The sequence below is a fragment of the Harpia harpyja genome, chromosome 23 (genome assembly GCF_026419915.1).
Source record: "Harpia harpyja isolate bHarHar1 chromosome 23, bHarHar1 primary haplotype, whole genome shotgun sequence".
In the NCBI taxonomy this organism is placed as follows: Eukaryota; Metazoa; Chordata; class Aves; order Accipitriformes; family Accipitridae; genus Harpia; species Harpia harpyja.
Genome location: NC_068962.1, coordinates 8,704,946 through 8,993,303, shown reverse-complemented (window position 1 = coordinate 8,993,303; position 288,358 = coordinate 8,704,946). Strand labels below are relative to the sequence as shown.

Genomic DNA, 288,358 nt, shown 5'->3' with positions numbered 1-288,358 from the left:
TGGTAGTCTAGACAATTTTCTATCTAAGATAAATCTTAAATTTTAGGTTTATATCCCAGCATAAAGGGTGGGATGTGGGGTCTTTATTTGTCTCTTGTTTAGCTTCATAAGCAATATTTAAAGAGTCAGCTGTGTTTATCAAACTGATTCTTCATTGATGTTTGCTTCTGCCATGTAGCTCATTGATTTATTTGTTCTACTGAAAATTGCCTGTCAGCCGCTCAAGTTGACCAGCTGACTTTTCAAAGCCGTAATTAGGGAGCAAGCACTTCGTCCTGGGTTATGGAGGTGAGAACTTCGGGCAGAGGCAGAGTCACACACATCTGGGGCAACCGCTGTTTGCTGGGTGAGCCTGCGTCCGTGGCCAGTTGTACTGTGCCCCAGGCTGCTGCAGCTGAACTTCTTCCCTTCCCTCAACCAGGTCGTGTAAAGGTAGTTCGAAGTCCTCCATCTCACACTGCGATCCATAACATAATGGTTATAGTGGATTGCGCTATATTTAGGTACACTAATTTATCTACATCTCAGGGGAGTAGGTTGCTTTTGTTGTCCTTGCATAGGTAACAGGAAAAATGTAATTCCCTCTACTAGCTAATTTAAAAGCTAACATAAGCTTTCTGGCTGCATTTTGAAGTGTCTTCACTTTTTTTTTCCTCTGATAGGATCAATACTCTTCTATTTGCCAGTAAGGCCATCTCCTACTTGGCTGTTAATTTAAAAGTTCCTGAAATAGAATTTTTCACCTTCAGTTTTCTATTTAACACATTCCAAGCATGACTTCTCAGGTAACATGAAAGATAGTTTCTTTCTCATCACAAGAAAAAAGAAAATTTCTAGCTATTTTCAAAATTAGTTTCAAAGGATGGAAGTGGGCTGCAGAATTTTGATTCGCCTTCTTTCTTTCTTTTTGTTGGTAGGTTTGGTTTGGTTTTTTTTTCCTATTTTTTTTTTCTGGAAGCCCCAAAACTGATTAAGACTCAAGCTGTTGAGACAAAGTCACTCTGAAGTCTTGTATTTTCTAGTATTCTTTTAACCTAGAGCCTTAGCTTACCCCATAACATACTGAATAGCATAAGCTACACTGACAGGAGAGATACGAAGAAATGATGCTCTTCACTTCATCTAGTTTATTTTTGCTTTTGAATATAGGCATAGAGAAGACACAAAGATTTGTGATGTTACATGTAGTTTATAAATAATCACAGTCTTTGGGACTAATTCTTTTCAAGATTTTGCTCCTACTACCAGAAAAACTGGACACATATTATAAGGTAAAAAAAAATCAGAAAAATCTGATGCCTGTACTATCACAGTATAACATTATACCTCATAAATATATTCTTTCAATATTTATATTATACTTGATATTTTAAACTAGTACTCCCTTCCTTTTTCAGTTGTATTCAAGTGTCACGACCATTCTTAGACTCAAAATCTACAGAATTTGAAGACATAAAATTTCTGGTTTTCTACTGAAGTACGGCTAAAACAAGAAATGTTTGTTAGGATTTTATGAGAAAAGACATAATAATAGATGTAAAAGGAATAGAAGGAAAGGAAAAATAGGAACTATAAAAGTGAGCTAAGGCACTAAGAGAAGAAAATAATGATACAAGAATAAACTTGCCTGTAATTTCTTCTCATTCTTGGCTTATATTTTTGAGGCAGACAGAGACTGATTTTATATACTGTTCAAAATATGATCATTTATACATTTCAGATAATGGTCTCAACAGAAAATGACATTATCATATACCATTTCACACATCAAATACTCATTTCCAAGTCAATGTAGACCTTAAAAGTTTTGAGTGGTTCACTAATCTTAAAAGATCTTAAGTAGGGGTTCACATCTAAGCATACAATTAAATTCCGGTTCCTGTTTCATTTGACATATGCTATTACTCTGTCCTTATTTTTTAGTAGATTTCATTGTGTTACTAAGTATCTTTTATTTCGTTGGTAAAATATGTAAGTACCCATATCTTAGTTTTCCATATATACATTTTAATGAGGAATAAAGGAAACTACATTTTAATGGACAATTCATTGAGAAAGGGTCAACATTTGCATTTATACTCCTGCTGTATCTTTTTGTGCTATATGCTTATATGGAACTTGTTTACTGTTATAGTTCAGAAGTCATTTATGTCTATAAAACACATCATACTTTAAAGAGAACAAAAGGAGAAAAGGAAGTTATACAGTTTATCCAGATTGTAAGTAACGGGAAGTCTGATGGGTTGGTTTAAATATTTTATGTTTTCTTTCAAGGCAAAGGAATGTGGAATTTTATTTGATATTAAATTGTTTTATAAGACCTTAATGGACTCTTTATTCCTGCTAGTAATCATAATCCTTTTTAAATTATATGGCACCATTGCATACAGTAAATAATGTCCCTTTCACTGCAACGTATACTAAAGCCAATAATAACAATACCTTATTGTGAAGCAAAGTTAATAGCTGTAACTGCAGCAGTATTTCAGCCTCTTGCCAGCTTATCGCTGATAAAATATTAATTCTTATGTCTGTCACAGAGAACTGCAATTGCTGAGCTACCACACTTACCAGGCATTATCCACTACTAAATATTTCATCAAAAATGATGTAGCAAATCAGTGCTATTATGTGTTGTTGTGGGTGGGTTTTTTAAGTCATCGCATACCTACGTGTCAATACTGTCCTTGGCTAGCAGGATACTTGCTTCTCCTAAAGAAGCCGAGAAGTTCCCCACTAGGACACGGACAACCCGCAGCGCGTTCCCGGTGAACCTGAAGCCGCGGAGATAGGCGCATTGCCGGGGTCGGCGGGGCAGCTGCTTTTTGAATTGCCACAAAAGACAATCTAACGTATTACAGCAAACTGAGATTGGTGGTGGTTTCCCTTCGTATGCCAGGCTGCAGACTGCTGTGGCTCATTGTTTCGGAAGCAGCCCCAGAGCTGGCTGGGGACCGGCAGGAGCAGGGAGAAGGCAGGACAAGCCCAAAGCCTGATGCAGGAGACACGGACCAGGAGCTGGGAGGGTGGCTGCGGCCGCCACGCTCTTCTGGGGAACGGTGGTGTTTCCTCGGTCCTTTCACCCTTCACTAGATACCCACTTTTGGCTACTTGTTGGAGGGAAGGCACTGAAATAGGTGGCCTTTTGGTCCATATGGCTTTTCTTAAGCTTCCGTTACCTACTCTTTCAAATATGACTAGCGATCGCAGTTCAGGAATGTCCAAAGTATTTTGAAAAGATGAGGAGCGCAGTGTAATTACTGAAAGTCCAGGTTTGTTAGCAGCACCAGGCTCACACAACGAAACAACCTGCAGATTCTCAGAAGGTCTGTCAGCTGTCCTGGACTGCTTTGCACCCTGACTTATTCTGTGGTATAGAAATACCTTTTTTTGCAGAACACTTTTCTACCTAATTATAGTTTGTGCGTGTTTATTCTGCTTCTTTTTCTTTAACTGTTTGGTTTTATTATCATTAATTTAGGTGTGTCTTTGCATTTGAGATTTTGGGACTGTCTTTCTCCGGGACTGAATTCAAATGCAGCCGCAAGGCTTGGGCACTGCAACAATAACAGCTATTCCCACTAAGTACTGCAGACGTAGGGTTAACATTAAGCTTGATTCTTATGAACTGAACAATGTAGGAAGTGAGTGTTTCCATGACCTGAAGACCTTGATGTTTTAATTACAGTCCTTCTAATTATTGCTGTCATTCTGACCGTAACATGGGTCACATGCATCCCTGATCAATCACTGTTTCTTAAAAGATTTGATATTCAGTCTCTGCTAACTCCATTCTGCTTCTCTGCATGCTGTCATTTCCGCCTGTTAACTTATGTGGTGCCAGTGATTTTTAGACACTGATTAACTGAATTAGTTATTGAATGGAGACATCATTTTATCCCGTTACCTTTCACTTTACTCAAGCCTGCAACCTGCCCAAGACAAAGAAAGGCTGCTGTGTTCAGTGAACCACGCAGATGGTGCACGTGGTGGTCTCTGAAAATATATTCACGTATAACCAAATCTTTGAAGAATCTTTAACCTCCTTCTCAATTGTTGAAATATCTTTCAGATTAAGGTAGTATGTTGTTGGGTTTTTTGAATTATTCATGTGACATCCTCATTTTCTAAAATTGACCAAGCTTCTGCAATCCTAGTATTTTTAGTGGTTTATTTTAAAGGATTCTGATTATTAAAAAGTGATGAGCAATTATCCTGTGAAAATCAGGTCCCTTTGAAAAGTTAAATCCATCTGTATTATTTTCTTTTAATAGCTTTGCATCTTGAGAAGTCATGGGAAAAATAAGCCTTCCCTGGCAAGCACTGTGTGAAGTAACCATCCTTTTGGCAAAGAGAAGTTTAAGCATGCATAATTTATCTACTTCCTATCTGTTACATGTGCCTTTTTTCCACATTTAGTCCCACAATAGCTATAGAGATCACTGTGTTGCAGATAGCTGGACAGATCCTTTTAAAGGCTATACTTGCTTATTTGATAATAAACAGTCTGACCCTATGGGGTTTTTTGTAGAGATGTACCTGATACTTGATTATTGTAAAAGCATTAATTCTGGCACAGCTACCTTTCTTTTCTAGTTCATTTCGCTGATTAATCATTAAGTATTCAGAAGAGGATATGTCCCTTGACAACCTACATATGATGCCAAGTGCATGTGACTTTGCTCTTAACTTGAACTAACTAAAAAGACAACTGTCCATGCCTATAGATCTATACCAGTTGGTACTGATACATCTCTCCTCCACAGAAAGCCAGCATTTCAGCCATACTTACTGGCTAGTACACATATGATTTCATTTTGGAGTACATCACTCACTTGGAATGAAAACTGAAGCTAAGGTATTTTAAAACCATTCTCTTTTTTTATGAAACAAAACAAAGCAAAACCCTTTTATTGAATCAAAAGTGGTTCCCACCTGTAGAGAAATAAGCGATGCGCAAATTCAGATCTCGATTTCCTATATCTGTATTGACATGCTGCCATTTCCTGAAGAAATGTTCTAAGCATTTTATTTCTCTTTTCTGTCAGCTCATGATCTGTCAGTCCTTTAAAAAGCAAGTGCATTCTCTCTGAAATCCAGAATAATCACATGCATATTAAATATGGTTTCATAATGTTTTCTAATTGTGGTCATTCACGATATTAAAATATTGAGGTGGACATTAAGTTTTCTGTATTACATAGGAGAAGACATCATTCGAAATTATACACAGAGAAGGATTTGAGGCCCAGATTCATCACAATGCTCCAACTGCTTATTCCTACAGGAAATGATGGGAAGGAGACAGCATGTAGTAGTGAATATGGTCTTTGATCTCCCTTTCATTCTCTTCTGGTACTTACTAGATGAAAATAAATCATATAAAGCAATTCAGGTATGAACTACTTTGATATAATACAGATTTTTTTTGAAAGAAATGAATTATGTCAGAAAAAATATTTAAATATTATTTTTGTTCAAGAGCTATGATGTGTGCACATGCATGTAATTATTTGAGTAATCCAGCAAACATTTTCTTTGCATATTTTTCAAGAATTCAGATTATATTTTAAATTTTCAAAATACTCTAGTTTTGTGTTTGCATCATAAACATTCTTAACAATTGCAGCTGAAATCCAAGTTCTCTTCAATTAGGCCTGTCAATATGTATGCCATAGGAAGAAACAGTCCCAGGCATAAGCAGCATATATTATAACTAGATAAATGATAAACAAATAACAATTTTTATCCCAGTTTTACATACAAAAGACTAGGCTTTATAGAAAATTTTAAGCCTTGCCCAAAATCCCATATAATTTTTTCCAGCTTTTCTGCCAGAAAAACTTGAAAAGATGATCTGTGTGTGCTGGAAGGACCAAAAAAACTGAAGTACAGATATTAAAGTACAAAATGGAAGACATGCTCTAAAATTAATTGCATTTTTTTGGCTGGGTATTTGTTCATGATTTTCAAACATTTGTTGTTTTTATTGGTTTTGTAATGAAAATAATTCTGTATATAGGAGTAAAAACAGTCCTAGTTCATAACTGTTTGGATTGATATGCAGAAAAAATATGTGTATATACAATGTATATATGCTTGCATATGTTTTTAACATATTTAACTTAACATTAACGTAAATACTGTGTTGTATTTGATTTCAGATTTGTTTTTAGTTTTCACACAAGCACATTTCAAACATGACTTGTTTCCACCACCTTGCTCTCGTAAAAAACCTGACCCTAACACAGCTTTCAGGAGCATGTTCCTCCATTGTAAAACGAAGCAGCTCCTTTTGTGCATCCTTCTGCTAAAATAATATATGAGCTCAAAACCGAGCTGTTATGCCTGAAAACGGATAACGATGGAGCTTGGTGACAGCTATGGACCCAAAAGCCAACCACCGCTGATGGGATGCTTCACAGCTGAATTTAGCTGGTTGCAGCATAAACACTGACAGCTGATTTGTTCCTTTGCAACCAAATGAGAGAAACAGTCAATTTTGCAGTGCAAATCCCTTGACCTCAGGACAAGGTGAACTGTTCCTGAGATGCCCCAGTTTCTCTCCCGTTGATTACAAGGGGGGTATGGCTGACTAGGGGAGATGTATTGTGTACGTCGGGTGAGATGACTCCCACCCTTGGTGTCTATTCATTTAGCTATTCATCGATGAGAGCGATTACAACACGCTGTTTTTCAGTCACTGCTCAATGAGCAATGGTCACTGCATGGGTCACTTAGACGACCACCAACACAAGCGGTGTACGTTAGCAAGTGTCTTTAACTCATCCGGATTCCTCAAAGACCACGGGGTCACCTTAGGATTGCTGTGCTACAGCTCTACTACAACACTGGTGATAGCCCACAGGGATGAGTCTATTAATTGGAGACTTCAGACATTTGCCCTGGGCACCATCACTCCACGCTACACTGACATATAAGTGAGGGAAAACTGCATATTTCAGTTATATTTCAACTTGTTTCCTTAATTTTGCTTCCAACATCCAAACTTCAACTTCCTGTACAACATGGCTTTAGGGCACCTTCTATCACCAAAAAAGAATTAAGAAATGTTAGGATTTGCATAAGCTTTTTTTTTGTATGGCTGCCATGCCAAAAAAGAGGCCAAGAATGACATTCACTGAACCCCATATAAACATAAAATACAAAATACTAAAACAATTATATTGAAAATATTGAGAAAAAAAAAAGAAAACAAAAAAGCAGCTGAAGATATGAAATTGGTATCTTCAGGGGAAAAAAACCCCGCTGTAATTTCAACTTTAAAAACTTGTATGAGGATGTTAATTTTCAAGGAATGAAATAAACTTAATGATCACTGTACAAAGGCTGAACAGGGACATGGTTAGGATCTTTTCCTGATTGTTTCAGCTGTCTCAGCATGAGCCTTTAGACTTTTAACTTCTCCTTTGTCAGTTACAAAAATGACTTCTCTATTCCTCAACCTACTCCGGTTCTCACAGACTTTACCGGTATATGGGTTCATACAAATGGTTTGCTTGTGGTCTGTGTATCACACATTTGCTGCAGTTCTTCCAAGACAGAGGTGCTTATGTACCGAGACAACATTTGTTTCAAATTTAAGAGTGCCTTTGCCGGACTAGGACACATGAAATCATAATCCCAAACAGTTTTACCCGTAAGATTTTAATTACCTTACACTCTTATATATATGCTAACTATTGTCAATATTCATATGTAGATGCCATTTTCATTTCATCTTACATAAAATAAAAGTGCATATGAGTATTTTGAATGAGAACAGAATAAACATTGTCATCATTCATCCGTGAAATGTTTATTCCTTTTTTATGTCTCCATGACTCATGCTGAATTGTATATTACCCCTCAATGAGTTCTATGGCAGCCCTTTGGCAACTTGGAGAAAGAAGCAATTTAAAGATACATAAAATGTATATCTGCAGTTCTGATTTTCTTAAAGTTTGTACCAAAATGGATGTCGTTTACAAGCTATGAAGTGGAGTGGCCAGGCAAGGAATAGGCCAGAATTCGCTCTTCGTTAGCTCTGTTAATAGGTCTTCTAGTGTTTCCAGGGCTTCGTTCATGCACGTATGTATGCAAGTAGGTACATATAATTTTTAAAACTGCCAGGCTGTTCTGTTTTCCCTCTACACGTTTAAGGATCACCTGGGTTTTTCTCTACTCAGCAAGTTGGAATTAATTCACATGCACTTCAGTTAGGTTTGCATTGAAGAATCCAGAAAATCTAATTAGATTTTCAAGAGATCCTTTGAACAGAGATTCATGAGACCTCATCCTGATATTTCTTGCAGAAGTTCTTAGAACCAGCAGGAAGCTTTTTTTGTAAGTGGACCAACATTTGTAACGAATGCTTGACACACACGAGCCTACTCAGTAAACCTGTCATTACAGAGAATGCCGCTGAATCGCTACAGGCATTTTATTCAGTTTTAGTTAAAGTTTGGAAAAGGAATGCTGATGGCTGTTGGTTTAGTGTTTGGGGTTTTATTTTAATTTTCCATTGCTGGTTTGTAGTCCTTTTCAATATTGCTGGGGGGCAGTATTTGTATTGTGAAGCAGTTCTGAGAGCCAACTATTTTCATATTTACAAGAAAATTGCATATGCAGGCACAGTTGGCTAAGTTGTACAACAGAGGTATCTGTTTTGCTTCAAGATAAATATCTGTTGTATTTTACTTTGCCATTTTTTTCCTCAGCACCATTTTTTCAAGGGTTTTCGGTTCTTACTCTTTTGTCTTTTGGTGAAAGAGTATGAACCAAGATAACAGGAATTAGGTTTTTCTAGCCCATGCAGGTATGGAAACTAAAAAGTCCAGGCCAGGGTAATGCTGTCCTGGCATGGAGCAGTACTCCACAAAGTCCACTTTCCAGAACAGCGGGGAACAGCAACACGCAGTACGGCGTGCTAGAGGCAGGTTGCAACAGGCAGTTTGGTGATTTCAGAATTTGATTTAACTTAATCGGTCTGAATTCTTCCCCATAATCCTGGACTTGTTGAATTGTTTAATTACTGACTCTACAGTGAGAACAGTTGTTCAGTGCCAGCATTTGTCACTGCAATGCATTTTCTCTGACTTTGTTACGCTTTCCTTTCAGGAAATGCCCTACATACAATGTAATATTCATGTGTCACTCACTTTCCATAGCAAATGTCTACTAAGTGACTTCTCCAAAATATTTACACAGATCTGTGGCCTAATGTGTGGATTAAAGGTACAAAAGATAATTGGGATTAATTACAATACATTATTGGTGCGTGAAGCTACACGTTCAGGAAAATTTGCCTGCCAAAATAATTAAATACTTCTACTGTTATGTATTTCTAATTGAATATAATTTTCAGCATCTTAACGTGTCTACAGCTCTTGACAAGTTGCAGCTGTACTTGTACTTCTAACATAGAAAAATATACTACTTTAAAACTAGCTCAGCATTATGGCGGAAATTCTATCCCATTGTTTGATTCCCTGAGGTCAAGATGGCATGAAGTTGAGCTTTTTTTCATTCCTAAATACTCTGAGTACCTTAAAAAAAACCTTACAGATAAATCTCTCTTATCACGCTTCCTCTTAAAAAGAATTAAATCTACCCAAATGCTAAAACAATTAAATACAGGCGGTAATCTAATCCTCTCATTGCAAACTTAAAAAATAATCTTCATTTTGTTGAGCTTGCTAAGAAGAATACCCAACTTTCAAGGATAGAAAAGTTCTCTATTACACTGACAATCCATCAGCAATGCCCATTCTATCACACATTTTCTTTCTTCCTCTGCTCAGAAACATGATACAAATGGCTTGTATTGTCTCAAGCTGTGTTTATGACACAAGCTGTGGCAGGAAAGAAAAGTTAGTTGTTATAACTTTTTGGGGGGGAGGGGATGTCTTTTACAAAAATCTTAGAATAGATCCATGAGCAGTCATGTTTTAAACAGGTTTTCAGTCGCACAGCTTATTTCATTTGGGGAACTGTTATAACACTAGCAGAAAAAGCATTGGGGGGGTTGCTGTAGCGTATGCTGTTACAGTATAGCTCTTATATAGATATACATCATATATATCACATACATCACTGTATTCTAATGCATTACACAGGTATAGAATGGTAAATTTAAGAATATACCTAGAGTGCTCTCCCAGCTAGGTTGCTTCAGTGAAGCGCTATTTCCCTCACAGTTTTGGTGGCTGGCCTTCTACTTGAGCTAGTAGCCTGAACAGCTCATACAGACTGGATGAGGAACTATAAACCCTGTGAAGTTCACTGGAGGTGGAAGTCTTGCTAAGCTGGACGCTCCCTTCTTACCCTGAAGAAACCACTGTTGGTGGTAGGAACCTTTAGCCACTTGGGATCTCATTTCCCAGGCGAGAAGCATGATGGAAGGCATATGGTAACTATATCTACCTTGTAGCTCAGCAGTCAAGAAGTTAGACCACTTTCCTGGGAAGTGATACACCTGGCTTATAGACCCCACACAACCTAAAAGTGAGTCAAGCCACTTCTTCCACCTGGCAGATAATTCTTCTAATCAGTCGCCCACAAGGTATCTTGGGTATGGATGCTCCACGGCACTCATCCTGAACTTGGTACCCTGCGCAGCTGGGGAGTCGAGGGTGATGCTCCCCAACTGAGCAACGAGAGCAAGTTTCTCAGTACTGAATTGCCATCCTAATTCCCAGATCTTTCAGTCATCATCTGTACAGTAAAAAGAAATGGCAAGATACCTCTAATTATTCTCTCTTGTCATTCCAAGCTGTTCAGTCACTACTGAATGGCTAGCTAACTAACTGGGGAAATAAAAACCTATCGCGCGCTGAAAATCTCCCGAGAAGCAGAATGACTATCCTGCCCACACTGCGCTCAGCTGCAGCATGGGTGCACAGCCGGCAGTGCCTCAGCCAGCTAGCTTCAGCCCCAGACAAGCCACACTTAGAGCAGTCCTCTACGGTGTTTTATTCAAAGTTAGATTGAAATCCCTCAGCTGATGTTGCAGTCCTGTAAAACCAGGCCCGTCTAGCACTTTGCAGTAGAAATTATAGAGCTTTTGTTTTAGAGATGACTTCCCCATTTTCGGTGGTTCTGTCTCTGGATTTGATTCAGTAAGTACACTTAGGGGAAGACTCCTATTTTTAAGTATTAATAGTGTAATTTAATGCCAAAAGTGTGTGCAACTTTAAATAATATGATGAACAGCACATGCTGCGAATTATGCTACCAAATACGTTTACAGTAACTCTCTCTTTTTACAGGACATCTGCAATTCAGAGGTGCTTATTACCTCTTTCCGTCATTTGGGGTCATAAGATGAACATAAAATGTTTCTTCCCTTCTGAGTATTTTGAGCTGAGTACTTCTGTCATACTGGTCTCTCCTCATTTTTTTTCCTTTATTTCCCCTGCAACACAATGAGTTAATCATTCTCAGACAGTATGTCTACAGAAAAATATCATTCTTTAGCAGACTTTTTTAAGTGTTCTTCTAAGGTCATCTTAATAATTCTTCATCTGCAGTGTGGACATTCACATGATGTTCAACATTCCTCCGAGAGACCACAATTTAAGCTCTCTCATTTGTTCCTCTATGCCCTTTTGAAGTATTTATCTTGTAGTCATACAGGAAGGTTGAACATATGTGATATTTTAGTAATCTCAGGAGAATGAATAACATAAAATTCATGCTCTGCAGAACTGCATTTGGAAGATACTGAACCAAAACTTTTCAATCAATATCTTACTGTTTAATCTATGGCAATGCAACTGTTTGTATTTAAAGTAAATCTGGAAACATTTTTATATTCTTGCTAATCTTCGTAGCTGAACACCATTCTTCTATCTAGGTTCTGCTGATGCACTCGTCATCCAGTGACACGGCCCAGGGAGGGGAACCCAACAGCCGGACACAATTGCTCAGCCTAGCAAAAGTCATCGGGGTTGTATCCCAGCCAAAGGAGAGGCTTCACGCTATACGTGGGAGATATAGCCTGCTTCTGCGACTGGTGATCAGTTGCCATATGAAAAAATGTAATGAAGACATACCCTAAACAGTAAAATGGAACTCACGATAAACATATGCAGACAATCGTTCTTTTTTAATCAAAATTCACACCTTCTAGGCTATTTTAAACTGCCTTTTTTAAGACGAGATTTTTAGTTAGTGAAAATGAAATCCGATTGTATCACAAGATTTATTCTTAATACTTAGCTAATATAAACTATTTCTGTCAGGTCTCCTTGTACAGCCTGAGCAGCTCAGACATAACCACAAAAAAAATCCCTTTTGGAGACTAATTTATAATCTCGTCTGGTGTGTGCATATGCATCTGTCAAAGGATATTTGTCACCTGATTACCAGGTTTCAACTACAGACTAAGAGTCAGGTTTTCAGTTCTGTCTTGAAAGCTCCAGCCATATTTATGTGTCAACATTATTTTGCTAGAAACTTTGTAAATTATGAAGTAAAAAAACCCAAGGAAGCCATAAATGTTGTTTTAACATTTAAAGAGAAGGTGATAAAAAATCAAGTGATTACTACTTTGGCAGCAGTAACAGATCCTCTAACTAAATAAACACATAGCAATTTATGAAACTGAGTTGTCTCAAGGCTTCTCAATGGTGTGGGCAAAATAGAATTTCAGCACTTCAGAAATGAGGAACCAGGATGAGGATGCTTATGCCATGGTAAGGAGAGGTGAAGGAAGCACGGAAGGGCAGGAATAGGAGCAGGCATGGATATACTGCCCTTGGAAGCTTGGGACAGTTGGACTGGATGACTACAGGGAATCCCCCTTCTCAGCTCCAGCAGGTTTCCTCAGCAATTTCCCATCCCACGTCCTCCTTTTGTAGCTGAGAGAACCAGTAAAGTAAAAGTAAAGATGGTTTTGTGCCAATTACAGTAAAAGTTAGTCATGTGAAAAAAAGCACCAAATCCCAAAGATTATACAAGAAAGTAAGTTAGGAAATCTACATTCTGAAGTATTCCCAGGGAAACAGAATATCTTTTGGTCCTGCCCCACTCCCATTGAACTCAAATGACAAAATTGCCACTGGCTTCATGGGACACAGAACTGGAGCCTATTTTATGAGATGAGTAAGTATGTTGTATTGAAATTTCATGATTCATTTTCAAATGTAAGTTCAAAAATGAGTTCTGCTGTTTCAGATTTTAAGGTTACATAAACACTCAGAAAGCTGACAATAAGGGATTATTGAAAAGATTTGGATATGGAGAATAAGATAATTTAATGACCATGTAATTTTACACGTATGCTTAGGAGGAAACAAATGCATCAGTGTTGTAATTATTAAAAGACACAGGAAGTATCAGATACATCTTGTTAGTATAGCTGGTGTACAATAAAATGTTGCTCTTCTCTCATGAACAGGATTAGACAATATCAAACAAAGAATGCCTTCAGATAACTTTCTAGCAGTAGTGAAAGGTCATTTGGACTTTATACAATATGGAGAGACCAGAGTCTCACTGATTTTTATTTTTTTTTGCAGAACCTGGTGAAAAAAATCACTTTCACATACGCAGGCTCTCTATGAAACAACTTTCTGACAAAATAGTTGCCTTTGTCCAGCCTTAGCCAACCTACTGACATTGGCCTTTGAATGCCAAAGGTTTTATACAACAAATGAGACCACCAGTCTGAAGTTTGTTTTATCTTCCACTTCCCTACCAAAAACTGTGTCTGAGTAATTATGTTCCGAAATATGACTGTAGTTTAGTTTTCAGAACTTATTTTGAATTTGGGGAAATTCAGTTCTTTTTAAAAGCAGACTGAGGGGCCCCAAACCCTGTGTTTATGTCAGCCAAGCAAAGATGATTCTCTGGTTCAGAGGAGAGGAGGAGACAGCTCTTTTTCTCACCCTTCTCTTGAAGCAAGCAGTTCTTTTGTCTTCCTGTCCTTAAAGAAAAACATGCCTAATAAAGTGCACGGGCTTACACAAAAATAGCTCAGCAGACTGATACCTATAGGCTGCTTCTAGTTTATGCTGAAAGCAACAATTGAAGGAAACACCTATTTTTCCATCCCAAAACTCAACTATCAACTGAATCCACTTGAGTCAACAAGGAATTTTTTCACTGGGGCCATCAGGACTTAGAGCAAACAAGCAAAATCTGATGGAATCTTATGTTCACAAGGGACTTAAGTTTTACTCTAAAATGTAAACTCTCAGTGTTCAAATGAGTTACAATTTAGGGAAAAAATGTTCTTTCATCCCCTGGCTATAGGATTTTCTTGAGAACCTCTTTGTCTTTCCTGTTAAAACTGTCATAGGCAAGTCTCATTTTTCTCCTATAAGTAGAACTAGCAAAAGTAGTAATGAATAATAATCTGATCAGGGTCTGCCAGCAAGCCAGGACTCCATGAGCCTTTCATACAGAGATTAGGAGTTCTGACTCTTTCCTTTGATCTCTAGTCTTGCCCTTGGCAGTTGAAATATTGCCAAACAGACCTTGACAACTCTTCGTGTCCACTCTGTGCTCATATGCTCAGGCTTCAGTGAAACTGTGCTGTAATTAAATCTGCCTCTATCAACAGTCCTAAAAGATTTCTTAGGCTGTGGGGCAGGATGAAACATTTCTGGCTTCTGGTCCATTTATATAATGGCCACTCCTTGAAATTAGAAGTCTCAAGGATTTACCTTTCTCTTGCTTATACAGAATCTTAGATTTACCATAAAATGAAACAGAACAGAGCAGATGATACAAATCAAAATTAATACAACAGCAACAAATAAAAGGAATATACAGAAAATTAGGGTCAAATCTAAAGTGCTGCTAGAGTTAAAAGCAAAATATCTAGATATTTCATAATTGAGCTGATTTTGATTAAAATAGTATAAGTGAAAATACATTTTGTGAATCTGTACCTTTGTAAATTATCTATTTTATTGCAGACATTTCAGATAATTTTTCTTGGAATGAACAGCTGAACAAAAGAAAAGATTCAATTAATTCCAATAGGTGACTATAACCTGAGCACTCAATTGCTATTTTCTGCTACAACTTTTGCTCCATGAAGTGACCGTCTCAAGTAGTAGGGTATGTCATACATACCCATTTTCATCTTTATCAAAGACCACAGATTTCTCAGACTTTTTCTCTCTCTCTTTTTCTTGTACACAATTTTCTACAAACTTACAAGAACAGAAAGTTATTTGGAAAAAAAACAAGAAATATTTGTATAGGGTAGACTATTAGTTTTAATTTAATTATGACTAATGTTTTGTCTGTGGTCAGTCTCCCTGAGTGCTATCAGTCTGCCACTGTTAGGTAGTTTATTTTCTTGAACCTGGTCTTGCAAAAAAAAATACTTTTATACTTTTACTTTATCCTTATACTGTAAGATGGTATATATGTTTATTGCTTCAACTTTGAACATAAAAACTCTTATACCTACAGTGAACTCATTACTCTGGAGTACAGCAAGTGTCCAAGATTTTATGTAATCTGAGTTGAAAATTCTTAATTGGTTTTCCCATGGACTTTTATTAAGGAGATGATAACACATTCATTTGAAAATCTTCATCACTTCCACATGCTTGTCATCTCCAGGCTGCATTACTATAAGCCATTATATCTCTGGCTCTAGCTGGGAGCAGAGCAGAGCTCCAGCTGGGTGGAATGGGACAGACAGCTCCTCAGTTAGATGAGTCACTATATTTCCTTGTAGCTCTAATTCATCCATCAGCTCCTAATCACTTCCCACTCCCTGTTCAAGAAGTTGTATTGCAGAGCTTCCTAACAAATTCAAGAATGTATCAACACTTTGCCTCCAGCAATATTATTTCCAGATCTGCAGCACATTTATCATTTAATCATAGAATGGTTTGGGTTGGAAGGGACCTTTAAAGATCACCTAGTTCCAACCCCCCTGCCATGGGCAGGGACACCTTCCACTAGACCAGGTTGCTCAAAGCCCCATCCAGCCTGGCCTTGAACACTGCCAGGGATGGGGCACCCACAACCTCTCTGGGCAACCTGCTCCAGTGCCTCACCACCCTCACAGCGAAGAACTTCTTCCTCACATCTAATCTAAATCTACCCTCTTTCAGTTTAAAGCCATTACACCTTGTCCTATCACTACAGGCCCTTGTAGAAAGTCCCTCTTTGGCTATCTTGTAGGCTCCCTTTAGGTACTGGAAGGGTGCCATAAGGTGTCCCCAGAGCCTTCTCTTCTCCAGGCTGAACAACCTCAGCTCTCTCAGCCTGTCCTCATAGGAGAGGTGCTCCATCCCTCTGATCATCTTCATGGCCCTCCTCTGGACTCGCTCCAACAGTCCCTGTCCTTCTTATGTTGGGGGCCCCAGAGCTGAACACAGTACTGCAGGTGGGGTCTTACGAGAGCGGAGTAGAGGGGCAGAATCAACTCCCTCGACCTGCTGGTTACGCTGCTTTTAACGCAGCCCAGGATACAGTTGGCTTTCTGGGCTGCAAATGCACATTGCTGGGTCATGTTGAGCTTCTCATCAACCAGCACGCCCAAGCTCTTCTCAGGGCTGCTCTCAATCCACTCATCGCCCAGCCTGTATCTGTGCTTGCGATTGCCCCGACCCATGTGCAGGACCTTGCACTTGGCCTTGTTGAACTTCATGAGGTTTGCATGGGCCCACCTCTGAAGCCTGTCCGGGTCCCTCTGGATGGCATCCCTTCCCTCCAGTGTGTTGACCACACCACACAGCTTGGCGTCATTGGCAAACTTGCCGAGGGTGCACTCAATCCCACTGTCCAAATTGCCGCCAAAGATGTTAAGCAGCGCTGGTCCCAATAGCAACCGACCCCTGAGGAACGCCACTCGTCACTGGTCTCCACTCAGACATTGAGCTGTTGACTGCAACTCTTTGAGTGCGACCATCCAGCCAATTCTTTATCCACCAAGTGGTCCATCCATCAAATCCATGTCTCTCCAATTTAGAGACAAGAATGTCATGCAGGACAGTGTCAAATGCTTTGCACAAGTCCAGGTAGATGACAGCAGTTGCTCTTCCTTTATCCACCAATATTGTAACCCCATCATAAAAGGCCACCAAATCTGTCAGGCACGATTTGCCCTTAGTGAAGCCATGTTGGCTGCCACCAATCACCTCCTTATTTTCCATGTGCCCTAGCACAGTTTCCAGGAGGATCTGCTCCATGATCTTGCCAGGCGCAGAGGTGAGACTGACTGGCCTGTAGTTCCCCAGGTCTTCCTTTTTTCTCCTTTTCAAAAATGGGGGTTATGTTTCCCCTTTTCCAGTCAGTGGGAACTTCCTCTGACCGTCACGACTTCTCAAATGTGATGGATAGTGGTTTAGCAGCTTCATCTGCCAGTTCCCTCAGGACCCACAGATGCATCTCATCAGGTCCCATGGACTTGTGCACCTTCAGGTTCCTTAGATGGTCTTGAACTTGATCTTCTCCTACAGTGGGCAGTTCTGCATTCTCCGTGTCCCTGCCTTTGCCTTCTGTGACTTGGGTGGTGTGGCTGGAGCACTTGCTGGTGAACACTGAGGCAAAAAGTCGTGGAGTACCTCAGCCTTCTCCATGTCCTGGGTAACCAGGTCTCCCGTTTCCTTCTGGAGAGGGCCCACATTTTCCCTGTCTTCCTTTTATCACCAGCATACCTACAGAAGCTTTACTTGTTGCCCTTGATGCCCCTGGTGAGATTCATTCTCTCAGGGCTTTAGCTTTCCTAAGCTGATCCCTGGCTGCTCAGACAATTTCTCTGTATTCCTCCCAGGCTACCTGTCCTTGCTTCCACCCTCTGTAGGCTTCTTTTTTGTGTTTGAGTTTGTCCAGGAACTCCTTGTTCATCCACGCAGGCCTCCTGGCATTTTTGCCTGAGTCCCTCTTTGTTGGGATTCATGGCTCCTGAGCTTGGAGGAGGTGATCCTTGAATATTAACCAGCTTTCTTGGGCTCCTCTTCCCTCCAGGGCTGTATCCCATGGTACTCTACCAAGCAGATTCCTGAAGAGGCCAAAGTCTGCTCTCCTGAAGCCCAGGATAGTGAGCTTGCTGTGCGCCCTCCTCACTGCCCTAAAGATCTTGAACTCCACAATTTCATGGTCACTGCAGGCGATGCTGCTCTTGAGCTTCACATTCCTCACCAGCCCCTCCTTGTTGGTGAGAACAAGGTCCAGCATAGCACCTCTCTTTGTTGCCTCCTCTATGACTTGGAGAAAGAAGTTATCAACAATGCATTCTAGGAACCTCCTGGATTGCTTATGCCCTGCCGTGTTGTCCCTCCAACAGCTATCAGCGTGGTTGAAGTCCTCCATGAGGACCAGGGCTTGTGAACGTGAGGCTGCTCCTATCTGTCTATAGAGGGCCTCATCAGCTCGGTCTTCCCGGTCGGGTGGCCTGTAGCAGACCCCCACTACAATGTCACCTGTCCCTGCCCTCCCTTTAATCCTGACCCCTAAGCTCTCAGTCAGCTTCTCCTCCATCCCCAGGCGGAGCTCCATGCACTCCAGCTGGTCACTGACATAGAGGGACATACCTCCTCCTGGTCTCTCCTGCCTGTCCTTCCATTTTAGAATTCCAGAATGGAATGAGACCTACTTTGGGGGTTTGGGTTTTGGTTTTTTTTTTTTTTTTGGGGGGGGGGTGGTGGTGTTATAATGAATAAGATAGTACTTTCTTTCCTCTCCATTAAGTAAGCAATAGTTTTAAAATTATCACACTTGCCTTGCCTATGGGGGACAGGGCTTAAAATTCTGTTCTTTCTGATTCAGATTATAAAGTTAGTTCCCCGGTTTCTCAGGCTACATACATAATTTGTTTTGAGAGGGATACTGATCATAGGATCCTGAGATTTAAGAAATACAGGTTCATGTCCTTGTTTGAAATCATTAAACCAGGACTTAAAATTGGGACTCCTCTTTCACAGTTAAATGCCTTTACTACAAGGCTACAAGCTGTAGGTTATGAGCATTTAATCAGTATTTCTCAGTCAGATCTAGACAGGACCTAGGGACATCAAGGCTGTACCTTCCCCTATGGTCCATCAAGGCAAGTGGGAAGTACAGTTAACTACAGGAAACACAAAGTACTTGTAACTTGGACAAATTCTTCTTCTATAACTGCTCATAAGATGTGGAACTTCCACAGCATATTCAAATAACTAAGTTCCTTAGTAAGTCTTTTCTACTATGGTTTTCTACTGTGCTTGAAAGAATTCTACCTTAAAAGGCTAACTGCCTATTCCAGCTTTTTGCAATATTGGGGAGCCAAAATCCAGGTTCCTTCAGGAAGTCCAGCTCCTAATATTTGCTGTCCTAACTGTATTTATCTATGACTACTTCCACACCATCCTGACAGGATCTACAGAAAATCCTAAAAGGAAAAGATAAGTAAATTCCCTTAGCAAAAATCCTAGAGAGATGATTCTGTGAAGGACATTCAACAGTGTCAGAGGATAAGTCTCTGCTCCTACAGTATTTTAGGTCTTTCACCATACATCTTACTCTGCCATGAATTTTACTGCTTATTTCCCCTCAATTGATATTGGCAATGTAAGTAGAATGATGTAGAACGAGAACTGAATATCCTAGTGAAATAAATACAATTTAGAAGCTGCCACCTCTCCTGCCTCGCCTGGAGCCTCAGTGAATTCTTTAACTGGGTTATAAAAGTTGCATTCCAAGGGCTTTGGAAAACATTAAACTCACTTCCTTATCAACAGAGCATCTTGATAAGGAAATGGAAAAATTTCTATGAAGTCAAACATGAGAGAACTGTAAAAAAAAGCTGGACTTCTGATAATGCAAAGTTTATTGTGGTTGATTAATTATGGACAGTGGATTTTCTTTCTATATTGTGTTCTTTTTTATTGGAAGCTTGCTGAGTGAATTGTAAATATAATAGAGAGAAATGGCTTTCATGTGCCCTGGCATGCAGCAGGAATGATTAAAAAGACGCAAATTTAACCCACAAATTTTCTGTGTTTTGGAGAGAGCAATGATTTTAATGGGTGCTTTTTGTTTGTTTGTTTTCCAAATCTGGGGTTATGGATTAGTTCAGAGACTCTGCAACTATTTAACATTTTCCCACATTTGTCTGAAGTGAAAGAAAGAAAAGTCCTCTTTGTACATTTCTTCCCCCTGGGTAAGTATACATATCCTGTGGAGTTCAACTACAGAAGGAATAGATGAGATGTTTTTAAAATCTCTGAAATGAGATGACTGTCACATTTCAGTGTGGATAATGAGTCTCTAGTCTTTCTGCCATGGGCATACCCATTCTTACCTGTAGCCACATACAGACTCAACTCCATATGGACATTTCAACCCCAGCATTTTGAAAAGACAGGGGTTAATAATCTAGAGTATAAGGGGCTATTTTATGATGATTACTAGGTGTGATAAAATGTGATGAGTGGCTTAGCTGATTTGATAAGCACTATTTCTTGAAAAGCAGGATTTCACACTCAGAAGATGCCTACTTTTCTTGAAATTAGAGTAGAACTTAAAAAATATTCAGTATTCACCGCCCCCAAGAAGATGAACTACTTCTGGTTCCTGCATTGTTCTGCAGGAACTCTTTGAGTGGCACTAGATTTGCTGAAAGTTGGTGAACCTGAAGATATTTTAAATAAAACATTTCAAGTGAGCCAGTATTAACAAATGAAACAGGATTTTTTTTGAGAGAACCTTTAACCAACTCAAACAGTAAAAATATATTTATTGATATATCAGGTTGCTGGTTTTATTTATGTACTTATGCCTTGGTGTGGAAAGTAAGAATCTAAATCTGAAAAATAGATTCTTTCCAATGATACTCACTGTAATTTTCATGGTAGTGACAGAAGTTCATTTTAGAACTGGGTCTCGTATTTCTGCCAATGCACAGCATGCTTGACCTGCAATGCCCTTCCTATTCCAGTCCTAAGCCTCCCCTGAGCAAACTCTGACAGTCATGCAAACTATGGCGATGTGGATCTGTAGCCAGTTAACAGGAAAGTAACATCAAGAAATTAATTTCCACTTGTGACCTGAAGCAATTCTCCAGATAAGATAGCTTAGAGATGTAACCCAGTGCTCCCCAACCTATAAGACCATTGCCTAATAGCTGGTGTTCAGCTGGCTGTAATTTTGAAGTGAATACTCCAAAGATATGATTTGCTGATAAAACCAAATCTGAGATACCTTCACAGCATGAATAAATAGAGTCAAAGTAGGACAAAAAATTTTGATTAGCTGGTTACCCCTTCCTTTTAGCGGAAACAGTCAGGCACGCGCTTCGATGCAGTTGCTACGCGAGTCTATTACAGTAACAAAGAAAATATAATTTTATTTTTGACCGGCACTGGTACAGTTCTTGGAGGATCGTGTGGTCTAACATCAGCTTAAGCAATTCAAGGAGAGGCCGGCTAAAACCATGGTATGTCGGAGCTCGCCATGTGATGTAGAGGGACCAGCTCTCGCCCGCCGCACCGTTGCCTTTAGCAACAGGGAGGCATGTGATGGCTCTGGTGCGTTACAGCCACCAGCAACAGCGAGAGCTCGGGTTTGAATGAGAAGCGTGGAAATATTGATTCGGACAGCTGGAGTTTCCCAGTGCATTGCAGTGGTAATGGGGATTGATAATTCTGGTGGAAAAGGGGACAGGTATCAAAAACAGCCTGTGGGCAGAAGTGCCAATTAATTTTCTAAGATGTATTTCCAAGAATTATTTATACCAAAAAAAAAAAAAAAAAAAGCAGGTGCACTTATCTTAGCATTAAAAACACTGGCTTGGGTTTTTTTTTCCATCTTTGTCTACTATATCATAATGTAAGAAAAAAGAATGGCCAAGACATTAACAGAGGAATTACCATCTATTCAGTAAGGAAAATAAAGAATGAAGTAGAATGTATAAAACTTTAAGAGGGAAAGGTGAGGTTTATTCATTTTTTCAGAGTCCTTTATCCCCAGGAACTGAAATAATGATAAAACAAAGAACAAAGCTGAGAAATAATGCTCATAGGCTTCAAGTCAATATAGCCAGATATTAAATTTGCATTAGCCCACTATGTACATGCCATACTTCTGCAGCCTGACAGAATGGCATGCTTCTGGCATATCCCAGAAACTCAAAACTGTTAATTCCATTTTTCATTCATCTTAATTCCGGTAGATATCTAGAAGCATTTGTGTGTACAGCAAGTAAAAATCTCCAAGTGGAACATTGCTATATCAGAAAATGCTATACAATATATTTTGATGAGATATCATTTGCAATATAACAGCTCAGGGTAGTCTCATAAGATGGAAATTTTTTCCGTGATGCACGTTTTAGTGTTTAATTTTTTTTTTCATATTTGAATTTTTTAATTCATTTTTTGAAGTTATATTTTGCATAATATATTACCTTCAGTGTTGGTTCAAAACACTTTTTAGATGTTTGAGTAACTAAAAAATAATTTTGAAATTTCATTTCATATAAATTAATCTTTATTTTTCTTTTTGTAAACAGAAAAGAAATAAAATTGCCAAAAGTCCACAGAAGTTCAAATCTTTTTCTGCTCATAACTTTATATTTGCAGCAAAAATGTACTTGTTAAGTTATAAAACAGAATAATATGTTGTCTTTTTGCCTTATTCTTTCTGCAAATGTATATATTTGACAGAAATACCTAAACCCTACACCTCTGCAGTTGTTATGAGTATATGCTAGTGAGTATATGTTACAATAGTTAATTATAGGCTGTGTTCAAAGAGCAACAGCAGCAAAAATCACTCAGAGGTCTGAAGGATAAGGCACTTTAAGTAAAATTCTCCAAAGCATTGGATTGGAGCAATTTTAGTTTTTTACATTCATCCGAGCCACATTTCTAATAGTAACGGCCTATTTGCTATACTTTGATTATTTCATTTTAAAATAGAGATAATTTCTGAGGCAATGCCTTTTTTTTGCAGAAGTTTCTTTTTGCAAGGCCAGAATGACATGCAAATCACAGAAACCTATGCCATCTGACCATCACACTGTGCAAGTATTCAACAGCCTAACTCAGTCCGCACCAGGATCTTTCCATTAGATGTAGCAGAGTTCCTAAACGGGACTTCGGCAGATCTGAGATGCCTAAACTGAAAAAAATCCCCTCACACTCCCACTCAATGGTGTCTAAACCTGAAGGCTATTAAGATGAGTTGGTTCCTCCCTGTTTGATTTTAAAGTTCCCTAAACTCTTAAAATTCTGTTTCAGTGCATGCCCAGGGCTTCCCCAGCCCCAGGAGATGTTTATCTCCTGCCTAAGCCTGATGAAGATCCAGAGCGGAGGTGTTCCTCTGCCAGGCTCCTCCAGGCTCTGACACAGGCTGACGGGACCTCGCAAAAACGGTGTGGCTGCTTTCTTTCCAGTTGCAGCTGGGGGCACTGGGGGGAGATAGTAGCCACAGAGATTCGAGCGTTCAACCAGGAAACAGGCGATCTGGATTGAGTTCTCGCCTTCGCCTGAGGAATTCAAACCCACGTCTCCTGCCTCCCAGGAGAGTCATGTAAGAACGAAGCTGTAGGTTATTTGAGGGAACAGAGGCAAAGCAAGTATGTGAAGGGGGGCTTTTTGCATATTCTGCCTGCATTTTACCTCTGCGGGTTAAAAACAGAAGTCAGATGGGTTTACGGGTTCTTAGCTGGGCATCCATCTGAACACGGCGAGCCTCTGTCGTATTTGATTTAAAATACAGAAACAGTCTTTAGAGAAGAGACCCAGAAAATCCTCCAGCACCGTTCAAGTCCTGGCCATCAGCTTACCGCACCAAGCCCCTCTTTCACTTGCCTCACGAATTTCAGTGCTGGCACAGGAGAGGGACAGCAAAATGGGATCTAACCACGCATCAGAATCATTGCTCAGCGGATGTGTAGCCTTGTTGCCATCTAACGAAGCTTTTTGGCTTTGAACCTCTTTTACTAAGGAGAATTTGGAACCCAGGTGGGGGACACTTTCTAACAGAGGTGTAAAAGACAAGTAACTACTCCATCTCTCTTCTTTCTCTCCCTACCACTCTCTTTTTTAAGAAGAGTAAGCCCCACAGCCATTTAAAAGACTGGATAGAAGGGTCTGCCATAGTTTGTACTCACCTGGACCTTCTGAAAATGAAGTGTCCTTCTGCAGCCCTCGCTCTTCATTTGCAAACCACTATTTCAAATGTACTGTTCTTTAGTGTGCTGTGCAGACTGGCCCTTTCCCAGTGTCTTCTCCTTTCTGGATCCCATTCTGAAACAGCTAATTCTCCTCTTCCTCTTCATTGGAAGCCTAAGTGCCCCACTCAAAACTTAGTTTCCACCAGGAAAAAAAGCCTAAAACATAATTAAACACACATATTTTTAGGTATTAAACATAATTCTTCATTAAATGCAGAGATTCAAGAAACAGAAAGAACCTGGCTTAATGCTCAAAGCGTGTAAAGTAAGTAATTAGAAAAAAACCCAATATATTTTTTTATATCTAAGCTAAATATTTGTTATGTGAAAAGCCTTGCATTACTTTCTAAATTAGAAAACTTCCTCATTAGGCTTGCTTTCTTGGTGCCACCTTTACTGGAAATCACTTGTAAGAGAAATTTGAATGCTGCACATCCAGCCAGTTACACTCAAATGGCGGGTTAGAGTGAAAGTGAGATGCCAGTTTGCAATTGAATTATTATAGCTTTTTTCCTCCACATCCACTCAATCACAGTAATATTATGCAATTTAATTCTGTGAATCTTTGTATCTCGTATCAAGATAACTCTCTTGATTGTTTGCAGATTAGAGATTTCAGAGCAGCGAAGAGGGAGTCTGAAGGAGTGCTTTGATTTAAATATACCATCACCGCTTTTGTTAACATTTTCCCTGCTTCATGGTATCACATAATTGGGAAAGTTATCAAAGGAGGAAAAAAGCATATGATTGTAATAAGTCCAATAGTTATAAAAGTTCTACCTAGTTGAGCACCAGGAGGCTGAATTAATTTCAGTGGTACAATATTACAATGGACAACAACATGTGCATACATGTATATAAGTATATGAATGAACATACAGGTATATGAACATGTAAGTACCTATGCCATACAGAGAAATATAACAAAAGGATGGTGACAAATACACTTGCATTTACATGACAGACAGTTTCCTTTTTTCCTTCATGCACTTCTTGTTTCTGTATCTTCATATCCTTAAATAAAGTCTGAACAGTTAGTTGCATATAGACAATATTTTGGTCAACCCCCAAGTTTATATTGAATCTTGACTTTTGGCTTACCTTGTGTAAGTGCCATCGTGTACCTTTGGATAGTTGTTTCACTGAAAAATAACATTTAAAATGAATGAACAATAACGAAAGGTATTTGAAGAGTCAACTGCTAAGCAGAACGATATCGTTAAATTATCTATTGTTTGGCCTATTTTACTGGAAAACCTGCAGATGAAATAATTTACAGGGAAAGAACCTGAACATTCCCTGACATGCATTCTGCATTTATTTCTCATAGCTTAGGAATTTTAAACTGTAGGGGATCCTGGCCAAACAATATAACATAATTGTGATTTGTATTTATATAGGCAAAGTGCAAGCTAGTAGATTTGAAGACTATAATCATAATAGTTGCTATTTAGGAGCAACGCATGCCAAATGTTTGGAGGGACTTAAGAACTAGATTTACAGTAAAGTATGGGAAATAAAAAAAATAAAAAATGAGAAAAGAACATGACACCCAGAATCCTGATTTTGGTTCAGTGTTTCTACAACTTCGCTAGATACACAAGATTAGGTTTCAAAAATCTTGATTTTCTTCCCAGTTCTGCAAATTATTCCCAAATGGGAGTAATGTTAGAAATTGCCAAAATGGAAAAAATGTATTATTTTCCTTAACTTGTTCTGTTAAAATTTCAGTGACCTCTAAAATTCTCTAAGGTTTCTTGGAGACGCAGCAGAGTTCACAGGCTGGGAAGAGACACAGCAGTTCCCCACACCTGGACTTCAGCAAAGCATTTGACACTGTTTCCCACAGCCTCCTCCTAGACAAACTGGCAAGATACAGACTGGATGGGTGGTCGGTGCGATGGGTAGGGAATTGGCTCGCAGGCTGCACTCAGGGTGGCGATCAATGGTTTTTACTCGGGCTGGCAGCCTGGCACACACGGGGTTCCCCAGGGATCGATACCGGCCCCCCACGCTGTTCAGCATCTTCATAAATGACCTGGACGATGGGACTGAAAAAGCACCCTCACCGGGTTTGCTGATGGCACTAACAAGGGTGGTGTCTTTTTTGCTGAAGGAAGTTCAATTTCTTAGTGTAAGTGTTCTACAGAGTACTTTTTATGCCGTCTTTATGTCCAGCCACTTCTTTTGATACCATGAATCCATCACTCCTAGGCAGTAAAGATGCTACCCACATTTAGTCTGCATTAACTTTCTGGCTTCGATATTGTATGCACTCTGCTCAGCAGTGCTGGAGAAAGGGCGGAACAAAGAGAGCAGCCCTGTTGAATTTTTTCGTAAGTATTTTCTGATGGCCTTGTACTAGGGCTTAATATTTTTTCTGAATTAGAAATTAGGGAGGCAGTTTTCTTATGTGTTTGTGCATGAGGACTGGATTCTCTGGTGTCTGCTCGGGAGTGAGAGCAGAGTTTGGGGGAAACTTTCCTCTGTGCAAGTTGTTTATTTTCAGAAAACTTGGATTTCTATGAACATAACAGTTTTGAGGCTTCTGTTTCTCTTTCATATTTGGTATCTACAAATGGATTCAAAAGAAGGGAATGTGCCTCCACAAGCACTCACACATTAAATAGGACTGTATAGAACTTTTTTTCTTGAGGAAGTTGAAATCCCATTTTTAAAAAGTACTTTATCCCTAAATGTTGCCAGAAGTCACTCTGAAGTCTTCGGAAAGGTGTTATGTCTGATTAGAAACGTGTACTACATAAGAAGGTGATTTATTTAACTTTATGGATAACCTGGAGAGTTCACCTAGCGAGAATCACTTCTCACCACACAAGAGCTGCAAATTGTGTTTGAAAAGAATATTTCTGATTAAAATTGGCACTCCTGAGCCTCCTGCTGACTAACCCCAGTTTGCTTAAGCAGTAACCTCATTTCAGCTGAGAATGTCTTCAGCACACGTGCTTTCAGTTCTGTACTCCACTCCTCTCTATTTTTGCAGGACGTATCTCAAACACTTATCCCAGACATAGCCACCAGGCTATGGAGGTGCCTTGAGTATTTTCCCTGCCATTTTTGCAACTGCTGTGCTGAAATCGTAGGCAGTGTAGTAGCTGAAAATTTCCACTTTCCTCTCAGTTGGTGTCTCTTACAATTCTTCTGATCACCTGCTGTTCTACTACTGCCTTGTGATCACCGGCCATCTGGACTTCCCAGCGCTAGCCCTACTATTTTATCTTGTGACATCATTCTGATACATTTCTACATTTTCCTAGATGTGTTTTAAGATACAGCAGCAGCCAGGCAGAGAGCTCAGTGCCATACTTCTCATTCTGTGAGTATAAAGAGATTTCTATCCCAAACCCAGACGAATACTCGAAAAAAAAGGGCAAAACCCCTCAGTTTTTAATCAGATTTTTTACCATTTTAAATTTTTTTAAGTTTTTACTACATCTGCCTTCCGCTTCTAAATTGTGATCTTTTTGACTGGGAAAATTAACATTTTTAATTTGAAAATGTTGAAATATTCCTTTGCAAAGTGCTTTGTAAACCTCCAGAAAATAAAGCAAGTAAGCATTTCTTCCTTTTCTAAGTAGAAGTAATCGCTCCTCCAAAGTGAAGAATGTAAAAGAAATTTGGCAAAAAATATGTTTTTGAAGTTTCCCTGTTGCAGTTTTTTTTTAAAATCTTTAATATGTTTTGTTTCACCTTGAGAACTGTAGCTGACCTTATGCCATTGCATCTTCATAATATCCTCTCAGAAACGCTTCTAACGTTATCATTTTCTGACCTGACACAGCGCCAGAATTTTCATTGTGATTCTAAAGCAACACTGTCCTTTAATCAATATACTTGGGATTGTCTGGAAAAGGAGAGAAATAATATTACTAAAAGCTTACTAAGTGATTTAGCGATGGATAATATTATTTATTCTCCAAGAGAACAGAACTTGGCTACAAAATGTTTCTTCAATAGTACAAAAAGATACTAGCTATATAGCAGCTGCTTCTGCTACTTTAGTACAGAGGTGCAATTAAGTGGCTTCATGAAACTCATTTCCATGACCGTTTTCCAAAAACCCCACAGTAGTAAGCTACAGCTAACTGTAGTAACTCAGATGATAATTAGTCGGCTTAAACAACAGAACTATGCAAGCCCTGGTAGTGTGAACTAGAGATTTATTCAGGTAGTTTCCTCTCAAGAACGACCTCAGAACATACAGATTGCCTGGCATCACAAACAACACGTAGTAAGTAAGTAGAATAAATGATGTCTTCTATCCTTCTAGCGTGTTGCAGCCAGACATCAGCGCAAAGCCGCACCCGAAAAAGCACCTACCCTTTTACAACAGAAATCCTATTTCCTTGGGCCAGTGCTCTAATCGCTCTGATATCATGCAAAGGTGCTCATCTCCCCTGGCAGCCATTATTCAAATGAATAAGCATAACCGATCAGATGAATAATTTTCCCACAAACTGCAACTAACTGCTCAGGTTTTCCCACAGAAGCAAGCTGAATACCAGCAGCTGTGTGCTTAAACATGTATCACAGAGGTTATTAGCTGGGAGATAGGTGCCCTCACCCTTACAATAGGATATTTTTGTTCGCTGTGTAGCTGTCTACAATTAGACACCTAGAGACCTAGCAAGTAAACTTCAAGATTTTCAGTGCCTAGAGTGATAAATTTTCTTGGAAAGATATGGACTGTTGCGGTCTAGATCTGGCCCTTTGCCTTATACCGTGTCCTGGGCAGCCCCAAATGCTGGCATAGAACCAACTGCTGAGATTGTCCTCAGTGGCCGCGACAGGGATGCACCCACGGCTCCCGAACAGGTACTGGGAAAGGGCTGGTGTGAACTGGGTCTCTGACAAAGCACGGTCACCTTCTGCTCCTGCCTGGCTCCCTTAGACCAAGTCCACACTAAAGATTTCAGTGGGCACAGGAGAATCTGATGGACAGAGATGAGTGAGCAAAAGCTCATAGGGAAGGTACAGTTGTAAGAGCCAAGCTGGGCATTTATTGCTCAGTCGCTTTGTTCACAAGGACAATTTTTAAATACTGGTTCATTACAGAGAGGAAAGCACAGCATATTGCTCGTGTTGAACTGGTCTGCTGCATTTAACACTACTGATTCCCAAGAGTGTGAATAGTGCTATGCAAATGGGATCAATAGAAAGAGGTTCTGATTGTTGCTGAAAAATAGATTCAAGTCATGTATGAAGCTTCTGTTGTTCTTGAGACGTAGACTCTCAAAATTGCTTTGATAAATAAAAAATACTACATAAAATGCTTTTCATTCTCACCTGTATCTTTGAGAGAACAGTAAGGAGACAGAAAGAGAAAACATAGTCTGCACTGATTGAGATAGAGCTTTAGAAACATATTGCAGGGCTAAGAAGTATAAATGAACTGTAAAAGTATCCTTATTGCTTGAAATTTTGTCACCCTTAAGAAAAAAAATCCATTGTAATTTCATTACCAGCTAACTTATGTTGTAGTGAGATAATTGAATTTTAGAAAATTAAGAAACATTTGAGCATCTGTCAGAGTGTTCTTAATTCAAGCACCACCTTTGACACAGCTCTTCAACAAACAGTCACAGCTGGGTTCTGCCTGGTTTTATGGAATACTGGTAGCTATTTATTCTAATATCAGTTCTTTTAGGTCAGAGCCTATTTGGCACTTAACTGTCAGAGGTTAATTCAATATGGAAGAAATATGTGTTTTTCACAGTACTTGAGTTTTCCATAAATCACAATATCAGTCCACATCGATAAGAAGTTCGGAGGTTAGCTTTATTACCTTGACCTTAGTTCATAAGATAGAAATAGCTAAAAATAATTTGTCAGAGATAGAGTAGCTCCATGTTATCCCATGCAGTCTTGGAGAGTTTGATACAGGGAGATGTAGAGTATACATACATGGCTGTCAGGAGGACCAAAAGTTGGGTTTTTTTCCCAGAAAGTCCCCGAAGGAGAGCAGAAGTGGGGGACTCACTGTAGGTGTGAATTCTCTCCGCAAGGTGATGTCTCCAAAAGAGGCACAGCAGGTTCCTAACATCCTCCATTCGCTCTCCAGGGCACAAGGGAAATGCAGACATAAAATGCTGCAAGAGTGAAATGCCGCCGTGCTGGACTCTGCTGGCTGAGCAGCCTTCACAGCTCGCGTACCCTGGGATTGCATCTCTCGCATGGCTGGGGCTGGGCAGGCAATCACAGTACTGGTATTTTGTAGATGACTGGCAAGGCAAGGTCCTGAAGAATAGTTATTTAATGATGAATGGACTGTTTATTGGGTTACTGGTTGAACCTTGCATATTTTTTCTCCTATATACAGTGAAATATTAAACTATAAATGTCCTTCTTTTGATACAGTGGGGAGCAGAAAAGAATGAAAGAATTTCTCTGACCATTTGTGCAAGGAATTGAATCATAAATCTCCAAAGGGGGTAGCTATGTTTTTCTTTATGAAATGGACATAATTTGAAATGTCAGCCTTTATTTAGGCAGCTAAAAATATACAGAGAGTTCTCAAAATAAATGGCTGGCTTATTACTAGGGGTTTATTCTAGTGTCTGGGAGTTCATCCATTCTGTTTCCATCCACATGGGTATTTGGATTTAACACAGAGGTTGATCCTTAGGAATCATTTTCAACAAGTTTCAAATAAAATATGTATGTTTAAAAGGTCAAACATATTAGAAAATTCCCTGATCACTCTTTTAATTTAGAGAAATGAATTGATTTTTTATTTATATTTTCAAGTTCATTCTGCATCTGAAACATCTTTCACTGCATTAATGATGTCCATGAAAGAAAAGCATGATTAAGATATAAGATATACGATATACAATTAGCATTTTCCCATGTAAAACTCTGAAGACCTCAGGTTTCCTGAAAAGCTATGCGTACAAGAAATGTCTGGTTGTTTACTTGGTCATACAGATTTGTGCACTCAATTAAATGGATCTTTAAAAATACATCATAGCTGTTATATCCTTTAAAAACATTGGAAATTGCTTGAGACATCTCTGCATAGTAATGATGCTTATCCTCCTTCAAACTGCTTCATAGATTTCATAGAAGCAAAGGACAACTTTGCCTGGAAGGGACCATGGGAGGTTCACAGCACCCCCCAGAGCAGGGTTAGCATCAGCGTTAGTGCGGGTTGGTCAGGATCTAGCCCAGCTGAGCTCTGAACATCTCCGAGGCCGGAGATCTCACAATTTCTTGGACAGCATGTTCCAATGTTTGACCAAAGTGGCTTTGTTTCACCATAGATGGCTTTGATTTTCTAATCTTTTTTAGTAAATCACTTTAAGTACCTCTGGTCAGTAAACGTAATTAAAGCACCCATTCAACCTAGTCCTGCGGTGTTTAATTTTAAGGATATAAGTAGTTGTTCTGAATTGTCTGACTTCAAAGACAAAAGTAGTTCCACTGGCATTTCAGGTCCTAAATCCTATTTTAGTTGGTTTCATTGAAAAATCCTAGCTCTGTGCTAGGTGAAAAGCAAAAAAATGTGTAGGAAAGTATGTCTCTTCATAAAACACCTGGCATCCCTTAGTCCAGTTGTCTTTTCAGGAATACTTTTTTATTTTTAGGCAAAAAAGAAGCAGTTCAGAAAAGGGAAAAAAAAAAAGGGGGGAAAAAATCTCTGGGTCCTTTATACTTATCTGTTTAATTTTTTCCAGTACAGTGAGAGCCTAGTGGTCTCTTTGGTTATTTAAAGCACGTTGGCATAAGACCAACAGTCAGAAATAAATTCTGCATGTAGATTAGACAGAAGTTTCTACAACAATTTTCCAAATACAGCAGTAGAAGCAAAGAATGTATCTAGTTTTAATATGGACCAAAAGAAGATCTATGGCTTCCTTCAATATCAGCAGATATGCTGACACAGAACATGTCTATTTAACATTTGTTTGCTCCCAGAAATATGCTATAGCTGATTCATGCGTGACAGAATAGACATAACATGGCTAGTCCAGGAAATAAAAGCAGTTTATGTGTATATACACATGTGTATGTGTATTTGTTGCCTTAGAGATGTATAGGTCAAGATCCTAAAGAAAATGTATCCAAAGGATTACTCTTTTAACCCCGATGTTAAAAGAGGATTTATTCTTTTGTCCAGGAAAAATTTTCTACAGTGTAACACACTGTAAAAATCCTTATACCATTTTAAAAAAAAGACCTTCTAAAAATATTTTACAACCTTTTAAAATTCCTCTTTAAAATTCTTTTAAAATCTTCTTTGTTTTCTGTTACCAATGAAGAGAAGAGGTATTGAAATTTGTCCTCATTTAAAATATTTTAAATTGATAAACTTCCAGTGAACCTAAATATTGAAGAAAGACTATTGTGCCAATACAACGAAAGACAACATGAAATCAAATGGTGCACTTGGGGTAACTGACTAGTGTCTACACAGTTAATGTTTCTTTTATAATGCTTTTGTGGATAAGGTGTATACAGTTGCAGCTTTATTTGTTATCCATGTGAAGAGTCTTATGTTTAAGAATGATCTATCCATGTGAATAAGGAGATGAAGTTTAAACAAATTCTGTGAAGCTCCTTGTAAAGATCATGCTGACAGTCCCTGTGTAAATTTAAATCTGTACTATATCAATGAACCTAAGAAATCGGTAATTTAGAAACTAAAAGTTCTGACGCTACTTCTACAAGACTTCTCTGCACTCTCAAATCTTTAAGTACAGCAATGACTAAAGATACTTAGTGTCTTTAAGAATCCAGTTCAAAAAACATACTGTATTCTTGTAATCCACAAACACCCACACTTACACCATGCTGGAATGTTTATATTAGTGATGACACAACTAACTAGTCAAGCCCCTTCATCCTACTCAGTAATTGGTACAAAGTAGATCTGACAGTGTTGACGAACCCAGGCATTTTCAAGGGTCATAGTAGTTAAAAATTCAGATAATGTGTTGTAAATTATAATCCTATTAGAGGAATAAGAACAACTCTTGGGAAAAAAACAGAGGACTGGCAAAGAGACTGCTTTGTAGAAAGTGACTATTACATTTCATGCAGGTTTAAGACTTGAGAAGTCTTAATTGGTTCATAATCTGAGCTATAGTGGCTCACAACATAAATGCAAACTATGAAAAATTTTAAATTACTTTCTCAGTGAAAGTATTAAGGGCTGAAGTCCTCACACAATGCCCAGGATTAACAAAAATATAATTCTCTGCTGAGGGTCAATAGCTGAAATTGACTGAAATTCCATGAATCACACTGAAAATTAAATACTTCTGTAGAAAACCCACTGCAGGTACAGAGAACACAATGAGATCACACTGTGTCGACACAAACATGGGTACACCCTGCTCAGCCCATTTAGTGATTTGTGTATTTGATGAAGACAACTGGTGAGTAATATCTGAGAAACTACTGTTATATTTTCTTTCCCTGCCCCACTGCTCCACTACCCTACTCTAGTTCTCCAGAGGCACTTGTCTTAGTAATACTGCGCTAAGATATTTCAATGGAAGAGCGTATCGTGGGATGAAAGATGATGGCTCATGAAGTGCTCTAAAGAAAACCAGCGAAGGGAGACGCTCATGATCTATGCCAGGAATATTCCTGGGACAGCGTGAGAAAAAGTCAGGCTTGAGGAGGTTTCCATCCACATTAGGACAAATTAGTAGTGGTTGGGAAGGGGTAAAAATGACAAAAACTCTTTGGAGCTGTGGGAAGGATGAAGCAGTCTGGGAAATAGTATGTGAAGGCACTCACCCAGTCCAAAGCAGTACCTAACTCATCTGCCTGCATTACAGAGACAACAAAAAAGGTCTTGACCCCCCCACCACTTACGTGTTGGGAAGCTTATGTTTGCTGACTCTTGAAGAAGCTACAGTTTTAAGATTTTATTCTTTCTTCCTCAGTGAGAAAGTGTGTTTTTGTAACACAATTGTTTTGTGATTCGTGTTATCATGACACAAAACGGAGACGGTATCTGTTAGGCCTGATCTTTTTTCTTTTCATTTTAAGCTTCTCTGCAAGACAATAGACTGTATTTTTCTGGTCATTATTACAGCCATTATTACATGAAATTAAGAAGATAATTGTAATATAGGTGTAATATTGTTTTAGAACATTCTCTTGGGCTTCTCCAAAACTTGAAGAGTTTTTAGAACCAGGGTTTTAGATTCATAACACAAATTCTATCAATCTCTAATTCAGCTGTAAATTGCAAGTCTAAACCCCTCCTAAGCCAGAAATTCTTTCAGGTTAAGGATTACTTTGAGATAATCTTCAGTTTGAGATAAATATTTCCTATGTTCTTTTTATAGAAGGGTTTCAGAAACGCCTCGGGCAAAGCCACTTATAAGATGTTAGTGGCGTACTGCAGAAACCTAGCACGAACCTTTTCTGAGGACAGTACTTCTAGCTTTGAATGTTGCTGCTTTTCTACAATTCTTTTTATTTCTTATACATGTTGCACTTTCCATCTTTGTACCGTTCCTTAGCAAATACATAGGATGTAGCCCTGGAATGGACTTTTGGGGCCATTTATGTCATCCCTTGGGTATAACTACCATTTTTATATTTTTTCATGGAATGAAATCCTTAATTTTATTTTTCAGCCCTAATGAATCCTTCCCTGTTATGACCACATGAAGATTACTCACAGTCTCACACAGAGAAGACATCAACTTCCATTTGCAGGTAAAGGCAGGATATAAGAGAAATTTGATTCTTCTCCAGTCTAATGCACCAGCCACTACAGCTCAGTCAAGAACTAAAATGGGTAAATAAGCATCACCAAACATTTATACTTGTACAATATACTTCCTCCTGAAGTAGAGAGAGACAAGGATATGCATTACAATTTAATCCAAACATTAATATTTCAGAGCCAATAATTATATGTTCTCTCTTACTAAGGGCTAGAGCTAAATATTCAACCTACCATCACATTACGTACCCTTGGACTAAGGACCATGTCTTCCTGTGTTTTCGTAACACAAACTCACAGCACAGTCAGATCCAAAATTCTTCTAGGGGTGGCAAGGCACTTGATAATATATGTTGTTAGATATACTTTCAGTCCTTGCGGGAGCATTTCTGCATTTACATAAGATTTTTCTGCATTTGTGTATGCAAAGAAGTAACTTTGTAAACATGCATTTTATTTTGAACACACTCAAAGAAAACTTTGCCTCATTCAGTAAAAAAGTTTTTATGAGAGAAATGAAGATATAATGGGTTAATTTAAAGTAAACCACTAGCCATTTTGATAGTGCTGGTTTAAGAATGCTTTCATTAGGAAAAGGAAATTTAGCCACTACGTTTTTTTCTAGTAATTGATCAATTAAAGAAAAGTTTTCAAATCAGGATAGTGAATAATGCTTTCTCAAACACTTTTCCTGTAAATATGGGGAAGAATACATCACAAAAAGAACATGTGCATTCTACCCCAAATTGAATTCACTGATTTAAAACGTAATCTGTTCCATTGTGCTCCTGAAAGTAATTACTCCAATAATTAGGATAGCAGAGAATAAGGCATGCATCTTCATCTTCTCTGCTCTGTGTTAGAGGTGCAGACGTGATTCTGTGCTGGCTGCTCCAGCTGAAGTACATGGGACAGCCTCTGCAGGGGAGCCCGAAGTGTGCCGGTCCCAGACTCCACATCCCGTTCTCTGCTGAGTCTGCTATGAGGACAGGCAGGTGCAGCAGACCATGGGACAGCTGCCAACGCTTCAGTAATTCCAGCGTGGAGGTGATGATGTCTGTCTGACCTGTTTTCTGCCGCTGCAGCCATGGGGGAAAGAGTTCACGGCAGAGGACAGGGGTGAGCATCTGGGAGCTAGCTTGTAAGAGCAATCTGTTATGAAAGCAGAGATTTTTCTTCTGATCTTGCAGAATTTCCTCCAAGAGTGACAAGCATAGCTTTTCACTTTTCCCTTTTTCTGAGATAGCAATGTACTGTAGTGGTGACAAATTGTCCCCTTTTCTTGACATTTTTGCTTGGCTGGCAGCCTGTTGCTCCATCCTCTCCATGTTGCTGGTTCCCATTGCCTTATTGCAAATGTAGTGATATTTGCTATTTTTTAAGTTCTTGCTCCAAAATTATATGATTAGGTGAGAATTAAAGCTTTCCTTTATAACAGCATAATGCTCTAATCCTACTATACTTGGAAAAAAGCTTGAACGTGAAACCTGTGTGTATTCTGGAGACTCAGAAATCATAAATCAAAAAGAAATTAAAAATGTTTCTTTCTTTTACCTCTTTTTTTTTTTTTTTTAATCTTGTGAGCGTCAAGTCAGACAAATGGTATTTGCAGGCCTTACTCATGATTCTCACATGCTCGGAGACAGTAAAATTAACCTCCCTTGCCACCCACCCACTTCCTGACGAGCTGCATCACCAGAACAAGGGAGACACAAGTATACTGCTACCCTCACCGCCAGGACCCGGCATTAGACATGTTGCCTTGCAGGGCCAACATGAGGTTGAACTTCTTTTCTTCATGTCCTGGTTTTGACTGGGATAGAGTTAATTTTCTTCCTAGTAGCTGGTATAGTGTTATGTTTTGGATTTAGTAAGAGAAGAATGTTGATAACACACTGACGTTTTCAATTGTTGCTAAGTAGTGTTTAGACTAAAAGTCAAGAATTTTTCAGCTTCTCATGCCCAGCCAGCAAGAAGGCTGGAGGGTCACAAGGACACAGCCAGGACAGCTGACCCAAACTGGCCAACGGGGTATTCCACACCATGTGACATCATGCCCAGTATATAAACTGGGGGGAGTTGGCTGGGGGGGCGGATCGCTGCTCAGAAACTAACTGGGCATCGGTCAACGAGTGGTGCAAAATTGCATTGTACTTCACTTGTTTTGTGTACTCCAATCCTTTTATTATTATCATCATTATTCTTCTCTTCCTTTCTGTCCTATTAAATTGTCTTTATCCCAACCCACGAGTTTTACTTTTTTCCCTGATTCTCTCCCCCATCCCACTGGGTGGGGAGGAGTGAGCAAGCAGCTGCGTGGTGCTTAGTTGTCGGCTGGGGTTGAACCACAGCACCTGATCCCAAGTGGGTACAGATTTCCTAAATTGGAAACTACCTTTAAAACCTCAGCAAAGACAGGGAAAACAGTTTAGTAGGAGATTGTGCTTGAAACTATTGAACATTACTGCCTTCTTATCTTTACAGGAACAGCTCTTACCTCAGAAACTACACATGTCTATACTATACTTTCTTAGTGATTAATAGCTCTTCCTCAGACACACTCTACAGATAAAAATCTGGCACAAAGCTAAAATTTGTTCCTGTAACTCAAAAGTGATACATGAGGCTGAAATACAGAAATCCAATCAATGTCAGGAGGGATTGAATGGTTAAATCATTGCATTTATTTCTGAAAAACAGAGAGAGCCCCTTGAAAAACACTCCATTAAGAGATGGCTTTGTGTTATTTGCCAGAAAAATAAACTGCATGCACATATATGATAGCTGACCAATAAGGACTACATGGGTGTCAATTTATTGCTTACTCCATTGTCAGGCTCTGCAGCCCAGGACAAATAACTTCCTCACTAATTCTGCTGTATGGTTTTCCTTGGGAGTGGAAGTCATTATAAGCTTTAGATCACCCTCACGGGAAATTTATAGCATGGAAACAGCATCACTTCTGTAAAGAGAACCACTGTCTTGTGAACATTCACTGGCTAGAGAGAAAAGAAATCCAAGAGATTACCCTTAATGGAATGATCTAATATGACACGTTTGTGAATACAGAAAAAATGAAAAACTTCTAATGCTAGCTAGTTTTTGACCTGAATAACTTTGTACATGTTAAATCTTTTATTTATATTTTTTAAAAAAATTAAAAAACAAGTTCTCAGGCATGAAAACATGCTTCATTCTCACATACACAGGGAGGGATGATGTGGTTAAGGCAAAGTGTTGGGCATTAAAAGGTATGTGTTGAAAGCTAAAGTATGGTGAAGTCAAAGAAAGCTTTACTACTGGTTTCTAGGGCTCAAGTTTTCACTCCACAATGTATGTGATCTGCCTGAACCTCCTGTTATCATCATGGGCAAATTGCATATTTTCTTACACAGAAAGCATTTACCTGTTTGCTTAATTTTTAACATATGAGAATTCTACTTGGGCTTTCTGAATTGCATTTTTCCTTATCTCTGGGATAAGTGTGAAAAAGATTTTGTTGACAAGCACATGAAGATGACTTGAAGCAAAATTAACACTGCGGTCTGCACACGGAAAGCAGTCTGAAGCATTAATTATCATTGCAGTGTCTATAAGGAATCTATTTCGATGTCTTACAATACTGGTCCTTCCATGGTAGAGACGCTGTGTCTGAGGCTAGTTTTTATTATGTGTGTTATTATCAAGCTTGTCTGACATGAGCGGAGAATGAGTCAGCCCAGATCCAGACACGAGTGCAGGTCTCAGCCCAGTGCCAGGGTTCATTTCAGAGCCCCCCACAGTTAAGTCTCGAAAACACCACCCAGGAAAGTGAAACTGCCAAAGTCGGGAGGCTGAGTGGCTACATTTTCACCTTATTTAACACTACCTGAATGCACTTTCTTCCTCCTGGGAGACAGAGCCCCCAAATCCTTTCCTGAAGGTAGTTACCTCTGTCCTTCTTTCAAAGATGGCACAGAGATTGTTCCTTCCTCCTAAAACCCAGCTGTAGATGGTGATAATTCAGTGGTTGGAGCACTTGCACTCACTTGCCTGAGGGCTGTCTTATAACCTACCAATCCTCCAGCTGGCCCTGCCCGCCGCTCATTAAGTTTCCAAGAGAGTGTGAGAGAGGGCAAACTTCACCTCTGCCTTTGGAATAGCAATGCTCTAAAAGAAAATAACGCCAGATTCAGTGGAGCACAAACAGGCGATAAGTGAAAGCTCAGCTGTCTCATCCAGTAACTGGGACACTCTCCCAGGACCGAGCTAGTTCTTAAACGGGCTGTTAAACCTACTTACTTACTTACTTACTTACTTCTACCCAGTGCTGCGTCTTATTCCAGAAGCGCACACCACCTCTGTGCACTCAGTTGCATAGGAAACTTCTGCTGCTCTTGTCCCTCTCATAGTGAGGAAATACAAAATTAGCCATTGAAGGTGTTCAAATTTCTTCAGCTGAAAATGAGATTGATTATCCTTTTTATCCTTCCCTTTCCCTGTCGCTCTTGGCCTGTATGTCCCTATCTCTGAGTTCAGTCTGGGATTATTCCTTCCCATCCCTTTCGGATGCCACTCTGTCATGGTAAGAGCAGAGGCAAAGTAGAGAAAGAAGAAAGTTGCTTATTTGGCACAAAACAAAGCCATGACCCCACTACTTTTCTCTGTCCCATCCTGCAGAGCTCCATTCCCTGGTTCTGTCTCCACCATATCCAGTTTGCAAGCACCCACAAGTCCTCCGCGTGCCGTTGCACCCACAGATTTGCTGGGCTGGAGCTCCACATGGTCAGTGAGCTCTGAGGACTCTGGCTGGGTTGAGCCCCTCAATGGAGAAGACCTAGCTGGTGAATTCTGATCAGGCTTAGGGACAAGCAACGATCTGAGCTTTGGTTGTGGAGATGGATGCAGCTCATATGATACAGTTAAACAAAAGAAAGCAAGAAAAATCGAATGATTTTTCAGACCCATGGCTTTGGTTTTCTATAGTAGCTACACTTGCTTCTTCTTTCTGATATTAACTTCAGTTAAATATAGATTTGTATTTATTTGTTTAAAATTTGGATCATCATGTTATTTGTTAACCTGAGGGCACTCAGCTGATCCTGTAAGCCTGGTTATTGCTTGATCTGTTCAAAAATCCAAGACTTTTCCTGTATTTACAAGTGTTATCATTGTCAAATATTAAATGATATGCTGAACCATTGTGAAACAATCTGTCTCATGACACATCTGTCAGTGGGCATACTTAACTAGTTTGGGTTTTGTATCTTTTACAAATAAATTGCATTTCTTCGTCCTAGTTCTCTATAACTGAAACTATTTGAATGATAATTAAGCCTCATCAAGCCACTGCAAGTACAGATCTGAAGAGGCTCGCACAACACCATTTATAAAAGGATAGAAAATGCACTAAGAATACAAGATGTATGCTGTCATTTATTCTTTGAAGAATATGAATAAAATCGGCTACTAAAACTCTAAGCTCCCTCTCTGACATTCAGAAATCAATCTGATATTTGTTTGGAACTCCTAAATCAAATGGAAATAAATTTGTGGAGGAATTAGAAAAGTAGTTTAGGGAGGACAAGTTGATGGTAGATGTTTTCATGATTTTGTTTTTAGTTTTACTTCTCAGGATTTTTCTCCATGAGACAGCATAATTTCTGGATTTTGACTTGTTTCAACTCCATTTAAACTATGAAGCTTTACCGAAATCAAAAGCAGAACTCTCCCCCAGTTAAATAAGGGCTGTGGTTCCCTGCTCAGCTATTTATGGCCTTACCTTTTACGTTTTTAGGTAAGCATAATTTTTAGCTTTAACTCCTAAAAGACAAGGAAGTTTATTGTTGACCCCAAAGGTGAACGGAGTTCAGGGCTGTGGCAGAAGTTATCCAGAGAGTAATGTCCACGCATACCTGATTTTAAATGTGTTTTACAAATACCTGGGGGTTTATTAGAACTTCTTGGACTTACTGGGAGAAATGCAGCTCATTATTCCATATTTCAGGGATCCTGAGGATTTAAAAAATTTCAGTAGATATCCAGAAGTAACAGAAACTTGCTGGTTTAATGGCTAAGCAGTTTCTGGGAGAAAAATCTTGTTTACTCTCAACAGATCTTTCCATCAGTCATTTAAAAATGTCAGGATCCAAAGGCCTCACGACACCACAACATAGGTAGGTCATATACTCAGGTTCAACAAAATGTAGCAGAGACCCAATTTGGTGTTAATGCACAGGAGAAGTGTAGTGCAAATTCATTTCAAAGTAATTTCTAGCAAACCTTAAAATTATTAATGGTGACTCTAATGGCAAAGAATCCAACAGCACTGTGGCAAGTCTGCCACATGAATAGAAATCATGCAGGAATTCTACACCTCTGCATTACTGAGAGGAGAAGAAAGACTGTGTCCTGTTTAGGAAAACGACTTGTAGCTAAAGCAGAAACATATAGATGCTTCTCTGTCAAGCATGAATTCTGGGCTGGATGTGGCCTCTTCTGTTTCAGTGGAGCTGACCTTCCCATCCTAGGGTTTGAATTTATTTCTGTAGCTGCTGATGCAAGAAAATCGTTGGGAGCTGCTGTTAGTCAGCTGCCCTTAAGGCTAGTTTATAATTATTGAAGACAATTACAAGATATGTTAAACTATTATGTGATGTTATTTGAACAGGTTAAAACTCATTAGAAACCACATAAAAACTTTTTTCATTAATGCCATGGAACAGTCCAGTACCTCATTTTTGTGTCACAAGCAAATTTCTCTGCTTTTACAAACACACCCTCTCATGTACAGTACTGGCCTACAATCACAGCCAAGTGGATTAAGTATAAATTCAAAATCATTAGACTTAGGTTATAATTCCTTTCACTGCCATTAGGGTTAGGGAACAACCTCTCAGTAGGGATGCCCTGAATCTCTTTCGCTTCTTCACTCCCTGTTCAAACCTGCTTGCTCTTGCTGCCACGGTGCTTGCTGTGCTCTGCCAGCTGCACACTCTTGCATAATGTGTACCCATGGTCTGAGTCTCTGCCTGTGATGTTACAGAAATCATTTACGCTCTCTGAACAACAGTTCAGAGTCATCAAGGAGTGCAGGGAAACTTTTGTTATTATGTGTATTTACAATTTGTCTGCAAGGTTGGTCTTCACAGATGACTATTGAGTGCTTAGCTGGGCTGACCTTCCACCACAACTCGGTAAACTATCCTGTCGAGTTAGTTGCTGACTGACGACTTTTCTCACATTTAGAAGCTCTGTTTCATACAGGTTTCACAGATGTTTCTTCCATTTTGCATGAAGTAAAAGTTTGGGGATTAAATACACTTATTTATTCTATGAAACAGCATGCTTCAGTGCATTTAAATGTCAAAAGACAAAAATAAAGTTAAGTGTAAAAATTAAAAATTGATGTCTCCATTTCTTAAGTACTAGAATTAAAAAAATGTTAAAAAAACAGTCATGCCATGAATTACAGTAAAGAACTTGAAACTACAGAGCTAGGAAATAGACTACTAACAGACCTTTGATTTGGGAAATATTTGTCCTGACGTGCCACTTGGCACACTCAAGTAAGGGAGGCAAAAAGTATGTAAGTTTATAGCACTCCATTAGCTATACAAGTCTTAGACCTGAGATTATAGCAATAAGCAGCTTCTAACAGTAAAATCTCAACAGGATTACAGTTCCTATGTCTCTTAGTTACCTTCACCTTGGATCAGATAAGCAGGAAGCAAAAAAGAAGCGTTGGTGATTTCTGCCTCTAAAGTGGCAGAGTTGAGCTGCAGGTTTCCATTTCCTTCATGAAACAGGAGGAGAACAGGAGGAAAACTGAAAAGTAACTGTTGTTGTGAGGGTCCTTCTGAGATCATGTATTTCTCTGGCTGTGGAGAAAAAAAAGTCCAGCTAACTTGAAAGATGGGGTCAAAGCTTTTCTGATTTGAATCAAACCTGGCCACTATTAATTGAATCATCCTAACAGGGTTAGTTGGTATAAAAAAGAAAGTATTTCCCAGTTTGTCGGTGTTCACACTTCCAGAGGAGTTCTCGTGACTCAGGAGTTGTCTAGAAAAAATCTGTAAACCTAATTAGTTATGATGATCTTAAAAAACTTGTATTTTGGACAGCTTAGCTGACCCAGTTCTCCAGCCTTTGAGGCGAACTTGTCAAGAATATTCATAATTTCTATGAAACGTAAGGTCAGAAGTCTGAATTAAACTATGAAAAGGCAAGTATTCAGTTTTAACGTTGAAACTCCCTCTCCCCTGCTGTTATTGGATGTCAGAATTCATAAGAAGACCAAGTGATTATGTATCATTTGATATCTTGTAGTGTAACTCTTTTTTTGAATCACAGACTGTAAAAATGTGTCATCTTGTGTCGGGCTTTCCTCCTGGTCATTGTTAGAGGGCTAAATTCAATATGAAACCACTCTGGATTTTACCCACCACGAGTAAGTTAGTTTAACATTCAAATGATCTCGTCCACCAGAATCCTTTGTCAGCATGGGGATATTGCAATCAATAATCTCTTTATTGCAGAAGTTCTTTAAAGGCACTTTTGCATAACAAAGCAAAAGCAAACAGCTAACAATACTAGAGATTCTAACCAGGAAACACAAAATAATCTCAAAATTTACTCCACTGTACTATCATCTGACCGTACATACTTTAGAAGAATTTTATTTTCTGTACTTTCATAAACCCCTTGCTTTTCTCTGCCAGATACTAATGAAAATGTCTACAAACATTTCCCTTAACAATACAGTACTAAAATGCATTTGGTAAAAATACCTTGGTAATGTAAACAGAAATGCTATCCAAACTTGTGTCTTTTTAGACTGGATTTACTATTGATGGTATAAGCTTTGTGCAAATCTGTGGATGAAGCTGTCTGGCCCTTGTCTGGATTTAACCGGCTTCAACAAAAGAGCTGAACACCTTTCTCACTGATAGAGAGCAGAAGCACTGATTGTTGCTAATAGAAGCAGACATAGCCTGCTGATGGCTGGATTTTAAGCAGCTTCACTCAAATTTTATAAATGAGTTTATTGTGATCGTAGCATGTGAATTTTGACTTTTACCAATGGAGAACCTGACTCAAGTAACCTCACTAGTAACAGTAGAACTATTATTTATTAGAGTAGTGCCCAGTGACTCCCAACAAAGGCCACTAAACAAATATACAGAGTAAAAAGCAAGCCCTATATCCAGAAGCCATAAAATTTAAAACAAGTAAGTCAGACAAATGAAGACAAAAAGGAAGTGTTCTTATTCATTTTTACAGAGGGGGATTTGGAACAATAAGAGATGAAAAGATTTGCCTGCAATGATGCAATGTGTCAATGGCAGAGAAGAAAAATGAATCAAGAATTTCTAAGTCTCTGTCTATTGTCTGAAGTATGGTGCTTCAAAGCTGATTTCAACACTTTGTTTCTAAATCAAGATCCAGCTAAGGGTGGTCTCAAATAACTTTTTTAGCTTAAACCTCTCCTTTGTATTTTCATTTCTAATAATCCTCACAAGAGTTTATCCTACCTATACATAACCCATTCAGTATATTACATGATATATTTTGTAGAAAATACAGTCTAAAGGAGTTCTCATCCCATTTTGACACATGAACAAATATTCATCTATCATTATGAAGGCAGCAAAAGGAATATATACCTTCAGTTCTTTAGACTTTCCTCTCTTCTCCAAAAAAGCAGGAGAAAGCATTGTGATTCAGGCTCTGTTGTTGCTCGCGCTGTTATTCATCTTGAGGAACACCACTAAACATGGGGGAGTTAGACCCATGTGAACTGGTGTGAGGTAAAGAAGAACCTGGCCTTTCTCTTCCTGAAAAATTCCTCTTTGGCTTTTACAGCTATACAGGACACAATGAAATGTGTGCATTCCAAAGAAGCCAATTACAGCATTATTTGAAAGATATATATATATATATATTTTCATGATGCACTTAAAATCAATATGTCTTTAAGGGGGAGGAAATTGAAAAGCCTATAAATAAATATGGAGAAATATTCCAGTGGCCTTTTCCCCCTTCGTGTTTGCAGAGCCATGCCAACATTCTAAATGTGTTTGCTCTTAGATTTTTTCCTTTGTATTTATTTTTTCTGCAAAACATAATAAGGCTGTGTAGGAAAAAAAAAAAATCACCGCCTGGAGGTTTTGAGCTAGTGCATAGAAGCAAGAATCACTAAGAAATCTATGATCTTTAGCAGTGACATGACACAGCACTTTGGAAAAAGCATACCAGTGGCTCTGCTATTTGCTTTTAAAATATTGGACCACTTCTGTTACTTTTAGTTTAGTTTCTCTAAAACATAACTACTTTCTAACACATGGATCAGACCCTCAGTGTGAATTCCTTCAGATGATTGAACTTACTGGAGTTAGGTTGAGGATTTGAAAATTATTAGTGCACACAGCTATCTGTCACTGTGAAAGTGAAATGAAAAAAATAATTTCCTTTCTAGTAAAGGAAAATATTATTAGTATTTCAAGCTATTTACATACAGACATAACCTGGTGTAATGAGTGTGGAGACCACGTCATGCAGAGCTATAGGGCAGCAGATTTAGGAAGTGTGCTAACAGTCTAACTCAGCGGCATTTCTTAGGAAAATGAGACCTGATTGCATAGCCGTGCTGTATGGGTGAGTGCATACGGGTATAAGTGTGCGTGCGAGGATATGCAGACACATCCTTGCCTGAGTGTCCATCTGTCATTCCTTCCCCATATCTTTTGCATCTGTTGCCCCTCTCAACCAGATTTGGCAGAGGAAGGTTTGAAAGCTTTGAAAATCTTAAGGTTCCTACCATAGTAATGAAAACAGATGACTGAGGACAGGAGAAAGCCTCTTAAGAGGAGGGGCTGCTACATAAACATACCCTTCATTAGTAACGTAAGACATTATACAGAAAAGAAATGGTCAGAATGCCTAAGCACAAGAAAAGCTCAAACTCAGGCTTGCTTGGGAGTAGCAAAATGCATGTGAGATTGAGGCTGGGGACAGTTAAATTGTACTTCTTGCCTTTCCTTTCTGTGGTGAATATAGGGATGTTACCAAGAGGTTTTATTCCATTCCTTTGAGCTGCTCAATGAATGATATGTATCTGTGTCTGAATTAGCAAATGAAGCAAGATGGTTTCACAGAAACATTAAAAGTATATCTGACCCACCTAAGCATACGAAACATCACTCTGATAATGATTGATGAATGGAGTTACTTATAAATAAGAGCATGATGGATGTGATATGAGAACTGGTACTAGCCCAGGAATACTGGAGGTGAAGGTAGTGAAGGTTGTAACAGTCATGTTCATCAAATAATTCAGCACTGGATCCTGGTTCAGACTCAAGAGCCATTGGGAAATGCTTCATATACATTCTGCAACAATATTTTGTTTCCTGAAACTATAGCTATTAAATGAAACAGTGCTTTGCCACAAGTCTGTGCTGCAGACTTTGAAGAGCCACAAGCAGTTTCAACGTAGCCATTCAAAAATATGGATGTTGCCATCCACAGTCAAACTAGAATGATGTTGTTCAAGATCATACACTCACTGTCAATTCATGGTGTTTACAAATAATATAGTACCTAAGAATCATGTGCTGTACTAGACTTCGATACTTTAGGTTGATATCTGCAACCTATATTAAAATAGGACAGATAACCAGATAGTAAACCTGTGGCTTCCCCAGCACTGGGAAAGCATGGAACTACAGGCAGAGATCTAGGTAGGACTAAGTCTCAAGAAACAGTAAACCATCTGTATTTATTTGATACAGAGGAGAGGATAGGGGTTGCACCACCCAGCCATTTGGTGTTACATTTTAAAAGAAATCAAATCTGATTATAACTGAAATATTAGGAATATAGAGTTGTGATGTGTAACCATAGTAGATAAAGAACTTAAAGAATGTGCAGTACTGTACTTTTAACTGATTATCGTTGGCTTATATTTTCTTTTAAGAAGCCAAGAAGATTTGCTTCTTGGAAACTCCCTACCTTTCCCATTTTGATAACAAACTGAAAGACCAATCATTGAAAAGGTTGGATTTCAAAAGAGAACATAGTATACATTTTTATGCAAACTAATATAGATAGTGATGAGAATCATACTGCGCAGAATCAGCTAAAAGAGGTCAAGAAGCGAACAAGTGAGGAAGACTATGAAAGACCACCAGAGGGCTTCTGAAGACCACCAGAGACCTTTGCTGCGCCTGCGTGAAGAGACATATACATATGCTAATGATTTACTGGAAAGTTGATGATTATGTATAACATTTCCCAGAAACTTAATGAATATGTATAACAGGTGTGTATTTAACTGTATCGTTAGACAAGACAGGTGCACACAATAGGTGGAGCGATCCCCCGTGTGCCCAGCGCTGCAATAAAGGAGTGCCTGCTTCTTAACTTCTCATTGCTGTTAAGGAGTTTTATTCCGGATTTCGGCAACAGTTTTGGCGACCCAGGTGGGACCTTGCGAGTGAGACTGGACGAGATCGAGTGGTGATCGAACTCCAGCCGGCACCGAGGGATTCTCGGGGGGGAACCATCGCTCTCGACTCGCAAAGCTCCTCGCAACGTTCCCTGGAGAAAGGGTAAGGCACTTCTTCTCTGGAATCTGTTCGGATAGCCTGCCCGTAAGGCGCGGCGAAAGCTTCGCAGGGTTGGGGCTCAGAGGGTACCCGTCTGTGGAGAAGCCTAGGCGTCTGCCCGTAAGTCATAAGCGAAAGCTATTGCTGGGTTGGACATCTGTGTATCTGGGATAAGTCTACCCGTAAGTCATAAGCGAAAGCTATTGCTGGGTTGGACATCTGTGTATCTGAGACAATTGTCATTTGCATTTATTTGGTATTTGATACTTGGTATTTGATATTTGGTATTTGATATTTGATATTTGGTATTTGGTATTTGGTATTTGATATTTGATATTTGGTTATTAATATTTGGAACTTTGATAATTGATATTTGATGTATTTGGTAATTGATATATAAGCATAATGGCATTAGCCAAATTATTTAAGAGTAAGAAAGAGTATGGGAAATATAACCACTGATGAAAAGATACCAAAAACATCACCATTGGGATGTTTATTGGCACATTGGAGTGAATTACATGATGATTTACGTAAAAGTCAAATGATTGAATATTGCAATCATTGGTGGCCTTTGTATGTTTTGGAAGATCAAGAAAAATGGCCAACGAATGGAACTTTAAGTTATAATACTATATTACAGTTAATGTTATTTTGTAGGAGAGAGGGTAAATGGAGTAAAGTGCCATATGTGGATCTGTTTTTTTATTTGAGGCAGAAAACGGATTGGCAAAAAAAAAAAAAAATACAAGTTAATTAGTCGAGACAATTTAGTGATAACATTAACTTCAGAAAATAAGAAAACTAAGAGTTGTTGTTCAGCTTGTGATATTAGAAAAAGATACATTAAATGTATGGTACCAAAAGAAGATAAAATGGAACTAGAATTAGAAATAACCCCACCAAGGGAGGAGCAGGATCTCTCTCCCTCACATTCACGGGAAAGGAGTATTGAGTCAGGGAGAATAATTTATTGGATAGTACTGAAAAACAGATGGTAATAAAACTGGAAAAACACAAGCAGAGGCAACACTTATGAATGGAATGCTTTCTGGAACTTTGGAACAGAGTTTTCCTTCGAGAGATCCCCAGTGGGATCCAAATGACCCTGTACACAGGAGAAGGTTAACTCGATATCAAAAATAGGTATTGTATGAAATAAAACATGCAATGCCGAAAGCTTTGAATTGGTCTAAATTATATGAAATAAATCAAGATAAAAATAAATCTCTCTCTGTGTTTTTGGAAAAATTGAAGGAAACCACTAAAAATATACTGATTTGAAATTGGAGACAGAAGCAGAACAACAATTGGCTTCGATTTTTTTTATGAAGCAGTCAACACCTGATATAAGGCAAAAAGTCCAAAAATTGGAAGGAGAGGATTCAAGAAATTTAAATAAAATGTTAGAAACAGCATGGAAAGTCTATAATAATTAAGAGAAGAAAGAAAAAACAAAAAAAAAAAAAAAGAAAAAAAAAAGATCAGAGACAGTAGATTAATAGCTGTCTTAACAGGGAATGCAGCAAGAGGAAGAAGACGAGCTCGGGGAAGAGGAAGTTTTAGAAACTTTGGTAACTGGGAACCTAATACACCCCTCGGAATGAATCAGTGTGCATATTATAAGGAAGATGGAGATTGGAAAAGGGATTGCCCCAAAAGGCAAATAAGTCAACAAGAGGCTGCAAAAATGATGACTTTAAATGAATGAAAGAGACCGGAGGGGAACCCAGCTGAACCTCTGGTTACAATTAAGCTGGGAAATGATAAAGTTGAATTTTTAGTTGATACGGGAGCAGTATATTCTGTTTTGAATACTTACAAAGGGAAATTGGAAAATAAAACAGCGAACATAATTGGAGCGACTGGGAAACAGGAAAATAGACCATTCTTTCAACCCCTTGATTTAAAATTTGGAAATAAAACAATTACACGTGAATTTTTGTATGTACCAGAATGTCCGATACCCCTGTTGGGTCGAGATTTGTTATCCAAATTGAATACACAGATAGCTTTTGAGGGAGAAAAAATTCTTTTAAAGATACCAGAATCAAAGACAGGAGAAATATTGATGATACAGGAGAAGGTTAAGATTCAGGAGATGCCACAAGAAGTTGATGATGCTGTGATCCCTACAGTTTGAAACACAGAGATACCTGGAAAATCTAAAATGACACAACCTGTAAAAGTAGAACTGAAGGAAAATGTGAAACCAGTGAAATTAAAACAGTATCCAGTTAAACCTGAAGCTAGATTGAGAATCAAGAAATTAATTGATAAATTTTTGGAATATGGAATCTTAGAGGAGTGTGAATCTGAATATAATACTCCAATTTTACCAGTGAAAAAGCCATCAGGAGAATATAGATTAGTACAGGATCTGAGGGCAATAAATCAGATAGTGAAAGACATACATCCTGTAGTGACCAATCCATATACACTTTTAACAACTCTAGGGGAGAATCACCAGTGGTTTACAGTGCTTGATTTAAAAGATGCTTTCTTTTGTATACCCCTGGAAGAAGGAAGTTGAAAAATTATTTGCTTTCGAGTGGGAAAATCCAAAAACAGGACGAAAAACACAATTGACATGGACAAGATTGCCACAAGGATTCAAGAACAGTCCAACAATTTTTGAGAACCAATTAGCAAAAGAACTTGAGATGTGGAAACGAGATGGTCCCAAACCTGGACATTTACTCCTACAGTATGTAGACGACATATTGATAACAACAGAGGAGAGACCAGCGTGTATAAAGCTCTTAAAGGTCCACCATTTGAATGGGGTCCAGATCAGCAGAGAGCTTTCAAGAATCTAAAACAGGCCCTGATGACAACACCAGCCCTGAGACTTCCGGATCTGACTAAAGACTTCCAGTTATTTGTACATGAGAAACAAACACATTGCACTGGGAGTGCTGACTCAGAAGATGAGAAGTTGGAAACGACCAGTTGGATACTTTTCCAAACAATTAGACTTTTTCTATACAGGAAGAAGGACAACTGGAACATGATTGCCTGACTACCATTGAGTATGTATATTCCAGTCAAGAGGATCTGAAGGATGTACCTATGGACAATCCAGACTGGGAATTGTACACAGATGGTAGCAGCTTTGTTGAAAATGGAATCCGCTATGCAGGATATACGGTAACAACTGAAAAATCAGTTATAGAAGCCAATGCTTTGCCAAACACAGCTTCAGCTCAGAAGGCTGAACTAGTGGCTTTGACAAGGGCTCTAGAATTGAGTGAAGAAAAGAAAGTGAATATTTGGACTGATTCGAAATATGCATTTGGCGTGGTCCATGTCCATGGGATTTTATGGAAGGAAAGAGGACTATTATCCTCTCAGGGGTCCAACATTAAATATAAAGAGGAGATTTTACATTTACTACAAGCAGTTCGGAAACCAACTGCAGTAACAATCATGCACTGTAAAACACATCAATCAGGGAATATAAAAGAGATTGTAGGGAACAGATTAACAGATAAATCAGCTAAGGAAACAGCCAAAAGGAATACCTTACAAATGGCATTAATTCTTACAAAAACTATTGTAATACCAAAGGAAAAAACCTAAATATTCAGAAGAGGATGAGAAATTGGGAAGATTATTAAATGCAAGGAAAAATTTGAAAGAATGGTCAGTGACATACAATTTTACTAAGATTGTAAGATGTGACTTTTCCTATTCGGCCCCGGTCACGTCTCACCAACTTTTGCAATCTAACTACATGTTGATTCATGAATTACTACCTATACCCATCGGAATGAATCTCGCTTTGGTAAAACAGTTACTACAACACAAGGATCTAGTTGAGATTTTAGAAAAAAATTAGGGAAAATGGACAAAAAACCCCTTAATAACTGTTCATAACAATGTGAAAGAAATACACCGAATTTTTGAAAGAATACAAAAAGATACAGAACATAAATGGTAGGACACACTTTTCGGATGGTCACCTACTGCTACAGACATCCTGAACAAGTTGTGTCACCCTATCGTGGTTCTTTTGATATTAGTTTTGATCAGTTTGACTCTGACAGCAATATTATATATCCTAACTTGGAGAATGATGAATCGGCTAACACGTTTGACTCGTGAAACTTCTTTTAATCACATGATCATCCAAGCTGTTACAAAACAACAAAATGAACAAAGAATCACAGAACCTCCTCCAATATATAGTAACTGATCAATAGAATTATAGTGAAAGTATTGAAGTGATTTTCAAAACTTTCAAAGGGGGGAAATGTTACATTTTAAAAGAAATCAAATCTGATTATAACTGAAATATTAGGAATATAGAGTTGTGATGTGTAACCATAGTAGATAAAGAACTTAAAGAATGTGCAGTACTGTACTTTTAACTGATTATCGTTGGCTTATATTTTCTTTTAAGAAGCCAAGAAGATTTGCTTCTTGGAAACTCCCTACCTTTCCCATTTTGATAACAAACTGAAAGACCAATCATTGAAAAGGTTGGATTTCAAAAGAGAACATAGTATACATTTTTATGCAAACTAATATAGATAGTGATGAGAATCATACTGCGCAGAATCAGCTAAAAGAGGTCAAGAAGCGAACAAGTGAGGAAGACTATGAAAGACCACCAGAGGGCTTCTGAAGACCACCAGAGACCTTTGCTGCGCCTGCGTGAAGAGACATATACATATGCTAATGATTTACTGGAAAGTTGATGATTATGTATAACATTTCCCAGAAACTTAATGAATATGTATAACAGGTGTGTATTTAACTGTATCGTTAGACAAGACAGGTGCACACAATAGGTGGAGCGATCCCCCGTGTGCCCAGCGCTGCAATAAAGGAGTGCCTGCTTCTTAACTTCTCATTGCTGTTAAGGAGTTTTATTCCGGATTTCGGCAACATGGGACATCATTATATTCTTTATTCTACATTCAACAAAAAGGGGAGAGGTGGGAATTGTCTCTTGTTCCCTGCACTTCCCATGGGCATCATAAATGTCTAATATTAGCAGTCTGTTCCTCCAAAGCTGTCGAGCCCTTTGCCTACCCTGAGAGGCTCTTTAAGTTCCCCCTGCACTTCATGATCCCTGGGCACACTGGAATGGAATTGAATTTGGGTAGAATTATGCATTCTGTATGATAATCCCAATACAGTGTTTACAGACAAAGGGGCATGTGTTATCATTGATCTCTCTCGCATCTTTCATTTTCATTCGCTGGATTTGAACTTACAGTTCATAGGCAATAGGTGCCCTGTTGAATGTTGCAATAATGAGTTGGGTTGTGCCTGCAAAATATTCAGATGCAGTTGGGAACCCAAAGAGTAATATGAATTTAAACCAGCTGCAGCTAGACCAAAACCCCAAGACATGTGGTATTGCCAACTCCAGCCAAAGCAAGTGCCCACAAAATACGAGATTTGATCAATTTTTACAAGCTTTTTTAAAAAAAAAAAGAGTCTGTGGCTCCCCTCCCCCCAGCCTTTTTTTTAAGCCTGTATGTTTTATTGTAAGCTTTTCTTTTCAGCCAGGAGGTCTACACATGAACTTTTAATGAAAGCCACTGTTCTCACATAAGAATCTAGAACTTTAAGAAATAAATCAAATATTATCTCACATTTAACAAGCCCTAAGAATTAGCACACTCTAACACTGTTAAAAGCCTTAATTAAAATAAAGCCAAAGTGTAAAATGTTTTTACAAAAAAGACAACACTTACTGTAAGCTAATTTTGTAGTTACTTTCCAGTAGTGCAAGATTTTGAAACTGCCAATGCATGAGAACACTGATTTTTACTTGCAGACAGAAGTATTTTAAAAGATCATTTAAGGAGCCCCAAATTCCAGTAATTTTCAGGGGAAAAAAAAAAAATCATGTCTTTTCAGGGTGTTGAAATGTTATATCCAGTTGATCTGGAATTAAAAATTGATCCTTTGTCTTTGGAAACTCTTTAATTAAGTCAATATTAAACAAATTTGATTTACTTAAAAATAGTTCAGACTGGGGAAAATTGAAATATAAACATGTATTATTTCTAAGGGAAAATACATGATGGGAATCTAGCTGGGAAGCTTTGTTTTACAAAATTTGAAATATACAGATCATTTTAATCACCTTATTGTCATAAGGGATAAATTCCATAAGTTCTGTGATCAAAGCATTGTGCAGGACTGCCTGCATGTGTATTTAGCATAATTGAGGCTTAAGAATGTTCTTTAAAGAAAGAAAGGTCACCTTTCATTTTGAAATATCATTAGATCACTGGGATCATATGTTAATGTCACTACAACTGTTAAAGCAAAAAGGATATTATTTACTGTACTCTTTTTGGAATTCTAAATATTTTTATAAGAATGGAGAACAGGAGCTTGGCTAGTGATTATTCAAAGAGCTAGCAACTCTGACTCACTCTTAAAAAAAAAAGCTGTTGACCCCTTACTTTTTTCTTTTACGTTTTCATGCTCGGTGTTCCTTTTTTTGTTTGTTGATGGATGATAATGTCCTAACTGCTAGTATCCTTCTATTAAAAAGTGGTTTCCATTTTTCATTACAAAGAGCTTTTCATCCTAGAGAAATTATCTCTTTGATCTGTCCTGTTCTTTTGAGTTTGGATCCTCAAATTCTTGGAGGTCATGCCTGAAATTATCCCATCTGTTCTAGCCCATACTAATATTAAAAATATCTGAACCTGTTCCCCATGATTTTTGTACTGGAGTAGCTTTATCTATAGTGTCATGGGAGCTTCCCATTCAGAACATACACATGACATTCACAGAACTGACATTGATTAAATTAGCTTTGGATAAGTACCAAACACAAATCACAAATGTCCTGTGGGAACTGCAGATTCTGTTCCCTCAGGAGCTGAGCAGTACGGTGATATAAGTGCAAACCAAATAACTGTAATTTTTATTTCTTTCAGAATATGAAAACAAAATAACCAGCTGGCATTCACACCACTGTTTTTCTAGACTGCCTAGCCTTGTAGGCAGGCATGTAGTTCATTTGTGACTCCCTACCTTGTCCAAAAATTTCCTGGGAGCTTCAGTCACTATGCAATTTCAAAGTGCCTGCTTCATTGCTATGTGCCATCTAGCTTGTACCTGTAGCTCTATAAAAATGCAAGTCTAAACTGAGCAGTGTAGGATTTATTCAGAGCCACCTGAACTCTCCTTAAGCACCTGGAGAATTCCGCAAACATTAGTCACAGAGAACACCATGACTAGTTGTTTGATGCAATACTGACAGTGATTCCATCCCTTATATTACCTAGTGTTATAATAACAGGAGAACTGATTACAGAGATAGGAAACATGAGTTTTCAGTCTCATTCTCCTCAAAGCGTTGAACCCACCTTGAAATTTCAAGTCATGAGACATTGTGAGTGAGAGCACTCAGTGGCCTTTTACTGAAGCTTAACCATCGTGCACCCAGGCACATAACATGGTGGGGCAGATACTAAGAAAGCAAGAGGGAGCCTTATTTTATCATAGGGGTTAGGACAGTCTAGGTACAGAGAGGCAGACTGAAAATTCCAACCCCTGAAATGTATATATATTTTACACTGGACAAGTATTGACCAAAAAACCCAACGAACAAACAAAAACCCCAAATACCAAACCAAACCAACCAACCAACCAAACCCCTAAAGACATCACTTTTTTTTTTTTGTAGGATTATTTTTTAGACCAGACAAGCCTTGGACCAGTTCCCCACAAAGCTGCATGGGTACCAGTGCCAGTGCCCAGCCAGAGATGGGAGCAAGGCTAAGAACAAGACGACAGTGGGACCACCTCTTTAGCAGCAGAGTGCTTTTAGGCCACACAAAAGCAACTGTATAACCCCAGTCTCTGTTGTATAGTGAATTTATGCTGTTATGATTTCCCCCTGTACTCTCACACCAATAAACCTTTCAGGGACATCTCCTAATTTTGGTGCTACAACTTATAAATTAGCTGAACTGGATCCACTCATTACCTTATTGAGCTTTAACACAGCTACCATGAGTTGTTTCCCATGCCATTCCTTTGAAGCACACTGTCTTTGAACATCATCTTCTCTGACAGTGTAGTGCCACATGGCTATCACCTTGAGACTCATTTAGTATGTTTTAAAGTGTCAACTACGTATAAGGTGTGTATGTTATGGCATTCTGTAAAACTTATGTTTATTTTTCTATGATGTCCTGCATTATTCTTAAGCCCCCTGTGTCCTCTAGTGTCTACCTAAGAGAATTGCACAAATTGGCAAACAGATACTTGTTTCCATTTTCTTATCTCAAAACGTTAAAAAAAACCCAAAAAACTTTCCACCCTACAAATTTTCTCCTCTATTCTTTCTTATTCCTTTTCTACTAAATATTATATTAATAGTGATCTTTTTATATTTATTCTTGTTAAGCACCAGCAGCATGTGTGGCAGTATTGCCAATTTTATTTATAATCTTCTTGCACACAAACATATGTCTATTGTCTAATTATCTGTGTGCTTGCTGGAGATTTTAGCAGCCAGCATGTACATTTTATTGTGAACGTTGATGACAGGTCTTGGTAGGCATTGTGTAGTATTTTCTTACATACTGCAACACATTCTCCTCTCACTTGGGCTTGCCAAATTGTCACTGAGGACAATAGGAGCTGCTTCTATTCATCTTAAAATAATATTTGGGTACAGACCACAGTACATTTTTACAGAATTTGGATTTTAGCCTACTGTGGAAAGCCAGTATGTGAGCACATAATTGACAACCATTTTATAATACATTAGGAACAAATTCAGATTCCGCATGTGACTTTATTTGGGGCCTTCTGAATTCTTGACTACATAATATTAAAGTGGGATCCAATTAACATAGTGTTAACCATTTCAAGTTATAGAAACTATAAGCTAGCACAACTAGGCTCCCACTCAAACCAGAAAAGTAAAGGTATTTCTAGAGGATGTCATTCTATAACACCTACCTAGGAAAAGTTGGATGAATTACTCTACAGGAGTACCTTTCTCTCCACATGCACTAGGATACTTGTCCAGCTTTTACATGGCTGCCTTTACCCAGATAATCCCATCCTTAATAACCTTTTAAAACAGGGGGAGTGCATAAGTAATTATTTTAAATGTAACAAACCAGTGAAACATGAATAGGTGTTTATTAGATTTGGATGCAATTTACTGCGCTAGACTAGTGAAGAACCATCCCACGTGGATTGAATAGAAGTATTTGTATATCTGCAGAAGCTACTTCACACTGACTGAAGTATTCTGCATTTCTGAAAATGTAGCTCTTGAGGGAAGGCGGCACTCCCTGCCAACTTGACTTGATATCCCAGGAGCAACGCACAGAGCTTTGCCTTCAAAGGGCTGATGAGCCAGTTGAGAGTTTATGGGCAAGGCTCAGAGGACAAGCTAATGCAGGTGATGGCATAGCAGGTATCTACCAGACACTGCCTGATCAAGAAGGTGAAGTCCACGAAGTCTTCTTTAGGCAACTGGAGGAGGAAGCCTTGTGATTCCTGGCCCCTGCACTCAGGGGAACCACCTGACATCTGCTAGAAGGGCAATATGGCTTGGGGCAAGCAACCCAGGAGATTTCTGGAGTGTGTTGACAATACTGGGTTGATGCTGGTGATCCACAGTCCAGCTAGAGAAGATGATCTGTTGGTTCTGTTACTAACAAACAAGGAAGAACTGGTTAGAAACACAAAGATCAAGGATCTCATCTGCAAGGACCATGAGACTGTGGACTTTAAAATCCCAAAATAAGTGAGCAAGTGATTGCTCAGGTATCTGCTTGGAAGGATCATAAGTGAGACTACCATGAAGAGCAAAGGGGCCCCAAGGAGCTGGCTGATTTGCTAGGATGACCTCCTCAGAGTGCAAGAACTATCCGTGCTGATATGCAGGAAATTGAGCAAGCATAGCAGAAGGCTAGTATGGGTAACGGCCAACTGGTCTCAAACACAAAACTGGGATAACTGGGTACGGGTCTCAAACACAAAAAGAAAGTATGCAGAAGGTGGAAATGGCAATGGGCTACCCAGGAGGAAAAGAGAAACACTGCCCAAGCATGCAGGGATGGATGCAGGAAAGCCAGTGCTCAGCTGGAGTTGAAACTATCGCGGGATGTGAACGGTGACAAGAGAGGCTTCTGTAAGTAGATGGGATGTTTTTAGTTTCCATGTTGAATATTAGATGCATGGAAAAAATAAGTGAAAAATAGTTGTTATATCCTGCTCTGTATCACAGACCTAGTCAATGAAATGGATCTGCTTTCTAATGAAAAAGTAATTCTGTTACTTTACCAGATTGTTGGAATTTTTAAACGTAATGTTTGTTACAGTGAAGTTAGGTTATCTTTATATTTTAGAATTATACTTATGAACTAAAATTCAGATTCTTGATCTTAATTTTCTGAAGTACTCTGTAAATTGCAAAATGAAGATTACTGAAAAAACTATTGTTGATTTATTTATTATTATTTAATATCCTTCTCAGATTGTATTCTCAGACTGAATTACATCAATAACAAGATTAAAACTTCTTAAACCATCACAGACATCAAGGTAACAGGTATCTGTCATTCTTAATGCAGATAAACATTTGAGTGGGATGAGAGACTTCATCACTGTGTTCCTTAGATTTTTTGCTGGTGGCAGAACAAAAAATACAAGTTTGGAATTCAGATTCTGTTCCAAGCACGCCATTCCCCTCTGAATTGACACATTTCTTTTATTTGAAGTTCTCTAAGTATGAAACTCAGCCTGTGGAAGGCACTTGAAATGGAAATTTTTTAGCCTAAATAAAAAGAAGTTACCAAATTTATAAGCACCAGAAAATGGATTACTGAAATGGGAAGTTTTAGACAAAAAATAATAATGCTACCACCTACGCTTGTAATACCACGCCTTCCTCAGTTTTCCTCAAGATATTCCAGGTCACCTCACTGCTCAGAGGGTAGAGAATGTTTTAGCTTTTCAAGCTTACTCCACCTAAACCACTGAAGCCATTTGATTAAATGAACGGGAAGAGCCATTCAGCAAGAATGAAAGATGTCTACTACAACACTTCTTGGAAAAGAGCTGACAAGAGCTCAATATTTGTAAGACTCAGTGAAATTTTTGGAGATTAAATCACACAACAGAAAAGGACAAAACAGAAAAGGACTGGAAGGAAAGTTAAAGGCCTAAAGAAGTATCAGCAATGTTTTGTAAATGTTTTTTCTCAGCTGGACCAGATAAAGGGTTTCTTCTGTTTCGAAGTGCAGTATACTATACAGTACTATTTACAACACTCAGAACAAATTGTTCTGAAGACTCAGGAAACTAATATTCAGCTTACCAGGAAGTTTTATTAGCCAGCTAGTAAATGGCATAGTACTTCAGACTTTAACACACATAATTTTGTAGCATACTATCATATCCATAGCCATGAACAACAAACAAACATATTAAAGCCCAAATGTTAATATCCTAGTGATTACAATACATTGAGCCCGACCCAAATTTTAGTGGAAGTAATATCGTTGACTGTTACAGGCATGGATCAGATAATTCTTGGACCACAGCAATGCTCGGAAGAGTTCATAATTCATTTGGCCAAATATTATTCTTGCTGATGTCTCTACATAGCTGACCAGTTAGTGTGATCAAAAATATCTGAGAAAAGAAAAAGGGTGTGTTAAAAACAACAAAGAAAGTGTTGATACTCACTCATGACTGAGTCAATCTGACTGCTAACCTGGCTCCTATGAATGACAGTGCAGAAGGATACAAAGGAGAATGATCAGGACATGTGCCTGAATACACAAGCTGAATTCTCTGCTCTGGTACAGGCTTGCTGTGTGACCTCCAGCAAGTCACTGGGGCCCACATCCACAGAAGTATCTGGAAATCTATTTCAAGTGGCACATTATTCAGTTAAGTGTTGCAGTGCCCTATGAATCCAAAAACAGTTGGACTTGATGATCTTAAAGGTCTTTTCCAACCTAAATGATTCTATGACTCTTGGTCTTAACCTCTTGAATGGGGATAACAGCTCTTTCCCATCTGACAAGAAGGTGTCAATGACAGTATGTTGAAGATCATGATACACTCATGTACTGCACTAGTGAGGATTAGGTGAGTAGGAATAAGAAACATTTTCATTACTGAACTGGCCCACTCCATAGCTGGACTGTTTTTACTACATACCTCTATGGGAAGGTACCACATATGGAAGAGGTAAAATAGGTTGTACTTTTAATTCTCTGAGTAAAAATGAACTAATCTCATTTTAACCTCACAATTTTAGATATTATTAAAAATCCTTCGCCTGCTTGATGGTACTCAACCTTCAGGGTGTCTGTGGGGTGACCAACCAATTCTTGTTGCCATTATTCATATGATTTTGTTTTGATATTGAAAGCTTTATTCCTTGTTGCCCAATAAATTTTTTTCATAGATATGTGGGGGGAGGGGTTTCATGACTTTCTATTTTTTTATTTAGCATTTTTTGATTTAGCATATTCATGGATTAGGTTCTGTACAAATAGAGGACAAAAGAAGTCTTTTTTTCCACAGATTTTACATTCTCTTTAACTGCTTCCCATCTTTGCAATGCTGTTTGCTTTCACAAGTCAGGTCAAACATTTTGTTCAACAAACTTTGGACACCAACATCTGTGATGATGCTTGAATATACCAGAGTTTGTTGGTAAACAGTGCTTGACTTAAAATTGATGGAAAGCTTTACAAAATTTTGGAGAGTGTGCCAAAGACAAATGGCACTGAATTGATTTTTACCCCCAGCAGAATATCAATATTTTGTGGTTTTTTGCTGAAAAATACTCTTACCTGTGTAATTAGCAGGCTGATAGTAATTGCAGTTAAGATCAAAACATTGTTTTCAAACCATGTATTTAAATATTCTTCACACCCCTAAGCAAGTACAGATGAACAGATTTCAAGAAAAATAATTTCAACTTTTGAATTCATATTGCATCTGTATAAGAACATACTTTTAAAATATATAGAACTTTCTGCATGTTATGATGGATTCTGATATTTACTTGCCAGAGAGCAAATACATCAGTAATGTGTACTGCATAGATTTAGCTATAACCTTTTTAAAATTATCTGAACTAAACAGATAAACAGTAAATCTGATATTTTTGTATGGAAATGTTCCAGAGCTTGTGACTTAATCAAAAGGGAATTTGCTTTTGTGTGAGTATAACTGAGAGATTACCTTACAAGTAAATGCTTAAAAGAATATTTTCAAGTTTTCACTGCTTCTCATGCATTATGCATCCTGAAATGGATGTGCATATTTTCCAGATTACAGTCTGTGCTTATTATATTGCTTTTAAAAATAAATTATAAACTATTACATAGCTTAAAATAGCTATAAATATAATAAAACATATAAATAAATGCTTTCTACACTTTGAAGTGATCTTTTAATAATGACAAGGGTTTGTAGAAACAGGGAACAATTCCAAACTAATGAGCAAAGGAAGACAATACTATATGTCATTTGACAACACCCTTTTTATTATTTAGTGTCCTGCATTGTCAAGAAACAACCTTTGCCCGTTGAATTTTTGTTCTCACTGGATAGTCCTATTAACACTGGAGGGTTTACAGAAGAGAATAATATGTATCACTTTGCTCCAGCTCAGGTGATGATATCTGATAGTCCTATGCAAACTGGTCCCTTGATATTAAGACATGTAAATGAACTGGTCTCAGGAAACATATCTCATATTTCAATGCTTTGCTCATTCCTCTTATCCTGTAAAGTATTGGAGATCTCTGGAAACAGATAATACAAACAGGTGGAGACATGGCTGACATTCTTTAAGTAATGAATACTACTTACAAGTGGGAAATGTACTGTATACTTTTTATATACTGTCACTTTCCATTGTCATCATTGATTTGCACAGCATGGATTTCTGAATGCCAAGATGCTTACTACTTCGTAAACCACTACTAAATGTCCCTGTGATATTGATCAGGCACAACTCCTGCTTTCTTGAAGTATCCTTAATTTACAGCCGCCTACATGACTGACACCTAACAAGTAAAAACCAAGACTTCAGAGTGACCAAAGACAAAACAATGATACTATTAATACTTCGGCATTTGTAAGCCAAGTCTTGGTGGAAAACATGTTTTGTATATTTTTTTTTCCAAAGTACATTTAGTAACAAAAGTTACATTCTTCAAGAAAGGTTTTTTCTTACCATACTGTATGTTGAATCCCTCGGGACATCACAAAACCATTTCTTCAGACTGGATTTTGTGCATGAACATGGGATTTGAGTACTGTTTTCCTTGTTTTTATTCCTTTCCCACTGTGTGACATTGTATCTTCCACAGCATTCCATCTAGGATAGAAATCCTGCAACTTGGTAACTCTAACACCTATAAAGGCTGTCACACAGAGGAATTCTCACCCCAAGAAGTGCTAGCTGTTAGTTGATTAAATTAGCTAGATAGTTTCCCTCTGTACACAGTAGAGAGAGGTTTCTGCAGGGGATGATTCATGCTTGTGTATGTATAATTTCCCATGATATGTACTGGATAGTACAGACTTAAGAACAATATGATCTTAAAATATATTTTCAAAAGGAATGTTCTTTTAGTCTCTAAACTATTCTAGAACACATGTAAATAGAAAAAAAAAATTACAACCCAGATTAAAGTAGAACATTTTGACTATCACCCTTAAACTTCCAGAGTAATTTCAAGTCGAAATTGTGTGTAAGCAATAAGCTATATTAAGGATGTGTTCATTGTGAAGTACAACAAAAAGAAGAAAGAAAACTATACATTATTGGAAACAACATAAAGAATGTTGTTTCATAATGAATACAATAAATGGGGACAGATTTTATAAAACATATTTTAATAAATAAAAACACAGACACTCTGTTTTACTCTGATCTAGAAACTTAAATAGGGACTAGATTTTGAAAACTTTCAGTTACTCCTTTGTCAATTCTAATGTCATATTTGCAAAAATTCTCCACTCCTAGCAAGACATCTTTAGAAAGTTTCCCTTTTCCAACTTGCGTTTTAGCAGCAATTGATCTCTTGTGAACACATAGCTCAAACTTGAAGCACAAAGCAAATACTGTGCCCTGTTCAAATGGATTATCAGCTAGCTCCTCCCTATAATCTATTTCAATACCAGTAACACAAACCATCAAACAGCTTGGAGAATGGAATTCTTGTCATGCAGGAAATTCCAAGTTTCTCATTTTGAATCAGGATGAAACTTCAGAAATATTTGAATTGTTTTGTGGGATGAAAAGTCTGTCATATTTTAGCTCAGAGGTGCTAAACAAAAGCATCTCATTTTGTGTTCTGGAGAGTCAATCCAAGAAATACTGCTTCTAAATTTTGAAAAATTAAGTAACTTAGCCAAAACTGTCCTTTCTCTGTAAAAACATTCAATGTCAACAACTCTGTAAGTTCAGTTAAAAATATCACCAGCTTTAAGCCATACATTAAATATTACCAAAAATATATAAAAATACAGTTGGTCTCTAATACTATTCATGATCTTAGGCTTTTTATTTTTCTCATGGCAGATGCCGATGATATTGTAAAGAACTGGAAGCATGTAACACAAGACTTGGGGATGGCAGTGTTTCATTCAAAAGTGTGATTACAGTTCATCTTGGCAGATCTGATACATTATCTGGCTTAGATACCAACAGCAAAATATCCACAAGACTTTGAGATCTGCCACAATTTAAACATGCCCACCAGGGTAGGTCGTGGGTAGGTAGCTTTCCTGAAATCTGTGCTCCCACAACAGTTCAATAAAACTGAGCTCAAGTATACCAGCACAGTCTAGCTGCACCATTGACATAATGGGGTCACCATTAATCACTAGAGAAATCATGAATGCAATGAGAGAAGACCAGCTTTTCAAAGAACAGATTTTAAATATACATTACAAATGCATTTGTAATCTTGAGTCTAGACATATATGCTTCATGAGTTATCTGGAATCATAAATTATCTTCAATGTTTGCCAAGACTATGTGACTCACCTCTGCAAGAAATCATATTAAGGGACTCACAGCTCATCTATAGAAGCATATTAAACTGTATTAAACTGTTCAGCTGTAGTGTTTGTAATTAAAAGCTCATGATGAAGAATTAATTTGGAGGGTGGATAGTAGGCCACTGGTCAAAAACATTGCTAACAACTTCCAAATAATTGATCCCATACAAATGCTTTAAAGGACTTTTCTGAAAAAGGAAACAAATTACATCCTGCCAGGCCACAAAAAAATTTATGATTAATAAAGTATGTGTGCTGAAAGTATTGATTTGCAAGCTCATCTGAGGCTTTAAGCATTATTTCTGAGAGAGTCTCAGTGCAATACCTATTCAAATGCTCTCACAGTAGGAGCTCTGCTTTGACCTCACAACATCTCTGCTTGTCCATGGTTCAGGTCAGTCTTGAGACCTAAGCAGACCAAGTGTTTTACGATATCTAGCACTGCCAAAAATATTAGGTAACCCACTGTTTTTTTCAGCTGCAGTAAACTTCAGTGACCAGAACTGTCTGCTCCTACATACATTGACAAGTACTTCAAAAGCCTAATCTTATCCATAATACTCCATATAACAGCAAGGAATCTGCCCACCCACATCAGATATTAGCAGCGGATCTTGAAAAATTAATCCTTTACTAAAGGAGTTGGTTTTTTAAAGTAAGTTCTGATTGGTATACACATTTTTGTTTGATGCAGTATTTTTGGTGGTGATATTTTGTGGGGTTTTTTCCTTACGTTGTGCTGCACAGCATTCAGAATGTTCCACAGAGGTTCCTGCTCAGCCAGACTCTCATTCCCGTACTCAGAAATAACTTCATCAATTCTGTTGTTCCACTGATTGTGGACCTGTTCATAAATATTTATAGCAATTGATATATGCATATTGATAAGAGTGTGCATGGATATTGATAACAGTGTGGATGGATGGTACAATCCTTGATCTTTTATTGATATTCAGGTTTCTTCAAGGGTTACTTGCAAGCTGCAGCATTCTAATCAATTTGCCAAGTATGATCTAAGACATGTCATAGCCATTGCACTAAAGGGAAAGTTGAAAGCAAAAGGGGAAGATAATGAAGTGACCCAAATCACATACGCAGCACAGGCAGATACAAGATGATTAGCCCAAATGGAGCCAGAAGAGCCAGGGAACATAGTTTAGATGCACCTGATCTGTCCTGAAATACTAAATCCTACCTCTCATACTTACTTTTAATAAGCACAGCACCACATAATAATAAGCACAAAACCAAAATTGATTCTACGCCTACTGTGATACAAACTTGTGTGAGCATCATGCAATCTGGCCAGGACATGTATTGCTTTGGGCTAGGGGAGTTAGTAGCTAATGTTGGCCCTAGATAAGGTATCTTTGCAAAGACTATTAAAATATACCTTCAACAGTAATTGAAGTGGACGAGCTGATCACAAAAAATGTGGTTATAGAGAATGTAGCAGGGAATACATGCATAGGAGATGTCCTAGGTCACTGAAAGGTTTAATTACAAAACAAGAAAAAAATGAGGCTTCGCCAACTCATTCCCCTTGCTACAGCCATCCTAAAAACACAGTGAATGATGATGTTACCATCATTTATTATACTTCAGCAACACTTAATTAAGGTTGAGATCAAGTGCAATTACAGTTGATATAAAATAAATTTAACTGCAATCTTTCAGCCAATTTTCTTAGCACAAATAGCTGACTCCAGAATGCTTCATTCCTGACAGTTCAAATCTTTCAATATGTAAAACCATTGTATAAAATGGGGAGGACTCCATCATTATAAATTAACATTTAAAGAAGAAATCTTGATGATACATATTCACTTTGATGGAGTAAAACTGATTTATTTGTGCTGTACCCTGCCTGAATAGCAGCAGGATTTGGAGAACTGTATGAACTTTATGAGACCAGTGTCCCGGGAGGTTTTCTCAAACCATAGATTTTGCAATTATGGAATAGGGAAGCGGACGGACCAGTATGGATTCAGTACAAATCACCTTCCATATAATACTGTGAGGAATGCTCAAGCTATTGGAGTTGCTATATTCAGAAAAATAAATTACTGAATAAAGCTTCAAAGCAGTACAGTTACTAGTGACAACAGCTATGTTGGTATTTATTGTTGCTTCCTGTTGTTAAAAGCGAAGATACATATTCTTTATATTAGATCTCTACTTGGACCTAAAACACAGGCTCAAGCAATAAAATTAGTAATTCATTAGTATACTTTGCATGCCATGATACCAATGAATCCTACTATCAATTGCACAGCGTACTACTATTATCACCTGCTAGCAGACACAGGTTAGCATCTAATGCTTTCTCCTACCTCTGCTGATGTCCAGGAAAGAGGGACTTTCTGGGTCATCCCTCAAAAAGGAATAAAGCTGTCCCTTACACTGTTGCTTCCACAGGAGGAGTATGTTTTGTTGCAGAGGAGAAACTGGAAATATATTTCCATGCACTCCCCTTTACAACTATTGAACCATGCTGAATTCCTCAAATTAAGTTTTCCATATCTTCTGCTATACCTCGTCGACATGTAGAGTACTCAAGTTCAAACAAATGGTGATGCAGTATACAGTGAGAATTGACTATTAGAATTTTTTTAATTAATTGCAAGAAACTATTTTGAAATTATCAGCAGTCTCACATAATTTATTTACATACCTCTTCTTTCTTCATGAATATCAGCACTGATACTGCCATCTGGGTAACAAACACCAGGATTTGAAAACTAATATACTGAAAAAAACCCCCCAAATTATGTTTAAACATAATATTGAACAAGTGAGCAATGCAATAAAAAATTCCAGAAGCTCATGTATAATCCTTCATGACTATTATTTAGAGTAATTCCAACAAAAGTAAGAAATATCTTTTCCTGGAAACCCTCAGAAAGTGACATCATAGTTTAAGAGACAGGCTTCAGGCAAAGCACAACTCACTGACAAAGCCATAACTTTCTTGGAAGTGAGGCACAAAAGCTGCTGTTAAGCAGCTGTGCTCCACTGAAGAAAAACTCTTATTTCATTATTTCCTGTTTGAATTATCAAGGTACCTAAGTCTCATGCCTAGTCAAGGACTCCTTTGAGCTATAAGACACACAAACAAAACAAAAAGATAGTTCATTTTGTTCATTTTCAGCGAGACCAAATTTTCACCCACAGTATCTAGATATTGTGATACTACATACTTCCATGGAAGTTGGAAATGAGACACTTCTTTCTCGTTCATCATCTAATAAATTGTGAGGCAAACACTACATGCCTAGGGCAGTAGCAGGAAGGAAGAATGAAGAAGATTCCTGGTTATAGCACCTGGACTCCTCTCACTCCTGTGCCAATTGATATTAGTAGTGCTTAACAAATGAATCAGTAGAATAGTTCTCTGCTTCAGCCTTCACATAGTCTAAAACAGATGATGCAAAAAGGGTGACAATAAACAAAAGACAAAGGAAAACATGTGATCAAAGGGATCATAAGAATGTATAGTTACGGTGTAGTTTTTCAGAAATCAAAGTGTTCTTTCCTTAAAAAGCAGGAATTGTATATAAATATGGAGTATCCAGGTAGGTCTACATAGGTAAGAGCTTTTTAATCATACTCTCCATTTCAATATTGTAGCCATACTGTAGCTACCTGTGCCTTCAACCTGCAATATTTTGGGGCAGGTTTTCTTTATTTCTTCAGCACATACTAAGCATGTGAGCACATACTGAGGGAGAGTTACTCTGCATAATTTCAATACTAAATTAATTTTAAAATCTCAAAGTTAATAAATACAGTGGTTAAAATCTTTGCTGCATCAAACTGCAAGTGTTTTGTCATTGAAAATATTCAGGCAGTGATATGGAAGGATCTTCAAGTTTGTTCAGATTTCATTTGAGCCAGGACTTTATCTATCTGCTTTCTATCAGCAGATTTGTTAAGCACTGTATGTGGAAATCACAACATCAAGACAGGATCACAGTTTTCATGCACACAAAACTCCCCTTCATTTTACAAGAAAGCTGGAGTCTGATTTACACTTACTGTAACTAGTAGACATTTGTTTTCCATAACATTTCCAAGGAATCCCACGGCTGAAGTAAAAGTAATAACAGATCCAATTCCAAGTAATATACAAGAAATATATGCCACTAGCTGGTTCTTGCCTGAAGAAACTGTAACACAGTGCATTCATACTGTCACGTCTCTTTTTTTTTTTGAGACTTCCACTTACAAAACTTATACCAGAAAAACAATTAAATCTTTGCAATATCATTACTGAAAGGATGGAAATAGCAGAATGATAAAAGAGTATTATTATTACTCATGCTATCTACAGCCACAGAAAGAAAAAGATGCATTTTCATAAATGCAGAGGATGGTAACAACATATGAGATGGAAACAGAACATAGTTGAACAATGTGAACCACTCATAATGAAATCAGAGGACAATTACAAGTTTACAGATTTTTTCTGTTGGCAAAAAATTAGTAGCACATGTACAAATCTTATGTGGACATAGATATTGTTCTCATTAAATCCATACTCAGATTCAATGCTATCCTCCTTTGTGACTGGCCACTTTCCCCTTTCCACTTTAACCATTTTTCCATAGATATGGAAAGTAGCAGGGGCTTTCATTACTTCCATCTCCAATGCTTCATCCCGGAATTACTATATTGGATCGTTCCCATCCCATCAGCTGGTAACTGATGCTCCTTGGCATAGCCAAGGTAGACAACTCTTTAAGAGCACAGCCGTTGTTATGTGACCCAAAACTTACTTCTCTGTGAAAGAATTTGATAGACACTCTGGGAAAAAAGAATATCTGTACAGAGAGGCTCAAGCTCCAACTTGTTTTCATTCCACCCAAATATCCACCTAAAGGATCTACAATCTTGTCAAATGCAGGCCAAATGCAGTCTGGTAAATTATATAAAGAAAAGATCAACAGAGCTGATTTATAGGTCAGTGAGTCATCTATAAGCTGTACACCAAGAGAAATACATAAATTGTATAAATTATAATCATATATAAATTGTAGATATACTGATATATATTTATTTGATAATCATACTGTCTATTGAGGGAATAAATACACAACAGAAAAAAACCCTATGCATTTCAATCCAATACTGCCACCTTGTGGGAAAAAATTCCATCACGCTTTCTGTTGATTTATCCTGCAATCATTTAAAACAAAAGAAAAATTATATTTATACTCACATAACTCACTGAATAAATTGTTTCTGTCAAATAAAAGCCACAGGCCAAATGTCAAAAGCATAAGACCCAGAGCCTGGAAAAAAAGGAGGATTACTGTTTTAATTTAACACATTTTTAAAAAAATTAATTTGAAGCTGCTAAATAAGAAAAAGAAAACAGAAATTTTACCAAGAAAATTCCATTGAAGACATTTAAGTAGTACTTCTGTATTAGTCTTTTATCTCTTATTTTCATTCTTCTGTTTTCAGTTTTGAATCGCAGCTGAAAATATAATCATACATTCAGTTCAATATGAAACAGATATAACTAAGCCTATCAATTACAATGGGATTTATTTTCTTCAGATAATGTTTTATAAATTTAAACAGTCACCTGATAGATTGAAAAAAATTAATAGTAGCAACAGTAGAAGGAGCAAGATGGTGTCTGGTCTCAGTTGCCTCTAATGTTATATTGTACACATGTATTTATTTTTTTATAATTTTTCTCTTAACTGTTACATTTGGAGGCAGCATGTATGTACAAAAATTTATATTGCAGAGATGGCAAGAGTTACATAGCCTGGCATACACTTGTCCTTATATTCTTCAATACACTTCTTTTACTAATTATTAAGGATACCAGCAGAAATGAAGAGGGAGAACCATAGTAAAGATATAAGCCCTCCTTTGTCTACACGACCCGATTCAATTTTTGTTGAAAATAGCAGATACAGCCTAATGATTTCAGTGTGATCCAGCACACAGTTCTAGCAAAGCCATGAGAGCTATTAAATGGTGCTACCAACTGTCTTGCAGTAAACTCTGGAGTACGCTTTACACTTTTGAACTGAACCTCCCAGTCGCCCCCACTTACTTTTTTCCTCTGTTTTTTGTTGTGGAATGTAACAGGATGTGAAAAGTTGAATTCCTTTGAAATGAAACTAAATCAAGAAATGCACTTCTGTCATCAACAGCAGTTGGGTGCTTGGTCAACGGGAGGGCAAGCAGAGACCCTACCCATAGCAACCGCCCCTGAAATACATGTAAAGCGCGCATTAGAACCCAAGTACCAACTGTATAGACCTTGCAAATACTTGCAAATGTTGACAGGACCACAGTGAAGTCACACAGGCATTCACATCTCGAGCGTAATTCAGCATATTTCAGCAGGGAAGACCCCTATCACTGTAAACTCGCTGATGCAGGACTTCTTTTTTTATGTATCATTATTATTATTATTATCATTATTGGATACCGTATCTTCTGGGCCTATCAAGATTTTTGCACAGAGAGTGAAACTCATACATTTGTCCCCCACCTTATGTTCTCTTTCACCTGTCTTGCCTCTTCTGTAAACATACTCCAGCATTTTGCTCTGCCTGACTTTGTGGTACGAGCTGAGAGGAGTCCAAGAGCGGCAGTGTTAGAAAATGGTTTCTGCAATAGCAGCCGACTGCAGTTGTCCTACACTTCCCTTGTATAAAGCAGGCAGGCACACAAACGTGCACAGACGTGTGAACATAACCAGCATAGGCATACCCTTCAGAAAGTATTTTCTAATGCAAAGAGATTTGTTTGAAAGGAATTGTTCTTGTCTTCTGTCAGAATTACTACAGATTGATTACAATGAGAAGTTATGTCTGCTGTTACTTGTAACACAGAAAAAAAATGACAAAGATGAAGCTTCTGTGGTCAAAAAATATCTTGTGTTAACTTATTTTACATACAAAACATATGTTACATATGTATCAAATTTGTTGATCAGAAGAAAAGATGCTGCAAACACAAGCTTTGCCTGCCCTGCCAAGATCCTCATTGCCTGGATTATAAAACTTCTGTTGCTGAATTGCAGAATGAAGCAAGCTATAAGCTTCAAAAACTAGCTCCACAGTGGATTTGGGTCAATAAAGCACCATGTAAACTTACAGACTGTATTAGATAACTGGTTTTGCACTTCCCTTGAAGAAGATCCACTACTTTTAGGAGTAATTAAACTTCATCAGAATTTTCAAAACCAGAATGTATTAAAACATTGTTGAGATGCATCGTTCTAGTAAAAACCCCTGAATGGCTACATATTTCACTTGAAAACTGGCATCTGCAATAGTTCTGTTGTAATAACTATGCGGTTTCAATGCTTTATTTTGAGCCATAATAATAATAATAGTAATTCAGTTTATCTTAAATTATTTATCTGAAAAATAGAAATATTATCTTTATAAAATGATGTACGTTTTACATTACATTGTTACTTCACAAGAAAATCCTTACCAGCTCCGAGTATTTCCATCCTACCTTAAAGAGCACAGTCCCATAACGATATGTTTCTTCCTGAAGTACAACCTAACCACATCCTCACAACAGAGAGCTTTTTTTCTGTTGATCCCCCTGACTTCCTGGTTACAGGCGACGGGCCTACGGAAACGCCTTTTTTTAATTGGCGAAGTTGTTTGCTAAAGGCACGACATGGTGCCCCTGGCCTTCAGTCACCGTGACAGCAGAGCAACTGGCATTACAAAACAAGCATCAAGTGCAGATTCAACCCCGTGCTTGAAGACTTGACCACATTGAAAAGTTCACGGGTTACGCGATTCCGTAAAGTCTGAGACATCGCAGGATGGATTTCGAACGGATGAGTTTCCGTTGTTTTAAGATTTAAATGTCTTGCTCATCCATCGCACCAGTCAGAAAATGGTAGAGGGTTGCCCTTGAATCCGGTATTTTGCGGTTGACATCCGTAAGTCTTTCAGAAAGGTACTCAGGTGGGAGAAACCCCTACTACCCTTAGCAGATCCTTCCCGTTACTCACAGAAATGCTCCTTTTCTATGTAAAACCTGTCTTTACCTTTCAGCTCTTATTTTTCTGTTATACCTGTCTTTGCACCTTGGCATTCCTAACAAGACTTTAGGGACAGACGCATTCCCTATAGACACCATTACACGCTAAAACGCTATTGTCCGCACCCTCCCTGCCCCGTATTGCTTTCACCAGACTGAATCGTGTGGAATCTTTAATCCCCCGACGGGACATTTTCTCCAGCTCTCAAATAATTTGTACGCGCCTTTCTCCGACCGACCTTTTTTATTTTTGAACTATTATTTTTTTGTTCCCTGCCCACGGCGTAGGTGGCAGGGCATGCTGAGCTGCGGGTCCCCCTGTACCCCTCCTGCCCGATTAATTGCTGACTCCCGTTTCTTCTGAACATTGAGCTCCAGTCCATGACTTAAAAAAAAAAAAAAAGCGAAAAAGAGGGCTGCCAGGTGTTTCGTCCCACGCTGACGACAGCGGCCTTCCGCGGGGGCCCGCCGCCCGCCCCACCGGCGCGAAACGCCAACTGCTGGCGAAGTTTGGATCCTCCCGCTTGCCTTCCGAGCCGCTGTTTCCCGTTGCCGTGGTGACGCCGCCGGTTTAACAGCGCGGCGGCGGGGGCTCTCGTCGTCCCGGTGGAGGGCCCGACCGGTGGCGGTTGGAGGCTGCGGGATTTCAGAGCGGAGGGGCCGGCGGTCTCCGGAGGCGGCCAGGAAGGCGGGGGGGCTCCGGTAGGAGCTCGGCTCAACGAGGAGTGAGTAGCTAGCCGGGGTGGACCGCGGAGCCCGGAGGCCATGGGTGCCCTGAGGGACGGACTACAGCTCCCAGCATGCAAAGGGGCGGCGCCGCCGTCTTTCCGGGAAGCGGCGGCGGGCTGCCCACCGCGAGGCCTTCTGGGAGGTGTAGTTTCTCTCAGCGAGGAACCGCTTCGCGGCTGAGATGCGCTCAGCCTGTCTCTTCTCCTGCTCCAGGAGCCGGCGAGGGACGAGGAGCTGCTCGCTGCCTCTGATGGAGCGGGTCTGGGCTGCCTCCCCTGTCCCCTAACTGGGGCTGAGGGGGAGGAGAGGGGTGCGGGTTGCGGAGGGAAGGGGGGACGGCGAGGGACCCCTTCCCCTCCTGCCTGGATCCGTGTACAAGTCTTGTACTTCTGTGGGTTAGGCCATTTCTCACTGCTTTCTCTGTATCATTACAACTTCATCGAGTGCTTTCTGGATTCTTAGTCTTATTTTGTAATTGTTAATATGTTTGAAGCTTTTCTTTTTTTCTTTGCGGTTATCAGGGCTATAAAAAACCCTTGTGAGGCTTAGGTTGTAGCACTGATACTGTCCACAAGGAGTAGAGAGCAGGCAGAGGTTTTTAATATTGAAATTTGGTAACAATTGCAAAATTTAGAGGGGTAGAATGAGGGGGGGTTCTGTTATCACAAACTAATGTTTTTCTTATTTTTTCCTGTTGCTGTGGAGTCAGGTGTTCAGAACAAACTTCCGATGTTCCTTTTCATATTTTAAGCCAATACATCTGAATAAATTTATGCTAAATGAGCACCCTGTTTATTTAGGTTCACGAGGTGCTGACAGTTAATATTTTCTTTGTGTAGCTTTGAAAGCAGATAAGACACTGTGGAAAGTAGAATGTCAGAAGATATTGAAGGAATTGAAAAAGAAATAGAAATTGAATTAAGCAGAATCAGTGTTTCTTCCTTTGAAGCGGGTGATCCTGACACAGAGGTATCAGATGAAGCTTTGAGTGACAGTGAGACAGTAAGTATTCAGTGCTGCTGCTTCTATTTCTGCTTGAAAGGAGTACGGGCATTGGAAAGCCTATCTGATGAATGAACTTTTTCCTGACATACCTAACCTGAGGATTTCTTCTGAAAAGTAGTCTCAGTAGTATTGCTTCATGAAAAATGTGACCTCCAATGGTAACAAGACAATAAAAGGGAGGAGTATCAGCATTCTGCTTAAGTGAGAAAACCAGACTCGTAGGTAGGTAATGATTTGTTTTAGAATCCTCTGAAGCTGGAAGATTTTATTAAACCTAATGAGGTAGATTAAATCTGGATGAATAAGCCAATGATTCTTCATTTAAATCTGTATTTAAATCTTACAAGAGATTGTCTCATGTTTGAAGACTTCCTAATAATTAATTTCATATAAATTGGTGCTTCATGTCCTCTTTTTTTGGATGACTTCTTATTTTGGGGAAAGATTTTCCTCTGAAATCCAATCAGTTATTTGGGTCCTTTTCAGTTATTTTAATCTTTCAGACTCGTAGCAAAAGGATCAGTCTACAGGATATTAAGGTAGATGACATTTGTCATGTGTGACCATAAATCATATGTTTGATATGACATACAGATAGGCAAAGGCATCACTGACAATTATTTATGCACTCACATGCTGAATGCCAGCAATGTTTACTGCAATTTACAGATCTGAGAGAAGGCAGTCCATTTTCCCAAATCCTTGCATTAAAGACAGTCTTTAGAATAGAAAGTTGAAGCATTTGATTTACATGCATACTTTAAACATTAGTAAATTTGAAATTAATTTATTTTTTAAAGAGTCTGAACATTTTTAAGATCATGTGCATCATAGCTATTCGTTAGTTTTTGTCTTAACCTTTTACTTAATTTCTTGGTCCAACACATAAAGAAAATGTTAATTGAAACATGTTTCTGAAGATAGTGGAAGATAAGTTACTAAAATGCGTTCCAATCAAAATTTAATTAGAATGTAATTAAAAATAACTATTAATTGTTCAGTGGGTGATAAGACAATGGGAAGAGTGTAGGAATTGGGAACAATTTTGGTACCAATTGCTACTAAATCTCCATCAGTGCTTTATAGGTGAAGCCAACATGAGTCTTTATTCTTGCATGTCAAGTATTTGCCTCTGGTCATGGCTGTGAGAGGAAAACATAGAATTTATGTCAAATGTCATGTTTTTCTAGATTTCAGATGACTTGCCAGAATCAGTTCTCTCCTATTTAAACTTTATAAAGAGCAGAAATCAAGATGCTGAAAAGCTTATACTGCACGACTTAGAAGATGAAGAAACTACAAGTAAGCAGGGGTCACAGTTACAATATTTATGCACCTCATATTGCCAGTGGAAGTTAGACTAACAATCATCAGTAAAACAATGCAAACTTTTAAGTAGAGCAAGCAGTGAAACCTATTGCATCAACTTCTGACAGCATGCTGAAAATCTTTAGGTATAAAACCATGCAATGCTGTCTTCTAGAATTAACATCTGAGTATGAATTGAATTTTTCTAAAAATTCATCTGATGCTAAACCATAGATAGATCAAGGCAAGTTGCAGGATCATTCTCTGAAACAGGACCTGGGCCAGACTCTTCGTAACAATCTAAAATGAAGTCACTGGGAGCTGAAGCTAAGACTTAGATACAGTTGAACCCCACAGGATATGTTTAAAGTCTGTCTTTAGAGATATCCAAGCTAGCATTAAATGAAATTACCTTGTAATTGGGAACAATATTGCTGTGTCAGCTGTGTGAATGAAGCCAAGCTCATAGTTTACATGCCAGAGAATTGGCATTGTCTGTTCCATTCTAGTTTTTCACATCATCTTAGGTTTCACACACATTTAGTGTAACCATCTTTGTGAACAAAAGTTCAGTATTATCTCTACATTTTGACATTCGAGGAAGGTTTCGTCTTATCCTTTTTTTTGCAATGGACACTTACTTTTTTTCATTATTTTTTGTAGTTCTTTGTCAGTTTTTGACCTATGTGATAAAAGTTCTACTGTGTTTTTCTACACAGAAAATGTTCTGCTGTGTTTTATGCTGTGGAATTCTCTTTCATATTTGCTGTCACTGGATTCTTGCAATATCATTGTGTGTGTTCCAGTTACACATACTTGCTGCTTTTAATGTAGATAAATGATTCCTATAGATTTGAGTAAAATTGAGTGGGGTAAGAGTTTTAAAGGAAGAAAATGCTTTATTTTAGTTTAAAGAAATATAGTAGCTAAGCAGTATAGAGCAGAACTGAGTACTGGTAAGGGATTTTCTCTCTGTGTACTAAATTACATATTTATTTCTTCTTTAGGTAAGATTTATGGAGTAGTTTCTTGCCATGCTTCAGATTACTTGGCAGAATTGGCTTCTGAATATAATGAAGATCCAGAACAATTTAAAAAAAGGGTATTCTCTATTTAAACAATATTTATAGTGAACAAAATTCTATGAAGTAATCTAGATAACTTACACTTGCTTTGTTGGCCTCCTAAGGAGACCTATAGATGTGTTCACTTTTGTTTCTGTCAGGCTATCCATTAGGTATTAACATGAGTTTGTATGTGCTGTTCTTTAGAACTGGGACATCAGTTGTAATACACCATGTGTATAAGTTTTAAAATTTGGAATAAATTCTCTGTATCAGTAGTTGAGATGCTGAGCACAAAAATCAAAATTAAACAAAACCGAATAATCCTTTTTTGTTAATTATTTGCAGAATATTATCTCAATAGAATGATAACACTTTTAAACTTCTCTAATCTTACGCTTTTTATGATGATCAGGAGGATGTGCTACTGTTAATCTTGCTCCTAATATATTCCATTATTTTATAGAAAATGTAAACATAATAATTGCTGTAACTTTCAAAGACAAATCAAGAGTTATGAACCTGGGTTCTTTTATATTTTCATAGGATTTGACAGAATAACTTGCTGAAGTTCGTAGAAAAATGTAAACCTGTATTTAATTTAATCACTTTTAATTTGTCACCTGGCTTTTATTAGTGAGCACTTTTGCAAACATGATTTTTTTGTTTGCAGAAGACCATTGTTTAGAACAGCACAATTACTTTATGTGACTTCAGCTGCATTACAAATATTAATATATGCCCCAAGCATGTGATGAACAGATGATAAATGAGCTGGAATATATTACTTCTTGCCAATGAAGAACAATGAAAGAAATACAGCAATCTTTGTGCCCATAGCATTATTTTTAAATAGACTTCTTAAAAATTTACTTTGTAACTAGTTCTTCCCCTATGTGCGTAATAGTATTAATGCATAAATATAGTGCTTAGTTCCACAGCAAAACAAATCCTAAATGCAAAACATCTATTTTCCAAGACAAAATGTAAAATATGTTAAAAAACCACACAGAAATATTATGTATTTTGGGAAATACTCCAATATTTATTACTCTAGAAGACAATATTTTGACTGATATGTTTGCATTATTCAATGTCTAAGGATTCCAGTCAGTAAGTTTCATATTATTGTACTTGTCATGTGATGAAAAGCTTGTCCTTGTTCTAGAAGATTTTTTTAAAATGTTCTGCTTTTAAATTTTGTTTCTTGTTTCTTAATGACAATGTTAAACTATATTAGGTGCTATTTGAAATTGAAAATGAAGACTTGCAGATTGCTACAACACCTAGTTATAATTGTCAGTCCACTAGTGATGAAGTGGTCACTGATGACCATTTTGTTACAGGTAAGCAAATGCATTAGTCATTTGGTTGAGTTGATCTTTAGCATCATTTCACTGTTTTCTGCTTTTCTGTTTTCATGAGTATCATGACATTCCTTGTAAAAAATTACACGTTACAGTATGCAATAGATTTTGATACTTCATGAATTGGACATGAGCAAATGCCTGTGCTTTTATTGCATTTCAGGATCACAAAATTATCCTAGTCTTTAATGTCTTAATAGAAAATTGGTTCAAAAAATACTACCCAAAAATGATTTAAATTATTATGAATACAAATGGAAGCCAGATTGGAGGCACTAAGCAGGTTGTACTTTGGCCACTTCTTTTATTTTTTTTATGGTCACATTGGCTGGGAACGTTTCCCTTCGCCATGGCCTTTGCATCAGTTATAAAACCCCTGCTGACAGCCACAGAAGACATTCATCCTGAAGCCAAAGTGTAATCCTGAAATACACGTTGGTAGAATAAGCATGATTGTAGCAGAGTCAGTAAGTGTGCATCATGATAATAACATTTCTGATAGAAAAGACTTGCATTGTAGTTCTGATTTCCTTGGGGATATATATTGCTGGCTGTATCAGCACAGAATCCTTTTCTTCTCAGTACTTTAAGACTGTTTAATATCACCCAATGCTTATTAGGAAATTAAATAAAAGGTTTGCTTGGTTGATTACAAATTTGTAGCTGATGTTGAAATGAGTGTAAAGCTTACTCATCATGAAGTAGAAGAAAAGTGTAGACAAGAATTTGAGCAGTGGGAAAAAAGACAAAAGGAGCTTGAAGATGAAAAGAGGAAAAAGTGGAAAGCTGAGAAGGAAGCACAGGAAAAACAAAATGAAGAGGAGCATGCAAGAAGGGTGCAGCGCCTGGAGGAATTTGAGGCTGAAAGAATAAAGTTAGAGCTTCTTCATAAGGTAATTAATGATATTGAAGCCAATCTGTTCCCATCTAGACTATCTGAATTCAAGATCTAATGTGAAAAAGACAGTACTATCCCAAACTGTATGACTGTCCTAAACTCTTGTCTACTTGTGATACCAAAGTGAGATGTAAGACATATGTAAGTATGATCCACTGGGTTTTATGCATTTACTGCTTTGATCAACAGTGAATGAATTTGCTATGCTAAATGTTAAATTATTCTCTAGGCTTTGCCCTTACTAATTTTTTATATTATGACACCAGCCAAAGTACCGGAAATTAGAGTTGTGCTAAATCTCTCACAAATGAAAAATGGTCACTGTGCCTTAACAGAAAATACTTACTTACTTTGGACCTCACACCCCAATTTCACATTAGATGAAAAATCATAGGTGAAGTAACCTGGACCAAAATCATTCAGTTCAGAAATGCTGGTGCTGTGCTTCATCTAGGTAAAAGTTACAATGGTCCCTTTTCTTGTCTGTATTTGGGAAACTGAGTCAGGCTTAATCTACTGAGTTCTGCCACAACAGAACATGACTCCACATGTTGACTGGTTGCATTCTCAGAGTATTTAGTCGTGGTTTGCTATAGCATGTGGTGCATACTGAAGGGAAACATTTGATAGCTCTCCACAAAAGAGCATAAGAATGTGAGGAAACGTAACCCTCAGACATTATACTTGTGGGGCCACAATATTTTATTATTTAGCCTAAATATTTGTGTTTTGAGACACGCATTAACACAGCATTTTCAGTTAACTGATTTGTAGCTTTCTGAAGAGGTGGGCATCTTGGTCCCAGCGAGGTAATTCAAGTCACCAAAATTAAGGAAGGGCTTAGTGAGTGAAAAGACCTTTGATCTCTGAAGGCCAGTTCAGTGTCTGATATAGCTACCTTTTCAACAGGCCACAAAATTGATTAGGCTTCCTCTACTTTTTGATGTCACGAATCATTTTTGGATGTAGAATGGCTTTGGTAGTGCTGTCACTACTACACTCTTTTTGGAGGTTAGAGATGGAGACTAACTTCCCCATTCCAGAAGGATCTAGCCGTCTAGTCTCCTGTTGTCTGAATAGCATGCTTCTGAGCATGCATGCCAAAGAGTGCTTAGGCACCTGGGAGACTGTATGCTCCAAGTTGGAAGTGCTACTTTGTTTATACTAGTTCTTTCATATTCTACTGTATATCTGATTTGGCTGATACTGATTTATCTTGGTTCCACCAGGAGTTACGTGGTTCTGGATCACCCTCTGTTTTTTAGGTACTTACTGTCTGCTAATTGTCAGTCAGCTGTAATTCCAGATAATTTGGATATTTTTTTTTTCTGATTGAGAATATGTTGGGCAAGGAGGGAAATACTATTTATTTGCAAATATTGAGAAAATAGACTTGAACTTTTATTTTCCATTGAGAAACAATTTAAGTGAAAAAATATTCTTTAGCTTTACTGAACAAAATTCCTGTTTAAAAGATTTTAAGATTATCAGTAACATAGCAGTGTAATTAAACAGGGACTGTTCGTGCTACTTTCAGAGTGTTTGTTTCTTCTGTTTCTTCTTCTGTTATGTTTCTATTGTCTACCTGTACTTTGAATGGTTGTTTCATAAGTGTAGTTTTCATCTTCAATAGTACTACAGAATTTGGAGAGGAAGGTGGCAGTCGTTTGGGTCAGTACCAAGATGCTGACTCTCTGAAGGTATGCATCTTTCAGTACATGACCAAATCTGCATTACCAATGCAAGTGTCCACTTGTTTATTTTGATCCTCACACAGGTGAGTTTCTCATTTTGATTCAGGCATTGGCAAAAGTGGACTGCTGGAAAGTCAAGAGGATGGGGGAGGTTGGAGAGAGCATGTTTTGTGATGTTCCAGGTTTTGTACAATATTCACTTAGGTTAATTTGTTGTGCAGAAACACCAAACTGCAATAGAAGATCAGTTACAGAAAGAAAAGAAAGCTTGGAGAGACAAAATGATGCAACATGAGGTAAGGTTGTACGGTGAGCTTTTGTCAAAAGACTGTGAGGTTACTATCATATATTTGAGAATAAATGTTATTCTGGGACAGTTAATACACCAGATTCTGTTTAATAATGATAAATATGTGCCAAGACCCGCCCTATTTTAAAAGTGGTTGAAGACTATCCTAATTGTTTTGGCCTAGGAATTGATCATGAAGCTGCAGTTGCAAATGGAAGAGGAGAAAAAGGCCTTGGAAGAGCAGAAAGCAAAAGAAAGACAACACCTGGCAGAACAACAGAATACAGCAGCTGTGAAAATCCAAGCTAGATTTAGGTCATTTTTAGTCCATAAAAAATATGGTCCCATCTTAAAAGAATGGAAAGATGAAATAAAAAAGAAGCAGAGAATACTAGAAGAAATAGAGAGAGAAATGAAAGAAAAAGAGGAAAAAATGAAGAGGCGAATGGAAGAAAATAGGCAAAAGAAAGAAAAGGAAAAAAAGATACAAGAAGAACTTGAAAGACAGGAATATTTGGAACAGGTGAGGAGGCGTGAGGAATATGAGAAAAAGAAAGAAGGCCTGAGACTTGAAAGAGAAAAACAGCTGGAAATAAGAAGAGAAGAACAGAGAAAACTAGGAGAAAAAAAAGCAAAAGCTGTAATGAGTGAAAGTGGAGAAAACAACAAAGAAAACATAAAAAAGGATAAGCAGACAGAAAATACAAAAGTAATAAGAGAACAGAAGAAGGAACTAAATAAGCAAGCAGAGGAACAAAAAGAAAAACAGACTGAAATGATGGATGAAACAAATAATTGGATAATTCCACCAGAAAGAAATTTGACACCAACACCAAATACGCTAGGCTCTGAGAAGAAGGAATACTCTTCTCAAGTAAATAATGAGAACATATACATGAATTCAGTAACACATGTAGAAGAAAATTACTCACAAACTAGAGATCTTAATAAAGCTCCAAATAGTCATACTTCAAAGGATGAATCTGTTAATTTTGGAGCTAATGACATGGTAGAAAATAAGGCAAACAATATATGCAGCAGTCCACTAAATGTCCAGCCAAATGCTAGTAATAGAGAAGTCACAGATCAATTTTCTCAGTCTGAAACAATGAAGAAAACTGTGTTTCTAATGAAAGATGCTAATGAGGAAGTCAGAGAAACCTGGGAGAACCAGAGAATCCAAGATACAGCTGAGTGTTCCAGTAGCCTAATTCTTCCTGATGATATTGAAAAGAAGAGAATAAACTGGATGAACACATGTAAATCTTGGTCTAAAATATATGAAGAAAACCATAGAAAGCAAGCAACTATAAAAAAACGACCAAGGAAAAGTTCAGTTAGCAAGATGCCTCCGTTAAGTACACAAAAGATAATTCATAGTGGCCCTTGGAGTACTCTGCAGCAGGTAACTATACAGAAGATTTAGAATGAAATGGGAAGCCATACCATCGTGCTTTTTTTTTTTTTTTTTTTTTATTTGGTATGTCGGCAGAATGCTGTTTTGGAAGAGGAGGAGATTATTGTTTAGCAGGTTATAGATCTCAGTGAGAGTTCCTCTGCACAAGTTCAGAATAAGGGCAATGAGAATGACTTTTGAATTCCCGTGAGCATTGTGGAGCAGACTGGTGTGGTATTAGTCTTCAGATAATTGACAGTATCTTAAGCCTGTAAAAGGCAGGAGCTTCTAGCTTCTATTTTCTGCTAAATTAATATGGTTTTGCCTTTGTATGAGGGTGCATGTTTCAGCTCCTGCTCATCTAGCCCCTTCAGAGTTTTGAGAAGACTAGTCTCTTCCAGAAGCAAGACATTGCTGATCAGCTTATAGATGGTGTTTTGCCATAAAGAACATCTCTTGGTTCCCAGGACTTGCTTTTCTTACCACTTCCTAACTTATCACTGTATGCTTGCTCTGTGCTCTTGTTTTGGTATCCTCTCTGATATGACATACTTGACTACATACACTTTTTAGTCTGAATTATTTTTGTCTGTTCTTGTGCACTTACTCATTCTTTATGATAGTGTGATGGGAAACAATTCACACTATTAATTGCTTTGCTTAGTGTTTATCTTCCATCCCTTCAAATTCAATGTCATTAGCAAAGCATCGGTTTTATTTATTTTACGGTGGATGTTAAAATCAAACAGACTGTTTTCATAATAATGTCTCCCATTTAACAGAGCAAACCCATCATTGCCATCGTTTTCTATATGAAAGGATTAACATTAGTTGCTTGCATTTTCTAAAGTGTTAGTATAATGTAGTTTTGGTCTCTCTTGCTTTTTAAAGAAAATAACCATAATGTGACATTGTACAATGAATGTTCAATATACAAACAATTGATTTTATTTATCAATAAATGCATGTAGGTCACAACACTTACACTCGAAGACTTGCCAGCTTGTAGCCTCTCAACGTTATCCGAGTGTTCAAATCTTCAAGTTTTGACTCTGAGGCGCTGTGGACTAGTTGCACTGGAAGGACTAAGTAACTGCAAAGACCTGAAGTATATCGATGTGGAGGTACTAAGCATATTTGACTCTTTATTATAACCTGGGGAGAACTGCCAGTTTTGCTGCTTAGGTGGTTATGCAGTTGCGTCCACCTGAATATATAACTTTTAGTGCCTTAAGAGCATAGGAATATCAACAAAATACTCCCATATGTGAACAAAGTTATACCAGCAGATTTGCATTGCATATAACAATTTCCATTGTACTAAAGCAACATCCTGCAAATTAATCAAGCTGTACTAAGAAAAGTGCATGATAGTATCAGTCTAGGATTAGTGTTAGTATGGCACAGTGATAGATCTTCGTTACCTCAGTCTTTCTGATTCGTGAGTGGGCAGGTGCTGTTCACCATAGCAGGTGCTCAGCTTAAGCAGGAATAGGTAGAAGGAAGAGTCCTTTGCCATACACACCTTGAACATTAGTTAAAATTAATCGCATATATGCTCAAGGAACAGTATAGTGAGTTACACTAGAGGCATACTGTCTAGGTACTTGCTACTGCGCAGTGTCTTACATGGCCTTGTAAGTTTAATGACTAAAGAAAATGTTTTGCTCTGTGATGCATCTTAGTTCCAGAACATGATTTACATGAAACAACTCCGTTCACATTTTTTATTTCATGTGTTTTAACAACACCAGTTCACAAGAAAGTTATTATTATTCGTAGAAATCTTGAATGTTTCTGCTTGCCCAGTAACTGGTGTTCTTTCCAAAGTATGGGGCTTTTGTTGGTTTTGGTATTTTTAATTAAATGTGGAGAAGAGAGCTGATAATAACTATAGTTAAAGGAGTGTTGTCTGTCTGATAATTAGAACTTTGCAATAGGGCAGGTTCAAAGACCTGTGTCCTTTTCTTAGTTTTCTTATCTATTTAGAATGTAATTTCTGGGATTTGATAATTTTGGGTACCTCGAAATACAAGAGCAAAGTATTAGTATAAGGTCGTAATATCTAAGTTGCCAGTCTTACTAAGATTGGTATTTATATATAATTTTTTTTGGATCAAATACTGTCTCTTACAGAACAGTTTGGGTTTTGTGGTTTTTTTATTTTAAAATGTTAGACTTTAAATAATATACAGGATTGCCTCACTGGGATATGTGAGGATAATTTAGTTAAGGAGATGACTCTTAGATATACTTTTAAGTATGCTTTATTAATAACTTAATAATTATATATATTGTTAATAATAATACTTTATACTTTTGCTGTGCCAGCTAATGTGGCTAACCTTAATGAAGAAACAGCCTCTTTTGTGACAGCTGAAACAGTCCAATATTGTTTCATGGGTATTTCTCACATAGCTAAAGCAGCTGCCTCTGTTTCTGTCGGGCATTCATTTCTGCTTGATATTGCCCCTCATTTCTGTTGATACAAAAGCTAAGATTTAAGCTATATCAGTTCTTTGCTTTAACTTACTGGTGCAACTGAGGGGGCTGTCCAAGGGCAGGAATCAGTGTTACGGCTTCCAAAGGAAACCTCTACACATCTCTGCCTGCAGCTGAAGGTAGCACGTAAATTTAGTCAGCATGTTAATTCTGGAATAGGAATTAGGCTCTTTGGCTTAATCACTGTGTTACAAAGGCAGGGAATTTAAATTTTGTTTGTTTGAGCATCTGCAGGTGAAAACCAGAAGAAAACAGCAAGGGCAGCAAATAGTGAAATAAAAATCCAAGGAAGCATTATTAAAATGGCCTGGGGAGGGGGATGTTAAAAGAGCAAGATCTCTTGGGGGAAGAATATTAGCTGAGAACAGTCTTAATATTTGTGACCAAAATACCTCTAAATGCAGATTTTCACTACTAGTAAATAGGATTCCAGCAAAGTCATAGCTGTCTTCATTAGTGTCTCGTAAATTTGATGGTTTCTATGCAGTTCTTAGTTCAGTCTCCCAGGATTTGGGAAGCTAGGAAAACGTATATGGAAAAGACCACTCTGTCCTTAAATTATCCTTATGCTTTTTGTTTCAACTTATGCACATTTTCAGAGCCAGAATGAAGTTCAAGATGTATTTTTGTTCTATCGCAGCAGGACACAAAAGGCAGTTTCTGTGACTCATCAATTTATTTTCCTAATGGAAAAACATAAGAGATGCCCTTACTCCTAGCTAGAAGTCTAGGATAAAAAAAAGCAATGATGACAATCTACCATATTTTTACACTTAATTCTGCTATTTCACTTTACATGCTATTTAATATTCTCATTTTCCTTTATTACAGGAAAACAACATTCAGATGATTGACTGTGAAAACCTAGAAAATCTCTGTATTCTGATTCTGAATAAGAACCATCTTTCATCAGTTTGTGGCTTAGATGGCTGCACAAATCTCCAAAATCTTGAACTTTCCTACAATAGAATCACTCGAATTGGTAAGAAAATTAATGAAAAATTATTCTAATTTGTATAACAATATTTGTGCTGTTTATATTCAGAATTTTACTTCCCTTGCATTCAGGGCCAGCCAGCTGCTAAGCCCAAGGAGAATGAGGAAGCAGACTTAGAACAGACCTGCATTCTGAAAGATACTCAACTTCACATTTATTTGTAGTATGGCTTAGCTGCTGCCATGTATTCCATCTGCCAGGTCATATAACTATTGTCAGCCAAAAAGAACTAAAAATCTTTCTAGAAAGGCCCCTAATATTACCTGTACTAACTCAATTGGGATATGTGAGTAGCCTGAGTTCAGTTTATCTACAGAAACAAAATTAACATAAAGCCTAACCTCGCAATTGCAGAGAATTCCGGTGTGTTCCTGACTGACACAGTAAGTAGTTACATAGAAATTGTATTGTCTGTCTGAGTCTGTGAACCATGCTAACACTGGACCATGGCCTCTCTTTCTACTAAAATGCTGCCCATTCTGGCTCCAAACTATTGTTCTGTATTTCCCTCCCACTTTGGCTCTTCATTGCTGCTCATTGGCCCAAAGCTGGAAAAAAGAATGAGGCTAAGGTAAAATCGTGCAAATCGTTTAGGCACAGCAGGTGTGCCAACCCCTATTATACTTACGAAGGCAGTTGTATTTGTCAGGTCCAACAATTGGCAGGCAACAGGTGTACCTTTAGCATGCAGTCAACCAGTTAGAATTTACATGCACCCAGACCACTCAATACATGAAATCTTTCTGCCAGAAGACAGATGTTTTCTGTTGGCCAGCCAGGAATTTTTCATGTAGTGAACAAGTGTTTGCCTCTCTGCCTGAATTGCTGCTGGGACTGTAAAGTGCCTAAGGGGGAAGATACTGTGTGTCAGCTTCTGGCAAGCCAAAAATACTGCATTGTGAGTCTTGTGTTATGTAGATTTGGCATAGATGTAATCAGGATCCAGGGCATTTTGTACTGACAAAAGGTCAGGAAAGTGTAGTGCAGTGAAAATAACCAAGAGCTTTGCTGTATGTAAGTGGAGAAGCCAGTTTTTTGTTTTTAGAATGATGTATGGAGGGAAGACCATTAGTGATCCCTCAAAAGCAACATTAACAGTTGAGAAAAGGTAGTAGTAAATTGCCAGATCATTACTTGAAAGGGAGCTCTCAAGGCTTGAAAGTAGCAAATTTCCTTCAAGAAAGCAGCACAGCAGATAGAACAGAACTGGATTTAACAGCCTCTCTATACTCTAGGGACTTGGGGTTTGGTGCATGACATACTGTGAAATTTGTAAAGGCCACCAAAATACAGGTGACTATATAACTTCAGTATTATAGTCTTAACAGAGGTGAATCTTCAGAGATTTGTCCATTGAAATAAAATTGCATGTGCTGCAGTTTTGTATAAATTGAAACATGAAACCTGAAAAGGTGATTTTCTGGTTGTATTCTTAGTCTGTGCTAAATCTAAAGATGTTGCTTGGAAAGACTGCAGAGCTGGGAATGGAAAGGAGATAAGAAGATTTGTATTTTAATTTTATTTGTCTTGATTTAGACTTTTAATTTTCTTTAAAGTATGTGGACATACTTTATTTTCCTGCTGGACAATTATTAAGCAGATAGATGAAACACATTCACATAAGACATTTATATAAAGAAATGGTTTCCACTGTTAAAAAAAAAGGAGACTGAAACAGTATGAACATGGATAATGCAATTCTGTGATAAATAACAAGGGCATAGCAAACAGAAATGTGAAAGCTTAAAAAATCTGTAGATTTAGAGGGTTTAACATTGATATTTCTAGTATTTTTTGCTAATATGTGCAAATTTGGGATGTTAGTATTCATGAACAGAGTTTATAATACCTGGGAACAGAGGTGCTGGAATATCAATGTTTACTGTAAAAGCATATCAGTACCCTAATGAGGAACAATAAAATAAACTGGTTAAAGAAGCTTCATCTATATCCTTGTGGCCAATAATGCTGGATAAGATTCTTATTCAGATTTATCTCATTTGATAAAAATGTCTGCAAGATTGCTGTATGAATGACATAGTGTTAGTGGATGACATGTAGGAATGTGGCATCTGTGTGGAATGTAGTATCTTTGTACAGGGCAAGTGGAGTAAAATCCTCTTGTACCTTCTCTTTTGTGCAGTGTGAGTGGGTAAATAAATGTTCACAAAAATCAGCTTGGAATGTCTTTCTCCTCTCCAGAATTGCTTTGAGGATGTCTGGTTAAAACAAATGCATAATACAGGATTTATTTCATACAATAACATATTGGTTTTAAGTAGTTGCATAGAATACACAAAAATAGATTTATGGGTTTTAAGAAGTTAATGTATCCCTCCCATCCGTAAATCTTGCAGGATGTCCCTTAGCAATTTTGGAAGCTGCAGTGCTGTGCAATGTTGTCTGTTCATTCAGCTTTAACAAAGTCTGTGGGCTTTTTGCTAAGAAGTAAGGCTTATTTATGTTTATAATACTTCTGTTTTAATAACTTATTGTAGGAAACTTCAAGCACACTGTGATTTCTTTTTTCTTTTTTTCTCCTTCCATTGAAATATAGCATCAGTAGGGGAAAAATTGGAATTGCCAGAAAACCCTTAAAAATAACAGTAAAAGTATGAGAAATATGTCTCAATTATGCTTTTCCACTTAAGAATGCATGATCACAAATTAATTAATTGTGTCAGTAATACGCTGAAGTTCAGTGCATATGTTTGTCCTTGGAAGATGAATGCTTTACTTAAAGATTTCAGGGAATACTCTTTTGTAGCGTGTCTGTATTGCCATAGTATCTTGGCTGAAATCCTGGCAGTGCTACGAATAGCAATGCATAACCATGGATAATTGTAAATGCTCCTTTGGACCTACTCTTTTTAAGAAAGCATGTAGAGGTGTTTTTTTTTTGTCAGACACCTTTCCGTTTAGCGGGTTTTTTTGTATGTGTTTTTTCATCTTCATGTTTACTGTCAGCTTTCACTCCTCTCTTATCATTCATCTTTGTCACACATAGAACTTACTTCAGGACTGCATTGATAGGTGAGATAGAGTCCCTAGCTAACAGACCCCAGCTGCACTTTGCAAACTGCTAAGAGCTACTTACATAAAGGTTCTCCGCAAACCTTGCTGAAACCATATGTTTTTCAACAGAATGCGTTTTCCCATGTACTGCTATAGCTACTGTTGGTTGCATCATATGTAAAACAGACAGTATCTTCTGGAAATGTGCAGAAGACTTTCGTGCTTATTTTTAATTTTGCATGTGTGCAGAAGAAACATTAAAATACCATCTGTTTGTATTAGATTATACTTTCTTGTGTATGTTTCTGTTGGACTGCATTTGATAGTTCCAGAATAGATTGTGACCCCATTGTATGTAGCCTTGGCATGTCTGTTCCGAATGACATTTGATCTAATTAAACAAGACAGATGAGGAGAAGGAGATGTAAAAAAGGTGCTTTGTGTAGCATGTAGAATAGGAAATGTCCAGATCCTGTATTAATTCCTTGCCTTTTCTTACTGTGTGTGCAGTCTCTCCTCTCTGTCCCACTCCAGACTAATTCAGTGCTTTAAAAGTTTCCAGTACTGCTATGCTGATAACTTAAAAGTGGAGATTTAAGGACTGCTCTTGTGAGGAAGTCTTGGGAGCTGTTAATTTTAACAGTCTGAAACTAATTTTTTTGAGACCGCTAGATGGTGCTGGTTCCTTTTTTATTTTATCCAAGCATAAAAGAAAATATAGACCAGGATCTTGCAGTCAGGATAATATCCATGGGCATGTTTGAAATTCTTTCAGAATAATTAAAGGTTTGTATATTTATTTCCTAAAGCACAGTTTTGAAGTTACAGTGTGGGACATTTGTTTTAGATTTAGGATGATATCTCTTCAATATCAGGCGATTGTGTTATTTCCACTAGGTGCTTTCCTTTTTCAAATTACTATGATTCAAAGGCCTATATTTGATTGGTGTTTTTTTTAAAATGTGCTACTAGTTTTGACATTTAATTTTTTACTTCTGTTTTCTCCTTATCGTTCATTTTCTTTTTCAAATTCTGCTCTGTATTCTCAATAATCTATGGTGCAAACTGGCCTCTGGTCTCATAATTCAGTTTATTCTCGGAGGACAATCACAAAGACATTCGCCTCTGTAAAGCTCACCCAACTTCCTTTTGGGAACTTGGGAAGTTTTGGGTGAGCTAAAGATGAGACAAAGTAAAACCATGTGAAGAACACATGAAAGAAAAGTAAATTCAGAAATTCCTTATTTTAGATATGTTTTGTAAAGGATGTCCCTTCAAAGGAGTTTTACTACAGAGGTACAGAAAAACTGCTTGGACCTGTAGCAAGTCAGATGCGTCAGTGCCATTGCAGAATATCTAGCATGTGTAAGACCGTGGAAAGACAGAGTGATTTTTGCTGTTGTAAGAGGATGATTTGGGAAAAATTCTGTGAAAGAAACAGATGCTGACAGGAAACTTTTCCATTGCATCTTTTTGGGCTAGAGATGGCACACATTCTTGCTCTTACACTAGCTGGCAGGAGTAAGTTTGTTGAGAGTCTAATGGCTATAGAAGTATAGCTTTATACTTAAAGGCACTAAATTTTCTTCATAAATTTCTTCATTAAAAATATTTTGTGACATAATTCCGTAAACAAGATGCTCTTAAATAATAGAGGTGGTGCTGGTCTAAGTTTTAACAGAATTTGTTCTCACCTTGCTGATAACTTAAAAAAAAAAAAACTTTTAAAAATGAAATAATGAAAATTAACTTTTAAACATAAATACTGTTTCAATTCTGAGGGCTGATTTTAAGAGGGTTGTTAGCATTTCACAGAGCCCATAGGTTCTGAGTAGCAGTTAGAAAGTGCTTGAAGCATAGTAAGTATAGTTTATCACTAAAAGAATGTTCTGCTCCAACAGAAATGCTAAAGGGGTTATGAACTGTTACTGTTGCTTGGTTAACAGGATCAGAACTTTGTGAACTGTATGCATTCTATAGTTGATAGGGTCAAAATACAGTAATTCTTTTTAAACCTTATACAGGACTAATATTAATTGTTACTGTAGATAATATAAATATATTGAAAGTCCAGAGTTTTCTTAGTACTTGAAAACCAACAGACTTTTATTTCATTATGGCTTAATTTAGCTAAAGTCTTTAATTTTCAGGTGGTCTGGAGTCATTGAAAAATCTTCAGCAATTAATTGTGGACCACAATCTGTTAATCAGCACAAAAGGTCTTTGTGAGGCACCTACTCTCATTCACCTAGACTGCTCTTTTAATCATCTCACACAAGTTGAAGGCATTGAGAATTGCGGCCTACTTCAAATTCTGAAGTTGCAAGGCAATAACCTCCAGGAGGTAAAAGCTTTGAATTCAGTAGCTGTTGTGCATACATCTTTCTTAACAGTCATGTATTTCACAATGCTGATCATGTGCTCTTTGTTTGCTGTGGGATGTTCTATATCTTAGGTAGGCTTTTTTTCCCCTGTTAGAGGGAGATTTTTCAAAGATACAAATGGCTAGCAGTTATATATTTTCTTGCTCCTAAGTCCTTTTAAAATTGGCCTCTCAGTAATTATATTTATCTCCTTTGTTCATAGCATCTAGTCTTCAGTTTGTGTTATATGATGCAGATTTTTTGTTTAAAATGTAACAAAATATTATTATTGTTACGTATAAGTAATAGTTCAGACTAATTTTATGTATGCTGATCCTCCAAAAGTTGGTTTTTGCTGCAGCATTTAAAGGAGCAGAGTAGTTTGCTAACTGTACACTTAGTCATATTTACTGACAATGATTCTCTTACGCATCCAAGAGAGGAAAACCATTGTCAATACGCAGCAAATAACTGCATGAATAAAATAGTAAGACTGTGGCTCTTGGGCTTTTTTGTTGTTGTTGTTGTTGTTGTTGTTAAATTTACATTGACTATTCAGACTAGATAGAAGACGGTAAAAAATACTTACCACCTGATATGTAGAAATTATGTATGACAACTGGTACATACACAATAAGGAAATGATACATATATCCAAAATGTGGGGTTTGCTTGTATTTAGTAATGATTTATAAAAAGCATCTGGTAAGCATTCCATTCTTGTTTCTCTAATTTATATTAATTTTAAATAACCAACTCTTTTCTATTTAGCTTCCAAGACTGGAAAATCATGTTCTCCTAAGAGAACTATACTTGGATGACAATAGCATTTCTGCTATGAGAATGCTTTCTTTATATTGGTTGCCTCTATTGCAGATTCTTTTGCTGTCTCAAAATAGGTAAGCAAGAAACGTTCTTCCACTTACAAAACTGATACGGAGGAATTTACTAATATAACACTTATCTGAAAAGTATAATTCTCAGTATGGTTAAAATATCACTGTCTTTTCCAGATATTCTTTGAAAATATGTGGTTGACAAGTAATGACATTGACTACCTTTAGCTAAGAAAATTTGAAACAGCATTAACTATGAAAAGTAATTTTTTTCTATTAGAAGTTATGTATATATATGCAAATAATTTTTGAGCATTGTGGCATTATTAAAACCATGGTGTTTCTTTTTTTTTCTTTCTTTAGCAATTGTTGCTAAAGTATGTCTGTCAAACTTCATATTTCACAGCTAGCTTATTCAAAACAGACTTTGAAGACTATATTAAGTGCAACTACTAGAGTTAAAAAGGGCAAATGAGAATGTTGGTTTTTCTTTTACATACATATGTTAATACTCTCCAAAACAAGCATATTTGCTTTAATTTTTCACTCATATGGTTCAGTTTGAAAGGTATAAAATGAAGAAGGATCCAGACAAGCAATATAAAACTAGATCATTCACTCAAGTACTCTGTAATTAGCTTTCTGTTCATTTTCTAAGCTAATCTGTACATCTGTAGAGTTAGAATAACCAGATATTCAGGAGTCAAAATTTTTATTTCCCCACCCCATTTTTCTCAATTTAAGTTCTGCTAAAAAAATAAGGAAAAAATATTATGATTTACAATGTGTTAGTACTAAAATGAATTTTAAATTAGTATAAATTAATTATTTTTCTATACTGTGATCATTTTGCTCTGAACAAGATTGATCTCACCTAAACAAATAGAATATGCTCTGTTGGACACAATATACAGAATACACACTCTGAACTGGTCACTTCACTCTCCTGTTACTGAAGAGGAGATGCTTTTAGAGTGTGATTCATCTGCCATTTTTAGCCATTTCCTTTGAGACTAATCATACCCTACAAGTGCCTGATCATCCTCATTGACTACTAACAGTCAAAATGACCAGCTCATATGTAGGTGTCAACATTTAAACAGATGAATCCCATCCTATATGACTTTTAGTTCAGCAGAGTCAACTGTAGCTGGGAGCCTGTGGGAGAAAAGATCTGTAAGACTGAGTCCTGTTATTATAAGGAATGTTCTTCATGGAAAAAGATTATTGTTTAATCATATACAACTATATTTTTATATAACTTTTCAGATTGTTTTCGTATCATCTCTAATGAGGTAGTATGCATGTAAACTCTTAGACATAAGTGTAACACCTAGCTATATTTACAGAATCGAATCTTCAAGTTGCTGGGCTTTTAGGGTTTTTTTTTGTTCTTTTATTAATTTTTCTGGAGTTTGGAGAAAGTGCTTCCTGCCTGTGATTAGCAAGAGCATTTTTTGTTAAGTGTTAGATTCTGAATCATAAGTATTGATTTAATTCATGTTCTTTGCTTTTTTCTTTTTTTTTTTTCTTGTCCTGTTCAGCTTTTTGTGGAACACGCAGTAATGTGGCTCTATCTTCTTGTAGTTTCCTCTTCTTCCTCTGGTTTGTTTTTTGTTAACATTAAGGTTAACTATGCTGTGTGTAATAAAAAGTTTGCAAAACTGCTTGAAGACCTCATGTGCCTGCTAGGGAGAGAACAAACTTAGGAGCATGGTCTCAGGCATAGCTTGAATGCAGCCTCTGGATCTAGGTTGTACTGGACTGGCCTTGTCATTGTACCTTACGTCACTCACCTATCCCATGATCTTACAGTTTTTAATGTCCATTGTAGTGCTTATTCTGGTTTTCCAGTGGCCAAGCTGAGATGCAGTGTTTGGTCCACTGAGTTTCTTCTGCTGGACTGGGAGAAAGCACATATTTTTGCATCAGCAAACTTGACGTGCTGAAAATAAACACATCTCCTCCCCAGACAATTCCCTTTCTTTCCTTGATGTATCTGTAGCTTATCTCAAATCTTTGTGGCAAACAGGACAAGATAGCCTTAAATGCATATTAAAAGCCTCAAAATTCCTGGCATTTCAGTAGCCTGCTCTGTTACACTCACTTTATGTACACTTATAAGCAGCTCCATATGTGTATGCTATAGCATAAGTAACTCGATGTTCTAAAGAAACAGTGAATGTAATGGAGTAAGCTGTTGAAAGAAAAGCTGTTTCTTTACTTTTATCCTACAGCTAGTGCAATTTTGTGAATTTTTTTCAAGGGTGCACTGAGTGCCATTTCCTTTTTACTGATTGCAGGAAGCCCATATAATGGCAATGCTGTGAATCTGTATTCTTTCTAAAAGTGAAGTACTGTGAAAAGAAAATTCTTACACTAATTTACAGGATTTTTTATTCCTGAGGTGGTTTGTCTGTATCATAAACCAGAAATTGCCAAAGATAAAACTCCAAAACTTAATTTTTTTAAACCTACAATCTAGCAACAAGGAATTATAATATAACAGGTAGTGATTAACTCCTTCATATATAAAAATGGCAGCTATTTCACCACTACTGCTTTTATTAAGTGTTTTATTGTGGCTTTCACATACAAAGCATATACTTGCTCAATGTGCAATTGACCAAAGCCAATGACGGATATCTTCTTGACTGGGCTACTGCAGAATTGGGACTGTGAAGATCTGTGCTCTATTTTATAGCAGCTGGAGAACGCAATTGCTAAGTTAGTTTAAAAAAGGCACATTTTTCTTTTTTTTCTGTTGTGGATAAAGATTTAGGTGTAGGAATGAAAAACCTTGCCCCTGGGACTAAAATTAATACATATTTAATATGTGTTAAGAGTTCATGTGGTATGTATATTTACATGTAATCCCACTTAATTATGTAGCTTACTTGATAATGTCTTTTTCATTTAAAAGTTGTACAGTGAGACACTAAATCAATCTGCTGTTCAGGTAGCCGTCACTTCCCCCCCCCCCCCCCAACTTCAAAATAGACAAATCTATCCCTCTTAAAATTTCTGTTTTAATATGGCATTAATATGGCAAAGTTCTTTTTTTGCTATCTCTTGTTTTTCATTAAGATAACCTAAGTGTGATAGATAAAAATTTAATATTTAAAAAAATGCAGTCATCTGCAAAAATTCCTTTTTTTTTAGGAAACTGGTTTGGCCAGAATCAAATTCTTTGTGAACATGTTGCTCCCATGTTTTTGCAACTAGATGCATACTATTCCTAAAAGGCTTATAATAGAAATGCTAAAAAGTCAGCTCGATGCTTTTTTAGTACGTATTGTGCTCCGTACTTGAATATATATGGTATCTATATTTTTAACCTAATTTCTCAGATGTAAGAATTGAATTCACTGTCATTGCAAGCCATCACATTTTGAGAATTTGACCACTTTTCCAGAGTCGTCATAATAATTTTAAATGTCATTGGATGTTGAAATAAGTCAGTCATGAAAAAGCTATACTTATGTATAGTGTTTTTCCCCATCCTATCCTTACCAGTCTATATTTTTTTGATCACTTTCAGTAAATCTTTGCTGGTGATAAGTTTATCTCTGAGTATGTGGCATCATGGGCAAGATAGTAGAAGTACTGTCTACTGGAGTATTCAAGAAACAAGTGGCTAACTGGCAGATTTCCTACATTATATTTGATTACTACTTAGAAATATGATGAATATTGCAAATTAAAATATTTTTATTTTTAAAGAATGAATAAGAAATATGGGCTTTACTTAAAGATCTAGATTGATATAAGTTTATTTTTAATTATTTTGCCTTCCTTCCTGCTAACCTCTTGTTAACATCAATGATCATTTTTCTGGGGAAAGGCAGATGCACAGCAGGATTTGGACCATCCCAAGCAGTAACTGCTATTCATGTTCAGAAAAGCAATCTTTATTTTCTCTGATGCATACTTGCAACTATTCTAGTCTCTTAAATCTTGTTTTCTGACACAGAGTTTCTGTGGTTATCTGTGTCCTGTCCTGCTACAGCCTTAAATGGGAGCAGAAAGAGGAAGCTATAGCTTGCTTTTTTGTGAATATCTTTTACTTTTGTGTCTTCTTTGTAATTTATATCTCTCTTATGCCCAGGGCTAATGTGACAAGGTCAAGTAGTATTAAGTTTTCAGTAATGTCCTTTGTCTTTCTGGTTTGAATTTTCTTAGGAAAAAAATTAACAAAGAATGTCAGTAAAGGGAAAGCTATAGAATGACGGGGAAACGTTTTAACTCTCGTAATGCCAACGGCAGGCAAGGGTAGTGCAGTAGACAATTTCTAATTCACCACAGCATAGACTGATAAAGATCCAGAGAACTTTGTCATTATAAATAAAAAAATACTGCATTATCTTTTGACCCTTGTGCAAAGTACAATGTTTATTTTCCTGGATATTTCTGAATATGTGAATCTATAATCTGAATCATGGATTTTCAGTCTTCACAGCCATACTGTTAGCCACTAATATCTATGATGATATTTGTTACAAATATTAAATATACTTATATACTATTGACTGGTCATGAGAACCTAAAATGCTGATATTTGTAGTACTGTGCTACATATAAGGCTTAATGCTTTTTAGAGTTAATACTTTTTCATATTTGATTCCATAGAAATCTGGCAGGGAGGTAATAGAACTAAATAGGACTAGAACCAGGACAACTTTACAGTATGGTTTGAGAAAGAAATGGAAGTACAGTGACACATACTCAGTCGGCTTTATATCTGTTTCTCTGAATTCACTATTAAAAAATTATGTTGTCATATAGAAATACTTGTCAACTGAACGTGGAAATGATTTTTTTTTTCTGTTTTGCATATGGTCAAATTTTCAGTAAGATTAAAGAATCTACAACCAACATTTGGTCCAGAATTTTTGTACCAGAGTTAAATCCAGCTCTGTATTTCAGTTGTAATGCCTATGCTGGAAACACAACACATTCACATAGCAACAAATAAGCATTTTTGGCTCTGACCAGTTGTAAGTTTGTGGAGTGAGTAGGTTTCCTTTTTTTGCATGATCCTCTTTCTAACTATAAGAATTCTGATTTATAGCTTTCAAAAGCACTAAAATACTGCTTTCCATGAAAGTTAGCAGTCACAAAGTGACCACACACATTGCCATTGGTGTTGCCATTCTCTCATTATGCTTAGGCCTTGTCCTTAGACGGATGAAACAAGTTACCTAAATGTGTATTTTTTTTTAAAAAGATAGTTGATTTAGTATATGCTTATACATAAACATTCTAGTTTAAGTGGAAGACTTAAAGTCTTCAAAATAAACTTTTTAATCTGAAAGGTAATATTTGGAAATAGCCTGGCAGCTGATCGAACCATTCAACATTCATTCTTAGTTGCACCAATGCAAGTTTGTAAGTAAAGAAACTTGAATAACACTGGACGCTAATGTTTTAATAGTAGTCATTATACACATCTTACAGTCCAAAATCCTTTGTACAGATGAATGTCAGCTCAGTTTCTTTACATTTACTCTTCAGTACTACAGATAAGAATTTTGTCATGACTTTACTACTGCTTTGCTGCGTTATTGCACAAGAAAAGCTCTGATATGTAGAGAACAGTAATTCCATAAGTGTCTGTATAATAGGCACCTATTTGACACTGTCTTACAGAAGTAGAAAGGCAGAGGAAGCACTGAAAATATATTACAGGACAGTGCAGCCTTAACCTGTTCAGAAATAGAACTGTGACAATGATTATGTTAGTTTTAGGATCTAGGAAGTAATGTGCTGAGTGGAGAAGAGAAACAAACTGAAAAGAAGTTTGAGCAATGAGAAATGAAGGAAGAGGAAAGAAGAAAAGCAGATTTTCTTTCTTCTCCAGAGTCAGGGCCTTCTGCTAGTTTCGTTCTAGTTATGGTGGCTAAAGGAAAGCCAATTGAGTTGTGTAAATTTTACAAGACTTCAGATCCTCTGCACTATAGGCAAGAAACAGAATGAAATATTTACCACATAAAACAAAACATTAATGAGTAAATATTAAAAACTGAGCTACTGAGAAGACTAAGAAATGCCTTCAAGTTAAAATTTCAGTAATTAGTTCTAGCACCTTGGATAGCTAAATTGGTATTTTCTTATTTACATGAGTAAATTGTCATAACTATAAAAGATTCTGGTGCCTTTCTGTTATCAAACTTCTGTTTTATCTAATTGAAAAAAAACCCTTTTCTGTTTTGTTCTTAGATTAACTGAGCTCGTGCCTCTAAATTCATTTGTATCTTTGGAAAAGCTGGATATCAAAAATAACTGCTTGTCAGGTGAGTTGTATAAAAAACCACAAAACCCTATCCAAACAAGAACTTCTTAATTAAACTATAAACTTATTTGAATTTGATTTGTTCCCATTTATTTATGAGACATTTATACAGAGAACATATAAATATTTTCCAAACATGGATGTTACAGATATTAATTACAACTATACTGTGTGGGTAGCAGAATTGCTTGTAGTACTTCATGATTTTGGTACATTTCACTTTTATGTAAGATTTTATGAGAAATAATATGGTTCTGCATTCAGATTTATATTTTATTTTCTTTCCTACCACAATACAGACCTTAAAGGTGTCATTACATGGTTAAGTGACTGTCATAAACTAAGGGAGTTGTCACTCAGTGGAAATCCTTTTCTCCAAGAAAGGAATTGGAGGTAAGAAAATAAATTAATTTGCTAATTCAAAAAATCAAAATCAGCCAAAAACTATAGGTGTATATACATCTTACTTATCAATCAAAATCAGCCAAAAACTTGGTGTACATATGTTAGTTAAACAGTAGAAATGAGGTAAGTAAGAACACTACCACAAATTGGAAGACAATTATAGGAAAATAACAAAATTCAATTCTGTGATCTTTATTTTCTAAGAATTCCAGTTCTAGTTTTGTTTAAACAGAAATCTTGATGTTTGACCTAGTACTTGGAACCTTAATAAGAGGCACTGTGTGCTAAAACTTGACAGTGGTGTCTCTCTATGCTGTTTAACTGTTATCCTAAATGAGTATTTTTCTTTATGACAATTTATTTAGGCAAATGCAGGAAATATAAAGATGATATAGGCCTTCTTTGTGCTGTTTATTTGTAATTGCTTCTTTGTCCACTGATCACAGTGTCTTCTTTTTCAGCATGAATTCTGGTTGTTCCTCTTTACTGACAAGTTTAACTTTCTGACTGAGGTTTTGTATGACCTTTATTACCCTATTTTACATTTCATTAAAACTTTGCATAAAGACATAACCATCCACTCAACCTTTTTCTCCTTCTATTTCATCTGCAGTTTAAAACCTTTATTTTTTTCTCTGGTTATTAATGTTCTTACACTGCTTACTTGCCCTTCTCAGAACTACCAGTTTCTGACTGTCTATCACACAGCTTCTTAGAATATTTCTCTTTCTGCTTTGCTGTCTTTTTTTTTTTTTTCCTTATTTACTCCTTTGCATCATTTCATCCATTCACTCCTTATCGGTCTTGCTGCTGTGACAGGTTCACACTGCACATAGCTAGAGAAAGGGTGGTGTCTATAATAAATGTTTCAAGGAATCCTTGGCTTAGCATCTTTCAAGGAAAAAAATTTAGAAGAAAAAGTTGGAATGAACAGTTGATTTTTCCTTAGTAGTTGAAGCTTAGACTTTTTTCTTGTTCTGAGAATTCCTTATCTTTACACCAAAAATTAATAGCTCTTATGATTATGAAAGAGCACAGATGTAAAAATAATGCTGTTCTTTGCCCTCCAGTGATGTATAATACCGAAATAATGATCTGAAAAAAAATTAAAGAGCTGATCCTAGAGACTCTTATATGTGTATATATAAAAACTGGATAGGGTAGAAAGGAATCTTGACATATGAAATGAGATGCAGTCACCAGAATCCCTGAAATGAGTAGTTGTGACAGGATTGTATTTGTAAGCCATATGAATAAAATTGTATGTGGATAGGTTTTTTGTGTATTTTTTTGTATTTTAGTAGAAGTCTCTCAGTTTCTTGAGAATTCTGTGGTCTGAAACCCCATACGTGGGCCAATGCCATCAAGACTTAAAGCTGTCTGAGAGAATTACTCAGCAAAAGTACAGTAGTGCTGTTAATTTAATGTGAAGTGTTCTTTCATCTTCCTTACAATTAATACTTTCTAGTCTGCAGACCTTCAAGAGCAGAATGACAAGTTGGAAATGCAATTTTAGATTTTTAGGTGGTGTTCCAGAATACATGTGTTGAAATGGTATAGTGTCTTTTAGTGAACTCTTACTATAATTCCATTAAATGTACAAAGAAGCATTTAATCAGTAAGAATTTAAATCATTACCAATTCTTTCAGCTAAGCAAATCAAGTATTTACCTAGGAAAGTGTTGACATAATACAATGTCTAAGGAAATGAGATGAGACACAACAGTTGGACTTTCGTTTTGGGTGTAATTAAAACAGCTGACTGAGATTTTTTTATTAGAAGAATATGATTTATTTTTTTTTAAGCTTAGCAATTTTGAAGAATGACCAAAATGGTTCCTTGTATAATTTCAAGTCAGTTAAAGGTGAGGTTTTACACTGCAGTGTTACACAAGAATGTGTTTAGATAAATTGTGTTCACATTTGCTGTATTAGATTGCGTAGTATAACAGCAGCAAAGTTTGGGGTATGTGTGTTTTGGAGTATGTGTCGTATTAAGAGAAGAAACAAAACCAAAACCACCCTTACATATATATCTTCCATTAGAAGATCTTTTTACAAATTTCTGATTAGTATTCCAGTGGAAAAAAAAACTGTTTGAAACTTTTAGTTGGAAATGTTTGAGTAGTTTAAAAGATAGCTGTACAAATATATTCTTAGTTGTTTTGTTTTTTAATGAACAGACTTATCTGCACTCCCATGGTTCCCACAGGTAATTCTGTGAATAAAATTCAGTGACTGTGACAACATTTTAAATTCCCATTTGCATTGTTTTAATTCCCACTATTTTACAGAACTAACTGTTATTTCACTTGTAACCTGGAGGGGAAAAGCTTTCTGAATTCCAATTTAACTATAAGAACTGACACTTTAGATTGCTTGACCCAATAGAGCTTTTATGATTAGACAAGAGATTCATTTGTCTAAAGGATTTAAAGTATGGGATACTATAAAATATGGATTTGCTGAATACAGCATTGACCATAACTTCAGGCAATATGTTCCAGTGAACTTTACATAACCCCTTGATACCAACAAAGGAATTAGTTGTAAAATTTCCCAATCGGTTTTGTACTTTCATGTCCAGCCAGCGATAACACCAACAAAAGTGAAGTAGTAAGAAATTGCTTTTTAAAAATTAAACCCTGGGATCAGTCTGAGCACTCCTAGGGGACTGTGTTTCAATGCTGTAATGATTAATAGAGCCTCTTAAGTGACAGAATATTCACCAGGAAGTTTTCACTAAATGAAATATTGACTCAGCCCTTCACCAGGAGAAACCCAGCTGGAAAAACTAGTATTGAGATCCCATAGCTCTAAGACACAATACTTCCAGCATCAATCAACTTTGATATGGCACTTTTTTGTTGTATCACTATTCAGCATCAGCTTTGGTAATTCCTGTCTATGTGTTCAGGGATTGTTTATCTAAACCCATTGTTTTATTCCAAATGTATTTCAGACAGTGTTACTCTTACATTAATGGGCAGTAGAGAAGGAAAGTTTTATATTTGCAAAAACCTAATATTCTATTCTGTTGAGCTATATTTTGGGATATTCTAACTCAGTCATAGAAACTTTCTCTGATTTTAAACTTGGTGTGTATTGTCTGAGCTTGAGTAATAGTCCTTTACCTTCACAGAGAATAGCCAGGGAGTTCTAAAATTTTGAAAACAGTATTATCTTTTTGAATAATAAGGGGACTTACAGCCTACAATAAGTATTCTTTCAAGAGTTCCTAAGTGTTACTTAAAACTAACTTAATGAAAATATTGAATGTTGATGTATTGATTTGAATAATTTTGCAGTCTTGAAACTTTCAGCAGATTTGGTCTGGTATAAGAAATATGTGAAACAAGGTTGCAGTACTAGTTTATATTTCACAGTAACCTAAAAGAGAGAGCATTGATGATACCATTTTTTTAAAATCGGTAGATAAGTTTCTCACACATATTTTTTCCTACATCAGTTGCCCCAACTGTCCTTTTCATAGCAAGGATATGTCATCTCTACTGTCATCCCTTTCACTGACCCAGATTCAGTATTTCAAAAGTGGATTTTTTTCCTGTCAGTCAAACTGAATATCATATTGCTTTATGTGGTATATGCAAATTGTAAAGGGAGTAAGACTTACAATGTTTAGTATTCTGTGCAGTTTTTAAATCTAAACCTTTCAATGTGTCAGCAAAATCAGTGCTGTATCTTAATCCTATGACTTAGTTTGCTGTGTTGCCTCAAATCAAATGCATTACAGGTGCCTATGCACAAGTGTGTAAAGTTTTCCTGTTATTGTTTAAGTAGGTAAAACGCTAGCTCTAATGAATTGAGAATGTTGCCATTGACCTCCCTGGGGTCAGTATTTCAGCAGCTGTCTTCATACCAACAAAATATTAAGAATCTTGCTAAGTTCTGTGGTTTATTAAGAATAAAGTTTTAGTTAATATATTAACACATGAAGTAAGGGAAAATATATACAAATACTTTTAATATACAAAACATACTTTTAATATACAAAAACTATTATCATATTCTCTTTTGTTATATGAATAAAATGGGAGTTTTAGCATTAGGATTTTTTCATAAAGCTAATTATGACTTTTTCTTTTCTCAGGCCTTCCTTGTGTAAGGTCCTCCCTAGTTTACAGTTTCTTGATGGTGAAATCTTAAACTATCATGCTTTACCCACAACTGAAAGAATCACAGGATCAAAATCAAGAACTTTTCTGGAATTTTGTCAAGTTCAAATTGAAGAAAATGTTCTACTGAAAAAAAAGGCTGCTGAACTGCGGTATGTATTTATGTGAATATAAACTGCGTTCAGAAATATGTTTTCATGTATTATTAGTGTAGTTCTTGGTGTCTTACGAATTTTACTTAGCTTTTTGCCTGGAAATGTATTATGTTAAGAAAGAGATTAGACTTCAGTTAGTCATTGACTTCAGTGCAGAGTATTTCAGACAGATACTTGAATATGTGGGCCTTGACTTTGTTTAAGTTTGAGAAAGCAGGTGGTTCAAAACCTTCACTTAGTAGTAGTTGAATGAATTCATGCACACAACATAGTACAGTGATATGCAGGAATAGTAGCTTAAATCCTGAAAGTGGTATAATCATACTAACATGACTTCCAGCTTCAGCTTAATCAAACCTAGTTTGGCTGTTGGTGCAATGTGCTCTATTTTTTTCCTGCATTTGTTTTCCATGTCTGTATTATTCATGTTCTAAATGATTGCAAAAGATTTGACCTCTTTTCTCTTAAAGTAGTGGATCAGGTGACTCTGTTTACAGGTCTTTGAGTTTGTCTTACTTACTACCTTTATCATTATTACCATGGCGAGTTGTCCAGTGACTTCAGCTTAGACATTGCAAGTGGTAATTTATCATTTATACCTGGTATCTTTTCATCGCTTTGCAGTATCTAAATAGCTCAAACTTCTCATGTTTTCACACTTGGTAATATTGCACATTTTCTTCTTTCTTAGTTTCTTTTAATTTCCTAGCAGGTTCACAATATCCTTGTAGTCCTTTTAATATCCAGCTTGTCTGCTGCTGTTTGGAAAGATAGTTTCCCTGATCCTGCCAGCTACTGAACATTATCCCAGAGCGGGTGAAGCATGTGATGTTTGACAATGCTTTAGTCTGAACGTCTCCTTGTGTACTTTGTTGGTTCAGAAAAAGTACCCACGTTTTCTTCAGAAACTAGCTGTTTTGAATTTACATGTAAGCCTGTATATCCGTGGTGTCTTGTTACTACCTAACGGGTTATTACATTGATGTATTATTGGCTGTTCCTAAGCTGCAAGAAATCTTCATAGCTCACAAAACAGATTTATTTGAAAAGAGGTTCGTATTAAGAATTAGTTTGAAAGTAGTTTGGGAGAAATTATATAGTGCAGTTTTCTATGACAGATGTAACATCTAGGTGGCTCCTAGAACTCATATGTTACTTCATTAAACTCTAAAGACATGTCTTCTCCACTTCTGTGATTTTTGGCTTCTGGTTTGCAGGTGGGAAGCTGATACTTCCTAATCTATTTACCATTTTGAAATAGTGTTCTTTCTTTTTCTTAAAAGGAAAAAAGGAGAGGCAAAAAAAGTACTCCTCCTTCTTTCTGGTAGAGAAAATTTTCTTATGTCTGAGATTTAAGACCTGTTTCATCAGTATCCTTTGCAGAAAAAAATGCCAATCTGTAATTAGGATATGACTTGTGAGAGAGCTGTAGTAGAATCTAAGGACATAACCTTCACATACATTTCTGCAAGATGGAAAAAAATGGGACAGAAAGATGATATTCACAAAATTTAATGGTTTATTTAACCATGGTCTGCATGAATGGACAGCTAGACAGGTAAGAAATTTGTTGGGCAGTCAGGCTCAGACCATCCATTAACTATTAATAGTTAATGGCTCGTGCTACTTTGTGGAGGCTGACTTGTCCTTTTAACGTCTTTATCAAAGACCAGGAGCAGGAGATGGAGTGCATGCTTACCATGCTTGCAGGTGACAACAATTTGGAGGAAACTGTTTACATGCCTGAGGACAGGGCTACCGTTCAGAAGGACCTAGGCAAGCTGGAGACACAGGCGAACAGGAGCCTTGTGAATTTAACATGGAAAACTGCAAAGTTCTTTACCTTGGAAGGAGTGACCCCTTGCAACAATACAGACTAGGACTGGCTGGCTGAGAAGTGTCTCTGCTGAAAAGGACCTTTGGATCTGGACAGATAAGAAACTGAATGTGAGCCAGCAGTGTGCTCTGGTACCAAAGAAAGTTAAGAACATCCTGGGCTGTATCTACAGGAACGTAGCTGATAGGTTGAGAGAAGTTATTATTTCCCTCTCTTCAGCCCTTATTAGCTCGCATCTAGAATACTGTGCCCTGTGTTTTGGGTCACCAATACATAAAAGACATTGATAAACTGGAACGAGTTTGGCACATGGCCCCTAAGATGGTCGGGGGTTCAAGCACATGCTCAACAAGACAGAGCCAGGCTGTTTGCAGTGATGCATGACAGGAGGATGAGCAACAAGGACCTAAGCTGAATCAAGAGAGATTCAGACTGGTGTGGTGGGTTGATTCCAGCCAGTAACTAAGCACCCACCAGCTGCTTGCTCACTACTCCCCCCTGCACCAGCAGGATGTGAGAGAGAAACAGAAGACCAGAAGCAAGAAAAACCCGTGGATTGAGGTAAAGACAGTTTAATAAGTGAAGGAAAGAGGGGAAGAAGGAAAAAAAAAAAAGAAAAAAGCAAGCAACGAAGTGATGCAAAGCAATCATTCACCTCATCCCACCAGCAGACTGATGCCCAACCATTCTCTGAGTAATGGCCACCTTGGAAAGACTCCCCCCCCTCAAGTTTTATTGCTGAGCACGATGTTATATGGCATGGAATATAGTTTTGGTCAGTTTACGTCAGCTGTCTCGGCTGTGTCCCTTCCCAGCCTGCTGCCCACTCCTAGCCTACCTGCTGAGTGGGACAGAGAAGGCCTTGACTCTGTCCAAGCACTGTTCAGCAAAACGTTAGTGTTTTATCAATACAGTTGCAGTCACAAATCTAAAACACAGCACCATATGGCCAGCTAGAATGAGAATTAATTCCATCCCAGCCAGACCCAGTACAACCGGACATAAGAAAAAACCTTTTCACAGTAGGACAGTGATGAATGGCAACAGGCTGCCCAGAGAGGTTGTGCAGTCTCCGTTCTTGGAGGTTTTCAAGACCTGACTGGATAAAGCTCTGAGCAACCTGGTCTGATCTTGGAGCTAACGCAGCTTTGAAGCAGGAGGTTGGACTAGAGACCTCCTGAGGTTCCTTCAGTTGAGAATTTTTCTATGATTCTGTGTAAGTTTTGTTTAAAAGAGCTTGCAGATGTTTGAGAACAATAATAGTGGGAAGAAGAAATTATGTAAATGTCCCTTCTTTCCTGAATGTATGGTTTGGGTTTGGGGGGTGTGGGGTGGGTTGTGGGGTTTTTTAAGGTTTTGAGAATTCATTCGTAATCTTTTAAATGGTAACTTTGACGTGGTTGAACATCTTGTATCAAATTTAGTCTTAAAATTAATTTCTTGTGTGTTAAAACCATCCAGGTTTTATTTTTACTAAAACTACAATTTATGGATTATTTGAAAACCGTTGAAAACTGCAGGTCTTAAAAGGAACTCTAAACAACTTGTCTGTATATAAGCCTTAACAGCATAGCTATTATGTGGACATACTGCAATACTTTGACTGAATTAATGTGACGTTGCTAAAGAACAGGCCAACAATAGAGCAAACTTCTGTCTGTTTCACATCTTGCTAAGTTATGAGCCCCTGTAGGTGCGACCTCAAGTATGTAAGCTGCCAAAAGTAATCACTGCTTGCTTCCCTAATCCATGTTTCATACACCACTGCTGCCCAATTAAATTGTCTGTGCTGTTTCTGCCTGAAACTTCACTGTTCTTGCATGCTTAAGACTGAAACATATTTTAAAATTAAATTTCTCTATTCTAATAAATGCTTTCTGTCACATAATCTTTAGATGTCTTGTAGTGAGTAATCATATTAAAAAATAATACGACACTGTGGCTGCCAGTAATTTGCTTTCAGTCATCAGATATGCAGATGTCTGGCTAGTGGAACTTGAACTTTATAAATACTGTATGTATAATACAGTGAAAATGACAGGAATTTCATAAATGGTATTGCAGGAAAGAACATGTAAACAGTGACCTCTTTGTAAGGGACTTTTGTAACCTGCAGTTGAACGTCAGTAATGATGCTTGTAGAAGTTTCCCTGAAGACAAATTAGATTTTACCACATTATTACAAACAAAAGCTTAGTTAAAATTGGAGCGTACTATTTGAATATTCCATGTATCATGTGATTATGAAAATCACAGTAGAGCTGCAAAGGGAAAAATATGACGTTAAGCGAAACTTTAACTAGCACACAAACTAGCACAGAAAGGGGTAGAATATTATTTATGATTTAGCTGCAATGGCCAGGAGAGAACTGCCATTGCTGATTAGAACCATCTTATTTGTCCACTGTCCCTTTTGCCTCAGAAAGGTTTGTTCTGCTGACTTTTCCATACAATTTTTACTGTATCATTCTGAAAAATTGCTCTTTGAATAACCTGGCAGTCATTGCAGATGCAATTGCGGTAGGAAGTTCTATACAAAATGTGTCAGCTCTGTAAGCAAGCTTCCACCGCCACCTTAAACTTTATAAGTGGCAACATTTTGGCTGATTTAAACTCCACTGAAAGGCCTTGAAGGATGAATAACTTGTCCTTTTCCATATCTGTTAGGTCAGCCTGTGCACAGGTCCTTACACATCCTAGGTGGTGTCAGTGGGAGTTTGCTCCTCCCCACCTCTACTCTTCCCTCCCCAAACATTGCATGTGAAACTGAGCAGGGTTTCATCTAAATTTACCAAGAAGACAGTGATGGATACTCTTGGTCGATTGTTAGGACTGAAGTTGTAGCAGTCATTAATAAGTGCCTGACTTGAATTTCCAAACAGATTAAAATCTGATTCTAATGCTTTTATCTTTCCTCAAAGTCTCTGGAAAATCCTAGCACAAGTTGAGAGGTATCTTTTTGGTTAGAAAGCTTAAGGTAGCTTTTTGCTCTTAGCATTTGTTTGTGGAAGTAATATCTTGGTCTTCAGGTACTATTGGGGCTGCTATTGTAGCACATATGTACATTGCTGTGAAAGACCCATCCCTTCCTCTTCTTGCTTATTATCCCTTTCTCCCACTGCAAAAGCAATGCATCCTTTGTGGCTATGCTAAAATTTACGTATGGCATAAATTACTTTCACTTGTGAAGATCAAAATAAAGCTGTGGGTAGCCATAGAACATGAGGGAAATGCTGGTCAAAGCTGGAAGCCATAAAGATTTTGCTGTAGCAAGACTGCCGTATTCATCTACATTTCATTACATACGAAGCAGCCAGGCAGTATGGATACTGGTGCTTCCATCAGGATAATCCCATTTCTTGTTTTGTCTGGATGCCAATTTATGCTTAAAACCTTGGTTGTATCTTAACCAAGAAGCAATTCCAGAAGAGTTAGTGTGACCAGACTCCTTGACTTATAATGCCAAAAAAGTTCTGAAAGGCAAACAACCATTTTACATTAATTGAAAAGGAAATATTGTGGTATTAAAAGTCTTAATACTGTCATATTTCTTACTTTGTCTTCTCTCTTTCCTCATATGTGTTTTTTTCTTTTAAAGAAGTAAATCAGTCCTGCGTATTTTCTGTTATAGCAGCTTCCTTCCCGTGGTTTGAATAAGCAATCTTCAGGAGCATGTCTCTGGTATCAACAATGCAGTCCTTTTGAGACACTGAGAAAGCTGCAGTGCATTGATAGGATAGCTCTACCCCAAGTCTGTTGATTAGTTCTTTTTTTCTCTAGAGCTGCCTGAAATCCCTGTTCACCAAAGGGAGCCACCAAGCCGACTTCCACCTAGTACTCAGGCCCCATCTTTATATTTGTCGTTTGTGCTTTGGAGCTTCACCTTTGCAGGAGAACCCTAAATACAGTTACCAAGCCACTTCATTGCTCATAATTCTCTGAGATGTCACTACAGCTTCCTTTGTAGTTTCTTGAAACTTAGGCTGATCTGACGGCCTACAAGGAAAGCCACTGGTACACAGAGAGCAGCCTAAAAATCCTACAAAATCAGAGTATAGTTGTGGATTGCCAGGGAACGTGTCAGCTAGGAGATAGGGTGCATGCCCACGGCAACAAGACTGTATTTTGCAACCACTGCTTGGAAAAGCTGCCCAAAAGCAGCTTCTGTGAAAAAAAGTAACAGATGATCCCTGGTGATCACACAGTCAGTCACTGCCTGAATTTTCAATTGCCTTCAACCTCCCCTTCCATTTCTGCTTGCCGCATTCATAGCCACTGGAAAGGTGAAACAGCTGCTTGAGATGCCCCTGCAGCTGTCAAAAGGAGAGGATGTACAAGTACCCTACTCTGTTCACTGTTATGGTGTTTTATTTTTCTTTGTTTCTGTTTTTTGAGAATGAACAAGTATACTCAGGATATACTTTTCATACAGGAGTTTATTTTGCCCAATATATAAAACATTCTGGGGTTTTTCCACAATATTTTAGCCCTCAAATAAACAAACAAACTAAACTAAAACAAACCAAAGAAAAAAAAGGTGAGAATGAATTTTCAGGTTTTCTTCTTTTTTTCTTTTTTTGTCTTATCACCATAGTATGTTTTGCAGAACTTTGGTAATGATTTTGTATCAAATTTATCTTCTTAAATAATTTAACTAATTTAAAGTACTTAACTAAAGTATTTAACTAATGCTTTAAGTATTTCATGTTGAAGAAATTACTATTCTTACTGTGTAGTAGGAGACAGCTAGAATTTGTTAGATCCTTAAGGAAATATATGCATTGGTTTAAATATTTTTAGGAATTGTCATATTTGTGGAATGAACAGGAGTAGGAGTAATGTTGCATAATGGGCAATATCAAATGTATAGCTAATGCACAGTGAGTTGTGTAATTAGGCTGTGTGGTTTTGCCTTCCAATTTAGCCATTCATGTTTTGTCCAATAGCACTGAAGTTGCACTAGCAGAGGAAGAGTTGGAATCTTTTTTACTTTTGTAAGTTTTGATTCTGTATGTTCTTAAAAATCTAAAAAGTTCTTAGTTGAACTTTACTAGAGGAAATAGTTATATAGGTAAAGAGTCTTTTCACAATAAAACCTTATAAAAGCTTCACCGTTCATGAATGATGAACAGGAAGGAAAATCCTGTTATTCAAATGGTAATCTTAGGACCTGATTTTTCCAGACTCCCAAGAGGATCGATCTTATTTCTACTTTTTGTCTTGGATTGCTGACCTAGAATTGACTTTCTGCTTCTCTGAAAATAGCTCCAGGTTACAGATCTCTGCATCTATCTATGCTATCAAAGGAAAATGTTTTTGTGGTTCCAAAAGTACCTGCTACCTAATACAATGGACAAACACTGTCCAAATACAGCCAGCCTTCTGAATCTGTAACAGTTAGTTCATATTTGCTCTTACTCATCCTTGCCATTTAGATGGTGTAACACAAAGAACTAATGAGAGCCAGACTTCTTAGATTAATGTTGCTTCAGTCTAGCACTTTCCCTTATATTGATAAAAATATCTATACTTAAAAGTTTCTGTTTTCCTAAATTCTCCCTAGGCATTGCGGTTTGTTGTTTTGAATCGAAGTTTGGGTTTTGTTGCTGTAGTTCTAATCTAAATTTTAAAATTACTGTTATTTTTATATTAGCTTTCATAGTTTCTGGATAAAATTGGATTATTAAGGCTATTAGGGGATTTGTAACAAAATTGCCTCAAATCCTTGAAAATTTTCGGCTTCATATGCTTCTAACCACACAGAAAATTAATAGTGAAATGCATGCCCTAGTGCCTGTTTCAAACAGACTGAAAGCTTTTTTTAAAAAAAAGAGTAAAATAAGCAATCTAATATATAGGAATATATTTTAAATACTGCCAAAAAAGAAGATTGCAATTAATATTTATAAATACTGAAACTGGTTTTCAATCAGAGTGATTACTATTCACTGTAAGGATATGGAAATGTATAAGGATACTTGAAAATACAAGGTAGTTTAGAAAATAATAGAGGGAATATATTTTTTAAAAAGCATTCTTACAGTCTGAAACACATGTAAAAACATTTTTGTCTTTTTTCAGGATTGCCTCTTCTATTGATTCTGCACAGGGACAATGCTGGTATTTTAATCAGTTGATGAAACTTAGTATTAAACATCGATATGCACATGAGTATGGTGAACTAAACATTACTGACAGAGATGGACCAGAAGCACTGCAAAATCATTTAAAGCAAACATCCCCTGGCTGCCTACAGGAAAATACCCTCTTTATCATGGGTGCGACAGAAAATAAACAGGTCTTGTTGGATCCTTCGGAAAGATGGATTACTACTGGCCATATTCAGGCCACATTCATTAACTCCTCCGTACCTGTGCACCAAAAGGAAAATAAAGAAGATCAGAGTGTGAAGCATAAGAGCACTGAATCTTGTGTTAATTACAGTGGGGAGAGCAAAGGCAACAATAACATGTCAGCCCAACTCACATTGCAACAGTCAGTGATAGCAGCAAGTAATACGGGAAGAGATCTTCATCATCTTGAGAATGATACAGAAAGGTAAGGCAGATATCAGATATTGCTTTCAGATAGATTATACGGATAGGCAATAGGAGTGAGGGTTTCTTGTTTAAAAGAGAGGCACAGAACTTGTACTAAGAAAACAATATTTTTAAGCTTATTAGACAATAAAGAGTTATTTTAAGGCGATGCACACTAGTCCTCCATATTAACAACAATCCTTTTTGGTATTCTGTCACTTGATTTATTATTATTAATTAATATAGCTATGTATGTACTTAATTTAAAAATGCTGTATAGTAAGAGAATTTGGAAACTTTCTCTTGGCTTCCTACCTTTTCCTTCTTTTTTTGCAATAAATTTATGACACCAATTCAATGACACATGCAATGTTAGGGATGAAAATGCTGGATGGTTTGCAGGAATTTGGGGGCAGATTAAACTACAAACTAGTGTAAAGCTTTTTTGCTATACTATTCATTAGACATTCAAGATTCCTCTGTGCAGAGTTTACAGTCAGTATTGTTTAGAAGGCAAGAGGGAGAAGTTGCTTAAATCTACCATCCTACTCCCTTGACCTTAGGCCAGTCTCCTGCTGTTGTGATGACTGAAGAGCTAACAGCCTGCCCTGCCCTTGGTACTCCTCCAAAATGCCTCAACCTGCTTCTTAAAAGTAGAGGCAGGGGTGAGGGGCCAGTTCAACTTGTTCTGTGCTCCTAAATATTCTCCCGCATGAAACAGACTGGTTTATGACCTCTTGGGAATGCATTTGCTGCTGGTTTGTATGGTTCTGGATGTATGGTCAGGGAAAACAGAAGCTGAAATTTTTCCCTAAAGGTACAAAAATTCAGTTATGATTTCATAAGAATTCAGTTTCAAAAATACATGTCTTGAGAACTCTACAAAGAGTAAGCATGGAAAGTGCTTCTTATGCTGTTTAGACTTATGGTAAATGGGCAGTAGTGCTTAGTAGGTACTTAAGACACTAATAATTTGTCATAAAATTTATTATTCAGGAAGACCATAGAATTCATCATTGCCTCTCAGGAAGTTGAAAGTAAGAGTACAGTAGTCTATTGTGGAAGATGAATGCTTCTGAAAAAACCTTTTGAAATAGTTCATTTGGAGTTTTTAGTTAATGTCTCTAAATGCATCCTCTAAGTCTGTCGTTGGACAGTTCTCTTCAATACAGAATACAAACCATTAGAAGGGGTTGGTTGGTTTGTTTGTTTGCTAACTCAGCTACTCCTTTTTATAGATGCAAAGCTTGTAAATAAACCATGTTTTGGGGTTGGTAAACTTAATAAACATTTCAGGAAAAAAAAATTCTGGCTTAAACTCTGAAGTGTGCTTTTTTGCTGAAAAGTACTCCTGTATTTAAATAGATGCAATGCACAAGGGAAGAAAATATATAAAGATTGGGGGAAATTTAGATGTCTTTTCTTAAACCCACTGTCCAATTGAAATGATAATTTTCTGGGGAAAAGGATTCCAAGATTGTAAAGTCATAATGCAGAGCTGGCATTAAACTTTTTCTCCATCAGTATAAATTAATTGAACATATATTTAGAAAGCTCAATCACTGAACAAATCTAAATAGTCTGTAACCAGTGCTTATAAAACAATGAGCAAATTCGAAAATGTACAAATATAACCAGTGGTCACTAGTGTTAAACTGAAGGGTAAAAGTAGGCAAAAGGTGAAATTGCACTTCTCAGTTTTTCCTGTTTGCTCCATTGGAGATATGTCTCATGCAGTTTTCAGCATTTAGCTCTCTTTGGTGTTTTGGGGTTTTTTTTTATATGGACAGTGGAGATAAGTGGAGCCCTCCAACAGTTGATTCAGTCATTGTTAAACCACTTCTGCTCCTAATCCTTCCTTTGAGGAGACTCTTCCTCTCTAGTGAATATACAGGGAACAGAGCCTAGCAGAGATTAGTCCTCTTAGATAATTGGATTTTAAAAGTTATGTGATGTGAATATCCTCCAGTGTTTCTGAACATACATGTCACATCTGGATTGTAATTCCTTAACAGTTTAATGGCAGAGCCTTCCACTTGTCTCAATGCATAGTGCTATGTTTTATGGTTATAGTTTGGCAGCTATGATAATCCAGTTGTACTGGTGAGGCTATGTCATTCATAAAGGTATTTATTTCTCTATGAGGCTACATATGGCAGCATCAGTGATCCAGTCCCTTTGGCGGCAGTACCATGCCAGGAGGAAAACTGACTGCACCAAAACAGAGAATAGTCAGTTTGTAGAAGCTTTGAGACAGAAGCATGAAGCTGCCACACTAATCCAGGTTGGTTTACAGTATTCTCTTTAGTTATTTTGCAAATTTAATAAGAAAAAAATCTTGCTAGTTTTGTGTACTTGTCATCTTCTCTCTATTTTTGTTTATGATTTTATTGTTTCATAATTAAACATTTTTTGTTTTATTTAATCAGCATAAGCTTGATGTTTTTAAGAGAGAGACGCCTTTACAAAAAGTTTTATAGAAGCCTAAAAATATTTTCCCTTTGTTGACCAAGTATTTCCCTGAATTAGTTTTGCTTGATTTAATTCTAATGTTATGTTGAAGACATATTGTGCCCATGTTCTTACTGGGGTATGTCTATGCTATTAAACTGACAGACGCTGCGTAACTGATACATCATGTCTGATATCTATATAACTAACTACTCTTCCCATCTCTTCTACCTATCCATCTCTTTCCTTCTCTCCCCATCTCCCCAAAACAGGATTGCCTCATCCATACTGCCATTGGGAACAGACCGTGGCCTAGGCTGTCTTGTGGTAGATACTGAGCTAACAGTTAAATGGAATAGATTACTATGTGCAAGAATTGTAGTCCATGCCTTGGCTCTGTTTAGTTTGCTAACCAGATACAGTATTTACCTGCCAAGTTGCCAGATTTCATGGGTTTTTCTACATTTTTAAGCAAATGGACACTGTATTGATTTCAGATCAAGTTAACTTAAAAACATTCAGTATTGTAAGTCTTCTATAAAAACGTGAACAGCGCCAAAGTAATTTAGGAGCCTAAGTTCCATTTTCAGACTGAAAATCCAAGTAATTCATTAGTATCTATTCAACAAATGGGCAGTAGCAAAATGTTTAGTAAATGTGCATAGTAAGAAAAAAGACAAGTACAGAATCACATTACAGCAGTCAGTTATCTGGGATGTTGAGCTAAAATTTGTTTCTGGAGTATAGTGTGTAGCTAGTATATTAACAGTTGATCTCGATAAACTTATTTAATCCATTTTTTAACTTACTTATATATTTGACCTCTACTGTGTATTGAAGTGATGAGTTTCACAACTTTATATAGTGATTAAAATGTGCTTCCTGTCGTTTGTTTCAGACCTGATAATTTCCAAAGTTTGTACAAAAATAGTCTTTCACTATTTATCTTCTGTGCATTTTATGGATTTTTAGATCTCTCTTATATCCATCCTTATATTCAATCTTTTGTAAATAAAAGTTTAGTCCATTTAGTCTCTTTTCACATTACTCTCTACTTCTTTTTATCTCTCTCTGAACCTTTACCTCATTCTATTATAACCTTTTTTTAAAGAAGTGACTAGAACTGAATTCCATAGGCAGATATATCACAAATTTTTACAGTATGACAGTTTTCATCTTGTTTCTTAAAAACTACTAACAGAATTTTTCTTTTTGATCATGACTGAACACTAATCTGGTGCTTTCATAGATCTGTGTTAACAGCTGCCTTACAGTTTATCATTCTGCATATACCATTAGGATTACTTTTCTCCTTTGCATTTGTAAATACTAATCCTATTTGTTGAATGAAATATATTTCTCGTTTGATCACTCAGTAATATCAGGATATTTCATCTGGATGGTTATGAACATTTATAGGAAAATAACAATGAAATTATGAGAAAGCATTTCTAATACATTTAATCATTTTTATAATAATCAGAAATTGTGCATGTAAAACCAGTGACATTTTCAATAATTTATGCAGCTAGACAATTATTTCCTAAAAATTAATAAGCTAAACGTTAAGCCAAAATATGAGATTCCCTTCCTATTTTAGTGCCTTCATTGCAAAGCCATTTAGTGTGGACAATACTACACCTTTCAGGACAGTGGAAATTTTTTTGCATGGTGTTTTAAATGCTATGGGCATCTTGAACTCTAATGATGTCAAACACTGATTTGGGGGACAATTGCTGTCTTGAATTTAGTTTTCATAATTCCATCTATGTAATTTTGATCTCTGAAGTGTTTTCCTGGATCTGATTCTACAGCTTGGCATATGTTGCTAACACCCTTGCTCTTTTTCTAGCACTTAATTCCTAAAGTGCTCCTTTTTCTTAGATATGATTATGCCCACTGGTAATATTTTTTTTAAATAAAGATCTTAGACAGTTAAGAAAGAGTAATTGACCTGGGTCAATTGCATGAGATGTCTCCAAGAATTGCTACTTGTAAGCTATAAGACATTTAGTACAAGTGTATTTTTATTCTCAGTAATTTGAAAGTTGACACTCAGCTTTTTCTTACGTAGCCTTTCCTTTCAGTTTATAATAGTCCCTGAAGGAATTGTCAAATAATTAATTAGTTGACCCAGGTTTGTAGTTGAGGGAGTTGCAGGATTCCTTTCTGCTTACTTGTGGAGAGCCTCTTGAGTACTCTAAGCTTTAGACATATGCTGGCATTTAATTTGTCTTGTAGTTTTAAATGTCACATAAAGTTCAAAAAACAGATCATTGAGCTATTAAACCAAGGCCCAAGATGTTTTATCTTCCTAATGGGATAACATAGAGAATCTGGATTTGGGTTTGATCTATGGCTTTGTATAACATGCTTTAAATTTTTTGTTTAGGCATTTTGGAAGGGTTTTCTTTTGCGAAAGAAACTGGCCAGTGCTCTTGCAGCTGTTAAAAGTGATGAAGTGGAGGATGACTATGAAGAAATAAATGTGGATGATTTCACATTTTCTGAAGTAAGCACAATCATTAACATAAAAACTTCATGTAAAAAATAAATATTATTCTTCTTAAGCAATCATATAGGTGTTGGAAATAAAAGAAATTGAAAGGACTACCAGGGCTAGAATTAACATGTTGGATGTCCAGAAATAAAGAAGCGTTTGGTACATATAGCTTATTTAAATCCATTTGTCATGGATTAATTGCCTCCTGCTCTTCGAGATGCTCTGGTAGTTACTGTGCTATTAATGTCACACCCACTGTAGAATCCCATGTATTTCTACAGTTAAAGGACAATCAAATGAGAATAAGGAAACAGCTACTTTTCTTCTAAAATGTTTAGCTTTTTAGTATTTTAGTAACAGATTATAATGTCAACAATATTTGAGTATTTTGTTCATTTTCATGATACAATGAGAACAATAATGTAGCTGAAAATATAGCTGAGATTCAGTGTTACAGTATTCCAGTAAAAAAACCACACCCCCAAAACCAAAGGTGAAGAAGGCTTATTAGCTCTTCTTTTGTTTTATAGGTAAAGTGCTAAAAAGATCATAAGTCTGAATACTGTAGTAAATTATGAAGAGAAGTATAGTTAAATCAGGAAAAAACACGCTTAGAAGGTCTGTGATGCACAAAATCCAGAAAATATTACTAGTAATTTTTACAAGTTACATAGAGTTAATAATGTCCTTTCATTTTCAAACGATTGAAATTGGCTTAGAAGTTTCCATTCTAAGAAATAAAAGCAGGCTCCAAAGGAATTTGAGGAATAACAGCACATTCGAAACTGAATTTAGCGATAATTAAGTAAAAAATAAAAATGTCTACAGGATCAATATTGTCATTCAGTAAGCGAGGAAAAGAATCTTTAAACCAATTTTATGTTTTATAGCCTCAAAAGACACAGTCTACATGGGGAGTTCTAGACTCGGTATGTGTAATAAGGCAGCTGTTGATGACTTACCTATATATTTGTCTGGAGCACTGCTTTCTCTTAATTGTTCACATTCATTGGCTTCTTTTTTTTTTTTCTAAAGGTTTCAGGTAAAGAAAACTGATAGCAATGTGGCCATTTGAGACCTGAGAGGATATGACTGAGGCTTTTTTTCATGAACTCTTCTCTCTGAATGTGCTTATTCAGCTGCTGCATCTTTGGAAGAGCCATTTGTCAATATTCCACTGTAATTTTGTAAAGGAGACAGATGGGATAGCCCTGCTACTGGCAGGATTAGATTCTATTTATGATCACATATTTGTATGGCTCACAGATAGTTATGAAACCAAATATGTTGTTAGTTGGAGCACTGCAGTTTACAGTTGATCAGTCTTCGGTCATCTGAGTATCAGCCTTCTTTTGCCACCTCCCTCCCCTTAGAAAATAGTTAGGCTTTGTGTGAAATTATTACCAATGACTTGATGACTTGGAGTAATTTTATTTTTTTCTTCTCCTTTCAGCAGCTATTTTAAGATACATTTTCAGAATTACTGTCTTATTGTAAGAGCATGCAAAATGTTTGAGGCAGGAGTCCCAGGAATCATTTGGTAGACAGGAAATGTGTATGTGTAAACACAGAGATCTGGCTTAAATTTTAGGATTTTTTTCATTTTAATTTGAAATATATATACAAAAAAGAACAGTCTCATTAGTTGATGTTCTCTGATCCCTGGCTTCTTTCTAAAATAATAAAAAGCAGAAAGTTGAAGGATTTATTTCTTCACACAGGAAGGAAGTATCTGTTCATATATTAAAGAAGGAAAATATCCTGTTTTGAATTATTCAGCCAGTAGGCCAGAGTCTTATATACTGTAATTCAATTGAGCCGTCCTTGTTTCACTCTGTTTGGCCCAAATAATCCTGTGATTTTTTTTAATTATTTTTTTTAATTGCTAAACTGAAAACTGCATGGGCAGTTTTGTTCCACCTGTCTGTCAGCAAGGCAATTGCATTTGGGCAGGTGCTCCTGAGGCCAGGGAGAAAAGGAAGGAGTGGGGAAGGCAGGAAAAAAAGGCCAGCTCATTTCAGAGGCTTGCACTGTATCACCCTCTGGTGTTGTCACACATTTCTTCCTTTTTTTTCAAATTGTTATTGAGTTTCTTAGGAAAGAAATAAAACATGGATTTAGGGAGCAATTCTCAGAGAAAGTGTTTAGGCTCTGATCATGACAGGAGAACCATGAGCTGACATTTTAATTTGCACAGCAGGCTCAAAGGCTGAACTGGGGACTGATGTCAAGTAAGTTACACAAGCCCTTAGCTTCTTGAGATGAAAAGTATAAGAACATCTATTTTCTACAGAGCAGTGTATGTGATAAATTTACAATGTATACGCCCATGAAGGATATACTTTGTTCAGTGAGCAAGCATTTCAGTGTTCAAGATTGATGGCTGTAACTAGAATTATACCCTGCAATATTTGTCATATTTTTTCCTTTTTTTCTTTCTTTTTTTTGTTTTTGTTTTGTTTCAAGCATATATCTTGGCTGTGCAGAAGAGTTTGGTTGTGAGAAATGTGTGGTTTAACTATAATGCGCCTATATTCTGCTCTGCCTAGCCCAGACTATCCATCCTCAGTACTAGGTTGCCTGGTTCCATGTGTCTTTAGCTGTTTCATTCTCTGCAGCTGGACGATACCAAATCACATGGACTTTCTACTTCTGCAGAAACAAGCAGCAGAAGCTTGGAACAGTCTGTACTTCCTATTCCCTCCTTTCTGGCCTCAGTGTTTTATAGCAAAGTGCTGAAGCAGAGCCAAATAACGACACATGATATCAGTGGCTATCTGTAGGGCCTCAAACAAGTGTGAAGGGAGGAGTACATATTGCTGGGCTAAGAGATCCCATATGCTAGGGTGTGAAGGAAGAGAAAAATATCTGGACACCATTTTGTACTACAGATTTCACTGTTGGACAGGGTGACTGAAATGAGAGAGAAGGGCAGAAAAACCTTTCCTTATTGCAGACCAATACAAATGTACTAAATCTTGGCCAAAAGTTTTTGGAATAGTCCACTATTTTGTGGTGTAGTCACTGTGTTTTTTATACCAGTATTATGTAGATTTCAGTCTTAATGATTTTATTGAGTATTATCTAGCATTCCACAAAATCACTGGTGTGCAAGCACCTATTTAAACCAATTGCAAATATCACAATGCAATAAGTCATTAGGTACCAGTCTTCATTAAATGACTGTTTAATATCTTCATTATAAACTCAGTGTACCCAGTGCTCTGGGGAAAATGAGGCTGCGAAACATCATGGGGAAAACTAGTCTTTGCCAAAGATCTTCTGTTTACTTCCTTTATGCACATTGAGCAGTGGTATATTTTTTAGTACAAGTTTGGCACCATATCATGTGAAAAATGGATTGCATGTGATTGAGCTGGAGGAAGGGCCTTTATCTTGCTCACAATAGCATGAATAGTAATCATTTCACCTGAGCAATTACTGATATCTTCTTGTATTTATATCAGCTCCCGTACATTGCCAAAGACATTCAGAGGCAATTGATGGCAGTAGCGTTTTGTGTCTGTTGTGCAATGTCAAACAGGCTATGCCAGATGAGATGAAAGATCTGGCCAACAGATGTCTTGGAAAGTATGAGCCTGGTATTTAGTGATATTTTCATGTCTTTCATGTGGACTTTGGAGAATTCCAGCCTATATGCTCCAGAAGGCTGTTCTTAAGGCAACCTTTCATCAGCAGTCCATCCATGTAGCAAATGATCTACAAGGCAGAGCTCACTTTACCTCTGGTGGACAAAATCTGGTAACACATTTGCTTGACACAGCTCTTAATTTCTGTACCATGCAACCATCAGCATTGCTGTTTTCTTGATGAGAATATGATGTGAGCCAAATGCAAAATAGCTGAACTTGCCAGTGTGTGAGAAAGCTGAACCAATTGAATATGATCAGTTTTAAGACAACTCTTTACTCAGAACAGTGGCCATTGAATAAATTATTGTTTTCCTACACTGAGTCAGCATATGGACATATGTCTTATTCTCATCAAGATAAGTACCAATATTGATGGTTACATGGAACAGAAAGTAAGTGCTGTATTTTTCAAAACTTCATTTTTTGAATTTAGTTTAAATCAGGACTATCTAGTCATACTTCTTCAAAAGGAAGTAACTTTGTGAGTTGCAACCAAGCCAAAAAGAAATCCATCACTGCTTCCTTCATCAAAGGGAATAAATCTGTTGCCCTGAGTCAAAGTGGTGTTCTGCTTCTGAGCTTCATTATGTAGAATTTTAAAATCCCAGTCTTTTTGACAGCTTTTGAAATTATGGACCAGGAGTTTCCTTCACATTTTTTTACATATTCACACAGACACATAGCCATTCCTATTTTTTTGCTTGCCTTCCATGGCAGCTAGGCAGCAGTTTCCTTTTTCTTTTTTTTTTTTGGGGGGGGGGGGGGGGCACGACGACACAATAAAAACTACCTTATACATGCTAACTCTTGAAAAGTAAACAGCAATTAGAACAACAATTTCTTTACATCTCCCATCTTTAGTATTCTTATCACATGTCCAAACTAGACACATACAATGTGTTTTGTTTTCTTTTCAGATAATCCTTCATAATGTGGTTTGTCTCAGGCTGTGAGTTTATGATTATGGGCTTGTGACAGTGATTGCTGTTTTCTGACTAATGCCAGGAAATAAGTATAGCCTATGGATTAGAAGGTTCCCATAACATTTCTTGTATCTTGACGCTCTCATGCATGTCTAGCTCTTGTAATTGCTCACAACTGTCAGATCAGAATCCAGCCTTTCCTTATTGTATACTGCAAAGAATATGATGCTTTTTTCATCATATTTCTTATAAAGTTACAGTGCTGTAGAAAAACAAAAAAGTGTATGATGAAAATTTAATTAGATCTATCCTATTCTTTTAAAAGGGAGGGGAAAAACTCTCCTAAATAACATATTGGAAGATCAATCTTTTCAATGAGTGTGTATCAACAACCTCTTGATCTGATCCTGCTTCTTCAGCTGCTATGTTAACAAATCACATGCCATTCTCAGTTGTGGCATCATCAGATATGTAAAGCCTCTTTTCTACCTCTTTCAGCAATGACGCTTATCTCAAGTGCTGAATTGTTTTCTAGTTATCTGATAGATATCCTGGCCTTGGAAGTAGGTTGTTGCAGTGAGTATCTGATAAAATAACCACAAACACAGCGATTAGGAGTTGTGGCCATCACTAACACTGCAGCTTCACAGCTTATGCAAAATGTGCTCTGATTGCTTTCTGGCCTTCCACCCTGAGATCTCAGTTCTTAATGCCACCTGAAATTCTTTTAATTTTTAAACAGTAACTATCTTCATGGCTTGTCTCTATCTAATTCTTGGTTAAATAGCCAGATTCAAACAAATACTTTCCAAAGGAAAGCCCACTAATGATGCATAACACTAAAGATATTATTTGGAAGCTGTATTTAGCCAAATGGTATAGTATTATTCTAAATTGTATTTAGCTTGTATGACATATCATAGTGATGTCATTAATTATACTTCCTAGTCTTATTTCTCTAAAGACCAAGTCAAACATCGGAACTGAATAAACAGGCCAAGCAATGGAAAAATGTATAAAAGTGAAAAAAGTCTTACTTCTGTGGAGTTTTAGACTGATTATTGTAGCCTCAAAGGAAAATCGTTCTAAGCCAAATGCCTCATTGTAAATGGAAGTAATAACAGAGCCATCAGTTCTTCTCAGGGAGTACATTTGCATCTGGAGTCTCTTGGAAGCTGAGCTAAGGATCCCAAATAATTGAATATATCTTCCCTAAGTTCTTTAATTTTTGTGTAATGTTAAAGTGACATTTTAGTGTAGGTATAGATCGTGTTTAAAGGATCTAGTTAAATGTCTGATATTCAGCATGTCCACATACCTTGATTTCCATTGAAAAAGATTTTTTAGTAATGCCTATTTACAGATTTCAGGAGCAATCCTGACTTCTCTGTGCTCTTTGAGAAGAGGCCATTGATGCAGCCAATATTGTAATTGAGTTAAATAGCAGTACTTCTGGAGGAACCAAAGAGGAAAGTGAGATGTCAGCTTCCTTCCTCCTCCACAGTGAAATCCATACATGTCTCATTGCCTGGAGCCTGAAGTCCTTTTAGTTTAGAACATAGATATTATCCAACCACAGCACAGCTTAACTCACCTGAACATATACAAGTCCCAGGGAACAGATGGGATGCATCCAAGGGGGTTGAACAAGCTGCCTGATGTAATTTTGAGGTCACTCTCTATCATCTTTGAAAGGTCATGACAGCTGGGGGATGTTACTGGTGACTGGAAAAGGGCAGACATCACACTCATCTTCAAGAAAGGCAAGAAGAAAGATCCAGGGAACTAGAGACCAATCAACCTTGTCTCAGTTCCTGGGAAGGTTGTCATTTCTAGACCCATGAAAGAAGGTGATTGGGAACAGCCAGCATGGGTTTACCAAGAGCTGATCAACCTCATTGCTTTCTATCACAAGGTGACTGGCACTATGAATAAGGGGAGGGCAGTGCATATTGCATGCCTTTATTTTAGCAAGGCCATTGACAGTCTCCCACAGTCTTATTCTCAAAATTTGTTGAGGTATGGGCTGGACAAGTAAACCGTAAGATGAGTGGCAAACTGACTGGACTGCCAGGCTCAAATAGTTCTCTGGTGCAAAATCCAGCTTCTGGACAGTAGTTAATGGAGCCCATCATGGATGGTAGGGGGACCAAAATAGTTAATATTTTAATTAACAACTTGCATGATGGAACAGAATGCGATCTCAGCAAGTGTGCGGATGATACCAAATTGGGGCAGCGGTCAGTATGCTGGAGGATCAGGGTGTTCTGTAGAGCAGCCTGCACTGGCTAGATAAACAGGCTGACCAGAGCCTCATGTTCAACAAGAGCAAGTGCAAGGTCCTGTACATGGGCTAGAGTCATCCCTTGCAACACTGTTGGCTAGGGGCTGACTGTCTAGGAAGCAGCACCACAGAAAAGGATCTATGGTCCTAATGGACCTTCTTCACCATGCAATTCTTGAGTTTCTAACAGCGGAAACAGAAGGGAAAAAATAGCACTCATACCCTATAACACAACTTTAATTTAGCTAAAAACTATTTAACTTTGTCTAGTTTGTCCTTGAATGGAGTGGGCTAAAGAATCCTAAATGCTACTGTTAAAACCGTCTCCTGGTACTCAGTCTAGTCATTTTGTTTGTATGGAAACTTCAAAACTTTATTTTTACATGGAAACAGCAGTAGCTATTTATCATTTCACAATTCTGAGTTTACAATAGGAAAACATCGCAAAGAATCAGTTCCTGAAACTCTTGAAGTTCCCAGAAAGTAGCAGTGCAGGTCCCAAAAGATTTAAGGTCTTGAGACTTATAAATCAACAAATTTAAACTTGCAGATTCATTTGTGCATAATTTGTTTCAAATAGAAAGTTTAGTGCTAGGGACATATAAGGAGGACAGTATAAGTGAAGCTGAGAGATGATTAAGACGTATCTTCTTTAGAATTAAGCATTTTTAGTGTAATTAGAGATTTGTTATCATCAGTTTCAAATAATATATGCTTCCAACTTAATCTTTCTTTGCTCTTTCCTCCAAATACTTTTTTGTTCTTATTTCTGAAATAGGGACTTTTAAACAAAAAGGAAAAGTTGTCTTGAAGTTGAATCAAATTTCTTGTGTGACATGAACTTTGAAACATATTAAAGGTTAGATGACTATAAAGTTGTGACTAGTCTATTTTTTATTACCCTCTGCTTCTGCCTGACTTCCCTTCCTTTGACAAAACTGCAAGCTGAAGTACAGCTTTCTTTTCTATTGTGTTTTTAATATTCATTCCCCAAACTTGATAGAACATTTTGGGTTATCTTCCTTTGAAATTGTGTGTTCTTTGAATGTACAGTATTTAAGGGTTGGGGATGAGGTGTCCCTTGGCTGTTCTGTTTGTTGGGTTTTTTAATTCATTGCCCCTTGAAAGTTTTGTTTGTTTGCTTTCACAGAGCTAGAAGAACTTTGAAAAAGGCTTATAGGGCCATACCAGCTAAAGTTTGTGTAGTGTGGCAGAGTCAGAGAGGGGAAGACTTGAAGATTCTTGTCATTTTAATGGGGAAAGACCGCATCTGGGGTCTTAGAGCCATTTTGAGGGGTGGCCTGAAGGTGCCAGGAGCCTGATGTTTATTGAGGTGGGTGGTGGTATACTCTCAAAAGATTTCTGAAGCATGCATTTCTGATGCTTACTTAAACCATGTCTAACCTCTGAAGCTGAGGTTACCATTTACCCATCTGTATTTTTTATTCCTGTATTCAAAAAAAAAGATGTAGCACCCAGAGCTTCCTTTGAACACTATCAGGCTTAAGGCAAAAATGCATTTCTAGAAAACTTGGGGGCATTATAGGTCATGAATGACTGACATGAACTACAATAAGATTCAGACTTTTGGAGAGTTAATTATGTGTGTATATATTCAACCTTTTTTGTGAATGAAGACTTTTAGGGTCCCTGAAATTTTCATTATTCATTTACTTTTGTATATTCTAAAATAAATTATTTGCATAATTTTAGTCATACGTATTTAGAGAAATCACATAGGTATATACATTAAATATATATAAATATGCGTATTAGAATTTGAGGGAACAGTTAGTTTTCTGAGCTTGTTAAACAGTTTGGAAAAATGACATTTGGAGAAGACATTCTCCAATAAAATTTTCCTGAATGTTTTTCTAAACAGAATGTTGTGATTTTTCCAGTAATTGTCAATATATCCTTCTTATAAATGGACAACTACACAACTATGCTTGTCCTCTAATTTTCCTACAAGAGTGTACTCTAATAATTAACCAGCTTTTGTAAGTCTATAAAAATCTCTTGGGGTCAATTAATCGTTCCGATGTTTCTCTGGAATCCATATGATGCTCACTACTTTTTTTGGCTTGAAATATTGTTTGGTTTTAGCAGTTGTAAGAATGCAGCCGTGCCCAGCTTTCTTTCCTAGTTCTCTTGTCTTATATAAAGACAGGGTTGAAAAAGAAGCATTGCCAAAGGTTAAAATAACCTTTATTAGGGTGCTAACCTATTTATCTTCACCACATAAAATATGTGAAAAAGCATTAAAGACAATCCCAGAGAAAAAGACTATTTTTCCTACTGCTTGCAGTTCAGAGATCTATTTTCTATAAAATGTATATCCCTAAACTGCCTAATTAAAAAGAAGTCTATATACATTTTTTTATAAAATTGTTCAACACGTTTTCATATAGTTTTAAAATGGCAGAACTTAGGCTGAATTTTTGTGGTATTGGAAGAGGAATAATAATGCAACTAATAGATGATTCAGTTGAGGATGTTCATATTTGGTACTATCTTAGCTCTGGAAGTTTTTTAGAAAGTCTGGGTCTGAATTGATATTCATCTTCCTAGCATTGAACTACGCTTTATGCAAAAACTTGAGTTTCTCAGAAAAGCTAGTCCATAGAGTAATCTGATTCCTAAAAAGACTGGATGAAAGAAAAGGCTAAATACACAACAATATTCAGATCTTTAATTTCAAAGGAAGTTTTCAGTCACAGTCTATCAACAATATATAAATGAGCACAGAAAAGTGATCTGGTCCTTTCGTATCAGCTATAAGAGCTAAAAATTTGTGATTTTTTTAAGAAGTTTGTCAAAACTTACTTATGCTTTTAGAGAAGAAATTTCTAGCAAAGAATACTTAGGCCTTGGCAGAAACGAAGTTTAGTTTAGAAAGAAATGAAAGATGTTGTCCTGGAGTAGCATGATGCTTGAATGAAATACCCCACAGAGTGAAATCTGTTTGCCAGGAACCAAGAGAGAAAGTTACAGCTTTCTGCCAGATGAAAGGCAGTACGGCACGGCTGGCTGTGGTATACCCTTTTCTATTGTGAGTATCCACAGGGTTAACCTTCAGCATATGATCCTTCTGCCTGACCACTCCCCCACCCAGTCTGAGCAATTCTTTAACCTACAGGATGTCTAATGCTAGGAAAAGTAGTTCTTCATGTGGCATGTATTGCCCCAAAAGAGATTTTGTCAGCTTATTTGAAATAGTCATAGAATGCTGTTGAACGTTCTGCCTTGGATTAAAGTACTGTCTTTCACTTGTCTTTTTGTTTTAACTTTTTGTTTTATTTTCTTGGAGTGAACTAGGCTTTAACTGCACTATTCAAATATACTCACTAAAACCTAGGAAAGTAGAAATCAAAGACATCACTGGCCTGAAGAACTTGATTTAAACTTGTATTCTATAGAGAAAACTAGTGGAAAAATTCATTCTGATTTATTTATTTATTTACTCTTATTACATATTATTCTTATTAAAAACGAATTTGAATGTAGAGAGAGCAGATACTTTGTAAAATCTGGTTGAAAAAGGGCCATTCTGACTGAGAATGACAGTAATGGCCTGCCTCACTGAAGGGAGCAGAAGTCCAGAAAAACAGGTTAGACAAAACCAGGCAGGTGAACTGGAAGGTGAATCTTTTTTTAAAAGCAAAGAATTCCACACACTATTTCTGTGAAATTGTAATGTGGAAATTTTTTTTTTTTTTAATAAAAGATGCTTTTTTTCTCTCCCATTCCTCCTATTCTGTTGTAATGCTCAGGAGCCAGTCATGGTTCTGAGTTCAGAGTGAGTTTTGGATACTGATTTTCTTCTGCTCATTTATATTCTGTTGGGTAATTTTCCTATTTTTATCTTAAGATACCATATAAATAAAAGCACTACATAAATAGCAGTAGAACAATTTTTCTGGCTAAACCATTGCTGTCCTGCAAACAGTGAATGAGTCAATGAAGAAGTGAAAGAAGAAAGGAAAGATGTATAAAGAGTTAGTTCTCCCTAATTTTCAAAAATAGTTTCACAGTTTTGTCAGATGGTGATTCACCTTGTGATTCTGAGGTCCACCATTTTTGGAAACCTGGGGTAGCTTCAGCTCCCATGGCAGCCAACATGTTGGCCTTTTGGAGTTAATATACACCACTTCAGCAGTTATATGCTCTGACCGATGTGAATGATCTGCATTCTTTCGGGATTGACATAGAGATGACCTTGCAAACACACTGACTAGGTGGTTATATTTGTCATAAGAAGTTAGATTACTGTTTTAAGTTGAGGAATCTTTTCCTAGATGTTAGCAGAAGGTCCTGAAACCAATTTCCAAGGTCTGAAAGAATATACCAAGGGAAGGATTGTCCTCAACGTGTCCAGCTTCTTTCATTCTTTCCATAAGCATCTGCTACTGAGCTCTTCTGGAAGCAGAGTACTGATGTAGATATAGATATTTGGTCTGACCCAGAACAGAGTTGTTACATTTCAAATGCTGGCCTTCCTTTTCAGCCTGTATTGTTAATGCCTTCTTACATCCTCTGCTTCTAACCATAGTACAGTTTGGGGGATTGGTTTGGGCTTTATTATACTTTTTTGATCCTCCTTGATCTAAGAGAGATGAAAGGCATTATGTGATAGCATTATTCACAGTTTGGACAATTTTACTTGTGGAAGTTCTTCATAGCCAAGTGTAGGTTTGACACTGTGTCCTGTGAGCTATTTTTTGTTCATGGTTTCCATATGACATTATAAAAGATGTAGCTCCAGAATGTAATCCAGAGCATGTAAAAGATGCCTAGAATTAGATTGTCTGAATAACGCTAGCACTAAAACTCTGCTTTTCAGAAGCTCATTCAGTCCCCATTAAAGTTAGTAGAACCATTCTCACTGACTTTGGTGGTTGTAGGATTGGATTCTGTTTCGGAGACCACAGAACTTTAATGTTTGAAGGTAAATAGTCGTTACATTTTTCAAAAGAAGGGATAGAATAAATATTGGAAAAAATGAAGGAATAACAAAATAAAAAAAGTTATATACAATATGCCATGAAAAAAAATCCCTAAGCCTCCAGAGTTCATTGATGAGCTACAAAATCAAAGGAGAGAAAAAACCCTGTAGGATTAGACTCTCAAAGGGTAAAAAATGCATTGTGAATCAGCATAAAAAGTTCTTGATCCTAATGGATAAATGGAAATAGCTAATACTACAGAAGTTTTATTATTAAAATTCAGAAAGAAAACCCCAAAACCAAATATATTCACACCTTGTTGAAGAATGATATCAGGGATAATTATATCATGTTTAATAGTGAATTTGGTGGTCTGTATTCTTTCTAGTCTTGGAAGTATCTTGTTTGTCTCCTGAGCAGGAGCTAAATGAAAACAAACATGAAGTCTAGCAAAAAAACCCCAAACAAACAAACAAAAGAAGCCCTTGAAAAATTTGCCAAGTATTAAAAATGTATTTCAAACAGTAAGTTAAAGTGAATTTATTTCTGTGAAGTTTTAACAAACAATTAGAAAGGTCTGTGTATTTTTTGTGTGCCTGTGAAAACTGAAACTTTTTTAAGGTAATCAATACAGTCTTTGATTTGAAACAAACACTGGAAATGAAGTACAGAGGATGTGGAAACATAAAAGATATCTTCAGATTAACTACTGTGTGTTAAACCAACTGTATGTGATTTACACATATGTGCAAAGCTATGTTATATACCTCAGTGTTTATGAAATCAATTCCTTAATTTGGCTTTAGAAATAAACATAAATATAGTATGCCTATAACTATTTATGTAGACCATACAATCAAACAGTATCATTTTATTTGCTTCATAATTCATCTCAGGTTGTTTTGTTTTTTTTCTCTTAGTGGACAATGTCAGTAGAAATGGATCTAGTTTTTAGCCTTAGCTGTTGGTAAATCTGTAATAAACTTTGCATTAGTTATAATTCAGGACTGTGTTTATGGGAAAGATATGGAGAGAAGTTTCTTGAACTTAGTGCTGTCAGAATCTCTAGGGATAAACATAGTGGAAGAGCATATATTTGAAAATCAATTATGTGTTTATTTTTGTTGGCCAAAGAAAACAAGAGTGTGGTATATTGTTATAATATGCTGCACATTCATAGGAGTGCTAAATGTGCTTAATGATAAATCAGTTATCTTTTTTTTTTTGTCTTGCATATTTATACCTTTGAATCATGCTTTTATATTTTCATTAACACTTCTTTTCAACACTTAGAAGACTGAAAGACATTTTATAGGCTATGAAAGAAATAAAAACACTGTGGAGAATATTAAATTAATAAATGGCAAACACCAGGCTAAGAAAATATTTGTGAGAAAAGTTTCAACCTAAATATTAAGAGCAAAGAACTTTAATTGGGTTATGGTGCAACTATAAAGCAAAAGGATTCAATCATTGTTTTGCTTAAGTGATTCTTGTTCCAAAAAATTGGCTACAGCTTTGGAGTGTTAGTTTTCATTTGTCATGATTTTATTGATTTCTGTCACAAACAATTTCATCAGAGAGGTAAAAATTCAAGTAGCTAGGATGCAAGCTTGCCCTGAAATCTGACAGTAGAGCTTGGATCATATTCACTGCTAATGTAAGATATTTAATTACCCAGGTAATTAATGGACACATCATTGTACACACTAATTAAGTTGATTGGCATTTAAATTGTGCAAATGGAAATCTACCTCTCTCCCTGCTATATTGATTCTTTTGCAAATAGAGAAGAAAAAAAATACTTCTGAAATTTGCCATTTTCCTATACCTTTATATACCAGCAAAGTTGAGGACACAACTTTTGCAGACATTGAGTTTACCTGTGACTGGATTGCACACCCACACTTAGAAAATAAGTGAAAAACTCTCATCTGAAAAGCTAGAAATATGCTTTGCATATTGCAGTTGAAGAGTAAATTCAATGAGGAAAAGGAGGAATAATACCTAATTTCGCTGACAGTGTTTCGTCAGATTTTCTCCCCTTTTCATAGCTGTTCATTTTGACGATTCTGCCCATAGACCCCAGGCAATTATAAAACTTGAATACATCATAGCTTTGTCTCTGCTGAGATATGAACTTGTTTTCTGTGTCCAAATTGTACCAATTTCACATCTTTAAATGATTGTCCTTGGGATTTGATTTACTACAATCTGCTTCTGGAATAGATTTTACGTGTGACTTTTTTTTTTTTTAATGAAAATTGTTTGAATCAACCACTCAGTGGTTATCAGCATAAGAGTCATCACTGAGGAGAGATAGATTAGTGGGTTGTAGGTAAATGTAACAGTTAAAGACTGTGATACATTATATTTGTTGCATGCCTCTGCAGTTTATTTACATAGATTTCTTAACATACATAACCACCTGAGCGAGGAGGTGTGGTAAAAAGGATAATGTTGTATATTTATCATGAGTTGAAATGGTAAGAAGGGGAAGAGTGGTAAAGAGACATTATCTGTTAATAATGAGGGCATAGAATTTATCCAGATTTTTTAATCTGGATTTATTAAATAAAAGAATGAAAACCAAAACATACTGTAATCAGTGAATAGGGAATTCCAGAAACAAGGAATCAAAGATGTAAGAATGCATCCCTTCTAAGACATGAAAATAAAGTCAAAATTTATTGAAAATTTATTTTAAAAAGCTAGGTCAGAATGGAAGAAGAATGCTAGTTCACAGTTACCTTATAAATAAAAAGAGTGGTCTTAGAGTCACCAAATTATGCAACCAGTACAGAAGTAACCTTTTCAAAATAGCTGGAATATGATCCTTTTGTCTCTCAGAATTTCAAAGGGCTTGGAAAACCTTCTTGTTCACCAGTCTAAGGCTGTGCAAAGTCCTGTTTACACAAACTACACAGTAAGGTATCCAAAGTTAGGATAATTTCTCAGGGTCAGAAATCAGTGCAATCTGAAATATTCTATGAATGGGAGAAAGGTAGTCCAGTTTTATAAATTAGACATTTTCGAAAGAATGAACCCCAGGCTGCTGAAGTAAGAACAGCCTGAATGACTGAGCCAAGTGTAAGTGAAGCCAAATTCTTCAGAGGTATTTACTTACTGTGTGGGAGAAATTTACTTCTCTCATTTATCAGAATATATTGAAAGAACATGTGGTCAAAAAAAATCAACAACATATAAGAAAAATAAGTCATAAGTTTGAAACAAAATCTAAATTTTGTTTTTATGAAAGAAAACTGAATTCTGCCTTGAAGTGCTAGAGACCAGTTAATGCCCAATTCTGTCATCCCTCTTCATTCCAAGCTATTATTTTGTTTGCAAATTATTCCATTACATCAAAAATAAAATTAATTGAAGGAATAAATATGTATAACATTTACTTTTTTAACCCCAGATTTCAATGAAAACTATTCACCAATTCAGTTCAACTCAACAAAAGCAAGTTTGACAGAATCGGGCACCTACATCTGGATATAAAATACTCAATTACTCAAAAACAGCAAACAAAGCTGTTCATGTTCTTTAGGCTTTTAAGTATCTTAGGTCTGTATTTTTTCAGTTTGGCAGTCTTTTTCAATAACTTGGGTTTACTAACAATGCTGGGATAAAATTACAAGAATTTGAGAAGGAGGGGATGCATCTTATTTAAAAAACAAAACAAAAGAAAACCAAAAATAGAAAAAAAACCACAACCCACAAATACTGTTAATCTGATTTGTTTAAAATAAAACAGTACAACACAGCATCTCCAAAGGTGTTTTAAGTGCAATTGCTCTGCAGGTGGCAGTTCTGATATATGACTTGAAAACACTTGAAACAGTATGTAAGACAATTTAAAAGAGACTTTGCAAAAGTTATCAAAACTAAACTGATTTTATCAGTGCACTATTTGACTTTACTCATTCATGCAGGCTGCATTAGAGAAGGAATGGCTAACTCTAGATTCCACCCGTTTCCCTTCAAAAACACTCCTGCTCTCAAACCAGCTGCACTGGCCAAAGGTAACATGTCACAGAAATTTCTTAGTCTTCAGTCTTTTTTCATTCCTTAAGGATATGCTGTTCTGGGGTGATTAATATGGCAATCTATTGACTTGAAAAACACAATTACTTTTAGAAGTCTCAGACTTCCTCCTCATCTCCAGATGCAATTTTTCTTTTAGCTTTTCTTTCATTTGCTTAGTTTTTTCTTTATTTTGGATATATTTCAACACTTTACTTCACAGTAGCAGAAAAAAAGATGATGTGCTTCATCTGTACATTTGGCAATGGATTAAAAATTGCTAGTTGACACACTACTTTAAAAATACTAAGATCTGCATTATATGACAACAGCTGAATGTTTTCAGAACAGTTAAAGGTCATTGAACTGTAATGTCTGCTAGTTATTTGATAAACTTTGAAGTTGTAGCTTTTTGTTTTGGTAGGGTTTTCTCTTCTTGTTACAAGCATAGTATTACTAATGTTTTATTTCCTACAGTTAAAAGAAAGGAGTCTTATAAATGTATAATTCATTATATTTGGGGATGTTAAGTGTAACTAAAGTCACCTTTTTGCCCCATTTAGTTAGTTGAAGGTAAGGGCTGTAATTGGCACATCACCATTAAGAATCCTTTCTGTTAAAGTAAAAGACTCTGTAAACCCTGGTGCAGGTTACCCTGCACATTTTAAACTCGAACTTGCAGGAATCATCAACTGCATTTTTTTTCTTTGTCTTACTTAGAAGTATTCTAGGCCTTCAAATTCCAGTGAACGTTCAAATAGTTTGCCATTGTCACCACAAGAAGCTTGGCAGTGTGTTAACAGACCACATTCATACTTAGCAGAAAATATCCACTTTCACAGCAGGTAAGTTAAATAATATATTTTTTCATTATATTTAGTTCATTTGGATTTGACAGAAATGAAAAGGAGGAGAACTTGAGGCTGTTTTATGATGCTTTTGCTATTTTTGGTTAATATGGTATTACTGGAGTTAAAAGGTATTTACTTGCTAAAACTGAATATATTAAATTCAGTTGTTATTTTTCATTGACTACCAGAATTAAGAATATAAGAATATATATGTGTATTTTTATTTATCTAGGTTTGACTGTAAATCATAAAACTTATATTTTTTCACATATAACATAGAAGTTGAAATAGAGATTTGTAAGACTAGATAAAGATTAAAAGGGATTTCTTACACAGCTGCATTCTTTTGGAGAGAAAGGACTGAAATATGCTTCAAGTAATTGAAATGTAAACATTTCAAATTGATGGCAGACTTTTATTACTCTCCAAGATAAAGCCTTCCTAGAGTATTAAAATAGATTTTTTTGTATTATTTCCAAGCTTCAAAAGTGCCTTTAAAAGGCACAAACAACTTGGACAATAACAAAGGCTGCAAAATAGTCACCCAAGACCCTTCCTTATTTACCTACCTTTCACTGCCACTCTTATACTTTATTTTCAGGTCAGGGAAGGAAACAATGTCACAGCTCTCTGACTGGAAGGAAAAAAAGAAGTTTTCATTCATGTCTAAAAAAGAAGAGAAAATTTCAGAAGAATGGTATGTTAAGCTATTTTGCTTACATAGTGACTTCCAGAAATAGCTACAGTATAGTTGGCTATTGTTGTTTGCTTTTTTTAACTTCCACCTTTCAAGAATGTCTGTTTTTTACCAAAGTAAAAATTCTTGTAATTACTTTTACAAGTGTCTGGGAGACCAGCTTAATAAGTTGCAATAATGTAATGTTAAGATAAGCATTGCAGCTACCTGTAATTCCGAAAGTTTCATACCAGGCATAAGAAGTGCTATACGCTTGTATTCTTTTTGAAAAGTGCATTACACAATAATATGCAGCTGGTGTAAGATAATACATATGAAATGTTTAGTAAGTTATTCTCTTCCCCTAGGGGTTTTAAGGATATTTCTACTGCACACCTAATGCTGAAGAGGGCCTATAAAATGAAGCCTAGAAAATATAGGAATAAAAATTTAGGTAAGTCAACAGTTAAAAAATGGTTATATTGATGTAATTTTTCTATTCTTAAATCTCAAAATAGTGTCTCTCTTTTAAAAAGTTTGCTTGCACAACATTAAACATTAATTTGAATAAAGGTGGAGTGTGATTCAGTAAAAACAACTCAGTTCAAATCGATTTGTTCCAGTGATAAAATACTCAGATTTTAAAAGGCATTCTACTGGATTTTGAAGTTGAATATTTGACAGCTATGCTAAACATAAATTTTGTTTCTTTTTGTTCATGTATCTCTTTTCTAGATGTGGAATTTATATTTCTGCATTTTGTGCTTCTTGTATTTTCCTCTTGGGGGAATCCCAGGTTAAAATTATTGATTTATGCAAGAACTATTTATGAAAATGACAGTTTGATACATATCAAATGACATCGTGTTTTTTGTATTCAATATTCACTGTGGAAATAGATAATGCTTATCCAACTCCTCTGTAATTGTCCTCTGGTTCTTCTCAGATACTTCTAATGGCAATGAACCTTTCTTAGAATCATTAACTGTTAGCATGATATGCTAATACAAACATATGTTAATAAAAATATTAATAAAATACTGCTAGTATAAGAAACATTCAAATATGTAAGAGCCTGGTTGACAATAGGACCTAACTCTAAGTGGTTTTTGGAAAGTGAACCTTTATTTACATTTAATTTTTTTTAAATTGTATCACAAGCTACAGTTAATTTTCTTCTTTTGTGTAACCTTGCAAATCTCTTCTGTATTAAGTGTTAAAAATATTGAAAGACATTTTGGTCTTGGAAGGGAAAAAATTCAGCCTACAGATAAAGTTAAGTAAAGTGTTTCTCTGTATAATCTTTTCTACTTTAAATATCATGCCTAAGACTAAATATGACAAAAAAGATCCCTAGTTAAAAAAAAAAGGGGGGAGGGGGGAGGAGAAAGAGGTATGTAATCAGCAAACCATGCTTTATTGTTTTGGAAAGGAGAAAAAATGGTTAAGAGGTTAAAGTTGTTATATTTAAATCTTGATAGCTTCCCATGATGCTCTATCATGTTACCTAAAAAAAAAAAGTAGAAAATATCTGGTGTGCAGCTGAGTTTTTTACATGTGTTCCATTTGGTGGCCTCTGTATCATTTTGTAATGAATAGAGCTTATTAGGTTATATCATCTTTTCTCCATATGCTCGCTAGTTTATGTTAGTAGTAATTAATCCAGTCATAAATGTCTGATTGAGCATATCAAATTTGCTGTCCTATTTTTGTTGTAGTCCTAATGGATTTTTTGATATGTTTATATTCACTTTGTTCAGATTATTCAATATGGTATATGTGTGTTGAGCTTTTTAATGTATCACTTGGAATATTCTCAAAGTATATTACTAGTTTTAAAAAAATTAACAAAACTTTTGCACAATGTTTTTATAGGTTCAAATTTTCTCTTCTTGACACTACCTCATATAGGAATTTTTTGTCTTTCTGACTATTACATCAAGCACAAAAATAACCTATATATATAATTTTCCTGTATAGAGTTCTCTGACAGTCATTAAAATCACCGTCTTTTTTTCAGATAAGCAGAAAGCGTAATTTCCAGAGCCAAGAAATATGACTGAAAATATTGCACACTCAATCCCTTTTCAGTACAAAGATTATCAAGCCAACTATTCTTTCTCATACAGCACACTGACAAAGTCAGTCCTTCCTTGGTCAATAAGGACCAAATAGACATTATCAATTAAGACAAGTATTTTTATCTTAAACTGATGCTAAAACTCAGCTGTTGCACTAAAAATGATCCTGATGGAATATTCCCTATGTGAGAAGAATCTCCATGTATATAATTATGTTTTACATCAGCTACCCCCTCTGAAGCGGTGAGAGTCTTGTTTAGGGTCTGGTTGAACAGAGGGACTTTACGGCATTTAAATTAGAGTAGATATACCTTATCCTGAGGCTAGCCAGCTCCAGATCAGGAAACTGTAACCAGATCCATTAATCTGCCAGTATCTTTCTTGGATCTCTGTGTGGTACAGCTCATGCTAGTATACTTACAGCAATTCCAGTATAACTAGAGAGAGAAAGTTCACAATCTTAGGCCATTGCTGTGAGTTTAACCCTACTGAAGCAGGAATTCCATAAGAGACTTTATTCCTTCTAATATTTAAAAGCAGATTAAAATTTATCTGAGTAAGTAGACATCAACATTGTCTTTTAATTTTTCCATAGAAATTAACATCCAATCTCCTTCACCTCCTCTGAAATGAGCTGCATATGAAATGTTGTAGGATTTTTTTTTTAGTATTATTATTTCTGTTTCTTTTGAATTTCCAGGTCCTCAGTGTTACAATTGCAACTGTTTCCTTTTTTAGCTTTCTGATTTAAAATAGCTGAAGGTATGCTAACTACAATAAAATAATTTTATTAGTGATAAAGATTCCTACCCACTAGATAATTAATAGCCAGCATCCACTTAAAAGTGTGAATTATAAGATGTAAAAAAGCAGTTTTCCATGTTATATCCATTTACTACTACGTCTGACTTAAAAGCAAAACTTTAATTTCTGACAAAAAGCAAAGCAACAACATCTAAAGGTTCCAGATATATATAAATTATAAGCTATTAACAAATAAACTGAAAGCTTTTATGCTAAGATTTCAGCATCATCCCAAACATCTTTTATGTGCCATTGATCATTCCATGGTAATGATCTTATTAGTTGCAGGCAATGCTAAGGTACTGATGGATTTTGTAGGAACAAATGGCCAGTCAGAGATATGCTGTCTGATTCCATATGCTATCAAACTCCTTTGCCTTAGGCCCGAGATTCACAAATGCAAAGTGTTAAATCAGCTTCCATTCAGAGAGTTTTCCAATTGCTCTTTAATATAATCAAGACATCTGCTGGATTGGAACTTGGATTGGACAATCATGAACAGCTTCGATTCTTAACATCCTCAGGTGTGGGAATGTTTTCCTTTCTATTTTCCATCTAAAGCATTTGTCTTCTCCTAGTGCAACAATGATGGGATTCATTTGGTTCATCATAGAATTCCACATCTGAGCTAGTCATCTGCATTCTTTCATGGAAGGAAATAGCCACCTTAAATGCACTTAATTTCCTCCTAAAGCATAATTCAAAACCAGGCTACTTGAATCTCACTGTAAAAGCACTTATAGTTCTCCCCTGCCTAGACAGAAAACCTAGAGTGACTGGCTGAAGCACAGAGTTAAACTGTAGATATGTAGAAGTAACTGAGAAGTATCTTACCTCATATGTCTGGCCACGTACCTTCTCAGTAGTGAAAAAAGTACAGAAAATACTAGCAAGTGCACTGAATCCTGTGGTTTGTATTACAAGGAAGAGCTTAAAGTAGCATAACCTTATAATAGGGAGTGATTCAGGCAATGCTTATATTGCAGTAGACCAGTCCCACCAACTAATGGCCTTAAGGCCTGTTATGCCCTAATCCACTATGGTTATGTATGCTTGTTTATGTAGTTAAATAAAGTTGTGGCCTGTATTTTAACGATACCAAATGTAGGCTGTGTCTGCTTCAACTATTTTTACTCTACAGTAAGATAATACAAAAAGTGTGGGCAAGAAACCAGAAATATTGCAGCCAAGTAAAACTGGCATAATGTCAGAAATATTCCTGTTTATCATGGGTGCATAAAATTCTATAGAAATTCTAATTAAAAATCTAAATACAGCAGACATTAATGCACCTCACTGTGCTTAAAAATTAAGCGTCTGTGACTCATAACAGTCCTAGCTTCCTAAAGATATCTTGGCACAGCAGTACAGAATTTCTTGCTTAACTTTGAATTTCCTTGATTCTGTGGATTTTATATTAGCCTCTGAAAGTTGACTTCTTTTTCTTTTAAGATGGCTGGAAGCCTTGTCTTGCTTTCAGCTTGTCTCTCCTACACTGCTGTATTACTTCATATTTAACCATTTCCTCTCCAAAGGAAACCTCTCTTGTCAGGGACTGACAGCATGAGATGGTCGTTCTTGCTGCCACATAGGTAGAAAAAAAAAAGGTAAAAAGCAGCTGGAGTGGGCCTTGACTCCTAGAACCAGAGCACAATGATAAAGATATTTCATAGAGGTTAGTAAATATTTTTTGGTTCTAGTTTAGAATTTAAGACAGCAATGCAATACTAATTAAAAAAAAAAAACCAAACCACAACAAAAAACGCAACCCACCCCCTTCAAAACCCACAGCCCCAGAACAGATGATCTGACTATACAACATTGATTTGTTGAATTAACAACAGTCGGAATAAAAATCTGGGGGATATTATTCCTTGTTACACGTTACACAAATGACCATTGATCTATATTTTCTTAGTAGCAGAAAGAAAGCTATTTTTGCTGTTGCGCATTCCATGTAGCAGTATCATCTGGGAACTCCAGCCATGGATGAGTTGGAGTTCTAATTGCTGTTCAATTATGGAACAAAATGTGGTCTTTCTTCCAAATGAATTTACAAATTGAATTATCTTATAGATAAGCATCTGTCACTGTGTGCTACTTTGATTTATCAACTCTTTAAAGTTGGCACAGATATGTTTATGTTTTTCTAATTACAGATATTGCGCAACAAAAATGAACGACAAACATTTAGTTTTTTCAGTTTCACATATTATCAAGAAATTGTTTAGCGAATGTGGTGCCAGATCAGGCAGTAACTATTCCTTCCATATTGTTTCTATAACATTTCTTGTGTTTGTCCAACTTATCTTCTATATTTGGAGCCAGCCAAGCAATGTGCATTAAATTACCTCCCTGGTTCCTAGATTGCCAGCACAGATCATCGTCTAATAAGCCACATTTAAATGACTATGCCAGAATCCAGGAAGATATTTGTATGATTTTGAACTATTGGACTCTTTCACAGTTCTCTGTGTGAAATCTAAAACATTTGATTGCTTGTCATCAAAGCATACATGCAGTTCATTTCCCTAGCTCACTCAGAGACTGAAAAGCACTAGTATTATAAAGTAATCTATGTAATATAACCTACATTTGGGACTAGATAAAGAGAAGGACTCATTTTTAATAACAAAAGAGCTGTAGGCAATGGTTGAGGTGATCCAGGTAGGTACAAATTCAAGTAGTCTGGCACTGTGTTAAATCCCTGTAGATTATTTAAATTATTTTGCAAAGACGCAGAGATAAATCTTCTGATAGAAATCTCTTAGAAGAACAATTTCCATCATTTTCCTCTCTTCCGAGTTCATGGACCTTCTTTACTGCTGATATCCTTGTGCGCAAATAAACGTTTGAAAAATCTAGGTTGGCACTAACAGCTTCATGTGACTTCACACAAAAGTCCTTGGTATAGTTTAACTTTGGACTGGTTGGAGTTTTCATAGGATCGGGTGGGAGGCTGGATTAAGGAAGATGACATTTTTAAAACATTTTGGAACAATTTCAGTAGACCCATATAGGGAAAAAGTGCCTTATTTCAAGAATTATTTTAAGTTAATCAAAAATAGTTTGGAAATCTTCAATCGTATTTTGTTTTAAGAGGGTTTCATCAATTTTGTTACTTTGTCTTTGGTCACTTTCTATTGAAGAAAGACACTGGTTTTGTAACTAGCATAAAGCTAGAAGAAGTTAGGAATATTTTTATCAACACTGTATCATATCAACACTGTATGCTGGATGTTGGAAAAATTGTAATTATAAAAAATTTTACTCTACATTTTTATCTACGTATAGTAGTCATATGGCTACGTATCTTAAAACTATAGAAAACACAATAATAATTCATACTTTACTTAAAATAGTTTTTATAACTTCTATTACTTAAAATTTCAGAAAGAACTTTTGAAATATAATGTATTACTCTTTCAAGATATTTTTATCACAAATCTTACTGTGATCTACTGCCCCAAACATTTGCTACCCTGAAGAACACTAGGTTGCTACAAATTTATTTTTGAGTTGGGAAGCATGCCGAAATAGGGCTCCTTCATCCATCTACGCAAAGTGAAAATATCTACAAACCTGGTAATCCAGTTGTGAATAAAATGATCCCATTATCAGAGTCATTCTAATTATCTACCTTTAAAACTAATGGAGCTAATAATCATTTATTGTGCTTCTTGGGTCGTTTCATTGGATTTATACTTAAGTTAGTAAAAGTGGGTTAAAATTACTTTAAATCTGACATCCTCTGGGTTAATCTGGAAGCTATAATCATCATACAACAAGATGAGAGAGGTTCTTCTAGACAATTTGAGATAACAAAGTGTAAGGTATCACTGATTCTGCCTTGGGAAGAAGGCATGGCCTAAATTACTTCCATCCGTATTTTCCACGATTCCTTCGTTAGTCGTTTGCTGCTTCATGAGAGGTTACCACCATTAAGAACATTCTGTCAACCAAAATGCTGCTGCAGTGCGGACTGACCAAGAATACCATAACATTTTGACGTGTTTTGTCAATCCGTTATCTCTCAAAGTATCCACACCCCATTAGAGATCTTCTCCGGGCTTATAAGGCAAAGATACAGTATGTCTGTGTCGTCTTGCTTGTGTCAGGAGAGCATTATCTGAGAAAAAGTGGAGCTCTTAGGATCCCTTTATGTTCCATTAGTTTGTAACTGAAGTGTCTACTGCAAATATAGAGGTCTAGTCAAAACCGACTTTATAAATTGCTGTTAAACTTCATGAGAAATTGCCCACTGACTTAACGGGGCATTCTTATCCTTTATTTCCATAAATAAGGAACCCCCCCCAAAAAGCTACTTACTTTGCTGCAGTATTATAGATGCTCTTATAAACTCTGTCAGTAAACACCAAGGTCATGTAACAAGATGAAAATGAAGCATCAGACATAAATAGTCACGTAAATTTATTCTGTCTCAATGCTCTTTGAGTCTTTCCATCTCCTCTGTTTCCCTGCTCTGTTCTCTCAGTGTCTCACATTTTCATTTTTGCTACACTTGCATTCTTTGTGAAAATTTAGATCCTTTCCTTGCCGTATTTACATTCTTGCTAAGTTCTATTGCTGTTTCCCCTCTTTATTTTTATTAATTTCTACCCTTTTCTGACAGTTTGTAGTTACCTTTGTAGACAAACCTCTTCTACCTCATTGTTTCTCAGATATTCCTGAGAGTGTATTTGTCTGCTTGTGCTATTGTCTTCTTTTAACCATGTGAAACATATTTCTTTGATTTTTCCTTTGGCTTTCTGTTACTCTTGTTATCATGCTCAGTGTCATACCTACAAAATCCTATATACTTTTGCTCATGATTATGTATCCGCTTTCTTTTCTACATTCTTCTCAGTCTTTTTTTTTTTTTTTTAATAAATGGCTGATTTATTCTGCACTGTGCATAGGACTTTCACATTCTTTCTAACCCACTGTTTCTCTTAAACTCCTACTTTCCTCCTATGTCAAGCAAACAATTCTTCCTTCACATAAAAAATAATGCATGAAAATCACCTTTCCTGACTTGTGTGGTTTTGCATTAGTTTAGCTTTTGTTAATTAAACTTTTATATCTTTTACCAGTCTAGGAACATGTATTATCTAGATTTATATACAATTCTGTACTCAACTTTGCTGCTTTGCAAAGTTTTCAAAATAACAGTTATGAAACTAATCAAGATTTCATACTGTGCCATATAGATGAGTCTATGACTTTTGGAGTATTTTTTAGTTCAATAAGGATTGGACATGGAAGGAGCTTAGCTTATTATCTGCAAGTTTAGCCTCAAAAAATAAACTGTCTCCTGTTAACATTTTTTAGGTGTAAATGACTTGATTTAGAGTGCTGAATAATTCTGAACCAAAGCTTTTGGAAACAGTGCTTGGAATATATTCTGTTAATATTTTTGCTTTAATTTCAAGCTTTAAAACCAGGTTTTTTTAATATTTTCTGAAAATATATGCTTTAGAATTTATTTTTAATTTGGAGATGAGCTAGCTAAAAGATCAACAGTGTTAAAATCCTGCAAAATAGTGACTTTGATTCTCAGTTGCACATGTATTTATGTTGCTTTATTTTACAAAGTGTAATCCTTTGTGAATATAAAACCTACTTTTAAAGGTATTTTCATTTATTAAGTGGCTAAAAGGTGAAAAACTGCTTGAAGGAATGAATGAGCCAGGTCTGACCTTTGATTTTAACTTGTTCTTGTCATCTAGACCCAGCTGTGCGCCTGGCGTTGTTCAAAAACAATGAAAATAAACATCTCCATGTGAAACCACCAAAGAAGACACAGCCTATAAATGCTGGTTACTTTGAAGGTATGAACAAGTATTTCACTTTAGCTCTATGCATATAAGCCTATATATCTTGTAATGTCTTTCAAGCAAGCCTACATGAAATGTAAAACACTATGCACAAATAGAAGGCGGCAGGATTTTAAGGTCCTTATCTGTTCCTGCCTATCTCAAGTTACAGCAGTGAAACATTTCAATTTCAATTCATTGGGGAGGCTTGGGAGTGCTCCTAGAGATGAATTCATAATGAACTGGTGCCTATAATATTTATTATTATTATTATTAAATCTTCATCATAAAAATAATCATCATAAAAAACATCAAAGCATGTCACAGAGGTATAAAATACAAAGCACTAGAATAAAATTTTATGAATGAAATATCACTTCAAATTCTTCATCTCATTGCCTCATTGTCACCTTTTCTCAAGCTAGCCATTAACTCCTGACGATCGTTACCATTCTTTTAGGACGCTGCTTTCATAAATATTCCCTAAAACCCCACCATTTGACAGAAGACAAGAAAAGAATCTTCAGCATGTAAATATAAAATTGGCTTTCCAAAAACATTTAAATACTGGTGTAGCTCTTTTACTGTTGAAATTCATGTTAAAATTCTTCTTGGTTTCAGTACAATTAGAATAAGGCCAAGTCTATTTAAAATACCTTTGTTGTAAGAAGCTGAGCATCTCCAGAGGCATTGATTTTAGACTGTTTTGATTCCTTTTGCAACTCAGTAGTGTGCTCAGAAAGTTGTCACCTCTTTTATCTTTTTCAAAGACATAGCCATATGCTACCTGATTTATTCCCATTCCCACAAAGTAAAATCCAAAATAATAATACTATATTAACATTCACTGAATGAGGATAGAAATTAGAAACTGATACAAGTGTGCAATCAGTCAGAGTATACCTGAACTGCAATTCAGTCAATTAACCTAGCTATATGAAAGTCCAGATTTGCTTCACATTGATCAGCCCATGCTTAAATTTGGTTGGAAACAATTCTTGGTGAATTCTGACGAGGAAAAATGTTTGCACTATTACTTGCCTTGGATCCAACCATGAATTTACCTAGAATATAGAGAATCTGTATATACTGTGCCTGATTTAGCATTCCCAGTCTCTCATATCTGTTCCTGTGGCATATGCTTATATGCCAGAATGCATCATATGCTGAAGAAATAGGACATGCAGACTGCCTGCAAAACACTGGATGCCCAAAGGCTACAAGCAATGGTGTGAATGTTCCAAACCATGTCAAAGAGAGAAGCTTGATCCCAGGCTTGGTACCCTAAAGTCAGTGTAGGTTCAGCCTAGCTTTCCCCCCACCGATTTATTAGTTCCTGCCTGGAGACATTTCCCTTCATTTTGGAAAGCCAATGTATGCATTCTAAATATTACTGCAATTACTTTTTGAATACATGGAGAGAAGGCACCATAGCAGATTACCTATCAAAAGGCAAGCACTGCAGTGGCAGTCTTGTTTATCTTTCATTTCAAGGACCATTACACTCCTTTGGCCAGCTAATAAATTGAGATTTTTTTTCAGCAATCTTTTATTGGGTGCTTACATGCAATCTGCTGAGCCTTCAAGAAGACAAGCAATACTCTTCTGCTTGACCAGAATATAAAATTGTCCTTCTACCTGAGGCATTGCTACTTCAGATGGTATGGCCAGAAAACACTAGATTGTGAATTAGAAGCCAGAGTGCGGCAAAGAGCATTTATTTATGTGTAGGTGAGATACCATCAGACAGAACTAAGAGTTTCTAAATTTACAATTTGGTAACACTTTGCATGTTACCTACTACAAAGCAAAGCACCTGCATGATAATTTCACAGAGTTGTCTTATCAGTCATTTCTTCCCTTACTCACGGAAAAGCTTGTTTCTCATTTCCCCTCTCTCACCTTTTGACCATTTCTTCCTCTTTTGCCTGGAATAGATTTCTTTGGGTCTGTTGTGTGATAGGAGTTCTTTCTGTAACAAGAAGGTGGAATGTTTTCACTCTGTATCCATAAATTTTGTGGACACCGTATTTTAAGTCAAGAGAGAACACAGACCAGTCCATTGCATGGTAGAAATAAACTTCCTCCATTCAAACCCTTTTACCTTCACAGACTGGTAGTCAGTGCTCTGGTAGAAAATTTGAACTCCAATCCATCTCCTTCATAAACCACTAAATAAATCTAAAAAAAAAAAAAAAAGCACATTCTAAATATTCCTGCTTTATTTCTTTAAATTGAGAAATGGGGGGAGAACCCATAGCATCAACAGCAAGTACACATGTGTTATCTGTTAAATAACAGAATCACTACTTTTGAAAGGGGATGCCCTCGGAAGTGAAACAATTAGAATGGTTTTAGATTTTCAAACTAGAACACATCATGGTAGTGAAAATTTAAGAGGTAACCTAGTTAAAATGTATGATGAATGTCTTTTGTCTCCATTGTGTCTTTAGTTTGTGTTTAAAAATATAAATAAGACAAAAAGGAATAAAAAAATAAGAGGTATAAAAATAAAGAGTGAAAAGGAATGAGCTTAATATCTGATGCTTGTGTGTTTCTGAGATAAAGGTTATATTCTGTCATAATTTGCCTTCTCATCTAAGCTACTGCATCACACTGACAGTGTTATATCATGCAGCATCTGTAAAGGAATATCTAAACATAGTAAGGACATAGTGTTGATGCAATATTCAACTGTTTTCCTGTTACAAAAGTTTCAATGAGCTGATATGCAAAATGTTGATATCCAATTTTGAAAACTTGTGCATAACTTTAATCCCATGGGCCAATTCACATATCTCTAATTTGACATACACATTGTAGGAAAATATATTTTCAAAACTTGAGTGACACAGGAAATTTTTATTAAATTTTAGCAGAGTCATCATGCTTTACTCACTGACATAAAAATCCCCACAGGGGACCATCATTTCACATTTGTATCACAATAGCACACAAGTTAGTCAAGAGACAAACCCCTTTGTATTACGCACTTCATCAACAGCATGAGGACACATTGTTCCAGCACACAAGAACTTACCATTTAAAAATAGAAGCAACATGCGAAGGCACGAACCATGGGAATGTAATTAAATGTGTGTTAGTGTATATGTGTGTGTGTCTGTGTATATGTGTATGTGTCAATACATATACATACAATACATGTACGTATACATACACAAATAGATATGCATATACCATGAGTATAAGTAGGTGGATTAATTCAATAAGCATAGCACTTGCGCTTTTGCATTTGTATATTTTGAAAGTAAACTATGAACAATTACTCTCTGGTGTAATTTGTAGTATCAACTTGCTTTTTGTAATCCTAATGCTTTCCATCTAGATGCTGTTTCAGTTACTTTAAAATTAATTTAATGCATGTGGTCATTGTATAATACAGATGCATTAAAACTATTATTTATATAAATCATATTTTTGAACCATAATTATATATTGTGACATTAACTTCAGTAGGTTGTAAAGTAAGCCACAGAATATGCAAGTGTAAATATGTGTTTACTGCTTCTCTTAAGAAACTAGAGCCTGATCAAAAACCTGAATACAAGTGAAAGCCTGATGTGATGTACTTTCACTTCTGATGATTTGCTGGATGTTTCCTGGGATTATGTATATTACACTGCTTTTTTTGGTGTGATAGCGTTATGCTTCCAGCACGGTTGTTGAGTTTCAGTTAGTGCTAGTTACTTGACAAACAAAATATGCTTGCTTACTGTTTTAATGAACATTCCTGGAGACTTTTGTGTGTTTTGGTGTAGATGGTGACATTTCAACAATCTCAAAATTTTGGAAATGTTGTAAGGAACACAGATAATTTTCATCATTTCCTATTTTGCAGCAAAGCATATTTTTAGAAAGCTTTATGACTGCTTCTCCTCTTGTCTGGAGGCTATTTCAGTTATTGATATAATGTAAAATAGTCTTGACTGTTTTGGATAAAGTAGATCAGGAATTGAAGGACAAATCTATCCTTGACTCCTCTTTTCTTGGGAAGTTCCGATTAGTCCTGGCTGAATGTGTAACAGAGCATCTCTGCCAGCTGTGGCTCTGTAACTACAGGGTCTGTAATTTCATTTACACAGAGGAAGGATACCTACTTTTCCAACCAACAGTGTGAGTGCTTTGTCCTGGTACAGCAGCTCAGAACTAAAGAAGGAGCCCCGAGGCCTAGCACATTGTTTTGCTACAAGCTTTGGGAACAGTACATAGCTTTTGGGGTCCTCTTTAATCCACCTACCTCAAGAATTTTGGTGGGTTATCCAAATAATTTCTGTTCAGTGGAATCGGAAGCTGGATTGCCATCTGTAGAGCAAGTTGGAAGAATGCAGTAAATCAGCTGAGAGTCCAATCAAACTGTCCAAATATTATTTGGATATGATTCACTTAGTTTCTCTGAATTTCATAGACTGTACTCTAATTAAGTAAGCAGATTAGGTGTTTTATTGGCACATATGGTACATTTATTTTTAGTCATATCCATGTCCATCAGTGGCACATCTATACCATACACTTCAAAGAAGTGGAAACAATACAACTTGATGTCACCCGGGAATGTGCACAGTGACCAATGCCAGGAAGTTGAACTATATTAAAAATGCATTGGACTATGTTGTCAAGATATGTTTACTGTAGTTTGGGAACCTGTAGTTCTGATTGGCAGTACTGTATTTCCTGTCATTTTATGCTCATTGGTGACTAAAGAAAACGTAATGGGTATAATGTTAAGACAGGTTTCACCAATACAAATTTGATAATGAACAGATTATGCTTTCTCAGGTGGCTTTTAATTATGGAAATATTTATTCATTTCTCTTTAAATTGTCAGTAGAAATAACATTTATTTTTCATATTGGAACAAGAATAAGAGGTAAAATGATCTTGTGATTATGTCATATGATTGGAAGATAAACATCAAGGATCCGTTTAAAGTCATCTGTTTTCCAGCTTTCTGATAGATCACAATTATGAAACTCCTTGTAGTCTCAAGTGAAAAATGTTGCAAAACATTCTTATAGATTATTATTACTAGTGCTAATTAAAAATGTGAAATTGAGACTTTGGAAAGTGGTAATTTAAGGTTACCTTTGAGTTAATTATGTGACCTCATTAAAATATTTTTACATAATGATCGACATAGTTTCATAGATTTTCTGTATTATGAAATATGAATACATTGAAGAAAAAGTATATGTGGTAATTAAATAGAATTTATATTGATTCAAATTACAGATGCTTTTAAATATCTGCATAAGAGTTAAGAGAAGGTACTGAGAGTAGAATGCTAATATTCATCTTTTTCTGTACTTTAAATATTTTGTTGTTTGTTCTTTAAAGAACACTTAAAAAGACATTAAACTATAGCTAATAATTTGTGTTAGCTGTTTTCGTCTTTTAGAAATTAGCTATTTTCAATGGAAAAATATAAATGGCATCAACTCCCAGGAAGTGCATTGTTTGTAAACATCTATTTCTAAATTAAGTTATCTTCTGTTGAGCTGTGGTCTGAAAAGGATTAATAACCACATTCTAAATCTGGCCTTGCTGCAATTCTACTAGCTGAATTGCCATGTTTACAGTAAAATGCAGTTATTACATATCTCCCAGGCTTTAAATTTGTATGCCACATTAGAGATGGTTTCTAAACCATACGGCACTGACAAAAATGACAGAATAATGCATTTCCAGAGAATGTAAGATCTGTCCTGAAATGTGTTGAAAATGCATTACAGAAACCTGTAGTGTGGAAGGGGATCTATCTTTTAAAATCAGAATTCTATGGCTTTGTTTCTTATTATTTAGTTTGAGCTCACACAACAGAACTCTCGCATTGAAATATTTTCTCATTTTAAGGAATTAATGGCTCTCCACCAGCCCTTTAACATGTAAAATGAGTAGGTTACTTGTGTCCAGTACATCCAAAAAGAGCCAGGATAAAATAAACATAAGGAGTTGGATATCTTGGAAAAAATCTGTCATGGGTTTGGGTTAATCATCTCCAGAAGAAATTCAACTTGATGCCTGAAATGTAAGACTTCTTGGAGAAAGCAGTAAAGCCTGAGGCAGTGTTGATCTGAAGGAGTGCTCTCCATGGGTCAGAGCTGCTCTGCTGGCAGAGTGCAAACCCAGTTCACAACAGCGGTACGCTGAAAAGTTGTAAAAGACTGCAGGGGCCTTACAGTGCACGCACTCAAGCTTCAGTTACATAGTTCTAGTGGCCCAGTTTCTTATTATAAAATAAAACTAAAAAATAAAATCTGTGCCTAATTTTCTAGCCTCCTGTCCATCAATGATACCGTAGGATTTTTTCAGTATTCGTGGAATGAAGCAATCCTGAAATGATGGTATAAGTTTAAAAATAAATATGTAAAACATCATTTATGTGCATTTATGCAGTGCACTTCGGTGTCTGAATATTTATAAATGATCTAGACGTATGACGGTTTTAGTAATATTCTTGCCTTTCACTTTCAACTAAAAAAAAAAAAAAGGGTTTTCTATTTGCCTGAAGTTCCAAAGCACAGGAGGTATTTGCCATAGGCACATACCAACTTAATGTTATGAATTCTCATTGTGGTTCCAGTCTTCAGGGTTCCTGTGTTCACATGTTAAAGGTTTCTGACCACACATTTCACCTGCCTGTGTATTATCTCTTTGCTCACGTCTCCACTGTTCTGCAGACTGTTGTCATTTGTGGTGGTATCAAGACTTTTAGCGCATCAGACTTAAATGTGGTCTCTGAGCTAGACAAAGTGTTGGTTTGTTCCAATAAACTTCCAAAACTTGGATTTTATACAGTGTGTAGGCTATCACCTGTACTTTCATAGCGTCGTAGTTTACCAATCTTTGACCTAAAAGCAACTGTGCATAAGAAGAAAAAAAAAAAAAGAAGTCTTACTGCTTTTTGCTAATAACTACCCAATGATGACTTCAGTGGGAATGAGATTTCACGCGAAATGTCATCAGACAGAGGTTGAAAACCAGTTTTTCTCATTGTTGAATAAGGTAGCACTATAGTTCAGATAGTTTTATTTGCATCTTCTGAGATTCTACCTCTCTTTTTTCTCCTTTCCTTGACATTTTCTGTCCAAAAGCTAGGTAGCGTAGATATCTGCATCTCAGCCAATGTACGCGTAAACAAGTTGACTCCACGTTTACAGCTTTTGATACTACATAAGGCAATAATTTTGGATGAATAGACCCCTGAGTACCGAAGCATTTCAAATCCTTTTTCATTTGACCATTCAATGACCTGATAACTATTTCCTGTCCCTAAGTAAGGTTGTGACCCAGGTCTTAGAGTGCAAAAGACAGATAATTTTAGCAACAAGTTAAATCCAAATGGATTTGGTTGGAGGGGGTAAGGGAGAATAGGTTTGGCTACATTCCTCTAAAATAAAGTGTTACAGCACTTGGATTTAGTATGTCTAGTTAAAAGTAATTGTTGAATTTGTTGCCATCTGTTTGGATGTCTGGGGACTGTAGTCAATATTGGGGTGGTTTGTTTATTTGTTTTGCTTTTACTGAACAATACCCAATACTCTTTATACTTCAAAAAAACAATTGCTAATGAAGAGGTCATTAAAAGTGCATTTTGAGATATATTCCAAGCATTTTCCAAAGTGAGTATTTCAAGCATTAAAATCATATTGGTATGCAAATGGTGTTTTAACATAGGCCACAGAAAATGTATGTTCTGTGTCCATAAAAGTATCATGACTGTTGCATTGCACAAATGTTCATCTTGCAAAAGAATTTCCATTTGGTATGGAGCTATGAACAAGGAATATCATGTATTCTTAAAAACATTTTATAGGTAGAAATCTTGTTTCAGTTCGACAACATGATACATTTTAAATCACAATTAAAGAAATGTTTCCTGTAGCTATACATTCTAATAGCAATACCTCTGCATATTTTAAGTGGTGAATTAAAGGAAGGCCTTCACCCCAGAGCTTTTCATTGATTTGAAAATATAATTGATTAAAGTTTCTTATAGAGGAATTATTTTTTTCTTATTCTGTAATGGGAACTATGGTGTTATGGAGAATTAATGCTATTAATGAGGTCAGAGATCTACAGCATTCCAAAAAGGCCATTTTCACGTGTTTGATATTAAACACACATGTAAGTCTCTTTCTTTTTTATAACTAATAACCTTGTGGTTCAAATACATAATATATTTTGGTAGTGTGCAACATTTTTCAAGCAGAACATTAAAACAAGACTCTAAAATTGAAATCTAGGTATTAAAAATTTTATGCTGTTCAGTACTAACTCTTATAGCAAAGTTCTATACCTTTTACAAGTTTTCTGTAATCTATAAATTAGTATGTATGCTAGACTTAGATGAATTTACAAGGAATTGCAAATAACTCAAATATTTTAATAGAAATGTAAAATCATGCAGTGATATCTGTGTAACTTCCGTGCTGTGTTATTTCTATAATGTACGTCTTCCAACTTCAAAACTTTACAGTTCAATTCTTACCATGTGCAATATAGAAACATTTTAGTCGTTGTTTGAAATGCGTAGGTTTGTGCCAGTTTGACGTATGCACTGCAGATATTCTACCTGGTTTATGTGTATTAAAAAGGAAGAAATACTGAATTTTCTTCATATTTTTTCTCATATTCTTAAGAAAGGCTGCATACAGAGATAATGTTTTCTAATAAAATTTTATTTACATGACAGTCTAGAATAGTTCTTCCTAAGCAGGTTTATTATCAGGTTAACTAATCCAGCATGCTTATAATTTCATAAATTGCTACATTTGTAGAATCTTGTAGATAACCCAGTCCAGGTAATGAGATAAAGAAATCCAAGTAGCCAGACAAAAGAAGAACTTTATTTCACTTTCACAATCATCATTAAGCAAGCAGATTATTAATAACTTCAATTTTTTTAGTGGTTTCTAAATGCAGATTGAGTATCAGGGTTACTAAGAAATTGACTGTGGAAAGTCATTTCCCTAAAGCTCTTGCATGCTTATTGTTTTCTAAGCAAGCTTAGTAATTTTCAGATTATGAAGAGACCAGGGATATCTTTTGTCAAAGATGGAATTTAACTTCTAAAAAGGGGCAATTTAAACACTACTGTGTATTTCAAAGTTAAATTTACTGAGAATTTGCTTTAGTAGCTGATGTATATTTTGTAATTGAGAAATTACTAGTGAATGTAAAAAGAAAGGAAGCTATGTGCTACTAAGGCAGAAAGGTCTGATTTAACCTACCAATGACCTGGCTTTGTTTGTTCAGATGACAGTTCTAAAAGTGTGCAGAGAATATTCCCTTTTAATACAGTTATTTGCCGCAAGCCGTGACCTCACTGCCTGTCAGGGAGCAGGTCTGAATTGGCCCTTTCTCTGATATCGTGACATTGCTTCTGTTGCCTCGATTGTGACCTCTGATTGCATGATACCCCTGAGAGTTCAATTTAATAAGCGTGACTCCTGACTCTTAGCCAGGTCTGCCTTCTTAGGTTTTGTCAGACTCTACTTGTAGTCTGGTCTACATATGCTAAAACACTGCATAGGCTGTCATCGTACTATGCGAGTTGTGTGCACTGTATTCAAAATTCTCTTTCAAACATCCTTCATTTATTGCAAATGGAAATATTTATAAAAGCTTACTTGGAATAAATTTTAAAAGTTGCTTCTTCCACAGTTATAGCTGCTGAGGATTTTTGGTTTTTATACCTTTGTACAAATAGTTACTATTATTTCACTATATTACTAAGCATGCTTGTTATCCATGCATCATACTAATTCCTTACTTTGAAATTTGTTTTATTTCCCCTATGAAAGTGTTATATATTTCTGTGATTTCCCATCAACAATATGTTTGTTCTTTATAGAAATAGTAGGGGAAAATCCCCTTTTTTCATTGCATAATTAATACAGTTGCACAAGGAGACAGTACTGTTGAACACCCAGAGCACATGAGATGTAGTTATTCAGGACTAGTCAGGTGCAAGCTGAAGAATCTGTTTGGAATCCAGGAGAAGGTGAGTAGAATTAAGCCTTTTTAAATATCATTGAAAATTAGATATCTTGGTTTTAGTGACTATTTTGCTACATCATTGCATTCTTTTCTCCTGTTTTCCTCCTCTTCTAGCCAGAATCCTGAAGGAGAGTCTGTTGACCTGTCTGCCTTGAGGATGATGATGCTATTCAGACATTTCTCCAGTTTTAATATCCCTTGATGAATTCACTGAACCAGAATATGGAGAAGTTCAAAGACTTGAAAGAGAGTTTGAAGAACCGTGGTACAAGTTGCAGACAAGTTTCTGTATTTACTTAAATACATTTTTTGTATTCTTATTGCAGATACATATATCTTTCTCTAGCCTCTGTATCAGTACCTCTAACATACTGTTTCTAATCAATGTATTTAGCTTTTCAGAAAAGCAGAAAAATCTTGCTGAACAAAATAATGCTCTGTGCTCACTTTTGTAGTCACATTAAAGACTTTTCTGTAAATATTACCATTTAATAATTCTCTATTTCTTCAGCTGTTTTAAAGAATTCTGTTCGCCTTTTCACTCAGATTACTTTGTGTTAAAATTGTTATATCTTGTATGAAAAGGAAACTATATTAAAATCTTTCTTATAAAACAAGTTCTGCAATACAAGGCAAAAAGCGGGTATTTCCTTGTTACATTCAGGCTTGGCAATGAAATGCTGTTTGTTCGTCTTCATGACAGTGACTGTTACAGTAGAAGTAAAATCTTGGTTTAGCCAGTTAAATCATGGGGGTTTTTATCTTTTAGACAAATTCCTGTGTAAGGTAATACAGTTTTAATAGCCTAATTTAGTCTATAAGGTTGTAAAACTCATAATATAATCATCTGTTCCCTTCTTCTGGAGTAAATAGTATACGATTAGCTACTGAAGTTCCCTGATCTCAAGTGGGAGTTTGCTTACCTAATTGGACTTTATGGGGTTTCACTCCTTTCTGGATCAGACCTTAATGCTCTGTAAGTTCTTGTACTATTTGCAGGGGCTTAGATAACTGACTGCAAACAAGCAAAGATAGGAATGGACAACTGTTTTACCTGTTGTTAGGCAACAGGTAAAACAAATTACACTTTTAAGTTAATTAGTTATGGCTGTCTTGAAAGCGATTGCAAATATAAACAGAATGCACATGTGGCAAATTCACCTATTCAAAATCATCATGGTGTTTAACTTATTCCCTCCTTTTCAAATACATTTTATATATATGTACATAGAAATATATATGTATATGTCAGTGAGTTGGAGAGTTTGGTAGCAAGTTTAGCTGAAAAGTTTAGTAAAAAAGAAAATAATTTAAACACACCTACTCTAAGAATAAAATATTTACAGTCAAGCTTAAGGGAGATTAAATTATGTTCAGTAATAGAACTAGGGCTTTTGTTTTGCTCATTTTCTCATTAAAAGAATTTAAATAAAGGTCTAAACAAAATTCTATAAGAAAACAGGAGGAGTCAGGGCTAATTTATTCCTTTTTCAGCTCTTGATTTCTTCATTCAGTGAGGTAAATCATTCAAACCTTCTCTGCATGGATAGAAAAAAACTGTGCCATTGTAACTATAAGTGATCCAAAATCAATATAATTAAGTCAGTTCAATACCCGTGGGGCTAAATACTCTTGTATATGTGTTGGTTTCTCTAAAATTATATACTGTGTTTCAATTATTGCATTTTTCATGTGTTTACAAGCTGAAAATTTCAGTCCAATTAATCAAGAAATCTATAAAAATACTAAAGTCTTTGAGCCATATGAATTAAGAATTAACCTGGGGCAACTTGTAGGCAAATTGTGGTTTTGTTTTGCTTTTTTTACCTGTCCTTCTTTACAAATGGAATTCCCCCCCCTTTTTTTTTTAATAGATCCATAAGACACTGGAATTTTGTATTGTTTATTTTTTTCCATGATGTATCAACCAATTAAATATAACTTAAGAAGAAGAATTAGTACTTTTATGTCTATATTTATTTATAGTCACTCATAAGTTTAGTATTTATGGTTATTTTTAAGCTGGATATAAATATATAAGAATTGTACACGCTTGGGGATTAACTCACTTTAGATGTAGTTTTAAGAAAAAGAACCATGTCTATCTGAGACTTTTTTTCCATTTAATTCAATGAGCATTAAATCAAGCTTTGTTTATAGAATGTTTGGCATAATGACAGGCCTGATCTTCAGTGGTACCTCTGGGTTATACTATAAAGTAAATTAAACAGCAGCCTTGCACTTAGTCTGTGTAGGCTTTGTGTGTATATTTGACAACGTAGAGCAGTTCTGCTGTTATGCATTACTGCACTGACAAAGCTGTGAATTGTTGTTACAGTACCTTCATCAAATACCAACAGGTATTTCAAGTCAACATCAGAAAGTAAGCCAGAAATAGTTTCACCCACACAAAATAAAACACTTTTAAATTGAAAATTATATGTATATGTAATAGATAGAGAAGAACCAATTCATAGATATTCATAACTGAACTACATATTGACATTAATACAATAATTTTATTATTTCACTTTCAGTGTTACTCTGCACTGATAGGTGCCAATCACATATGGTACTTGTGTACATCACGTGTGTTGATGAACGTGAGTTCTAAAAAACAAGTTCATGTGCTATTCAGATAGCCATCTAGAAAAAATGTTTATTCTCAAGAGTAAACATAATAAAGACTTTTTTTAATGTACATTCCCAAGCTGTGATACAAAATTACATATTTTAATTACTTGTTCATAAAAATTGTGAGACAGTTATTAGTGTGGTGTAAGTCAGCTTTACTGACTAACTTCATGCTGCTCCCTTTTTTTTTTTTTATACTTGGCCTATGTATTTCCTTGTCACATAGAAACCTCAAATTTTTATTTTGAACAAATCTTTTGTTGGTTTTGGATTTTTTTTGTCCCTTTCATGTACTTTTAAGTCCTTCAGTACAAACAAAACCTACCTTAATGGTTGTCACACTCAATAAAATTATTGTATTTTGTATTTCTTGCCCTCTTGATAGGGGACAACATAGTAGTTAGACCTCCTGTGCTATTACAAAATGTTCCTTTGTATTTGTTTTTTTGAGAATTCCTTTGGAAGATCTGATGTCTTAAATAATTTTGCTTGGTTTATTGAATTTAGAGAAAGGTATTCCTCCGGCTTGGACTCCATACGAAGTGATAATCTTTTCTTGCTTGGGAATACTGTTCATTACTGAGCAACTAAACAGTTCTGTTCAAGTTCTTGATTGTTTCTGTCAGTTAATCTTAAGAACTGGGAATGTATAGAAATAAAATCTATCAAAAGATTCTGTAAAAATATTTTTGATGTTATGCATCTCTTAATTTTCTCCTGAGCAATATAAAATCCATTCCTCTTTTCAGTAGAGAACGTCCATCATTAGGGACTTTATTAATTCCCAGAGATTATGAGAAAAACTAGAGATAGGGCCTGTAACAGGCAGATTTAGGCAATGAGACAGAAATTATGTGAGAGTGTAGGCAGTAAGGATAACCAAAATAGGTTCAATCTATTTCCATCTTATTTATTCCTTGCATTTACTAATGGATAACTGAGCATGGAAACACTGAACATACCATTTCAAAATATTCTTTTACTCCTCCTTGATTTCTTTGGTCCTTCAAGGGCCTTGACTATCCAAATATCTCTAGGTAACTCTTGGCTGTATTCCAAATTTACTCCTCAGCAGCACTGTTGAAATTTGCCTGTGCTGAGTGGCTGAAGCAGGTAGTATATAGACTACAGAACACCCTGTTCATAGAAGACTACAGAAAAGAATAATGTGAAAGTACAGCATAGTGCTGTAAGGTTTTTTATGTACTTTTTGAACTTGTAAAAGCCTGAGTGGATCTTGAAGAGTGCTGATTGCAGGAAGGGGTAGTTTACATCAGGAACTCATCTCTTTGTGTGCATGTGGGTAGAATATCATCCCTGTAGTTTCTCCATTTTTGTAGAGTTGGGGTTTGGGTTTGGGGGTTTTTTTTGTTTGTTTTTTTTGAGAAAGAACCAACTTAGTTTTTCAAATATGAAGCTATTTCCTGTTATTTCCCAACCTATACATAAAACAAGTCTGCCCTTGGGTGGCTGGACTGAGAAATGTTAGTCTGTTCTTTTTAGTTGTAATGCAACTTCTATCTTAAGTTTTGGGAACCTGAGGAAGCTGTGAATGTGTGTCTGTGTCTGTGTGTAGGTAGATGCTGAGATACTAAAATTTTCTTTATGTATACTCTTCATCCTATCTGCTGTCGCTTGCTTTGCATTTATTCCTGAGTAAAATAGAATCTGTCTTCACTTTCACTACAGCATTAATCCAATATGAAAATTTCTCGCTATCCTAATAGTAAAGCTGTTTATTATACTATTACCACAATGTAAGAGTCCAGCGTACTGGGGCTGAAGAGTTTGATGCTTGGATGCCTTCAATACTTGCCTTAGTACAGAAAAAAATACCCAGAGCAGCTGATCTATTTCAACTGAGTGGAGTCAGTGATTATATAGCACTTAATCAAAAATTTAATAAATGCACAATCGTAGACTTAGTCACTAGAGCTTGATATTTGCACATCCAAACTTGGAAAGTTTCAGAGAAATTAGAATCTTAAGATTTCCAAATGCTTGTGCAGTTTATTCTCCTGCTTTTTCTTCTGCTTTTCTATGGCAAAACATTCACATCGACTTTGTCATTCACCGAGGTTAAAATAAATAACCTTATGTTTCATTCCAGTGCTAAATGACTGTTGTAGCTTTCTGAAGAAATAAACCAATTTTGCTGAATATTTCCTTGATATGAATGTGTTTGAACAGTAGTGTACATAACTCTAAATGTAATCATTTAAATGGTACAAATTAACCAGTTTCATCAAATGGCAAAATATTGTTTTGTTTTCTGGCTTATGTTTTTTAAAGAAATAATTCTTTATTTGGTGGACAAGGGAATCTCATACAATTTATTAGAGAGTGTGGGTCTATATTAAACTGGTGCACTACTATTCCTTTGTTTTTTCTTCCCATCTCTATAACTTATTTTTAATTGACCCAAGCAACCTATTCTTACATTTTTATTGTTACTAGCCCTCCACTATTCAATCCCTATATCTTTCCCCAAATAGATCTTCAAGTTCTTACCCCAAGATTCACTGAATCAACCTGAGTCAGATCAGAACAGTCATAAATTAGCAAAAAATGAAATCAGCAATTGCCTGTGTGGGAGCTTCCTGCACACACCTCAGGTGAAATATTTCTTTAGGTTTATAGATCAACTCAGAAAGGTGTTTTACATCTAAGGAAATATCATGATATGAAACTGACATTGTTATGAAGAAAGTTATAGAGGATAAATGAGAAATTGTGTTTAACATAAATGGAGGAGTACAGAAAGTGGTGACAGCCCATAAAAGTTGTGAAAGTTGGATAAATTGGAAGGAACAGTGTTTAATGCTGCCTTGAAGTCAGTGCCAGGAAAGTGAAGCTTATAAAGCAATTCAAAGGGAAATGTACCATGTTCACAAGAAGAGTAAAAGACATAAGCAATTTAATATGGAGTAGTAGTTTGCAATATATTTGCGTGATCAGAGGGTTGCAGTGAAAGAGATTAAATAATCAGGAGATACGGGGAGAACTTAATCAACACCATTGTGGTATGAATAGAGAGAAATAACTTTAATGAGGTGCCTTAAAAGTACACCATTGAAGGTAGGGAAAGGAACAAATTGAGCATAAACAATAAGCTAGGGATAAATACTAATTACTACTGATAAATAGTGGTGGTGGTATATTTTGCAGAGGCAGGAACAAGTAGCAAAATAGAAAATAATGTATGGAAAGACCCAAGTATGAAATCCTGTTTTCCTTGAATTCAGAAGCTGAAATTTGTTGAGTTTCAGTGGTTTAGGAATCTCAGTGAAAGGGTTCCAGCTTTTGTGTAATCTAATAATGAGACACCAAAGAGATAACAGAGAAAGCACAGGCTGAAATGTGGTAACCACTAAAGCAGAATGAACTAAGTAGGTGAAGCTTTATTACAGGTGTTAATTACCCAGAAAGAGAGCACAGTGTAAAAGACAGCAAAAAATAGAAGCAAAAACGGAGAAGAAGGACGGCCAAAATAAAGACTATGGTCTTAACTGAGAGTGTGGTGAATACCTGGATTCAGTCAATAATGGTGTGAAGGTGAGGTCAAGAACAGTCATGTGGTATAAAGGAAATTATTACAATAGCTGATGAAGAGGTTAGAGAATGAGGTTTGCAGATGGAATAGTAATATAGTAGACCTTATTTATAGTCTGTAAAAAATCTGAAATACCTGGTAAAAAGAGAAAAAGGGCACAAGTTTTAGAAAAAAACCTCAGAAGTCTTTTTTTCCTTTCACTATTTGCTTTTATAATTTTTGGAAGATGTGCTGTTGTGGGTTGATCAGCACTCCCATGTTCAAAACTACTTGTGATGTAATTGATAAAGCATTTTTAAGCATTAAGAAATTTTGTAGGTCATAACCTGATGTGGTATTCTTGTGAAAAAATTCGATTTCATCTTTTATTCAGCTGTGAACTCACTTAGTGTGCTATAAATATTTTTATTTCATTCATTCTGGTCCTAGAGATGGAAGTTGATTTAGTCAGAAGTTACTCAGATGAAAAGTAACATCTAAAATTAACTAATCCATACAGTGTAGCTACGTCACAAACAAGTTTCAGTGTTTTTAAGGAAAAATGCATGTGTTTCACTATCTGAAAATTCCAGATCTGAGTTGTAGATAAACAAACATTATCTGGAGATACTATAACTTTACATGAAAAGAACTCTGTAGCAATTGCTGCCACATGATACTACCAACTGTTTTGAAGTCTTATATATATTGCTAATATAAATGTATTCACTGAATACCTGTGAGCATGCTAAAGACCACTCTAAATACCATTCTTTTTCCAAAACCGGTATTTTGGGCACGTAGTGATTGCTATGTAATGCTTAGGTGTATTTAGTGACTTCTGACAAATGTGTCAAACTTTTTGTGGAAGAGAAGAAATTCCTCTCATTTCTCTTTCTTACATTCTACTATAAGTTTCTGGGTGGTTTGGGGGGTGGAGGTGGGGGGGTTGTTGTGTTTTTTTAATTGTCATTTTCCTGTCTGTTTCCAAATTCTTCAGTTTCTTGCCCTGATAGCAGTGTTACTACTTATGTTGTTCTTGCTTTCTGTTCTGTGTATATTACACATATTGTGACAGAAATAATACCATGCTGTTTGTGGACTAACATATGGAGAAAATGAGATAAAAAGTTGGATTTTAGGTTTGGGATTTCAAGATTATTTATTAATGTGTATTATAATTTTATAGAAGACATAGGATAAATTATAAAAATCCTTGCAGGGTATATATAATTTAAATTTTCATTCAGAATAATATTTTTATAGACTTTGTACACTCAAACACACTTGCACACACATGTCATCATAATATATACTGCTGAACAGTAATGTATACCAGAATACTGACAGATAAGAAAAATTTCAATGTATTAATAGCGTAGACATTAATTTTATACCCAAGCTCAGCTACTTAATTCCTATATTAAAAGCACCATTTCCAGAATACATATTGAGAAAATTAACTCTGGTCACAGATTTTTTATATTAAGGGAGGAAAACTTAGAATGCTGAAGAAATTCCAAGCCCTTCTTTCACATTGTAGGTCTTAGTTTTCTTAGTCTCTTACTTTATTTGTATTGTACTCTGTATGAAGCAAGTTTTGAAGTGAATTAAATCACCCTCTAAACACAAAATTTAACTGTAAAAGGTTGGATACACTGCAGACTTCTCCACACATTTCTCTGTTTCAAGAAACATACAACATATTAAGGTTAGACCTTTTATCTTCCCATCATCAACAAATAGATTTGAAAAAAAAAATCACTGTCTTGAATCAGGTTCCTCAGCATCCTCTTGCATATAAATTGACAAAGAGTTGAGTAGCTAACTGGGATTTACAACAATCAGGATCAGTGTTTTCTGGGCATAGAATCTGAAAACTAAAATGCAGAATCTGAAAGATCACCCTGAATCTAGACATGATGTAGCCATCGTCCTTTTTGTATACTGGCTTGCTGTTAAGAACGCTTGCCCTAGCACTGGGGAACGTGGGTGTGAGGTACTCCTTAGGCAGTGGGAAACAGGCTTCAGGTACTCCTTAGCCTGGTGAAATTTGAACCTCCATCTTCCACATGCCAAGCTATTCCCTTTGGGTATGTTTCAATCCTCTTTTTAAAGCCGACTGCTACAGCTGAGGGCACAAGATGCATCAATCTTAAAGAAAAACCGATGAGAAGAAAACTGACTCTATCTAGAATTTAGGGCACTTCACCAGAAGTAGTTCACAGATTCTTACCCCTTCCCCTTAACTCACTTAATGGATTACCCAGAGACAGTCTAATTTAAAGTACATAAGTAGCATCCATATTTTAAACGGAACATGAGTCGTGCTGTCTCAGAGTGTGCCCAACAAACAAATTTGACAGATGGAGGAGGACGTTTTTCTGGATCCCAAAGCTCAGGTTCTTAAGAGTTTGCATGTTGGTTTGGGGACCTAGAAAAGAATTTATTTTCCTGTAATGTTCAGTTCCAAGGACACTTCAGGTGCCCAAGTTCTACTGAATAAGTTCTCTCTACTTAGGTGCCCAAATTCTGTAGGAAAATGGCAGTAGGTGCCCCTGAAAGCTGCATTGGATCTGGCCTAAGTGTACAGTGTGTGTGTGTATGATTAATTGGCAACACCTAAAAATCACTACTGTATTGATGCCAAATGTAAGACTACTCCAATCTTAAATTATTAACGTGTGTGTCATGTAAAAAGAAGTCAAAAAGATTGAAAGCTTAGAAGTGATAATCTAATGAGGGTACGATACTTTAAATACCTCTGAGATTAATTTGGTTTTTGACGGAGTTGTGCCGCCTTTGATGTATTCCTTTTTCCTTTGATATTCTAAGAGTTGTCTGGGTTTAACAATTAAAGATTATAGGTCTGATCCATTTCAAAGATGCAGAATGCTTACAGCTCTTTGGAACTTCTGTGGAATTTGTGAGTGTTAGTACTTCTACAAAATCAGGTCCAGGTTTTTAAAAAAACCCAGAGCCCTAATTTAAGAAAGCTATCAAGCAGATACACGTTAATGATACTGCTACAACAGATCCTCAAACACATGATGTTCATAAGTGGAATAGAAAAGTGATAATGCTGTGTTTTAATCCATAACATACTATTTTTCCATAAAAATTAAAAAGAAAGATGTTACTATTAAAAAGTAAGAATATGGGTATGTTCCAAATAAAAAAAATAGAATATAGTTTTCTGCAGCATTATTAAACAAAATATTGAACAGTGTCTGCCCATTTGAGAAAAAAAGCCGCTATTAATACTAACATGGAACAAGAATACTCTGTTTAATAGAATACATAGTTTTAAGAAAAAAATCCCTATTGTGTGCACTTTTATCTTGGTCACTTTCTTGTTTCAAAAATGTTTCAATAATTAACATGCAAAAATAAAATTAAATTGTATTAAATAAAGCCACTTGTGTTTCAAACATAATTCAGTCAAAAATTCAAACTGCAACTAAGGCAAATTATTAACAGTCATTTTGGAAAAATAACTGGGCAAGTTAAAAGTATTCATTTTTTTCTAAGTTTTATCATAGCTTATTGTATGTGCATCTTCTTTTGACCATCACTGACACGCAGACTCAGACATGAACTTCTAATACTAGTTTTAAATCCCTACGTTGATTTCCCTTTTAATGGAGGAAAAGGTAACACACATTTGAGTAAATGCATAAATAATGCTGAGCCTTTTAATAAGAAGAAGTCATTCTCCTGAGAAAGATGGTAATACTGGACCAACTTTTCTGTAAATACAGATAAGAAAAAACCTAAAGATAATTTCCTGGGGAAGTATTCCTCTTTGGAGAACATATGCAGAAGGTTCAGTCTCCAGGACTGCTCTTAGGAAGTCATACAGAATGTTTCTTACTCCTGTTATAAATCAGCATCTTCTTCATCTGAAGAGCTATAGGGGTACCAGTGTAGTTGCAGACTTTGAACCTATAAATTTTCAAAATGTAAAGGTCAGAAAACTGTACTCCTGAACCAGCAACAGGGGAAGGCACTATCATAAACTTAGAAAAGAAGAAATGGCTCCCACTTTAATCAAGGAAGGTGATGAACTCTGTAATTAGGACTCTTTATATTTTAATATTTGGCACTGATTGAGCAGTTCACTGCTCGACCTTTTTAGTCAGCCCTCACAACTTCATTTGGGTAGATACAGTAACTGTCCATCCAAGCTTTTCATTTTCTGTCTTCCTAAGGAGGTAAATGAGAGTTCTTTACATCAGCTGAGGATAAATTCTTCTGCCTAAGTTCTAGTCTGTGAGTCACTAGCAAGACATATACGACTTCATATTCTGGACCACGACCTTGCCTAATTTTAAAAGGCTAATTATGGGTTTGGCAGTTGAGCACGTTCAGCCTAAGGAAAGGATTTGGTTTGAATAGAGATTCTCTATACCAAGATAAATGGAGAGCACAACCAAAAGACATTTGTATTTCAGACTATGAAATAAGAAGCTATGACACTTTAACAATATTCCCTTAGAACTAAAAGATGAAAGCAATGAGCTTACTGCAAAGCCAGCTAAAATGCAAGTGAGGAACTACATTTTGCAGCTTATGCAAAGTAAGTTATAATTTTTACAGAAGGATTAGTTTAAAAAATACTACAGGTAATGTAGCAAACCTCTTAAAAAGTGAGTTGGTGAATAGCCTGTAACTCCAGTTTATGTTGTCAAAACTTGAATGAAAACTAAGGCTTAAAATAAGGAGTATGAGGAAACCATTCACCTCAAAGGCAGTTCTGACATCTCCCCCCCCCATCCTTTACAGTTACTGATAGTTTAATCATTCATAGTGGACAAATGAACTTGATACAAAGTGAGGTGACCTACATTCTTTGCTGGTTCAAGTGCAAAAGGACAGGCGTGCTCCTACAGTTTACTAAGCAACGTCTAGTAGCTGCTAAATTCACCTATCACTCACTGAGAGAAAGAAAAATCTTTGAAAGGAAAAAAGGAATAGTCGGCAAGAGTGAGGATAACTCAGTGTCATCAGAAATGGTATTAAAAACAAAAAACTTTTGTACAAAAAAAAAGTTTTCTGATGTCTCATAAAAGCCCTGAGTTGAAGGTGCTAAAAAGACATAACCTATGAAGTTGATATATAAGGGTAGAAGATAAACAGTTATTCTAATCTATGAATGTCCCCGTGCAACCAGAATGATCCCAAAAACTGAAAGATCTCCAGAATTTTTCCATAATGTCACTGTTTTATTCTCTATCTTTGGGTGTCTTTTGTGATCCAAAAGTAGGTAGTAATTTGTGAAAAGTAGTATCATGTATGCAAGTGCTTTGAAATCCAATATCAGAAATTGCCATTAAAATGTCTTAATAAATCATATCGGTAAAAGACAGATCAGAGGAATAAGATTGCCATGTGTCCACTCTTGCATATAATGGTGATTTTTTTTTTACCTTATAGCTTGGTAAATAGAATTTAAAATATAAATGAATGTGTATTTTTAAAGATAGAAATAGCACAATAAACAACATTCACAGATGCTATGACAAGCAATTTGTGTATTTCTATATATATTTCAGATTAAAGGAGAATCTTATTTCCCAATAAAAACAAATTTATTCAGAAGGCAAATATTTAATCCCAAAAGAGAAAATAAACCATAAAATTCAAAATTAATTTAAAACTATTTCTTAAATATACCTGAAGAAATTCAAGTCAGTTGGACACTTTGCAAGAAAATGAAGTAATTGTCTTTTTTGTTTTGTAAAAGGCAATATGCTCAGCGTATATCTGGGGAATCTTAAAAAAATTATATTTTAAAATAATAATGAAAGACAGGAGTATCTTTTTTCCTCCCCAGGTAAAAAAGAAGAATTTTCTCAGCTGGATACTACTTTAGATGAGAAATTACAAAGGAGAAAAGACTTTACATACCAATGGCTTCATACACAGCTTTTGGATTATGAAGCAGCCAGTTCCAAAAATATGAAGTGGTGAGGTCATTGCCTTTAAATTAGATTTTTTTTTTATTGTAAATTTATCTTGTAAAGTGAAACCTAGGTTAATAGTTCTAAAACAAACATGACTTTGTAGCTAGCAGACAGTACACCATATTTCCGGGTCCCAAACATGGTACCCTTTAGAATTGGTTTAGTAGTCGTACAGATACTTCTTCCATGGTGATAATGAAATGATAAACAGTGCAGAATCTTATGATAAATATGTACATAGCTTTATGCTAGCAATGCAGTGTTTTTTATATTGTAAAGAGTGTAGAAAAAACGGCTTATTCGTCATATATTTTATAACTTTATTGGTATATATTATGGTTTTATGTAATTAGATCAACTGTAACATTACCTATATTGTTAGATTTGATTAAGGAAGTAAAAACCCCACTTTTTAACTAGATAGTATAAATGTATATTTTTTCTTCAAAACATAAACCCAACTTTTAACATCTTCATAGTATACTTAGTAAAATGTTGTAAACATGCTCCCTCTATATTTAATTTTGGTTATTAAACTGGTAAAATATCAATACAATTAAAGAAAAGGTTAATCTCATTCCCTAAACTAACATGAAGACATAGTAAGTATATTTTGGTCATAAATTCAATGTAAACCATTGATATCTTAGTGAAGTCATTAGTAGACACAATGCCAAGCACCTCTAATAAAACCAAACAAGGTGTCAGTAGGCAAGCAATGGGTTTAGTGTAAGCATTTTAACTTTATTTTCATTAAAAATGTATTTAATTTGTAATGAAATGGAGTGCATATTGTTATGTTTTGTATGGAAAAATATTCCACATTTCTAAATTGTAACAATGACTGTAGGAAATATATGCAGCATATATTCCTTAGAAAATATTTATCTGTCAGTTGTATTCCATAATAGTGAAACACTCCGAGTGTTTGTTTAAGGTAACTGCCATGACTTTTAATTTGAATGAAAACACTGGAACAGAACATGTAATGATATTTGAAAGTAAGAAGACATGGAAATTTATAAAGGATATTTTTTTTAAATGTTATTGTTACGTCTGCAGGTGTGTGCTATGCACTAATATTTGTACTGACATTTTTAAGATTATGATATCATTTTTGAATGTGGCAAAAGTCCCACTGATCTCCATTGGAATATCACTGGTAGACTGTTTAGAACCGCTGATATGTTTATGTAACTGAAAACAATTTTATTCCTACATAAAGTAATGTGACAACTGGTTTGGCTATAATTTATGTCAGTACCTGCAATAATTCATGCATGGTTGCATTTATTGACATTTATGTTTTTAAATTAGTATTCTGTCATTGGAATAACCAATATTAATTGTTAATGATCTATTGATTTTAATCTTAAGTACAAAAATTTTAATATTAATTACTCTGATACTTTATCAATTAATATTAATTACTCTGATACATCTTAACCATGGAATCAATTTAAATAGTATCATTTCTACTTAAGCAGGATTGTTTCCAGGAAAAGATTCTGTGCAGGTATTTTAGTGAACCCAGTACAGGGGATTTATTGACATTTCTATTCTACATTTTTCCCAGCTGTCATTTTTTGCCTGAGTTAGATCCTGTGATACGTGACAGTAGACGAGTACAACTTGTGGTAAGAACTTGTTTCCTTGTGGGATTTTGCAGAATTCAGCTATGCCTTGATGGTGTTTCCAAACGCATACTTGGTGTAAAAACAACCAGGAGATTTTTTTTGATTGAATATAATTCTTTAATGTTGTCTCTATTTAGCAATCAAGTCACCCACTGATGGAGCTCAGAAGATGTTTGAGCACAAGAACCCATGTGTGTACATAGGGTTCTTGTTTCATGATCTGATACTGGCTTTGGTTTTAAGACATCAAATGCTACTGTGTGTTTTTTAAAGCTTCTAAAACAACCTTTTGAAAAATGTTTAAAAAAATTAAATATGGTTCAGCACCAATTACATTATTGACTGAAAACATATATTCTTGTCAATCAGACAAGTTTAAATGTTCTTAAATCTGTAAGTCGCATACCTAAATCATTCTAATATGTCCACAGTGTCATTTATTGAAAGACAGTAAGTTGGACTTGTATATTAGTATGGTGACATTATTAAAAACTGTATAAAATCAGACTTATTCCTACAATTTCTCTTCTGTATTTTTTTACATCATAAAAAGCCCTCTACTCTTTTCATGGTTCATTCTTTTCTTTGCAGCATTTTAAAAAAATTGTATTTTCTGAAATGGGTAGTCCTGTAGTTTGGCAGGAGGGGGAATATGAGCGATTTAACAGTCTGAAGATTTACAAAATTGAAAGATTCAGTGTCAGAGATGCCCAAAAGTTCCTTTGATAGTGAGCAGTGTTATGATGCCTACAGGCCAATTTATAGTCTCTCTCTTTATATGTGTACACTTTACATTTTATTGCCAAAGTAGCAATATTCTTGTTTCTGTAATCATGTGGGGGTTAAAAAAATGGGGCAAAAACTTACAAACTATACAGAATTAGTGTCTTATATTCATATATATAATGTAAAATGTTGTATAAAAAGTATTTCCCAGTCAGATGATGTGTCATATGCCTCATTCTGTACTCTGAGCAATCTTGGCCCTTTCTAAACTCTGTCTTCCTTAGCTTCACCACCTATGCAATATGCACGTTTTGGAAACACTTCCTTGAACTCTTCTAAAATTCACTGTTGAACAAATGCTTTTAAGACTTAGATGTTACTATTACTATTTTCTTTAAGTCAGATTTTGTCAAAGATTTTTCTCTGGCATGGGTTGTGTCCAATTCTTAGGTTCCTGTTTAAAGTTTAGTGGCTGAAATCATGAACGAGGCAACTGTTGTGATGGGTTTTAGTTGCAGCAGCACTAATAGTTATTTGTTAGGTCTAAAACAGCAACTGCTCTAATTTGAGCAAATCGTAATCTAATAATGTTATCTAAATTACATATTATGTAATTATCGGTAAGCATATGTGCACATAGGTAGGTTGTATCTTATTTGCAGTAAGCAGTTCTGTCCACAAAATATTGCTGCAATCCCACAACAGTATTATGTGGTGTGCCCACATAACTGGCAATGATTGTCACAGCCTGTGCCACATAATTACATAGCTGTTCCACATGAATGAAATACAGAGAAAAATGCAATAGAAGGTCAAAAAATAGAAAAAGGAATAAAATGTATCTCTAATGCAGAAAGCAGTACTCTATAGGCAATGAAATAATGATGTGGTTTGTACACAGACAGCTGGAGAATTATGGTTTTAAAATTTATATGGGTTCTTTTAACTTTTGAAGGTTGAAATGTGAACATACTCCTAATGCTTTTGCATAGAAACTCAGTTAAAAGCTATGAAATCATGACAAAAATGGAGTTAACACTTAGCTGCAATCATTATCAAAAAGTTCTGGTAAACTGAAAGAAAGAGGAAAATATACATTTTCAAAACAAAAAAAAAAAAAAAAAAAGATACTTAGAGGAGGAAAGCATTCCTGGGCATTTCCAGTAGTTTATTCATATGTCGTATGCTCGATCATAAAGTTTCCTGGTGTGTAATAGGATCCTTGATTTGTATGTGTTACATAAGCCTGCATTCTGAAAGTACTAAATTAATATAGTTTTCTAAGTGATATTTGTGCACATTCCAAGAATTTAAGACATTCTTTTTCATGGATACAAAATGGTATTTCAGTGGTTCCATATTAACAATAAAGTCTTAAACCTTCTCGTTGGGGAATAAACCCTATGTAGTAACCTGCGGTAAATCTAAGACCTTATTATGTTAACCTTAATCATTTTGATGATTTTGCTTACTACTACTACTACATAAGTGCGTAGGAAGGCATGCTGACTTACAGTTTAAACTGGACACTTGAAATTAAAATGATTTTGCTGAATGATAAGTAGGATAGACTTCCTGATTCATCTTTGTATGAACCTACATGGTTAACCACTTCACTATCTCCAAATCATTAAGATATAACTTGAATTTAAAAGCACTTTTTACCTCAGAAGGTCACATAGGAACAGACAAATACTCAGATGCAGAGCTGTATTCAAGGCAAAAATTCCTCCTGATTGAAACTAATTTCCAATTAATTGGAAAAAAAAGGTTTGTAGTAGTAAAACTAAGGGTGAAAAGTCTGAAGAGTTAAATATGGTGATTGCTACAGATGGAAGTCCAATACTGCACTGTGTGAAAAAGTGTACCAGTATCTTAAATTTCTTCCAAATATTTGGCTCTAAGCTATAAATGTAAAAGGGAAGGTTTTAATTAGCTTCAGGGGGCTTTCAATCAGGTTCTTTACAAACCTGAAATTAAGTTTGCTCCAGTGATTCTTACAACCTTAAATATTACTCTGACTGTAATTGGGTGAAAACACTTATCTGTATTTGAAAGAAAATAACTAATATTTTACATCAGAGAGCCAGACAGCCCTATTAAAATCTAGCATATAACATTGAGTATTGTTGTCTACAAGATGATGAAGGCTCAGATTCTGTGATGGTAGGGATTGGATAATAATTCTGTGGAAAGGTTAGTTTTTTAAAATACTCTGGCCTCCTGGGTCTTTGGGAATTGGGACATCAGAAAACTTCTGCTCTGTGTTGAAACACATTGGATAGAAATAAGAATGATCAATTCCTTTGGTGTGAATCTCTCTGAGTGTCACAATGATTCCTTTATTTCTACAAAGGAAAGACTGAAAGCTTTCTATTTAAAGATTTTGAACATATGGAGCTCTCACAAGCTTAAAGCGACTGTAAATATTAAGGCCAAAAATGTAAAGAGTTGGCAGGATAAAACTGTTTTCAAAGTTTCTTGACACTGCTATGGAAGAGAAAATAAAATATTGCTGTTAACAGCAATAATACAGCCTGCTACCTGTGCAAAGCAAAACTTTAAAATCATGGTCATTAAACATAGAAAAGGCAAGGATCAGAAAACAAGGGATAAACTTTCTGTGCTGACACGAAGGGTACGCAGTCACTAAGGAAGAGCGTAAAATCTCTGTATCTTTGGAGTTGTCGGTTTGAAAATGCATGAACTTTTTAATGAATTTTACATTAAACAGTGACTGGGTAAAGACAAAGAAATGAAACAGGGCTCCATTTCATCTGAGTTCTCTGAGTTAGACTGGACTACAAAGCCTGTCTGCATTGGTGCGGTGCTGCTCTTGGTACAGTGAACTGGTTTGAACAGGAAGTCTGGAGATCGTCTCCTCCAGAATAGCCCACAACTTTGTAGGAACGGCATTTTCCTGACAAAAAGGGAGCTGCAGGCTTCAACACCCCAAGGAAGGAGTTGAGACCCGGTCTCTTGATTCCTGATCGAGCACTCTAGCTACTACGATATTATGCAAAAGTTTGGTGACATTACCACTAGCATAGTCTTTCCTTTTTTGTTGTTTGTTTGTTTTTGCAAAAAAAAAGGAGTCTACTCAGTTAGACACCTAGCTTCTGAAAGGATTTGGGGCTTTTCAGCCCAGATAGAGGAAAGACTTAATCTGCCTTCTGGCCTCCGCTCCTGAAGCTCCAGAGACTAGAAAAGTATGTCCTTATGTGCAGTACTTCCAGCTGACTGACTCTACGCTGGGGATTTTGTAGATCACTCTTCTGCAGTGTCTGATTTTTCCCTGTTGTTGTTACTGGCCCGCAGTATCTAGTCAACAGTATTGTTAGATGGCTGCTTTTGGTGTTGACTAGCTTTCCATTTCAAGGAAAGGGGGTTTTTGTTGAGTAAATATGATTTTCTTTTCTATTTTGCCATATTTATGTGCAGGTAACATGCCTCATGCCAAAATGTACCAACACTGGATGTTAGAGGTTTATAATTAATATAATACTCTTACCCGAAGTATAATTAAAATGCTGTCTGATGGTTATGGTTAATTAGCAAAAAACTAAAAGATTGAATTACTTACTGGGCCCTTGACTGATTGAACTGATACATGTCCTGGATAAAACATAAATATTGCAGAAAATAATCCAATATGACATCTCTGACATTCAACTATAACTTAAATTATAGACTGGTCAGTAAATGATCTTAAGCTGTTTAAGGTTTCATCAGCCATCTGCAAGATTGATTTTCTTCAAAATTACTGTACTAAAATGTTTTCTTTTGTTGTTGCACTGACTCAGATCACAAACCACAATTTTAAGATCGGCTCTTATTTACAAAAATGCTTTGACATAGTGCATTTGTTCAGCCTAGGCAACAATAAAGGATTGTGGTATCATTTTGAAGAAGGTTGTTTGACAGACCCTGTTTGTTTATTTGGGGTAATGTGAGCTGCATTCAGAAAATGTTATATTTTGTTTCATGATTGTGTACATTCTCTCCCGCTGCTTCCAGGCAAGCCCTGTAAGCAGAGAAGACATGGATTTAGACCTTGTTTCCATGGCCAGTGGAAGTGCTTTGACTGAGAACAGAGAAAAAAATAAGCAGCCACACAGACACTCAGCAAGATCTTCAAGTAAGTTATGGCTTTTTTCAATATCAGTTTTAAAGATCACTTTAAAATGCTAGGTGGAACTGAGCATGCTTGGAATCCCTAATAACACATGCTACTTACTTACTTATATTTCTGTTTCTTTCTTACTTAAAACCTTCTCATACATTTTCTACAGTTCTGCTTAAAAACTGTGTCATTAATATCAATAGACTTTCCTCTTGTGATTTTAACGGGAAGTTCCCAGTGACGTATGCTAGGTCTTCTGATGATCGAGTTCTTAAAAGATTTTCTTTTCTCTAAATTATAAAACAGAGTGGGTTTTTTAATGATCTCCTTCATTTTTTTTTCCAAAAGAGGTTTGGAAAATACATGTTTTGTTAACTGAATACCAGAACACACATCCTCATCAAGTCACAGATTTCTGTCATGTTGATTACCGATTATGCTGTAGTATATGCATCCCACTGAACTTCCTATAGCTCAGTGGCAGAGGATCCTTTTAAAGCCTTATATTTTTACCACTCTAATATCATACAAATTAACAAGAGAATCTCTATATAGAAAAATTGAAAAAATAATACTTGAAAGTCCTAAAATGGTAGCATTTTAAGTTTCATGTTTTATTTTGTGTAATGTAACTGAAGAAAATGTTAATATATTTCTAATAATATGACATACTGTATTTTGTCATTTGTGTACAATGTCTTTTCCAAATAAATAAAACTCCAAACCTCAAAAATGTACATTACAGAAAATATAAGCAGTATTAAATAACTTTGGCAAAATTATTGAAATTCATAAAACTGTTTAAGTAGTGAAGTTTCTTGAAATGTTTTCTGACAAACTAAATCAGGTTATTTCATAAATTATATGTAATTGCTGGATTTGCTTTTTTGATTATGCTTTCATATATGCTGACTTTTCACTTTCAATGAAAAACAAAATTCAAGGAATACATGTAAAAATACTTAATATGTCTATTTTTCTGACATATTTTTTAAAGGCTTTGGAATAAAGTTATATTTACATTATATTAGTTCACCACAGGCAAAAAATAACAGTGAGTACAATTTGTCCATGCTTATTCACTTGATTTACATTCCTAAAATTAGATTAGATAAAATTTATCATCCTAGTCTAAGTTAATTGTATCCGTGGAACAAGAATATGATTCTTTCTGTCTGCCTGCCATCTTAAAAAAGAATGAATTGTGCCCTGAGTTTTCCTGTTTCTCTCCATTGGCTAGTGATGAAGTCCCACCATTTAAATTAGATAAGATTCCTAATTGCTAAGATCCTGAATTTAGGTGAGAAAAGTCTAAGCTACTGATGTCAATGGCAAAATTATAATTATATTCATATATTCAGAATAGAATGTATGCATATCTTGAATGATTGAGTTAAATAGTATACACTGCATTCATAGTAATGTATAACTGCTGTCTAGATTGTAACCTACACTATACCTCCATCCAGAAAAATAAATGAGAATAAGCTCTTTCGACGAAGATAGGCATGTAGAACTTGCCAATGTTAGGAGCTTGGGAACAGTAAAGAAAAAGAGTGTCATTGTAGTATACCGTCAAAAAGAAGAGCCTAGGAAAGGAGCAGGAAAAAACAATCAACTGGCAGAGTCGTAACTGTGAGAAATAGAGAGACAGTTTACAGTGGCTGGTAATATATATGTATTTTTATAAAATACATATCTACTACAGCACAATTACATATTCATTCTCCTTTCAGTAGTTCAGGAACTAAGGAAGAAAAGGCCCAGGTCTTAGGTCTTTCTATATACTTTTCTGCATATGCATCTATATAAATTTTTTCATCATGGATTTGAGAAATTAAACAGTGATGATATATTAAATTTTAATGCATATTAGATAGAAAACCAGACATGACTATTATCTTTGTACAATTAATATGCAGTATATAAACATGTTTATTATATTAGTTCTGTTTGCCAAAGACTGTTGCTTTCCAATGATCGAAAATAAATTATTAAACCTGTGGTATCCTTAATCTGAAAACATTAGAAATTTGCCTTTATTTGTAACGTATTCATTATAAAATACTTTCCTGTTGTATTGTCTCTCCTGGTTTTGCTTTCTGAAATATTTAATGAAGAAGCCTAGAAACTGTTTTGAGTTAGTAAGTGTATTCCTTTTGAGTTAGCCTGCACTTGTATTACTGAAGAGCTTAGAAAAGATGCTGTGACCTTAGAGGTGCTGCCATTTGAATAAATTATTAAATCAAGTTCCTGTACCATTTTTTTCAGGAGAATTCAACCTCAATGGTTTGACAAGCTTTAATGAATAAAATGTTACTAAGTTCACTTTGCAACATCCATATTCCTGGTTGTTGCTAAGAATTCTTTTTAATTATTGGTTGGAAGTCTTCAGCAAGCTGTGCCAAACAACTGAGAGACGTTAGTATATATCAGAGATATTAGTTGGGGATATGATATGTGTTTCTTAGACATAATTTGTAATTCAGTAATTGTATCAATAAATTGTTGAGATCCTCTGGGCTGCAAAGTGAGGTCTAAAAATGCAAGGTACATGATTTTAGGTGTATTTACTCAAAAAAACCTCAAATACATATGATAATGAAATAAAATGCATTTTATATACTACAGGGACGTGACTGTACATGAATGATCATGGTTTTCTAAAGACAAAACATACAATGCTTCAAAGTTATTATCCTTTAATTCAAAGGGCATTTTAGAAAGGCTAAGTCAAGATTCTCAGAAATACTTTGGGGAACTGCCCAATTTTGAGGTACTTTTTGTAGATCTTATTTTCCAAAGGTAGGTTCTTAGAATTCCTGGTTAAAGAATTTTAAGGGTTTTATCACCCAAATTTACTATTTTTTTCTGAAGAAGCTGGATGGAGTAAATTAATCCTAAACTAACTTAATTCTGTTCCTTGCCAAACCAAAATGAATTAAGGAATAAAAGAAATTCTGTGGACATAGTATATCTCAGTTTAAGGAAAGCATTTGTGTACTTGAAGTATTTGACGTGGTTCCATGTTATATGTTCAAAGGGAAAATTGACTGCATTAAATTCACCCAGTATTAAAAAAAAAAAAAGTAAAAAAATATATAACCTAAAGAAAGAGTAGCAATTCTTCAGTTAGACTACTTATCTGTCTAATTTAGGACCTTGCCTCTACTGATGGCCAATACGTTATGTTCTCAAACACACTACTTTATATTCCTTCCAGAAATCGTAGTTATTTCTTTGTGCTCTCTGGTAACTAATTTTTCTTTTCTATTTCTTGAGGTGGGTTTTGGTTGGGGTTTTTTTGTCCATTCTTGTCTGACCACTGCTAAGATCTTAATCTCTGTGGTACCTAGTGCCAGTAAATTGCAAAAGTAGGTGTGTTAGAATGACCTTTTGCTGATTATATTTTCTGCCTTTCAGTTTCACATAAACTTACCTTGCTTTTGTAAAAAACAATAGAAAAAAAAAGTTCTTTTTCCCTGAGGTATAATTTCTCTGTAATACACATACATGAGCCATGATGGTTAGTGGCTTAGTCCGAGTTAAGCAAGATTCAAGTATGGGTCCTACACTCATTGATATTTTTATTAACTCCATAAATATTGATGTGCATTGCTGGTTATATTTTTTTGTTTTAATACTTTCCTGAACACTGGTAGTGTAGTCAGCACTAAGTTGCAAGATGGGCAAAGAAATATTTTGCAAGAATTAGAAGTAATTATTTTTTTTATACCTAGCTAGTCAGGATGATTATTTTTATACCAATGTCCAGTTTGTCAGTAGGCTATGACAATCATCAACTCCATTCTATCATCCTAATCTGGTTCTGGCCAACCAATGTTGGACCTTTAGATGAGTCTCCTACATATTTACATTGTCTACCTGCCATCACAATTTTGTGGTTTTCTTTTCTCTGCAAATCTTAAACTTTATTTTCATTGTACTTCTTGTCTTGTGAACTGTAATCTTTAGACAGGGATTTCCAGAAGCACCAGAATTTGGAAGTGGAATGCAATGGGAACTGTGCCTCTAATTGTTATTTAAAATACTGCTCAGAATTCTTAATTCTTCTCTTCCCTGAATTCTAGTCTTTCAGGGAGCCTCTGATATCAATAAAACACTGCTTTCCAGGAAAAAATTAAAAAAATTTGGACCTGAATCTTGTGATTCCTTAATCACCCCTGGTTTAAAAAACAGCCCATAAATACTCCACTACAAAACAGTTATCAATTTCATTTCTCAGATAAATTCAAACTTTACCATTCTGTTAGTCAGTGAAATTAATTTAATGAAGTTTAATAATGCCTTTCTTACAGTGGAAAGACTTCAAATTCAAATTAAAAAAAAAAAAGCAAACACAGTAACTTTTATTTCACTTTCCTTTTTACATCTTTTTCTCAATTATTCTTTTTCCTCTTGACAGAACCCCCACCTTGATTTCTTTTGCCTTCCTTTCTTTGATAATGAGAGTCCTTAGGAAGCCTTCAACTTTGTTTTAAGCAGAAGCTTCACTTCTTTAAATAATTCCTACTTTCCTTCTCCTTTCTCCTTAGCATTAGTATTGTCTATATATTCTAGTTCCATAACTGCTGTCTTTCATTTAGGATTTGTAAACTCCCTGTGTGCAATAAACATCTCATTTTTAAGCTCTCTCTTCATGCCTTTACTCATATTTTACCGAGCAGATTTCTGGTGGTCTTCTTTTCTTTCCTTCTTTCTTTTTTTTTTTTTTTTTTTTTTTTTTTGGCTTATGCAGTCTGATTTAGAAGTTTGCCATATTGTAGAAACTGAGTAAGAAACGTCTTAGAAGCATGGGATCAAATATGGAGGTACTTATTTAGTAGTCCTTTCAATTTCTCAGCATTTACCTGCTTAGTAGACTTCCTAGAAGATAATGGTAAAATCTATTCTCTCTCCTTAGAAATGTGTAGAAATGCTGTAAATTTGTAGAGGATATTTACAGTACAAATTACTTATTATCGTCAGCAAAATGCTGAACCTAGTTTACCTTAGAAATCACAACTGCTGTCACAATTTTAGGAATAAGGCTGTCTCTCTGTAAGCCACATCTGGTTATATGACCACGTGAATACTACTGGACAAGCATTTTGTCCAATAAAAGATAGCGAGATGATTCTGTACTATTAATACTTTTGTGCTCAGAAAATGGATATAATATGGATATAATGGATAAGAAAGGGGGTTACAGTTCTGAAGTAATTAAAATTTACCAGGGTTTGATACCTAGTAGAAAACATGAATATTCTTTTGAACATCCTTTCAACATAATATTTTTTCCCACACAGATACCTCTGTACATCTTACCAGAATGCAAAATATGCCTCAGAAAAAGAGCTGTCGACCCACCATACATTAATGCATAGCATATATTTACCCAGTCAGAGGAAAACAGAAACTAATTAAACCTATGTTATAAGCTGAAAGAATGCAAAACAGCCTCAGTCTGGAAACCCTTAGACACCTTAGAATAGAATGGTACCCAGGCAAAAAGCCATGCAGAGAGATGGGGTACTTGAGCAGTGGCACAGCTCTATATGAATTTGAAATTCTTTAATGACTTCCAAAGAAGAGCTCGCTCATATCCTGCAAAATTATGGTGCAGGTAGATAAAGCTCATAATCTTAATACTGTGTCACATCCAAATTTTTAATCTGACATTGATGCTTTCTTTCAAATAATCAGTGAGAAAAGGCACTGTATTAGAAATGAATAAATCAGTACAATACTCATGATTATATTTTAAACATTTTTCAGTATGCTGAACTTTACTTGATGGCCTATATGTGAAAATACACAGCACAATGGAACTTGTTCACGTGCAGACCTAGATACTAAAACCTACTTTTCTGAGTATGGTGCTGATAGGATACTTTTTATCCACATGAGAGAAAGTATTTGACTGCAGTTTCAAGAGTTCTGGCTTTTTCCAGTTCTGTCACTAACCTGTTAGTTATATTAGGAATGTCATTTTGAATCTATATACATCAATTTTCCTATCTGCAGAAATAATAGTCATGATATAACCCATCCTTGTATAAAGTTTATGTATCTGCTGATGAAAGGATGATAGCATCATTATGTTTAACTGTTAGGAAAGGGAAGGGGCCTCCTCCTCATTTGTGAACTGGATAAACTATTTGGAAGCTGCCATGTCAACAAAGGAGTACTCTTACAGATGGATATACACAGGTACAGCCACGCAAACGACAAACTAGTTACATTATGGTGACAAAATCAAGGGATATGTCAAAAGGTAGAATGATTAATTCGCAAAATAACTGGTGACAATGTAGGTCTAACTCATTCTTTCAGTGTCTTAAATTCACTGATTTATTTTTTTTTTAACTGGGGAGATGTTGTATTGAGTAGCAATAGAAGTGCAGTAGTCCTTCAAGAAACATTATTAAAAATTCAACAAACAGTTTATAATGAGGAAACTAGGAAAAATCAGGTATGTACCATGAATTTCTTTCCAGTATAGATATAAATCCTGTGTTCAGAAGTGAAGTAAATCAGTATAGGTGTCACCATTTATGTGTGCAGAGCGCTATTTATCTTAATATTATCTGCGTGAGAAGAAGGCTTCTCTCAAAAGTGAACATAAAATCATGACGTTAAAAGTAAATTTCTGAGATGAAATCCTGGCTTCATCAAAGCCACTAAGCCAGATTTCAGTATGATACATGCATCTAATACACTATGCAAAAAACTTCAATTTTTTACTGGGTTTTTTTCTATTCACAGGTATAACGTCTGAGTATTTCCCTGTTCTTGCAGTATGCAATCTTAATAACTTATATTTTCTTAAAATGTAAGGAAACACACATGTAGGCCTGGCTCATTAGTGTAATTCTACTGATTTCCATGCCCAAGTGTTTTAAAAATTTGACTAGTGGTGAGAGTGATTAAGAAGAAAACCTGGACCAGGGAAGTACTTGTGTATAATTTTGCATAATGAGAATACTCACGCATGCAAATTTGACATATTCTGCAGGATCAGAACTTTTTTCTATTTGTTAAACACAGCTGAAAGATACTGCTTTCCTAACCCCTTGAAATTATTATGGACATGCATATGTATTTTTCTATGTATTAGTTAACTGTCGAACACCACATACCTAATCTTTTTGAACAGACTACAGAATGATAATTTACGAGATGCTGCTTAATTCACTTTGAGGTTACATATTTAAAAAATTACCTAAATGCAGATTTTAAAAGGCACTTAGAACTTGCTTTCATTAAATTTAGCAGGATAGGGAGTAGAATGATACATTATCGCATGTAATTTCATCATCTGTGTTTTGAATTACGAAAATAATTCAAGAGCTATGTATAACAGATACACAGAGGCACTTCCTAAATTTTAAGTGCTTAATTTTAAAGCCTGATAGTCTTTTAGTAGGGTTTGAGGGTTTGGAGCATGTGAGGAGTGGGGGTACGTTGTTTTTTTTAAAGAGAAAACAGGTTAAAAAAAAAAAGAGAAAATCCATTCTGAGACATTGACTTACATGTAACTTATTTAGATACACACTTGGAACCTTGGAACCATTAGACCCACCACAAGGATTTCTGTCATATGGATGAGTAAATAATAACAATTTTAGGTTTCCTTTGCTGTGGGATATTTGTCAAGGAGCTTCAAAAATATTTCTCAAGTCAGTGCCCAGGAAGACCCAGTAATGAATGTTGGGCTGTTACAGAGTTGTTGCATTGGATGGCAAAGATGTGTCTATAGATTTTTTACCCAAGACAGTCGTTCTTGCCTTGTTTTTTTCCTTCTAATTTGTCTTTTTTTCATTGCTGACTTTTCCACACTTGTGTTCTGTAATCCTTTCTTTTACTATGACCAACTCTTCTTTCTGGTCCTCCAACTTCATATTCCAGCATAAGCTTCCTCTCCCATCCTCTCTTAGGCTTCCTTTCCACAGTCGCCATTGAGTCTTGTGTTTGTCTCCACAGATCCTTGTCCGATTACCTTTTTCCTCTCTCTCTCTATTCCCTTTTGTATCTAGATATTCCTTGCCAGTATTCCTCAGATTATGAATCTCCTAGTTGAAATCTCCTCCAAATTTGGCCTGGTTTAGTGTACTATTTAGGTAGTTCTTGAATCCAGAGTCTTAATGTACTTATTCTCTGTATCCTTTCTTACTGTCACATGTATTTTCACTTCTTTTAATTACGTAAATTCTGAGAGTTAGGGCCCATCTAGTGCCCCTTAATCCATCTTCTTTATTCTTACTCAGTTCGCCTTTGTCAATTCACAACTTTTTTCTTCTAATGTTTTCTCTCTGCTCTCAGTGTCAGTCTATTTGTCAAGTCATTCTAGGCTCTTGTGCCACCTATGTCAGGGTATTGCCAAGTTAGCCTTAGTTTCTCTCACCTTAACTCCAAGTCAGTCTCATCTCTCTCTCGGGTTTTAATTCCAGCCCTCTGCCTCTTCTCTCAGTCTCCTTTCTATAGGAGCTTTCGTTCTTCCCCTCTCCATGGTTCCTGTAGCTAGGCTCTATCTGCTACAGAGAGCATGAAACAAGCAGGCTCTTAAGTTCCCTGACCTAGCATGATCTTCAACATTATTTTTAGGAACAGTCTTGCTTAGCTCAGTGTAACCTCATGGTAAAGCATGTTTCCATGCTGACTGGTATTTTAGGGAATATAGCCAAAAAAAATCAAGAAGTTCTCCTCCGATCGTGTAGAAACTTCCATTTGTATATTCTTGATCCAAATTTGGACAGATCCTAAAAGCAAGGTTCTGTTATTTGGTGGACTTCAAGTCCCCTCTGCAAAGGGCAACATAAATATTTCACATATTTTCTTAGAAGTGACCGACCTTTCAGAAAACTTCAGCCAAAGGCAGATACTCTGTATGTAAAATTTCATCCTAAATGGTCAAAATTGGGGAAATAGATAAGGACCTGAAATAAAGATTGGGCTTTAATAACCAATGGTGCTAAAAGTCCTGTTTGTAGTTAGGAAAATGTTATATTTTACAGTAACATATTTGGAGCATTATGTTTATTATGTTGTTTATTTCAAGTGTGTAGAATGGCAATTAATAAATGTTTATAACTTATTCTTGTAAATGCTTATCTATCTGAACCCCTTCATGTGACTGAGTCACACTTTAGAGTTCAGATTATTCAGATATGTCATTGTCAGCATGATCTGGTTAGAACAACATCAATGTTTGATAAACAAAGATATTTAAGTTCATTGTTTCTATAAAATTTTAAGATTAGTCTCTAGTCCTACCAACTTGAAGTCAAGGAGATTTACAGACAAAGTTAATCAGTTGCTTACAAAAAAAATATAAATTAATCATGAGTATGTTTTATCTTCAAATGTCCATATGGAAAGGAGATATATCTTTACATATTATGTGGGATTTCATATAAGATGCTCCTGAGGCTTCTCAATGCTATTCAAATATAAGTGTGAAATAGAAAAAGTTAATGTAAAATTGCAATACAATAAGTATATTTTTGTTTTGACGTAAAGAATGCAACCAGAAAAAAAATTTTGATCCGACTTCAACATAGCCATAAGTAATATTATTAAAAAGTAACTTTTCTGAGATGGTAGCATTTACCTTTTTCACAGACCTGCTGAACCTAGCTTCTTTCTAGAGCTTAAATTGATGTAAACGCTTTACTGCTAAGGATTCGTTCTGGTCACTTTCATTAAAATGTTGAAGTTTTTTCTCCATGCCTTCTTATGCTGTATTTGCTCTTAAGTGATACAATATGGTAAGGACTTTGAAATAAATTATATCTCCAGACACACAATGTTAGGTGGATCGATAAATGCCCTATGACGTCTACTATACATCATAAAATTTCTATCATAACCTGTTTAACAAAGCTTTTCTTCTTGAACACCAAGAATTTCATTCAAAGCATTTTACATATTGCATTACTTATCAAAACAGAGGATATGTAAACCTTGACATTTGTTAAAAGACCCAGACTTTAACCAAAAAAGACCAGAACAAATCAATAGCAGAAAACAGATTAAACAACACAAAAGTGACTGCTTAGAAATGGAAGCATGTGAACTTAACCCAAGACAAGCTTTCAGCACATACTCAAAAGAAATGGTTATTTGATATATACAGGCACCTGAAAATCTCTCAGACTATACTGGAGCTTCATATAGTCAAATATTGCAATTAATACAAGTACAGTATAATAACTGTTACAGCCTGTCTTCCAAAGCCTAGTTTGGGATAGGAGAAATTAAACTGCTTTTCTTGGCTAAGATTTTGTTCCCACATGAGTGGGTATTAGAATAACTGTATATCATGTTAAATTATACATAATACACTTGCCAGGTTCTATTTAATTCTAGTACCAGTAATGGTAAAAAAATTTAATAATAATAATAATAATAATTATTATTATTATTATTATTATTACTGTTGTTCTTGTTGTTGCTGCTGTTACTAATGTAAAAAATATCAGTACTTTATAGAGTAAAACCAATGTAATAATAGTTCTAATTTATATTTAGTAAAGATACTTATATCTTGAAACAATGTGAATCTTTCTGTTGTTGCCTTTGAGTAAGGCGCACTACAAATACACTCATGGAACATAACATGAAAAAGAAGTATTATGATCACGCTTACAGTTATTCATAAATCACAAATACACATGTGCATAACTATGTGTGTATATATGCATATTAGTGAAATATATGCCTAGCAGATCTCTTTATATTTATAGCAGAATACGACTGTAAATGTCACCTTTTATTATACCTATTATCAAAAAGTTCTGATAATAATAATTTTATTCACTCATATATGCTGATACGTGAACTGTTTGTTTGCAAGACACATTGCAGTTTAGGGAAAAATGGATGTATTGCAAATCCAAGCTTGCTGTGAAAACTGTTCACATCGTTAGTAATGCTGTAAGAGAAAGATATAAGCGCTCTCAAAAAAAATTTTGAGGTGTAAAGTAAGACTTTCAAATAAAGTACACCCTGAAGAACAGTTGAAGGATCTCACGGAGATTTTGAATATTTTAATAATACCTGAATATCTGACCTTGCAGCACTTCAGGTGTGTGCTTGGTAGAACATTTTTAAAAATGCAAAATATTTTCATTTGCTATCATTCATTGTTTTTTGTTGAATCTTTGCTTTATTTTTCCATACATTGAACTAAGTATCCTCCCCACCTTTTATTATTTTCTCCCCTTTTCTTAAAATAAACAAAATCTCATGAAGCAGTAAAATTGCACAACTTCCCCTGAGCAGGTATAAATGTATTTACCTCCAAGGAGAAGAAGTAAAGCACAATAAATGTAAGTAAAGACAACAAATATAAGTGAAACAAATATAGTAAGGATTCAGTTATCTATTCATTTTAATATGTTTTGTTTGGTTTGGTTTTGGTCTTTTTTTTTTTAAGAACAATGAGACTGTATTTTTAAGGAACATTTCTGGGTTCACTCTCTTAATTCAAAGAAGTGGCATTGTCATCCCTTACCTGACTCTCTTGTCTTCCCTCATCCCCTAGATCTAGACAAAATTCTAACCATTTGGTAGTGGAGCTGTCTTTTTGAATATTTCTAAAGGAAAAAAATTGCCTGTTTGAATAATGTAGAATCAGAAAACCTGTTGTAAACACAGGTATTGACAACAAAATAACTGAGTTTTAGTCTTAATTTATATGCAGTATTTTTACTTCTTGCAAGACTGTACCTAAATGCTTACTTAAGTACAAAGCTACTCTTACTTCACCACAAGAGTATTCATACCTAGTTTTTTCACTGAAATAGCAAAAGACATGAATTAAAAATAAGCATAGTAATTTGTGGGCACATGTCTAATAAATCAGGTAAGTCCTATATTTGCAATGCATTCCATTCCTATATTTTCATTTTTCTTTCTGTTCGTTCTTGCATAAACTCTAGGAGAAAGAACTGCAATAAAAACTTTTCTTATATTTGACTAATACCTTCACTGTAAATGAGGTGTTTCTTTGCTTTATGACACAATTTTTCAACCATAATTAACATTTAAGCCACTAGCAGTCTGTAAGTATAATGTCTGAGAATTAGGTATAATATGAATAGGAGTAAGCAAACTTCACTATGCCTATATGCCAGTCTGACTGATATCTGTATTTGAGAATTCTTCTTCAGGGAATAGGCTGTTGGATCTCCTTGCCAGTTCTATCTTTCATCACTCCAGTTAGACCCAAAACTGGAACAGTAGTGTTGATAATAATACCCATCTCTCAGTACTAGTTAGTAGATCTCAAAAGTGCTTTATCAGAAGAGCAAACATGGTTATGCCCATTTCAAAGATGGGACATACAAAGGGACTGATTTACAGTGATTTACAACAAACCTGTCTTGTAGATATTTCATTCTAAATTAGTTGATCATTCCTTACAATGGTTTTATTTTATTTGGCTGAAAGTGCTGAGAACTGTGTGAATGATGGAAAAAAGAATACAGAGTAGTCTATGCTTTAGTTCAGTTTGTCTAGGTCACTACTGTATAGTAAAGTTTAAAGCAGGCCCTAGGAAATCTAACCGGCACTTCAGGCTAGATAAAGAAGGGAGCTGTGACTGTCAGACTTTGGGATAGCCTCAGATTTGTTAAACCTGCATTCAAGGGAGCAGAGAGTCTACACCTTTAGAGTATCTGGGATTTTGCAAAAATACCTTCAGGCTGAGGAAGTTATCCTGCTCTATTACTGAGGGTCTACAAATCCTGAGCTATGATTCTCACAGACGTCGAAGACGTTGTTTTGTCAGACAGCTTATATGCACTCAAAATTAATAAGTTATTACATTTTAGTCACAAAATATTTGACTACGCTACCCTCTCAACAATGTTTAAATCAGTTACAATTAAAAATAAAAAAAAATAAATTTGTGAACTTTTGACTCTGAAGTTTAGACAAGCAGAATTCATGCTATGACAGATGTGGCTGTTATTCTGCCAAAATAAAAGGATATATTAGTAATTTATGAAGACTTTTCACAAGTTTCTTGCAGCAACTTATGGCAAGTCTTTGTGCTTTTTTTATGGAGTAGTAATATACATTTCATAGTAATGGAAGGACAGTATATCCCTTCCAATGAATTGCATATAGTTATAAGTGGAAAATCAGAAAAACCTACATTTACAGATTCCTGAAGTCCATCATGAAAATAATATTTAGCAGTACAGACAGGTTCATAAACAAGTGAGGTTTTTAGCCCAGAAATAATCCAGATTAGGCAATTAGGATGAGGTTGACTTCCTGATTTGCTACATTGACTCTATCACTTCTAAACTAATTTTCAACTTTAGTACTGATGCTTTTGTTCTGGCATTTGTATTTATTCTGTTTTTAAAATAATGTAATAAAAAATATTTGTTTTGTCAAAATATAGAAATAAATAACTGGTATATCTAGTTTACCTTTATCATTGATACAGCCTTGAAGATGAGTGCATAGGACAGTCAGTCTCATGCATAAGTTCGCCCCAAACTTCTTTTCCAGTCTAAACATGCAATAGCTATTCCCCCCCCCCACTTTTCTTTTTAGCAAAGAACATCTTCCAGTCTTAAACCTTTTTGTTGTTTAACAATGCTTACTACTTCAGAAAACTTCTCTTTAAATTAAAGGGATGCATTTTTTTTAATATTATTACCACATTAGATTTATTTTGAAGTTTCACTAATTAACCACTTCATTTACTAATTTGAGGGTTTCAGCCTTCAGTGAATACATTATGGTTACCAGTCAAAAGAATTTATGGAAAGTTTACTGCTTGATTAAATAACTTTCTTCTCTGCTCTTTAACAAAAGCCTTTCTGCACTAGAGATATCTGCTAGCATTTCAGGTGTTAAATAAAAGGATCCAAAGGCGAGGAAACTGGGAATGCTGTAAAGGCAAGACGTTAGTATTTTAAACCTTTATCAGGTAGACCTAGAGTAAGTTACATATTTTAAGAAAAAAACCAATTGACTACATCTGTAGAGCCATAAGAAAACAGAGATCATGTTAAAAATATTTGAAAGCCCTTGATTGCAAAAAGAGAGAACTATTTAGTAAGATACATTTGCAATAATTTAAAACTTCATAAAAAAGGGAAGTGCAGGCTGGGAAAAGCTCCTGACATTTCGATCTAGCAGACTACAGAAAAGCATCCATGAGAAAATTCCTACTGTTTGTAATTTATAGCTATGTTGGATATATTAGTAGATTGAATGATACTCAGTCATATGATTTAAGCTTTGTTTTAATTTTGGGGGACTATTTTTTGTGAGAAGTTTAATTTTGCTATTGAAAAGTACTGAAAAGTTAAAAAATCAAAAATACTTACTAAAAATATGTAGTTAGTAATCTTTTCCTTTGATAGGTGGCAAAAAGATATTTATAAAGTTTTTATTTGATAAACTAAGATTGCATGCTGATTTTATATATATATATATATATATATATAAAACTGCTGTACTGTGAACATCATATCACTCTCTTGCAGTTTAAGTTGTCTTCCATAGTTGCTTTCTTCCTTACAAACATCTAAGAAAGATATTTCCATCTGTAAAGTGTTGGTTTGTGTAAAATAAATATCATACCTTTGGTCAGGTCTACTGGTTATTTCATTTAAATAATTATCTTAAGTATTTTGTAGAAACTATTATCTAAATTACTGAAGCATCTGATGCATGACAAGAGAAGTGATTGTTTCACCTATTTCTATGTGCGCTTAAACTTGCTGTGACAGTGTACAGCATCCAAGTTTAAGTATTCTTGAGCTTTGAAAAAAAGAAATCTCTCTTTTATTTGGTCTAATATAGTAAGACAATTGTTAATTAGACGTATCGTCCGAACTAGTCCTCCATCCACTTGAAGGGTGAATGACATTACTAGTTTCTGTGTCAAAAGCATTGCGTGTCTCTGTATGTGTTTAAAATATGTTCAAAAGATACGGACAGTGGCACTTTTAAAAACAAGATAATTTTGTGTAGTAATTTTACTGTCTATTTTGATAAAGAGTTTGTTTTTAAAAAAGTACTACCTTGTGAAAATACTTGTATTACTTTTAAAACAGTGAGCAATACATAATTATAAAAGTTGGGTACTATCAAATTAGACATATTAATGTATATTATTATCTCAAAAAGAATATGATGCAGTGAAATTTGGGGAGTTATATTTGTTTGGTTTTTAATTTCACATGTCTGTTTATTGTTTAGAAAAGAATATATCTACTCCAGAAAAATCATGTTTGGGTCCATCTCATAAAGAACGGATATCATTTCGAGACCATCCAGTGCAGCTCAGCGGAGGATGGGGAGCAGGCAAAAAAAGGCAAAAGCTTAAAAATATTAGCTGAATTTTGGAGATAATTTAACTAGATGATTTAATCAAATATGGAAAGCATATGGAGAGCTGTTTCTTTTTAAGCCTGTGAATATGAATTTTTGGATTCTCGTTTATTACCAGTAATAACCAACAGTTTCAGTTAATTGCATTTGACTTATTTTATTATACATGGTTACAGTGGTTTGGGTTTTGGGGTGGTTTTTTTGGTCAAACTATTTTATACCTGTCAGTAAGTTATCATAGTTTGTGTTTTCAATTGCTTATATGTTCATGTGGTGTAGAATGCAGAACTCATTAACCCTACAAGGACTGTTGTACAGGGAATAAGTTTAGGCTTGCTTATAAGAACTGGTTGAGGTATGTAAATGTAATAATGGCTCATGCTCATGTGATGTATGCCACATATCAAAACACTGAATTCTCATTTTCTCACAAATAAAATCCATGCTTGCACACTGTGTTGTGAGCTATAACAGCCAGCAATGCCATTCTTAGAGAAGTCTGTTTAGAATATTTTACTGAAGCAGCAAAAATTCACAGTAACCTACAATTGGTGGGGACGCACCTATCTTTTTTTAGTGATGTGAGAAGTCCTCTAGAGCTTTCATCCTAAATTATGGTCATAATATGATAAAGCAACCTGTTACATTTTTATATTTTCAAAGACTTCTCACATTTTCCTAGAGGTTTAAAGAAAAAAATAAATTTACGAAGTTCTCATTTTGTTCTGGGGTAATATAACATTACATCTACATGACACTGGTAACCCAACTTTATTTGTTCATGTAGCCAGACTCCTTCAGACCCATGTGTAAAAGTTTTGTGGTGCAAGGAGATCTAAAGAAAGAGAAAAAGTATTATTATAACTATTCATGGGTATTTAACTCGGTACTTCTAGTGAATGCTTTGTCCATCACCATACAGGACAGAAAATGTTCCTTGATTCCAAAGCCTAACGTTATTTTAATGTTTTTCACTTTGAAGGTAGAAGTTGTTAATTGGATCTAGAGAAGTCTGTCTTTGGTATTTCCTCATCTGTTTTTGTCCAATATTGTGAAGCCTCAACCCCCTACAGACTGGGAGAGAGGTGGGGAGGGTAATAGGGCTTGAAACTTCAAGTCAGTAAAAAGCATAAATTCTTATGTTGTGGCTGGTTTTAAAATGTACTTCAATTACATATGACATTATTTTGTGAGGTGCTTTTTATGCTAACATACGCATGTGACTATGGATTGAAAGCTGTTATCACCATTTTTGTGAATACTCACATTCATTTTCAGATTAGAAGATGGCTAATCACATGGAAAACCTCCAGTAAATAACCTTGCTCATTTGAATCAGCGTGCTGTTTTCCGTATCATTTTACTTTTGAAAAGTCAGTGCAGCCTACTTCAGAAAAGATTTCTTTACCTTTCTGAGGAATGATGGTCAGTGAAGATTGCTCAGCCTGACTATAGAAATGCTGTGGTTGTCAGCACGGTATAAAACATCACTGGATGCTTATGTTATCTGGTTAGTTTCCCAATGTATGTAGTAAGTGTTAAACTGGATTTCCAGATCTGCTGTATAATGACTTTTAAATGTCACCCCCAAAGACTGGAGCTTTTGTGATTTCAATTGTATCATCAAGGATATAAGTTTTGTAGGAAAAACTTTGTTAGTTCAAAATGTCTGCCACTCTATGTGGCAATGTGGTCAGTAAATAGATACACCAGTGTTACGGGTGTTAACTGGAGATCAAAATACAAAATAAAGCAGTTCCCAGTTTAATGCTTCTTGCAGACTATTGCCTCGATTTGTCTAGAGTGTCCATAATATACTGCACATCACCACAGCTGTAAATAAGAGATACTTGTATTTCAGATTTCATAAATCTTTCTACATCTGTATCATCTATATCTAAAAAAGATCTGCTGTATAAAAGTTGTCATACCTGACCTCTTTTGCTTTCCAGGTGTTTCTGAATGAGAAATACCTTGAAGCCTAAATAAAATGTTTTGGCAACATTTTTAAAGGCATTTTATTTTGCAAAGAGAAAATAGTTGCGTTTTAACATACAATTTACTAAATTACAAATTGGAGTGACAATATTCACTGACATACCTTTTCAGGTCCATAATATGCTTAGCGTGCTATTCCATAAGTTGATATTGTCATGCATAGGTTAAGTGGTATACCCAACAGAAGTTAAGTTATAAAGTATGCCAAAACATGTTGCTGTTTTCATTACATAACATTGTGATGTTTAATAGCATGATGTCTTATTATTGTATCCAACACATTTTTTTAAGAACTGTAGTGTTGGAAGTACAGTGTGTCTGGTCAAATGTGGATAAATGTGCAGGGTGCAACTTCTCTTCGAGCTAGCAGAAAGACCTTTATTGCTTTCAGGAATAAGGAGAAGCAACCCTAAATCTAGGCAAATGCCTGCTGTTCATAGTCACATCTTACAGTGTGTAAGGTGAGAGGTAACACGAATGCTATGCATGGTGACATGTTTATGAATGAATTTTTCAAGCCCTGTTCTGCACAGCAGCAAGCTGTTCCATGCTTTCTTTCTTGGGTTTTCTTTTCCTTCTCTATTTTTTCTTTTTGGTTTTCTTGTTCTTTTTTTATTTTATTTTTTCCTTCTTTTCTTTCTCCCCTCCACCCCTACTCCTCGATACAGCAATTCCCATTTAGGACAAGAACATGTTCTTAAAAGTAAGTTTCTCTGGCAATCTGTTCTGTCAGAGTGGCTGTGAGTCACAGTGACAGGCCAGCAAAACCTGCACCACAAATTCCTGAAAGTGCATGTGTCTAGATGCGCTACTGCCTTTGTGGTGCTCCAGACCTCTTTGCAGCTCACTAACATCATCTCCTTGGCACTTTTTTCTGTTCCCTGTAGATCCTTTAACATGAAGGAGGAGGGACTTCATGTAAGTAAGTTCTTTAAAAAATCTTCCTTGGATGTATGAAGCTCGAGTCTCGGAAATGTAGAAAAGCATTCGTTCAAAATTAAGAATGAAACAACTGAGGTGCACTTATGCATTGATCCTTTGATGGATGTCATTCACCAAATCAAATTGCAAAGCTTTCTGCGAGCTCTCCCGAACGGATCCCTGGAGTGTCTTCTGTGCAACTTACCTGAAGGTCTGCACGGGAGATCTTTAAGCCCTCCCTCGTTTGAACGGTGGCATTAGGAGCATCATTACCTGCTGCGACAGACAAAATGCTCCCCAAAATGCATATTCTGAATGAGAACGAGGTGTTAATGGTACTCAGATAACCCACACCTGAATGACAAAACACAGTGAGGAAATGTTTCTCACTGAATAACGGGAAGATTTTTCCTACTTACATGTTAAGACACTCTTAAACAGTAACCATGCTGACTCAAAAGGTTATTGCTCAAATAGATTTCTTGTTTTAACAGATTTGTAAACAGCAGGGAGCCAGTGTATTTATAGCATAGACATCGCTTTGGTGCAGGGTGAGTTGGTGTCACATTTTGACTTAGTAAATCATTATAATGAATTATTAATAATCCTGTTATTCAAATATGCATTCATTAAAGGAGCATCCGGGATACGTAGTGTTTACATTTTTCAAAAACATGCCACAAGGGGTGTCCAAATCTGGCCTCGGACACACGGGTGCAAAACTGCCACTTGGTCTTCCACTATAATTGTACGCACTATGAGGAATATATTGGATTAATATCCTTTTGATTTTAGTGTCATATCATCATGATAATGGCAATGTATATTTATGGAGGTACAGTCTTTCCTTGCTACACGCTGAAATTACTCCCATTAGCATTAATGGAAGGCAGGCTAATATTTTGGGACAGTGCGCTATCTTAATACGCTTTTCTTTAATGAGAAAAACACGTATGAAAAGTAGCTATTACCACATGGCCCCAAAGAGACAGGAAAGGAACTCAACCATATTATAAAAGATTGAGTAGCCTGATATCACATCTGAGATCCAAGCTGTTTGTACTTAGCTGTACTAGCTGAAAAAAAAAAAAGACGCCAGCAAACTGTTGTTTTGTTTATTTCTTTTTACAGTCATAAGTGAAAAACAAATTAACTAATTTTATTTTTATAGGAGTTGCGAAAAGCATAGGAGCTTTGACTAGGAGTCTGTGGAAAGCAGATGAATCACAGTCACTGCTGATTTCATCATTGCATAAGGTCTTAGAGAATGGAAATCTTGGCCCACAGTGAACTACTGCAGCACTTGTCAGAGCCTGTGTAATACATATATATGAAAGCGGCGTGCCAACTGCTCATGGATGTCACTGTGGTTAAGCAGGAATGGGACACCTCTTCTCACACAGAGGCAGAAAAATATGCCTAGAGTAGGGAAAGAGACATGGGTATGGCCTGCAAGTGACAATATAGGTCAGTCCGAAGCAGCTCTTGGGTCTTATGGAGAACTGCTTCCCTGGTGTTCAAGGGAGATGGTGGACAGGAGAGTGCTGACCACATGTCCTTGGATCCATCCTCCAGGCACTTTCTGGGTGCCAAGTTGTGCTGAGGGTTTGTTAGCACTAAAATCCCTGTTGGAGAGATGTTCATGAAGTTCCATGATGGCCTATGGCCAAGGATTGGGTTTTCAAAGAGATTTTTGGTAGAAATATTGTGTAACTGCCCCATACTGGCCATCCTTACAAGGACTGGAAGTTGAAATGAATGATATTGTGAACTACACTGTTATTTGCAGAGCAGTTGGACAAATGGATTATTCTTCATGAGCACAGATGGACTTTCTCCGTTATTTTGGTGACATGGATGCTGACACAACAGGTTAGCACATACCTAGCTGCCAAGGACTAGCATTTGTTCCTCTCCTGGTCTTCACCTGAATGGTAAATAGATTTGTTTGGAGTTAGCAACCTTTTCTTAGTCTCTTAGCTGAATGATTGCTATTTATATAGCTAGTTATTTTTTTGCATCAAACACTAAAGGAGCCCAAATACCCAGGTAGATGCAAAATTACTTCTGGATGAAATGCAATTGGTTTCTCTTTAAGAATAAGCAGAAAAGAGCATTTTATATTGCTACAGCCAATGCCGATTTCACAAAGTTAAGATGTGATAAAAAAAGGTCTGTTAATAGCCGAGGGTCGGGTTTTCTTTATTCCTAGCACGTTCGTTTGTTAAATTACTCTTAGAGAAAGAAACCAGTGGTTAGCATTTGGGGTTTTTGCGAGGCATTACTTCAAGCCTGAACAGAACTAAGCACCCCCAGTTAGCTGAGCCACAGCCAGATATCCCGAGGTGCAAGAGAGCTTTTTAGGAGAGATCCCTATAGCTATTTGGTTAAAATTCTAGTAAAGAATAAATGCCTCTATTTCAAGTCAGCTTAATTTTCTGTGCTTGTGAGCCACGTTCTGAAAAGGAGAACGTAAGAAAAAAATAGAATGGGCTCTCTTTTTCCTGCTACATTCCGGTCATTAGATGAGAGCTGTCCCTTCAAAATTCCCTGTTTTCTGCCACCACCACTACCACGTGTAGGAGGTTCGAGAGGTTATTCATTGCGAGAACACAAGTCAGCCGTAAGCTTGACTCTAATTTGCCTAATAGGTTGCCATTCGCGCGATTTAATACAGTTCTCCAGCGATTTTCCTTTAAACGACAATTTCCTTAAAGTGAGAAAAGAAGGCGTGCGGCGGGGAAAAAAAAAAAAGGCAGCCCGGCTAGGCGAGCGCCGGGAGAGAAGAAGAGAATAAATACATCGACCACGCAGTCTCAATAAGTGGTAATTTCTGGTGGCCTTTGCTCTTCCCTCGCAGTTTTTTCTTAATTCGCGGCTTCTTTGGAAAATACCGGGCGCGGGGGAGGGGGTCAGCCCACGGGAGCGGCAGCGGAGGGACCCCCCCTTGTCAAATCCTTACCTACAGTCCTTTCCCATTTTACGAGGAAGGGCTTCATTCTTCATTGCGGGTTCAGCCCCCTTGATTTCTGTGCGACTTTTGCCTGGGGGAAAAAAAAAAAACACCAAACAAACAAAAAAAACCCAAACAAACAAACAAAACCGCCCCCCAAACCATAGCAAAGAGCTGCATTTTATGCAGCCCCTTCGTGTTGGTGCCGTTTTCCTTCTCTTTTAATCGAGGTGATGTCTCGGGAGGTTGTTGCGTTCATGGTTGCGGTGCGGGAAGCCGGAGGGATGCGCCGGAGGGATGCCAAGTGGTCCAGCGGGCGACCTGCCTCCTCTGGGCGAGTGCCTCTCACCCCTCCGCTTTACTCGATTACTTGCTTTGCCCCGGCACAAAGGCAGCCCCAAATAAGTGATTTTCCTGGGATTTTTTTTTTTTTTTCCCCACCGCCCGTGGCCGCCCGATACCCTGTAGGAACAGCCGCCACCAAACGGGCTGGGGAAAAGCTCGCTCGCCGTGACATACGCCGGGTACGGGTTTTGTCAGGAAAAGTGAAATATTCCGAAGCGATTTGCAATACGGGGGATTGATTTTGATTGCCCGGGGTAGGAACAAAAAGAAGACTGTCTCTGACCATAGGCTGGGGGCCGGCTTTATTTGCCAATATCAATATTTGTGTGGAAAGCTTAAAATATGTTGTTTTTCCAAGAGCTGAAGTTTTAAAAGGGGAGGAGGAGGAGGAGGCCCGTGGATGAAATATTAGCAGCATATCGGTTAACCACTAAGTCCTTTTTTGTATTCATCTGGCCGTTTCTGGTAAGAAGGGCAGAGAGTCTAGAGACACGGGGATAGATGCTCCTTAATGCAGGCTAGCGTTTCAAAAGCTACAGGCAGCTCTCAGCAAAAGACAAAATAAGGCTGAGACTGTACAGAGCCGGGTGCTGAAAGACCGGAATAAAATTGCTCTGCGGCTTTCAGCATCGCTAAATTACACATTTTTAATCGGATCTAGCACACATCGCTAGCCTTGAAAACCAGCAGTCCCTGTCAAAGCAGCTCAATGCATCCGTTTGTTAGTGCCTCCGACTGGAACAGGGATCTATTTCTTAGCCCCTGTCCCTTCTGTCTCACACCTTCCTTTTGCTTCGTGCTTAGAAACCAGAATGTGGACCCATATTTCATGCCTTAGAAGAAATCAATTCATCTGAGATGACAAGGCAGCCCCCCACACACTCTCCAGGCCCCTCCATACATTCAGAGCCTCGGGGTCGCTCCGGTAATGTAGCCCGTATATTTTCGGAATTGTCCCAATATTAATCAAACTGCCAGCAGGGAAGACGGCGTAACTAGCAGAGGAGAGCTTTTCTTTTGGGTTGCTCGTTTGCAGAGGTGCGCTGATGCTCAGTGCCCTGCACTTAGCTCTCGGTCGGTTCGCGATGGGAGAGCAAGAAGGGGTCGTTGGTAAAAAAAAAAAACCCAAACCCCAAACCCAACAAAAACCCAACAAGAAACCAGCTTTATTTAGTTAGACTTCTACACTTAAAACTCTTAATCAGCTTCTTTGGGGAACCCCCCCCCTCCTTGGAAATAAATTCCCGGGGAGAGGGAGGAGAAGCAAATATTCACCCGTAACATACTGCATAACCTACTAGTGAGCTTTTTCACATTTGGATTCTTCTCCTAAGGCGTCTCTTTCTTTGATCTGAAGAACGGTGTTTGTATTTTGCCTCGCGTGTATCTCTACAATTTGTTGGCAGGCACGGCGGAGCGGCCGGGGGGGGGAGAGGATTTGGATTTCAAAGCGCAGCCCGGCTCGGCTCGTTCAGGAGCAGGTTTGTCCCCCCGTAAAGGCTGGAGGGGAGGACGGGGGGGGCACACAAACACCTCCCCAGGAGCCGGGCCAGCTCCGGCTGACGGCAGAGAAAGGCTGTGCCTGTCTTTCCTGTCATCCCGAGTGGAAAGCCGGGTCCTGCTCTTACACCGAGTGCGGAGAAAAAAAAAAAAAAAAAATCGGATCCGAGAAGCATCTTCGGGAGCAGAGCAATTCTTCCCGACGGTCCCAAACTGGACGGGGCTTTGAGTCGCACGGCCCAACTTTCAAATCCTTTCTAAACTGCATAAAGGGCTACAATAGCAGCCCGATAAAGCGTAGATTAAATTCTTGTAGGATTTGTTTTTATAGCACATATGTAAGTAGGATTCATTATAATTTGAACTAGATCAAGATAAGAGATTAATGCTTTTATAGAGCATCTCTGCTGAGATTTCCTATGGGGCTAAGATTAAATCCACACACTAAATATTATCTCATTCCATTTTGTGTTGAAAGAAACGTTAGACGGTCCAAGAAGAGTCATTACGTGTTGCAAGAAGAAAATTGTCGAGGTTCGTCCAGCTCTGACAGCAATCCCGCTTTCCTAACGGGCGGAGAGGGACGGGGAAGCCCTTCACCAGTTCCATGCCTTCGAGCCCCATGAAAACCTTCATTTTACCAGTGCAGGTGCCATAGAGAAAACCTCCCGAGCAGCTGGGGTCCTGTCAAAGCGCCAAACTGCAGGACCCGGGAACTGATTGCTGTCGGTAACGTTTTGGCTGCTTTGGGGACAAAACCTGGGAGCGTCTGAGCCTCCAGTCCGGCTGGGAAAGGCTCCAGGCTCGGCCCCGCCGTCGTGGGAAGCGACACATCCCTTTCCCTCTGCGGGATGTGCGGGGATCAACGGGCTCGTCCTCTGCCCACGCAGAATTAACGTGAAATTCCCGAGGGGAAGAGTAGGCGATTTGCTCCTACGCTTTCCCTTCTCGCTGAAAATACCGAGCCCAGGTTTTGGGTAAAGTCACTCCAAACAACCTCAATTAAACACTTCCCCTCCGAGCGGAAAATCTGAAGGCTACCCACCTACAGCAGAACCGATTTTTGTTTGTTTTCTTACGTGAACCAAAACTGCCCTGTAGGAAGAAAGTTCGTTCAGCGGGGCTTGGATCGGGACCTTTTTGCAGCCTGGCTGCGGAGACCTGAAGCACAATCGTTACTTTCAGGCATTTAGGATAGTCATGCTTAACATACTTAAAAAAAAAAAAAAAAGTCTAACGGCCCCCAAAACTCAACACTGTGATGTATTGCACTTTTTTTTTTTTTTTTTTTTGCTGGCAGTTAAGAATACTTCACATGATTCTTCTCACAAACAGGATATCTGGAAAATTCTAACTCAGCCAAGCTAGATTTTGAATGTGTAATTTGCAATTTGCCACATTCCGCTGGCAGGGCGGGAGATGGGGAGCGAGTCTTTTTACACCTTCTTTCTCCTCCGCAGCTCAGGTCCGTCGTTCCCAGGACGGGGACTGGGATGCTGGTCGCTCGGAGGGTCCGACCTCATGCAGTCAGATCTCTGGCTTTGAACGTGAAATGAGCCGCTAGGTAAAGCCTAGAAAGAAAACCAGAAGGCTCCTGGAAATGCTGAACCATTTGAGCACCTGTTTTTCGAGCCAGCCGGCTCTCTTCGTATTTCACGGACCCTCCTTCCCCCCGCGGCTGTTGGGGTACTCCATCCCACTCAAGGAAACTCATCGCTCCCCTTCGTCCCCCCGGGGAACCCCCAGCTCTCAGCTGCACAGCTTCCCCTTCCATTTTCCCGGATAACTGGAGCGTGTGTGGACGTGGAAGGAAGCGAACGACGTCCCCCCAAATTCGTTTAGCCCAGTCCCAGGTAGCGCCTATGTCTTCCCGTGCCGTCCCTAAATTAATTTCGTGTTGTAACTTTTCTGAAGGGAAGTGTTGGTGTAAAATGGGTGAAAAGAAAAATCTTGTACTGTGTCCCGACGTCCACCGTTAAAAAACGGTGTTAGGAACCGGGAGGAGGGACGGGGGGCTGGGGATTCCCGGGCGTTTGGAAGGGAGATGCTCGCCCGTACCGCTGCCCTTCTCGCTTTATTTCAACCAACGCAAAAACTCTTGAGGACACCCCTCGAACAGGCGGTAGCACCGTTTCTCCCGGGCTGGGGACCCCAGTAACCACCACTCTGCCCAGTCCAGGGCTGGCTGGTTCGAACCGTGCGGGTCCCCCCCTCTTCGCTTCTCCTCACGGCGTTCATTCCTCGGCAGCGAGCCGCTCGCCATTTACCGCGGCATCCTCATTCCTGCGCTCGGGGTTGTAACTTCGGAGCTCAGGAAAGGGAGGAATGCGAGGGCGGAGGGGGAGGAAGGCAGCCCGTCTTCCTCGCAGGAGGGTGCCGAGGCGGGGATCCCCCGTGGGGTGAGCGGCCGGGTTATCTCCCGGGACAAGGCTTCCCCCGAGGAACTCTTACGGACTTGCGGGGGCGAGCTCCTTCACACCACCTCTGGCCACGAAACGTCTCGCCATCACACGTAACACCCTTCCACAGAAGGTTTAGGAGATACTCCATCTCTGGAAACACAGCGGCACATCTGCGAGCAGCTCTTAATAACCGGGCTGCCTGGCGGAGGGAAGCGGTCCCTGAAGAAAGATGCTTTTCAAAGCTGTCTCACCTCAGCGCGGGATTTTTTTAATTCCCCCCCCCCCCCCCCCCCTTTGCCGCCTTCTCCCCCGGGATCTGTCCAACCCCTTTTAAATGGTTTTAGCCCGCTGAAGTCAGCTTTCTGTTTGCAAGCTTTTAAGGAGAACGAATGCCATACGTGGCGCCAATTCTCCCCTAGGTTACATCTCTCCTTCCCTTTGAAGTCAGCTGGGTTGCACAGAGGTAAATGAGAGCAGAATTTGGCCCCTGGAGCTAACAATGATGTGGAACCGCTCTGATTTTTATTTCTTTATTTATTTATTTTCCAGGGGGAGGAGGGGCGGATTTTAAGATCCGGTTATAATTTGTGTCGCGCTCTATTTTTAATACTCAGATATTGGAAGCGCGCGTAGAAATCACGGCGCTCGTCTCGCCGGGGAGCGCTTTGCAAAGCCGGGGCCAGGAGCGAGAGGACTCCCCCCCCCGGGGGGAAGATGCTGCGGGAGGGAATCTTTTTTTTTGAATTATTTTATTTTATTTTATTTTATTTTATTTCTCAGCGGAGCGGGACGGCAGGGAGTGGTGGGCGACACACGACAGAGCAGAGAGGACTGGGCAGCCTGTCCCCAGCCTGGTCCCCAGGACACGCGTGTCCCCGCGGGCGGGCACCCACGCTTCCTACGGCCCCTCTAGAAAAAAACCCGCTGCTGCTGCTGGGAGCTCTTGGATTTTGTTACGGGGACACTGCCTTGTCCTCGGCTCCCCTGCAGTTTAATAGCTGGCTTTAAAGAGGGACATTTATTGGGATAAAAGTGGATTGCAGCCTGCAACAACGCTGCATGTGTCTTTCATTTAAAAGACACCGAGAGCTGCTTCCCCCCCCCCCCCCTTTTTTTTCCCTCCCCCAAGGCATTTAGTGCTTTTAAGGCATAGTTACAAACAAGCTGCCGAAACGCCAGCACACGGCGATGCGGGCGGTGGGGGGGGGGGGAGCAGGGAGAGGGGCTATTTCCCCGGGTCTGGAGCAGTTCCCCCGGGCTCCGCGTCCCCCCCCGCAGCCGCAGGCTGGCGTGGGAAGCAGGTTGTGCTGGAGGCAACGGGGACGGAGCTGGGGAGGTGGTGGGGAAGGGCAGGTTGTGGCTGTGGGTGCGTGGGGTGATGCCCGCAGCTACTCGGCTGGAGCTGAAAGAAGCATCCCTGGCTTAGCTGCCCCTTTCTGCGGGAAAAATAGCAAAAAGCAGAGATCAGCTGAAGAAGGAGGGGAGCTGCTCGCCGGGAAATAACGCTGGACCTGAACTGGCCTTCTCTTCACCTTTGGCTGGGTTCACAGGAAAGGTCTCCAAGAGGCTCAGCAGTCCCGGCTGGCCATCACTGCACCTATACTTCAACCGCTCATTAAAGCTTCACTTCTTCTCCCCCCACATGGGGGAAGGGCCCACGGAACTGCTTTCTAAAAGAGCCTTAATAGAACAGACAAGCTCGGGCCCACGATGCTGAAATACTGAAGTGATTGCAGACTCGCTTTTACTTCACTCCAACGGGAAGCAGGGAGCAACCCTTTTCCATAATTGGGGCCTTTTCTAAATAATTCCCTATCTCTCTCTTGCCTGTGCTTTAAATCCTGTCTGTGCGTGATAGGACCAAGGAATTCAACACTTCAAAGCTCATACTTCGGGTGAAAACCACCCGCTTTTTCAATATCCATAGGAATGCATGTATATATGGCTCGTTTCTTTTTCTTTTTATTAGCTAAGACTCTGTTTTAATACTTTCATTTAGAAACTGTATTTTTTTTCAAGTCGGTAGTGATAATATTTCAGGAGATTTGAAATAAAGGACCCGTTTTAACCGCTTTGCGCACATACACACACACACACACACACAGAAGCAGACTGGAGGTCTGTTTGATACAGCCAAATTCTCTTTTAGGCTGGTTTCTGATGTGAGAGATTCCTAGTTTTAAGTTCCTCTATTTTCCATTCCCTCTACACAAACAACCGCCTATAATATTTCTTCTTTCTCTCTTTAAGTCTAGGACCTAACTTCTGAGCTGTTTAATAAAGAAGGAACACCGGTTCTTCATTTTACAGCTTCAGAGAACAGGACTGCAGCTACCGAGGTATCAGTCAAATTGATTAAAGAAGATCCTTTACTCGAGGGTACGTGCCCCTGAAATTACCTTGCTCTAAGCCTCTCGGGGAGCTGGGGGGAGCGGGAGGAAAGCGAGGGATTACTCTCTTTCCAGGATCCCTGGAGAAATGTGAATAGGTTGCAGAGGGGAAATGTCCTTTTCGTGTGTCCTTCCTCCCTCCCTGTCTCCCCTCACCCTCCTCGCCTGCTCGTGTGTGTCTGTCTGTCTGAAACGGATCTGTCTGTCGAAAATGGGCCTGGAACTCCCTCCTGTGTTGGGATTAGGTCTTGGGGGACCCGGGGTGGAGTTACACTGCTTGCCTATTTTCATATTCATTAGAAATGGGAGGTTGCATAAGGAGCCCTGCTGAGCTTCAAGATATAAGAGCAACTTCGGGTTCCCTCTTTCAAGACAAGACAAATCAAAGGCTCGGAGGCAAAACAGCTCCCTGAGCTCCGAACGCCTTTCCCTCCCTCCCTCCTTCCTTCCCTCCCATCCTCTCCCTCCCTCCCCTGCTCACAGTCCGGCCTCTGTCTAGGGAAGAGGCTCTCAAGCAGCCTTAGATGATTATGGATTTTCTGAGCGAGAAGTTTGCCCTGAAGAGCCAGCCGAGCAAGAACAGTGACTTTTACATGGGAGCAGGAGGCACTTTGGAGCACGTTATGGAAACTTTGGACAATGAGTCCTTTTATAGCAAAACGTCAGGCACCAAATGCGTGCAGGCCTTCAACCCTCTGCAAAGGGCTGAGCATCATGTGAGGCTGGAGAGGACATCACCCTGCCAGGACACCAACGGTGAGCCGCCGTCCCGGCGTTATTCTCGCTTTGCCCTCCCTGCAGATGGAGGGGGCAGGCCGGGCCTTCTCCCGCCCGCCCCGGGGAGACCAAAGGCGCCTGGCCGGCCTTTGCTTGCTGGCATGCGAGGGGCAGTAGGAAATAATTACGGTAACGGTGATGATGGTGATGATGATGATAGGACCGGGAGAAGGCGACCGCCTCCTTCGAAGCGCTCCTTGCCTCCCACCGCTGCCCCTGCGCCCAAGGCGGGGGACGCGGAACGCGCAGCGCCGAGCACCCCGGCACAACCGGGGAGGCTGGGGGGGACGGGACGGGGACGGGGACGGACAGACCGGCGGGGCGGCTGCCGAGGGGGGGGCTCGGCCCCGCTCCCCGTCCCGCTCCCCGTCCGGCCGCGGCGTTTTCACGCGGGGAACTGCCGGGAAAAGGCAGCGGCGGGTGTCGGAGGTTCCGCTCCGGGGTGGGAAGGGGAGGTGGGTGGGTGGGTGAACCCCGGCTCCGTGGAAGACCCCCCCCCGCGAGGATGGCTGCGTGGGTTGTGGGTTTGGTTTTGTTTTTTTTTTTTTTCTCCGTTGTGTTAGTGAATAACGCGTGAGAGGGATTCTCCTGCTGACCGAAAACGACTTCGGTAATTCCAACGACAGCCTCACATGCTATTTTCGCCTAGCTGAGCGGCAAGGAGAACGGGGAATGTTTTCTTTTCGAAACTTTAAAAACCATCCCCATTATTCCAACAGTATGTAAATCACAGATAGAAAAAAAAAAATCAAAAAATATTTGCCTAGCAGAATTGGAAAACATGGTTAAGATCAGCTGCAATAGCGAGACTAACAATATCTTACATTTTTTTACTTCATCTAGGCACTGAAGTACTTTTTTGAGAACATCCTTTTTGTGTGAAACAGTTTGTAAGGAACAATGACAGATTTCTGCAAGTGCGACTTAAAAAAACCTACAGAAAATTGATTTATACATTGAAGTTTTTCTTAATTAGCTCTTTTAATGTGTGCCTTGGGGGCTTTGGGGCATTTCCTATCTATGTATGTGTTGATAGTAAGTATCTAAAAATTGTGTTTGGTTAAAATCAGCTCGGACTGAAAGAAAAGAAATTGCTGAGAATGTGAGAAAATCCCAAAGCAAGCTTCTCACCATATGTTACATGCCATCTTTGTAGATTTTAATTTCATTAGAGTTTTAAATTTTTTTTTGCCTGTTTCTGAGGCGGGGGGGGGGGAAGCCTTTTTGAATCCGGTAACATATCGCATGACTTTTTCAGTGATGTGAGACATGTAAAAATAGAAAAAATAGGAAATGTTTTCATTTCTTATTAAGAAGCTACAGAGGAATATTTCTTATCTCTACCACTCAGATTTTACCTAAAGACAAATAGTTCCTGCAATCCTTATACAAAGTATATGAAACGATCTCTTCTAATAAGTTAACATTTTGCAGAAACTCTCTGCATTTTGTAACCATAACAAACTTAATTGGAAACAATTCCACTTTACAAATCCAAGAGAAGGTATATGGAATCTCTTGAGTTTGTAAAGTGAAGTTAATTTTCGGTTTCATTTGCTTCTTGATTTGTCAGTTTACAGCTATTTTGTTTACTTTACAGTTATTTTGTATTTTCATAGAAATGGAGATTTTTATATCTGCTTCCAAGTTTAAAGGCGCATTTGTCCATAGCTTTATGCCACTTATCTTATACAAAAATCTGGTTTGGGCTAAGATTCCTTATCTGTGCAACCCTAGTTGAAGCTGATTTCATGGATTATTAACTACTTTAGTGGCAGAGTGAAAATATTCAAGCACTCTCATGCAGCTTCCTTACACCGAAAGATTTCAGATTGTATTTTCAGATACGATTCTCAGTTAAAATTCAATGTGACTTAGTACTTTTACTCTGTTTGTAGTTAATATTGCAGATTCCTCTTCCACGCTCTCGTGTAGAAATACGCAGCCAAATAGAATCGGGTTCCTTGTGAAACTGCTTTATGTGAACTCTTGAATCTGAAGCCCCCCCCTTTAACCAGTTCTTTCCCTCCCCCACCTTGCGTACAGTGAACTATGGGATTACTAAAGTGGAAGGACAGCCTCTTCACACAGAGCTGAGCAGGCCCATGGACAATTGCAACAACCTCAGGATGTCTCCGGTGAAAGGGATGCAGGAGAAGGGGGAACTGGATGAACTTGGTGATAAGTGCGACAGCAATGTCTCCAGCAGTAAGAAGAGGAGACACAGAACAACGTTCACCAGTTTGCAGCTGGAGGAACTGGAGAAAGTATTCCAGAAAACTCACTACCCCGATGTCTATGTAAGAGAACAGCTAGCTCTGAGAACAGAGCTCACTGAGGCCAGAGTCCAGGTAGGAACCAAACTTCAGCATTTCCATCACAAGTTCTGCATTGTAGGAACTGGGAAACGACACTCTTGGGGATTGTACAAAAGCCCATAAAGCTAAAGTAAATGGCTCGGTTTGCTTTATTTCTTTATGGATATGAGCTGTTATGCTGCAGTACTAAAATAACTTGTTATTTTTTCAAACCGCTTGTGTTGCTGTTCTAGAAACTTGTTTAAAGGATGAGAAAACAACATCAATAGTAAAGCAGTCTTGATGTCTGGTAGTCCTTTTTTACTGTCAGAATTCCAGGCAGGGAATACGTAAAGCTTTACACGTAAAGATCCCATTAAAGAAATGTGTTGCATGTAGTCTAGACTGATGACGATGCAGAACTCGGACGCAGAGGATTCTGTGTGTGTTACGGCATGAAAAGTACAATCTAAAAAGTAATCAAATTCCTTGTTTCCACCCAAAGAGTATGCAGTGAAACTGCACATACAAAAATGTGTATAAATATACATATATGTGTGTGTGTGTGTGTGTTTGTGTCTGTGTAGAGCAAGGACATAATCTTTTCATCTCTGTTGTATGGAATGAGCTTAATAATCACAAAATTGGGAAGTACATTTGCTGGTTTTTAAACTTGCATTACTGATGGTTAATGTTATTCTAATTTTTGGAACGAAACAGACTGTTGACCACTTAGTGCAGTATTTGAGTATCTTAACTGTGTACAAAGTTGATTCATTCAGTATGTGCTCGTACAGTAATCTCAACAATATTTACGGCTTTGGATGCGCAATGGTGAGAAAAGAATCTAAATATCCAGGAAATGCAGCCCTTCCCCCATTTAGAGATCTTCCCTTAGAAAAGGGTGTGAGCTGCCTTTTGCAAGTTTATTCTATTTTTAGAGATCTTCCCCGTTCTGGTAATACTCACCATTTCAATTTAGGGAATAGCAGTCCTGTCGATTCTTGCAGACTGGGATTAATTTTTTTAATTTAGTGACTCGAATATGATAACAACTTCACAACTTGTAATTAAACACATACTAACACATGCGTATAGAGAAATAGACGTCAGTGCACATGCACACAGCTGAAATTAAACCAGGATCACTTTCAGAAATGAAGTCAGCTAATTAATTTTATAAAGAAATGTTCTTTCCATGTCTATTCAACCAGACAGCGTATTCACTGTTGTCATCGGAAAACAGAGTCCCAAATCGTGTGTCAGTTACCTCAATACGACATCAGTGATGCCGATGGAATTTAGTTCAGTGGCTTTTAACTCTTCAGGCTCTGTGCAATCCCTCTCCCTCTGAATTTGGTACAGTTTTCCAAGTATGAATTCCATTCATTACGATTTAGTCTTGACTTTAAAAAAAAGCTTGCATAATGTTAAAACACTATGCTTACAGTTGCATAATCCTGGAATAATGTGAACTACTCCAAGAATAAATTAGTAGTCAGAACAGGGAGGGGAGAATTGGGCTAAAATATGTCAACTGGCTTTTTATCACACATCTTTCTAAGTTTTAGAAGCTTCGTATGGTAAAGGTATTAGCATTAAGAAAGTAAATGTAAAAACATATATGTCTGCCCCAGACTTTCACAGAATATCTATTTCTATTTTACTTAAACACGTTCTCCCCTTTCTTAAAAGATAACCGATCTTTGCATTTCTCATACGCTAAATATGAAAGGAAATGGTGATCATTTTTATCCAGAGTAGCAACAGTATTCCATCACAAGATTAAGCAATTTAAAAGGCCTTACATCATTAGAGGCAGCATCTGGCAATTCAAGGATAACAAGCAGCAGATTTTTACATTGCTTTGTGGAGGCAAATGGTTACTTTATCTCTGCCAAGAGTCAGTTTCTAGTAAAGTGATGTAAACAGAAATATTTTGGGGGATTGTCAAAAGAAAAAATGTGTGCTTTTTTTCTTGTTTAGTTACTATAAATTCAAGCAAATTGTTTGATTTAGTTTAGCAGAGTGATCAGCTGGATACCTTACCCACATTTCCCTTCACCGCCATTTCATCAACATCCAATTTAATATTTGTCCTGCATACATGCAGAGAGCGCCAACCTGAACCTAATTTATCTAAGTTGTTCTCTTTCCTGCTGCATGTCAGTGAAGTAATTGGCACCCATTTTAAGGAGACTGTCAAGGTCTTTTTTTCAATGAAAGAGCCTCATGACCACATTCCCTTAGCGTGTTCAGGAGAATTTTTTTTTCTTTCCCTTTTCTTTTTGCTGAGCTTCAGGCATCATAAATAATACAAATTGACCCACAAGGTCCCTAACAATATATACTCAGCAGTTACATGCATGGGCCTTGCCTTGATTGCTGAGTACATTTTAAAAGATTGCACATACTAAATTTGCAACAAGTCCTTGGGAATTAAAATGAGAATAATTATGCCCTGGTTGCTTAAGCAGCATCAAAAGACATTTGAGTTCTCCAAAGAGCAAGGCAAAAACTGAATTGTAAAACAAACAGCGTTATTTTAAATATCCCACCATCAGGGATCAGAAAATATCCCTCAAAATGGGATTCACAGGCAGTGTCTGTATAAAAAAAAAAAAAGTCTATTCATGTATGTATCTAACCAAATGGATTCACAATCCATTTAGCCAGAAGACTAATCAATGGCACTGTATCCATGAAAAAAAAAAAAAAGGTTCTGTTAGTAGCGTGACTTCTTTAAAAAGAGTCAGAACGAGTTTGCTCATAGCTGAACAATAAAGAGTTAGTTGGATAATATTACTTTTATAACGGAACAGTTACTTTTCTTAGCAATCCCTTTAATTCATCAGGATAAGTCTTAGCCAGTCCAAACTAAACTGTTTGAAAGAAAAATATTTTTTTGAAGACCACAGGAGAATGACAGATATCAGTCACAGCAAGAAAAGTGCATGTAATAGGTTTTGAGATAACACCCGACACTCAAAATATTACAGAACAGTCCAAAGGTTATTTAAGCACAGAGAAAATAGCTTTTAGTTGACAAGAAGGCATTGTTTCAGGTCTAAATTATTTCATAGTCTAAATGTAAAGTGCCATTCTGTAGTTTTCCATTGTCAGAAACAGGTATCACCTAACACAAATGTGAAAAAAATGTCACAATAGTTTTAAAACTGTCTGTGATCTCATGACTTTTTATTATCTTCCTGCTCTGTTAGTCTTCCTTATAGAAACCTTTTCTGCAGTGCAAACTACTGTCCTGGTGCCAGCTTTTCTTGCCTTTTCATTGCTGCACTTGATAAAGATTAGGTACACCTCTAGGAGGCAGATCATAGGTAGGCATGTCAAGTCAGTGGGAATGTGAAATTAAGAGAAAGTTTCTTTACAATTTGATTTGCTGCTACTTGGTGATTTTCCTCTACGGAACTGAACTCTGTCAAAATTAGCACTGCCTGACAGACTGATCTTTCCTCTGGTTTTTTTTTGTTTTTTTGTTTTTGAGACACTAGAAACACTAGAAAGGAAATAATATATGCTTTTAAAATAGCCAGAAATAACTTAAGCAGGTCTGACATTGAGAAGAGTGAAACTGCAAGAAATTACTTCTCGGGCAGAGAACTTCCCTTTCTTAGATAAACAGAAATTTTCAAAGCTACTGTCCATAATCTCTTGGCTTTTTCCTAAAACTCTTTGCACAGTATGTAATTGAGTTTACCTTGATGATTGTTTCCTCATATACTATAGGTTTGGTTCCAGAATCGAAGAGCAAAATGGAGGAAAAGAGAACGCTATGGTCAGATCCAGCAAGCTAAGAGCCATTTTGCTGCCACCTATGATATATCTGTTCTTCCAAGGACTGACAGCTACCCTCAGGTACGGTAAAGACCAAGTAGTACTTTGGTTCTACGTTTACCTTCTCTTCCCTCCTTAGGCACACATGAGCACAGAAGATGCACGAAGACTGTCCTGTGTTTAGCTTTCTGTGTTCTTTAGACACGTCAACAGGACCTGCCACTGTGAACAACAGTTCCGACATCCAATATGAATAATTAACTCTTAAAATACAAGTATTTTTTAAACAACCATCTTAGGATCTGCAGAGTTTTGCATAGGTTATGTACTGAGAATGGCTGGCAATATGGTTGTGCAGCTAAGTGTTTTCTGCACATAAAATTATGTGGGGGTTGGAATCACTTTTAGGTCCATACACAAATTCTGGGTGAAGTCTAGACCCATTGAGATTGACAGGAATGATGTAATTTTGACCACAATAAGGTCAGGATTTCCCTTCTGGGATATTTATATTCACAGGCACAACTGTTCTAACAGCTCTGGTCTTGCATGCTTTGGTAAGATGAGGCATAAACTATGTGATCTCTGGGCAACTACCTTCTGATGCATTAAACATGCACCATTTCTTTACGGACCATTGAACACAAGTAGTCTTCTACTAGCATGAAACCATATTATGGCCATGTCCAATCACAATTGAATGTATATGGCTAGGAGAGGGAGGCAGAGAAACAAGAAAGTTCTCTCAGACAGTAGTAGTTTAATTTATTTTTTTCTTTTCCAGTGGTCCATTAGTATATAGTAAGGTATACTGTTTAATAAGATCATAATCTTCTGTCTCTGTTCTCCAGTCCTTTGGTTTACTGCCTTGCTTCACTCTCTGCTATTGTTTTTCTGCTTGCTTGTTTTAGTACATTGAATACTTTTATTCTGAAGCCATTGTTTTTCACGTCTCTAGCTTCCCATTGCTTTTACCACAAAATTAAAAAAAAAAAAAGCACCATACAAAGCAAAAATCTTGTCTGGGTCCCTGTGGTAGAGTCTTTCCACTGCTGATGTCCTGGTGCTCTTCTAGTTCATCAGGTAGTAGGGTCTCTGCCAGCCTTAAGAATATACTCATATTCAACGTGGGCTTGCTTTGGTCATGCTCTACATTGGCTGAATGTGATTAGCTTAGGACCAGAGGCCTCGGGCCCAGGTGTCATCTACCCAGCTTAAAGCGTTTTACTTCTGAGGAGGTCGCATGTTGCTAGGTTTGGTGCCTGGGCCGGAGCTGGTTTGTGTTCCAGGCAGCTCAGAACACGGGCACAACCATTTCAGACCTGGTGGCACCTATAAGTCTGTTTTTATTTTATTTTATTTTGTGCGTTAGCCCAAATTACATCAGAAACCACTGCATGATACACTGTTTAAGTAGGAGGGGACAATACTTGCTTGAGACCTACCTAGGTGAAGGTGTGCAGAAAGACCTTAAGCACTCCTAGGCAGATTCACAAAGACATAGATGCGCAGTCACTCGCAGATCTCACTCAAGGTGTTCAAGTATCTTTTGGTACTGACTTATCTATAGCATCACAACATGTAATACAAGGAACAGTACTTAAGCTTTGGGCTTTCTATCCCTGACTCAATTATCTAGACTAAATTTTGTGTCTCCAAGCTCATCTTGTATTTTTAGTAGGACTTTTAATCTAGAAATTTTCCCAATTGACAGAAGTTTCATTTGCGTAAGATAATGGAATAATGCAAGGCATTGGTAAGCACTTAAAATGGTTGTCCTAAAATTAATGTTTTTAAAAAAGAAACACTTTTGAATTAGATGATAAAATCAACCATAAAATTCTAAACCCAATGAAATATCTATTTTGTACTTTCAGATTGTTAAAAAGATGAGTGAATTCACTGCATTTCTATTTACATATTTGTTAAAAAACATCTTTCCTAGGCTGACGGTACCGTTAACTAAGTTTCAGCCTGGCAAAATTTTCTATCATTAATTTATAAGTTCTTAAAAACAGGAGATTGAAATGGAAATGTTGGTACCGTAATCTTAAATAAAGCATCTCTAAAATGTGTAGAAGTATAAAATGTATACTCATTCATAAACATAAATATATAGTACTCACCTATAACCACAGACTAACACACTGCAGGTAAACAGGCATAAACGCATAACTGAGTCTGGTCACCTGCACGAGAAAATTGTGTTGTACTGTACTATAGGAACAGGAGCAAGGAGCTCAACTAAGGTGTGAGTCCACTTTACGTTAGCTACTTCAGTGAAGTGCTTGCATGCATGGTTTGGCTACATGATAAAAACAAGGTAGCTTACTCCTCAGTGAAGAAGGTGCCTACTTTGCTGTGTACTGGAATACGAATAGGTGTCCAGGCAGTTATCACAGAACAGTCAGTGCAAGTTCCTGTTCTTGCTAACCTCATGGTAATTTTCACAGTTTCACATTCTTAAATCCTCACCTTCAGTAAAACCATGTCTGTATCATATACATAATATTTCCAGTGAGAATGCTTGAGACAATGAAAATCCATATTAAAACCACAATAACCACTAACATCACTACATTCAAATCTTTTGAACTAGATGTCCATTTATAAGTGCCTCACTTATGGAAAATAAATATACAGTACAGTACATGACTTGCTATATACTCATCAATCTATCCCACAGTTCATGCAGAAAGAGATATTTAAAATTGTTATCTGCCTGTTTGGTTTTAGTGTTGTAGATTGATTCCCAGACAATTCCATTGTTTCAGTGTAGTTAATGCAAGAAAAGAAATCAAATACACATTTTTCCCTTTTCTTTTCCTTTTTTTCCCCCTCCTTCCCCCTGCTCCTCCCCATGTACAAGCACTCTTATTGTGACACTGACATAAGTAAATATTAGACAAGCTTTGCCATAGTTTTGAGTAAATAGTTTTTCTTGGGGTTGTGGGACACAGATCACTAGAGCTTATTTATGAAGCCTTTATTAACACGGGGGAAAACAGACTCTCTGTCGCTGGCAAAAAATATAGGATGAATGTTGAAAAAGGATGAAATCAAGCTGAGATATTTACTGCTGTGTGGCAGAAGGAACAGGACCAAATGTGAATTTCTGGTGTGCATTATATGAATTTGCAGTCTGAAGATTTCTGTTTTGAGCCCCACCACGGATATGTTCACAAACCAGACATCCCACTTGCATTCCAGCAGAAACATCAGTCTCCTCTGCAGTCAACAGAGGGTGTGGAGACCCCTGCTTAGTCTCTTCACCAATTATCTTCATCGAGTACAAATTAAGAACATGATGCTGCTACGTGTTGTGTGACTGTATAAACCTGAAAGGTTTTCCTGTGAGGAAATGATCTTTTCAAATAATTTCAGATAGAAGGTTGGCTCTGAATCAGAGAATGGTTGGGGTTGGAAGGGACCTCTGGAGGTCGTCTGGTCCAACTCCCATTTCTATAACCCAGTCTAATTTTGCTATTAAATTACACAATTTAGGGTTTGTTTTTTTTTTTCTAGATCTTAATTGTTTGCTTTGCTAATTCAGCCTAACCTTAATTATTTTTACAGTATGTTGACTTTAGGTGTTGCTTATTGTGCAAAATAGTTGCTCGGCTGGCTGCCAAGAAGTTCAGCATCTCCTGAACTTTCCAAATTCTGCACACATACATCTTCCATTAATTATACTGGCAACACCTGAATTGCAGAGGAGGACAGTTAGTACAACATTCCAGGACAATCATCTGTTATTCACATGTTTTTTCGAGGCTTTAACATTAAAAATGCCACAACGTTGTTTCCACTGAGATGAAATATTTAACTTTTGACAACATTATGCTGAAAATCAGATTTTTCTAGGAAGATGTTATATACAGTACTTTTTGTTCATTTTGCTAAAAGGTTTCAGTTTCATTAGTTTCAGTATTTAAGCTTCAAGTTCCTCTTGCAGATGCAACACATTGTGGTCTAAGTCATCTTAAGTGCACTCAGAAAACAATTCACTGGTTAAAACTCTTATCCCAGACACTTTGAGCCTCATTAACTAGCAATATTCTGCTGATGGTATGGAAGCTAAGAGGCAGCATCCTAACATCAGTGGGAAAATGAATGCAGATTCACTTCATGGAGATGATTACTTCAACTCATCTGAGTAAATGTTAGTAAACAAGCAGTACTTGATTCGGTCACCTAAACACAGTGTCTAGTGTTATTAAAGATGTTTTGGGATATCTGAGACACTGTTACCGTGCTGATGAACAGGACTTAAAAGAAGGATGCACTCTTCAGGGGAGGCAGTTGGTGGTCAGATAAATATTAGACAGTTGTGTTTAGGAAACTTAATCAGAGGGCCTTTTATGCCAGAGATGGGTTCCCTTTAAAGTTGGTGAAAATCTGGTCAATTAAGTTTTCTCTTCCTAAAGCATAGGGTATAAAATAGGTAAGATGATCTCTAAAAATGTACTTTTTTCTCTGGTGCCTGGTTCAGCTGCAGACATCTATATTTATCTTAGATGGATCTATATATTATGTGTTGGGAGAGGAACAAGAAAAAAGTTGCTTAGCTTTGCTCTTCTCTTACCTTACTGGTCTTTACTTGACTACTTTTACTGTCCTATGCCTAGTGAGAAGGCTAATGTTACAAAGGGTACTTGACCTTGTCAGATTTAATGTTTAAGTATGAGAAGTGGCAAGGGACCAAAAAACCTGAGACAAAATTTCATTTTTATCTCCTCATTTACACACACGAGAGTCAAATTTGGTCAAAAGCCTACAGTATTATCACACAGCTTTCCCTGTATGAGTTAAATTTATAAAGATGTTGTCTTTATAAATATAAGTGCATAAATATGTAAATAAACATGAAACTGTATCCTTGAAAAGCAGATATAAGGGGCAACATTCTTCCCCTACCTAGGCTCTTTCCATACTTTGCATCTTTTCTTCTTGCTTGTTCTTTGAGTCTAGTCCATTTGTTGTCATTGTTCTAAGTTCTTTTGAAAGGGTTTATCCTGTCACACCATTATACCTTCCCTTTTACTATCACATGTGAAATGGACTGTTTGCTTCTCTTACTTACTTGAAAATGCAGGCAAGAGTTGGATAGGACTGAATTTTTTTTTTTTTTTTTTTTGTGGAAAAACCCAGCCTAGTGCAGGTGGGAATCCTGAGGAGACAAAAGCCTTTCAAAGGTACGGGAACTGAAGTGATACAGAAGGTGTAGAAAGAAGGTTGAAATCTCAAAACTAGAAGGAAGAGGCTGAAGTTTACATTCCATCCACCAGACTGATAAATCAAATTAAATACGTTGAACAGCATGGTATCACATGATTTGTTTTGGCAATCAAAGAGTGTAGAAGTGGTATCAGTATACATGTGTTATGTACTAAGTCCTTGGATCATCATTACAGTTCTGCTCTAGCCTTAGTACATATGGGTAATTCTCATTAGCAATAATCAAAGTTACATGCTCCAATTAAATCTTTCATATGGCATATATTAGACACCACATGTTATATGACTTAAAAATTCTTTTAACTGTAGTAGACATATAAATGACAGTTAATCACAATAGTTCATTAAGGCTATGGGTACACTGATTAAGTAGGAGTAGATGTGGTAGACATATCTGAGCTAGCTTCAAAGAAGTTTTATCATCTACTCATGCTGTCTAGCTGTGACAGCATGGAGCTCAGGCTGGGCCACCACCTGAATGGTATGTTGCTTGCTGCATATGTGCTGACTGTTGCACTGCTGTGGCTGGTCTTCCAAGAGTAACACTTCTAATCTTTTTGGGTGGTGTCTGTTCCGCACGAAGTAGTTTGTGCACCGCGCTTTTATTTTTTCCTGGTTCTAAACCATCACTGCATGTGGTCCTCCTCGCAGTTGCAACATTCGGTTTGTTGCCTATTTTTTTTTTTAATGAAACATGTATTTCTTTAAGTGTGTGAGTGACTGTAGCTGGGCCTTAATTATAAGGCAAATCCATTGTTTTCTGAGATAGAAACTTCTTTTTAATAGTATTTTTCAAAGTATGAAATTTTGTCATTAACTGTATCATAGACATGAAATATAATTACTTCTTATCGTAACCGGCCCTGAGACTGCAGTAGGGAGAAGTTACAATTTATCTACAAAACATCCCGTACAAGAATGAAAGCTTGATGACTTCTCAAATCCTGCATTTTTTTGCACCTTAGCAAACTTGTTAAGCATGGAATCAAATGAAGACATTTTTATTTTGTTCACCATATGTAAGGCCTAAATGTGGACTGAACGGGTCTATCACATATTTCAGAGCTGTGGCATTGAGCCTCTCGCTACCAAGGGCCAACGTGCATCTTATGGACATAGCTGAAAATGGTGTGCTGCAGCTCTCTCGTATGTACCTGAACCCAATGCAGTACAGATGATCTTCACATGTTCATTAGGTCCAACAGCTCCTATAAAATGATCACAAATTACACCAAGAAGTATTCTGTCTAGATATAAAGGAAAAAATACGAGAGTGGTAAAGCCTTGGAACAAGTTGCTCATAGAAGTTACTGAATCTCTGTAGCTGGAGCTACTCAAAACTTGGCTGGATAGGGCTTGAGTAACCTGATCTAAATTCAAAGTTAGCTGTGAGCAAGCATTTGGAATAATAATTCCAGAGGTCCTTTTCAGTTTAAATTGTTCTGAGAAGCTATGAATCTGCAAACTCGGGAAGTACAGGCAAACCTCTGCCGATACTTTGGATGTTCTTAAGAGGCCCCCAGAAAAAAAAGTACTGTGGCAAGTGACAGACTAAATTAATTGTGCTGATGGACTAGGAACAGCCTACAGATCACGAGTTGTAAACTAGCAGCTATTGCATTCAATCTGCCTAAAGTAGCTCCTTGTGCAAGCACAGGTTTCACGTTTTCTGGCAGTGGAAGGATTGTTGCTTCACACAAAGAGAGGAGTGACAAAAATGTAGCAAACCAGTCTCTTTGACATTGATGTGCTTTCTATAATTACGTAAATTCTTAACTGTTCAGTTAGTGCCACTGTTGTCTGCTTTGCAATGCCCAGGAACATCCTGAAAACAGAGTCAATGTGTAGTTTCTAATTACCTACTAGAGTAATTATAGTAACATATAAAATAACATAACATATATTATGTAATAACAACAACAATAACTTATTACTTCATATCTAGAGATCTTAAAAGAGATTGTGTTTCCCCTGTGAAGCACTAAACCACACATCCACTCAAATAGAAGCTGTGTGCTCATACGCATCTCTGTTGGAAACAGACTCCAGTCTGGGTGGGCAGGTGACTCAAATAGCATGAGTCAAGACATTTGGTGATGGGAGGACCAAAGCTGGGTAAGTGATAGTAAAACTCTCAGGAAATTTGGAAAATTTGGAGATTTGAGTTTATGTGATTTCTCTAGGTGCTCTGTAAGGAGGCTGAAGCTCCAGGAGCTTGACATTTTAACAGAAAAAAAGCAATGACACCAAGTGGGATGACCAATTACCTTAGCTAATTTTCCTCTGCAGTGTCAAGCAGAAGGTCATATGCTTAGGAAATGATATCATAACCATGTTAACAACCATAACTCTCCAGTTATGTTCTTGTCACAGCTATGAAATGCTATTTCTTTTTTCTATCGGGAAGGGTGTGTGCGTGTGTGTGTGTGTGTGTGTGTGTGTATAAAACATACAGTAGGTAAATATATTGAAGGGCTCTGGTAATTTCATGGTAACCACAAGAGCAAAGCTCAAGTTGTTTGTGATGTTAACAGAAACCAGAGATGTGCTGTATGTATAGCCTCATTCACAGCCTCTGAATTGCCTTTTATATAGTTCATGGATCACACAAGAGTTTAAGAGGAAAAATATTTTCTTTAAATTCATGTACATAATGTCCCTTTTCCTTCCAACATACCAGAAGAAGGTCTGATAATTTTGATGTATTGTAAAACATTATTTATTTTTAATACAGGAATACCTTCTGCACCTAAATTTCACTACAAGATATTTATGTTGTAAATCTTTGCTAAGAAATGAAAATCTAATCTCAAAAGTGAAGTCACTCAACCAACTAAAATGAATAGAAAATTGATATGACTGAAACATTCTTTTGAAAAGCATAACTGTCTCATGAGAGAAGACATAAAGCTTTCCTAGCATCTTGTGGCATTTCTGAAGTTTACTAATTTGGATTCCTTCCTCTAAGGAAGAAACCTAGGGCACCCCTTTGAAAGTTTTAGGAATGAATAGCTTGTTCACATATTTCTTTAAGAAGACATTGGTATATTTTAGGATTTGCAGCTGAATTCTTTTCTCATTTACACCTGTGCAATCTCACTGAAGTTAAATTGAAAGAGATTTGTCTAGGATAAAAATATCTGGAAAATTGGTGGTACTAAACTTAGTTTGCTGCAAACCAAACTACTAGAAATATGGAAGGAAAGAGCGATTTTGTGATACCTCCAGACCACATAGGTTATTGGGCACTTTCAAACTGAGCCTCTGAACCTTTTGAAGTCTTCGCATCATGACTATTAAAGGCAAATTCGTGCGTGTTCCTATTTAAACAGATTTTGGGGGAAAAATCCTTCCCATAATTATATCTGTGCAGCCTGGCAGACTGCAGCATTTGCCATAGTGTTTCTTGGAAAGAAATCTTAGCAAGTCAGATAGATGAGACTTTGTCACATGTGAATTAGCCTTGGAGATGATGAGCTCCTCCAGAAGTAGCTCCTGTATTAGATGCTGCATAGATGAACCAGTCTGTCCCTGGGCAAATTCATCCTGTTGTGAAGGTTCTGAGACTAACTATTTGGCCTGGAAATACCATCAAAAAGAATGGGGTTCTGTGTGTGTGTGTTTGAAATTTTTTTTTTTTCTGGATTCTTTTTTAGCTGTATCAGCTCCCTGTTTCAATTCAGTAAAGAGTTATACCAGCAAAAGAAACTGAAGTGGAACAGTGTGGAAATAGGAATGGGTGACTTGTTTTGTAGGAAGAAAGGGAAAGAAAACCCGAACAGTTGCTTAATCTGTCACTGCTGCTGCAAGAAACATACATGTAACCATGAAATACAATGAAGTACAATTAAAAGTTTCTAGTGTTCCTGAACAAAAAAACCCCAACGATTTTTGTATGGATGACTGAGTTTCTGATTTTCCCAGTTCATGATTAAGACAGAATGTGTGCAGCTTGGGCTTTCAAGCAAAGTGGAGATAGTCTCTGGATCTTATAGGCTTTCAGCTCCTATCTTCTTTACTACTCTCACATGCTATGTGGCTCCAAACTCATCAAGCCTGAGAAGGCAGTAAGCCTTGTGAGTCTTAGTGGATGACTCCCCAGTTGCTGTATACTTAACTACCACACCTTCCAGCTCTTTCAGGGTCCCTTGTTTCCTTCATGGCATATTCTGTAAATCTCTACTAGGATCTGAGAAACCTTCCAGGCAATAGGACACTCAGGAATCCCTGAATCCTGAGCTGTAAGAGATGTACTGCTCTCTTTGGGAATGTTCTGCGTGGTTGAAAGCAACAAACTCGTAAGCAAGACAGTGGTTCACATAGGTCCAGAAAAGATACATCCTTTAATCCCCAGAAAAACCACCTGATCTCTGAAGATCAAAAAAAAGTTTGTGTAATTTTAAGTCAAAACTGGCTCAGGTGGGTTAATTAAGGAGTAATAAGGTAGCTGAGTGAGGATCATGTCAAGCTGCAGAGGGTCTCCCACGGGCTGACTTTTGAGAGACTTCTAAAAACTGCTGAAGGGAGGAGGGCAGGATGGGAACCGGAAAGTTCTGAAACTCTCACTAGAGTCTCTTTCCTCCTGTAGATCTCAGGAGGCCCACCAGAAGGAGGGAAAATCCTCGATATCCTTCCCCAGACACCTTATTCACTTCATTACCTCTCAGCAGACCACCTAAGATATGCAGGAGCAGATGCCTGAGGTGTGCCCAGCTGGGTGCGGGTGTGTGGGAAGGCAACCCACGTGCGTGGGTGTGGAAGTGTGTGTATGCCTGTACATACGCATGTCTGTGTGAACAAGGAGCTGGGCAGAGCAAGAGTTTGGGGAGACGCGCTGCTACTGTGACTTTTCCCCAGCCTTCTGCAGGAAACCAAAATGGAGCATTTACTGGTTCTTTTTTGCTGCTGGAATTGCCAAGGAGACCGAATTAGTTTGTCAGCTCCTGATGACTCCTGCTAATACGACTGTTCAAAACGTTAACTTTAAAAATAAGACTCTCTCTCATCCTTGCTATCTGCACTAGATCTCAGCTAGATGAGTTCAGTGAACTCATAATTTATCTCTTTAGCTTGGTGGTGGTTTGGTGGGTATGTGTTGTTGCAAAGTAATAGGACAATGGGAAAAAACCAACTCGGCTTTAGAAACATGTTTTTATTCTCTGTGTGTGTATGTATGTCTGTCATAATTCATTACTTCCCCTGACCTCTACTTTGGCAGAAAAAAGATCACTCAGCTAGAGAGATAACCTACATATCTTAAAGCCAAAATTCCTTTGTCTATGGATTTGGAACGTAAAAGCAAAATTAAGTTTGAAGTGGGAATTCACTTTATAGCACTAACCGAAGAGTAATTGCAATTATACATATAGCAGAGAACAAAGACATGTGGGCTCAATCCCAGCGCATCGCAGCAATGATATACTGAACAGACAACAGATTTTTAGGATGAAGACAAATTTAGCAAAGTAAAACAAAAAGAAAAGGGTATAGTTACTGGCTGAGAAGTTCTGTGCTGTGAATGAGGGCTACAAATGTCTTGTATCATATCTGTACATTTAAAAAAAAAAAATATCATCCAGGAAAGAGTTATAAGTAAAAGTGGAGAAGAAATATAAAGCTGTATATTGTATAATGGTGAGTGCAAGTGAGAAATGACAGAGGAAGTTAGAGTAAGTCAGAAATTATATCCATATATTACTGATAGGTGCAGAGTAGAGAGTTTAAACAGACAGAAGGACAGCTGCTGAGTGTGAAATTTGGTTGAAGCAAAGTGAATAGAGGAGGAATGAAAGAATGCACAGTCTGAGATAATGACAGGAGCTGACTTGTGCTAGGCCTTAAAAATCTTTCCATCTGTTAATCTAGTAACAAAGAAGTGAAAAATACCTATCCATAAATAGCATCTATAGATAGACGATAGGGGAAGGCCTGAGACTCAGAATGAAGCTTTAAGTGACTGCCAAGTATAGAAGGCATTACACATCAAAGCTTGAATACGTGGTTACTCCAGATCTTCAGCAGACATTGCTGGTAACCACAAAGTTTGTGTCCTAGTCTGTCATGCAACGTTTTCCAGGGATGCACAGTGCAGCCAGTTAAGACTGAGAGCTGAAACAGAAATGTCTCCAAGTATAATTTTGTCTAAAAACATCACAAAAAGAAATTTTATCTTAAGACCATCTTTGAAACAACTTTAGGAAAATCTCTTGAATGTGTTATCAACCATGCCTGTATTTTATGGATTCATTTGTTTTAAAGTAATTATGCAAAGCTTCTCAATATTTAATTTTGCAAATACTTGCTGGGCTTTGCCGCTTGAGAAATCCTGGTTTGTTTTGTTCACCCTTTTATACTGTTTCCTACCGTTACAGTAAGAAAGAATTCTAATGAGGAGAAGGTTTTATGGTGAAAACAGCTATGATATTGTACACTCTTTTGACACCTTTTCTTTGAAGTCAGTTGTGCGCTTCCACTAATTTTACTGACTGGCTGGGCTGATGGCATCCTGAGGTTCAATGGTAAACACTCAGGGTAGAACCACAGAGCAAATGGATGACAGAGCAAGGAATATGATTCAGCAGCCCTTGCTCTTAAGTGAATGATCCAGTATTTTGACTCATGTTAATATCTTCATGGTATTTTCTAATATGATTGCAGAGAACTAGTTAAGTACTTGCTGCCTGTTTTAGAGGAGAAGTAATAATGGATGTGTTAAATAAAGCAAACCAAGCATTGCAGAAAACAAAAGATGAACTATTTAAATTTAATCTTATTCATTTTATATGTTCCAGATTCAGAACAATCTGTGGGCAGGGAATGCGGCTAGCGGTTCTGTGGTTACCTCCTGCATGCTGCCACGAGATACGTCCTCCTGTATGACACCTTATTCCCATTCACCGCGGACAGATTCTGGCTACACAGGCTTTTCAAACCACCAGAATCAGTTCAGCCACGTGCCCCTCAATAATTTTTTCACTGACTCTTTACTTTCTGGGGCAACCAATGGACATGCTTTTGAAACCAAGCCGGAGTTTGAAAGGAGGTCCTCCAGCATTGCAGTTCTACGGATGAAAGCCAAAGAGCATGCTGCCAATATTTCCTGGGCCATGTAATATAGCAGTACCCTTTCTTCATTTCCTTTTTTTTTTTAAATAGCAAACTGAAAACATTTTTATTTCCCATATTTAAAGGACACAACAATAAGCTGCTGTGTGTGGAATGCTAGAAATCACAATATACATGATGTCTGCTTAAACAAATGCAATATAATATTTAACAATAAAACAAGAATAAACCAAATAGATTTACCATGCATCAAGCTCAACAAGCCCTCTTTGTTTTGGTTTTTATATAGAAATATGTCTTGTTGTACCGGTTGATGAAATATGATTATAGAACCCACAAAAAAGAATAAAACTATTAAGCAAATATGTCTACTCCATTGGTTTTTAGCAGTCCTGTATACAAAATTAATGCTTCACGAATGAATACTTCATAAGGGAACAACTCTGTAAAGGAAAATAAATTTATTAGATGAAAACCATGAAGTAAATCTCTAAGCACACCACGCAGAGAAGGAAATATACGATTGTGCACGTTGTGGGTGGAATTTGTAGACCTAACTCTCTCAGCACTGTGCTGCTGCTCTGAGCCAGCTCTGCCTTTTTGCTAACTGCATGTCGAGCTCGTTGGAGTTATATCAATGCACAACTAATGTAATGAGAATAGAAAGTACTCCTTTATTTTATGGACCTGAGTGTATTCCTGTTAAAGACAATGAGATTCTTTTGCCAAACGTATCACTAAAAGCAGGATCATGGTGTTTAATAGTGTTTTCAAAGACGTGCACAGATTATGTAAGTCAAGGAGTGTTTAAATGAAATCTTTAAAGTTGCAGATAGGTTATTTTGAAACTTAGGTGACTAGAAGAGAGCATGGAATAGCACTGCGATACTTTCAACAGAATCCAGATTTAGAAAAAACCCCACAACAACAGCACAGTCTTACTTCCAATCCAGTCAGTCTTACTAACTGGTTTTTGTTATGCTATGGTCAAATTGAAAAGAAAAAAGTCCAACAAGGCTTGCCAGTTTCAGTCTGTAACTGATCTCAAGATGTTGTAAGAGTACATTTCATTTAGTTTTAGTTACAGTTTGTTGACACTTTGCTAATTTGTTTTGTTTTTTTTCAGAGTGTAAGACTGGTTTGCTCCCTTTAAAGTCGATAAGAAAAATCTTTTCGCCTGCAGTGGCAGCAGGATTTGGCCCTCAGCTCCCAGCCTATCACAAAGGAATTAAAATGTCAGCAGACTTTCTGACATTTCTGGTGGAAAAAAAAATAGAGGAGAAGAAAAATACTTTACATCTGGAGAATTGCTATCTGCTTTGATTTACTTCTCCTCCCTTTCCCCTGTCACATTCCAAGCTCCTTCAGATGAGTGAAATGTCAGCCTCTTTGAAAGCAACAGTCAGTCTCTCAGGTTCATAAAGGCAAAGTAAATTAATTGAAATAAAGAAGGACTTGCATGGCTGTGATTAGAACAGGATACAACTCTCTGGGCACCCCCTGCTCCTTCTTGCTTTTCTCTCTGGCCATTAGTGAGGAACAGAGGGCGGGCGGGGGGAGAAGGGAAGATCAGGGAAGCACATTTCATCACAGCAACGGCAGAACTACCAGTACTCACAAACCCAAACCCCCAGGAACCCCCAAATTGTCTCTGCTCCCACCCAGGAGGCTAAACTTGAAAACAAAAATCGGAGCTGGGTCCATATGGTAATCTTTCAGTGGAATAAACAAACTTAACTTTGAAACCATTCGGATCAGTTGAAGATGGGAATTTTACAGCAGATTCTTACACAGCTGATTGAAAGGAAGGTTGTCCTATTTGCCACTAGTAATAAACTCAAAGTTTAACACATACGTATAGTCCAATTTGTGGTTTCCTAATTTTATTGTTCTTCTAAAAATGAACTTCAACTTTGGCCTGAGGAACTGGGACAGAGTATTCTGGCTAGAATTCATCTTTTCCTTTTTTATGGTCTGTTTAGACAGCAGTAAAATGAGCCTTATGATTTAAAGCAAAAAAATAATTTTATTAGTACAGGTAAAGATACCAGTTTTATATAGACACTTGTGCCACATGCAGAAGGATGAGAGTGGTGGAAATACAAGGGCTTTTTAGCAGGTCAAACTGTTTCCAGTTCTAAAATGTGTTTTTCTTTTTTTTTTTTCTTCTCCAGTTTCAACATAATCATTTTTTGAGGTATAGTGTTTAGAACATGCCAATGTGATTTCCAGATAATTTTTATTAGAGCATCATTAGTGGATAAAGAAGCAAAAGCTTAGCTAGCAAACTTCAAGCCATTTTTATTGTTGCCTCTTTTTCAGTTTTCTTATTTATTTTTATAGCAGAATTTGCTATTATTGTCTTGTGAAATCCAGAAAAAAGATCATTTTTACAGGGCTTTTTATGTCAAGAGTAAATTAAACAATTCCTAGGAATTTATTGCAGTGACAGAATACTTGGGGAGAATAAACATCCATTTTCAAAACATTACAACATTTTTATATGCTTGAAGCCTTCAAAATCAAAGGGGAAAATAAAAGACTATGTCATCTTCCTGCTAATTTTAATTAAGTGAAAGGGATACAATTCTAATTAATTCTTCATCCTCAATTTTAGCAATGGAAATTATTTGTTACATGTTGCTAGCATAACTTTATGCATTAGACAAACAGGTATTCAACCCTTCATTAAACCTGAGGTGTGATAAGTTGCAGGCCTGCATTAAGCTTGTCGTGCTCTTGCATCAGCCTCGTCTCAAAGAATGAATGATAGTCTGTTGGTTGCAGCGTTTCATTTAGCTAATGAAAAAGTATCTTCGTGTTAGATGTCAAGTACTACAACAGGGTCACATTCTGCCGCTTTTATTTAGTCGTGCTTTACTCCATGAGTAGACGCATTGATGCGAGTGAGACTACTCACATAGGCCAAATTGTGAATCACTTGTAAATGTTTATTCACAATGGCCCCATTCATGCAAAGAGCCGCTCAGCACAACATGAGTAATCGGTTCATAATCAGGCCCAGCTTAAGGTACTATTCAGCTCCGGTAAGGATGGCAGAATCTGGCCCACGCTGGCTTAAGGCCAGACTCAGACTTTTTCAACCAAGATGAGTAGCTCCTTATTCCACAAATAGTGCAAATAGAGCCAACAGGACTATTTGTAGGGTTCCCTTTTTATAAGAAAATTCTAGAAAAGAGGCATTTCAGTATAAGCAAATAATTTGAGTAAGTTTCTTCTCAAGGTAAAGGGTTTTATTTTCCACTGGACTGTACTCCCACATTTGACAAGACTTGTGTTCTTGTGCTTTGATTTTATCCACTTAATGATTTCTTAGCATGAGCAACTAATCTTTTCGCTGCTTCTTCAACATGTGGCAAATGCACTAAAAACAAAAGGAGGTGATTTACATAGCCTTCCTGCCAAGTACTTTAACTAATGTTTGAGATATGTGATCATCATGCAATGCTGAGAAGTAAATTTATAGAACTTCTGGGCAAAGAGTCCCTATCCTGTTAAAAGAGAAAGTGAAATATTGTTGTAATTATTGCTGTGAAGAATTTGTGATGACATAACGCTGCACTGTTTTTTGTCCTATGATTGATTCATCAACAATTTGAAAATGTAGAAAGCCTGTAGTTGAACAATTTTTTGAACAGATGTAAGTTTATCTGTGAAAATTAAAAGTCCTCTTTAAGATTTGTACAGACTCATGTGAGCGATGGACAACACTGCATTTAGCAGCTAGAGACCCAGTCCCATTACTGTAAAGATGGTCAGAAAAGTTTGGCACGACTGATTTCTACCTGCAGTTTAATCAGCAGTGTTACATACCACAGGAACATATCAATGAAGGCACCTTTTGTTGCTGAGAATAAGCTGAAAAGAACTATATTTCTCACTTCACTTCTTTACTGTCATAATATTTTACACTGTCAAGTGTTGAAAAAGTCCAGTCCAATATTTTAAAAGCATTTTATTTTGACTGTGAATTTTATGGTAAGGCCCTGAAGTATATAATTTAACAAACATGACCAATACTGTGCATTTAATACTGAGATACTTCAGCATGATAGAAGTAAATTATTTTGCTTGCAAAGAATAAAATATTGCAGTGTTTTCAAAATGGCACAGATGAATTATTATTTTATTGATTAGATTAATTATTAATCAGAGTTAAATCACACTGATTAGAGTTGGAACTCATTTAAAACACTTATACTGCTAAAATTAAAAATGTTTCCGGGGGAAGTTCTTCCTGTGACAAGGCACTGATTTTTTTTCCCCCAGCACTTTCATACCCAATGAACAAGTAACCCACTCATCTCATCTCCAGCATACCCCCTTCTTATCTCTCTACAGTGGTCTTTTTCAATTTGGCTGGCATCAGAATGATAGTAAGACACTGAGTTACCCAAAGCTTGGTATTGATTTATTTTATACCACTTTTGAGTAGCCCGAAGAAGGTGTAATATGTATCTAGTTTAACTAGGTTTACAGCTGCTTTGTATTGCCAGTGCAACACAAGACAGCTGTGGTACACTGGTGAATTATCATATGAAATATTGGTGGTATAAGCAAACTTATTCAGTAAACATGTGGAATGTTTATGGTAGTTGAAAGGACATATTTTAGATTTAAATTGTGTAAAATAAGCAGCAGGCTGGGCAAGCACTGGACGTGAGGTGTGCGTATGAGAGAAGGAGTGTGCAGCAAGGATGGGGGTGTGGTGGCTGGGAATAGCAGAATATGCTTCTGGGAGGAGAGTCAGGGTGCAGTGCTGGAGTAAGGAGAAAACCTAAACCCAGGGTATCCCTTCCTTCCCTCTCTCACGTGAATTCCCCCACCTAAATCTCAGCAGGACCTGTGAGCATAAGAATTCTTTTATTGCCACCTCTCCTACCTGTATTTGCAAGAACAGTGTGAGTTTAAGGAGGGATATAAAGGACCCAAGTAAGTCCTGAAGGGGCAAGGCCGGTAGGTGTATGACTATCACTGCCAGTAAAAATATATCGGGTAATTAAAGAGTAATTTTGGGGAGAAGCATCTAGTCTCTACATTCTTTAATCATGAATTTCAGGTTTTCTTTCCCTGCATTTTTAAGGCAGCATGAGTGCAGAGCATTAAAGCACACTCACAGTCAGATCAGCACGTCTACCAATTCCCAGATCATGGCCATTCTTCTTTGCACCACAAGCTTATTAAAAACCATCTTGCCACCCCTGAACGCTCAATACAAAACTACTGACCTGAAAAAAAAAAGCTGCATACAAGTGTACTTTTCACTATACACACTGCTGAACCTTGACTGGGTCTGAGGCTCTTACCTCAAACAGCCACCTCTGCTTCCCCAAATATCAAAACACTTCTGCTCAAACAGCTGAGCCAACTCAAAAGCTGCAAAGGGCTGAAAGAACGGCAGAGCACCAACCCCAGAGGAGCCCAGGAGCACCGCCAGCTCCCTGAGGAGAAACTGAGGCTCAGGGACCACTGGCCCCGCCCACCACCCTTCCCACAATCACCTGGGAAAGGGGCGGGGCGAACCGCCAGGAGGCGTGATGGCGGGCAGAGGGGCAACGGGAGTTCTCCCGTCGGCCTCGGGTTGCGGTGTGGAAAGCACTGGGCAGAGGAAGCGGCCCTTACTGGAAACGACAGCGCCTGCGTCTATTGCATCACCAGCGTAACTGGGTAGGTAATTTCACTCAACTTTTCTGGGGCATAGATAGAAAAATATCGATGTCCTTCTAAGCTACGTAGGAAAGTAGTTCATTAAATGCAATAACAGTATTGTTCTAAAAAATGATGTGCTTTAGTTTTCTATAAAAAAAGCTGAAATGCTATGGGGTTACACTTCATTTCTAGCTGTGGCGTGGAAATGAAGGAACATATCTCAACACTCTCACATAAGACGTATTTGAGATATTGGCCTGTTTTCTGTCAGTTGTTTTTGCTCTATTTAAATAACAACATGAAAATTACATAGCTCCTAACCAAACCTGTCTGTTTAAATGCAGTCCACACATGAGATGTCGTTGATTTTTTCAATATATGAAGAAAAAAAAAAAAAGCCCCAAACAGGTGAGTCTTCAAAATCCATGATCTTCTCAAAGAATAAGGGCTGTTGTGAGGCCTCACACTCAATAGGTCAAAACTTCATCTTTGCTCATGCTGCCCACCTTCATAACAAGGGTTATTCCCATAGGAATAAGCAGTAGGCTAGACTAATAAATCCATCAATGTATAGGCAATAATATTGATCAAAGTCAATAATGTTGTTAGCATGAAAAAGATCATTTGGAAGACTGTAGGTTATAGGTTTAGGACAACAATCATACTTTCTGACTGGCTTATACAGTGGAACTTGGTGGCTCACAAAATGCTGTTACATGAGTGCTTTTCCATGCTCTAACTCCAGCAACCCTCCATAACCTAACAGCTGGCTGCTTCATGTCTCAGAAGCTGAGACAATGATGGTCTCTGCATCCTTTAATTATGAAAAATAATTGAAATAGGCTTGATCCTCCCTGCCTTGTATTCCTGTGAGAATATCCATATGCACATACCAAACACAGTTTAGTATAGTCCCACTATCATTACAGCTGGGCCGAGTCTTCTGCTATAATCCGGTAGTTACAAAAGATTAGACTCCTGCACCCAAAATTGCTTTGTGAATGAGCAATTTATTGATATGGAGAGGGACAACTAAGAAGGTTAAAGCCTTTTTTTGGTTAAAAACCAAACCTTTTTTTTTTTTTTGTTAAATCTAGCCTGATTATGATTAACAAACTGCTTGTAGATGGAATAAGGTCCTAGTTAACACTTTCACAATGTTTTTACCTTTCTGAGAAGAAAGAGAAGGGTACAGTTAAAATGAAAGCTTTATTAAACAGTGTCCTCCAAGAGAGACAGAAATATCTGAATCTGTATAAGGCTGTATTTACTTAGGTGTATTTACTCAAATGATTTTGTTTTAATCATTAAAAATGGAAATCAGCTGAGATCTTTAACTGTGAAAATGACAATACAAAACATGTTCATTGCATTTTTCTTTCAAAGTGATATTAAGGGAACAACTCACCTTCTAAAGTACTAAGAAAGATTTTCTCATTAGTCTTTGTAAACATTTTAATATATAGTCAAATGCATATTTACATATGGAAAAATCTGTCAGATGTCTCTTGAACACATAGAGTAAATAGAATACTGAATGATTTTGGGAGCATTTTAGGAAAAGGTCTGGAATAGAGATTTGAGTTAGTGAGTATTATTTAGTGAATGCTTAAGTAATATATACAATGAGAAAAGAGGAAAATACACTCATTGGCTGGGAGTTTATTGAATATTTAGAGCCAGAAAACTCAGTGTTGGCGGAGGTATGAAATTTCCTTAACTCTGCTCAAAAATCTCCCTATGATCAAATCCTAAGTGAAGTTAACGGGAATCTTGCCAGTGACTTCACTTGGGAGCAGAATATGATCCCTAATAAATACATAATGGATTTACTATGCTAATATCAAATTGTCCTCGAACAACATTACTTAGTTTATATGAATGGGTTTTTGTTAGGTAGTCCATTCTGCTGTTTTTAAAACACTGAACTTTCTTAAATCAGTGGTTTACATCTAATTCATTACAGTAGTTTCCATATTTGTATCTGACTTTTTTTTAAGGATCAGAGAGACAAGGATGAACTGAGCAATGCTGCTTCTTTTTAGGAAGACCTGTTCTAAGGAGGAGTGTTAGTTTTAGTTTGAAAACAGTTCTACATGTATGCTAAATTGCTAGTCCAGAGGCAGAGCATTAACCCTTATATAAACTAATTGGGCTAATTCTCTTCTGGAATTTAGGCAAATAATGTAACTGAGATAAACAGAGAGTCACTTATATGTCCACATTTATCTACACTTCCTATTTATACTGCTAAATGCTTAAAACAACACTGGCCCATAAATTTGCCTTTTCATTCTCGTTCTTTTGGCAGTGTTTCCTACATGCTGCACTTTTAAGAGTGCAGTTTGGTCTCCTCTCAAATAAATAAGAGCCATGGAAGGAAAAAACTGCAGCTACAAAGTAGTTCTAACCCATTAAATGCAGATGGCCCACAGGGGGTTTAATCATAAGAGAGAGAACACACATCATGCTGAAATATAGAGCTGTTTTCTATCACTTGTTACCATTTGAATGTCTGTCCCAGGAAAGTGAATTCAATATATCTTCCTGGCCATCAGTTGCCCTCTGAATACTCCTTCTCTCTCTGATGTAGCTAGATTTCCCTTTAGAACATACAGAGATGAATGAGCTCTTACCACACGTAGAAGTGAAAGAAAACATTTCTTTCTGCACCAGAACAGATGAGATTCATCATTAAGAGAATGGATTTGACCTTGTCAAGTGGACCAAAGCAATTTATAAACAAACTCCTACAGGGGAGGCTACTTTTGGCCAAGTACTATATTAGCAGTGTTTTACTTATGCCCGCTGCTACCTTACAATAACTTCACAAACAGGCTGACTTCCTGAAATATAGGGTGCTGAGAGATACCACAGATGTACCTAGAAACACCGGGATCGCATAGGGTTACTTCCCTCCCTAGAGGCTGTACAGAAATATGTCCACCCACCTTGCTATCTCGTTCTTGGCAGAAGTTGCTGATCACTACCCAAATTAAAACTCCATTTGATATTTAGCATATGTATCAAAGAACATATTTATACTTCAATTTGCCATTATTAGAGTGTTGTTTGTGTAAGCAACACCCCTATGGAAGACAGGGTCCAATATGAAACTGAATGGCATCTACCTATCAGAATGCTAACAGAATAACAAAAGCAATTCCGTGTGCATCTATTTTATGTCCAGTGTTGGAAAAAGAATATGAAGAGTCAACGCATTGCTACAAAGTTGTTTAGACCAGCTGATACTCCATTTCTACTGATGACTTTTCTTCCTTTAATAGGATACTTAAAGTGCAGGCTGGAATTTTAACCCTCCTCTTCCCAAGCCTGTGCCACATACGCTTTTTAAGTGGGAGCAGTGTTTCAATGGTTACAAAAGCCCAATGGTCCGTATCTTTTTGCCCTGTTCAATAGTCATAAGAAAGGCAGAAAAATAAAGATATTCAGTGGCTCCAAGACAACCCTGTTGTGTGGGAAGAGATGACTGTGTGCCAACCCAAGGGGATGGCTGCATGGTAAAATGGAGGAAAGACTCACTAGATGTATAAGCTACATATCATTATCATCAATAAGAAAGCTTTTACTATTACTTCTAGGACATGCCTCCCCATCTGTATCAACCTTAGTCGTGCTAGCAGAGCCGGTAGTGTTGTTATCTCCTCTCTGTCTCCAAAAAGGGAATCACGGAACATGTGTAGAAGGGAACTGACCAAAATATTCACTGTTCTGTTAGACTCACTTTCCTATTGCATCTATAAAAAAAGAAAGAGGTGAAGTTACTACTTACCTTAAAGTTGATAAGCCTGTGTATAGTGATAATGCTTTATTGCACTTTTTGTTGATACTGCTTTAGAAATCATAGTTAGGGTTGATGACTGTGAGAAGGAGCTATTTCTTCTAATATTTAGCTTAAATAGGCTATATGTGGAGTCATTCAAGCCATTAAATTTCCCAAAGCTTTTAGAAAGCATGGAGCCTTCATCATTTATGAGTCTTACGTGAATAGCCAAGAGCTTCATACATATTTTAGCTCGGGAGAAATCTATGCTGTCCAAGTCTTGCCTGCTTCATCATAGAAGCTCTTTAATGTTCAAAAAACAAGCCACCAGTCTCAACTATGTTTCATTGCCAGGAGATAACAATACTGACCCTCTTGAGGTCAGAACAATGAAAAGAATTTCCCAAGTCCTTAGAAGGCACTATATTGCATATATTCATAGCTGCTTAGCAGATTTATGCCTTATTCTTCAGTAGGTCAAGTTCTCAAGGTCTTCTGCTATTAGGCCGAGAAAAGAGCAAAGGCCACTTGCCTCCTTCTTATAACTATTCCTCATTATTCACGCACCTCTCTCTCAGTGTGTGCTAGGTGTTTCGGAGTCAAATACAGAGATGAGAGACCCAGTTCTGATGTTCATTTCCCTAGTTTTAAAATCACATCGCCACTCTAATTTCCAGAGGTATAAGGAAGAACAGAGTCAGGACCTTGGGCCCTGGACCCAGTATACTTACAATGAAAATATACAAGTTACAGAAAAAGGAAAAGATCGCAGCAAAGAACAAGTGATTGAGTACTACTTTGTAACTTATTTATCTTAACTCACATTTTTTATAAATATGCATCTGTTTACACTCTTTAAGAGGAAGATCAAAGTTCACTGAGAATTTTTATTACCCTGGGAAGAACTTTATCTTTTTTAAGAAGAAAACATGGTTTATTATCTGCCTTAAATGAAACAAAAACAAATCTGTCCCTCTCTCCACTTTTGCACTGGGCAGGAAGCATCCAAGATGGGTGATACTTAGTGAAAGGTATTCTGCTATGTCTCAAAATTTCTTTAAAAGCACTAATTAATCCTGAAATCAACCCTCACAGTTTTGCTTTGCCTGAACATTCATTAGGGTGTTTGTAGAGATGATATTTTGCTATGTTAAATTTGGTCCTGTGGATTAATGGGGTAATCACTTTTCTATTGTCCTTCAGCTTATTGATACTGCTGGAAAACATAACCTAGGATAAAAAGTGCTATTTTCCATTATTCTGTGTGTCAGTATTCAGCTGAGGGATCTTGGGAAGTTGTCAGAGGCAAGAATTCTGTAAACTGCAATAGCTTGGTACAGAAGACATTTTATTTATTTTAATTTCTCCACCTCCATTCCTCTTTGGCATCCAATATGCATATATAAAGTGTTGCTGTTACTTTCCAGTTTGAGTTCAGAGCTCTTTGTTTTTATATAAAATAGTTCTGTTACATTTCCGTACTATGTCAAAGCAAAATCAAGTTTGTTGTAACTCTTCAGGGCTTTACACATCTCTGCTTTTCTTTTGTTAATATGCAAGCTGGCTGTCCCTATTGTCTCTGCTTCACCAATGTTTGCAAAGTTGTTGTATGGCAACTTATATGCTCCTTTTATATAGTCCTGATAGAGTATTAGAGTCCTCCCATGCAGTGATTTGGCTGACCCAAAAATGAGTTCTTCTAAATTGTCTTCCTTTTTTTTGTAGGATGTTATGGATTTGTACAAAAACAATCTAGTGTCATTCATTTTCCTGAATGTTCAGCTTGTGACACCTCAAAGCAGAAACTATCCGTAATTTTATGCGGAATGATTGGCACAAACGACTACATAAAATAATTCTTGTAGGTCACCAGATTTATGACTTCCTCTCGGTTTCATCACTTTTAGTTCTCATTCTGAACAAAGCTTCCATATTCACTTCCCAGTGTATATCTTCCATCTATTCAGCTACCCAGCTGTCATAAACTAGTCCTCTATCATTATACAGACTCCATTTTCTCTCTCAGCTGCATCCTTCTCTTCATTAGTCCTAGCACCTTTTTTCTGCTTGCAGCCTTAATATAATTTCCGTGTGCCAGCCAACATATTTTTCCACATAAGTGTGTGCATTATTTGCTCTTGCTGATGCTGTTTCATATGTGATTCATACTCAAAGGCTTCTTCCATCCAGTGTTTACTACAGAAGTGCTGTCAGCCTCTAGCTTTTACTAGCACCATACTCTGGTTGCAAATATATTGGTAGTGGGAAAATCATGGTAGAAGTGAATTAACCACAAGTTATATATTTTTCCCTGTGAATTCTGGAGGAGTGAGAAGCAATGGGCATCTGCCTGGATCTGGCTAGTTCTCTATAAGCTGTCCTTCTGCAAAGTTCAGGGGGCACGAGGAAACAATACTCTATTCCTTCATCGCTGCAGAAGTATCTCACGAGGAGATCCTTTACATGTAGCTTTCTCTTTGACTGACAAACACATAAAAAAGTTCATATACTGAATATGGAGGCATTAGCGGAAAGGCAAGAACTATATGAACTATATGCTGCCAGGCAACTTACTTATTTTTTAATATATTATTCATATAAAACAGATTGATTTTGCATATGTCACAGAGCACAACAGATTTCCTGTTAGTTTTAGTAGCCAAGATGTAAAATTTTAAGTAAAGATCCCAGACATCACATTTCTCCTGCCTTATCCTACAGATACATAAAGCTGTATTGTCCTCCCACCTTTCTAAATAAATAATACAAATAAGGTTTTTCAAGGTAGACTTAGAAACCATCCTCTCTATACTTGACCCATATTTGTTCCTTCTTCCCTAAGAATTTGCCCAAAGAGTTTTACTTTGCCTGGATCATAGGAGGTGAGAAGTGGCTTTCCAGCTCCCGGCACAAGACTTAAACTAACATCTGAAGCAGAGGAACCTCTCTTTAAGACTGAAAGCATCATTAGGAGACATGACAGAGCTATCATTCAGCTCAAGGCCATCAAAGGGAATTCTGCTGCTTGAAGTATTTTAAGACAGGACGCCAGTTTTTGCTCTCATGAATACTTAATGGGAGAATCTGGCAAATTTTGCTGGAACAAGATGGGAACTTTTTCAGATGAGAGTCTACTTATTAGATAACAAAAGTCATTCTCACTCATATTTGCACTCTTTTCCCTTGCATGGTGATTTCTTAAGCTTCTGATTTCAACAGAAGGTAATAGAAGGACAACTCTCCCTAAAATACCCGATGGCTTGTTGCAAGCATAGTGTTTGGGTATAAATTATTATAGTTTTTCAAGTAGAAGAAGGAGCTGAGCCTGATCTCATAAAAAGCAATGAGCCCAATGATAATCCCACCTGTGTGAGGTTTTCACATGCTCTGAAAATTCAAATGCACCTTTTGTAAAGAAGTTTGCAAATCCTGAAAGTTTCAGCTGTGAGCTATGCTTTGTGTTGCTGAAACGTAGGGAGAAGGTGACCTTTAAGGACATGCCCAGAACAGAGTCCTCCACACCTGGAATACTTTAAAGTCGAAGGCACAGGTACCTCTTGGGTTAGGCTTCATCTTAGATGGGGTGTTGAAGTTGTAACCTTTAGATTTAGGCATATAAAATGGCAGCTAGATGCCTAAATCTTCCACAGCTCCTATGTGGATCTATCGTAAATCCTTGACTCTGCTCCCAAATTCTTCTCTCTTTTGTCTCTCTTAAGTGATCTCTCTCTTAAGGTTCATGATTTGCAAAGCAGAAATGACCCTGCATGTCTCAAAAAGTCTATGTTTTCCATATGTGCATTACATAGGTTTTAATATTTATTACCATATTTATAAAACAGTGTTACCATGATTAAGGATATCCAGGCTGCATTTTTATATTTCAATATTCAAAGACAGCATAACACAATATGTTGTTGATATATTCCAAATATACAGGCAAATATTTTAACTGTCATAAAATGTTTATGTTTGAATTTCTCTACTTATATTTTAAACAGTATGTCAAATTCTCTGCAGAAAGTTTTGTGAAAGATATTAAAATGCAGAAATTGAAACTATGTGGCTTTTTCAAGATAGGTGATATTTACAGTAAAGTGTTGATCAGTCAAAACCACATGAATCTGCAACATTTACAAACCTTAAAGTGGGATTTGTATCCAATTTCAGAAACTAATCTTCGTTTCTGACTTTGTCTTCCATAAAAATATGGTTTTTATTTTTCAGATTTTGAATAGGCTACAGATAAATGGTGTAAGCAATTACGAGTGCTGGGTGGAAGCAGTGACTGATGGGTAGTTGGCACTTGCTTAGATGAGAACACTTGGTGCATATTATTAACATAGACAAAATTTTAATGTCGTAGTGCTGATTCTCAAACTCGAGTACCAGCCGTTGGATTTTACCCCCTTCCCATGTTGACATCAAGGTGTGGGCAGCGGGGACGTCTCTGTGGCAGGAGGCCAGGGGCTGCCCTGGGCTGAACCCATTGCAGGACATAGCTGAGCCCATCAGTGAAGCTGAGAAATCATTTAAGGAAAGGCAAAATTGCTGGAAGGAGAGAGGAGGAAGTAACAAAAAGAGTGAGAAACAGTGGAGGGAACCCCAAGATCAGAGGAGGAGGAGGAGGAGGAGGAGGGGTGGGGGGAGGTGGTGCAGGTACCACCGCAGACTGTGCAGGACCCACGATGGAGCGGTTATTTCCCGAAGGAACTGAAGCTCGAGGGGAGAGTCCATGCTGGAGCAGGGTAGAAGTGGCATAGGGAAGGAGTGGCAGCGAGGAACTATTTACTATGTATTGACCATCACCTCCCCAGCCCCCTGTGCCACTGTCGGGGTGGGTAGAGGAATTGGGAGTGAAGGAGCAAAGCTGAGCCTGGGAGAGGGGGGAGGAAAGTTGTTTTAATGTTTGTCTTTGTTTCTCACTACCCTAATCTATTTTAACTGGTGAAAAATTAAGTTAATTTTCCCCAAGTTGAGGCAGTTTTGCCCATCACAGTAACTGGTAAGTGATCTCCCTGTCTTTATCTTGACCTGCAAGCTTTCTAATCCTGTTTTCTCCCCGTCTCCTGCTGGGGTGGGAAGTGACTGAGCAGCTGGGTGGGAGTTTGGCCCTTAGGCAAGGTTAACTGACCACAACAACCAAACTGGTTCTGGGTCCCAACAAATTGGGTCTGGCTAAGACATGTTGTTCAGTCATCAGTCTGAAGATTTCAAGTGGTTAAAAATCTGCCACTGCCCATGACAAATTTGTTCCACTTGTCAGTCCTTCCCATTGTGAAACATTTTTACATTGTTTCTCAAAACAGTTCACCAGTCCCAGTTTGCAAAAATGCCCACCAATTTTATAGGGGAGTTTACTCTTCTGTGGACAATATTTGATGACCACATTTAATACCCGTTTATGGTGCATTGGATGGAAAAGAGGTTTTACAAGTCAGAGTCAGAGTCTGGAGAAAAGGTCTTTCTTATTATGAGTTTAATGCCACATCTTGGAAAGATCATCTCACTGTTTTACTCTTTTACCTTTGTTTGCAGTATGTTGGAAATCACTGACAGCAGTTATGAGTATTTAGATTGCAAAGGACTCATATAGCGAGAAATTAAACTGCTCCAAAAATTTACAGAGGTGAGGAAGATAAGAATACTGCAGAACCAGGTCTTTGAGTAGACTGCACTACTTTAAATATCCCATTAGCCATAAATAGAAGTATAGTATTACCTGAGTAGCAGTTGAATGAAAAAATAGCCAAGTAAATATTATAAGGAGAAAAACATGTACTGTAAAAACATAACAATTGTGCAAGAGGGAGTACTAAGAACTATCCCTTTCGTGGAGGCTATTTTCTACCTGCTAAACATTTTCTGTATATTCTAACTGCTTGTGTGCGAGAACACATGAAAGGCTGTTTTCCTGATGCATTGCCAACTGCAAAGGGGAAAAGGTGAGTTATGTGATGCTTTCCAACTCCTGTGATGGCTAGTCCATGGAGGTGTACCAAACTACGGCTGCTAACCTCTTCTGCAGGAAATAAGTGTGACAAGATAAGGAAGTAGTAATATTCCATAGTGGTATAAAAGAATATTTCAGCTCAGGAAACTTCCATATTAATGGAAAGTGATAGTCTCCACAGATACTAAAGGAAAATCCTAAACAATATTTTTTACCTCATTGGCTGTAGAGGAAGCCTAGGAAAGCTGGCCTTGCCTATCTGAAGTTAGTTTTTGTGAACACATTGTGAAAGTAATGGTTTTATTAAAGCCTCCCTGCTGGCTTACTAGGCAGAAGGTACATATATCTTTCTGGCTTTAAGGCACAGGAATGAAAGGTGATAGCAAAAATGACTACTGGTATAAATGAAAGCCTTCCTAGGTTTGCAGTGGCTTACTGCAGCCCATCCCAAAATGATTATGGGCAGTAAGGAGGAATTTAAGGTGAATCCAATGCTGTCTCTGAGTGCTTGGTCATTGCCCAGGTTCGGGCTCATTAGTCTCAGTCTCTGCCAGGAGTCAGAGCAAGTCTGGTTCCGCTCACCCCACAGGAATCTGCCCCTCTCATCTTTCTTTTGTAGTGCTGCCCCCTCTGTTTTGCAGAGCCACATGTGATGATTGAGATGAGAAGCAAGGAAGGAAATAAGGAGACTATATTTTTAAAAAATTACACGCACAGGTCTGCACATATATAACATCTCTCACAAAAGTTATGGGAGTTAGGTGGTTAAAGCCCCTAAAAGTCTTTATGTTCTCCTGTGGTGAGAAAGTTCTCTTCCCCCTATCCCTAAAGGGGAAGGGAAACCCCTCTGGAGAGGTCATCTGTGATGTTCATTATCTCTGAAATGCAACTATTTTATAAATCAGGTTCAAACAATGTGGAGTACACAAATGTATGCAAACCTCTGAGGGCAAGTATGTGGAAAGGTTCCTCCCTCTTCCTACTTCCTTCTCCCTCCCCACAAGCAAGGCTTGCAGATGTTTTCTTCTGCTCTTTATTCTTTTGTTCCTGTTTGGCTGTGACCCTTACTCCCAACTGATCCTTTTTTGTCAAACTTTGTTTTTTCCTGAGCCTTTGATCCTGTACTTTGACTCTTGCAATAATGAACATGACACTATTATTTTGCTAGATTCGTTTTATGATTCCTTACCTCTCAGAGTTCCCATGAACAATAATATACACTTCTTTTGTCAGTGTCTATCAGAGAAAGAGAGGGTCTCACAAAAACTACCACCTTGCCTAAGGACAGGTGAAATATAACCTTACATATGTAGATTAAATACTTAGGATTACGCATTATAAGTATACATTTGACTATCCAGTCTGTCTTTGTATTTCTTCAGTTTCCCAGCTAGGGGAAACTAATCAAAGGTTAAAAAAAGATGCTAATAGAACCAAGTTTAGAAGACACAGCAGATAAGAAGCTAGGGCTCCAGCATTGGGTCAGGAACAACAGTTCCTTGTTCTCAGAAAGAAATGTTGCCTTATGCCAAAACTGTATATACTCTTAGGTCTTCTGATGCTTTTTCTTTTCTGATTTTTGTGCCCAGACATCTCAGTTTAATCGAGTAAAATGGGAGAAAGAGGATCTGTCTGCTTCACAGAAAATAAATGTGCCTACGCAGAAAACATTCTTGCTTTTGTAGTTGAGTATCAGTCATATAGTGTATGACATATGCTGTGAGAATACTATAAGCCATGAATCTAGACCAACCAATCTAGACCTTACTAGCAAACTAGTAAGGTTTTCCTCCATGAAACTGTGATTCAGATGCATATATTGAGTAGCATGTATGTGTAGCAATAATTGTAGAAAGTACAGCTTGAGAGAAACTGCAAGCATAATTTTTCATACACCTCCTTTCAACTGCTCCAGTGATTTACTAGAATCTTAAAGTTGGTGGCTCGCCTTTGAAGTAAGGTGACTCTTTAGTCAACACAAAGCTGATCAAGGAGGCTGTCTCTCCTTTGCAACAACAGTGGAGGAAGTTACTTAAGGTTACTACTGTCAGCTGCACACAGATCTTCAGACTATTTTAATTTATGTCATAGGCAGGCAGGCCCCAAGCTGTGCTCAGATGATCAGAAGCAGCAGTAATAACTTGGAAACAATATTTTTTCTCAAGTCTATGTGCTAAGTACAACTCAGCTGGAACAGAGGGAATCAAATGCGACTTTTGTAATTTGATTGGGTGAAATGAACAATCTATCTGAAGGCAGATAAGGGAGATGATAGTGGCTTGGACAGTAAATCAAAGATTTCTCTTCCTACTTTTTCTTCTTAAATAAGTACTTTATTTAAAAGCAAAAATCTAGTTAATAACTATTATGCAGGGTCAGAAGAAATAAGGAAAAAAACCTGGATAGGAGAAAAAAGTTCAATAAAGAAAGGTAAGTAGAAAGCAGAGAAGGGAACAAGAGTCTTCTGCTTCTTTCCATATTTATAAAATATCTTCTCATTAACCCCCCCCCCAACATAAAAGCAACACCAAAAGGAAAAAAAAAGCCCAATAGGATCAAATCCACGTGAAGAAAAATACCCTTGGCAGACAGTAAATCAACATTGCCCAAGCCGGTTCACTCCGAGACTAATTGTCTGCAAGGTTGCCTGAAATCAGATGAAATGCTGGTGAGATCTGTACTTTCAGAGTTCACATTGGTTGCTTCTAGCTGAACCCCAGATAGTTCCACTACTCTGTCTCTGACCCATTACCATGGCAAGTAACATGCCCAGCTAGCAGTGCTGGGAAAGGCATCTAGTGCTTCATTCTCCAGTTATTATCTTCCTGTAATTTCATATTTGTGTTTCGCAGGTATATGCAACAGAAAATAGAGTAGTGCTTGTTGCAGAGCTGCTGGCAGAAAACATTGATTTATGGACAATATAAATAAAAAACCCTGCTGGTAAATTGGCTGGAAGCTGGCAATCTTGGGGAGCCTTAAAGGAAGGTTTTTGCTGGGTAATAAATTCGAGAGGCATGTATACTTAAATCATGATGTTGAACCATTTCCATACTATAGGACAAACATGCACATTCCAGTTACGTTTTAAATCCCAGAGTAGCCAAGGTTTGGATCTAGTTCAGCACTTCCCCAAAGTTTAGAAATACTCTGAAACTTTATATGGAAACTGACATAAAGCAAGTGGAGACAAAAGCAATTAAAACTTCATATTTGTAAGTAAACTTCATGAAAATGTAGGCATGTTCTTGTCTGGGGTTACTTTTTTTTTTTTTTTTCAAAGAAGAAATTTTCTAAGTACTTACATAAGCTAGTGCCAGATAATAGGTAGTCCATAGATTTACTCCTCTATTGCACCCTAAACCCAACTTTTAATAGTCTTAAATACAAGAATATGGAATAGAGTATCCTTGAAGTTTTCAGTGCTCCTTAATGGAAATATTATTGTAAGATATATACAGAACAGAGAAGGTTAAATCCTGACTTACATGAAATCAAAGAAAAAACCTCCCCCAAATCCTATTATATGTATTCTTGTTCTGTGTCACCTCTACTATCTTAATATGTTTACATTGTTTCCCACAGGCCAAATGCAAAAGGTTTTGCATTTCTCCTCTACTTATGATTTGCTCTCAAGCCCCAAAATTCATTGTGGTGTTATTCCTTGCAGATTTATAGCTCAATCAGCTTTGTAGTAGCCTCTTCTTTTATGGGTGGGCTTTCTTTGAACATAATGAAATATGTGCTACCTCTTTCCCTTCTGGTTAGAACTTTTTTCAAAACCCACTAAATTTTCCTTAAGATCTACAGAACATGGATTGCTTTTCACTGCTTAACTTAGATGATGCACAAACCACTTGCCATGCCCAGATGATATGCCATTGAAACAGTTTTTCAGGGTATGACTACACACTTATTGCTCAGCAGTGAAACAACTAAGTCTCATTATTTAAAGTGCTGGAATTCAAAGCCAAAAGCTGGTGAGGAGCCATGGTAGTCCTGCTTCTCACATAGTCCTCAAGATCTACAGTTTGATGATACAATAAATCCAGCTTTTGAGCCCTTGTTATTGGAACAAAAGCACCATGGTCACACAATGCAAAATATTTCTTTGATGTAAATTTAGTTTATTTCTTTAAATTTGATAGCTCCGAAAATTGTGGTTTTGTTTTTTTTTTTTTCCCCTTACAAGTACCTGTTAAGGTTACTTTCCAATGTATGGTTCACACCAGCAATGTAAAGCATACCAGCTTTGTGTGTTTGTATACAGGCTCTTCCTCTCAAAACACTATCTCATATTTATTCTGAGGTAAGATCACAACAAGGAAAATGACACATCAGAAAGCCACATTCTAGATATTTTTTTTTGGTAACTTATTTATATGAATATAATATTGTCATTGTTGATAACTAGTCTTATCTAGATAGAAAGTTTTGTTCAGACACTTCCTGTGTGACAGCAGGCATATTTATTGGTATCTTGGAATTAAGCTGGAGCCCTTAGAGTTAGATTTAGAATCTAGGCTATAACAAACTCAAGTCGTTTGGTAGAGACTAGAAAATCTTGTAGCACTTGTTCATCTCTAATTTAAACCTACCTGCTCTGAGTGCTGAATTTTTTTAAATTTTATATTCTTATATTTAAAGTTGTGATCCATGATTTGCTTTTTTGGAGAGACCACTTGAAACCCAGTATGTAAGTTTAAAACTTCAGGATGTATTGACAATCTAACTTCTAAATGGAGTGCTTATGATAGCATCACCTTTGTGAGCAGAGGTGAAACAAAGAACATCCAGTCCTGAACTAAACTGGAAATCCCATCCCTAGAAAAACAATCTGGAGCTTGCACTTCCTTGACTTGTGTCTGATACACCCATTAAGCTTCCCACTAGTTACTAGGTAATAAAGTAACTTAAGACTCATTTTTCTTTCTTTTTTAAAAATTATGCTACCATTGGCAATTATCTTAAATTAATGTAAAAAAAAATTTTTTTCAATTCTATATTCTTAGAAATGATCAGACTAGTTACTGTTTATTTTTTTCTCAGTACTGATGTGAATTTAGGTTAGGGAGAGGAGGAAACACAGGCAAAATTCTGCCTTTTCCCTGGTATAAGGCATGGAGGTTTGAGATACAGTATTCAGTTTGGGCTGCTACCAGGTTCGTCTTCATATCCAATAACTTCAGTGGACAGAATTTCGCTCTATCTTCTCCCACTGATAGTAAGAATTTGGTACCACCCATATATGCACACTTAAAATTTCACAAAGGTGAAGGGATGCTTTTGTGAATTGCCATTTTAGATATAAACTAAAACTGTAGCTCCTGATCAGTATAAAGCAGGAGTTGATAAAAGTAAAGCAATCACAAACATCACTCTGGACTGACTTGGTTGGCCCTGTCAAGCAGCAGATGGAAGCAGCTCTAACTCGAGTCGGTCAAACTTTGCCTAAGGGAGCGAGCCATGTCTGAAACTCATAATATGTTTTTATTATGAAATATCTGAGTCTGGTATTTAACCAGAGAGATGGTCTTGTATATGGACCGAAAACAGTTTATATATTGCCAGAAACTGTTCCATTAGGAACAGTTAAGAACGATAAGTTGGAGCAAAGGAAAAATTCTTGTGCCAAGGATGATACCTGAAACAGAGCCTCTGTAAGACCTGTGGTGAGTACGAAGTGGCGTTATCCCAGCATGAGTCTCCGGTTTCGCTACAGCATATGTAAACGTTAGTATTTCTGCTCTTTGACATATTCTGGAACATGGGAGAAACGATTGCATTCACCCCAGGAACGTGCTGTTGGTGACACACTGATGCTCCAGGTCCCGCTAAGGCACTTCATGAAAGGCAAAAGGCTGTGCCACTCAGGCTGCGTTTGAATTCTTGCTGTATCTGAGCAGAGAGTGATGGATGAGCTGTGTGCAAGAAATGGCGTAAACACCTCTTAAAAACCCACAGCTGCACTTACATCAGAGTCCTAAAAGGCAAAGCAAGGGGGGAGAAATCATGAAAAACTGAAGAAAAAAGAAAAATGGGTCCATTTATATTTACAGAGGAAACACTTAATTTTAAAGCACATATAGAATGCTAAGGTAAAGCACAAGTTAGTTGAAGTCCTCTCTTTATTTTTGCAATATGTCTGAAGGCTGTCAATGCCTCTTTCTCATTGTGACCTTACTCCTGTTGTGAATGTATTTCCTATTTGGATTTCCATGGAATGGTGAAGCTGGGATCAGGACTCCTTTCTTCTTGGCCCCACATGGAAGAGTTCTTGTTCTAAAGCTTTTATGCTCAAAGAGCTCAATCTTGCAAGTGGTAATGCACAAGCAGAGACATGTAACTGTTGATGATAGTATCACAATCTTAAATATCATGTTTGTTTAACTGCCACCCATAAAATTTTATTGCACATTTATTCAAGCACATTTGTAATTGCAGCCATCCCTAATTCACACATTCTCTTTCACTAGCTGGAAATAAAAGTGTTTTTAACAGAAGACAAATAGCAACTGGAACAACTTGCTTAGGGATGTGATAGATTCTGAATGCGCTCTTAAAAGCTGCTATAACTCAGAGGTTACAGGTTTAGGGCAAGTTAGTATATGGGTTTCTATTGCCTGTATTTTTGCAATCATGCTAATCAGCACAGGTGATATCTGACTTTGATACACACGTTTATTCACTAAAAGAAGAAATGAAAGGAGAAGTGTTATTTCCAAAGTTTAATTCATTAATAATTTTATATGTATTTCTAAATATTTGGAAGCATAGCTTTCAAAGCTATTGGACAAAAGAAAAAAATCATTGATATTTTTAAATTTTCTCTGATGATCCTTGTCATTGAGTTGGTGCCAGGGATGAAAACACATTTTTTTAATACATATTTCTAATTGCCCAAGATACTTGACCAGTCAAACAAAAATAATAATCCCCACACAATTTGTCTCACTATGTTCTTAGTGGTTTGGCCCTTGGTAAAGATTGGAACATAATAAGATGCTGTAGAAAAGCTCACACCCTTCTGCTTCTGGGTTGAACTGGGCTTGTGACAGCAAGACTGGGTTGCCACTGCCTGCTTTAGACTAATGAAATCCATAATACTCCTCAGTTATTTTTCCATTAAACAATCCAACAGCCATAGTCCCTTCCCACTGCTTATCTTCATAATCCCATGCATAGCTCCAGAAAACTACGAAAGACATATGATATCTCAGAGGAGAATGCTTGAAGGATGGATGCAACATCAGTTTAATTTTCTTTTCAGTATGTTCATATTTATGAACTCTGATTTTTTCTTGGGCATAGTTGGTCCATCTGTGCCTTACAATGGAGAGGACAATAAAGATATTTTGTAATTAAGATCATACTTTTCCTCTTTTTATCACTCTGACTTGGGTTATTTTTCTGTATGCCAGTATTTATATAGGTGCACCGAAGAAAAAAAGGGTGGCCTCAATACTGATACAGGCAATGCACTAAATATGCCATATTTGTGATGCTTATTTTTTGTAAAAAGTTTACCTGAAATTGTCTTATTTTACAGAATAAGTATAGCTGTTCAATGAATATCTTCTGTGGAATGTTTTGTTTACTTAGCTTAAATTCATTGCCTTTTAACCCACTTGTTTCTGTACCAAGAATTTAGGTACACCCACCCACACCCAAACATACATATACTACACAAAGACAGAAGCTTTCATTTTATGTTCAGAAACATCCATCTTGCTAGTTGTGGAAGGGAAGGGAAGTCTCCCAGGAGCTAATTCCAAATGCAATGTCAAGTTTACAATAAACAGAATAATTGCACTGTTTACAGGATTTGTTTTATTACTATCCTTGTGATTGCTGCACTTGTAAATAAATGTGCTCCTTGCCACAAATTTATTTTGTTTTCCAGAAAGAAGGACAGATTTGCTTCCTTTCCCTGCAATTATAATAACGGGCAATATATGTTTGTATTTAGGTTTCTTTAGCCAATGTAAGCCAGACAGCCAGGCAGCTGTTGATCTTAAAGGATTATCACAAAACAAGTTCACTTAGCTTTAGATTGTAATTTATCATTTGAGACAAAATCCTGATTGTGTTTTTAAAACAGTTGCATTTTAAAAATGGCAACTACAAAGTATATACAATATATGAAAAATTATGTACTCTTCCATGAGAAACAGCACTAGTCCATGGTGATCATGTCTGAACACTTAGGCTATCAAGATAAACTCGTGCTGAGATCAGCCGTACAGCGGTTGAACACAAAAGACCAAAATGTGCTGACAAGAAAGCAAATTTTCTCCTGCAACTTCTGGTTGCTTTGAATCAGCCAACTTGGTTTTGCACCACCTCTTTCCCTAGAAATTAGAGGTAAGATTAAGGCCTTTGTAATGCTTTAAGGACCTCCTCAGGACCCTTGGTGGCTTTTGGTTGTCAGCAATGTGATTTTATTTTTCTAGGAGTCTGATTCAAATCTGAATTAACCTATATGTAAATGTACCATTAATGTAAATAGACATACAGTCTACTTAATGAACTGATATACTACATTCATTTTGTGGTCAGTTCTTTAGGTAGTAGTTTCTCAGGTGGGATTTATTGTTGCTTCATCCTACAGCATCAGCAGATCCTAAGGTACTACTGGAAAATTGTCTCAGTGCAGGACAGTCCCTTAACGCAAAAAGAAAAAAAGAGAGAAAGACAGCTCTGTCCTGCTCACCTCTGTCTTTCTGGTTTAATAGAGTGACGGCAAAGAAGTGTTCCCATCTTGTGTCAGGCCTGGCTACAGTTTTGACTTTCTGATACCTTTAGTAATTAATGTAATCCAAAGCAGTATAAGAATTTGCAAGTACAGAATGGGGGTAAAAGCCTCAGATCAGTTCACTGGAAACACACAAAAGTGTCATGTCATGGCAGTGGTTTGTCCAAGCCCAAGAAATGAAAAAAATTGGATAAGGAAGGTCCTAGTGTAGTTTCAAGATGCAGACAGAAGCATCTTATTTCAACATATGTAAAGACTAGAGATCTCAATAATGTCTTGCCCCAGAGAAAATTTTTTACTTAAAACAGAAATATTTTCAGGTAATTAGTTTCCTATTAAAAAAATCAAGAACAGGGTTGGCAGAATTCACAAACTTCATTTGATTTCAGCAGATATTTTAATAGAAAACCCCCAAATAACTCTTAAGTATATTAAAGATGACTCTAAATTTCAGTATTTTGTTTACAAGTACACTTTAATAAAGAAAACATACCCATTTGAATTAAACTTTCAGGAATTTCAAAACCCTTCAAAAGATTTGTTTGTCATTACTATTTCTTAGGTTGAGCTGAAAATATTTTTTTTACTATGTTTTCACTCTTATCAGTCAATAAGAAACTAAATTCTTGCTGGAATCTATTCTGACATGATTTTAAATGTTTATAAAAGGTACATTCCTTGCCATAAAGTACAAATGGGTGAACAAAAGGGAGAAACAACTCAAAAAGTGTAGCTAGATTTTTTAAATTTTAAATGGATATTAAATATGCAGTATACCAAAAATTTTGGTTTTAGTAATTGACCTCTCTTCTGTACAGAAAACATGAGCAATGTTCTTATTCTGCCACTTCTACATATCCATCAATCCATGTGTCTCAAGCATTTATAAGTATCTGTCATCACTTTCCTCTGAAAAACCTTTACAAATAAACCATTTGGGTTTTTGCTATTTGATAATGGGTAAATCCTGTGGTATTATACTAGTATACAACACAGGACATCATTAGCAGAGGAAAGGAGTCAGCAATAAAATCAACTGGAGATTAAGCTCATTCACAAGACTTCAATCCCTGTTGAGTGTAGCGTTAAACATGCTTGACTGCTTCATTCTATCGTATAGCCATTGATGGGGTCCCAAAACCCTAGTTAAGTTTTTATAAGGCTTTTCACTAGAGAACATCACTAGAGAACATAATTGTTATTTCCACATACCTACATTCAATTTTCATGGATTACTTTAAGTGTGAATTCTCAGGTATTTCTTCCAGCTGTCTCCTGTCAACCCATAATCCCATATACTGAGCTCTGTCCCTGCAGGGTAGGCACTTGATCCTAGGGTCAAAGGTCCTTTAGCTCTTGACTAATGCACCTCATTAGAAGAGGAAAGCAGAATGTCTCCAGCAATTCAAATGTCATGAGAAGTAACAGAACTATATATTTTTAATCACGTTAAACAGGTTTGTTTTATTTTAGACACAAAGGAAAAAAAGCTGAAGGCTTCCCATTTATAACCACTGGAAGCACCGAGTGTCTAGTTCGTTGTGCATCCAGGCATGATGCTAAATTGGGAGGAAAACTAAATTGGGAGGAAATAAAATAATTAATAGTTTAATCGTGTGCAGTATCTTTTTTTATTGTGGTAGGAAGCCTGTCATAAATTAATAACTATCATTACTTAGGTATTTGGACTAAAATGAACATTTTAGTTAAGTCAAATGCTGTTTTTCTTAGTACTTTATGTTAACATTAGGTAATGGTTTTATCCTATGCTGGAAAAATAATCACCTCATAAAACAACAGTTTTTGATTTAACAATGAAACTGGAACTTAAGTACAACTGAATCCCTAAGCAAATGTAAGCTACTACATTTTCTACAAAAGCTTTTTATGAGTTCGCTGCAGTCACAAACAAATTCCGTTTGCTTTAGCAATTGAACGTAGTTATTTGCATTCAGCCAAGACTGTATTCTGAATACTTTTTTACTTTAAAACGACAGCAATTCTAGCTATTTGTCAGCATTGCATTCTAAAGGACCTTTACAAGGTAATTACATGAGCTAACTTGTTTGTTGAATTTGAACTGTAATTATTCAATTATTGAGTCTCGTTTATTGCAGTAAGTCAACTTACACGCTGGCATCCAAATAGCTTAAAAGAAAGAAATGTCACCTATAGTTGTACAACAATTGTTTTTTAAATAAAACAAAACATTTTGTGTTTTTATTAGATGGAGATATAGAAGATGAAATCTTGATGTCACCAAAGCCAAAAGTACTCTCCCACTGATTTCAAAGTGGTCTGAAATGTGTCTAAAATTTTTCCCATCAGGCTTCTGTCTGACAAGCATTCTGGGACTGTATGTAGGACTTTCTGGCATTTCCAGACATTTTCTGGAATACAGGTAAGCTTTAAACATGTGATTTTAATCATTAGAGGAAACAACAACACAGGGCTAGATGTGATGTCACGATCTTGGTTCTTATATCATGACTAAAAGTGTTTTTCTGATAATATTTTGATGTCAGAAAAATCCTGTCACTTTTTCTATGTGTAGCTGCTTCTAATGTAATTAGGAAACATAAATGTGAGATGAGGCATTTTCTTTTATTGGATTAACTGATAAATTTGGAAAATATTGGACAACTCACTCAGACACAATTTTTTCTTTGTCTTGAGATTGTCACAGTTATAACAGCAGTACTTCTATGCTTTATTTAATGTCTCATTCTGAATAAAATGTGACTTCACACTGGTTTAGAGATGTATTAGTATTTTTATTATCATTTATAGCAAGTAAGTCTTAAAGATTTGTTTGCCACATGTTAGGTTTGCTACCATTATAGATAATGCATATTATATTATTTTAACTTCTTTTAAGTTAAAAGACAACATAAACTGATGTTTTATTCCATCTGGAGAGAGGGGAATTACACAGTGAATTATCTTTGATTTTCATCTGTTTATTAACAAGTAAAATAAAATGTCAATTTTCTTAAACAAAATAGGTGCCATCTAATCAGGTGTTTTCCCTACCCACATCTCTTTCAGCCAGCACTCCTATTGAAAAAAGATGACTGTTAACGCCCCTTTTCAAGCCAAAAGCCAGTTCTTTAAGCTGTACAACATTTTTCTCTCAGTCTTTATTTTAGAGCATATAGCTATGATTTTCTACCTGAGTTCACAACCCAGGTCATAAACAGTGCGTGCACTGACTATTTTCTGCTAAACACTTGGCTCACACCGTTCACTTCTCTTGAGCAGTCTTCCACTTGGGTCTTTCTCCCAGCAACTTCTTGAAATGAAAAACAGTGAAACTTAACAGCTCAGGGAGGCTAAATCATCCTGTAACAATAACACAGTTTAATTTGGGTCGTAGTAGTGAGAGCAGAGTTACTGGACAACCTCATGTTTGTCTCACCAGTACATATTATTTCAAAGTGTCATTTACTACAGCTGTAAACTCTAGCCTTCTGGTTTGTAAAAGTTGTATTAAACCCATCCTGCTCAGTGAAGAAAAACAGTTACATCTGAAGTAGCTCTCACTACTGAACTGTTTTGTACATTTATTTTCCTGCTGGCTGTTGTTAACTGCTAGGATTCTCTCGATAAATGAGCATAACAGCCTTGCTGGCCCTCAACCCTCTCTTTACTGTCTTACCTATCCTAGCCTTGTCTTTAGTTTTACAAACCAATCCACATGCAAAAACTCGAAATTGCCAGAAGAGGAACTTCTCTCAAAGTGTTTTGATGGTGGTTACAGCTAGAGATGTAAGATACTGTGATAATGATGTGTATTTGGAGAGATTTACTTAGGTATACTTAACAGGCCTATTTGCAAATAATCCACACAAGTACTTGCTTCCTCAGGATTTAGTAATGTTACATCTCTTATGGTGCCTGAAGAGAACAGTCATTTTTACCCTTCGTTTCACTGAGCTTCCCACCAAATTCACGCTGCGGATGGTCCTGTCCCACAACCGGCACACTGCCGAAAAGTTGACAGCTAACCCCGTAGCAAAGAGGCGAAGGGCGGCTGGGGACTGACAGCGCTTTTCTGTGTCTCCCGCAGTGCTGGGACCTTAACTCTGGTTATGATGACTACGTGTTTCCCTTGTCTGTTTATCAAGAAGCACCAAGCATTTTGCATAGCAATGGTACTCTGCTCTGTTCAAGTTGCTCCCGCAGGAAGAAGAAAGTATCTTTCTATGAAGGCTACAGAGGCAAAAGCAGAGCAGAGTTACTTTGACAGAAGAGTAGATTGGAAACATACTTGGGTTAACAGAATACTGCCTCTCCTTCAAAGATGTTGAAAGGCACACATCTCTACTTCATTTCCATTACTGTAGTGAGAAAAGGCTTAGAGACAATAGTTAAGAAGCCATAATCTCAATATTAATGCAAAAGCTATATATTTCATATTGCTACTGTTCTGCATCTGCAGGCTTCCTCTTATGTGTCCTGTCTTATGAACAATATGTATGCTTTTGATTTAGGAACCAATAACATTTTAAACTCTAACGTTAGAAGGAGAAAAAAGAAAAAGAAAGAAGTGAGGAAATGATTGAATTACATAGAACATATTTTTCTTTTAAAATGCAGTAAAAGATTCAACAGTTCAAATTGCTCAGGGGTGATCACATTTCTTTCAGAAGGTGCTCTGGATCTTGGGAGCAGTGTGCGTATCAAATACTGCTGATAGTTCAGCAGATGCTTTTTTTATTGAAAGTCACAGAAAAGAGTTGCAATAAAACCTGCATTAACAACCAGAGCTCAAACTGAGGCTGCCTTGTGATTTATGCACTCTCCTTTGGTTTTGATCTTTTAATGAATGTGACTTGCCACATTATATACTCTTCTGGGATTTTCTCCCTCACCACTCTCATTAGTGTACTCTCACTGTCGATCTGATCATGCAGTTGCATAGGATTCAGGAAAAAGAAAATCAGCTACTAGCAGTCGACTATGCATGATATTGTACTTTTTTGTGGCTAGGGGTCTGATTCAAAATGCACTCAGATGAGTGGGAGGACTCTAGTTGGTTTTAATGGACTTTGGATCGGGCTATGAATAACATGATTTTTCAGGGCATACCATTTTAGGTTATTCCTTGTGCAACTAATTGTTCTTTTCAAGTGCCCTTCATCTCTAAGTAAAGCTAATCAAAGCAAATAAAATAAATCCACAGTTTCTCTCTTGTTCAGAATGGACAAGCTTGCTTTTTTCCTTAATTTTAAGGAATAAAATTCTTTAGGAACTACCTTAGTCCAGAGACTGCAATAAATGGGGAGTTTGTCAAGTACCACCCATAACTCTTATTTACATTTGAGACTCTGTACAAGTTTTTACATTATACTTGCCTCATGAAAATAATTTGGGGTAAGAATCATTTTTCAAATGTTATTAATAGATAAAAAGTAATCCAAGGATAAATGCTTCCAGACTGCAGCTACTGTGTGTATCTAGGCTAGACATACATATCTCAGTGTTTTGTTTTTTTAGTCTGACTAATTGTCTTTGTCTTTAATGACTTTCCTTTAAATGTCTGCTTTATGTTTCACAAATACTTAATCATTGCTTTTCTTCATCTATTTATTGATAGAGTTTCAACATGCACATATGAACCACAGTGACATTACCTGAGGAAATGTTGGGCAGAAATCCGATTTTTTCCCATCATTCAAATAAAATCTTTTCTCCTAGCTGAAGCTAACAAAAACAATCATGCATTTTCTCCCTTGCTGTAAATACAGGAAGAAAAGGCTGTGGAAATGGGAATTGTTACAGTATGCATAAAATATACTTAAAAGGCGACCAAAGGAGAAAACATCCCTGCTCAGGACCCCACCCTGGTCTGTATGAATTGTACCAAGAAGACTAGTAAGCCAACTCATGCAAGTAAACATTACACATGTGTTAAAGACTAGGAGAATGGTGTCTCATAGATGGAAGCTCTTATGCTCTAATGAAACACCTTTGTGTATGATGTTATGTCAATGGAACAGCATGTGGCTTTGGTACATATAAAATCAATTATGGAAGTAATATTACAGCCTGACTTGCCTTTTTCTGTTGGTTTCGGGGTTTCAGGCTCCCTAATAGCTCTGACCCAAGTCAGAATGATAGCACTTTTCTTCTTGTCATCATCTCACAATAAAACTTTCCATTCTTTTAATGGCTCAGAAGCCCTTCAGATGTGTCATTGGTATTTATATTAGAAACATTTCCATTAGCTAAGATTTTATAATTTGCCTCTGATTTTTTTTTTTTTTTAAGAAACTGTAGATAGTCTGGGATATTTTAAATAATAACGGTTTGGTTTCTGGTTATTTATTGACTTTTCCCACATGATGTGTCTTGAAACTATGGTATAGCACATGTCCAGATTTCAGCGAAACCCAAAAATGTAGTGTGAGATGATGTAGCTACAAAGAGTATGTAATAGTGCTAGCTTGACCATATTGGCCACTGATAACCTGCTCCATCTGTCTTGCCTCTGACGTGTTAGGAGGACAGGGGAGAGATGGGGCAGCCTCTAAAAACAGGAGTCATTATGAGAAGAAACAGCAGCCCAGCAGCAGTCAGGTATTTTGTTGAAAAGTTCAAGAGATCATCTGTTTTTTTCTTCTTTTACCTTCTTTAATGTCCATTATCACAGCAAACATGGTATTTCCTTAGTGAGTTATAGAGGATGACTCGGTCTTTCTACCCTTCATCAGTGCAGTGTTGTTCGTTAAGATTCTTGGAGCCCAATTGGTCAGCCAAATATCTGGACTTGTCTCTTCCTTCTTCCATTTTTGTAGCTCAGGACTTGAACCCTGATCAGCTCTGGCACAGTGACACTGCTTCAACACTTCGTACCTATCCTCCTGATATAAAGATATATCTTTATGATGACTTCTCCTACAAGTAATGAAAGCTTTCTCCCTTCCTTTTCCTTGTAAACAGCTTTGAAAATGTCAAGCCCATTAATATAAAAATAGTCTGATTTGTGTACTATACATTGTGTTATTCATTATATTATACTGTATGTGGGCTATATGCTAACATATGCACAAATGTATACAGTTGGTTAAGAAGGATTAGTATAATTTGTTTATGCATACACAGGAAGTATTAATTTTTTAAATACTTTGTGACCTAGATGATATATAGATCTTTGCACATCGCAGACTTCACTGCCTAGGAGAATGTAAGTCTTTCTGGCACAAATACTTATGAAAATGCATTTAACCTCTAGTGCTCTAATAGAGATGGAAATACAGTCCAAACCCATTGTTTTATTGGAAATTTTCATATCAGCAGTTCACATCATGCTTTCTGGCTACTAACTAGATGAAGTGGGAATTTGAAACAGCAGAGTAACTGTCTCAGTACTTCAGAGCTTAGCATAAAAACCTGGGGTGGGGGCAAGGGGGAAATGGTGAAAGAAAAATTACATACGGTATACATGCCAACTACTGACCACTCATTCATATCATGCTGTGTTTTTAAGTGGTTCTCCCATTTGGTTAGACAATAAAACCACTCTGTGTATAAAAAGAGTACAACCTTCCATTTAATGGAGAAAAGTCCTCTACGAATAATAAATTTTATCTTTTCCCAGACTTAATTTCAAATTCGTCCTTCCTTCCTCAAATGATATTGAACTTAAATACAGTTGTTGGTGGCCTGTGACACTCATACTGAGCTGAATACAATTCCAACTCTGCTATTTTGCTTTCATAGCTTCCTTAGCTCATCCTGTGAACAGAGCGTAAAGCTTCTATTTATTCAGATGTATTTGGTTTAGCTCCTTATCCTTATGGTTTGAAAGCTAGCACTGGCACAGCAGATGGAAGTTTTCTGGAAAATTATTGTAAGCTCCTAAAAGCTATAATTACAGCCTTAGAATATCCTTAGCTGTGGCAAATACCAGACACAGCTACTGTGACATAACGATTATGATGCCACTTCCTTTATCAGAAGCACGACAATTCATATGCTAATATGTAGTCCTGATCACAGTCAAGGTCCCTGGTCTAGCCCCACTCAAAGGCCTGGGGATGCCCAGGTAGTCCCCGAAAGCTAAATATGAGAGATTCAAGAATGCAGACCAAACGGTGCTTCTTGCGCCCATATAGAAACTGTAGAATTTCCCTGCCTTAGTCAATCAACCTTACCAGTTTTATCTGTGGTTTCATGAAGACCTCAGTAAGGTACTAATAACGGTGTGAGTATTGTATAGCAGCTTTTACTGGCCCACTGTGCTGCATTTCTTTCTTACTATGAGCTCTGTTTGCTTAAGGACTGCCTACCCATGAACATTAACCATTTGTGATCACATAACACCCTCCCCCAAAACGTGTGTCTAAAATTAAACTACAGATGGTGTTCACAAAGGTTAACCTTAGCCTGGGGTGCCAAATCCCCTTAGAATCCCTCCACCGTCAATGGAAAAAGGAAATGTCTCCTTTAATGCTGTATTCCTCAATCTGTGCTCTGGGAACCAGTAGTGATCTGGAAGACATCTGATGGTAGTTCATGAAAATGTTGGAAACATTTAACCTTCCCCCACAGAAAACACCTCCAAACTACACACAGGAATTCCAGCGTATGCACACAAGCAAACAATCAATTTGAGGGATTTTAAAAGTAATAAACAAACCTTGAAAGGGCATTTGGCTGTAAATGAAAACCATTATGACAACACTTCATAACACAGTACTTAAATTTTTTTATTTTTTTTTTTGAGGGTTGGTAGACTTCAATTAGAAAAAGAACTAAAGCTTAATTTTCAGTCTTTCTCTCCCAGGTGACTACACAAAGGTGTTAAGGGGACACACTTGCCTTGGATAAGAGTCGGTTCTTATAAAAGCCCTTACATCTTGAAACAACAAAATATGAAAACTGATGTCCATGGGGTGGGACATCCAGCATGGTACACTCAATGGTCATTTCTTGAGAGCTCATCTGTGGATATTTAGCATTATATCATGTATTTCCAAAGGAAAGTTTGAAGAAGGTATTTAGAAAAAAAAATTTCAACAAATTCACCTTAAACTGAGTGACTGGAATCTTTACTTTTTGAATTAATTCTGGTGATGCTAGTTTTCAATGTAAAGAGTTAAAATCAGAAACATTATTGAAGTCAGACAGACTTATGCCATGTCACGGAAAAATATTCTAAATTGCAGCTAATAAAAATATAATCTAATAAGTGAACTTTTTAATTTGTTATTTTATCTGACTAAAGTTTTTGCTAATTACAACAGCTTTATGGTTATTTGTATCAAGTAAAATTCATTCCCATGTGGAAGGCACCATAAGGATTTCTGCCTAACAGATGGGCTTCTCATGCTTTTAATTCCTTTTGGAAATCTTAGCTTTGTTGTGTATGAAACAAAGAAGAAGAAACTGTTGTGAAGGTCTTTTTGTGCAATCCTTTTCTATTGTGAGCTGCACCAGGGAACAAATCTGATGATGTATGCAGCGAAGAGGCTAGGTTCAAAAAAAAAACCTCTTTCAATCCATCCCTTTGAGTGTTCAGCATCTTATTTTCTAGTTTTTGCTCAAGTTTGCAGTCTAGATCCACTGACAGTAAATCATTATAATCTGTACTGTGGTCATAAATCACATCCTAGTTAACAGTTTGTTTCCAGACAATCTGTGGCTACGTTCTGATCCCATCCCAAAAGTTGTTCCTCAGGACATTTGTTTCTCTTCATTTGAACTGTGCCAGTTCATCTCATAGAAGTGGATTTCTTAAATGTCTCAAGAAATTTCCCACTATAAGCATAGGTGCTCTATGTATGAACAAAATACTATCGAATAGAAGGCTCAACTTCTCCGAAATTCTAGATTTTCTTAAAGATGGATAAAGTATGTAAATAATAGACTAAACATCAATTCTAAGGAACAGCAAATTGGTGACACAGTAAGCTGCTAAAATGTTTGCGTGCTAGTTTTAAGGAACTGAGCTGTCTGACCAGAACTTTCAGCTACAAATAAGTTTAAACAGTGTGGCATACAAATAACATCCCAGGATGCCTGATTTTCCAGATCACTCAAATTCTGGAGTATCTTGTGACTGTTTACTAGACAGCAAGTCCAGAAAGGGCTTTGCAGGGGAACTAGGGAGTGAGGGCAGCGGCTTCACAGCTGACTCCTGCCCCAGTATGGAGTGCTGCTGTTAGCTGAGAATTGCACCAGGACCAAGGAATTGTAAATGCTTTTCCACTGCCTACCTGTAACTGCAGAAAACTAGATACGAAATGTGGATTTGTGAAGTTGCATTGTGTTCTGGAGGTATTTAAATATGTTATTTCTGCCTAGGTTTCTGATCAAAAGTCCCTCACATTCTTCTATCTATCTTAAACTAGATAATCTTGGAGGTGTTGAAAAGGTAACCCTTTCAGAAAAGAGTATGGAAAGCAAAAAGTTGAAACCAGAGAATTATTTTTCAAAGGGATGACCAAAACTCAGTAATTTCTTGATACGATTTCTTCAATGTGATTACCTCCATTTGTGAACTGGATATGAAAACACAGTAATTTTAATGAACTTGTGTTTAAGTCATGAGAGAAAAATAAAATATAACCTCATGTGGTTTCTTTGTATAATTTACAACAAATTTACATTTTGGGAAAAAAAAAAAGAAAAAATCAAATGGTTATGAGTAGATATATAAACCAGAAATGCATATGGAACAAAGTTCTGTCATTTTTTGTGAATGTGAATATTTGATTATATTATTTTGGACCTTACCAAAAGCTGGCAGGAGAATGAAAGTGCCATCTGGAAAATGATGTTTTGAGATTGTTCTGACTAAGAACAAACTCTCTGCACTTCTATATACTCCACAAACAAAAAGGCTAGGAGCGCGTAAGATTTGTTTTCATTCAGTCAAAACGTTTTATTTGAATTTGTCTTGTCTGTTTATCACAGCGTGGAAAGTTTCAACATGAAGATAACTCGAACACAAAAAAAATGTTTCTGAAATAACAGTGTAGAATACTTTGACAAAAGTCTTTTTATATTTCTTTCTTGATTTTGATATGCATTTTCTACAAAATTAACACAATATTATGAAGCATTTTCATTCCAAAGATGCATTTTTTTAAAAATGTAAAAAGATTTAGATTTTTAAAAATCACTTTTCTTATAAACTAAATTCTTATATCTTTTCAGTTAGAAATACTTTTTCTCAAAGATCTTACAATTTATAATTACAGAGTAATCTTTATCTTGACCAAAAATTTCCTCCTAGATAAGAATTTGCTTCCAAACACACTGAACACAACTGCTGGGCAAATGAGCCAGCATGGAAAAAAGGGTCATTATCAGAGAAATGAGATGAAGAGACATTATAGATTCACCTACATGACACAGTGCAGTGCTGTATAGAAATATGTGATTTAGTTCTCAGTGAGAAGCAGGGAGATGAAAAAATGTTTCTTTGAAAAATTCCCAACTGGTTCTACAATGAAGTCAAACAGTTCACTTATCATAATGCTATTATAGTACCCCCTTCTAAATGAAGATTAATAGCAACATGTTGCATTTGTTCCTAAATATAAAGATATTCCATTTAATAAGCTTACCGTGAATTATATCCTCAATGCAACCATTTTCCCCATCTCTTGCAAAAATATCTATCTTTATTGGCTTTTAGTTGTAATCCAGAGCAATGTCTCTCTTGCAGACTGCGTGCATTTTTCACAAACATGTCAACATACACTCCTCGAGGAGGACATTGTTTACTTTGGATAAACCTGCCTTTTGAAGGATAAAACCATTCTTTGTGAACACTTACGAAGGACAAGAGTGAGTGTGCTACTTATGAAATGTTTCGTTATACGGTATGTGGTCTCCATTATATAAATAATTCTTTCCCCCTCATCTACTTCTCTGTGGGAATATTGAATAAATAATTAAAGGGGAAAAAAAAAAAGAGTAGGAAGAAATAAGTATAAACAACTTGAAAGATGATTCATAAGTTGAGTTATGTTAATTGTATTTCCTACCGAAACATCAAAGTACATTTGGTAACATGAAATATATGCACCTTTCCAAGATTTTATATTTTGGCTCTCTTTAGGGTGCTGATAATTATACACAATAACTTCATGGAAAATATTCCCAAAAGCTTTGTTTAGTGTTTATTTTCACAGAGCAAGACACCGCTTATAATCTCTTTTTTTAAGAGTTAGTTCTTTACTCTTTATTATGGAAGTCTGGTGAGAGACACCCCTGAGTCCATAGTCAGAGGATAAAAGTGCTTATCACAGTCACATAACGTTTCTATATGCTGCCTTTATGAAGCTTGCCAGCCACAAGAGAGAAAGAAAAAAACCCAAACCACGAAGAGAACACAAGAGTGGCAGAATACTAATGAAAATGACTGCATTTTGGCTACCCTCTTTGAGAGTTACTATATGCCAAAATAATTGGTTTTTATTTATATTGCAGTAATGTCTGGAGGCCCTGATCACAGGTTCAGGGTAATATTTTCTAAAGTAAGTAATGCAGCAGCTACAGTCATAAAAAACGAAGGCAACGTTTTCACATTTTACGTCCATAAGTCCAAATTTCAGGTATTTGAAGTCTAGCTCAGATGTTTTGTTGCCCTGGTAGACCTTGGTTGCCTGTTTTTCTGCTGCTGGATGTTTGCAGAACTTCCCCGGCCTTGCGAACACAGAGGTGAAAATGCACGCATAGGTGCACCAGGAGTCATGATACGGACTTTCTACCTTCTATGCGTCCTGGTGGGCCTGCTCTAGAAGACATTTCTTATCAAATAAGAGGAGCACTCCTGTCAAATCTGTACTGACTAGAACCAAAACTGAGAAGCAACGTCCTCCTCCACTCTGCTTTGAGAGCTGCAAAATACCCCTGCAGCTTCCTGAAACAGTGAAAAGATGCAAAAGGCAGCAAACTGACTATCATGCATAAATCAGCCATTATCTTATTGTCTTTATCTGAGGATAATTTGGACAGCAGCCTATGAAAAATCATCAACAGGATGGAATAATACACATTCTATTTTTGCACCTCTTCCCTGTGCCACTTCCACAATCAGAATGAATGTGATTTGCATTTGCTGGGGCTGGCTGGAAAAGAGTGGCTGAAATATTCTGAGTTTTTAATTGTTTTTGTTCTACCTGAAGACATCTCAAAAAAGAGAATTTCTAAGACAAGGAAGCAGGGAGAATGCCAGTAAACACCCACCTGAGTTGTAGCACATCCATTAAGGTTCATGGTCTAACACTATGTGGTTCAGAGCAAGTTCTTTAATATGTCTGCTGTGTGGTATGGAGTTCTTCAGAAACCAGTTGTTGATGAATATTTAATGAGAGCAAAATAGTTTCAGTGGGAGTAATTTAAAGACCAAGAAACTCACTTGCTAAGCCAAGGTGAAGTAATATACTAGGGAAGAGGGAAAGGCTTCACATCAAAGTCATCACTCAGCCTGTGTTTTCCTCTAGAATATTAAGTCTCAGAAAATGCACAAACCTGGGTCCTCAGGAAAACTTCTCTAACCTTTAGGAGTACTGGCTATTCTGAGATCTCGTTCATGCTTTCTGGCTTCCATCTAAATTTACAAATGCCATTGATGAGAAATGCATTATAAGCCATGATTTCTATAAGAAAAACTCTTAGTTGGCTAAACTGTGCAATTCCTAGTTGCTCAGAACTTCTGTTGGCAAGAGTATTGCTTTAAAGATGGAGGAATTTGTTTTAATAGAAATTGGCCAAGGTAGTTATTTTCTCAGTGAATAACATGAGACGTGTATCATCAACACTGATTTTAGACACACATATACATAATATTCTGTCTTCTACTAGCTGAAAATTATGGGTTTCAAAATAATTGTGCATGCTGTACTGTATTTTAATTTTCACCATGTTTCAGGATATATTCGATCGTTTCCCCCACTGATAATGTTTAATAGGTGATTTGTTTGTTAAATTGAAGCAGCCTGAATAAGGCAGTTTGAAATCAGCCCACAAGTAACAGACTGTTTTGTTAAAACTTAGTATACATTTTACTTGCTTGATCTTCTCTTGTTTTATGCATCTCGTATCATCAGTAGGACACAGGAGAGATGCCACATACTATACATATTCAGACTGGTGGCTGTGGAGGGATTACCAGCCCAGCTCTGGCATAAAACCTCTTTTAGTATTTGCTGACTGCAGCATTAGAGCCACAAACCACTGGCAATGACCAGGAAATTAGGAGTTGGTTAGCAACACAAAATTGTTAATTCTTGCTATGGGGTCTTGATAAATTTTCTTGTAGTTCTACTGAAACCTAGATATTTTTCACCAGATTTGCTCCTTTTTTCCCCAGATTTTCACCTAATTATGGTTTATTTTGATTGCACTGCATTCTGTTATTAAAATAATTTATATTATAAAAACATTGTGATTTTTTTGGAACTAGTTTCCTTACATACTTGGCTTGGGTAAATTCCTTTTTTTTGTAGGTGTAAGACTGTAGCAGCATGGTGATCCCTATGCCTGCCATGAGAGGTCTCTTCTGGTGTGACAAACCTGAAGACTAAGAGTCAAACATCCTCACTTTTCCCGAGGGCTCTTTCAGGCTCATGTTCACATTCCAATGCCAGGGAAACTTCAGACATACTTGAGAATAAATCTGTGTTTGCAGATTGCAGCAGTGACAGAATCTGATCCATAATGCCAGAGTTGAGAGAGATCTGAACACAAAAAATTGCGATGATTATTCCAGTGCTGAACTTTAGATATACTCCTACTGCCTCTCCAATTTCTCCTCTTCCTTTTTGCGTGTTGTTACATCAATTTCCTTGTTTCTTCACAAACTGATGAGTGTGATGAGCATGTGCCGTGCTCCTAGGCCCAGTGCTCCCATGCTAAGGTTTCATACTTTTGATGGAAAACTATGTTAAAGAGCTAATAATTTGATTTACTGCATTTTGAGACACCACAAATAAACTTCATGTCCCCTTTGAGACAATTTTCATTTGCTCCTTCCTTTAATCAAAAATTCTCAGTGTTTGTTTTTGGCATATGAAAAATGTGAGACTTATGAACAACGTAGTCTTCTGGGATGCTCTACAATAGCAACCAAGTTTTTAATGATCAAGATGCATCTGCTTCTCTCTCTAGTCTTTGGACCTTATGTCATAGTTTTATCCACCCACTGCAAGGACAAAAGGGAAGAAATAGGTAAGACAAGAAGAAATGGAAATGTGTGGAAGACCAGCAGAGAGCTGATAGGACCTAAGCAGAAGATTCTATCTAACACAACTCTAGATTTGTTGTGTTGAGTGATAAATGAGTTCTTCAGTTGTTAGTATGGACAGTGAACTTCCAAGGTAGATAATGAAGTCACTTAGGCCTTATGAAAGTTTTGCTGCATCCATATTGGTAAAAGACATTTTTATTAAGTTTGAGTAAACTGTTAGTAATGCGAGTACTTAAGCTTGGAACAGCAGCTCTTACTTAGCATCCAGTAGCATGTAGATGGTCAGATTTTATTAAAAAAAAAAAAAAAGAAAGATTATAATCTCTTTTCTATTAATTTTTCTTACACTTTATCAATGGTAAATGAAGTGGTACTTGCTATCATTAATGCAATAGGAAGGAAAATTACCCTATGTCAAGCATATCCATATTTCCTTTCTTTTTTTTTCCCATGCTAGGCATAGGCAATGTCTAATGGCTGCCAAAATCATCACAGAAAATTAATGTGCCAAGTACAGTGGATCAGCAAAAGTTTTAGATGGAGAGAAGCCAAAATACGTTTTTAAGAAAAATAGCGGGGCTGCTGGTTTGGGGTGAAATCATAAAGCACCATCCTCTGGCAGGCTAGGAGTCAATCTTATTTAAATTCCTCCTGCTTTTAATGTCAATACTTGGCAAAATTCCCCTAGTCTGATAAAGGCATCGTGATTTCAAAACACTGTAAACTATTTATGTTACCTGATAACATGCCTCATTTGACTCCCCTTTCCACACCCATTCCAGAGGGAATCACACATAACTTTATGGAGAGAGAAGTTGGACTATTTTGGCAGTCCTTCAAAACGGAAATAAAGTTTGAACAAAAAATACATGTAAGGAAATGATTTGGTTATGCCCTCTGATTCCAGAATTACTATATTTTGGTTTATTATGTTTAGTTTCTATTGCCTCTGGGAAAGTATTTTCCATCCATGAAAAACTAATTTCTGGTGTTGTTCATGCACATAATCCTGATGTTTTCCCACAGCATTTAAAGGATGCTGGTCACTTTACAGCTTACTGTACGTTTTACCTTGGGTTCTTCAGCTCCTCAAAGAACCAACATGGGACTTCTGTAGCTGGTTGCATCCCTGAGAGTAAATGCATCTTGCACAAAGGGCAGGCTGTGCAGTGTGTGCATCCTAAATAAGGAATGTAAGTGGCTTGGAACAGAAAAGATTGGGCCCAGAGCTAGATGATGCACTTTTTTCTGAATTGTGACCAAGACAATTTCATCAGTGCTTTCTACACAACAGCAGAACATACTTGAGTGTTTCTTTATTCATCTTGAAACAAGTGATATTATTCACCAAGTTAAAAACATTACTTGGCTGTATGTTTATAACAACTTCGCAAAAGCTTTTCATTGCCATAGCACAATTGTTAAATTACACAAAAGGCTGGAAGACTGCTTACAGATTTGCCCAGTCTCTAAATTTACCAACAGGAAAATGAAAACAAAAGTACATTCATGCAACAGTGCAATATATTGATGAATAGTACATACCTGGGACCCTGCCAGACTGTTCCTAAAGAAGTATGTACCACATATGTGGTCAAGAAATAGATCACATCTATCATCCACCTTTGCTCGTCTCATTCATCCATCTCTGCCTGGACTACCTTAAGCATTCCAAGCACTGAGCTGCATCAAAGTCTCTGTCCAAAGCAAAAAAGAAAAGAAGGAATAGTAAGAAAACAATTCATTTTCCCCTCCCCCTCAGCTGGTACAACATTCATCTTTCCTTACAAAATACTGACACTTGTTGCTGGTCAGTTTTGAGATGGGCAACAGCTGAGCATTATCTAAGTGTCTGGATAGACAACTCAGAGTACTTGACCTACCTAAAAATAGATAGGCCAGTTTCCTGAATTTTTGTTTTTTAAACTCATTTTTCTATATTCCAGATGAAGGAACTGGGACAGAATAAACTAGATCTGGCAGGGGCTTGATAGGTCATCTAATTAGTCCCCTCTTGCAATATTCTTTATATTGTTTTCTAGCTTTTTTTTTTTTTTAATTTTATAGTACTGTCAATCTTCACAGATTAAAGATTTCTAAAAATGTTACATGAACTAGGATACAGAGCTACAGACCAACAATAGTCCTGAAAATCTGCAGATCATTGATTCTTAGCTTTCTGTCCTTATTTGCTCTTTAACAGCAAGTTCAGTTTGATGTCAAATACTTTTTATGTTGGATAAAATCTCCCCTCCCCTCCCTTGCCTTGCCTTCCCTTCCCTTGCATTTCATCATTCCCATACTTCCTATGTGAATAATGATGTAAAAGCAGTACAAAATTCATAAATACCCCCCAATTTCTATCGTCGGACTAAAGTTTCAGTGATCCAGAACCTTTGGAGAGTAAGAAAGGCTTCAGCTGAGGTCCTCTGTGAAGAGGAAAAGATTTTGATCATTATGTGGGTGATTGGCTTAGGTTAAAAGATGTATTGCATTAATAGAATCATCCTATCTGAATGTTGAAGAGAGCCAAAACAAAGAGCCTAACTAGAATAGGAGGAATGTAAAAATCCATCAGGTCATTTCTCCATGCCAGCATCACATCCTCCCGTGTCTGTTGTGGTGTGTTGACCCTGGCTGGATGCCCCACACATCTGTGAAACTGGGAGGAATACAAAAGACAGCAGCTTATGGTGGAAACTGAGGAACAGGAACAGTTTAATAGGATTGTTAAGAAGGGTAGCTTAAGATTTGAATTCTTTGCTAAACTTACAAAAACTGGCATTTTAGAAGAGTGCAGGCTTTGTGCAAAAACTGCTTTTGGAGATGGTAAAATAAATACCGAGTGGTCATAGTACAAAGAGTAGCCTTTACAAAAGACGTGTTCCCCTGCCACCTCCCTGCCTGTCCCACCTCCTCCTTCACTCTTTATTTTCCTTCCAGTGTCCTGCTGACATGGTGACCTCTTTGACATGCTTTCTGCTTGTCCTTCCAGGGCAGGAGTGACCTGGTATTGGGGGTGCAAGTGCCTTGTGCCATCTTTGTCCTCCCAAGCCGTCGGATACACGCATGGAGTCCATGATGGAGCCACCAGCACTGAGGTCAGTGCTCTGATACTTCAAGATAAAAAGTTAAAACAAGAGTTCTGGACCTTGCTGAAGAAGGGGAAACAGTTTAATTCCAAAACTAGGATTATATACCACACTAGCTGAATCATTAAATTCAAAGAGCCATTAAATCACTAATCACTACAGCTAAAATCCCAGGCAAGACTTCACAGAATGTTCATGCTCATAGAATTAAAATATGCAAATTCCTTTTGGAAACTGAGAGCAATTCAAGTTTCTAGAAAGTTGAATCGGCAGTCTTGTGCATTAAAGGACTGTGAGGAACAGAGAGTGTTTTGATAATCTGAGTGGTATGCCATTCCCTGAGTGTTAGGTGCAGAATTGTTTGTTAAGGCATTTTGCACAGGAAAGCAGGGTAGGCACTCACTCAACAAGGAACAGAGATACTCTTAGCATTGGGTATCCAGTCACACAACTTCAAATACTGCTTTTGTGTAATTCAAACCAAGAAATAAAGGGTGAATAGCTTAAAAAAGCGTCAGTAGTTCATAACCACCCCTTAAAACAGTTAAAATAATGCAGTGAGAATGCTTTTGTGGATAATCTGAAAATTTAAATTATTTGTGTAATTGCCCAGTTTTCAAAGGCAAGTCACCTATTCAAGTCTTTGGGAATTTTGCCTGTGTAAGTCCTCAGTAAAGCCCGAGAAGACAGAGCCCATGATGTTGCTATTAGCATAAAATGTCGTTTGGATTTTTTACAAGCTGAAACCAGGATTTATAAAAAATGGACTCCATGTGCTGTTATTTGTGGTACTGAAGGCACAGCAGTGGGGTAAAGGAGATGTTTCTAATAAAGCTCTGTCTCCAGCCTGCTATGAGGCTGGAGGATGTTCAGGCTGTATCCCACTGGGAGCTTCCACATGGACCTAGAACCCCTCTGGGGAGACTTCTACCTTTGCCTAAAGCTAATTAGAATTCATGTTTTCTTAGCAAATTAAGGGCAGTGATAGCCACTCACCCTCTAATTGCAGTTAAGCCTATGGGGCAGCCCAGGACGGATAGTTACCCAAAGTATCTACCCAGCAAATATTTTGACATTTTCCTCCCTTTCACGTTTACCACTGAGCACTCAGCAGGTGCTCCCAGTTTAGAAAGGAAGTGCTAATGCCTCTAGTCCTTCTCTTATTCTGGTTAGTATGCATCTAATTGATGGCTCACCTCTGGGAAAACAAAGACAGCAAATTCAGGCTAATGCTCCTGTAGATTGGGAGGCATGGCTAAGAGTATTAACCCAGCCAAGTCCAAAACACTGACACCTACAATAATATGAGGAGAAATTACAAGATTCCTTAGGAATACCATCATACATCAAAAGTAGTCTCCAAATGGTATCAGAAAAAAATAAGAATAACGTTTGGAATGAGTTTTCTCACGTTCAAAGCGTATTTACTTGTAAAATAAAAAAATAAATGCATTTTGTGGGAGAAGTGTGAGTAAAGAACCAAATGTTAAGGCCAGAGGATTGAGGCAAAGATAAGTGGTTCTTATGGTTACTGTAGCTGCCTCCACTGAAGAGTGACACCTCTCCTTCAACAGTGAGTTGAGGGTGATGCATTCTCAACACAGACTGAGAAATTCTCCTTATCTAACTGTAGGTGCCCACAGTTCGGGCCCTGGGGTAGATCTGGACTAGTCATGCTTGTCTCTTACCATCTGAAGAATGAAAAAGGATTTCACAGCACGATTTATCAGATTGTTTCAAGTACCTCCCCTAGGATGAGACGTTCCACACTTTGGATGTGATTGTTCCTCTCCATTGATTATAAAAGTCTGGGCAACTCTTTCAGTTGTGGTCTCTCACTTGCTATTTATTTCTCATCTATTATCAGGTTTTCTTATGAAAGCTGGTATGTAAATAATGGTATGAGGGTATAGAGAGAACTGATACTCAAAACACAGCTGCAGAGCTAAATATTCAGCTGTGGAAACATGCTTCACTATAGTTACTGTGGCCATTTATATTTACACCAGCTAAGAAACAGTGTCAGGATGATGTACAGCACAACTCAGAGCCTCAAAGATTTGTGGTCCCTATGAGAAATGTACACCTTAATACTTCTGTAAAGTATAAGGCTATTATTCAGAAGTCTTCTCTTTTGCATTTAGTAGCTTATTCCCTTACAAAGGATTTCAGAAGTTACTAATTCATTACACTCTAGAACCAGCTGGGAAGTAAAAAGCATGAAATCATATTTATTAACTATGCTGAATTGCCTCTTTATAGAATAAATTTACAGTTTTTCTAAAGACAGATGTTCAACATTGCATTACTAAATGGTTCAGCTCCCGGAAAGGATTTACTGATTTATGTGGTTCAAGGTTCAAGAAATCAGCAAGCAGTAATCAAGCATCTACAGAAAAAAAGTAACGGACTAAGGCTGACCTTTTTGCCATGTGTTAAAAACCCAACTCTGCCACTTTTATATTCAGTAAACCTACATGAAAGTTGTTTAGAATCATGCTTTTCTGTATATGAAAAAGGAAAGTGCAGGTAGTGTTGAAAGAAGATAAACTCCGAAACTTCAGAAACATTCACTCTCTTGGCTTTTTCTCTCTCTCAGTAAAGTCAGGTATTACCCCTAATGAACAGACTATTGGCTTTTTGTGTTAATTCTAGGCAAGATTATGACATATTGAAATACACTGGTAGTAAACTGAATCTCAGTTACTTTCAGTGTTTGGGAAATGGACAACGCAAAAATGAAAATACTCACTCAACTTAGGGTGGTAATGAGATTCTGCGACCTATTCCCTCTGTCCCTTCCACAATGCCTCATTAAAAAAGATAATGATAATATGTGACTGAAAACCCTATGGCTCCACACTCACAAAGTCACCTCCATAGTTTCAGTGCTTTGACTAGAGAGGCACTACATTCTCCCAGGTGAGGTGTGGGCGTTTTTGTGGTTGGTTTTGTTTGTTTGGTTGGTTTGTTTTTCATTGTACGGATACTGTTGTTTAAACTCACTTAGCTGAAAAAGAGTTGACACACATGACATAATGATATCCTCATTATTTGGACTTGCTGTAATGTAACCTTATGAAGTTTTTTGCAAGTATTAAGGCACCTCAGTATAATTTTTTCCTCAATATTTACCAGTAGCATTTGAGAATAGAGGAAAGCGAAAGAGGTGGCGGCAGATGTCTTATCTTTACCCTCACAGAGCTGATTTTGACGTTCTTTAGCCTTGATTGCAAGAGTGGTTCAGTGTTCACTTTAAACGGGCATAAAGTTACTGCTAGTGCAAGGAGCATTCCCATCTTCCATCCACAGCCTCATTTCCTTCCCTCACCGCCTCAGTCTCTTGCAGTGTCACAAGCGCTTGTGTAGCTGAGCAATAAATCAGACTGGGGAATGGATCTAGTTTGTAAGAAAAAGAAAGGTAGTGTCAACACAGACCAGTTTCCCAGTTCGGCTGACTGCAAATAAATGCTTTTGTTATTCAGTGGGGCAGGGAACAGGAAGATGGGGGTAGCTTGTGTGGGCCACCTCTTTCAGTGCTAAGGACTGTTTAAAAAGAGAGCTAAGGTCAGAGGTGCCCATAGCTTTACTAATATTGATCAAGTGCAAAAGATGAAATTGGAATGTCAATCCTTAATCTTAATGAGAAAAGGAGTCTGTCTCAGTGCTCCCCAGTAAAGAAAGCCAGTACTATTTCCTAGTCATGTGAAAAAAATAATGAAGTTTTTGAAGCTCATATTTTTATGGCTCTGATCTCTACTACAACTAGTTTATTTCATTCCACTGTCATTCACTATTTCAAGTCTTTCACTTTTGAATAATTCTTTTGGAGTCTTTATTTCATTGAATATATTTTGTTTGTGTCATCATTATTATGAAGTGATTAGAAATAGCTTTATTTTTATTAAACACAAATTACTCATCCCTATACTGCATTTTGCATTGCAAAGCTGCCCTTCATCACTTTCAGCATATGATTTTTCAGATTTTGTTTTGTAAGAAACAATATTTGAGCCCAAAATAAATGAAAAGTTCATGTATGGTGAAATAAAGAAAAGCTGCAATTTAAAGATAACCAAGAAAAAAAAAATCAAATCCTGCCACGCCTAATTCTTCATTTGTGTTTTTGATTATACTGAATAAATACTCATAGGTTGGGTTGAATTCTAGAAAAATTATCCAGTGAAGAGACCCAGGAAGCTTTTTTGTAATCTATGCCAAGTCTAAGACACTCAAAGACACCCCAATAGAATTCAGAAAAACACTGATTAAGGCCAATCCATGAATCATCAAAATTGTTTCTTGCAGTACAGTTGGATAATAATCTAGAAAGCTGGTTTTATATTTAAATTCATTTTTCCAATGAGAATGTACACCAGTCTTTGGGCTTGTTTATGCAACACCTTACACACGAGTATACACACAAATGCAAAATACCTTCATGTTTACATACACACCGTGGTGTGTTACTCAGCCCACAGGGAAGTAATTGTGATGACAAGTAAATAGTGATGAATGATTCTCAGTCTTGATATGGCAGCTGACGTGATTTCATATGAACTGATATTTGACCTTAAAATGAAGTTGAGCACTTTGGTACCAAGGCAAAAAAAATCACCCAAAACACTCATGCATATTGGGTAAAAATATGAGATGCAAATGGCCTCACGAGTGCTGAATTAGCCAAAAAAGGTAGTAGAAGGAATATGTTACTTTGGCTAAAATGGAAAGAGAGATTTTCCAGAGTTTTTTGACAAAATTAACAAAGAACAAAACAAAACAAAACCACCCCAAAACTTGAAACCCTTGCCTCTCCCCAAAAATGCCCAGTCAATTTTCAAATGAAAAATGGTATTTTGGATTCAAAATAATTTACAATATGTCTTAAGAGCATTGTGGGATTCTAGAAAGAAACATTTGAAACAACGTGACATTTTACCACTTTCAAGTATTTCCCATCCCTGTTTTAGCCACCCCAATTAGTCAGTTCCTCAATACTTCCATGAACATTCTGAGCTCCCCAGAAACTCAGCTTTCAGACACAGATTTATTTTTCATTTAAAAACCAAAGTCTGCTGTTGAATCTGGATCACATCTAAAGATCTCATCATTGTGAATTTGATGTAACACTGCAATGTGCTTTTTATCTTCATTCCTTCAGTAGGAAGGGCGAGTTTGAGCCAAAAAAATGTATATATGTTAGTTAAAAATAAAATGTTACATAGATAACTGGTTTTGTTTTGCATTTCATCCAGCTTGTTGTTAGGAACAATTTAACTAGCTTATTGATAGCAGATTATTAACTGTTTCTTCCAAATATAGCTTTGAATATCTTACAAACTTGGCAACATATCTATTACATTAAATGATTTACAGTACCTTGAGAGGATGTCATTATATAAATTGATTTAATACTTGGTCATACAGTGCATTGCATAAAGACAATCCAAAGAACTGGATTTTCAGTGAGAATAGTCACAATTAAAATTTTGAATTCTTCCTACCTATTATGATTCTTTAATAGTCACTGAATGCTATACTTTTAAAAAATTAATTTATTAGAATAAAAACAAACTATATATAAAAGCACTATCTAGTTGTTTACAATTTCTGATGACAGCTATAGAAGTTGTTTGCAATGTTTAGAGAAATTGCTGTAAATGTGGAGAAGCACATTCAGCCAAACAATAATCCATGACTACACACATCCAGACCAAAATATATACAATTTCTTTTCCATTCAGTAGCATCTTCTCACTTATCCTCTGTAGTTCTGGCCTGTAAGTTTTATTTCAATTAATAAATGTTACCGTTCAGATTGAAGGGAATAGGAGTTTTCCCATTCCCTGCTAATTCTTTATGACCTTACTGAATGGCAACAGAGACATCATTTAGCAGGAAGGGCCATTTAACACTAAAATGAAATAATTTAATAAAGAAAATGGTTACTGTAAATAAATAGTAGCATAAAATTGTAGATGGTAGGTACTTTCCTGCTATGAGGAATGAAGGAAAATATTTTTTTTTCTTTTTCTCACAAATATGAATATGCACACTGTACAGAAGTCACACAAACACATATGTATCAATATACATATCTATAACATTAATTTATGCATACATTTCAGCCAAGTCATTAATTTAGAGTCACAATCTTTTGCAATGCATTTCTATATAAAAGCTGTCTATGTGGAAACCATTCTAACCTATAAATAATGACTGAGGGGCGGGAAAATTTAATTTGTGGAAATCACTCTGAGGCTTTTCCCTACAACTTTCTCAGAACCGGTATTGATTATTCCACCCCTTCGTTGACGACTCCTGACGCCCCTCCTCTCCCTACCACCCAACTACACTGCAAAAAATTCCACTGCAGTGCTCTAGACCATCTGCAGTCCTGAGAAACCTTTTACTGGATGTACCTGTTCTAGTGCAAAGCGATATGACTCTGAAAGTGAAATCTTGGTTGTTCTGAAATCAGTGGTAAGTCTCACATGGCCTTCACAGAGCCTGAATTTCGCCCTGCAGACTACACCCAGTCGTTAGTTCTCCTGTTGTCTGGGACCACATGAGCTGTAGCTGTAGGCAAGTTGTAGTCTTCTCTTTCTTGCTTATCAGACAAATATAAGGGTAGCATACACTATACGTGCATTATACATTTCCTTTTTTATTACCAGTTTACATGCATATTGACAACATAGTCCTAAGTCATTATATTATTTAAGCACATGTTTAAACTTAAGCCAGAGTGAAGCCAATCCTCAAACACTTTGCTGAACTGAGACCAACATCTTTAAACATGATATTGTGGTTATTTCTTCTTTTGGATCCAACTTGGCATGCACTGGGTTGGAGAGGGCCAAATTTCAACTGCACTATTACATTCCCCTCCTTTTAGAGCAAAATGATTTTCCTGAGGTCTTAATGCACAAATGAACTAACTAAGAATGTATTTCCAGACAAAATTAATTCAAAATTAGAGGTAATCAGATTTGGCAGAATTTGGCTTGATATGAAAATCTGGACAGTTGGATAGGAAAATAATATTTAGAGGAATTTGTAGTCTGATTTTGCTTCTGCCATTCATCTAAAACCAATAAAACACAAGGCTTGTCTGCAAGTAGAAGTATTTGGGAAGGAAGTAAGAATGTGAATATTGCAACAGCGTGACTGTTATCTGTTTTATTTCTGGCATGGACACCATTATTTATGTTCCTAGGTGTAGTTTAACTGAATCCATCCCCAATGGGAGAAGAAGAGAATCTACTTACAGACATCATCTGGTGTTGAACCACTATTACGGAATAGCCATTCTAGTCTATTTTGCTTTGCATAAAACACAGTCTCAGTTTTTATATATCGGAATAAAAAAGGTTTTATTTCACATTCCCTTTGCTGATTGAGCTTTCTGTGCAGAGTTGTGGGTTGTTATCTATGTGAATCTACAACACTGAAATGTTCAAGTCTTCAGGAAAGTTTGAGACTAGGAAATCTGTGTGTCTTTTATCCTCTGAATATGATTAATGATGCTTTGTGTTTTGCAAGACGTTATTAAAAACAGAAGCCTATGACTTCATTGTCTCTGACAATGACTTTGAACATGGGGTCAGTTATTCCACTTTTACATTTCTTTGCAAGATTAAAAGAAAGTAAAAACAATTGCATTGGGAGGGGGGAAACTTTACACAGATGTAACAAAGCAGGATACACACACGTTTTCAATATGCTCCTTCCAATGAAAATTCACCTCATTCATATGATACTGCTGGTAAGCAAACACTAGTGACAGGCAAATCTAGCCATCAGGAAAACATACTGGGTTCAGGATTATCTCAAGTACCACATGGTAGAATTGTTGAAAACGTTAAGGAAAGAGTTCAGAGTTTGATTGGGGAAATTACAAGTAACAGATGCAATTTCTTATTTGCATTCCTGGACATTCAGTGATTGACAAGAAAGTTATCATTATGCAGAACTGAAACAAAATATGCAACAGCAAGAATTTATATGAAAATATTAGTGAGCTATTAAATATCAGTACTTTTTTATTTTCATATAAAATACACTACTTTCACAAGTTGAATATGCTATATATTTATACAGTTTATATGCAGTATTGTTTAAAGTGCTGGAAATGCTAAATCTTCCTTTAATATCTAAACAGGAAATTATTTGTTCTTTTTGAGCTATTCTGTTCATCTGTGATGCATTATTTTATTGAATTTCTGCAATGTAAGGGTTATTTTTTTTTACCGATATCTTCACCTTTTGTGAATGTCAACAACATTCCCATTGTACTAACAGCCCAAAGGGAGAACTGAAAGCCTCATAGAAGTTAATGGGAAAATTCAAAATTATTTCAGCAACGTTGAGGTTTTGCTAAGTGAGGCTGGGAATATGTTTGCAATAAAATCACCATCGCTTTGCCCACTGACAGAGGAATGAGTATTATCTAACACTGGCAGTTTTCTGCCTTCAGAACCCTTATTCAGGGAAGACACTAGAAAATCATGGTACTTTGTCAGCCAGTTCTGTTTTTCACTGTTGTTAACTAACTCGGTTGTAAAAATTGATCTGTCCAATGAACCTGGTCTGTAGCTGGCTAGAATAAATATGAGACTTTATTACACAGTAATAGATTAATCTTGTGTATTATCAAGGTCCCTTTTTCTGAGTTCTCTGACATTTTAGTGTTCTATTGGCGTTAAATGATACTGTAAACAGGCAACACTGTAAAATAAACCTTGTTCAGTATATGGTCAATGAAGGGGTGGAAAAGTCAGTTAATATTGCATTTGAGGCTCTTCTGTTTGGATCTTCTCTGCCTCAACTAGAAGACTTTCCTGAACTGTCTGATTTGACACAAATCTACAATGTCTTCTGTAATCTGATCTACTTTTTCATTTTCTACTCATCTAACGATTTTAAAAAGGGATTCATATCTCCCTCCATTGGTGGCTCAAGAATCAGATAGGAATTATTATTAAACAGTTCGTATTAACACAGAAGTTTAAATGAGACAATATTCAGAGTTAAGTCTTAACAATGAATCAGAACAGTGCAGAATAGCAGGACCCTTTTCGTTTCTCTGCAGTCAAATAACAAAGAACTGATTACTATTTGCAAGGGTGGTTTTATCAGCTGGGCTTTTGGAAAATGGGATTACGGTTCAGCGAAAATACTCACATTTACAGAAATTTTGGCCCGTCTGATACAAGGATAGAAGCCAAACAGTATAGAAAAAAAAAAAGAAAGTAAATTCCACTGTGTTTCACTTCACAGTGGAATGTGCTATTTTCACCATGAGCTACCTCTACCTATATGTCCTCTGCAGCCTCTCCTGGCTCCGGGTGGCCTCTCAGATGGCGTTAGGCTGGCATTGGGTCCCTGGCGCGGGCACAATACGTGGCAGACCCCTGGTTACTCACCACTGATGAGCAGCCAGATATTTTTGTCAGATTTTTTGTTGTTAAGAGTATGCTTAAACTTAGTATGAATTTTCATATGGGGCGATATCTGGCAAGAATCACAAAAATGAACTGGCAAGGTCTCTGTTGCAGCCTTCAGGTGCAGGATTGCAGCGCTGAGGTACGTGGAAATCCAGAACCGTCGTGGCCTTTTATAGCTCGGGTCAGAGACTAGAGAGTAGCTGGGATCCCCGAGATGGAAATCCTGGTTCTCCTCGATCCCTGAGTCAGCTATATCTTCATGCCTTGAGACTTAGGGTGCTTAAGAAGCTACTATTTATAGCTATACATACAGTTACTATATTTATGTGTCTGAGGAAGCCTGCACAGCTGGAAGCTCAGGAGATCAGCTTCAGAGAAGGCAAGTAAGAAAGCAGAGAATCAGGACAGTTTTGAGGCTTCCTTGGGTTTCCTCATAAAATTATCAAAGCAGAAATGTTTTAAGTTCCAATATAAATATTCTTTGTCATTGTTCTCACAGACTTTACAAAAAATTCAGTTCATTGAAAATTTTGGATTAGTTTCTGCAACATAAATCTTAATATTTCTGCTGAGGGATCACCACCAGCCTCTGGACACCTCCACAACTTAGGGTCAGCACTGCTTTATTGCAATGCTGCAGTAAGACTAGATAGAAGGTAGATTAGATAGGTCCTGTTACATTTTTCAAACCACCTTTCTGTCAATACAGAAATGTCTGAAAAAAACCCCCAAAATATTTTGCCCTGACATATATATATTTTCTTAAATAAGAGAGATGTAAGTGTTTGCACAAAGAACAAGCACAGGGAGGTCTTGTATTTACCAAATAAAGTTAAAAAATAATGGCAGCTCTTTAAGAGTTGTTTTACTGATATTTTCTCTTTTGCTTGTGTAAATAACGAATTTTCTATTATAAACAATGATTTTATTATCTAGTCAGAAATATGTGGCAGCATGTCACATTGGCATGTTTCAATATGTGTAGATACATCTTTTATACACACAAACGTATATATAAAGTATGTAAAGTATATAAAATGCATATACATGTACATAAAAGATCATTTTCTTGAAAGTCTCACAGAACTGTGTCATTGTTATCCAGTGATGGATTCTGCACTTACTTAACAGTAGTATATATCTGAAGAAGTTCATTACTCCATACAGTAATGGAGCTGATCTAGTTTGAGTTTAACCAAGAGCAGGCTTCTGTCCATTTTCCCTGGTTTCTCTTCATAATCAGTTTCAGAGAATTACTGTTCTAATGTTACATACACCTCACTGGTTACCAGGCCACAACCTGACCTTAAATTTGTATGAAAAATTAAGTGGAAGGCAGACGATTGAGCTGTGGTTTCTTTCAGTTTCATATCATTGCCCTTACATCTGGCGGGGGGGAAAAAAAGAAAAGCAGCTGCCTGATACCATAATGTCACTTTTAAGTTTTACACTGAAAAAGCACTAAGCAGGGCTTACTCAGAGTCATTTTTCAGCCAATTCTTCTTCCTGGAAATGTGATGATGTGAAGACAGACAGAACTGAGGGAAGAAACAGCCCCCAAACCATCTCCCTCACTCTATTATTACGAATCACCCCTGTTATAGAAGGAAAACTACACATACCCAGCATGCTTCAAAGAAGGAAAATGATGTGACAAAGCCATGAAGTTAAATTAAACAGATCTGATCTACACAACCAATTTCATGTCTGCATATTTTTCCTTTTAATTAAAAAGTAGCCTGAGACTGTTCTTACAGTACATGATATCAAGTTAATATAGTAAATCAGAATGTAGTTAAGTAGCACATCTGTCCAAAATAACTTCATGGCTTGAGTTTGGTTGATCAAGTTAATTGAATTAGGGATTTGATTTTGTAGAGCTAAGGTAAAGCTAGCTTATAAATAATGTGCACTTTGAATTAAAGTTTGTACAGTGTTTCAAATATGTATCTTAGTAACCATTACTTTAGGATTTTAAAACATTTACATTTCAGTAGGTACATTTTAAGGTTAGCTACTTACTCATACTAGCATGCGTAGGTTCCAGAATTAGACAACATGTGACTTTAAGAATGAGACTTCTTGATTCTCAGTTCATACTTTTCCTTCTCTTTTGTAACAAGCAAATTTTACACATCAGAAATAAGTGCAGCAAAGTAATTAAAGAACATTTTCTCTATGCCCTCAGTGAGGCAGATGATCTGTCAAATAAGTCATGTGGTAGTTACAAAAACATGGGCAATTAACAGGGGACAAAATATTGACTGCTGCATTGCTGATGAATTAAAAAATCCTTTGCTATTCTTGGAGGAACATGGAGGAGACTACCTATTTCAGCCCAAAGCTGCTTTCCAAGAACAATAGATTTGTTCTCCTATAAGCATTTGAACAGAATTACCAGTAGAGCAAAAATACAGCAAAGTGGTAGGGATTTAGGATGTTGTCAGTTGATCTGGCAACATGACTTAGAAACCCTACGCAGAAAAAAAGAATAGCTTTTCCATTCCATTATCAGCTTTGAGGAAGGGTATTATCCTTGGTGTGTCTGTTACTCCTTCCTTCGGCACTGACTGCAGGCTAAAGAAGGAAAGGAAGGCAGGCTTATTTCCTTCATATACACAAAAATCACCAAAAAGTATTGTGGCCTCCTAAAAGAGAGCATGTTGGTGGCTGTGGACACTTAGCTGATGGCAAAGCGTAAGTTCTGCCAACCTTTAGGCACTTCTATACCTGAGTTAGTAATATTAAACTCCCTACTAATTAACAGACTAAACCCAGAACTTCTAAGACAGGGTTTGCCTGACATATTTTAGATTTCATCCCTACCTTATGACGGAATGAATTTGGTCTAGGTGTTCCTGCCTGTCTCCACTGATTTGCATGATTAAAATAGATTTAGATCAGATGAATCAAGCTCCTAGAGATACAGCTTAACACAGGTTTTGAGGAGATAGCAGATAATATGTCAGCAGCTCTTTTCATGTTGGTGTTACTGACATCTCTGCCCAAATTATAGTGTAACACTGGAAAATTTGAAGAAAAATGCTTTTGCAAGCCTTATTCTCCATGGTTTTCTACCATCCCAAAGAATTAACTTCAGTAGGGTCATCTCGATCTTCAGTGGGTGAAAAAGCAATTAGGTCCATTGTTTCTGCTGACTGCTATCCAACTTCTAACGACTCTCAGGACAAAAGATATCTTTGTTAAAATGTCAGCACTCTTTCCCTTCAACTGTGATGCAAGAGTTCACAATACGCTTTTCTGATCTTTCCTTCCTCATCCCCTTAAGCAAAATCAGGATACATCTACCCAACAGATGACAAGTTAGCTTTAAAAGAACTGGGTTCAGAAGATAAGCTGTGATTTAACAGAGCTGTAAAGATACAGAACGGTTTGCATCTTTTTAATACATTATATAGAACAGGGAAATGTTATATTCCAGTTCTTTTAAATTACTAAGGACAAGCCAACATTAATATGATGCCAGAGCCAAACTCAGATTGCTGGCTAGGTCAAGCGTAGTTATTACTGTAGCTATAACCTGACCCAAATTGATTGAAGGATTTACTATCTCTGGTAGTGCTATAGCTCTCCAGGCCTTTCCTAGTAAAATTTTAACTAGCTTTTTTTTCAAAGTTATTATCTAGTTCATTGACTTCCAAAACACTGCTGACCTTCAGACTTTCTCACATATCAGCTTGTATAACTTTTAACTGATCTCACTGAAAACAATGCAAATGCCGTGCTCCGCAGATTCATTGGCCAGCACTGGACCACTGACAGCGACCTCAGAGATCACCCCCAGTCCATGGATCGCAGTGCAGAACCAGTGATTTACGTCTTTTTGTTCCCTTGTTCACTCGGGGCAGCCAAACATTGTCCTATGACCTACTTGAGCTGCTAATACACAAATAAATGACTTAAAGTGAAAACACTAAAGCAACAAAGCTTCTATTTCCAATAAACATCCACATTCCTTTCCAATGTATGTGTTACTGAAATCTGAATAGAAAAGTAGATAAAATGTGGCTTTGATTAAAAACAGTATTTGTTGTTTTTTATAGTTCGGGTGTGAAAAGACCTACATAATCAATAAGTTCCAGAGCAGTGGTGAGTTATTAAAGTCATTCAGATGCAGAAAAAAACCTGGGAATATTAATCACCGCTGGGCAGGAGATCCTATTTATTTGCTTGAAAAACAATTTTTAACATTATGGTTTTGGTTTATGTTATAGTGTGCTCGTTAATGAGAGATTCAAATTAATTTCAGCTGATGCCAGGAAAAGAACATGTTTAACATTGTTGGGTAATACATATGTGTGGAATACCATTACTGTTTTATTAGACTGTGAAATTACTACTCACTCTTATGGAATAATAAAAAATATATTATGGAAAGGGTCTTTATGCAATTCCTAGCTATAAATGATAGATATGTTTTATACTGTAGGCAGTAATATTCCTTCTAAATGTATACCATATAGCACTTTAGTTTGAAATGAGGGAATAGTCTACCCAGACTCAAAACCATATGCTATGGTTAATGCCCTGTGGAATTTGCAAGGAGAATTTTAGTATAATTATTCCTACTTAACAGCATTATGGAGGAGAATGCAGCAGTGGATGACAGGACTTACAGTACTATAATCTAATGAAATCCCTCTGGAAGGTTTATCAAGTTTTATTTTAGATATTAAATTCTAATTTTTTATTATTGTTTGGTCTGATGAGAAAGTAAAGACTGTTCAGAGGAGAGATAGAGACTTTACTTCTAATCATCTAACTATTTCTGTAGGAAGAGTCACAGTATTGGTTCATAAAAAAAAAAAAAAAAAGAAAAATAATTTAGCTTTACCTCAGGAAAGAAACCTGTGGAAACGCAATTTAAGGAAGGTTTTATTATCCTCAGTAAAATCAATATCCTACATTATAAAGAAATCTGAGTAAGTTTTTGGTAATTATGAAATGGCATTTATAAAATGCCATTGGTATTTCCCTTAGTGTAAAGGAATAAATGAAGTATTGTATAAATATATTTTAACATCCAGGACATAGAGATCACTAAAATTACAATATTATTTCTACAATTTTACTGGCAAGATATGGAAAAGCACAGAATAAATTCTTTACAATTTTTTAAGTTTCAATGAAAATAAAATACAAATACCTCAGGAATGACCATTTATATTATACATTCCAACTCCACTCATTAGCTTTATTACAGAGACAGGATAAGGAAAGTTGATCTAGCAAAACTTCTTCATTTATGCAAAATGCTGGATCTTTAGAGCTCATAGCAAAATGGTTTTAATGTTCCTATATAAAATTTCATACAATTCTGTTTTAAATAAGATTTTATGGATTAAATAAACCTATTATGTTATATAAATTTCTTAATGGATTCCATTAATATTTCATTATTATACATTATCTTATATCCTTTCTTGTCTAGTTAAATGTCACAAATAATGTCAATCTTCCAAACAAAGTAATCTCTTCATTACTCAGTCAATCCTGAGCCGAAAAAGTAGTCACTCAGCTTCAAATACAGCCTAACAGCTCTGAGTAAGTAGAAGCTACTCTTGATAGACATGATTTTCTCTATACTGTGGTACCCCCCCCCACCCCCCCGATCTTTCTATGGAATTAAACATTATTTTATCCAGTGGGGCTCTGCCAGAAGCATGGACATGGTCTGTAGAAGGTACTTATCAGCTGTGAAAGTATTTTAAAACTCTCCTTTCTTAAGGATTTGTAGGGGGGTTGGGGGTTTTTTTTGGATCCTGTATCATTTATAAATGATATAATTTTATAGATAAAGAGTATAATTTATTGGTACTTACAAGATAGAACAAAACTCACGGAAATGTTTGCATCCTTCTGCTATATCTCTTAAGATTTTTACTTCAGGTCATTACTTTCCTTCATTTTGTTAGTCATAGAATCCCCCACTGCTGAAGTACCGAGGCACAGATGCTAAAAATGGTAAATGTGATAATGTCAAGTCTCTACTGGTGTTTTGTGTTATGTAGACCTGCTCTGTGAAAGGTTAGGTGGCAGCATATATATATATAAAAAACAAAAAAAAGCTTAAAAAATCCATCACAAGCCAGTCTGTGTTTGTCTTTCTATGACTTGAATTATATCAGTGGTTATTCCTCAGTGGGAAATTTTAGTGAACAGAAGGTTGTGTCACAATATAAAAATAATAATAATAACAAAAAAAGAACAATTTATGTTAATCTCAGTGGAAAGTGTCTTATTTTTAATTTGGTGACTAAGTATGTGTCGTGGTTTAACCCCAAAACACAGCACCGTACCAGCTACTAGGAAGACAGTTAACTCTATCCCAGCTGAAACCAGGACAGTATGACACATGTACACCAAGCACGTAGTTTTGAAGTTAGTCTAGGCATTTTCTTCTCTAGCATTTACTTAGTTATAGTCTCTTAAATACTTTGATATCTGGATATCATTCAGTTAGTATTAGGGTTTATTTTGGTTTTGAATTTAAAGTAAGCAATAGTTCCTTACTAATAGTTCCAAGCTTTCCTTGAAAAAATGCAGTCCCCATGCAGCAATCCCTTTAGAAGATCTTTGTTAATATCCAGAAACACTGAGGGGTAGAACCCCAAATAATTCATAAAATTCTTAGGATTAAACAGCAAAAAAAAGCGATTTAGGGCATGAAGGAAAATAAATGTAAGAACACCCAATAAACTGAGGCAGCTTACAATACAGAGCAAAGAGGGAACCACAGAAGTTCAGGGTTCATTTTGAAAAGAATTTTACAATCTGAATTCTCTTCCTGACCCTATGGACATGCCGTCATCTTATATGTAGCATCTTTATCCTACAATTCCATTCAGTAACAGGATTTGAGATCCACTCACATCACTAAGGAGCCCACTTTTTTTTTCTTTCTTTTTTTTTTTTTTTTTTTTTCCCCAGAAGCATAGGTAAAAGGGTTTATCTCTCCTCCTGGATTTTTTTCTGCAGAAGTCTTTTTCCTGGAAATCCACTTATCAAAGTTAAACCAAAACAAAACTTGTGTGCGTGTCTGTGTATTATTAACATTTGGTTAGAAAAAAATTCAGTGATCTATTCAGACTTAAATTTGAGGCCTAGCTTAATGGACTGAAATGTTTCTTTAAACACACTTACTTAAAAGATTAATTAAAAAAATGTTTCTTTCCCACAATAGAGATTAAACCATATATCTGAATAGTCTGGGTGTCCTGTGGAGCTATTTGTGAACTAGTTAGTGGTGACTGACAGGACTACCCAGTGTGCCAATGTGTCTCTTGTTTTGGTTTATCAGATAACTTGTGAAATGTAACACTGATGGTGTCAGCTTCCTATTTACGGTATTGTTGGATAAACAAAAACTGCATAGGATTGTTTGGGATTTTTCACTCATTTGAATTCTTAATTTGTCCTTTCTTGTAATGTCCCTGTTTCTAATTAACAGCATTTAAGAGGGGATTAACTCTCTTTTTGCCTTTACCAAATAGACCATGGCCAGTTTTATACTCTGAGAGGAGCTTTCTACTGTAATTACAATTTGTGCCACAGAAACATAAAAAAAAAAAACCAACCCCATACAATGATATTTTTGTCTTTCTTCCAAGCTTAGGTTGGCCACCTCAATTGAAATAAGTTGTATATGAAAACAATTTTATACTGTGTGGAATTAAATTTTTACTAGCATAGAATAATTCAAAAGCCTCCTCTCAATAGCTCACATAGCTATACTGATAGAAAATTCCAGCATGGTTTGGCAATTCTCAGTATTAATTCTCCAAAATTAGGATGGTTTCTGAATTAGTTCATTTTACTAATGAAATGAGTTCACCTTACTTTAGATGAAAGCAAGCCAAGTAACCCAAAGTAACCCAAACTTAAATTACTTACCCTGGATTTCCAGCCTTAGTAGATAGTAAGAAATATGGACTCCCAGAGAACTTCCATCTCATCCTTAAACTGTCCCTCAACATAGATAAGATTAATGAAATGTCTTTCCAAGCTCTATTATTTAGGCAACAGCTTGTGACATTTTCTTCATTATTTCCCATTTATGATGTCATTGTTAAAATATAATATTTGGTATCGTGTAGGTCAAAGATAGAACTAAACTTATACTTCTTACTTAAACTTACTTATGCGTGGAATTCTTACCCAACAGATTCTTTATATGACTAAAGTTTACAGACGGATAAGGTTCAAGACTACTGAAATTTACTGATGTTATCAGACTTCTCTCCTTTGTTGTTTTCTCAGTTTTTCAATTTCCATCAGTTATCCTGCACTAAAAATACTAAGAAAAGCCTTACTTATTAAAAAAATGGAATCTGACAGATATAATATCCTCTACTATGAACTACTGAAAATTTACTTTCACGCATTCTAAGTAGGATCAATAAATTATAAACAATCTGATACTTCAAATTATATTTACACGTTAATAATAAAATACCTAGCAGTTACAAAAAGATGAAGTGTTTTCGTCTCAAATCAACAACCTGTTGACTTTAAAATAAAATTCTACAATTTCCATTCATTTGCATTATTTTCTCCTGAAATCACATGAATCTGAATATAATTAAAGTATGAATCTAGCATGTAATGCAGAGTGACATGATTTGAAAAGCAGTCCCTTTGTATTGTAAATACTGCAATGGGTAACATGGTGATGGAACGAAATAAATAAAGAGTACTACTGCTGACCTATTGCAGGCAGACAGGGTTGGGTTAGGGTTAGTTTTCCAAAGACCTTACTGAATTCACAGTTACATTTTTCTTATAAGTTAGACCATCGGCTGATGTTTATCTGGAACTTCATGTGTCCCAAATTGTGGTGAGATGTTCCTTCTCCTTTTGCAGTATAGGAGCAACAACGGGATGCCTTTATTAAAGCATGTAGAAGCCTCACACTGAACATCTTAGAGGACTCAGTTCAAAGTACTTGAATAATACCTGGTACGTGAACTAGATGAACTTTTCATGACCCACATGCTGTGCCCTCACTAACTGGTTGTGTTTTTTACCTTGCAATTTTACTCACTTTTGAAAAATGTTATTAACAATAAAGCAATAAATGATAAGAAGGGAATCTTGTAATAACCTCAGGAGAAGTATCAGCTTAAGCTAGATTCACATATACCATCCATGAGTTATTTTATTTTTAACTTGTTTGTATGACCATCTAATGGGATTAACTGTTGTGGGTTAACACTGGTAGGCAGCCAAGCCCCACGCAGCCTCTCCCTCATTCACGCCGCAGTGGAATGGAGGAGAGATTTGGAAGGGCAGAAGGAAGAAAACTCATGGGTTGAGATAAAGACAGTTTGAATAAAGCAAAAGCTGTGTGCACAAGCAAACCAAAATAAGGAATTTTTCACTGCTTCCCATTGGCAGGTAGATGGTCAACCATTTCCAGGAAAGCAGGGCTCCATCACATGTAACGGTAACTTGGGAAGACAAATACCGTAACCCCTCTGTCCCCTCCATCGTTCCCCCAGCTTTTACTGCTGAGCACGACGTCCTGTGGGCTGGAATACCCCTTGGGGCAGCTGGGGGCAGCTGTCCCGGCTCTGTCCCCTCCCGACTCCTCGTGCCCCCCTCGCTGCTGGGGGGAGAAGAGAAAATGCCTTGACGCTGTGTGAGCACTGCTCAGCAGTAACTAAAACAGTGGTGTGTCATCAACTGTGTTGGTCACAAATCCAAAACACAGCACTATACAAGCCGCTATGAAGAAAATTGACTATCCCGGACAAAACCAGTGCAATAAGAAAATGGCATCTCAGGAGATACTCCTCTGGGCAAAAGAACTAAGAACTCTTGCAAAGTTAGGATAAAAACCAGAAAAACTGCCAAAGATCTGTAAACAGTTCTCTAAAATACTTCAAAACTAAACTTTAATCCACGTCGGGCAGCACCAGACACAGGGTACCAAATAATGACGGCAACATAAGTTAATACACTCCTCATGTAACATAAATTAAGGAACATAATCCAAAGATTAAAGTATTCTCTGCTGTCCTCTATTAAATTATAGGAGCTTGGAAAGAAAAAGCTAATAAAGCATGACTTCAAAAGAGAAGTCGATGTACAAAAAGAGGAAGAAACAACTTTATAAATATGTAGGGAGGAAATTTTGGGCACATTAAGTCAGTCTTACCATTTACTCACCTACCAGCCTATCCCTTCACATAGTATAGCTTTGATCTATTTTAATTTTGCTTTCTTTATATGAGTTATCTAAATAAACTGCAAACTGATTAGCTGAGGGATAAGAGGTACTCAAAAGTGTTGACATTTTTCTGAACTGCCTGACTAAGGCAAAGTGGGGCAGGGATTTTCAAAATTGAGAATTATGTCCACGTTGTTAATAGTGTCAATCTTTATGTGGATTAACTAAACAGGAAGAAAGAAAAAGTGTAAAATGTTCACTTACAAATCAGAAAGCACTGTAAAACTTCCATGAGAGAACACGAGTCAAGTTGAGTCACTCTTGTTCTGGAAATGCTGCTCTGGCTGGAATAAGCAATGGTGGTGATGTAAGAACGTGGTAACTGATTTTTTAATTTTTTTCTGAAAACTCAAAACATGTTGCCCTGATTTGGGAATTTAGTTTCAAAATTTCATTTTACTTTTTTAAGCTGTAACTCTTTGAGATTCCCTGTAATACCTAAAATAAAATTATAAAAAGAACAGCGTAAAAAGGCTGTAAGAACTGTACTAAGTGGAAGTATTTCTGTATAAGTTTGAAGTCACACCTGCAATATTGTTGTTTTCCATGTGATTCTTTTGGTGAGACAAATATTACACAAGTCTAGGACTTTGAAAGACTATAAAGACTGAAAATAGGACCAATTACCGGTGAGAGACTCTCCATTGCACGTACGTGTAAAACTACTAGTTTGCAGTGAAACTCATTATTTCATGCTTTGCATAAAACATAAGGGCTATAACAAAACTATTCTGTTTTTATATTTGAGGAAAGTTATATGTACAATGGGAAATTGTGGTCAAAGGAAAAATTCAGTACCCTGTGAAAGTAGCAGTTAGTAGTAACTGTTTTCAGCCCGTTTCCTTCTCAAGCTGCCAATCGTCTTCAGTGTATGTCTTTCCATGCTGCAGGAGCTTCTTTTCAATCCTCTCTGCACATCAAATAACAGTAGTTTAACTCTGTCAGAAAGCAAGGCCAATTTTACAATAATTTTTAAAAATTATTTAGTCCTCCTGATTTTATTTAGCTTCTGACAGGCAACCAAGTTTCATATTGAATAGCAACCTATCCAGGTTAGGAGTACTTTAGACATTTAGGAATCCAAACATACTTAATATTGCACCATTTTGCTTTGCCACACATTCATGGAACAAAATCTGATTTAAGGACCAGATGGTCTGTACCGCTAATGTAAATTTTAATTAATCTGAGGATCTGGGCCTTCTCACTTTGGAATCAGATATTGCCTATAGCGAGTTCCTACCATATCAGCTCCAGGAGTCCAAGACATGAAGCAACAACGGTTACTTAAGGTTTACAGAGCTGCTGGATTTAAGACTGATGAGATCCTGTTCTTTCAGTGAAGTTGCACAGGTTTGCCCATTGACTTCAAGGAGAACAAGAGCAAGATCAGGCCTCAGATTTCCTTCCACTTTTAACTGTTAATTTGCCATATTGAACAAAGAGATTGCATATATGGACATGAGGCTTAATAGCGCTGAACCCTTTGAAGCACACAAGATGATTGTTAATGAGTTAAAGGCTCCCCACTTCTGTCTTCTAGCCACTAAAATCCGCAATTACAAAAAAGGTCTTGATCTCTGGAAACCATGCCTTGTTAAATTTCCTTAGCAGACAAGATGGTACTGTGTAGCATTACATGTGGTTACTGTTAGTCACATCCTTGCTGTAAGTTACCATAGTGTAGCTAAGGTAATAAGATGTGACAAATGGCAGCACGGCAAGTCATTCTGGGTAGTTTCCTTTGGAATATAAAAACTATATAAGAAAAGGCTTATGCTGCTTTTCGCTAGCCATTTCTTCATAGATATAATGAACAACTATTAACTTAGCTTTGAGCCGCACTTACCTACAAAGAGAAAAGGGAAGATCCTAGGGAACTGCAGGAAATCTGCGAGGGACAAATGGTGAAGCAAGGCGGAGTGAGACACTGGGCAGAATTGATACATGTCTTGAGTCATTTATTTGGCCACAATTGCTTCACAAATACACATAAAATATTATATTAAAAAAAAATAATCAAACCCTAATTTTGCCATTTAGGCCCATGGAACTCTAGGATACAGTGGCAATCGCCCATGAGGTGAGATTTTGCTGTTAGGCACATGCAAAGCCAACAGCAACAAAATGATTCTATTGAATCTATTGCTCTGCAGTCTTTATGTCCAAAAATAAGATTGTCAAAGTCGGAAATTGTACCCCTCATCTATTTTTCCAGCACAGATAGAGTGTGGTCTTTTTCATTTTGATTTACTGATGCTGGTAGATTTTTTTAATTGCCTTATAAATTGCGGTTACTCCTGAGGGATTTTGAATAAAAGGAGGAGGGTGCAGGGAATGATAATTTTCTTCCATAAGAAAGAGGAAAATACACAGCACTTCTTAATGATAGAAAGTTAGAAACATTTCAAAGGGCCTTTTGCAGCTTTCTGGCTTCCCATAGATTACAGAACTACCAGAAATAGCTGCAGGCAACAAATTACTTCAGTGATTATTGGGAGCGTGTGGACAAAATGTTATAAAACCCCCCACAATTCAGTTATATTCTGGTGTTTAGGTACAGCATGATAGTAGCTATATAAAACAAGCTAGAGGAAAATGGCAATTATTTTGGGAAAGTTGTGGGGTTTTTTTTTAACCCTGTTTTTAAAAGAAAAAAAAGGAAAACATTTTGCTAAACTTATTTTCTGAGTTCTGTTATAAAACCAAAGTAGGCTTGGGTTTTACAAAACCATGTGGTGGCAGAGATAAAACTTAATAGAAAGATAAAAATTTTCGTTGATGGCCATAGCATTGAAACAGAAATTTTTAACAAAAAAAAAATGCATTCCAGTTTAATAAACACTCTAGCAGATATATATAGACATGCAAGATAACAGCACAGATGTCCTATATGCTTCAGTTTATTTTGGGGGAAGACAAATGGTGACAATTCAAACATAAGTACTACAGAATGGTTCCTATCACTACTGTTGAAGCCACAGAGAATTAATAATTTCTTACTGAAAACCCTATTCTGTGATTTGGAAAAAATAACAGCCACAGCTTTGAAAAATGAAACACAAGGATACAAATGGACCTTGAAGAGGCATAATATATTGTAGAAGTGTGGTTTAGCTGCTTTCTCAATCCTTCTCTTCATTAATTTTGGATTCATTTTCTGTTAAAGTTATTGCTGACTACCATCATTTGTTTAACATTTGCCTATGTAAAACATCAAACACCCTTATGAAGCGATGGTGTCTTGGCTTTTGTCTCCACAGAAGTCAATTACAATACTCCTTTTATATTGGAGATTAGATTTCACTGGAGTTTTATTATGAAAAACAGGCAACATCGTCATGTATTAGGATATATAGCAAGATATTAGGATACATAACAAGACCAGTGTAGTCACGTAACATATATAAAACTTGGAGAACACTATTTTAAAAATGTCAATTGCTTTTAAATGGCCATATCAGTATGAAATTCAAATATGTTAAAAAAGATTTAAGAAAACATGAATTTTGCAATTCTGTGTCCTTTTCCCCATTTTTTGAATAATGGTGAAATCAGTTTAAGTCTGTACATGCCCTTCTTCTTCTTGTTTTTTACCCTTATCCAGCTATTTTCAAAAAGAAAAACGAAAGGTCCTTGTAACTTCTAGAGCTGAAGGAAGATGGAAAAGTTATAGTGATGAATTTGCACTTTCCACTTGGCACTCTGAGAGCTCCTCAAAATTGGAAAAAGCTTTAAAAGTTACCAACTGGGGAAAATGAAAAGGAAAACCCAAACTCAAGCATTCCGAACAAATATAAAATAAGGCACTTTAGTAGTGGACCAGTTAAAAGATATGCCACTGATCATAGATGAACTCAGATGGTGGGTCTTTGTTATTCAATTTGTCACAACTTTTGCTGCGTTCAGGAACGACTTGTCCTTTCCAGCGGCATACCTGTACTTCCACTGGTGTGTGCCCTGGGGTGTGATCTAGACCACGTATGGAGGCTGACATCAGACCAACAGCTCCAGCCAGAGGACCTGACTGTCCCACCCTGTCCAACCGCCCGCGTTAGGAGGTCACTGTCCCTGGCTAGTCACTCCTCCTCTTTTCCTTCCTCCCACTTCCTACCAAGGTTGTCTCCATGTCATCCAGTTCTGTTAAGTCCTGGGCAGAAAAATGCAGCTGCTAAAAATACTAACCATGTTGACTGCGGAATTGGGACCAGACTAGGGGCACAAACCATTTTACATGGATCAGTGAGAACCTGAACAGCATGTCTGGCTCTATCCTTATTGTACAGAATTGGTGCATTACATTCCCCGCCACAAGCCTCAGCCATTTGCCTTCTGAATACTGATGTATTATACTAATTCTCCTGTGGTGTTAGAAAGATTTCCAGCCTTTAGCTACTCTTACATCTTCTCTTTCCTATGGACATTTTTGCCTTTTCAGATATCTAAAAGCTATTGATTTTCTCAGTTGCTAACATAGCTCTGAACAGGAATAGCCTCATGGAGTGTTTTATTTCTTGCTCCTCTCAAGACTTGCTCTGTGATTATGAGCAAGTTGCATTGGCTGGAGCATGCGTGAGTCTTCAAAACATGAACAAAATATTACTGTAAGGAGCACGGTGGAAAGGTTGAGACGTGTATCCTCTGCGCTCACGGATGCTATTAGCTATAGTTAGTGCATGATGCACATGAAAGGGATTTGGATCCGCATTACTGGGGATAGCCGAGAAATATTAAGCCATTCACAGTGGCAAGAGGGTCTAGGTGGAGGAATGTGCTCTTCTGCAGGCCTTTTGCAAAGCAACAGATGGGAATTCAACCGATCTACTTTTCTCTTTCTTCTTCTAAGAAGGAAGAATAGAAATCCTGTGTTGACGTTGGATTTATTAAACATTCTACTAGCGTCCTGAATAACTGGGTAGAATTTGTGAAGAAAATGGTTTTTCTGTGTTGAATTAATTTAATTTTAATGGAATAGATAGTTAATTTGGAATAGGGGATTAAGAGTCCCAGGTATCCTGGTTCTGCCTTACTCTTAACTCTTTTGATACTGATATTCTGAATATTAATTTCTGATAATAATTTAATTTTTTTTTTTTTACGGATCCAGTTGCTGATAATCAAAAATTTACTGTCAAACATTTTACCAGGAAATTCATCACAACTAGTGCCATATGGTATTTTATTTATTTTATATTTCTAAAATTTGGATTAAAATCACAGCTAATTTCATCCTGTGTTTAATTTAGTTTCATAAGAAATAGTTTAAAATATCTCACCTAATGCCATTTACCAATCTGTACTGGCACCCGATCAATCTCCGTAAGATATGCATATATTAAAAGTCACTACTTCCTAAAACTCAAACAAATGTAGGGGAAAAAGGTGTATTTTAGTCAATAGCTATAGTTGCTGTCATTTCATAAAACATATCTATAAAGCATTTTAGTTATTACATTGAAATGTGTTTTCTAGAGAATTATTTCCAGTCTGAGTAACCATATGGAAGCAGAAAACCATTAAAAAAATGAAAATAAGATGGTTTATATCACCTGCATAACTTGTTTTGTTCTCTGCCTTCAGGCTTCAAAACCCGCTTCCCATATTTTTTCCTTTCTTTAAAAATAATGTACATCAGTTTAATTTATCCCAGGTCCCAACAGAAGGATCAGATTTTAAGCATTTAATGCTGTGGTTTCAAATCCAATTTTACAGTGTTCATCGTTTCAGAAGTGGCAGAATCCAAAGTGAGCTTTAAAAAAAAAAAGAAAGAAAAAGAAACAAAAAAGCTCAAGCTGCTCAGTGTGCACACTTTTTTTTTTTTTTAAGGTATAGCTTAATATGAAGCTGTAACCTGACGAATGTTTCTGAAGGTGTTAGTTAGGAATACTCATTTTAAGAATTGTTTCTTATTCAAAAGAAGCAAAATTTTGAAGGATAGGTTTGTGTGCATGTGCAAATTTTTGTGTATTTCCTCTGATGAGCCCTCCTGAAATTAGCGCACAGGAAGACAGTATTTCAGACTACCAGGAAAAAAAAAAAATCCACTTGAACACAGAGTGCAGAATAATCACTTTGCTGCCGGGTGTAAGTGTGCAGAAGCTGGTATAATGTGATCTGTTCTTCCTCCTCATGGTATTGCTTGAGCAGTTTTGGCTATCTTTCAGACTTGACATCCATTTGCACGATACAGTAGCATCTCTTTTATTTCAAAAGTACCATTAGCAGGACAAAAAAAAAATAACGTTTCAGATAGATAATCTCTACTGCCTTTATGACATGTGCCTGGGAACAACCTCTGCCGTCTGGGCCAATCCGTACTCATGAGTTCACTTTCCCGCTGGTCAAGTCTAACTTCGTTAGGGGATTACTACCTGCATTTCCACTGTCTGTAGGGTGCAAGCCCTGTAGCAAAGATCCTAAGCAGAGGAAAGAATACTAACAAGGGCTCATTAGGTAAGAATTGGCAATGCTGCTTTCAGCAGGTAAAATTTGCTTTGTAAGCCTCCCCGTGCTCCTCAGCGAACAGCAAGTGCCATTCACAGGTTCGATTTTATTGACTTCAAAAGTGGGTCTGTTACTGAAAATCAGTGTTTGGGTCTGCTTGACAGAGAACTGGAATGAGCAGTGATTGGGTTTTGGGTCCACAAGGAGGTTATAATTGATGGAGACCAGAAGGGAACTTTCCTTGCTGAGAAAAAATAAGCCCTGGTAGAGGACTTTCACAAGTGTGGTAAATGACTCCCAAATACAAGACTGTGATTGCCACATATCTGCTTGACAGGAACAGAAAATATACATGTTAATGTTGGATACCTTTCTGCCCTTCCCAGAAAATCCTGCTCCCCTTGGGATATTTTCCCTCAGGGAAATTTGTAGCTGATTATAAACCAAATACAAATTTAATAAATGAAATGGGAATTGCAGACTGAAAATTGGCCATATGGATTTTTTTACTGCACAAAGTTGTGTGTTGGAGGAAATTTGGGTATAGTATCTTAGTTGAATGTAAATCAGCAGTAGCAGTACCACTGAGGTTGCAGGCATAACAATGAAGCAGCACCTTCTTCGTGATCGCTGTAAAATTACTTGAATTGACTGTCAGCTTCTCAGACGCTGTGACAGAAGACGGCACAGGTAACCTGGTTCTGATGTTGGAAAGAAGCCAAAGATTAATGGATACGGAAGGTGAATTACCTTCTTCACCATGAATGGGGTCCTACAGGTCAGGGTTCAGACACATTAGTGAGGTAATGTGACAGAGATTACACTGATACGACTTCCTCTAGGGATGCTTGGAGGATGTCAGCTGGGTGTCACAGACAGTCCTAGACAGATTTTAAAGTGGGTGGAGAAACCATACATCATTCATTTTGACATAGCAATCCCTTCTAAAATATTTTAAAATAAGAGAAAAAAAATCTGGGTTGTTTTTGGTGTTTTTTTTTTTTTTTTTTTTTTTAACTGAGTTGTAGCTTATTGTTTGTATGCAGCTTGCCTGTATTGCCTTTTCTTTGCAAGGTATGTGGAATGCAAAAATTCACTCAGTTTTTAACAAAGTGTAGCCAAAAATAGCCTGGACACATGATACTGAAGCTGCTCTTGTGCTACCCATTTAAGTTATGTATCAAGTCTAAATTTAATCAAGGCCACATTTTATTTATACATTTCATGCATTAAACTCATTTAAACTTTTAGTCAGATTTCATTAGGGGAAATACTACCGCGCACATCATGCAGTAGTAAAGCTAATGTGCTTCAGGAATTTGAAAGGATTTAGAGATCAGAGGGTCTGATTTCAAAATTTCTTTTTCTTTTTCTGCTTAGTGCTTGGAGCAGGTCTGTATGCTGCACATAGTTTGTTTCCTAGGACACTAATACAGTCAGCATGGTCTGCACAAATGTGTAAACACAGACATTCTCTGTAATCAGTGCGTTTGGTGTCTTAAGGCAAGATTATGTTTTTTTAGGAAATGTAATTTATGTTCAAGATTAAGTTTCTCCTCCAGACTGATAACGTCTTAAGGTTGAATGAGATCATAAATATTGTGTCCTGATTTCTTGTTCTCCATCTTAGATCTTCATTCCCTTTTTCAGTGTTTTGGGAAAGGGGGACTGAAAGAAATGCATCTATAATGATTTACCTACACAAAAATATAGTCTGCAAGGCTTGATAAAGTGTAAATAAAAAAAAATATATCTAAAATTATGGACAACTACAATAACAGTCCTAATCAACATTGCTGTTTCATTCTGATTTCTTCCAAGATTAAAAAACCCCCCAACCAACCAACCAAAAAAACCTCACACATAAGAAAACAGTAACATAGCCCTAACTGAATTGTAACGGTTCTTGTTTGTTGGGTCTCTTTTGGTCAGGTTCTCCCTGATGCTTAGTCACCCCACTGTCTACAAAGTTGAGGGAACTTCGTATTGTGTCTTTTATTTTAACTAAAGTAGGGAAATTTTTATATATATATATATATTTATATATATTCCGGATTCACAAGATAAATTAATCTGGAAATTTTTATATATATATATATTTTCCACATTCACAAGATAAATGAATCTATCCTTGCTACAAAAAGAAAAAAAAAAAAGAAGAAAAAAGAAAGACAAATTTAAAAAAGCAAAGAAAAAAATGCCCACCCTCTGCTTTTTCAGGCAAAGCAATTGGACTTTATTGTAGTGTGGGGCTTTTTCCATCCTGGTGCAATTTCACCATAGTCCTCAAGAATGGAACTTTGCCATTCTCATATGCATTGTATCTTACAGTGCTGAAAAGCCAGTACATGGCAAAGCTTTAGTGACCCAGGGCATATTTGAACTTGTGATCCAGAGATGAAAGGCTTCATATTCAGTTCCCAGTCCCATGACTCATCCAGTTCCCCAGCATAATTTGGGTTTGGGAAAGAAGTTTTTGAATTACAAGTGTGTAAAAAGCTTTCCGACAGGATTGCAATTTAAAAACAGAATGGCCTGATTTACAGACATGTTGAACCCTCAGGGTCCCACTGAATTAAGAGTATGCAACAGTCAGGAAAGCAGACCTAACTTAGCACCTGTCTTCAGAACACTGCACAAAAGGTAAACATATTGCTGTAGGACCTAGGGATCACGATCCCAGCTGCAGTTACAAGGCCAGGCTTGG

The 288,358-nt window shown here is 36.9% G+C and overlaps 3 protein-coding genes across 10 annotated transcripts; 2 read left to right on the top strand and 1 right to left on the bottom strand.

Moving 5' to 3' along the window:
- Window positions 1-58,744: 58,744 nt before the first annotated feature.
- On the bottom strand, window positions 58,745-69,709 carry TSPAN19 (tetraspanin 19). Its single transcript, XM_052774773.1, has 9 exons — window positions 69,552-69,709; window positions 68,865-68,957; window positions 68,697-68,769; window positions 67,514-67,644; window positions 66,150-66,224; window positions 64,209-64,319; window positions 61,641-61,784; window positions 60,247-60,330; window positions 58,745-59,071 (listed from the first exon to the last, which is right to left on the bottom strand). Exons 2-9 carry the CDS (start codon window positions 68,928-68,930, stop codon window positions 58,997-58,999), a joined length of 759 nt encoding a protein of 252 aa, XP_052630733.1. The 5' UTR covers window positions 68,931-68,957; window positions 69,552-69,709; the 3' UTR covers window positions 58,745-58,996.
- Window positions 69,710-72,090: 2,381 nt separating this feature from the next.
- On the top strand, window positions 72,091-186,698 carry LRRIQ1 (leucine rich repeats and IQ motif containing 1). Of its 8 annotated transcripts, none has more exons than XM_052774560.1 (27): window positions 72,091-72,240; window positions 73,084-73,246; window positions 74,440-74,551; window positions 75,565-75,659; window positions 76,862-76,967; window positions 77,652-77,881; window positions 79,802-79,876; window positions 80,054-81,274; window positions 82,237-82,389; window positions 84,599-84,749; window positions 89,930-90,123; window positions 90,914-91,041; window positions 97,198-97,271; window positions 97,570-97,663; window positions 101,787-101,963; window positions 109,885-110,361; window positions 112,488-112,626; window positions 115,186-115,305; window positions 131,041-131,130; window positions 131,852-131,976; window positions 132,584-132,679; window positions 133,027-133,112; window positions 141,273-141,374; window positions 163,382-163,514; window positions 165,088-165,148; window positions 169,892-170,012; window positions 185,232-186,698. In XM_052774560.1, the coding sequence occupies exons 2-27, from the start codon at window positions 73,118-73,120 to the stop codon at window positions 185,369-185,371; spliced, it is 4,629 nt and encodes a 1,542-aa protein (XP_052630520.1). In that variant the 5' UTR covers window positions 72,091-72,240; window positions 73,084-73,117; the 3' UTR covers window positions 185,372-186,698. The 8 variants fall into 8 exon arrangements, 7 of the variants coding, with proteins under 7 accessions (XP_052630520.1, XP_052630521.1, XP_052630519.1 ...); XM_052774561.1 differs by lacking the exon at window positions 72,091-72,240 and adding an exon at window positions 72,392-72,503; XM_052774559.1 differs by lacking the exon at window positions 72,091-72,240 and adding an exon at window positions 72,409-72,622 and having other exon boundaries at window positions 73,096-73,246.
- Window positions 186,699-198,195: 11,497 nt separating this feature from the next.
- Window positions 198,196-217,371, top strand: ALX1 (ALX homeobox 1). Its single transcript, XM_052774566.1, has 4 exons — window positions 198,196-198,628; window positions 200,696-201,000; window positions 204,694-204,822; window positions 216,771-217,371. The coding sequence occupies exons 1-4, from the start codon at window positions 198,397-198,399 to the stop codon at window positions 217,089-217,091; spliced, it is 987 nt and encodes a 328-aa protein (XP_052630526.1). The 5' UTR covers window positions 198,196-198,396; the 3' UTR covers window positions 217,092-217,371.
- The last annotated feature ends 70,987 nt before the right edge of the window (window positions 217,372-288,358 follow it).

What these genes read in the sequence shown, in the direction of transcription:
- ALX1 (XM_052774566.1), top strand. Translation starts at nt 198,397, where the DNA reads ATGATTATGGATTTTCTGAGCGAGAAGTTTGCCCTGAAGAGCCAGCCG. An exon ending in ACCCTGCCAGGACACCAACG is followed by an intron (nt 198,629 to 200,695) that starts GTGAGCCGCCGT and finishes CCTTGCGTACAG; the next exon opens with TGAACTATGGGATTACTAAA. An exon ending in GGACTGACAGCTACCCTCAG is followed by an intron (nt 204,823 to 216,770) that starts GTACGGTAAAGA and finishes TATATGTTCCAG; the next exon opens with ATTCAGAACAATCTGTGGGC.
- TSPAN19 (XM_052774773.1), bottom strand. Translation starts at nt 68,930, where the DNA reads ATGAAAATAAGAGATAAAAGACTAATACAGAAGTACTACTTAAATGTC. An exon ending in TATTCATGAAGAAAGAAGAG is followed by an intron (nt 64,320 to 66,149) that starts GTATGTAAATAA and finishes ATTTATGAACAG; the next exon opens with GTCCACAATCAGTGGAACAA. An exon ending in TCAGCCTGCTAATTACACAG is followed by an intron (nt 59,072 to 60,246) that starts GTAAGAGTATTT and finishes TTCTTTTCTCAG; the next exon opens with ATATTTTTGATCACACTAAC.
- LRRIQ1 (XM_052774560.1), top strand. Translation starts at nt 73,118, where the DNA reads ATGTCAGAAGATATTGAAGGAATTGAAAAAGAAATAGAAATTGAATTA. An exon ending in AGAAGATGAAGAAACTACAA is followed by an intron (nt 74,552 to 75,564) that starts GTAAGCAGGGGT and finishes TTTCTTCTTTAG; the next exon opens with GTAAGATTTATGGAGTAGTT. An exon ending in CAATAGAATCACTCGAATTG is followed by an intron (nt 84,750 to 89,929) that starts GTAAGAAAATTA and finishes TTTAATTTTCAG; the next exon opens with GTGGTCTGGAGTCATTGAAA.